At 46.3% G+C, this 265,228-nt stretch overlaps 1 protein-coding gene across 2 annotated transcripts; it reads left to right on the forward strand.

Moving 5' to 3' along the window:
* The first annotated feature begins 18,404 nt into the window (after nt 1-18,404).
* On the forward strand, nt 18,405-235,844 carry LDLRAD3 (low density lipoprotein receptor class A domain containing 3). Of its 2 annotated transcripts, none has more exons than XM_019738499.2 (6): nt 18,405-18,539; nt 85,512-85,658; nt 121,901-122,026; nt 133,555-133,689; nt 230,465-230,810; nt 232,582-235,844. In XM_019738499.2, exons 1-6 carry the CDS (start codon nt 18,494-18,496, stop codon nt 232,817-232,819), a joined length of 1,038 nt encoding a protein of 345 aa, XP_019594058.2. In that variant the 5' UTR covers nt 18,405-18,493; the 3' UTR covers nt 232,820-235,844. The 2 variants fall into 2 exon arrangements, with proteins under 2 accessions (XP_019594058.2, XP_074192315.1); XM_074336214.1 differs by having other exon boundaries at nt 18,434-18,539; nt 133,558-133,689.
* Nucleotides 235,845-265,228: the final 29,384 nt, after the last annotated feature.

Raw genomic sequence — 265,228 nt, forward strand, 5'->3', positions numbered from 1 at the left:
CAAGCCCTTCACGAGTGAGTATGACTTATAGCCCACTCCTGCTGGCTTTCCTCAGCAAAGCAAACTCTTGCTTCTGCCAGAGGAGCAAATGCAAGCTTAATACCAGTTAAACAACACATAGTGATGAGCTCGTTAGCCTGTCTTCTCCTGGTCAGCTAACTTTGTAATGTGTGGAGGCTTACGGGGTATCCGAAGTCAGACTACACAAGCTGTTGGAAAGTGGAAGGAACGGTTCTGATTAGTCTGGCAGGATACAACGCCACAGCAATTATATCGTGCTGCCTGTTCTCCAGCCAGGAGCCAGGCTGACGTTCTGCACAGTCACCATAAAACAGCTTTTCTGTCCGAGGGTGAAAGGCATCCGTCCCATCTGCACAGCTCATGCCCCCAGTTCACACCCCATGCTTCCTGCCGCTCAAGTTTCCCCTCTCTTTGCCTCTGCTTTCAAAGGCAAAGGCTGCACCATTACAGCGTGTGCCTCGAAGCCATTAGCAAATATCGAGCAAGTTTCAGCACCGTGTGTCCCGGACAGACCAGAAAACCCGAGGTGTGTCCAGGAAGCCCACATGACTGCCTTTATCCACTTTTCATTACTGCGTTGTAAGGATGAAATGACAAGCTCATTTAGAAAAAGCATTAAAGAGCAGGCTTACGATGGGGGAGGAGGGATAGCTTGCAATGTAAAACTCGAAAAGGCATTCAAGCGTGGGCAATGAAGGTCTTTGAAATTGCTTCCGAATCCACTCTTACCGGTTCCATTGTCCGCTAGCTCAATTGATTATTTTTATGTAATTTATTCGTTAGAATTTCTGCTAATGGACACTTCAGGATCATCCCCTGCGTTTAATGTATCTAACACCCATTGATCAGGTCATTGGCTTATTGGTTACCTACTTTGCTGCCAAATGATTCTCTGTAATTGCTTTTGTCATTACACATTTTTATTCCAGGAGCAGCTTCTATTGCGTCCCATTGCAGTAATGGAAATTATTGATATGGAAATTACTAGGCACTGAGCTTAAGAATCCTATGATACACAGTCACATCGCAATTCTTTAAATTCTACAAGTGTTCTTGTATAATTAATGGTAAATATCGACATGTTGGTGAAATTAGTTGATTAATTTAACTCAGAACAGAAAGGAAAGGAAACACCAAGTGGGCGATGTCTACCACTGAGCCACCCAACAGGGTGGCAACTCACCTCACGTGACAATAATATTGAATCGTAAATGACTTAAAATTGAATACAATTTAAAGTTCAGTTCCTCAGTTGTACCAGTCACGTGACAAGTGCGATTGCCGTGTGTGACCAGTCGTTACTGCGCTAGACCACACAGATAGGGAAGGCTGACATCATCTCAGACAGTTCTGTTGGAAAGTGGTGGTCGAGCACATCGCTGAGCAAACGTTGAAACTGAGTGTGTCTGTCTGCTGAGCCGTTGTCCATGGAGACTGGAATGAAATGCCATGAAAATAAATGTATCATGTTAAAGGTAAAACTGCGCAAATAGTGATAGCATGCTGTTGGCCATGATCGTTATTAAATAAGGTACTCGTCCTTGGAAATTCTCATCTGTGAACGCTGCTCTGGTGTTTATCCATTGGGGCAGCCACCTAGTTTTGATGGATAGAAAAGATGTAAATCAGGTGGAAAAAACTGGAAACACTGAGGGTATTTTAATAAGTTTTAGTGAACAAGGACTTCCGTGTCAGCTCTAAGCCCTTCTTTATCTGGGTTGGGTTATCTGAGGTCCAGAGAAGTTAAATGAGGAAACAGGGCCTGTGGTACAGCAGCCAGAGAACACCAGTGTTTATTCCTTGGGGACTGCTGCCTGAAGCTAAGAGTAATGAGAACTGTATGTCTGTTTAAGTGTTGGGGGGCTATGGGATGGGGAGGTCACAGATTTTATAGTAAGCACGTAAGGAGAAACCTGTAAAGTCAAGAGTCAAAATTATTCTTAAACCAATGCCCTTAGGATCACAAGCCAAAACTTAATTGCTTCAGTTTCTCTTTGCTTTTGGCTGTGACCTCTTTTCCCTAGAGCCATAGAAGGCCCAAGTGTACGGAAAAATATGGGGAAGGAGGTAGGGGGTAAATGAACTTGTTCCTCATTTTCTTTCTTTGGTGTGTTGTCTTGTTTTTTGATGGTGGGGGATGTCCAAACCCAACTATTTGAAAATACAAGGTCTGACAATTAAGTTCGCGTCCTGGAAAAAGTGCTACATACCTCATTGCTGAATATCACTACAGTCACCTTCGAAGTACTCACTTTGGGAAGCTATGCACCAACGCCAGTGCCTAGTCCACCCTTCAAAGTGATTTTGGAACTCTTTATCTGGAATGGCCATCAGAGCTGTGGTCGTATTACCCTTGATGTCCTGAATGTCATTAGAATGTCTTCCTTTCACTATTTCCTTTATCATCAGGTAAAGAAAGAACTCATTGGGGGCCAGATCAGGTGAGTAAGGAGGATGTTCCAATAACCATTTGTTTACTGGCTAAAAAACACCCTCACAGAAAGTGCCGTGTGAGCTGGTTAAGTCATGATGCAACAGCTCCTTCGGGACCATTTTTATTATGTTATTATGTTACTATATGTTATTATTGTCCCCAGTTTTCAGAGGTAGAAACTGAGCCTCTGAGTGGTTAAGTCATGATGCAACAGCTCCTTCGGGACCATTTTTGCACACACCTGTCTCATGCCAGGAGTTTCAGTGAAGATTTTCCTAACTGTTTCTCTGTCGATGTTTACTTGGTCTGCTCTGCTTCTCATAGTTAGCTGGCAATTTTGACACACAATTCGATGAATTTTTGCAATGTTTTCATCAGTTCTGCTCGTTACTGGCTGCCCTGACCTCTCTTCATTAGTGACGCGTTCTCTCCCCTCAGAAAAACATTTAGTTCATTTGTACACTGCCGTTTTCTTCATGACGTTATCCCCATAAACTTGGACTAACATGTCCCTGATTTCACTTCCACTCTTGCCAAGTTTAACAAGAAATTTAATGTTTATTTGTTGCTCTAATTCAAGCTCAGACAATCTCGTGACGGCACACAAAAACACGCAACAACAATAATGAACACCACTCAGCAAGACACCGCCACATGTTGACGTGAACACTGGTATACTTACCGAGCTGTTTGTATAGAGCTGCCAATGTAAGCGCATGGTGACAAGTTCGCGAACATAATTGTCAGAACTCGTGTGTGTGTGTGTGTGTGTGTGTGTGTGTGTGTGATGGAACTCCTTCGTACTTTTGTTACATTTATTCTGTTTGTCCAGAAGTGAAGATACCAACAGAATTATCCCTTACTGAGTACCTAAATGTTATTATTGTCCCCAGTTTTCAGAGGTAGAAACTGAGCCTCTGAGTGGTTAAGTCCACTTTGCAAAGTCACTAAACCAGGATTTAAACCTAAGTCTCCCCTGAAGCCAAACTCTTTGCTTTACATCAGAATACCTGTCTTGGGCCCTGGAGGTGGGTCACAGTGGGATTCCCTGCTGCCCGCATGAATGTGGGTATAAATGAGTTAATGCTGCATATATCGTTTCTGAGGCACAGGATTTAGCCTGTAGGTCTCATGGATCAGAGTCCAGAGGTTAAGAATCTTTTTTTGTCACTGATAAATGATCTGCAGGCTCTTAATCCCGATTCTGTAGCCTTCATTTGTGAAGCTGTCGGCATATTTGCACTGAGCAGATCGCTCGGTCTGCCAGTTTAGCGTCACATGGCAGTGGGGGGATCATTTTTTCTTTAAGATTTTATAAAGCTGCGTGTAAAATGGGAATGTTTTCATAAATGCTTAAGCATCTTGACTGAAGCTAATTCATAGAATTTAAATGTTCCTCTCAGGCAGTTTAAACCCAAACTCCTTAGCAGTGGGGGTTGGGGCCAAGAAACAGGAAGCTGCTCTGTTCCATTGTTCATGCTCTACAATAAAAAAATTAAACGGCCTAAAAAGTGCAAGCCAGAGTGAGTTTTTTTAGACATTCACTCCGCTGAATTTGAGTGATGGTGACGAACATAGGAATTGGATGCTTCTCTTCATCCACCCAACCTCCCTCTTCCGCCCCCACGGCCTGGCAGCCACACCTCGGACCTCTGGGGTGACTTGGGCAGCGTGGCACAGTTCTGGGCACGGAACCCAGCATGTTACTCAAGTCATCTTTGCCAGCAGCTTACCTCACAGCCCTTCCCTTGGGAGCACACCTTGGGAATGGCGTGACCGGGTGGGTTGTGCAATCACCACGAGGCCCTTTTGCACAGTCTGCTAGAGAGCTTAGCACTCGGCCAAAGTCTGCAGCAGAGTCCCCTGGTAAGATTTTTGGAGCTACTTTTTGCTTCTATTTCATATCCCTTCCTTGTTTTAGTGTCTGGTTTTATTTCCAAATTATGAAATGGCTACAATCTGCCTTCTTCTCTGTTCACATATGGAACCAGGCAGTAGGTAAGTAAGTAGATGTTGAATACATTAAGTGGGAAGCTCTTTCTCGTAGCTTCTTATCAATGGCTTTAGGAGTCGAGTACCCTCCTTTTGCACTTTGTCCCCAACCGTAACCACACCCAAAATATGCTAAATCTTCCTTGGGTGTGATGACTTTTTTTTCATTGTGCATAGTTGACACCATCCTACCCTTCAGATCAAGAGAGTATGGGCACTGTATAATAATAGAACAAATATGACAACGGACATTTAATAAGTGCTTACGCTGTGCCAGGTGCCGTATACTAGGTACCTCACCTCATTTAATTCTCACAACCACACTGAGACAAGTGCTGTCAGCCTCATTCCTGTTTTGCAGATGAGAAATCTGAGGCTCAGAAAGATTCTGGAACTTATCGAAGGCCACACGACGGACTTGTAAATGGCATGGCAGGGCAGGGAGCCTGGTCCATGTCGTGGGTACCTCCTGTGCCTCCCTGAGCAGGAGCTCTGCGTTCCAGATCGCCTGTGATGGAGCACACAGACATTCGTCAGGCTGGCTGCCAGGCTAACAGAGACAAGAAGACGAGGTAAATTGAGGTATATCTTATTACATGACACAGCTATATATTTCAAACTCATTGCATTAGTCCAGGGTAAGGTAGGCTCCGCTGCAGTAAGAAATCCCAAAGTATTAGTGGCTTAGCACAGTAAAGGTTCATTCTTACTCATGCAGACCCCAGTGTAGAAGCCCAAGCTGCATGGATACACAGGGTGTGTGTAGATACTTCAGTGGACGGTTCCAGCGGAGTCCAGCCACTGAGTCATCCCATCCCAGGCAGCACACATGTGAGGGAAGACAACCTCCGGATGATTCCTGCTCTTAACATTTCAGGTCACCTCCAGCTCTTCACGTCTTCCTAGCTAAGGCCAGAGCCATTATGGAGAGATATCAGCCATCCCACTATGTCCTGTTGGAGGGCCTGCTCCACAGAGTGCATGAGCCTATGAAAATGGTGGTGGTTTTGAGGGTGGCTGCTTATGAAGCAATAGATAACCTGCACCTACACACTGGGTTTGCATGTGCTGCAGGGTCTAACTTTCAGCCACTCAACAAATCTCTACTGAGCACATACCGTGGTTCCTAAAATAAGACCTAGCCGGACAATCAGCACTAAAATTTGCATCTTTTGGAGCAAAAATTACTGTTAAGACCTGGTCTTTATAATATAATTTAATATAATGTAATATAATATAATATAATAAAATACAATGTAAATAATGTAATATAACATAAAACTGGGTCTTTTATTAATTTTTGCTCCAAAAGATGCATGAGAGCTGATGCTCCGGATAGGTCTTATTTTCGGGGAAGCACAGTATTAGGAGCCACTATTCTGCGCATTCATCAGTGAACAAAACACATAAAGACTTCTCTCTTTATAGTCTTTATATTCTATAGGGAGAATAGTCAGTGTTTTTTTAAAAATCATTTTAAATATGTTTTCCTAGGTGTAAAAGTAATACTTATTCTGTAAAATTTGAGAAACATAAAAAAATGTTTGGAAGATACAGAAAGATCCCACAGAAAATAATAATGCATTATTATTTTCTATTGTATTATCTTGTGTGTTCTCTCCCTTCCTCTCCCCCTCCTCTCTCCTTCTGTCTCCAAATTAGAATCACATTATACATTCAGTTTTGTTTCCTACATTTCCCCTCCATTTAGAGTGTATGACAAACTGCAATCTGTCTTAGTCCATGCAGGGGCTATAACAAAATGCCTGAGACGGAGTAGCTTATAAACAACAGAAATTTATTTCCCACCATCTGGAAGCTGAGTACAAGATTAGTTTGCCTGAAGATTTCATGTCTAGCGCCAGTTCTTGCTTCATAAATGGCATCTTTTTTGTGTCCTTATATGATGGACGGGGCAGGAAATGTCTTCTTTGATATGGGCACTAATCCCATCCATGAGGGCTCCATCCTCATGACCTCATCACCTCCCAAGATCCCGTTTCCTAATACCATGATCTTGCGGTGTAGAATTTCAAGATAGGAATTTGGGAGGGCCATAAAAATTCAGACCATAACACAAACTTTTCCCATCTCACTAAAATATGAGATTTAACGGTTATGTTTTATTCTAGCCTGTAGCAATACCAATTATTTAACTATTCTGCGACTAGTTTACATTTCAGTGGATTCCAATTTTTCACTGTGGTAAGCAACGTCTTAAAAACAACCTTGTACCTGAGTCTCCAGCAGCATCTCTGATTAGTTGCTTAGCGTATAATCAGAGAGGTGGGATTACTGGTTCAAAGGGTATGCAAATGTTCAGGTTCATGATAAGTATTGCCAGGTTGTTTTCCAGAACGTTAGCACCAATTTACATTCTCACCTGTATTTTATGATGTGCCGCTTTCATGCTTGTGCCAACATTCGGTATTAGAAAGTTTCTAATCTTTGCCAATTTGTTACATTAAAGAATGGTATTTCATTTTAAGACTGGTTCACTGTCTCGGTTACTCAGTAATTATTGGGATTTGCCTAAACTTGAGTTGTTGTCCCAGCTCTGGCACCTTCTAACAAGATATGTAACATCTCTAAGCCTCAGTTTTCTTTCTGTCAAATGGTGATATTTATTCTGATTCCTTGAGATACTGAGTGGATTAAATATGCTCAAGTTTATAAAGTGTGTAACACTGTGCCTGTCACAGAACAAATAAATATTATTATGGAGGGATAATTAAAAAATTATCAACACATGAAAAATTCCAATCATTTCCCCTCCCTCTATATCTTAAAGAAGATTCTGATTTTGCTCCACTTTCTTTACCTCCCTTCCTTCGCTTCTGAAGAGGGGGCTGCTATTCTTTTTGGCTTTTGTGAATTTGAATTAGGAGGAGTGAGAGAGGAGAAGGACAAAGAGACCCACCAAAATCCAGTGGCTGACAACCAACATTTGTTCTCTTGCACGTGGGTCTGCTGTTAGTTTCAAGCAGGCTGATGCTGGCTGGGCTCAGCTGGGTGGTTCTGACTCAGGCTTTGGGCTGACTGGGCTTGGCTCTAGGTTGTGAACAGGTTGAGGTCTGCCCGTATTGAATGAGCAGAAAACACCCATGTGGTATTCTCATGGTAGATCACTGGGGCAAACGAAGTTGAGCCAAAATCCACAAGCAAACTTAACGGCTTCTGCTCACGTTGCATCTGCTATTATTCCATTGGCCAAAGCAAGTCATGTGGTCCTGCTCAACCTCAGGGGGATGGGAAACCTCCTCTTCCCACAGTGGGAGGGGGAAGGGAGTGAACATGTGCCGAGCAAATGATCAGAATGAGTGTTTCCAGGAAACTTCAGGAAGACGTTGCTGACCATGTTTGGTGTAAGAAAACTGGGAGAAAAGAAAAGTTAGTAGATGCATCGGGAATGTGTGAGATTTTACAAATCAGAATCCTTTTAATTTCTGGAAGCCTCCCATTAAGGACTTGCAAATTACTTTTTGTCTTTGTGGACTGGGCTTTATTAAATGGTAATTCCCCTTGGGACTGACCTTACGGTGTAATGGCTTCGATAATGTCACATAATGGAAGCAATTACTATCTTTTCTATTCTCACAATCATACACAGTTCTTCATCTTTGGGTATTTTCGACCTTTCATGCATTTCCTGATGGTTCTATTTCTTTTTCTTCCACTGGTAGAAAAGTATGGGCAGTGGCTTCCTAATTGTGATTGCCCAAGAAGAGATACAGTCTCCGCAGGAAATGGGTCAGATGTCCCATCGCCATCGCGTTCAAAATGGGACAGACATCAAGTTTGAGAACACTTGGGCAGGCGGGCCCACAGGCCAAGAATGAGGGCAACCAGGTGGGTCTCAGGCATGACTCAGAAGCTCCAAACTCACTAAGAAACTTTCCTGTGAAATCAGGGTGTGACACTGAGAGAGAGAGAGCTGAGAGAGCTGTAATGAGAGGGTCCATTTTAGCAGTGTTTGTTGTCTGTGGAAAAAGCTTCCTCTCGCTTCCCTGGAGAGCAAGGCCTGGAATGTGACAGGAGCCTAACGTCCTGTTCACTGGGTTTGCTTAGCTCTGCAGACAGCTGGCACATCACATACATAACATTACCCTACATTCCCAACAGTACGAGGGCTTGTTAGAAAGTTCAGCCCAAGTTTTAATTCTCATGTGCTCTGACTATAAGTAAACCAGTTGAGCATGGAGATATCAGCTCTGCTTAGCTCTCTAAATGTCATCTGTCTTTAACTTTATCTGTGATGTTTTTGTCTTGCTTCAGAGAAAGCAATGTTCTCAAGCTCTTAATAATCCAGGCCGAGAAGAATCATAGACTGTATAAAAAATTACACTATTTGGTCCTCAGCCTCCTAGAGCTGTGCTGTGGGCCATCAGTGACCTCAATATTCATTGGGTTTTCATTGGAATAATGGGCAACATATGTGCTCTTAAAGGTTTGAGTGTCTGTGGGTAGGGAATTGTCTAATTCTGACTCCTTGTGTCATTAGAAGACATTTTTCAGTTTTTAAAAATCTATGGCCAGCTTGGCTTTCTTTCCCTGTTTCCATAAGAAGAGGGGAGTGTGTATATAAAATCTTCCCTAATACTGTTTCTCCCTCACTCCCACCTCATCCCCAAATGGTTGCTTTTTTATTCTTTTCTGAAGTCCAGTAGAGGCAACATTTTCACATGTTTGAAAGCTTAGACTCAGGAGTCGGGTAACTCAGGCTCGCATCTTCAGCCATCTCCTAGCTCCGTGACCTTTAGTGAGGTAGTTTACCTTTCCATGTCTCAGGTTCTTTCTCTGAAAAGGAGGAAAATGATAGGGCTTACCTCTGGAACGGAAGATCCCTGCCACATTGGAAGCCTCCTGAGTCGGTCCCCGTGGGACTTGGGCTGTGACCGCACAGGGCAGGTTCCCCACACCCTGGCAGGGCCCCACCTCCATAGTCTACCAAGTAAGTCTCTCAGCTTTTCTGCCTCAGGGTCTTTTCCAATGTGGGACAACCAGGACATGCAGAGATTTAATGCTCAACCCATAGGGGACGGGAATCCGCGGATAAATGTCTCATTCCCTAATTCAGAGGGATAATTTGCGGTGTGGCCTACATGGATCCCTGAGGGTCTACTTCGTGAATAAGCCTCAGTTGCCCACAGCATTAATCAGCTCAGCAAATGTAACTTTTATTGACTTTGCTCCCGCTCTTGTCCCACTATCTCCACTCCTTCCCTTCAGCTTCCTGGGCTCATGTCCCAATAAACTACTTGCATCCAATTCCTTGTCTCAAGCTCCGTTTCCAGCTGAGGAAACTCGCAGTCAGTATTTGCTGTTAATATTTTTATGGAAGAACTTCTCTCTTTATTCCTGGGAAGATCAATTTTGGAACCCAAAATCAAGGTGTATGTTGAGATTTCCCTCCCCCCCTCATTTGATAGTTTGTTTAAATTGACAACTATGCAACCTAATTACCACTGTCTCATTTAGTTACACATGTAGCCAATCGCGTGATATCAGACTGCCCCCCAATCCTGGAAACGCATGGTTTCTGTACTTCTTTTCCTGTCCTGCAACTTCTCACTCTTGCTTTGTTGTCTAGACTTGGCTGTGGCCTCCCCTCCATACTAAAAGAGGACAGGGTCTGAGTGAGTCGTCTTCCACCCAGCAACGGCCCTGTGTATAATAGGCACTTAATAAATATTTGATTAATGAATGCATAGATGTGTGGAGGAAAAGGGCACTGAGACCTCCGAAATCTACTGCCCATATCCTCCCACCTAGAGGATTGAACTGATTTGTCCATAGTTCTCTGTCTGAACTAGGCTTGCACATACCAGTCTGTAGATCAGGAAGGTCCTTCCTTTTCACACATGGAAACCACTCTATTGATCTGCTATCATCATGGCAGGTACTCAATAAAGAATTATTCAATAAATTAATGAATGAATGATAATTATTTCCTATTTTCTCATAGGAAATGATATGCAGAAGTCGGCACCAACCAGTTGGAACTTGGCCCCCGGCTGTGTCAAACTTTAAAAAAAAATAAATTCCTAAGTGGCCCTTGGATCAGTGGGAGGCCCCCAGGCACCAGGGGAGGAGCTGGACAGCTGGAAGGATGTCAGAGGCACTCGGGGGGCGTAGCACTACATTCCAACTGGTCCAGAAGTGTTATTTCAACAAGTGAGTGTCTGTATTGGTGTGTCAGGCCTGCTTGTCAAGATCGGCGTTAGGTCCTCCAAACTCTTTTCCCCAATCCCTGTTTGATCCCAAATACCGGCATTGGCAAGACAGCGAAGCAGGATGTAGATTCCAGCCAGTGATCACAGACCTGTTTTCCCCTCGGTGCAAAGCCAACTGGCCCATTCCGGTATCAACCTCAACTTTGGCTTCACTGGCTCCGCGTTGTGAGATCTGAGCCAACTGGCTGCCCTACGTGCACAGCTTCTAGCATTACCATGGCCTGCTCTTTTCCACCTTGGAAATTTTCATTGTAATGACTCTGGAGTTTTGCTGTGATCAGCCTCGTGGTTATGTGCCTGGGAGCTAAACATTGCTGGGTGAGTTGGCACACCTCTTCAATGGGCAAATGTCCTCCTTCCAGTTCTCTTTTAAATTCAATCCCTTCCTGGCTTGGCCACGAGGGCACAAGCTTTGCCAAGGTGACTTTATTATGTGTATCCCAGAGTATACTATTCCCTTTTGTGTACGTAGTTCTGTTTCCTGGAATTACTATTTCTGGTAGGATTGAGGTTGATTTCTGCCTATCTATTACTTTTCCAGCTGAACTATTTCATTCCTTCACTTCACCATTTCAGGAAGCTTTGTGAAAACACCCATCCTGCTCTGGGAAGGTTATTTTAGAGGGTGTTACTGCTCTCAGCTTCTCCTCCATCCAGGCCATGGCGCTTATGGGCTGTAGGACTTCGGGCTTTAAACTTGATTTTTCTGAGTCTTTCTTTCCGCAACTGGAAAATGGGGATAATGGTAGGACAAAAGAGATCATGTGAATCCAAGTACCAAGCAATCTAAAGTATTTATTCGTTCATAAGTATCAAAGGAATTCTTGCCACATGTGAGCCATAGTTCCCAGCCTTAGGGAGCTATGGTTCAGGGGGGAAATAACACAGTAATAGGCAATTAAGATACAGACTCATAAATCCCGCAAACAGGGATAAATACAAGATGCTACAAGAACACAAGGGAATGAGGCTTTACTCCATCTTGAGGGCTGATGGAAGGCTTCTTGGAAGAAGCCTAGCATGATTAGGAGTTATTAATAGTAATGTTAGTTATAATTAGGAGGGTCCTTACTATATACTAGGTCCTACACTAAGTATTACCTCACTTAGATATCACAATTGTGCTTATCTCAAAAGGGTCTTAACCTCTATTTTATAGTGAAAGAAATCAGCTCACAAAGGTTAAGTAACTTGCCCCAGGACACACAGCTAAGTGACTTGGTCAGACTGTGAATTTAAGTTTGATTCCAGAACCCTTGCTTTTAATCACTATTCAAAAAAAAAAAAAAAAAAAAAATACATACATGGTCTGTTCATGCATGTTTTTACTTTAAATTGACCATCGTGACTTCTTATTGCTCACAGGACAATGAATGAATGAACTTAACATGCCCCAAACCTCTTGTCCTCTCCTCTGGTCTCACCCTTCAGCTCTCTCTCCACCATGATAGGCAGTCTCAGCAGCAGCTCGTAAAGGATACACTCAGCTAAGCCTGACCTTGTCCTATGGGCAATAGGAAGCCATGGAGGTTTCCAGCAGCTTGAGCGGAAGCAAGACAAGACCTGAGGAAGCTGGTTAGGAGCTGGTTGAAGCAACCCAGGAGCGAACTAAGGGAGGGGGCAGGAGGGACGGGGAAGGGGAACTTGGATTCAAGAGACATTCATTAGGTAGAGTACACATCCTGGTGACTGATCATATTGGGGAGTGAAGGCAAGTGAGGAGTCCAGGCTCATACTCAGATTTCTGGCTTGAACAAGGTAAAGGGTACTAGCTATTTTTAAGGAGCTGTGATCAATGCCTAACAGAAACAAATGATACTTATAATTCTGCTGTGTTTTCATTACATGTGTGTTGAAAGGTCCCGGAAACTATAAAATAATTTCCCTCTCTTTCCCTTTTGTTCCCTCCCTTCCACACAGGGTGTGGGAATTCAAACAAACCCCCAACCATCTTTTCTGCCCTCCCTCCGCCAGATTGAACTAGTATAAACCCACACAGTGTCAGCCCCAGACTAGGCAAGTAAACAGCACCCGAAATTAAGCTTTCAAACATTAGAATCAATCAAGCCCAAAGAATCTAGCTTGAGACGAAGAGGTGTTTAAAAGAAGTAGGCTGAGATGCACTGAGAAAAACAACTTAAATTATTAAAGCAGAGTTTTCACAGTGCAGGGAAAATGTCCCAATAATGTCAGATTAAAAATGTAAATCTGTTTACCTTCCAGGTGGTTTTTTTTGAGTGCTCTCATTAAAGTCTGCTGCTTACCTGTTTGTTGGTCTATGAATGAGATACTTAGGGAAGGTAATCAGACCAGGGCATGCTGGAATCATTTTCTCGCATTGTTTCTGAATGAGTATCTTCTGTGTCTTTTGGCGTGTCAGTTAATTACTGTATAAATTTCCTTACTGAAAATGGAGATCTTACTCACTGTTGGCTTTTCAAAATTCAAGTGCCAAATGTTCGTGTTGTTTAAAAAAATAGTCTCTTGCTTCTCTGTTCATTTTCCTCCCTCCCTTCTTCTTGATCCTGTGGGACATTTTTAATACTGAAATATGACATTAAAATCGCTTGCATATCAATTGATTTGGATCCTTAGAATATAAGATGAAGTGGGTTTGGAGGCAGAATTAGTCAGATGGAGTAACTGGGAGGAAAAATGTCCTTTCGAAGTCAGTGATCTTCAAGTGGACTTATATTCAACAATGATGCAAGGAACACAGGTGGGGCATGGGTTCAGTCACCAAATAAAATAGTTTCTGTATCGGTGCTGCTCAAAAGAAATACGTTGTGAGCACCAAACGCAAACCACATATAATGTTACAAATTTTCTAGTAGCCACATTAAAACAGAAAAAAACCCCTGGAGTTAATTTTAATGTTATTTTACTTAATCCTATATATCTACATATTGTATTTCAACACATGATCAATGTAAATATTATTGAAATCTTCTACGTTCTTTTTGTACTGTCTTTGAAATCCTGTTTGTATTTTATACGTAGAGCATATCATAATCCAAAATAACTGCATTTCAAGTTCTCAGTGTAGTAACACACAGCCATGTGTAGCTAGCGGCTATGGTATTGCACACTGCAGATCTATACAGTTCAAGGTCAGTTTTCCCCCTCAAACTGATAGACCAAGAGTAGGTTTATATAGTTAATGAATCCACTTTTTTCCCCTTTTCTAATTGAGAAAGAAAAAAAATGTGCCTGTGATGAAAATTGGCAAAATGGCCAATGATAAATTGCCGGTTAAATTCTTTTTCATATAATTGTTTCTTGGTTCCAAGACTAGGCACAAATGAAAAATCACCCTCTTAAGAGTGTAGACAACTTCATTCAAGGGGCAGTAAAATTGAGGCATTAAAATAAATAACAAGCCGCATGTGTTTTTTTTAAATGAGGGGTAAAAATTTCATTCTTTCAGATGGTGCAAAATTTTCATTAATACATGTCAGCAGATTTCTCTTCTGCAAGCTAGTTGACTATATTAAACATGAATTAAAAGAGCTCTTTTGGTTCCTAGCAGTATTTTCCTGCAGATCAGTCTGACAATTAAAATATGTACAGACACACACACACACACACACACACACACACACACACACACACACATTTTGCAGCTCTGGGAGAACTTTAATTTCCAGCTGGGAGAACTCTCATACTCAGCATTTTGGGGGGTGGGGGGACTGCAATAAGTAGGTGAACCCAGAAAAGTTTTCTGGGAGTTGAATTGTATTACATAGTAAATCAAGTTGTATTGGAAAAGCTGAGCATCTTTAGCTTCCTCGCCCCAAACCCAGTGAACACATTATCTTTCGAGCTGCACGTACATGCTGTGTTTGATGAATTGAGAGTGGTTTTGCTGGAGAAGGCAGTATGGTTCTGTATGGTGGCCAACATGGGAGTCCTTGGGAATCAAAAAGGATCTTCTTCAAATCTCAGTTATTAATATTTCCTGGGTCATTTTGGGCCAGTCACTTGAATTCCCTGGGCCTCAGCTTCCCCATCTGTGTAAAGGGGCTAATAATATCTAATTGGAAATTGTTGTGACCATAGATGTACAGTATCTGAAGCAGACACTCGATTAGTGATAATTCTCTCACACTGCTTCAGGTTAATGGGAAGTGAGATTCAATGGTGTTAAGTGTTCACAGACTCGATGTTTACTGTAAGACTTTTGTATTAGTCACTTATGTGTAACCAATTATTTCAAATGGAGTAGCTTCAAACCATAAACATAAATAACCTTATAGTTTTTCTGGATCTGAGCTGCGGGCCAGGGCTGTGGTGTCATCTGAAGGCATGACTGGGGGAAGTTCTGCCCCCAAGCTCACCTGTGCGGTTGTTGGCTTGGTTCAGTTTTTTGTGGGATGTTCGATTGAGGGCCTTAATTCCTCACTGATTGTTGGCTGGAGGCCTTTGCAATTTCTTGCCACTTGAGCCTTTCCATGGGGCAGTGCACAACATGAAGACTGGAGAGAGAGAAAGCGAGCTGCATAGTGAATCACCCTGAAAGTTGGGGGACTAAAACAACAATAAACATTTATTATCTCTGGAGGTTTCTGTGGACCAGGAATTTGGGAGTGGCTGGGTGGTTCCAGCTTAGGATTTCTCCCCAAGACTATGGTCATATGAAGGCTTGACTGGAGCTGGGGGCTCCACTTTTAAGATGGTTCATTCCAATGGCTGACAAGTTGGCAGGGAGCTCAGTTCCTCCCGCTGTGGGCCTACCCACAGGGCTGCTCCAATGTCTTCACCAATGGTGGCTGGCTTTCCCCAGAACAAGGGATCTAAGGTAGCAAGAAAGAAACTGCTGTTCTTTGTGACCCAGCCTTGGAAGTTACCCAATGTGTCTTCCACAATATCCATTGGTCACAAAGGTTGGCTCCATTCAGTGTGGGAGGGGACCACACAAAAATACGAATACCAGAAGGCAAGTATTGTTGAGAGCCACGTTGGAGACTGGCTGCCACAGTCATATGGACCACAACCACAGCTACCTTTTCTTGAGGTTACTATGTTCAAGTACTGGGCCAAAGACTTTACATACATGATCTCATTTAATCCTGACAGCAACCCTAAGATCCAGATGTTCTTAATATCCTCATTTTACAGATAAAGGAAACTAAGGCTCAGAGAGGCTCAAAACTTGCCCAAGGTCTCAGAGCAAGTGTGTGGCAAGTGAAAAGAACACTGGAGCACATCTCAGACAGACCTGTGCTCAAGTTCAGCTTTGTGCTAGTTTTACCGGTGGTGTTACTGGGGCTGCTGTGAGAAGTAAGTGAGAAAATGTATGGGAACTACAGAGTGTTATACCAAAGACCACAGAGACAAAATTCTTTCTTCCCTCCTTCAGCAATGGGAGGCCATGCCAGAGCACACATCCAAGGTCAGAGTGTCTCACTTTTGGTAAATAAGGGACATAAAGCACTCTGGTTTTGATTTTCATAAAACCAACCATAAAAAGGACTTGAGACTGGCTCTCTGAGACCTGAACGATTAGCATTGGAACCTATCACATTTTCTGAAAATTGAGTGCCCTGTGTTTTTTGATGGAATTCTAAAAGAATTGGGAAGTAGGAGCGTAATAAAGTATAGTAAATGGTTTCATCTCCTGCCCAGCTTATACGGTGAGGTGGTTCGGAGTGAGTCAGTATAAAAACAACAACTGGAGTTAAAGAAGGTTTTATATTTGTCCAAATGATTTTAAGGACATTGATATATTTAGAAGTGTGTGTGTGTGTGTGTGTGTGTGAGAGAGAGAGAGAGAGAGAGAGAGAGAGAGAGAGAGAGAGAGAGACACAAACACATGGAGTAAGCCAGGCACACTAAATCATTCCCTGAATGGAAGTTCATGTGCCCAAAGGAACTTAAGGAAACAAGAACAATAGCACTGGATCAGGTCCATTGTCATTCCATATTCCTAATATTTGGGGGCAAATGAACAGCTGAAGAAGAAATTACTTGCCTTCTTGGGTGTCATTATCAAAGGCCAGGGGCCTTCCCCAAACATGTTTCCTGGAAAAATGTACATATCCACGTACACCTGAAATTTTGTATAAAATGTTAAGGGCTTTAAAAAACTCCCCAAAGCCCATGGATGGCCTCCCTCGCATTCATGGATCCCAGGACCAAAAAACTCTGAACGCTAAAATCTTTGGGAGAATTTATTTGCATTTTTTATACTTGACAAACTACTTGGTAACATGGAACTTGCTAAACTTTCCTACATCACATCACCTTTTCTCATTACCTTGAACAGTCATTGGTATTTTTAACTTTTGGCCTGATCCACTTTAGCGTTCATGTTTCCAGACTAGAGCAGACAATTAAAAAGTAAAGACACTGAATCTCAGCATCCTTGAGGTTTTCTCCAGGGCATCCCCTCTGCAGCCTCCCTCACATATCCTCCAGGCAACCACACCTTCCTGACACCTGCAAACAGGTACAATTTATATATAGTAAAATTCATCCATTTTACGGATGCAGTTCTATACGTTTTGACATGTCTAAAGTGTAGCCATTGCGATAATCAAGATGCAGAACAGTTCCACTGCCCCCCCAAATTTCCCTTGTGCTCCTTTGCACCCACCCCCCTCCCCCAGGCCCAGACTCTGGTAACTACTGATCAGATTTTGGTCCCTATAGTTCTGCTTCCCTCCTCCCCCCCATGTCTGATAAAGAGAATCATATAGAATCTGGCCTTTGGGGCCAGATTCTTTCTCTTAGCGTGCTTCTGAGATTCATTCATGTTGTATTAGATAATTATAGCACAATGTGTTTATCCATTCACCAGTTAATGGATATGAGTTATTTCCAGTTTTTGGCAATTCTTTTTTGCATCAATTTTTTTTTGGCGGGGGTGGGGGTGGGTGGGGTGGCGTGGAGTGGAAAATTGTCTTTTCATTCTTCCCCATTTAAATCCTTGGGGAATTTTCACCAGTGCAGTTTTAGAGTCCCAAATGCATTGGAGCAGCTGTTCTCTTTGCATTGGAGCATCTGCCTTTGCACCTACTTTCCTTTTCTGCAAATTGAGGCCCAAACGTTCCACTGGTCTTTTCCGCAAGGTAGACAAGATCCAGGTGAAATAACTCACGCGGCCAATGCTGTGTACCTGGAAGGCGTTAGTCTCCCTACTGCTCGTGTTGTTCACTGACCCTCAGCCTCCGGATCGCCTAGAAATTTGTTAGAAAAGCAGAATTTCAGGCCCCACCCCACACCTACTGAGTCAGGGAGCATTTGAACAAGAGCCCCCAGTGTTTCGGATGCCTATTCAAGTTTGAGAAGCACTGGTCCTATTCCACTCTTGCTACTAAAAATAAAACACGTATTTTCTCATAGTATTTGGCCCCTTTTTCCAACTTTTTCTATCCCCCTCTGGAGTAAATTTGTTGTTGACTAAAGAACTCAAGTTTGGGGCTGGGGAGTGAGAGAACACCGCATCCTTGGACGATGGAGGAGCAAAGGGAGGATGAAAGGGGCAAGAGAAGGCTGAGAACAGAGGTCGGGTTGTTGGGAGATCTTCGCAGCCAGAGAGGCGAGGCGGCGAGAGGCCGAAAGGGTCGGACCCCCCAAGTCCCCTCGACGGCTTCTCCAAGCCCGGACACCCGGGGCAGGACGCGGGCGGGGGCGCTCCGCCCGGACGCTTGCAAAACTTCACGGAGCGGGGCCGGGTTGGGCCTGGCAGGGGCGGGCGGGGCGGAGGGCGGAGGGACAGCGAGTGGGCGTGGCCAGCGTGGCGAGGGGCGGGGTCAGCGCCGAGGCCGCGGGGGCTGCGACGGCGCCGGGCAGCGGGAGCGGCGGCCGCGCCATGTGGCTGCTGGGGCCGCTGTGCCTGCTGCTGAGCAGCGGTGCGGGTGAGTTGGGGGGCGTCCAGCGAACTTAGTGCGGGACGCGGGGCACAGCGGCCGGGCTGCGACCGCGTCCCCTCCCCACGATCGGGCTGCGTCTCCCGGTGCGGGTGTGCACGGAGGGCGGACCCCGGCGCCGGGCTGGCCGGGACCCCGGCGAGGGGCCGCGGTGGGGTGCGCGCCGTCCTATTGTGTGGGCGTGCGCGCCGGCTTCTGCTGTGTTGTGTGTGCGCGGGCGGGGCTTTGTGTGTAGCCTGGCTCTGGGGAGCCCGGCAGCTGCCCCGATTGGGCGTAGCTCGAGTGAGTCTGTCTGTGTGTTGTGTGTTGCGGACAGGAGGAGGGCAGGGGGAGAGGCGACAACTCTTCCCACACCCCATCTTCCCAGACGCCGGGGTGCTCGGTGCTGCGCTGGCCTCCCCAGGGCCTCTGCCCGGGTCTCCGGGGTGCACCCTCGGGCCTCACTTTCCTCACCTGGGACGGGTCGTATCTCCGCTTCCTGCCACTCCTCCCTGGATTGTGGTTGGGGCGAAGAGAGATGAAGGAGGGTCGGACCTGGGCATTACGACTCTTTGCCACTGGTCCTGAGAGCAGTACATTTATTTGTCATCCGATCACCCCCACTCGCCCCTCAGTGGGCGCCCTGACTGGCGAGCTGCCCTGGGAAAGGACCTGGGCTTCCTCTGGCGGCCCTTTGAACCTGGCATCACCGTAGCGAGTGCATCCTGAAGTCCTGAGGAGCCGCGAGCCTTCTTTCCCTCCCAGACAGCGTGCTGTTCCCAGGAACTTTTCTGCTGATGTGGGCACGCTCAGAATTACAGCCCGAGAACCCTTCCTCCTCTGTCCCTGCCTGCCCGCCACAGCTGTCAGCTGCCCCCCCCCCCCCCCGCCCCTTGACCCCCTGATGTTTATTTCTGGGCAGCTAATGCCTAGAAAGTGGGTGACAGGGCCCAGTGAACTTCAATCAGCAGAAGCTTGCTTGCCTGACGTTTGTGCCATCTACATATCTAATGTATGCCTGATTTTCCAAAATGCTCCTAGCTGTTTGCTGTGGAAGTGTCTTTGGTGGTATGTTTGTTGGGGAAGTTAAGGCTCACTTCATTCTCAGCTCCGCCCCTTCCCCTGGACCCCTCCTCCTGCGCCCTCCACCAAGTGTGCTTTTTGAAAGAGAAATCTCCTTCCTTGAAGTTCCTGGTCCTAGCCATCCTCAGAATCCACTGGGATCCCCCCTCCCCACCTATGACATCATCCCCACTCCTCTGAGACTCAGTTTTGATGTGTGTGGATTTGCTGTGGTTTCCGGTGAGAGTGGAATGCTGGTGGCTGCTGTGGATTTTTAATCTGGTCTGGGTCAGAGTGCTCTGTTTCTCCTGAACTATTGGGCCACCCCAAGGAGAGAGTTCCAAGGGGGTATTGGCAGCCACCTGTTGGTGTGAATGATTATTTGGAAGCAGAACGGGCAGATCTCCAAGGTATCTCAGACAGAAGACCTGCCTAGATTCACGCTCTCGATTTGCATGGAGTGTCCCACGATAACACCCAAGTAGGACAGTCTGGAAGCTGGCGCTTGTGTGTGTCCTCAGGGAGCTGCTTGTGGCTCAGTGGAAACTATTTTTTGCATTTTCCAGTTGGCCCTGGTTGCTTTGTTGAGTCCCCCTCTCTGTAAAAATAGCTGTCAAGTTAATTTTGTCCTTCTCTGGTCAGTGCTGGTTATTTAACATGTGTGTACATATAAAATAAGGCTCAAATAAATAAAATAGTTATAGTGGGGAGGGAGGTATGAGGGGTCACAACAGAACTGCCTAATTGTCCCAGGTGGTGGTTTTCCAGCATCTGTGGTGATTGAGCCTGTGTGGCTTTGAATCACCTTTACAGTTGCTGGTTTAGAAACCTCTAGGCAGATTGGGTTATGTGCATGTTTCATGTTGCATTAAGCATCTCTTTTTAGCATGGACTCTACTTTGACCTGAAGTGTTACCAGAAACAGAACTGGTCATTTTTCCTGATGCCGGCCTGGTGCCCCGAACCCCCAGCCCATAGAGATGCCTGAGTTATTCAGTTTGGGACTCATAGCAGGACCGGAGACCCTACCCTGTATCCCATATCTTACCCCTTGATCCTCTCCTGGGAAGTTGAAACAAAGGAGTTGTATAAACCAGTACTTCAGATTTCAGTCTCCCTTTGATAGTCTGTGAAGAAGCCTGGCGTCAAAGTTGAGCCCTAGTCTGAGTTCCGGATCCATGAAGGCCACTGACATTCCTAGAGCAGTTTGGAGGCCTTTGTTATTCAGGAACCTTCTCAGACACCTTCATGTTTTTTTTTTCTTCTTTTGTTTTTATTGTTTGTGTTAGGAAAGTGAAGCATTGATTTTTGGCTGTTATTATTTTTTAATGTATCCTGTGAGAAAGACTCAGCCCATCTGATGTCCAGTTTTCCTTCACGTGGTGGGTTTAATTTAAGTGCGTGGATGGTGAGGCAAGTCCCAATGGTGGTCATGCCCGGCGGGTGGTCAGTCTTCTCACTTCCGCCAGCTCAGCTGTGCTTAGACTCCCTGACTTTCTCTCTCTGTCTGTGAAAAGGCTCAATACTCTCTGTGTGTACTCCAAGGAGTGTGGGTATTGACCTTTTCTCTTGGAAAGATCTGCATAATGGTGTCAGCGGGTGGATTTTATTATTATATTTTACTAGCTGAGTAGCTGCATGCAGCCCAGCCCAGGTAGATGAGACTGTGTGCGCTGCAGTACAAAAAAAACACACCTTGTTGCTTTTCATCTTCAAAGAGCTTCAAAGATGGTTCCCTACAGGGATATGAGGTCTTCTTTTCCTGAACAGCCCAGTTTGGCCATTTACCTTGGGATTAGTGGGGGAGGGCCAGTGGGGGAGGGCCAGGGATGTGAGTAGTGAGAGCAGGAGGAGATGTTCTGGGCCTCCAAGACTGGTTCAGACACCTTTTTGCCAAAGCCACCAGGGTAACTTGAAAGTGGGCTTGTATCATCACGTTTGTAAAACAGTTTAGAGAATTTTGGGGATTAGGAAAGTTAATAATCAAATAATCTCTTAGTAAAGACGTGGCCTTTATAACCTTGCCTGTTTGCATCGGGGTGTGGAACAAAGGGAACCCAGTATTTGTGGAACATCTTTGTATGAGATGCTTTGGCCGCCACTTTAAACACATGATCTTGCTGAATTTGGCCAATGATACCGTGTGGCAGGAAGTCATTTTATGGTCCATGAGAGAGCATGCACACACACGGGGTGCCAGACTGAGGACTGAAGTCCGGATTCTAACTCAAGTTTCTCTTGGCTCCCAACCTGGGCTTTTCCCGCTGCTTCCAGGCATCCTGCACAGGCTCCCTGCCTTTCCTCCCACATGCTTTTTGTGAATTAACGGTCAATGGGATTGTTTCCATAACCCCTCCACCCCCATCCCAATCTGTTCACTTTGTGGTCACAGCTCTGAACTTACTCAGCAGTAAATACATAAAATAAATCTCAATCCTCTAGGAAAAGACGGAGCTTTTCAGAAGAGCACTGGGCCTCTTGCTGTGTGCATGGTGGGGACACTTGGAGGGAAGAGGCCACAGGCCACCACCATCGGATTTCTTGACCCGAGTTGTAGTTACGTGGGGGTTTGTTTTCATTCACTTTTATATTTCATGTTTATATTTCCCCCTTATAGGTTTATTATATTTTCCAATTAAAAAAATAAAAGACAGTATATGCCATGGATGTGACTTAGAGTGATGGAACTGTTTTTAGCTATGAGATAGCCCCAGGGACAAATTTGGTTTTGGTTGTGGGGTTTTCTTGTGTTCTCTTTCCCTCTTTCTTTCTCTCTTTGGAATATTTTGGAAATGCTTGGGCCATCCTAATAGTACAGCTTTTTTTTTGCCAGTGCCTCTCTACCTGACAACCCAGGAGATTTTTGAGATGGGTATTTCTCTCTCTCTCTCTCTCTCTTTCTCTCTCTCTCTGCCTTTTTTTCAGTGTAATTGTTGTAAAATGTTTTACTATCTTGGATGCTGAGGAGTGGCCTTAAAAATGTTGCTGGGAGAGCAGCCAGGTACTTTGAAGATGCACATTTGCTTGTCACGCCCCTTGCCTGATGTTTAATGTTACTTCCCAGAAGAAGTGGGCTCCAGTGGCAGGGTAACTGCTCAGTCAGAGGGGTGGCAAATGTTTATTTCAGGCAGGATGGTTAGGGCTTCTGGAAATGGTTGCCAGGATGGGTTCGTCTAGTGTAGGGTTTTTCTCAACCTCAGTATCAATGTTCAGTGATACTGACATTTTCACTGTGATAGTAATACTGTGATATCACCTCAGTGATACTGACATTTTCATCTGGATAGTACTTTGGGGTGTGTGTGTGTGTGGGGGGGGATGCTGTTCTGCCATTGTAGAATATTTAACAGCTTCACTGGTTCTAGATGCCAGTACCAGCCTCCCCATTCCGCCCCCCACCCCGCCCGTCCCCCAATTCTGACAACCATAAATGTCTCAAGATGTTATCAAATGCCCCTTGAGGGAAAAATCACCCTCTGTTAAGAAACCCAGTTTAGAACCCTTGCCCCAGTGTGAGCAGCCCCCTCACTATGCACCTTGAGCATCACTACTATTCATCCTAAAAATGCCTTCCAGATGCAGTGAGTGAGAATCGCATCCTCCTCCCAAGTGGCCTTTCAGCCATCAGGTTTCTGCAGCCCCACAAGTTCAATGTGAAGATACATTCTTAGCTAGAAATGCCCTCAGCACTGACCCTTTCCCTCTTGCTTCCCCTTGTGTCATAGTGAGAACTTCTGGCGTTTTAGACTGTAGATTTATTTGAGTTTTGTTAAAGGGAGAGGCATGCTGAGAAAGCAGGTAAGAGGGAGGTGGTAGCCGACACCAAAAGCCACCTGGTTCCCTGAATGTTAAACTTGGGAAGTTCATTGGCCCCGGGAGGTAAGGGAGAAGCTGCCTGAACATTTGTCTTAGGAGTCCTGTGTTGAAATCTTAACCCTGGAAGGCCCCCTTCCTCCCCTCTACAGAGCACTTATTGTTCCTTTCAGCTCCCCTTTCCCTCCCAGAATTCCGGTTTTCCTTCCCATCAAAGGGCTTTACAACTTGAGTCAGTTCTGCAGGTGGTGGGGAATACCATCTCTCTACCAGTGTCTGAGAAATTTTCATCTTCGACTTTTTTCTTCTGGTCTTCTAAAAGTTATGCTCTGTGTTGCTTTATAAACTTGGATTCTCTAAGATATTTTGCCTTTCAGCTGTTGTCTTTTGTTCGGTGCCCAGCCTTCCTTGAGTTTTTTCACTTCTCTCCGCAGACTAGCAGTGTACATTGTCTGCTGCTGTCTTCTTTTGTGCGTGAGTTTGCAGGAAGAAAGGTGGCACCAAGAAGATGGATGGTAGGCTTGCATGGGAGAAGTGCCCATTTCTTAGATCATCCGGCATATGTGCCTCAAATTGCACCTTTTTCACAGAACCATCTTCAGTGAGGAGCTCTAGCTTCCCAAGTATGCGAATATGATTTTCCGTTTTGTCTTTGGGTAACTACACGTTCTCCTCAGAGCTTGATTCGGCTGTTCATGTGCTCTGGTTCCAGCTGTGCCGCACCCAGGCACTGGGCTGTGCGCTATGGGTGCAAAGCCTGCGTAAACTGGTCCTTTGCTCTTGAATGACCACATGATCCCTTGATGGAGATGGGGTTGTTTACCTTCTTTCATTATCTGGGCAGGGTGGAGGCACCCCCTCACCCCCCGCAAGTGCTATCTCGGAGGCATTCCTAAATGTGAGACACACTGATGGGTCCATGACCTTGATGGGATCACAGGCTTGGGCAAACATGGATTCCCCGTCTTTGGGGATGTTTGATGGATGGGTCACTCTTGAACAGGTTTCAGAGGTGATGACATACGTCCTAGCTTACTTCTCCAGCTTTCCAGATAGAATGTTGGGGTATGTATATTGGTGCTCTAAGACTCTTGTAGCTGCTCTTTGTAGGCCTCTGAGATTTGAACAAGACGTTTCTTCTGTGGCTTGTGTGGAACGCCCTTCTTTATCTTACAGTCTGTGTCTGTCTGTCTTTCCTCTTTTAGTCCTGAATCCTACTAGATTGTAAACTCCTTGAGCGTTGGGATCATATGTTAAATGTTTATGTCATATTTCTTATATCTTGCAGTGTCTAGGAGTGCAGTAATGGCTACCACTCGTTGACGGTTTGCTCTGTTTGGCAGGGTGCCAATACTGTACATGTATTATTTTGTTGTAATCTTGAAATAAAAACAGTACAAAAGTAATACATTGAATACATGCTCATTATAAAAATTTCAAACAAAATAGAAGTAATGACAGATAAACATCAAAACCTTCCTTCACCTTCCATTAAAGGGAAGATTTTAATGTTTATCTGTCATTGCCTCTATTTCTTTTCCCTTTTCTAAATTACTGTTAACTGTCTAGTATATATCAGTGTAGCCCTAATACAGATTTATACCCATGCACGCACACACAGTTTAATGAGCTCAGACCTGTTTATATGTGTAGGTTCTTGACTTGAGTTTTGTAGTTAAATACAGCATTTCATCCGTTCTGCTCTGAGCCTCATGAGTTGGTCACATGTGCCTCCCCTTTCGTGTCGACAGTTGGGCAATTCCGAAGCTTTTGGCATATCTCACAATCCCTCATGTGGCGTTGTTCAGTTCATGAATGGCACCCTTCTTGCCTCTGTTTCAGAAGCAAAATGCAATATAGTTTCAGCTCTCTGTGTCTTCCTCCCTCAAGGCCTTGGAAGCGCTTGGCTCTTGCTTTGCAAGAAAATACGGAACTGCAGTCATTCTTCCAGTGACAGATATTTGCTTCACCGTTTACCAGATTTATGCTGTTTCCTTGCCTTCTTGTGTACACAATAATTTTTCATTTCAATGCCAAATTTTAGTGTCATGTGTTAGAAGACATTCTCCATAGCAGGTCAATCTAACCTCTGCAATGCCAACAATGCCCAGAACTTGATGGAAGTGATGACACATGAATGGCCATGGCCAAGTTCACCCAGTCACTGTCCACGACCAAGAAATCATGGCTTCTGCCTGCCCTGTGTTGTCATAAAACGCTGTTGGCTCTTGGGCACATCAGAGATGTTACAATAGCAAAGGTACCGTGTTTCCCGGAAAATAAGACCGGGTCTTATATTAAGGTTTGTTCTAAAAGATGCATTAGGGCTTATGTTCAGGGGATGTCATCCTGAAAAATCATTCTAGGGCTTATTTTACGGTTAGGTCTTATTTCCGGGGAAGCGCGGTATGTGTCTTCTTGACCATCTTTCTTTGAGTTCTTAAATATCTACCCATTCTTTTCAAAACATCTTCTGGTATATGTACATGCTCTAATTTATTTAATGCTTCCTCTGCTGACAAATCTTATTTCATTTTCGTAGCAGTTTATTCAGGTAGGTAATAATGTTCTGCCATGTTATAGATGAGGCAACTACAAGGTTAAGTGATTTCTTTTAAGCCCTCAGCTAATAAGGTGGTTTCAGAATTGGCATGTAGGACTGCACAACTGAAACCTGTGCTCCTAACCGCTGCCTCTACCGCTTCGGCATAGAATGTCTGCTGGAAGGAGGAAGTACACTTCCTCGCTTGTGTGCGAGAGTTCCATCCATCCGTAGTCATGTCAGTATTGACTTCACATGTATCCTCTTGGATAGAATGGTCTGTCAGAGAGCCATTGGAGTGGGGGACATCCTGAATTGATTTTATTCAAGTGGCCTGTCTTTGGCAATTAAAACACATGATCTGCCATATCTCCCTGTGGAGAACTCGTCATTAGAGGCATTTTAACTGGCCTTTGCAGAGGCTTGATTTATTAAAAGAAATAATAACAACAGTAAACAAATTATTTCAGCACCTTGAGACTTGCCTTTGAGGATACTAATGATAGAAAATTTGTCTTCCCCTTTGATGGGAATATTTTGTTGGAATACCAACCAAAAGAAATTTATTTATTTTTGTCAGTACTTGCCTCAAATAGTGCTGGGTGCCAACTAGGAGGATCTACTGTTTAAACAGTCTAGGCATAAGTTTTCAAGATGAAAATAATAGTGCTGATTATACTGCTTCATCTAAAAAGATAAATGGAAGGTTTTTCTTACTTTCTGATCCTGAGCTTAAGCTTGTATGGTTCCCATATGAGAGAACTTTTTCTGCACTGATTGTGGAAGGTGAAATGTGAATGTCCTGCTCTTGAAAGAAGCTGGAAATAACTTGTCCAGTCTTGTTAACTGGAACCAAGGGGCTGTTGTGGGCAGTAAGTCGAGCCTCGTGAGAAAGTAATGCTACAGGTCTGTAAAGTGTTAAAAACATAGGTAGACCAGAGTGAGCCTCAGGATTCCAAACACTCACTCTCAGGTTCTCCCCCCAAAACGGGTCTCTCCTTTTAATGGTCATTGTGATATGAGAAGACTAAATTGGGTTGAATACGCTGGTGCCCATATCCAACTGTAATTTTTGACAGACAAATAGTGCAGTGTGAAGCCAAGGGTTGTCTCTGGCCTGGAACGGAGGCTTCAGCGAGGGAGGGCAATGATTTAGCTTACTCTGGAACAGGCTCCAGCAACTGGAGGGACGTGGAATTTATGAATAGCTTGATTTAGAAGACTTGCAAACCCAAGGTGCCAGTGTTCCACCTGGGACATTTGTGTGTCTGTTGGCAAAGAGCAATGAAAGCATAAAGAGTGTTTAATTTTACTGCGTTAAAAAATCCCTTTTCGTTATTATAAGGCCCAGTGAGGTTAGCTCTGGGGCTATCAGAAGTGTGTTGTCTTTGATGGCATTGCTGGAACATTTTCCTTCAGCTTTAGCCTTGAATCAGAGCAGTGTTCTCAGGAGTCATGAAACTAATTGGACATGGCTGAAAAATGAGCCCTAGTCACACTTGTAGCTCCACAGTCAGTTTTTAAAAAAAGGCTCTCCATTGGTTTGGAAAGTTCTAAATTTAACTTGTTTTTTATTATAAAAATAAAATGGGGGAGTTTGGGGATGATAGAATATTGATTAGCAGCGTGGGTTGTTTCACCAGAAAAAAAATAGAATTCATCAGAAAATATTTGAAGCCATAAAAAATTGACAATGCTAAGAGAAGCCAGAACAGAACTGAACAAGGGGTTTCCAAAACAGACTTTATAAAAACATAGGCCTACGTTAAAGAGTATATTAGTAGCAATGAAGCCCAGCTGGCAGGGGCCTGGAGAAGCTAGACTGAAAGAGTTGCAGCTAACTACTGTAAAAGTGATAAAGTTGGAAAGAATGACTTGCATCAGGAGTATTCTGTATCAATGAAAGATAGAACTCACCTTGTAAATGTTACAGAGAAACTATAAATGTGAGCAGAACCTATGGAGGCCAGCAGTGATCCAGAAGGGGGAAGATTTAACATGCCCAAAGTTCATTGATGTTGCCCAGGTAGATGGCAGTGACCCTACAAGAAAAACTAACAGATGTGGAAAATGTAATAAGGATGTTCAGTGTTTTGAATAATAAACATAGCAGAGGAATTGGAGATGCTTGGGTATTGGAGTATGTATCCAGGGAAAAGAACACTGTCCGGCATCGAGAAGGACAATATCAGGATCGTCTGAAAGTACCCATAAAGTGTGATTCGGCAGCACTCCTGAACAGAGAAAAGAACTCTTCCTTTCTTGTGTGGTTAAAGTTCCATGAAGCAGGATGGAGTCTGTCATGTCCTTTGATGTCTACCTTATTTGCTGTTATATTCCAGCACCTGAGTCAGTGCTTGGCATGGTGTCAATCATACAATAGGATTTCCTGTAAGTTATCTAGAACAAATGGAGCTGATCACTAAAGATATGTGACTGTGACTTTGAAGAAGAGAAGGAATTGAGGGAAGAATGAAATTTACTGGCGAAGCCACCTTTGCCCTTTGGTGACACATTGCTTCTCCTCTAGATTTTAGAAGAGTCTCATTCACCTCTAAAGACCTGCAAAGATCTTTACCAGAGATATCTTTGGCTTAAAAAAGGCAAAGAGAGAGAGGCCTTTGAGAGGGAAATGAATTGTAGCAATTTTAAAATTAGATAATAAGTTAGACAGTGCATGGTGAGACTAGCATGTAGCGTGTCAAAAGGGTTTCTGACAGGTTAGTGGAAACTGCTATCCATCTTCATTCCATTTGAAGGGAGTTTACGTTGTTTACTTAACGAGTACAAGTTACCAAGAGGAAAAAGGGAAAGCAGACCTGTTTTATGAAGTATCAGTGTGAGAAACATTAAATAGTAGGAAACTTCAGGTCTCATTTGGAAAGGAAGTGAAAATTGCCTACTGAAGCCACACAAATGATTCAAAGAAGGCAGTGCATTAATAAATATAATCCTAGAGGGAAGGTGGTGTAAGCGCATCAATGATAAGACTAAAGGTAAAACAAAATGTCACTAAGTCTTATTGAAAAATAAAAAAATCGCCCATTCATTATAGGAGACACAGTGAAAACCAAGAGATACAAGTAAAATGAAAGTTAGGGAAATAAACTCCATTATGGAAGGGCTACTTTTAAGGTACCGGATAAATAATTTCATTGTATTAAGCATTAAGATAGAGAAACAGGATTACGGCAAATGGCAAGAGGTTCATCAAACAATGAATATCTGATCATCCCACATAAAAAAAAAACCACAAAGAATTAGGCACATAATTAAAGGGGGTCGAAGGTTCTTTGGGTATAAAATTAGCTAGTGCTTGCCAAATTTTGGAAGGTTGAAATATTTGCAGAACACATAATTTTAGTGTTTCACAGAAAAGGTCTGTGGGAATAGGGCACTGCCAGATCTAACATGCGCTGGTGGTTTGGTGACAAGTGTCTTGGGACATCCCCAGGGGCCGTCCTCCACACACCTGCTCCCTGGGTTTGTGGAAGTGTTTGCTAATGGAAGCTTTGAGGATAAAACCCTCCCTGCTAATGAGATGAGAAGGTTGATTAAGCTTCAAGTTGGATTTAGGGAGTCTTGACACCAGTGAATGCCCAGGGGGAGTGTCTTTGGGCGGGAATTAGCAGGAGCAGTGTCTGGCCTGCCTTATGGGTAGGAACGAAGGCTTTGCAAACGTCATTGAGAAGAAAAGTATATTTTTGCTTTTATGTAATAGTACACGTTGATACTACTTAAATCCTTAGGAAACAGTTTCCAGGTTGGGCAGTGTGTTTTGTCCTTGAGGATTATTGTACGGAGATTATTGTGCAGAGCTTTGCTTCTCAAAGTGTGGTCCCTGGGCCGCCAGCATCAGCATCACCTGCACCAGACAGAAGCTGCATTTAACAAGCTCCTCAGGTGGCTTGTGCACATCGGATGGTGTGAGAAGCCCTGATGTGCTGGCTGAGAATACAGGCTTTACTATGAGTCAGTTGGGGGCGGGGGGTGGGGGGGGGGTGGGGGGCAGGGTGTTCAGATCTCGCCAGGCGCCTTCACCTGGGCCAGGGTTCTTCAACGGTTTTCAGCCCCTTGTGTCTTCAGCTGTAAATAGGGATAACAGTGGTCCTTACACGAGACAGCGTGTAAGCCACTTAGCCTTTACAATTGCCCACTCCATGTTAGTTATTTATTTAAATAATCATTCATGTTTATGATAAAAATTTGGGCAGATATTTAGAAAAGCCTAAGTTACAATCCTATTCATATGTACCTATCCATACGTTAGGTTTAAAAAAAAAAATATATATATATATATATTTTTATCATACTGGGAATATAGTTTCCTATCCTGCTCTTCTCGCTTGTGAATAGACCATAAGCACGTTTTCTCTGTTACACTAATCTGGGAGAACAAATGGTGTCACGTCACCGAGTGGCCGGCTGTGTGTTCTTTGCTGTTGGTGCTCACTGTCTAACACAACCACGTCCGGGGCGTGCTCTCTCCCAGCTTGTTTTCTGTCTGTGCATGGAGGATGCTAGCCCCCTCCCCATCTGATTCTGCCTGGTGTGTGTGAGGACCAATGAGAATCATGTCTGTGAAACCAGCTAAGCGCAGGCAAAATGCCGTTCACCTCTACATTATTGTAAGTGGGTGGTCTTGATACAGAGGAAAAGTGTAGAAACGTAAATTACCCATTGAGTCCACAATTCCTCTTCGAGGACTTTATTCTAATTAAGTAGTTTGGGATGTGTACAGACATTCAGCCACGAGGACGTGTGTGACAGCTACCACACGAAATGCTCACTAGCAAGGGTGACTTTTGTCAGTATGCGAAAATACTATGTAGACAGTAAGAAGGCTGTGATAGACCTGGGCTCTCCAATAAGATATCCTCTAGCCACACGTGGCTCCTTAAGTTGGTTAAGAGCAAATGAAATAAAAAATTCAGTTCTTCATTTATACGAGGCATATTTCAAGTGCTCAGTAGCCCCATGTGGGTTGTAGTTACTTTATTGCACATTTCAGATGTATAACATTTCCATCATCTCAGAAAGTTCTTTTGGATAGAACTGCTCTTGAGTAATTCTTACATGGAATGAAAATTCTCATGAAATAGAATGATTCAAATTTATAGCGTGTGTGAATTTGTGTGTGTGTGTGTGTGTGTGTGTGTGTGTGAGCGAGAGAGAGAGAGAGAGAGAGAGAGAGAGAGAGAGAGATATTGATTGAGAGAGATTGCCCCTTGTGTTTGGGGCACAACATGGCATTTCTTCATTTCCTAAATTTGGTCAAATGTAGCCCTGATGGCGCCCACTCACCAAAAGCTCGAGATGTGGTGTAAGTCAATGGTTGAGTGGCCTACAGGCTCTCTCAGGACGCCTGCTGCCTGATTGGTGTTACTTTTCTTTTTGTTCTATAGCCTGTGGCCTGGCATTGGACCTTCTTCTCTGCCAACCACTTTAATCCACCCCACCCCATAAATCCCCTCCCTCCCATTTTACAGTACTGATTTATAATGGTTGGGGGATAGTGTTACCTGTGTGGGGAAAAGGCCGAAACCACACCACATTAGAAAACAGTAACAACAGTGCAACTCCGATTTATTTGGACGTGTGTGCTCTGCTTTAGTCTAGTTTGCAGACGCTTAATGGATACTATGTAAGAGGGCTCAGCAGTGGTGCGACCCTCCATCCTCCGCCCCACTTGGCAGTATCAGGCCTGGGGGGGGGCACTAGGCCTCCATGGGAACATCCATCCTCCCTTCACCTTGCCAGTGGGGTCACCTGACACAAAAAACCAGTGCCCCGACTTCCTTGGAAGACGGTGTTGGTGCCCACGCAACCCGTTTCTTGTGGGAGTTTTAGGGCATGATTCTGGCCAGCTTGACTGAGAAGGGTGGTGTCTCCCAGCTGCTCATGCCTTTCCCCACAGCTAAATGCAGCCTTTATGTATGTAGTGTGTGCTCTTGTTTACTGTCTGATCTTACTGTTGATTTAGGCTGTGCCTGTGTTTGCACAGTTTCTCAAAGAAAGCTTCCTGTTCACCCTTCAGCACCCTGCTGGTGAATCTCCTTGTCCAAAACGCTGGCCTCCCAGATGTAACCCCCTAACCAGAAAATTAATCTCACGTCTTCTTGTTTTGATTTGATGTATGTACAGAGGGTGCCAAAAAAAAACATGTGTACACATTTTAAGAAAGGAAAACTGTATTAAAATTGTAATAGTCAATATATACCAATAACAAAAGATGAATACAAGTCACGTTTGACTTCTGCAATTACAAGAGGTGCTCAACGAGGTTACCGTCAGCGTCCAGACACTTCTGATTATGGTGAACTACTGCTTGGGCAACGTTGACCAAAGTGTCCACTTGTCTACATTTTTTTGGCACCCCCGGTATATATTGCAAGGTAATTACCACGGTAAGTTTAGTTAACATCTATCACCTGATATAGTTGCACATTTTTTTTCTTGTGATGAGAACTTTGGAGATTCCTCTCTGAGCAACTTTCAGAGCAACTTTCAGATGGACAACACGGTGTTGTTAACTACAGACGAGGCTGGGTGTTACATCTGAAGACCTGTTTATCTTTTAACTGGAAGTTTGTATCTTCTGGCCACTGTCCCCCATTTCTCCACCCGCCCCCTTCCTCACCCTCCCAACCTGGCAACCACCAGTCCGTTCAGTTTCTGTGAATTCGGGGTTTGTAGAGTCCACATATAAGTGAGATCATCCAGTATTTGTCTTTCTCTGTCTGACTTATTTCGCTTCGCAGAGTGCCTTCAAGGATCATCCATGTTGTCCCAAATGGCAGGATTGCCTTCTTTTTTATGGTTGAATCATAGTCCAAAATCTCACTTCTTTTTTTTTTTTTTTAAATTTGGGGAAGGGAAACAGGACTTTATTGGGGAACAGTGTGTACTTCTAAGACTTTTTCCAAGTCAAATTGTTGTCCTTTCAATCTTTGTTATGGAGGGCGCAGCTCAGCTCCAGGTCCAGTTGCCATTGTTAGTTGCAGGGGACGCAGCCCACCATCCCTTGCGGGACTCGAGGAACCTTGTGTTTGGGAGCCCGCTGGCCCATGTGGGAATCAAACTGGTAGGAGCACGGAGCTCCAACCGCCTGAGCCACCGGGCCGGCCTCAAAATCTCACTTCGTAATGGCCGTTTCTACCTTGAATTTGCTCATGTTGGACTCAACACATAGTATTCTAATTTATTTATGCACGTTCCCTATACTTGAGTGGTTATTAAACCTAGATGACTGTAAGAGTTATCTGGGTGCTTAAAATAGATACTTTTTAACTGCATTAAATTCTGGAATTTTTCAAATATCATAAAAGAACCAAGACTAGTGTAACAAATACGAGTGTACCTATCACACAGATCTATCATATTTTTTAACATTTACCAGTTTAATTCAGATAGTTTTTTAAAGAAAAATATATTACAGATACTATCAAAGACTCTCATCTAATTTCTTTCTCTTCTTTCCAGAGGTCGCTGTTATCCTCAAATTGTCATCTATCCTTTCTATCCATGTTTTCATCTTTTACCACATTTATGTGCATCTATATCCAATGCGTGGTATTTTAAAGTGTACATAAATACTATCATACTGTGTATACTTTTGAAAATTACTTTTTTTCATTTATTCTTATAATTTTGAGGTTCCTCCACGTTGCCACATATAGTTGTATTTTTTTTTAACTGCTGTAGGGTATCTGTGTATAAATACACTGTAGTTTGTTCATTCATCTCTTAACAAGACATTTAGGTTGGTACCATGACGAGACACACTACAGTGAAAACCCTTGTGCACGAGAGCAGGACTTTATCATATTCTTGAAGTAGAATTTCTGGATCAAAGGATTTGCACATTTCAGTCTGACTAGGTTTTGCCAACTTACCCTCTGAAATGGTCCTACCCATTTATGGTCCCATTAGTGGGTTATGAGAGCTCCTGTTTCCCCACATTTCTTCTGCTGTTTGGAATTAAGAGCTCTTAATTAGTTTCCCAAAGGGCACAAAGTGGTGACTTGCTGTGGTTCTAATGCCCCTTCACCCTGATTATTGGGGAAGGGAGTGTGGTGGGCTATGGCTAGACCTCCCCCACCCTTACCCCCCCATTCCAGACCCTGCAGTAGAGCAGAGATGGAGAACCCTGAGGACGTTTGGCACAGATGCAGGCCAAGGGGTGGTGCCAGCATTGTGGGTGTGGCAAGGATTTCCAGGTCTGGCACTCTGGGCCTTTGCGCTGGGTGATGAGATCTAATTCTGCGGGCGAGTTGAATGTTTGCTTTTTACATGGGCTCTGGGAGCGGCCTAGACCTCAGCGTCCAGAGGCATTGTTGTGCTCCTCTGTCCCCGTGGTGTTTTACTCTGTGTGGGCTGCTGAGACCACTGAACTAGGAGTGTCCACTGTGAGAAAATGAGCCACTTTCTGGACCCCACTTCTGATGGAGATATGGGGGAGTGATGGCTCAGAAGGCGGGCTCTAGAATCAAATGGCCTGGGTACAGATCCTGACTTTATGACCTTAGGCCAGTGAGGCCAGTTAGGCCCTCTGTGCTGCAGTGAGCTTTTTACCTATAAAAGGGAGCTGAGGATAATGCCAGTCATGTCGCATTCTTGGGGGAAGTGGACGAGATCATGCATGGCGGTACCTAGTCAGTGCCTGGCAGTAGGTCAACACTCAGCGCGTGCTTAGTAATCCCGGCTCAGAGACTGGGTCTGAGGGCCGGGGGGCATCATTTATGTCAGAGTCCCCTGTGTCCAGCCCGGTGCTGGCACTGAAGTGGGTGCTCAGTGAACATTTTTTGAAAGAATACATGAGTTTCTACTTAAGTATGTGCCTCAGTTGCAGGCCATGTTAAGGCTTTGGAGTTTTATTCTAAGAACAATGAGAATATTTTTAACCAGAGACTACTGTGATCCCATTTGTAGTCTTAAAACAGAGATGAGGAACTATTGGTCCATCTGACATTTTCAGTCCTGAAATGGTCGCCAACGGTGAACTTGACATCAGGTTCCTCTGACTCATTTTCAGCCTCACTTTTAAAAACGTATTCTTCCCATTTTCCTTTTCCCTAAGGTGTTTTCCGCCTCTATTCTTGGTCTTTCTGAAATACATTCAAATAGCTTTTTATCCCCTTTGGTGGCTCTGAAATACCCAAGTATTGGGAGTTTGCCCTTGAGTTCATCCATAAATGCTAGAGGATAGGCTCTTTCATGACCTAGGACCCACGAAGGGTCAGGGCTAAGTTAGCATTTGGAAGCAGAGTCCCGAGAATTCCGATATAGTGTAGTTCTGCTGTCAGGTCAGGGGGCTCACGTCAGCCTAGTTTGCCTCTACAGAATACTTTTGTCCATCTTAACTCTTGCGTTGATGAGGGTACATACCTTGTGGGGCCGTCATGTGGACTAAGTGACTGGTAATGATTTTCCGTAGTTGGTTCTGCTTTGACTTCAAGGGAATGAACAGCTTGCTTCTGGGAGGTTCAAAGTTTCCTGGGTCCTCTGGAGCACCTCCTTTGATATGAGATGCAAGGGTGAATAAAAGAGCCCCAAAGATTTTGAAATGGAAACGCCCTTTCTCTAAGTACCTTGAGAGGAAGACACACTGACCGTCTCCTTCTCTGTTTAAATCACTGTCATTTATGTGAGTGATGGAGACTGAGAGCAGAATGGGAAGATCTTGAAATCTCTCTGGCCCTGAGTTATTTGCACACATGGGGTACCCTAAAAAGGCCATGTGGTAGGTTTAGCAGTGAAGGCAGATGGAGAGCAAAGCAGAGGGAAAAGACTGGCTTTGTACAGTAAACATCAGTGCCCCTGGGAAGGGGACCCTGAGTAACGGTAGGGAAATGATGTGGCGAAGAGTCAACAAAAAAGGAAGCATCATCAAAACCAAAGAGAGGTCAGAAGTACCAAGTTGTAACTGTTAAGGGAAGAGCAAAGGAGAGTCATGTACTGACAGTCGGTCCGAGCTGACATGGGAGGAAGTGCTGGGCCCCAAGGACAATGGATTTAAATCCCATAGGATTCGAATTCTCATTACTGTGCACGCATTGCCTGAGATCTGGGGATGAACGTATTTGTGTTTGTGCGTGTGTGTGCACGCGTGCCTATATATGTGTATATACACACAGCCCTGTGTGTATATGTGTATGTGTACGCATATCAACCTTGCTAGCCTGGGTCCTAGGAAGGAAGTCAGCATTGGACATGGGAGGTCTTCAGGCCATATCTGTGTATTGTCTCTTTTTAAGTGATCTATCGGGAATTATGTCACTGGCTCTTTAGAACAATTACTTGTTGTTCACTTACTTGTAACTTGTCACTATGGCAGGTACTGTGGGATGTACAGAGTTTCCCCTTGACCTTAAGTAATTAATCGTTTACCAGGAGAGGGACGATGTGCAGATCGGTCTGAGTAAGGCATGGCCAGTAACGAGGGACGTGACAGAGTCACAAGAGTGGCGCAGACCAAATGCTGCCCGAGTTCAGAGGAGCAGGACCACACGCCTTCGGGCCGCGATGGATAAACAAAGAGCATGAAGGAGGTCCTGACATGAGCTTGGAGAATAGGGTAGAAGTTAGGCTGGCATTCCAGGCAGGCATGGGCAGAGTCCCAGAGGGGGGAAAGTATGCATGTAATTGTGGAACCACAAAGACTACAGTTCTGCTGGAGTCTCCAGAAGCAGGGGGGTAAAGCTGGAAAGAGGGCATAGTCTGCTAGAAGACGCCGCCTACTCAACAGAGTTTCCAGTTGTTGGCACCTACTGCGTCCCAGACACTGTGGAAAGCACTTTGCACACAGACTTGCGTCGAATCCTCTCAAGATTCTGTGAGGTAGGGATTGTCACCATTGCTACTCGACACGGAAGGAGAATGACACTCAGAGAATCCAAACAGCTTGCTGGGACGTGGTTGAGAGTGAGGCTATGGGCTCTGGACTTTTCCAGCTCCACGGCGAGTGGGGAGGTGATGGGGATCACAGTCGCCAGTGAGAGCTTGGGCTCATGGGCTTGGCGTTGGGAAGCCTTTCCCTTGATCAGAGCTGCTTAGAAAGTCTGGGTGGGCCCTTTGTGTGGAGGTTCTGGTATGTCTGAGTGTAAGGAGGGCCTGTCCTGGGCTCTCTGATACGGGCTGGAGGAAGGGGCCTGGATTTGGGGACCTGTGAGAGAACAGTGTCCCTTGAATGGTGGGAGCAGAAGCTGGGTTTGTACCTTAGGGTTCAGAAGTTGAGCTGGGGAGGAAGTGGAGGCAGCCATGTGTCGCTCATGCACATAGCTGAGCGATTCCCAGACTTGGATTTTATGGACCAGTAAAATCATGAAAAATAAATAAACCAAGAAAGGTTGGGCTCTTCATGTTGGCTCACCTACTTTGATGTGATCAAATGAGAACCATGGAAAAAAAAAAATCACCCTTTTTTTTTTTTTAAATCACCACCATTTTCTAAAAGAAATCACGTTTTAATACATAAAATGTAAGAGTGGCTCATCCTCAGCACAAAGGAAGGTCCTTTAAATGGAGTAAGTTTAGTTCTAAGAACAGCTTGCAGCAATCGTTCGTTCAGTTCCTGGTGTAATAGCTGACCCACCAGTGCTTTGCAGTGCACATCTGGGAACCACTGGGCACAGGCCAGCCTGGTCCAGGGTGCGACGGCGCGGGAAGGGAGCCGCGTAGCCAGAGGCTGTGGGCAGTGGGAAGATGTAGGAACTGGTGCTCAGGTACGTGGGGGTTTCGGATTTAGCGAGGGGTGTTCTAGGGCAGGGAGCCCTGACTGTGGAGAGGAACTGGGAGAGCTCTTGTGAACATAGGAGCCAGGGGGCAGTGCCCGAGAGAGGACGGAGGGAAGAGAAACCGAGGCGGCAGGTACATTTCTTTAGCACCTGCCAGGAGTGCACCACGAGAGATCTCTCACTTCATCCGCATGAAAAGCCTCTGGCATCTCATTTTAGGTGTTTGATGGACCATAGTTGCCTCACAACCGAGCTGGGGTTCAGATGGAGTCTGACTCAGTTTTTCATTGCTCCACATGGATCCCTAACTCGAGGATGGCATGGGCCTGCTGGTTTGGAACCTTTTCCATGAGTGACTTCATGTATTTGGAGTAACAGGAGTGACAGGTTGAGGCGCTTCTGTGTTACTCTTTGGGACTTGAGCCGTTGGTTGTCCTGTGACTTGGGGACCATTCTAGTTGGTTGTATTCCTAAAGCACAGCGTCATCGTTTGGCAGCTGGTAGATAGGACTGACTATTTGGATTTGCAGATTTCCATCTTACAAACAATCCTAAGTGCATCCGGTGTGTGCACCAACCTCTGGCTCAGCTTCACGATTTCATACACACGTCTGGGTCGTGGAATCCGTGTGTTGTACACAGCGGTGGCAGCTGGGGCTCTGTTTCTCCCCCTTAAGAAACTAATAGCACAGGGAGTGGGAGGGGCGTCCCCCGTATTCCAGAGCAGTCAGGATTCGAACCCTGGCCCCTGCCTTCTCAGTCCAAACTCTTCTCACCTCACATCTGTACAGGCTTCTCCCTCGCATCTGCGTGAACCCCCCCAGAGGGCTTCCCGGAAAACTCATAATGGAATCTTTGAACAGCTGCCCAAGGACGGTTTTCAGATTTTCAGCTATTTTTCTCTCGTAATGGAAGCTCTGTCTGGCTAGTTGGTTAATGGGTCCCAGGTTCTCCCAGGCCACTTACTTTCTAATTTTCAGACATTATCCACGGAGAAAATCCACCCTGTGGGAGCTTATGACTTAATGAGCTCAGTCAAAGTCAATCTCATGTCGTGGGCCGCAGCTTTGATCGTCATGATGGGCGTTTGGGTTTCCACAGAGGGAGGCGATGGGGAAAAGCCTCGGCCCATGATTTATTCATCGCTTTCCTGGCCGCAGCATCTCGATGAGGGCTACTCGGGATCCTGCCTCAGCCCCCGCCTTTGTCTCCATGCAGCCCGTGGGGCTTCCGGGGCTTTTTGTCTGGAAGTTACTGCTCAGCTGGATGTTGGAACCAGAGGTGCACACCTTGAGTAAACCGTTTTCTTCTTTTAGAGCCGCCCATGGGGCCCCTTCTTAGCAGACCAGCTCCTGCGAGGAGGAGGCGTGTGGGGCCCACGTGCGTGTGTGGGGTTTTCTCCGAGACCCACTGATAAAATATTTACCACAGTGACTTGGTAACAAAGCCCTGGTTTGTTTGCTTTAAAAGTCTCCACAACACATCAGGATGCTTGCTTGTTAGCTTTTGGTTCTTGCCTTGCAGTTTTTGTTCTTACGAGGTGTGAGGAAACCAGGCCAGATGGGGCATGGAGCCTGCTGGCCGGGAAGGCACTGCCCCTTGTGTGGCCAGCAGTGATGACAGTCTTCACCGTGTGGCCCCCCCAGCACTGTTCTTAGTGCTTTGCATCGTCCTTGTCACTTTAATTCTCTCCCAGTGTTCCAGCTGGTTTGAACTGTGTCCCCCAGAAAGATATGTTCAGGTCTTGGTACCAGTACCTGTGAATGTGACCTCATTGGGAAAGGGTCTCTGCAGATGAAGTCACACTGGATTAGGGTGAGCCCCGACTCCAATGACCGATGTCCTTAAGAGGAGAGGACACACAGATACACCCGGAGGAGGATGGTCAGTCACGTGAAGACAGAGGCAGGAACTGGAGTGATGGGGGTACAAGCCAAGGAGCGCTAAGCATTGCCAGCCACCACCAGAAGCTCGCAGAGAGGCGAGGAGGCATCCTGCCCTGGGGCCTTCCGAGAGCACGGTCCTGCCAACACCCCGATTTTGTACTTGTGCCTCCAGAACTGTGAGAGGATAGATTTCTGGTGTTTTAAGCCACGCAGTTTGTGTTAAGCAGCCCTAGAAAACAATACAATAGGGATAACCTAGAACGGTATTAACCCCATTTTGTGGATGAGTAAACCAAGGCTCAGAATTGTGAAGCGTCCTGTGCCAGGTCACTCAGCTCCTATGTGGAGAAGGGTAAATGAGGGGATTACATGATGGGGCGGCCAAGTCCGTGCTCTCAAGGTGGTGACTTTTCTGCTGCCGGGTATCTAGGGCACCTTAATGAGCAATGAGGTCTCAGAGGGACGTTACCCAATTACAGTTTCGATCTGCTTTAAATCCTGATGCAGCCGGAAGTTTCCCTGTGTGTGGCTCTGGGGGAACGCTTGCTTTTGCTGAGGCGACACAGGTATTTTCTGAACAGGAAATCTAAGTATGGGGTCGGGATGTCATGTCACCTCTGTGACGTATCTGTTCATGGAGGCTCACAGGTGATCAGGGATCAGCCTCGTTCTACAGCGAGGTCACACAGCTTGCCCGAAGTCTGCTGTCGTTGGAAAAAGGAAAGGAAATAACAAAAGGGTGCCATTCCTTCCTAATCTCTCTAATCCTGTCTGTTTCCAGCTGGACTGTTATGTCCATTGGAACTGGCACCCCCACCCCCATTCACAGCTGGGAGGGAGAGAAGTAGTCAGGGGTTATGTGTTGGAAAGACATTATTCCAGGGGGACACCAGTGACAGTTTTTATTGAGGGGAGTACCATGACCTGTTGGATACTGTTACGGCTGAATTGTGCCCCCCCAGATTCACACGTTGAAGCCCTAACCCCAATACCTCAGAATGTGACTGTGTTTGGAGATAGGACCTTTAAAGAGGGGACTAGTTAAGGTGAGGCCGTTAGGATAGACCCTCGTCCAGTCTGACTGGTGTCCTTATAGAGAGGAGAGGGGACACACAGAGGAACATGGGAGTGCATGCACACAGAGGGAAGAGCATGTGAGGACACAGTGAGAAGGTGGCCATCTGCAAGCCAGCGGGAAACCAGACCTGCTGGCCTCCAGAACCACGGGGGAGAAATTTCTATTATTGAAGACCCCAGTCCGTGGCCTTTTGTTATGGGGCCTGAGCAGACTAATACAGACATTCCAAAGATGAATGTGACAGCAGTGGGAAGAGAAGCGTGGGGGGGGGGTGACATTGTGTGCGTTCAGAGCAGCTGGGAGACGTGCAGGGAAGAGGTGAAGGTGGCCTGGACTCGGGGGTGGCCACAGACGTGAACGAAGCAGACAGGTTACAGAACAGGGTAGAGATCGTAATCAGTTATTGGGAAGGGGCAGGAGCGGGAGAAGGAAGCTCTGGGAAGACCCTGCGTTTCCTCCTGACGGATGGTGGCTCCACTCACTGGCACATGGGGAGCCCCAAAGGGGCGTCAGGCTGGGGACGGGAGTCCTGGTTCACAGGAAGCACGTGCCCTCTAGGCAGCTGGATTTTGCATCTGGAGCTCAGAAGAGAGATGTGGGCGAGGGTGGAGACTTGGAAAGCGCCAGCATCAAGAGGGCAGTGAAGTGATGGGCTCCAATGAGACAGCGCCTTGGAGCCCAGGAGGACAGGGGCACTTGTGGGGCACAAAACCCTGAGCGTCTCCGTCCCTTCAGGGAGGGCGCCACCCAAGTGGATCAAGAAGGAGCACGGCCAGGATGCTGTCCTGGAACTGACGGGAAGAGCGTTTCAAGACTGCAGCTCAGTGGAGACAGGGATTGGGAATCTTAGCGTGGAGGTGTGGGGAGATGGTTGGGGTGTTCACGGAGGAAGAACGGGGGGCCAGAGGAAACACACCAGCTTACATTGTTCTCAATGGTTTGTTTTTAAATTGCTAATACGTACATAGACTGGCACACAAGTTGAAGAAAATGCAGTGAAAAAGTAGCGCCCTCGCTCACCCCTGCTGCCTTGTACTCAGTGTACCAGTTACCACTTATCCCAGTTCTCCAGCCCAGAAGAAACCAGCCCTCAGATTCTTGTGTGCTCTTCCCGAGGTAGCGGTTTATGTTTATGTAATATAGAACATGCTATACAACATAGAACATGTTACAACATGCAGTATATAGTCTACATTTAATTTCTTTATATCATGTACGCTGTTCTATAACTTATATATATTTATTTATTTGAATTGTATTGTTTTGGAAACAAAAAAACAACCACCACGATGCGGTATGATGTTCATGAAGCACAAAGGAGCACACAGTGAAAAGTCTCCCTTTCACCCAATCCTCAGCCACCTACCTGGAGGCATCTCCCTGGAGGCACCTCTGTTTTTTTTGTTTTTGGTTGTTGTTTATTTACGAAATATATTTCCGAGATCTCTCTATTAGAACAGAAAGAGCTGCCTCGTATATTTTTATGCTTCATGGTATTCTGTTATGCGGATGCACCATAAATTATTTAACCAATTTATTGATAGATAGGCTGATTTCCATCTTCGCTGTGACAAACAATGTTGTAGTAACATAGCCTTATACATAAGTTATTTTAAATATCCATAGACGTGGAACTGTTGAGTTGAAGAGTTAAGTGCATTCGATATTTTCATACTTATGCCTAATCGTCCTCCAGAGAGGCAATTCCCAGTTTACTGCCTCCCCCCCCCCAAGCCATAAATGAAGCTGCTGGCTTCTCCCCCACTGTGTTATCCAACATTTCGTCATATTGTTCGTTTCATTGTATTGCTCTTAGAGTGAATGAGCATATTTTCAAAATGTTCTTTTACTGATTTGTGGGAGCTCCTTGTATATTAAGGATGGCCCTTTGTGATGCACGTTGCAGATACATCTCACTTCAGTTAGATTTACTAATCCTTTCTTTCTAGATGAAAAATTATTCTAGATTTTCATGTCACACTTCTGGTCTTCCTCAGTCCAAAGTTACATATTAAGAAAACTCGTGTTTTTGCCATTTGATTTACTTCCTATTTAAATCGTTAATCTGTCTTGAATTTAATTTGGTATCAGGTGAGTCAGGGATCCAACTTAATTTTTTTCCATTCATTTATTGAATAATCCCTTCCTGCTCACTGACTTGACCTGCTTTAGTTTTTTTCATTGCTGTGTAACAATATTATGACAAATTTCGTGTCTGAAAACAGCACACATTTATTATTGCACAGTTTCTGTGGGTCAGGAGTCTGGGCATGGCTTAGCTGGGTTGTCTTCTCTGCAAGGCTCCCATCAAGGTGTCAGCTGGGGCTGCAGTCTCATCTGAGGCTGGACTGGGGAAGGGTCCATTTCCAAACCCACGTGGTTGGTAGCGGCATTCATTTCCTCGCAGGCTGGATTGGGGCTTCATCTTGTCACTGGCTGTTGGCTGGATGCCAGTCTCAGTTCCCTGTCACGTGGGTCCCCAACATGGCCTTTTGTTTTATCAAGTCAGCAAGAGAAAAAGGGGGCCCTACAATCTTCTGTAACACAGTTGCACATATCCCATCACCTTTGCTTTATTCGGTTGATTAGAAGCAACCTGTGAGTTGTGAGTCTTGTCCTCATTGAAGGGGACGATCAGAAAGGGCGTAACACTGCGGGGGTGGGGGGAGGAGACCATGAGGGGCCTTCCAAGAGTGTGTCTGTCACTGTCCCTTTATTATACTTTAAATGTCCATGTGTAGTTGAATCCATTTCTGTAACCCCACCAACTTTTAAGGAGCCAGTAGAGGAAGAGACGCCTTCTCACAGACAGGGAGGAGGTGACATGGAGCTGTGCTCCTCTTTCCCGACTCCCTGGCCTTGGGGCTTAACCCTGACCAGTTGTGAACTTGGTTTCTCTGACACCCTTTGGCAGCTGGCTTCATTGCATGGCGGAACTTGATACAAAGGCCGTCTGCTGTCTTCATGTCCACACTTCGTGTCTCCAGGCCGAGATAACCTAGCAACTGCTTGGGCGTAATGGAAGTTTGCAGCCTCGCTTCCGTGCATTTGGCCCTGGAATTCTGTGTTTTATTAGCGATTATGCTCATTTTGATGCATATTACTTTCTGGCTGCACCACTGCCTTTAGATGAAATCAAGTGTGTTGTTGCAACTTGCAAATGTTATTCTAACAGAATGCAGTAATAGGATAAGCTGTGGGGTGTTTGAGATGCTGATGGATTCGACCTAGTCCTTTTCCCTGACAAACAAGAGCTTACAGAACAGGCCTCTGGAAGAAGGATGGAAATTCTGGCAGCTGTGTTCTCTCCATTTTTGTTTTCCCCACACTTCCTGAAGTCAATTTTGTTACCTCTAGTTTGTGGCCAAAAAAAACCAAAAAACCCCTCCAAAAAAGCCCCATTCCCTTTCCCAAAAGCCATTATAGATTGATTGGCCTGCTGGGACGAGAGGATTTGAACAGTAATTAAAAGATGATGGGTTAAAAGAAGTTAACAAAAAGAAAAACAACCCCAGCAGTAACAAACAGTATATGAACTGGTGTGCTCATGCTGTAGTCTTTGGCACTGAACTTTGTAGGGTGGAGAGGTAGAGGGTTATTGATGGAGAGAGAGAGAGAGAGAGAGAGAGAAACCTCTAGGGAGGCCGGGGCAGAGAGCTGGACTGGAAGAGGAGAGAACAGTAGGGGATTTTTGAAAAAGTGGAAGGTTTGAGACCAAAAAAGAGAATTTTAGTGTTGTTTGGATGTGCTGACGATGGTAGAGACTCCTCAGGGCAAATGAGCAGGAATTGAGTGCCCAGGCTCAGTAGAATGCCCGTTTAGAAGATGCCTTTCTCTGGCAGGGTTGGAGAGTCAGTTGACGCAGAGAAGGGCCCATTTTGATACCAGGTAGGAGGAGGGGGACGGGTGCAGGTGGAGGAACTTACGTGTCCTCTGCTAATGACTTCATGGCCCAACATGACTGCACAAGTAGCCCAGCCTGGAGGCAGGAAAAGGCCGTAAGCAGAATCAGCTCCTCCTCCTTCAGGATCCTTGCCTGTAGGTCACACATAGCACAGAACTTATTTTTACATATCATTTGCCAGAATGTAGTCACAGGGCCACAATGACGGTGCAAAGGAGGAGACTGAGGAATGTGCTCAGGTCAACGCACGAATCCTCTTCGTAATTAGACGAGGAGAAAACACCTAATAGGGGGATGTATGCGGGGGTTAATTATGAAAAGGAAAAGACCAAATACTAGAGTTTTACTTCTGAAAACTTACCTTAGGGCAGGAAAGGGCATGGGGCCGATTTCTTCCCTGGATTAGTATATTACAGAAAACTTGTCACATCCTCCCAGGCCGCTTTGAAAGGAATAAGCAGCATCCTGGGAAGGTCCAGGGAGAGCAGCCCCGATCAGGTGCCTGAAGATGGTGGAGTTAGGGAACACCGACGCTGGTTCCGAGTGTGAACCCCTCGTCTACAGTGGGCCCTCTGGGGTGTGGACGCTGATTTACAGCGTTGCTCCCGTGAAATGTGCTCTGGGGGGATGTCTTTGAGCTCAGGACCTCACTTGTGATTGATTCTCCAGGGCGATTCCGGGTAGGCTGGCTCGGTTACCGTCACGCGGGGCTGTGGGGACAGAACCACGAAAAGCAATTTCCAGGCTCTCGGCCTCACATAGACAGGTGCTGGCTCAGGTAGTAAATGGCCATCAACTGTGATTGGATGGCCATCAGCTGTGGCTAGTTGGCCGTCAGCTGTAACCAGTGAGCCATTGGCCACTAATATAACTGCTGTGGCTGTGCTAGCAAAACGAGAAGAAAAATGGAGGCTAGCAAGGAGATGGTGGCTGAGCCTGCAAGCGGAGCAATGAGGGTTGAGAATTGTGTGGCTCCTGTTTCCTGTTTCTCCAACCCAGCCACCAGCGAGAATATAGTGGTATGACTCCCCCATCTATGGCTCCGTGGGTGTTCCTTTTTGGCCTCACCATGTCCTGCGTTCTTATGTGGGGAGCGGGACCAGAGACCCCGCAGGCCTTCCTGCACGACAGGGGCTCTCACTCACTGGGAGAGGATGGGAAATAACACCGAAGCAGCTCCTCCGTGGCCTCAAAGGCGAACATCCAAGCTGTAGCCTCTATGCACTGGGTTCCTGCCTTTCTCCAGCCTCATTCCCCCTCCAGGTTTGTGTTCCTGCGTCCGTCCGGAGCTGCTCCAGCCAATCCTGGCCCTGGGCAGCCCAGGGGGCTCTCGTTCTTTGTAACATTCCTGTGACATGTGCCCAGTACCGATGTGTGTGAACTTCTCCTGTGTGTGTCAGCTCTTGTATGATGTACGAAGCTCCTTGGCTTAATTAGGGCTGTTTCTCACACATCTCTGGGTCCCCAGCGCTGCTCTGCATGGTACCTGTGGTCGGGCCCAGTGCCTTAGCTGCGAGGGCCTTTTGAGGTGTGGGTCCTGAAAAGGTTTCCCTGTTTTCTTAGCCTCATGGTCTCACCTAAGCAGGAGGCACTGCTTTATCTAGAGCAGATTACTGAGCTGGAAAAGCCAGTTAAAAGGTAAATTGATCACCAGCTGAGCCCTGGTGAGTCAGCTCATTGAAACATGTAAATTTTAAATGCCCCCTTTCAGAGTTGTTTGTTGAACAGTCCAAGTGCCTCAGGTGAGGGGAGGGAGATTTTTTAGCCTAAATGAGGCTTAGCCTTCCAAGTGTATAGCTATTGACTGCTTCCCTGAACTTGGGTTCATATTGGGTTTTGTTGACAATTTTCCACATGTGTCTGTTATGAGTGAATACTAGTAGAGCTCAGATTTGGAAAGGTCTCTTAAATAAGGCTGTCTGTTCCCATCTATTTTATTGCATTCTCTCGTATTCAATTTTTCTTTCCACTCATTGAAGAATGCCCCACTCTGGGTCTGGGTGTCTTCCTTTGATGTTAGTTTCATAATCACGATGATGAAAGAAGAAGCAGATCTGATCTGTAGAAATTGGCTTGGTTGCTAAATCCGAAGGGGGGGGCGTGGCGCCCCAGGAAGCAGGGTGATCTGGGTTCTGCTTTGCACACAGTTCCCGTGAACAGGGCGTGGATCTCTGATGGGACAGCAAAATGTGCGAGTTTGGCTACAGGCCAGCCAGGCAAAGGGCTTTCCTGAGGGGCGTGCAAGAAAATGCCCAGCTGCACTTCCCTAATTTACTGCTTGGTCATCTTGGCTAATTCGGGGCTCACACAATTTATGACATGTTTGACCTTGGGAACTGAGGTTGCATTATTTAGCTCGGAGATGTTGGTAGGTTGAAGGGTCCCAGGGTCTCTGCAAGGGTGTTCTGTCGTCCGAGGGCACGCATGGGTTAGGCCCCAGGACGTTAGAGTTGGATCTCTTGGGGTAGCAGAGCCTTCGGTTTTTATTATAAATTGTTTGTCTTTTTATTATAGCCATTCAATGTTTTTGACTGAGATGTCATTGACTTATAATATTAGTTTCAGGTGTGCAATGTAACGATTCGATATTGGTATGTATTAAAATACGATCATCACCATCAGTCTAGTTAATATCAATCATCACACAGTTACAGCTTTTTTCCCCTTGTGGTGAGAACTTTCAAGATCTCTCTTAGCAACTTTCAAATATACAGTACGGTATTACGCATAAGTAGCGTCACCACGCTGTCCGCGTATGACACCCCTAGGACTTACTTTTGTTATAATGGGAAATTTGTACCTTTTGACCACCTTCACCCGTTTCACCCACACTTAACCCTCTGCCTGACAACCACCACTCTCTTCTCTGTATCTTATGTTTGGTTTTTCCTTTCTTTCTTAGTTCTGAGATTGTATAGTATTTGTCTTTCTCTGTCTGACCTATTTCATTTAGCATAATGCCCTCAAGGTCCATTCATATTGTTGCCAATGGCAATATTTCCTTTCTTGAAGGCTAAATAGTATTACACTGTGTACATATAGGTATACCACATTTTACTTACCCAGTTAACCCTTGATGGGCACTTAGTGATCCCATGTCTTGGTTATTGTGGCTAATGCAGCAGTGAACATGGGGCTATAGATACCTTTCAAGTTACCGTAGTGAGTCTCAGAGCTTCTGGTCCATTTGTGTGCGTTGTTTGCTATGCCTTTGCCTCTTCTGTAGGCATTGGGATAAGTAAAATTCAATTGAGTCAAGTTAGTTCAAGTTATGTATCATACTTGGAAGATAATGTATAAGATATATGGGACCTTGCAGCTCTTTGCAGAGGAATGTGGTAGCTGATGTCTGGCCTGGGACATGGTTGTTGAGTTAGTATTGTCCCTGGGAGGGATCTCCCGGTCTCTTGATTTCAGTCTGGCTCTCAACTATTTTGCTAGAACTATCCCCTTCTCTTCTTATCAGCCTGTTTATCAATGTGAAGCTTTATCAAGGCTGTTAGAGGAAGGTCCTATCTGCCTTCTCTGGAAATGTCTAAGCTGGCTTTAGATGTTCTTGTCTTTAAAATAACAAGGTGATGGAAATTAAAAAAAAAAAAAAAAGGAGCCTCTTAATTGAGCCTTAATTTCCACGGAAGTATTTTTGTAAGATTTATAACTCTGTTTAGTAGCTCTCTAATGATACCTTCAATTTGCATAATGCTGCTTATCCAGGCAATTCAAAGTAATTTATAGCTACTTCTTCATTACTAGGTGGCAGATATTATCCCCATTTTATTGCTGGGGAAATTGAGGCTTCCTGCAGGAAATAAATGACCCACAGAAAGTCAAGTCAGAGAGAGGAATTGCCAAGATTTCCTGGCATCCCCCTTTCCTTTCTCCCATTTGCTTTATCAGGATGGGCATGGTTTTGTTAGGAAACTAATGTACTGGTGTTTAGTTAGGTGGTTTGAATTACTCCTTTTGGAAATGGGATTACTTTTCTCTTTATATATAAAATGGAATTCTAATTCACTTTGCTCTCCCACCGTGAAGGTTAATGAATGAATGTGAACTTTGGTACGCAGTTTGAGAGAATGACAGAATGAGAAATGTTGTTTTATTAATGATAAACTTGGGTTTTGCTACTGGGCTTCGTGAGGGCGCTTTCCAGTTTTCCAAATGTGGATGACACAGGCTCTGATAAATCTTAGTCTACTTACTTTCTGTCTAATTCAGCCAAGGACTCTTTTAGAATATTCCCCCATAAACCAGATGTTTTGAAATAGCTGGTTACCAAACCGCAATAATTAAATAATTTGCATTGTTAAAACATTAATGAAAGACATTTATAACAATGAGAGATTTCATTCGAAGAAAGTAGTTATTGTTACCACACTACTGTGTTTTGATTTCAGCCAAGAAGAAAGACATTTGAAGCGCTAATTGCCCGGCATTTAGGCAAATGGACCAGTTCAGTTGGTCCTTTTGAAGTAGGCCTGGAATCTTCCTTACCCCAGCCACCTGGGATCTCAGTTTGGAAGCTGTTGGTGGAGACCCCTCTGGCCATTGCTGACCTCAGGGGAGTCAAGGAATAATCATTTGGGTTTTGATTTTTATATGGGTTGGGAAATTTCATATACCAAAAAAACTGAACAAAAAAAAACCCAGAAAAATTTTCTCTCTGAGGTCCATTGTCTGCTTAGAGCTGGGACTAGGTACTTTTCAGTTAGTTCCCTGCTCCCCATTCTCAGGGTCATTAGGTCACACCTTGGGGAGATACGGAAGGCAGTGGGAAGGCAAAGTCAGGAAGTTAGGAGGAAACATTTTATGGCACCGGTTTGGGATGGGACCCAGGCTCTGTTTCTCAGCTGTGTGACTTTGGCCATGTCTGTTAACCTCTCTGATCTCATTTCTTCATCTGCAAAATGGAGGCAATCACTAGCTACCTCAGTGGATTGGTATGAGGACTAAACGAAATAACGTTTATATAAAAGGGGTGACCTAGGCTAGCACCTGGTAGGCTCTTCATACTGTTAAGAACAGAAAGTAACTCATGGAGACCTGACGTCCTGTTGGCTCGTGCACAACCTGTTGAAAGGCTTGTCTCCTCATCCTCCGATTTTTTAAGAGTATGCTTCTCTAATGTTTAAGCAGTCCTGATGCTGTGACCTTCGCCTCTCCCTTCAGAGAGGGAAGTCAGTTGCCGTGGGGCCCTCTCTTAGCCTGCACTTTGCCAGACTGCCAGTGGCACAAACAGCCAGCCCCCAGGCATAATAGCCGTGGAAATCCAAGGGTGCTTAGCATCTCCCAGGTTGGCGTTGCCCTGGCTGTAGCTGTGAGCAGGAGCCAGGCGTAGGCCGCTCAGCACCGGCTGTGAACACTGTGTGTGAGGGGGTTTGAGGCGCACTTGGTGCTGCCTGACAGAAAAGCTGCATTTTCCACACTTGGATCTCCCACCAAAAGCTAAAGAAAGGCCGCTTCTTCCTTGGCCTCGTGGCATCAGTGTTGTTGCCTCAGCTGACGTGGGTTGCAGCACTTGGTTCCACCTTCAGGACCTCCTCTGTCTGCTCTCTGAAGACAAGGAGCGTATTTACTCTATATTGGGTGTGTTGGGTTAAATAAAGTATACTCCTAAAATGAATTTTACCTGTACCTTTTAGCTTTTTTTTGTAGTGTGGCTACTAGAAATATTAACATTACGTATGTGGATTGCATTATATTTCTACTGGACAGTGTTGGTTACAGCTGTCTCCCTTTATCCATATAATAAACTTCATGCACCTGCTGGGGTTATTTGGCTGGTGCACTGAATGGCTAGCTTACCTTCCAGATGGTAATGCTTAGACCCCTGTAGTCGGGTGTAGTGAGTTGAATGGTGGCCTCCCCAAAAGATGTGTCTACCTGGAACCTGTGAATGTGATATTATTTAGAAAAAGGTTTTTTCAGATGTAATTAAGTTAAGGATCTTGAGATGATGTCCTGGATTACCCAGGTGGGGCCTAAATCTAACGACATGTGTCCCTATAAGAAGAGAAGACATCAAGAAGAGGGCTGTGTGAAGACAGAGGCAGACTGGAGCGATGCATCCCCAAGCCAAGGAACGCCTGGGATTGCTGGCAGCCACAGAAGCTAGGAGAGAGGCACGGAATAGAGTCTCCCTCGGGGCCTCCAGTAGGAAACACCCTATCGACACCCTATTGGTTTTGGACGTCTGTCCTCCAGAATTGCGAGAGAATAAACTTCTGTTGTCATAAGCACCCAGTTTGTGGTAATTTGTCAGACAGCCCTAGGAAAGTAACCCACAGTCCATTGGTTTAGCACATAGGAGCCTGTTCTTTACTTACAGAGACCCTGCAAGTGGGGTGACAGGAATGGAGAGGGCTTTCTACTCCTCATAGTTACTTCGTCCCAGGCTGACCCAGGCTCCAGGCCTGGGACTCTGGCATAGCAAGGGAAGAGTCTGCAGGAGTTGTCATGTGCTGCTCTTCTGTTCTTTACCTCGAAAATGATACGTGTCACTTTCGCCACAGTCTGTGGGCCAGAACTAGTCATGTGGCCCTACCTAACCTGGGAAATGGGGACGGTGGGGGTGGTGCAGGTGGAACATCAGATGAGTACCACTGTGCCACCAATAACAGAGGACACCTGTTGGTGATGAGTTCCTCAAGGCCGAGTAAGCTCAGGCATGATAGTGTTGGGCCCATTTACTTGATGAGAAAATGAAGGCCGGAGCTCCTCAAAGTCAGGGACTGTGTTTATCTCTCATACTGGGCCCTCTTCCTCACACTTGGTCAGTGTTCAGCAGATGTTGGTGGAGTTGAAAGAATGGGGAATTTAAAATCTGCTCCAGTTTTTGGTCTGATTGGCAGTGCTGCTTCTCTTAGAATTGTCTTGCTGGGAGAGTTGTGTGCTTGCACGATGTTCATGCCTCATGTGGTGGAGGTGGGTCAAGAACCAGCTATGACAAATTCCTGTATTTGGTTAGCAGGAAAATACCAAAGTCATTGCATTTTTAAGGGATCTTCTTGAAACCTTCTCATGGGAAAATCACTCTATAGATACGATACAGTGGCAAAATCTGGTGACTGTTAGCTCGTTGTTAGGGCACGGGATTTAGTTAAGAGTTAGACAACCTGAGCCTGAATCCTGGTTCCTCCACTTGCTTTCTATATGATCTTGAACTAGTTCCTTCGTGGTCCTGAGCCTGTGTTCTCATCTATAACATGGGGAGTGAAAATACCTAGCTCTCAGGGTAGCTGTAAGGATTTTATTGACAGCCGTATTAATTTCTCAGGGCTGCTGTAACAAATTACCACAAACTGGGTGGCTTAAAACACCCGGAATTTGTTCTCTCACAGTTCTGGAGGCCAGAAGTCCAAAGTCAACATGTGCGAAGGGGTGGTTCCTTCTGGAGGCTTCGAGGTTCCGTGTGCGCTGGGCCTCTGTGCTGGCTTCTGGTGGTTGCTGGCAGTCCTTGGCAGTCCTTGGCTTGTAGATGCATCACTGCACTGGCTGCCGCTGTCTTCATATGCCCTCTCCTGGGGCTGTGTCCAGATTTCTCTCTTATGGGGATGCCAACCAGTGGATTAGGGCACACTGATCCAGTATGGCCTCTTCTTAGCTTGACGACATCTGCAAAGACCTTTTATTCCAAATAAGGTCACAGTCACAGGTACCCGAGGTTAGAACTCAAACGTGTCTTTTGAGGGAACACCATTCTATTCACTGCAATGGCATAGATGTGAAGTGCTAACACGGGGCACATATACTAGGCCTTCAGTAAATAATAGTTTTTATTACTCTTCGGAGTCTCTGGGAAAACCTACGTGGAACTTCCTAACTGAATTTTGCTGTATTTTCAGACCTTTGAGGTTATAGTATCAATAAAACCAGAGCATTTTCCGTTGTTTTTTTTGGTGACGCGCAACTTTTATTTGCAATACGATCCTCTTCTAGGGTATGTGTAAGAGCTGCCATGCATCTCAATTACAGCATACGTTTGGCATTTGGATTTTGAGTGACTTTACCCAGTGCTGTCATAGTTTCCTTCAGGCACTTTTGTCTAGCTTAACCATGCAAAACAGAAAATGTACACAAATGGTTCTCCAAAATGAGGCCTGTCGTTATTGCTTCTTTTACCTCTGGGCTCCAAACCGCAGAAGCTTATTCACTGCAAGGCAATGAGGACTCTAAATCTCCCACCTCCATAGATTACATTCCATATTACATGCGAACACGGTGAAATTAATTGTGGCCAAGGCCGGGGAGACAGGAAAAACCTATAATGGTTTATCATATTTTGCAGACTTTGTGAGGGCCATAACTTGAAGGCATATAGGAATTGTATTTATTCCTTAGACTTCACACATTTGTCACCTTCCCGCTCTCTGAGGATGGCAAGTTCTTCAAGGACTCTGATTTTGAAAGAAAAAGGGGCGACCATTGAGATATTCCCAGTGCCCCAGACTGCAGAGCCGTCCCTCTTAAGCGTCTTTGGTTACGTGGCTGTTAACGGCTGAATTATTAATGCAGGTTTGCTGGTGGAAGGAGCTGCTTCTGCCCATTGTCACTCCTCTGACATCAGCTCTTTAGTAGCCTCAATTGTAGGAGTCAGATTTCATAAGGAGCAGTTCATAAATTGAAGTGTGTGTGTGTGTGTGTGTGTGTGTGTGTGTGTGTGTGTGTGTGGTGGAAGGGGCTCGTAGTGGCTGCTGAATATATTTTGTGAGTGTTCTTGGGTCTGGAAACCTTGCACTGTGGGAATTTACATCTTAGAATTGGATCCATCTTGGAGCTAGCTTAAACAAGGGAATTTACCCGTAACTGACTTCTACTGACTGTTCAGCAGCTCCTATCGTGGAATCCTCCCCGCCCCCCCAATCTGTTTGGATAGCGACGATGCAACCAATGGTTGAAATTCTCTGAAATGACATTTTCTTCAAGATGATAGTAAAGCACTTTTGGCCACAGATCCCTGGTGGCTGTGTCAATAGGAACGCGACTTGGATTTGATGACCTTTATTTCCTTTTCCGAAGTGAAAGTCCATGAATTGATTTTAAAAGAAAGAAAATCACAGAATGGCGTAACTTCCTCTCTCTAATCTGTGGCCCGTTGGCTTCAGACTTTGTGGACAGTGACCCATAGAAACACATTTATGTGTCCACACACACGTTTGTATGTGAATGGTTCAATAGACCCCGTTATTCGCAATAGACCCTAAGTGGAAACAACCCAGGTATCCATTCGTGGATGAATGGATAAATAAATGTGTTACACACGGGCAATAGAATATTATTCAGCTGTAAAAAGGAACGAAGTTCTACATGCTACAACATGACCGAACCTTGAAAACATTATACTAAGTGAAAGAAGCCAGTCACAAAAGACCACATTATTGTATGATTCTGTTTATATGAAATATCCAGAGAAGGTACATCCATGAAGACAGAAAGTAGATTGGTGGCAGCCTAAGGTGGGGGTTTTGGAAAAATAGGGAGTGACTGCCAGTAGCTATGGGGTTTCCTTTTGGGGTGATAAAATGTCCTCAAATTGATTGCGGTGATGGTTGTGTGACTCTAAACGTAGTAAAAGCCATTGAGTTGTACGCTTTAAATGGATGATTTATAGGACATGTGAATTATATCCCAATAAATCTGTTACAAATCAAATTTACATTACAAACTAGAACATTTATATAAAGTTGAATCAAAACCTACTCTTTCCATGTCCAGACATTCTGATTTATTCCAATCTGTTCCATTCCATGTGTTTAAAAGATGCTGGACGTGACCCACAACGTCGATTCCACACCCACTCTTTTAATGATTCCTGTCCATTTCACAGATGCAAAAACCAAGTCCCAGAGCTTAAGAAGTGGGTTCAAAGTTACACAGTTTATTAGGGGCTGAGTTGAGACTACCGACTGGGGAGTCTCGACGCCCATTCCACTGTGCTGGCCAAGAGGCTGGGTGTTCTTTTAAAAGATTGAGTGGAATGTTGGGGTTCAAAAAAAGGCATGGCACTGAACAGCCTCTCTGTACACACGATTGAGGGGGGGTCTGCTCCGGACACAGAGAAGAGTTGGCTGCCTGGTTTTGCATTGATTACAGTATTCGGTGCACGACACACCGCATGACCACAGCTTACACAGGAAGCCCCATTTGTTTATGTTCAGGCAAAGATTTTATTTTCTGAACATTGCAGAGCGAAAACTAGAAATTCCTAGCTGCCAGGCTTCCATCCCTTCTATGGAAAGTACAAATTGAGGTAGGGGAGAAATAGAATATTTGGAAAATACAGGAAATGAGGGAGGAAGGAGGAGCTGGGTTCCCCTCCAGCTCTGGAAGCAGCCGATTGATTGGCACTAATTAATTGTGCCCTGAGTGCACGGCCTCGCCTGAGAGGCCAAGGCGAGAGGAGTTGCTGGGAGAAAGGATGGGGAGTGGATGTACCCAAACGATCCTGGGCTGGTCTACGTGCCAGGCGTGTTCTCTGCTGGGGTTGTCGCTGAGGTCTTAGGCGTCCATTCAGGCCTGCTGCCCCTCCCACGTCCGCGAGAGGCCATTACACGGCCAGGGCTACTTATTCACCAAGTTTTGCTCAATATTGGACAGAACACTCTACCTCCTTAGTTAATGATTTACATAAATATTTGCTTCTTCCCAGCAGGACCGTTTCCCGTGTTAAAAAGGACTCTCCTGTGGATTTCAAGGTTTTCTTTTCTCCCTCCCATTGCAAATTTAGTGCTGGTGAAAGGGGCCCACCTCAGGGACAGAAAGCCTCCTGTTGAGCAGTGGTGGGAGGGGGAGCAGCCTGTCCTTCCTTCCACAGGGCTGGCCTGTGGGGGGGTCCCAGGGCCCCTTGTGTACCTAGGAGGGAAATCTGCCATTGGCTGGTTTGCGTGACAGTGGAGAGGCTCCGGTGAGTGTGGTTTCTGTGTGGGGTGGAGGCCTGTTTCTTGATCAAGAACTGCTGTCCTTTTTGGCCTGACTGAGAGGGTCAGGGGCAAGGAGCACGCTGAGGGCAATCGAAGCAACAGATACGAATAAAACTTAGTCACATGGTCACAGTTCATCATTTTCGGTTTGCAGTCACACTCAGACTTGCCCAACATCTCTGCGTACGGGCGAAGATGCTGCTGAGATGTGCCAGACCTGCCTCAAGACCTGGCTGCTCTATTTATGCACCGTGTACCCCTGGGAATGTAGTATCCCCCTTTCTGAGCTTCTGTTTCCTCCTCTGTCAAAGAAGGATGGTAATGTCCTCACCTAATGAGATGACAGCTGAAATAAGGCGATCCATGCATAGCACTTGGCATACACAACGGCCTGTTATACGTGCTTGAAAAACGATAGCTATTTTTATGATGAGGTGGCAACTTTTCGTAGCCCCGTTGGACAGGCCAGAAAGCTGAGGCTCCTGCAAGTGATGTAACTTGCTCAAGGTTCACAGCGACCACGTAATGGGGCCCTGCCCTGATTCAGGTCTGTCTGACTCTGGACCTCGTGCTTCTACCACTGGGTTCCCTTCACTTGTCATCTGACGAATGGCTGAAGAGGTTACGTTTAGAGAAGGCTCCCTGGCAGTGGGACCTGGACGTGTGCTGCCTTTTCAGGTTTGCAGGTCTTCTCAGAAGAGAGCTGACTCTCCCAGGTGACCTCAAGGATGTCCGCGGTAGGAGGGCAGTCGCAGTACGTAACAGTGGACCTGCTAAGTCTCTATCTATTCCCAGAAGTACTGACGCTGAGGAGGTGTTTCCCACTCCCCTTTGAACTGAAGCCCTCTGAGCTGATTTTTAGTGGTACAGATTCCTTTGTCATCAAGTTTCGTATGTGTGTGCCTTTTGTTCATTTTGCCTGTTAGAGATTACAGTGTGTGGTGGCCGATGAAGGCCTTTGCCCTCCCTCTTCTTTGATGCTTGCAAATGTTCCCAGGGACTAATAAGTATTGGATGCATCCAAGAAACAGAATAAACACACTTAATACTAGACTGATCCTCGGAGGCCTTCCTGCCAGTTTCCTTATCAGGCTTGTGTGCTCAACTATGTGCAGTCGCTTAGAGTTGGTGGGCTCAAACACCAAAACCAAAAACCAATTCTAGAATGAACGTTTGGAGAGGGTTATCCTGGATAAACTGGGAAAAACTCCTCGCCGGTTCCAGGGAGGTCAGAAGTGTGAGTCTGGGACCTGTGGTTTGTAAAGGCGGCAGATCTCTTAATTGGAGCCTTGGTCTCATGGTGCAAGGAATCCTTTGGATTTAGTGTAGTAATAGTAATAGCAATTTAAAGGAGGCTCATTACTGGAGCAGTTATTGCTTTTGTTCAAAATGGCCCATCGAAGTCAGGCCCTATTAAATACAGCAATTTAACTGATGCTTAGCGTCTTTAGGGAGATAAATTATCCTTGGGCCTGGTCACCTCCACTTTGAAATTTGATCAGTGGTATGAGCGCTGGGGGAGTAGTTCAGGCAGATGCGTTTGCTCACGGGGCCCGTATTTCAGTCATTCGTTCAGCGCACAGGGAATGAGGACCTATTCTGTACCTGACACTGGAGAGCCCTGGCTATATGGTGAAAATGGAGACAACACGGGCCCTGCTTCTAAGGAGCTCACAGCTTGTATTCAGTCGTGCAACACTGATTGAGCACCTACTGTGTGCAAAGCCCTTGGCTTGGCATTGCACGAGAGACAGACTAATGGCAGATGTGTGTGCCCGTGGGTGTGGCCTTTACAAACTTGTGCAGAGGACAGACTTGGAGTCAGTTAAGTGGGTGCAGCCTACGACTGAAGGCAGTAGAACTGCAGGAGAGGTGCAGGGAAATGCTGTGTGTGTGTGGGGGGGGAGGAGTGAAGCTGTCCATCGGTTGGATTGAGGAAGGCTTTGTGGCAGAGGCGACATTAACGGATCCTTGAAGGATGTCCTCTCTGATGAATCAGCCAGATGACCTTTAAAGGACTGTAAAGCAGAGCTACTCCTCAGGCGCCTGGAGTGGAGCCAGGAGCTTCTCCAGAACTGAGGCTGCCCCTCTCCCGTCTCTCTGGACCCTGCGTGGTTTCTCCTCGGCGTCCTTGGCTTCTCTTCACGTGCCCACCGTGTCCCCACCCTACCCACTGCTTCTGCAGGGCTTCATGTCCATGCCCTCTCAGCCCCACGTCTCCTTCAGGCTCCCCTAGCACAGCTCGCGTGGCTCCCTGGCCAGCCTGTGCCCTAACTGTAAAGACCCAGGGGGAGGGAGGTGAGCCACCTGTTCACCTGTTCTGACCACACCATGCATGTCACCCCATCTTGGATCAGTGGCCCCCTGTGGTTCAGTCAGCAGTGGTCAGGGTCCAGCACAAGTGACAATGGTGACCTGCTTCCCAGGGGCCCTGGGCACAGAATACCTGGGAAGGGTTAGCCCTGTGTCCTCTGGACCCTGCGTTGCTTCTCCAGAGAATGTCGGCATGTGCCCACAGGGACGGACCGCTCCGAGGGTGTTCACTGCAGCTGTTTGTGGTAGTGCAGCATCAGAAATGGCCTCATGGTCCATCTGAGGGGACGGCACTGTCATGAAGCAGAGCGCTATGTGGCCACGAAAGTGACTCGACTAAGTCTTCACATACTGACATGGATAAACCTCTCGGGAAATTTAGAGTGGGAAAAAGGATCTATATGGTGTATGTCACTTGCGTTTATTTTAAAACCACACACAACAGGACTACATGCATGTATCTGTCAGTCTGTCTATCTACCATGTTTCCCCGAAAATAAGACCGGGTCTTATATTAAGGTTTGCTCCAAAAGATGCATTAAGGCTTATGTTCAGGGGATGTCATCCTGAAAAATCATGCTAGGGCTTATTTTCCAGTTAGGTCTTATTTTCTCGGGGAAACACGGTATCTATCTATATATCTGTATCTATATATCTATATCTCTATCTCTATCTCTCTATCTCTCTCTATCTATCTCTATCTCTATCTCTATCTCTATCTCTATCTCTATCTCTATCTCTATATCTCTATATATCTATATCTATATCTATATCTATCTACCTGCCTACCTACTATTGAATTATACATGTGGTAAAAGTAGAAAGCATAGAAAGAAGACGTATGCCAGGATTGAAGTTATCTCTGGGGAAAGTGGAAAGAGATTGGGATGACGATGGGTGGGAGGGTGCTGTCCACCGCCCATCTCAGTAGTATTGTGTTCCTTAAAAAAGATATGAAACATGAAATGTTAACATTTGTGAATTTGGGGGTCTGGGTGCATGTAAGTCTATTATGTTAAAATCTATATGTACTTGAAATATTTTACGTTGTTAAAAGGTATGTGTAGAGAATTGAGAGAATGGGAGATTATGTAGGATGTCCGAAACTTAGTTTGTGGGGAGGAATATCCTGGATGATACAAGTAGAAAAGGATATGGAACCTGGGTCGTGCAGGGCATGGATCTTCTAGCCAGGGGGGTTTTGGATGCAGGAGCTGGGGAGACACGACGTAGAGATAGAGACGTGATCCGTCCTCAGCGTAAAAAGTGACGGAGTGGGGAAGAGCTTGGGCACCATGAGATTGGGTGGGAAGCTGCTGTCATGGTACGGGCTGAGTGGATGAGGGTCAGAGCTGGGAGGGCAGGGGGATGAATCAGAGCCTGAGGTGAAGCAGTAGCATCTGGTGAGGATGGGATGTGGACACTCACATTCTAGGGGAGCCCTTACCGAGCGAACGATGGTTGTTGAAGTGGTAGAACTGGTTTACCCAGACTTGAGGGCTGTGTGTTCTAGCTGTTCAGTGGTACCTTCTTAACCAGGAAGATGCCGGGAAAAGCAGATTTCAGTTGGAAAGACAGCTTGCAGAGAAAAATGACTCTGAGGAGAAGAGAAGGGGGTCATCTCCCAGTCGGACTCTACAGATGTAAGTCCATAATGTTCTGTGATTTAAGTGTCATGTAGACATGTTTGAAATGCAAAGTATCTATTACATTGTAAAGTCACACATTAAGATGTCACTTAGTACAGAAAGATTCTGTGGGGGATTTATTTAAACAACGAGCTCTGTTTATGCGTTACTAGGCAGTTTCTTTAGCAACAAATATCTTTGAGTTATTAGGGAAAACTGTCTCTCCAGAGATAAAGCTCAACCTATTTTGATTGACTCTGACAGTTTGGTTCTGGGATGATCTCCACTTTCATTAAAATTCTGAGAAATAACTATTGCTGTTCTTATTGTTATTTGTTGAAGATACAGTTGATCAGAAAGCAGAAAACAAAAATCAGTTATCCTTCCATTCAGAAAAAAAGTGGTGTATTATCCTTTCACATGTTATATATGTGTGTGTGGATAAGTTTTAAACTGAACTTTTTTCATTTTACACATGCTGAACATTTTTCTATTCACTAAAACATTTTTATTGTAGTTTATCCTCAGTCTTCTTTACCCCAGCTCTGTCAGTCAGTATAGCTTATTAGCTTTACTTCTTGTAATCTATGAGAGCAAAAGCTTGTATGTTGTTTGTCTCCCAACTTAGGCTTTCTATTCTAATACTGATTTTTTTGAAACCACACAGTGTCCCTCTTGACTTGGCTACTCTTCCTGAGGAAGAGTGCTTCTTCTGCCGGGTCACCGGGTCTTGCACCCCGGTTTTAATGGCTGTATGAAATTCCGTTCAGTAGATGTTCCATAACTTTTTGGACCACGCCCTACTTTGGGGCATGTGCGTTGTTTCCCAGTTTTTGTTTATTATAAGCATCACCGTGGACCACATGTTTCTAGCTATTATTTGTGCACATTGATTGTCATTTCTTTTGGTTAGAAAAATTCCCAGAAGTTCCACACCCATTCCTGCCCTCCGTGTTGAATGGGCAGGAGCAGAGACAGTTACCTGGCACGACTCCTACGGGGCGGGAGCCTGGTCGCTCACTGCTTGGGGCATGTTGTCACTTCTTCCTGTGTCGTCCTTATCATGCCATTAACAGCTGGAGTAGCTAGTACTGCATTATTCTCTTCCTGTTACTGCCTTGACTGGGGAGGCGTAGGAGATCACACCCGACGGCCACACTGATACCCCTAGTGAGTGAGCGCTGTCTCCTCTTGGTGCCTGTTTTTGTTTGTTTGTTTAGCTCTGGCTCTTTGTCTTAGCACCCACTCAGGGTCACATTGGGTCTTCCCATTCCAGTTATCAGGCCCCTCCCCGATGGGGGAGGTCCACCAGAATCTCACCTGGCTTCAGGACCATGAGCCTCACCTCACAGGAAGGGTCCCAGGAGGTCAGAAACGCTGCTCCAAATGAATGGCTTTCCAGTGACTTTTATCTTGGCTTGCTGAGGTGGGTCACGCCCCAGTGGTACACTTACCCCATCACTTCTCAGCTTTGTAGTAGAAAAGAATTAGAGAGGGCCCACCTGAGTGACGAGGTGGTGTTTATGCAATAGGAGCTTGCAGTTGTCCTCCAGATTGATTAATGTAAGGACAGCCGTGTCCTGTACACCCATGTCAACTTTATTTAGTGGCTTTCTGGTCGAGAGTAACCTTGCATGTGTTATTAGGTTCCCATACACATTTTTATTAGGTAAAACCATACACATTTCCAATTAAGACAAAGAATGTGCAATTTCCTGAAGTTGGGATTGAGGTCATAACCTTGAGTACTCAAGAATTCCAAGTTTAATTAATCCGCCAAATGATTATTACTGAGAGGAAATGCCCTATCAATACTAGATGTGATGAGACAGCGATCTGGCTGTGACAAGGCATTCTTGTGAGAGCCAGGCCTGGTCTTAACTTACCTGGCTGGTCCAGGCAGTTGCTCCTGTCAGACTGAACACGTCCCCTCTGGAAGCCAGCCACGTTCTCTTCTGTTACCCTTTTTCTGTGTTCGTGTAGACTACACTCAGTTTTATGGAAGTTGTGTGTTGCTTGCCTTCCATTATTACCTGTGTTTTCTCAGCCTTGCTTTCTTGCTAAAATGGAAATCCCTTCAGTCAGGAGGCCAGTGAGCTTTCCAAACTGAGTGGAGTCAGAGATTTGGTCTTAGAGTAAAAGAGTCCCGTCACATCCTGCTTCTTGGAAGGAACGGCATGTTTTCAGTGTCTTGAACCCTCTTCTCAAGAGACCCACTCCAGCAAGGGGGCGGCATCTTCGTTCGGCTTTGGTCACATCACCGCTGCCTTTGGCTGGAGAGCGTAGGACCCCTGATTATGGGCCTTTGATATCGTAGCCATTGAGAAGGAGGTAATTCCAAGAAAGCAAGAGACATGGACGCTGAGTAACTTAACCTACCAGTGTCCATTACAGCTGTGGTTTGAGAACGGCCTCCTCACTCCCCTTCCCGAGGGAGAAGCCTTGAATCCAGGAGGAAAATGATGGGTTGGAACTTTGGCTCTGCTACTTGCTATCTGGATGATCCTGGCTTTCCCAGACTGGTTTCCTCATGGTGCAATTAAAAGGATGGGACATGTCCCAGAGTCGTTCCAAGAATGACATGGAACAGCCTTGAAAGCACTGAGCTGTGTTCCCCGGGACACAGGAGGCTGAATCAGTGTGGGGTGCTGTTTCCTTCCCCAGGGCCCTGACGAGCAGCTGGGGCTGGCTGCCCCTCAGCTGCTGCTCAGCTCCTGGGGGTGAAGAGCCTGAGTTGGAGAGTCACACACACCTCGTTCCACTATTGTCTGTGTGACCTTGGGCAAGGTATTTAACTATCCGAGCCTCGGTTTCCTCCTCTGTAAAGTTGGCACTGGTTCCTTCCTCCCTCGTGCGGCTGTAGCGAAGGATCATAGAAAGATGCAGGTTTGGGGACCTTCGCTCAGTGCCCGGCCTGTGGACAGGGCTCTGGTACATGGGGTGAAATCTGACGGGCTTGAGTCTGTGGACCTCACTTCTGGCTGCATCCGACCTGGCGCCCCTTCTTCTTGCAGGGGGAGCAACACTTGTAGCTCTGGAGGGAGGAAGGTGTTGCTGTGACACCCACCTGCCCAGAGTTTGCAGCCCTGCCTGTCCCATAGTCGTGTCTCCATTTGGGTCAGTGCAACCTCAGACGCCACGCAGGGGGCCTCAGCGACTCTCTCTCAATCCGTGGGGAGAAAGGTAACAATTCTCAGCCCGAGACCTTTGGAGAAGTTCCACCTCCCCATCAGGCATTATTTATTTATGCTTTAATCTTCCTCGATGGCTCTGAGTGGCTTGCAGCTCCCCCGAAAGCTCCGAGTAAGTGGAAGTAGTGCACGCTCCCGGAGTAATTAATGTACTTTCTCCGAGCCAGGGAACATGTAAATTTGCAGGAATGTGTGTCAGGACCCACCCTGCTAAATTTATACCCTGTAATTTGCAACGTTTGCTGGCACTGAATCGGCAGATTGGTGAGTCTAGCCTACCTGCTTTGCAATTATATCTGCTGGCTGGTGTTGCAGGATTGAGTAACTGGGAGACAGATCTCAATCATTTAAGTAAATGAGAGCTGGCTCCTGGGACCCATCTGAGATCCTGAAGAGGAGGCTGGTTAATGATGTTTCCTTTGTACAAACTTGAGAGGCTCTGACAAGGGCGGGGAAGAGACGAAGCCAAGACGCAAGTCTGGGCTTTCCTGGGCCTGGTTGGACCACGGGCCTTGGGAAGGCAGGCATCTCGGCAGCGGCTCCCCTCTGACAGGCCTCTGGAGAAGGAAAACACAGAACTAATATAACAGAAATGGTTTTATGGTCTGTTTTATGAGCTGTATCAGCCCTAATAATCGGCTCTGGGGAGATTCTTGTTCGTTTTTAAAACTGGAAGTCACTTCGCAGCCTCTGCAGACCAGTGATTTTTGTAAAATCCTCATAAATTTTCTGTTTGGGGAAACCTGCAGAAGAATCTTGTGGGCTGACGAGCAGCCTTCTTGTTCAGTGGGGCGGTGGGAGAAAGGTGGGTTTTCCCATGGTTGTGTTTCTATGGCCAGATGAAAGAATCCAGCAGCAGATAAAACGAAGTATAGCAGATTCAGCCCTGGTGTAAATCCCAGATCTTTGATTACTCCCTGCTACCTGGGGCAGACTGTGTGTTTTTTGTTTTTGTTTTTTTTTAACCTCCCTGAGCCGCCTCTTCTCGTTTGTGAAATGGAGCTAATGAGTCCTTTGATTAAAGCTGTTATAAATATTAGATGTTTGTAAAGGCATCTGGCATATGGAGAACAATCAATACGTGGCCATTATCATCAGTGCCATTGACATTTGGGGAGGGAGGGGGCATATTATTTATCAGTTGTAAAGAAGTTTGGCTACACAAACCAGGCAGAACTGGTAAACAAATTGGGGAGAATCCTCTGTCCTTCCAAAAAGCCAGTTGTGTGTGTACTCTGAGGCCTGAAATGCCCATTGCTTGGATTGGATGCAGTTGGTACTGTTGAGGGGAGTGGGCTTGTGGCCGAAGAAAAACTCACTCATTCCAGCGCCAGGGCTCGTTGAAGAGGGCCGGTTTCTTGTTTGGCCTTGGGTCCTCCTCAAGGCTTTAAAAATATAAGGAGGAATTTTTAATCTGGAGAGAGAGAGAGAGAGAGGAAACTCTTTCCCTCAGGAGTTGGTTGTAGTCTGGGACCAGAACTTTAAATGCTCCTATTGCAAGATTGGGTTTGTAAATACATGGACAATTTGTGGCTTTCCCAGTTGTGCGAAGTGAGAGCAAATGAATATTCTGTATATGTGTATGCGTGTGTGTGTGTGTGTGTGTGTGTCTCTTCTTCCTAAGTGTGTATGGGCTGGTACACTGCAACGGGGAAAGGCTGGATTGTAATAGGCGTGTTCAGGAGAATTGAGGTCTTTATTTTGTCTTCCTAAGAAATGAATCCGTTCTTATTCATTGTGTTTCTGCAGGGAACTGTGCTGTGCGAGTAAGAAGTACTGCTTTGTTTTCCTCATAGGCTCTCCAGTGTGGACTTCTATTTCCACTGAGGCCTTATTTTTATAAACATGTTTTTACAGCAGAATGAACAACTGTGGAGATTGTAGCAATCTCTTACAACTTTGGTTATGAATATAGTTTGTGCAGTGTTTTTCTTTCTTTTGATCGACCATTCTCTCCCCTTCCTTTTTCTCCACATGGGGCTCACTAGGCCACATACCTCCCTCCACTGTATTTTTTTCTGCCTTCTCCAATTCTTGAGAGCAAGGCCTAAGTACACACCATCGCTTCATCCTGCTTCCTGGTATCCAGTGAGATGGATTGTGTACTGTTCTCATGTCCATCTTTTCCCCAACTCCTCTCTGTGGCTCCTTCTACCTTTTTCTTCCCAGAATTTCCATGAAGAGTTCATTTCCTTATCTTGGCATCACTTCCTAGGAAACTCCCTTTTTGGCTCTGAGACTGACCTTTTTGTTTCATGAAATCAAATGCTTCTCCAACTACAGTTTAGGTCCACGGATTTGGGAGCCGGCGTCCTTGGCAAGGCTTTTGATGAATTGCATTTGCAGGATTTGGTTGGCTGTCCTGGTCACCTGGCTGACAACAAGGCTAAGAAAAAAAGTATAGAAGAGTGTCCTGCATTATTTTTCACTTACATACCTAAAAAATTAGTTTCTGTTAGAATAGAGATGGGTTTTCCCGTTGCCAAAGGTTTTCTGTTAAAAGGCGTGAAGTAGAATTGGGAGGATAAAATGAAACTCCTTAGGAAAGAATGGATCTCCCGCCCCTGTTATAATTCTTTCTGTGCCCCCTCACAAGTGGGTTTGGTGTCGCTGAAATGCATATGCCAGTGCCATTCACTCTGTTATTGATTTGCTTACAGAAAGTAGCAGACATTTAATCCATGCAGAAAAGGCAATGATTCACCACCTCAGCTCCTGCAAGAGCGCCTTTATTATTATTGCAGAAAGGAGCACATCGAAAGGCAGGTCTAGGGAAAAAAACACAGTTTTCAAAAAGGTGGTTTTATTTGCCTTACGTAGGAGTGGTTTTCCAGAAATCTGTAACCAGTTATCAGGAATTTTCCAGCTCTGTGCCTACATACCCACTTACTACTTATTATCTGATTCTGTTCCTTGCTTTCTTTTTTTTCATCTCTCTGGTTGTCTGCTGGGTTTTGAAGCTTGGAGGGAAACCGGCCAGAATTGTTTACAGAGTGCTCAGGACCCCACAGTGTCACCAGCATTGGACTCTGAAGATGGAATCTACTCGAATGTTTTTGTGTCTGGCTTAGCCACATGCTCAAATTTGGAGCCCAGGGTGGCTTCCTGGGTTGTTACCTTTTGGGATTGCCTGCCCCTTGCTCAAATGGTGCAGGCTGAAAAAATACAGCATTAGCCTGAGTGAAACATGGAAGTAGGTCAGCGGGTCTACTGCCAAAAAGACCATCTGCTGTTTTCCAAAGCCAGAGATTGATGGCTTTGGATGTCTCCTCCTTCAGCAAATACTCAAAAAGAGACTCAATATATTTACTTAAAGTTTGACCAGCCTTTCATAATGTTGCTTGTGAGAAGGAGGGAATATATGTTGGAGTTGGTAAAGTAGGGCTCCACTGCTTGATTCCCAAATAGGTGAATAGGTTCCTAAACTTTTTCAACAGCTTCCAAATCACATTCTCTTACTGTTTTCCCACCCCAGTGTCTTTCTGCATAGGGCTGCCAGGTTAACCTACCTGAAGCATTACTCACCTCGTGTCACTCCCTTGCTCAAAACCGATGCTGTTGGTTTTCCTCTGTGTACAAAGTAAAGTCCAGACTCCACAGTCTGGCTGTTAAAAGCTTTTCTCAGACTTCTGTCCCTTGTTCTTCTTCATGACCCTTTTGCTTTCATGTCCTCGCTTAGCTTACCATTTCCTTTGGAATGCAGGCCTACATTTCACCCACCCTGCAAGACCAGCTTGGTTGAAAACCATTCCACGGCGGCTTTCCTGGAGTAACTGTCTCCGTCGTCAGTGAGTCCTGCATCCCAGTTTCTACGCCTTTCTTGCGCTCTTTATAACTTGAACTTGCATAATGATAGCTACTTAGGGGCACACTCCTCTCTTCTAGTCAACTGTAGGCTTTGAATGTGCTCAACCCTTACATTTCCCCACAGGCTGAGTATACCAGGTGCTCAGTAAGGCCTTTTTGTGTGGATGAATGAATCAGTTTGTGGAATGAATGCTTACCGCAAGACAGCACACAGTAGGCAATGGGCAGATTCTAAATATCAGTATCATAAGTATCTTGTTCTGTGGCAATGGCAAAATGTCATTGTCAAGGAGAACATTGGCGCAAGTGTTTGAGTGTTTGAGTATAATTAGGTGAGGATTTGTGTATCAGAAGTTCCGGTATTCCAATAGCACTCAAATTATGACTGTGAAAGGATGGAGAAGTTGCCAGATGGGAGGGGGTTTGGATGGGGGAGAAAGGTGAAGGGATTAGAAGTACAAATTGGTAGTTACAAAGCAGTCATGGGGCTGTCAAGTACAGCGTAGAGAATAGAGTCAGCAGGATTATAATAACTGTGGTGACAGATTGGCACTGGATTTATTGGAATGATCACTTCATAAGTTAGATAAATGTCAAATCACCATGTTGTACCCCTGAAACTAATAGAATATTGTATGTCTACTTTAATTGAAAAGTTTTGTTTAAATTGAAAAAAAAAAGGTGGAGAAAGAACCATAGTGATTGTAGTTTATGGATTCTTCTTAATAAGGGTCACCGTTTTAGCTGTTTTGGGAACACGGTGGTCGTAGAGAAGACAGAGTGCTTTGGGGAGCCAGGTAGACCTTGATTTGCATCCTAGTTCTCATTGACTGCTTTGTCATCTTGACCTCAGTTTCTTCATCTGTAATATGGGGATAAAGCTACTCCTAGGGATGCAGTGTGGATGAAATAGCAAAGTACCAGTGCAGGCCCTCAGGCATGGTGGGTCCTCCACAAAGGTAGGCATCGCTTCTACGTTTGAGTGGTGTCCTGCCCCTGTCATTGTTACGCATAGTCTCCATAACTGTCTAAAGTTGCTTTTTTGTTGCTGTTGTCCTGCATGGTGGTTTCTTATTATTGATTTTCATTAGTATATTTAATGATTGTCTTCCCTCTAAAGTCTAAGGTGAGGAATTCTTTCTTCCGTATTCACTAGAGGTTAGGAATTCTGAGTACCGTTTAAAGACTAAACCTCTGGGAATTTTGAAACAGGAGAAAAACTGTGGGTGGAAAAGGTGGAAAGGAAAAAAAAACAGAAACCCTGGTGCTCGGGGGACAGAAAGTGGATATTCATGCCATGTTTAAATTCTTGTTTCTCCATTATAGTTCTGAAGTCACTTGTTAATTTTGAAATATAAAAAGGTCTGCTATGTATATGTTGGCTTGCCCATAGATGACTTTATTTGGCATATTTAGAAATAGCAATGCTGTTCTTATTTATTTGTATAGACATTCTGAGTAATGTTTTGTTTTCTAAATGTTTCTGAGCTTCCTTCTTTCTTGTTCGTTAAGAAGTCCTGAGGAATAGTGCATGATTCATAGGGGAGTTTGGTAAAAATAAACATTTTTCCTGAAATTATGTGCTTCTTAGCAGCTCCTCTTAGCAGCTTGCTTGTAAGTAGGGGCTTCGAAGGACTGATGTCTGTTTCTGTGGAAAATCTATGTTCTCCTCCTGAGTTTGTAACCCCCACGGGAGTGTGTCTGAGGCCCTTCCTTCTGTTGAGGAGTTGGGGCAGCCACAGTGGTTGTCACTTGAGGTCTTCCTGCCTCCCCCTGATCAGTATGTTGAGACCTCCCAGTCAGGAGGCGTCCATGGCTCCCTTCCCCATGTTTGTGGGTGTCTGCTGGGACCTGCAAGGCACTGGAAGAGAGCTGATGCAAGGGGGGCGTTTGCTGGCACACCACTTTTTTCCCCCTTAATAAAGACGCTGTTTTGTTTTGTTTTCAAGTCTTCAGTTGTTTTTTACTTTCTCGGGCTTTCCTGGTATGATCTTTGGATCTGTGACCTGCTGCTGAACTGTGGGTGTGTGATTCTTGGGCCTGGTGAGTGTGGCCTGCGGTCTTCCTTTCACACCTCACGGCCTCCCTGCTTTCTGGAGTCTGAGCTTTGTGCAGGCCTTTCCATGTTTACACCGCGTTTGGGATGTTTTCTGGGGTGGGGGAGGTGTCAGGAAATTGAGTTGCTTTGGGCTGAAGTTTGAACAGAGGCTGTTTTGTGGGGAGACAAGAAGCTGCTTTGGGGGAGAGACAGAGAGACAGACAGGGACAGACAGACGGTGCTTGGCAGGAATGTAATGCATCTGTGTAGGGAACACAAATGGATGGCGTTACCAACCTGGCCTTAATGAAAATGCTGTGACAGCGTCATGTGGAACGATGGTCCCTGTTGCACGAATCAAAGTCGCTGGAAGCGTGCGATCTACAGCAGTGAGCAGGTCCTCCCGGGGGCAGCACGACTGCTCGTAAAATCAGACCCCCCCATCCAGGCTGGGGGGTTTTCCTCGCCTGCTCCTTGCTCTGCGGAGGGGGCAGCCTCCTTGCTGGTGAGCTAAGAGCAACCTTCCTTTCCCAGAGCTGAGGCTCCATCCCTGAGCCTCTGGGCAGTGGTGGTGTTGCCCTGGCAGTGCCTTCCTGAAATAGTGATTGTAGCACCGCAGAGCCAGTCAGACTTCTCGCTTGGTCTCGGACAGAGATCTGTGCTCAGTTGCCTAATTTGTGAGTTCATCAAATGGAAGTCATGCTGGATTGCTTTTCTCTGTGTATAATTTTTGATAAACTTTGTATTTTTCTTTTGTCAAAGACAACAAAAACCACCCTACCTTTTTTTAACAAATGAAGAGGGGACTCCCACACTAACCTCATGGCAAAGTTCAGGGAAGACCCCTAATATCCCTGATAGCCAAGAATAACCCCAGAGGGGTTTGGGGAGTAAGGTGGAAGGGAACAAAAGATGGCATTGACTTCTAGAAGTAGAGTTCCACCCCCGATTCAGACCCATTTTGGAATGAGAGCTGGAGCAGCCATGCAGAATTTTCCAAATGCTTCCCGAAGGCCTGTTCTTCAGCTGGGTTCAGTGGATGGGACCGCAGAGCCCTGTGCCAGGCCTGAGAACTTTGCATGCTTGGGGCTTATCAGGGTGTGGCTGATGCCATTTTGGGCACAGGGGAAAAGGGGTGGGACTACTTTGATATTAGGGAAAAATGAGTAAATCAATTAAAAATAAATGCCCACCGTTCCTTCCTCCTCACACTGCCAGCCTCCCACCTGTCACCAGGTTGTGGCAGTGTGGACTGTTGGACGTGGCGTGACTTAGCCCAGTGAGTTTGCTGGTGGCTCAGGCTGCAGAAGGAAGAAAGGAGAGAGTCAGCCTGGAATGGATAGAGAAGATGCCTACGAGCCAGCTACAAAACTTTTCTTCAATTATTTGAGTCAACTTTTTATAGAAATTTAATATATACACTGAAAAGTGCACAGATGTTACGTGGGGAGCTCCATGCATTTTCATGACATAAACACATCTGGGGAACCAGTGCTCAGATCAAGAACCAGAGCATGACCCACGCCCCAGAGCCTTCATTATGCCCCCGTCTGATCCCCCCCCCCCCATCCTGACCCCCACCATCATAGATGACTTTTGCCTGGTGTGGAACTGGCAAGAATAAGAGTGCCTGGCTCCTTTTGCTCAACATTAAAAACATCTCATTTCCACCCGTTTTCCAGGAGGTGGGTTGTGGGATGACCCTCCACCCACTTAGGTTGCGAGGACAGCTCTGAAACCTTGGCAACCAGACGCCCCACCAGCCTTGGACTCCAGGCTCGGGCACTCTCTCCCGGCGCCCTTGAATGAGCTCTTTTGTCTTCCAGCAGAAAGTGTGGCCTGATGCCACCTGGAAGATCCAGTAGCTTGGAAGCAGGAGTCCCGCAAGCTGTAATTGTGGGCTTACAGCGAGCGCAAGCAAGCCTTGGAGAAACATGCCGCATTCCTTACAGAGGACAAATTAAATTCATATCCCTTAATCAGAGTCAGGGCCCCCAGCTCTCCCACCCAGGCCACAGGGGTGGGGGCCTCTTGTGGGGCAGGAGGGAGGGGACACATGTGGTCTGGGAAAGGGGACTCATAGCCTCTTCTGTAGAATATATTTGTGTTCTAAAGGGGAATAAAAGGGACTGTAGCCCTTAGGCAACTTCCCAGAATAATTATGAAACCACAGGTTTTCTCAAATGGTTCCCTATTCATATTTTTTTTCAAAAAAATTTTAATTTTTAGTTTGGGCCAACATTTGGGACTGTTAGTTTCATAACTATGTAAAAGTACTCTTACCCAAACTTGTTTCTCTTAAGTTTTAAGGAATGCTTTGTCTGTTTTGTAAATTAGTGAATAGGATGACCTTTCCCTATTGGCTTTTTCCCCCCTTACATTTAAAGGAGTGAGTGTGTGTGTGTGTGTGTGTTTTGATAAGGAGCAGTGCTGTGCAATCCCTCTTCCAAATCATCTTGGTTACTCTTGTATGTTCTCCAGGCACATTTACTATGGTGCTATTTTAAGAAATTTACTTTGAAGCAGACACCAATAGAACATACAGTCATATATTTAAAGGGCTTCTCAATTCCTCCGCTCAGAGTGTGTGTTCTAGGACACTGCAGATGTAAATGTACTCACTGGTGCCTACATATTATCCCCTACATCTCTAGCGAGAAACAGAAATGGATTATGCCATCCATCCTGTTCTGCAGCCTCCTCCCCGCCTCTGGCCCCATTGTAGGTGTTCTTCCATGTGCATTCTGTGCATTCTGGCTCCTGGGTTCCAGAGGTTAGTACGGATATGTAATATCACGTTTACCCATCTCCCTCTTGATAGATATTTAAGTTCTTTTGAGCTTTTACAAATAATGATGCAAAGGGGAAAAAAGCCTTCTACGTGTTTCTCTATGCATTTATATATTCCTAAGGATAGATTCCTAGAAATGGAATTGGGGAGTCCAAAGGTAAGCCTGTAATAAACAGCGCTGGGTACTGCCAAAGGGCCCCAGACGGTGCACTAAGTCATATTCTCACCAATAGTAGGAGAGCGCCAGTTTCTCACATCTATGCCAGCTCACGATATTATCCATCTTTTTAACTTTTGCTGATCCGATTACTTTAAAAAATGGCATTTCCACTTGCATTTGTTTAACTACCAGTGAGGTTGTGCATCTTTTCATTTGTTTATTAGCCGTCTTTATTTTTTGTGACATGCTTGTTGATTTCCTTTATCCATTTTTCTCTTGGTGGGTTTGTAATTTTCTTATGGATTTTTAAGGAGTTCTTTGCAATTAGGGATACAGAGGATTGTTTTAAAAGATACATTTAGGGAAAAAAAATCATCTTGATTGGCATTCTTGGCTGGAAAGCTCCGTAAAAGATCAAGTGGTTCCATCTTTTTTAATTTATTTTTTTTTTATTTTTGGCATGGTTCAAGGCTTTGGTTTTCCATTTTGTTTTTATTTAATTAGGTGGGATTTTTCTCCTGGCTGGAGAGTCCCAGCTGTCTGTAAATGAATTATCATTTATGCAGCACAGGGTATGTTGTGATGTGAAGTGGAAAGTGAGTGGTGCCAGGCAGGGGTTGGCTCCTGCCGGAGCTGATTGTCGCCGACGTTCAGTGAGAAGCTGGATCCTTTGTCTTGTTTCTCTTAAACACCGTGGTCTCTCATGTCTTCAGCATAAAGGTACCCAATCAACAAAAGAGACAGGGAGAGTCTCTTGAGCTGTGTTGGCAGTTCTGGTTCGTTATGTTTCTTTATCCTGCTGGCATTTCCTAGATCGGTGTTGCTCCCTAAATTCTCTTGGCAGGTTCCTGTGGAGCCAGTGTTCTTCTTGTCACGTCCAGAGCCTCTGGAGCGTTGCCACCTTCCATATTGGTAAACACACCATTAGGGCTGTTTGTCCAGAGGATGCCAGGCTGCCAGGAGTGGGGGTAGCTGGGGGCCCGGCTCCCAGTGCCCCATGGCCATTGATGACAGACGCAGACCCTTGACCGAAGCCCTTTTAGGCCCCTTCATTTGGCCAGACCACCCTCGCTGCTTCCAGTAACACAGGGCTGGCTTCTCTGGATGACAGTCCCAGCCCAAAATGCCACTGTCTTTGGTGCAGCTGTCACTACTCCCTGGATACAGAAAGAAACAAACAAAGGCCAAGTGTAGGGTGCTGATGGTTTGGGATTCATGGCGGGGAGAGACGAAATCAACCTCTCTGTGGATGGAGGCCTGAAGGCTTGATTGGGACTGCCTCCAGCCCAAGGCAGAGCAGAAATAGAGGGCTGACTTTTGTGGGTGTTTTCAGCGGCCAGATGCACCCGGGCCAGGTTCCTCTTCCTTATAACCTTTGTCCAACTTGGTTTCTTAGGCGCTGGCTCTGAGAACATGGGTCATTACAGAATGTTGGATTTGTTTCCCAGGCAGCTTTGTCAGATATTGGTGACAGCCCATGGCATACACAGAGTCCTTGTGACCAAGAGTTCTAGAGGCAAGCTCTTACCTGCTGAGGTTATGGTCTAAAGTATTGGGCTACATTTGAATTTTGTATTTTGAGCCATGAAGAATTATTGGTTTAAGCTCAAGCTAATCCAGAGGTGAAGGTTCTATCCATCCCTCCATCCCTCCATCCCTCCATCCCTCCATCCCTCCATCCCTTCATCCCTCCATTCTTCCCTCTATTCCTACATCCATTTCTCCATCCCTTCTTCCATCAATCCATCCCTCCTTCCATCTATACCTCCATCCCCCATCCCTCTCTCCATTCCTCCATCCCTCTTTCCCTCCATCCCTCCCTCTATCCATCCCTCCATTCCTCCATCCATCCCTCCATCCTTTCTTCTCTCAATCCTTCCATCTCTCCATTCCTCCATCCATCCCTCCATCCATCTCTCCATTCCTCCATCTACCTTCCATCCCTCCTTCCCTCTATCCCTCCCTCCATCTTCCATCCCTCCATCCATTCCTCCATCCATCTCTTCATGAAGTTGAAGGGGAGAGAGCTGAGTTGGAGGTTGAACCTAATGGCTTATCCAGGGAAGATGTATCCATCTCTCAGGCAGGCAGGAAGCAGAACTCTGAAGGCTGTTAAGGGGTGGGTGGAGGCAGAGGAGCCTCCAAGGTGACCGAGGAAGAGTAGTCAGAGAGCCAGCTGTGTGGGGGAGGCCAAGGGAATGGACTTTTGGAAGGAGGGGGTGATCCAGTTGGTCCAGTGCAGCAGAATTGTGTGTAATGTAAAGATTGTAAAGTAACCTTTGGATCAAGCAATTGGGAGGCTTGAGAGGCCACTGGTCCCTTTGAGAGGACAGATTCAGAAAAGAAAAGGGGGGCGGGAACGAGCTGGAAGTCAGGGGATTGAAGATGGCACAGATTGTAGGGTTTGATCCTATTAACAGGTTAATCACGTCCATGACTTTCTTTCCAGTGTCTTGGAGCTGAGCTGCCCCTGCTAGCAGAGCACTGTAGTAACCTGAGTTGACGTCACAGTGGGGCAAATTCGATTTATTGAAAAATCGTTTCTTAATGAGCAGCTCCCCTTCTCCTGAACTCTCTCTCACCTGGTTGGGTTCTGTTGTGTCCAGTCAAAGTGGATCCTTTTACACTTGAGATAACCCTTCCTCTAATTATGAATCATGGAAGGATATTATAATGGTATGTCTTGTGTAATGACATGTTACGTGTCTGCATTACACCTAGTCTTTATATCATAGTAAGTCTTTAATAGTGAATAATAATACCCTTAACAAATGAATTCTGGCTAATCTTATGGCTCCTGTTAGGATATATATATTTTTTTCCTTGAAAGGTTTTTGTGGTTTGAGTGATACACCATGCGAGTTCTAATGTTTTCAGATCTGTGACTACACAGCTCCCATACCAAGATGGACAAAACAGCCCTTCCTTGACCCAGGGAGGTTATCCAGGTTGCGTTGGGTCCATCTCCATTTTATAGATGAGGAAACTGAGGCATAGAGGGGTTAAGCTGTTCCCTAAACTTGGAAGGAGTGAAATTCAAATCCAGAGTCTGTGGGTCGCAGGCCTGGCCTGGGTGAGACAAGCTCTATAAGCCCTCTTTAATTTTTAATTTGCTTTGTTTTCTGCACTGTCAGAAGCTGCCTCTGCAATCTGGAAAACCTGAACAGGTTAGTCTGCACGGTTCCAGCCCTTTGATTTACCTAATCCGACAAGTCTCTTGCAGACGTAAATTGCTCCCTCAGAAAGCTGTTCTCATTCAGACATGCATACAGAAGCGGGGACTCCAGCAGTAAATGCTGCTCGACGCTGACACTTGCTAGATGTACAAACGTCATTTGCTCAAGAAGTCAGCTAATTTCTCATGATGGAGGGCCTGTCGGCAGGCTTAGCACAGAGGGAGGGTGTCTGCGTGAGCAGATTGTAGATGCAGGATGGACCAGTTTAATGGATTAAAGCTACTTAAGGAAATTTAAAAAGACGCACCGGATAATATGTATTCCCCCCTCGCTTAGCGGTACCAGGCCGGCGTTTTTGATTTCCCTGGCAGTTCCTCTCCTAATGGGAAGTGATAAACCAAACAATCGTTCATCTGCTGAGACATGATGGAAGGTTGTGGATAATGGAAGTGAACTTGAATTCGTAGGGAATGGGAGGCAGGTCAGATTTCTGGTCCTTTGGAGGTGATTTTCTCCTATGGCAGGGAGTGTGGGACCAGCCGTGCCCCAGTGGGTGGCAGGGGAGGTCAGAGTTCTGAGGTGCAGAGGCGAGAACTGAGTGTCATCCAGGAGCAGGCAGGAAACCTGGCTCTTCTGGCCAGCTCCAGCCCTGCCTTTTGCCAGGCTGGTTCATCTCTGGGTCTTAGTCTCTCTGTATTTAAGAAGGAGGAACTATCTTTACTCCCTGCCTTGCAGGGATGTTTCAGTTCTTTAGAGGAGGAGGTAGCTCCTGGTTAATCTGAGGTATTACGTTTCAGTGCTGGAAAACGTGTGTAGGACGGGCAGATGGTTAAGTGTTTGCCTGCCATGAGGACTGGTTGTATGTGCACACAAACAAGACTAGCATGTCATCTAGTACTGTCTTATTTTACACATGGGGAAACTGAGGCCCAGGGAGGTGGAGTGACTCCCCCAGATCCCAATGGTGCGTCCCATGTGCCTTCCTCTTTTGACCTGCTTCATAACCACCTTGTTAGGAAGGGCGGGTTCATGTTTATAGTCCTCAGGAATGATCCAAGGAGGCTAGTTACTTCTTGGGAATAGCCAAACTCAGACTAGCGTGTGTTAGAAGACACACAGCCACACTCTGAGGGCTGCACACTGCGCTCCTTAACTGTGTCCTTAAAACCTGGTGTCTATCCCCAAAGTGTCCTTTCTTGGACTTGAGTGATCGTGGGTCTCCGCCAGCCAGCTCCAATTCCAGCAGGCTTCCCACCTGCCCAGGCTGCACCCTTTCTGCGGAGGCAGGGGATCAAAGGGGATCCCGTCTCGTCTGAGTAGCCCTGACAGTAGCAGCTCTATGAAGAAAGTCAGGAAGAATGTGTGGAGGGAAGGAAGGGGTAACATAGTAGTATGAGTACTATTTATTGAACCTCAAGTATATGTTACCTACTCTATTTACTTTATTCTTCTAGCTATGATAGATAGATAGATAGATAGATAGATAGATAGATAGATAGATAGATAGATTATATTCCTCTATACCTCAGCAACGCTGCCTGGGAGGTGGGGTTACCCCAGCTCAGAGAGGGTAACTCACTTGTCTGAAGTCACACAGCTGTCTATAGTGATGAGAGAATGGGCATTTGGCAGTTGTGACTGGGAGTGCCAAATCACGGCGTTGGCTGCCTCAGCCAAGGGGCCTTTGCTCAGCCTCCTGCAGCCCCAGGTTGAGGGGCAAGGAGACAGATGGTGTGGACTATTCTGAGAAAGCCAGCTTCACTGTGATTCTTCCCACCCTGACGTCTCAAGGAATGACTATTTAAAAAATATCTGACCTTCTGGCTAGGCCTGCCTGGCCATTTTTAGTTTTGGAATGTCACGGCTTAATAAGTTGGGTGGGTCAGTCTGTCCTGTGGGATGTGTTTATTCTGTTTTTGCTCCTCCATCCACGACTACCCTGCAACTGTTGCTGCATTTCAGAAAGTAAAGCAAGTTCAGGATGGACTGATGTCCCCAATGGATGTCTTTGTCTTTGCTGTTTTTTCCCCCCTGTGTGAACACTTGTCCCCTTTTTATTCCTCATTCTTTTATCGTTGATGGGGTTTTTGAAGCTAGAATATTGGTCGTAAATGGTTCCATATGTCTTTCATAGATTTCCTCAAATGTTAGCATAGTTTTTGTTCTTTATATTAAATTTTATTAATGAAAATTTTTTTAATGGATGGGGGGAAAAGTACCAAGTACAAAGAAAGGCTGCGTGCCTTCCACCCAGCTCTGTTGACTTTTGGGTATTTTGTCTTGTTTGCTTCAGATTGTTTTAAAGAAAGAGGTCTTCTAGTTGAAGTTCATTGTGTTTCATGGGACCCCCATTCGCCTGACGGGGTCACGCTCCTGAATTTGACATTTTTCTGTACATTTTCAAAACAATGTTTACATCTGTATGGATCCATGGAAGTTGTGATTTTTCAAGCTTGTTTTAAGTGATACTCTGCGAGTTGTTTTTTTTTTTCACTAAGCATTAGGTTTCTCAGATTTTTTCCTTGATTCGTGCCACCCCAGTTCAGTAAATTGCAGCTCTGAGTAGTATTCCATTGTGTGCATGTTCCCCGATTTTTCATCCATTCTCGTTTTGATGAACACTTAGTGTGTCTTGCAGTTTTGTATTAGCAGCAATGCTGCCGCGAAGTTTCTCAGGCTCCCGGCTTGTGCACCAGGAGAGGATGGGCTGGGTCAGAGGGTAGAGGCGTCTCCAGCTTCGCTGGGAATTGCCAAATTGCTCTTCTGAGCTACTCCACCACAGGCAGCGTGTGAATTCCTGTAACTCCACATCATCTGCCACTTGAGATTGTCACACTTCAAAATTTTGCAAGTCTGATGGGTGTGAAAGAGAATTTCCTTGTTTCGTTAATCATTCTTTGATTACAATTGAGCTTGAGCATATATTAAGTGGCTGTTTGAGTTTGCTCATCAGGGAAAGTACCTGTTTAGATGCTCTGTCCAGTTTTCCAGTGGGTTGCCTGATTTTTCTTACCGTCTTGTAAGACAATCCTAGATAAAGATCTTTCTGGGTTATTATATATGGCACATGCCGTCTTCTAGTTAGTGGCTTGTCTTTTTGAACTTTGTTTATAGTGTCTTTTTTTAACCAAGAGTTTTACATTTTAATGTGGTTGTATTCATCAGCCTTTATAGCCTGGGCTATTTTGAGTCATACTCCAGAAATCCTTCCTTACCCTGAGCACAGGAAAATATGCCTTGGGGCCCGAATGAAGCTCATGTAGCTTTTGTGCCCATATTCCTTGATTTGCTTCGGTATTTTCCGTACTTGCCCTGCCTGGGTGTCTCTGGGTGGAGCAGAATAGGGGCTGCAGAACGGTTCACAGTGACCGAAGGAGATGTTGCAGCCGTCCCTGGGCAGATGGGGTCTGGGCTGAACTTGGGGTCAGAGCAAAATCCCTCTTGACCTGGTGGCTGCTTCTGAGAGGTGCTGAGGTGCAGGGTGATTGGCCCTCTCTTAGGCCTGACTTATCTACAAGCCTGATAACACTGGTCGTAAAGTTGTCCTCTTCAGTTTAGCTTCACTGGCTGATTTGCACTCCCTGCTGCTGCTGCTGATTGAAGCTGAAAAGACAGAACAGATGGGGGACAGCTTCTCACCCGGGCACGTGGGTGTGTGTGAAAAGAGCGCTCATAGAAGTTCATCCAGAAGTTCTTCTCTTCTGTTCCTTTCCTCCCAGGAGCTAAGCGGTGTTCTGCAGACCCCACCTCACTTGCCTGTTGTAGTCCACATGGAAGTGTAAATGGATTCAAGTAAAATTCAGATAAATTCTAAGAACTTGAGACTATCAGAACCGGAAGGAGTCATCAGGTTCTGTTCCCCAACTCATTCAGTCAGCAAGCATCTACTAAGCCTGTGCTGCGTGCTGGGTACTTGCTCGTTGATGAGGACGTAGCAGGAACAGGACAGCCAAGTCCCAGCCCTCCTGGTGGGGGAGCAACCACTAAACCACCGGGATCATTTCAGAGTGTGGTGGGTGTAATGGGATAGAGAGGACATGCCTTTGGATCGGCACCTTTGTCATTTTGTTATTTTAGGGAGACCTACCATCTATCTAGCTCAGGAGTCAGTAAACTGGCCCACGTCCCCGTGCTAAGAATGGTTTTAATATTTTTAAATGGTTGAAAAAAAAATTATGCCTCGGCAATACGTTTTGATGACAGGGAACGCTAAGTTTGAACCTTAGTCAAGTGAAATGTTGCCTGCCCCCTACCCTCCAGAGGGTTTCGTCCCTCTCATTAGTACACCTGTGTTACAGAAAACTGTCCTCAATTGTTATGATCATATTTTGAATTTCATCCATATAAAATTGGTGGAATATTGTTTTCTTTTCTCTTTATATAAGTACCTATATAATATCTTTAATTTGGCCACCTGATTTGCAGAGCCTCAGCTATTTACTCTCCGGCCTTTTACAGAAAGGGTATGCAGACTCCTGCGCTAGCTGTGTAACCTTGGGCAAGTTACTTCTTCAGTCTTTATTTCCTCATCAGCAAAATGGGGATGGTGCCTATTTCATAGGACTGTCGTGAAGAATAAAAAGAGAACTGATGTTAAACTCCTGCCATGTGTGACGAGCTTCAGTAGACATTAGATCTTTCCTATGAACAGTCAGTAATGGTCGGTTTCTTAAAGGCTGTTGAAGGCAGCGTGAGGGGAAATGGGGACCAGGTGGGGCGGGCTCAGTGCTCACTCACCTTCGAGACACAGCCTCAGGAGGAATGATAGCCTCCCGTGTCCGTCCGGCTCCTGAGCTGTGGACCTTGGCCCTGACGGCTGTGCAAATCCCCACAACATGCATGGCCCTCCAACATCATTTTCCTCATGAAATTCAATGACGCGTAACTAAAAAATGGAAGTAAGTAACAGCTTTGGGCCCTTCATGAGGCTATAAATAGAGGACAAAAATAATTTATAAAGCTATTTCCTACTGCAAAGAAACAAAATCAAACCTGTCCTTTTCCTAGACCTTTTCACTTTCTCTTTGCTTTTCTCATTAACACTAGCCATTGGCTTTCTTTGCTAACTCATTTTCAGAAGGGAACAAAGCATTTATCGTTTTGTAACGGCTGGTGCTATGGCTTCGTGGGAGAAGCAAACAAGAAAGCTGCCTGAGGGGCAGACACCGGGCGGACAGCTAGGCTCACACCCTGTCCAGGTGCTTTGCTCCATTCGTAAATTGTTCCTGCAGTAAAATTACACAGGATTTTCAGTCATGGTCAGTGTAAATATGATATACTGTATGTGTAAGCAGGAAATCTGTAAATGCCAAGGGTCAGCAACCTGGGCTGAACCTATGAGTCATTGTGTTATCCCTTCTCACCAGTTTCTTCCTCGGGTAGATGGGGAAACAGAGGCCAGGGCTACTGGCATGAGCTCACGGGGCAGGGCGGTCCAGACAGAGCTGGAGACCTGGCTGTGCTCAGGTACTTGGAGCCAGAAGCACATCGTCACCGTAGCTCAGACATCCACACGTGACTGCTCCCTTCTTGGTGACAGCCAGAGTGCTCCCCGTAGGAAGATGCCAGCAGGAAGCAGTTTGTTTGATGAGAACCAAATGGCTCTGGGAAGTGCTAGGGACAGATGTCTCTCGTTCCATCCGACACTGATGCCACCGTGCGGAGCAGTCTGGAGTCGAAGGGACCTTCGGGGATTTTCCAGGGATGTTTACAAACAAATCATTGCAGACCAGCTCCCTGGGTGCTTTCCGTATGCCCGTGCATGGAATGTCTGTGTGCGTTTGAAGAACTGAGTCAAAGGGAAAGCAGATGGTTGTTTTCAGTGGCCTAATAACATTATGTGTGTTGGCACCAGGCAGTGGGAAAAGGTGTGTTAATTCTCCAGGGAGGTTTTAGGGAAGAGCTATTTGAGATCTGCAGAATGGAACACTCAGCCGTATGTGTGTGTCTCTATGCATAGGTTTGTGTGTCTTGCCTTGCTGTTCATGGAGCCTGTAGACCGGATTGTCAGGAAGCAAAGGATAAAAACAAGGTGATTGGGCAGAAATCTGAAAGCAGGGCCTGTTGATAGTTTGCAGATGTCAGTTTTTTGTTGCATTCTGACAAGGGGTATCCCCGAGGGGCAGAAGATCAGCGGAGAGAGAGAAGAGAATGTGGAACTCTCCAGCTGTTAGTGGAATTCCCATTTCTCAGCTGGGAAAGTCAGTATCGCTAGCTGCATGTTCCAGGAGAGTTTGGGCAGCGTGCAGCAGCTGTCTGAGTTTTTGCCATTGTCCCAGTTTTGGCCTCCTCATCGACTATAAATTTGTAGGTGCCAGAAATTTGGGGAGAAGCTGCTGCAGCTGGCTGTTTGCCCCTGTGCCCAGTGGGGGGAGGACCTGGCACTTTTTTTTTTCATTCTCAGTACAGATGGTGTAGTTATTTTAAGTAAGTGATGTGCTACAGTGAAAATGGGCAATTCTTTTTCATTTTTCAGCTTAAGGGGGGGGGGGGGGGAGAAGGGAGGAGGAGAAACCCCAGCTAGCCAACTTTGTGCTAATGCTTGTCTTTCTGGATTCTAAATGTGTCCCAAGACACTGAGATGGGATAAATGTTTCAGCCACTAGAAAGTCCTGTTTTCGGGCTGAAAAGATTTCTCACCTCTTTTAAAGCAGACAGGGTAGTAATTTACTCGCACAAATCCAGACACCCCCCTGGTACCTTATTTTTAACTGAGTATTACAGATCCTACTCGACCTTCGAGGGCGATGAGGCGGGGGTAGAGAGAACTTTCTAAGGAACAGTACTGGGCATGGGGGTGGGGGTAAGTCTGTCACTGCACCCTTGGTTTTCTCCTTAGAGCAGCCACAGATACTCACTGGGGACCTACTGAGCACCAGGTGGGAAGGATGCAGAACAAAGCAATGCCCTTCTGTCTTCCAGGGGTGTGCAGTTTAGTGGGGAGATAGTGCAGACACATCAGTCAGTACAAGTAGGGATAACAGACAACGGGGGACATGACAGAGTGAAAAATAAGGGGGATCAGCTTTAGATTGGGTGTCAACACAGGGGTCTCAGAGTAAGTGATATCAAACTGTGGCCCGAAGGACAAGTGGGTTAGGTTGAGCCAGATGGGTTAGTTTGCGGGGGCTGCCATCATGAAGTACCAGGGTTTGAATGGTTTAAACAATAGAAATTTATTTTCTCACAGTTCTGGAGGCAGGAAATCTGAGATGGAAGTGTAGGCAGCATTGGTGTCTTTGGCGGCCTGTCTCCTTCATGTGCAGGTGGCCGTCTCCAACCTGTCTCTCCACCAGGCCTTCCGTCTGTGCAGTTTGTGTCATGTTCTCCTCGTAGTATCAGGACACCAGTCCTATTGGATGAGGGCCACCCTCACGGCCTCCTTCACTTGGTCACCTCTTTAATGGCCCCATCTCTGAATTCAGTCACATGCGGAGGTACTGGGGTTAGGGCTTCAACATAAGAATTTTGAGAGGACGCAGTTCAGCCGGGGTGGAAGGTGGGTGGCAGAATCGGGGTCATTGACCAGCATGTGCAGAGGCCTCACTGCAGGAAGGACGTGTGTGTTTGAGGAAATGGTTGGAAATGAGGTTGCAGAGATAGGCTGGGGCTGGATCACGCCAGGCCTTGTCAGTCAGGGCAGGAGTTTTAGATTTACTATAAGGGCGCTGAGAACCCATCAGTAACATTTTAAAATCTCCCTCTGCTGTGAGGAGAAGGAACTGGGGGCAGTGAGAGATGAAAGTTGGAGGGTTGGTTTAAGCCAGGATTTCTCAATCTCAGCCCCGAAACGGACACTTCGGGCTGGATGATTCTTTGTGGGGCGGGGCTGCCCTGTGCCTTGCAGACGTGCTGCAGTATCCTGGCCTCTCGTTACCAGACACCTCAGCCAAAAATGTCTGCAGATCCTGCCACATGTCCCCTGGGCTGCAAAATTGCCCTGTGTTGAGAAGCACTGGTTTAAAGGGGTCAAGAGATCATGGTGGCTTGGATTGGCTGGTACCGGTTGACCGAAGCCTACTGGATAGGTTTGAGGAAGATTTTTGAGGATGGAATCAATGAGATTTAACCTCTCATTACCTTGTGTTCTCCTCATGCTTTTGAGGCTGACGATATTGTCACTTTTCTAAAGCACAAGGCTCTGTGCCCCGTGCATGCATAATGGACTTGCTCAGAAGTGCACAAAGAACGTCCTCTGCTATCATTCACCAGGCCCTGGGGACCTGTGGTCCTGCCCGGAAAGCTTTGAGCCCTGTGGCTGGCAGGACCACCTGTGTATAACAGATGTGGTGTTGAGTCTGCATCACACCCTTTCATTTGTCAAGTCCACGTGCCGCCCGCCTACTGACTCTCGGAGCAAGCACTTCGGAATCTAATCTGGCCAATTTTCTGCCTCCGGAAATCTGTTTATCAGAACAAGGTTTCACAATGGCAGCGACTTTCCAGGGAGCTTGGCTTCGAGAAGCTAGCTTTATAAAAGCAAGTGTAGGTGATTTCTAAACACAGCAGAATGACAGGTACGTTCTAGAGCCCTGAAGAGTTCCCTGCTTGCTGGTGGAGCCCAGAGCAGTTATTTGGAAACAGCTGGAATGTGTGGCGTTTTCTGGGTTGTGCCTTCTGTCCAACACCTGGCTGTCCTTTCAGGCCTCTCACTTATGACTCCCCCTCCGCCATCTTGAGCCTCCCCCGGAGATGGTGCATTGATCTTATGTTCTCAGAGCGGGTGGTGGCATTCAGAGAGGCCTGCCTTGAGAGGGATTCTGACAGTGAGCATGGGCTCAGGACAGAGTGCCGTAATTAGTCTGACTTAGTGATAGAATAGGGGACATAGTGGCACAATAGGTTTGCAGTTCCTGATCATCACAGCTGCATGGGTTTTCTTCCATACCCGTCAGTGCTCTGGGCTGAGCCTTCCTGCACTGTCTTCACTACTTTTCTCTGGGCCTGAAGGGCCCTTACGTTCCGTCTCTGTATCTGGCAGTGTCCACTGCAAATGCCACCTCTTTCCTGGAACCTTTCTTGAATACCTTGAATTTTGACTTTATATTAAGAACAGTGGGGAGCCATTCAATGGCTTCTTAAAGTGTGGCTTTTTTAAAAGTAAGGCCATAATGGATTTGCTCTTTAGAAAAGTCCCTCTGACCACAGAGAAGCAACAGGAGGGGGAGGCAGAGAAGCCATGTTGGGAGATTGTGACAGTAGCCCTAGTAAGAGACGGTGGTGACCTGGGCTGGGGTCACAGCTGTGGCAATGGAGAGTAGTGTGCAGGACGAGGTGCTTGACCATCCATCGGGGTGACGGAGTGAGGAGGGGACAAGGGAGGTTTTTAGCATTCTGGTGCAGGTGGTCGGGGCAGGGTGAGGCCCTTCATTGTAGCTGCTCTTCTAGAATTCTTCAGTGAACTACGAAAGCTCATTTTCAGTAGAACATTCAGACATGCTCGTCCATTATTCAGTGTGGTGGGGCAGCTGTAATATCCATGGCCCCTGGGCTGATGTGGTCCCGCTGGCCTGTGGCTGTGTCCGGTCCAGTTGGTTGGTGCCCACTTGCTCCAGTTGTCAGATACGTTTAGTATCACCCCAGTAGGGCCATAACCCCACAACAGAGTAAGCGTTCATTTCTGCTTGGAGAAGCAGCATAGAACTTGCACACTAACAGGTATATAGGGATGTCCCAGGAGACCCCCACGGGCCCAAGGGCATTCCAAGTAAAAAGACTAGCATGTGTAAAGGAGAGTGGCATGACATGTGATGTCGGATCTGGAATGAGATGCTTCTCTTTGGCAAAGCTCGTGAAAGAGGATAATGGGCCCCTCTCTGTGCCTGCCCCCCAGGCAGGTCTGGACCCTCCTCTTAGTCCACAGCCATAAAATCGTTAGTATCCTGAGTGCTTTTCCAGCCCTACATTTCATCTCTGCATCTTTAGGACCCAGCCCAAGTGTCTGGTCATAAATGTTCAATAAATGCTCATTGACGACTCAGGAGGGAGCCCTGGAGAGACTGGTGTTAGTATGTTTGTTTTTTCCCCTTTTCCCCTAAGACCGTTTTACTTCCAGATGCCTCCTTGTGTCCCAGTCATTGATCACACTGGCTCAGACTGGTCTTATTGATCTCGTCCTGGCTCGCTTGAAAATCTGTCCCCAGGGTCCATCGGTGGATGCATTCTGCACCCTCACCCCCATGCTCCTGGCCTGCCCTGTTTGCTTTCCTGACTGAGAGTTAGCACATTGGGGTGAGGGCCCTGGCGTTTTGTGACTGTTCCCTGGAGTTTCATCTAAACCTCGGGGCTGGCTCTACACCTCCAGGAACTCTTGGCAAGCAAGTCAGTGACCTTGCTGCTCCCGTGGGGGGTTAGAGGCCTGAGGGTGAGTTTCAGTTTGGCCTTTCCTCCTGTGTGACCTTAGGCTGGCTGATTTTGTGGGCTGGGTCTCCCATTTTTTAAAGTGACATGATCTGCCAGTATCCCTGTGGACTTGACCCAAGTTCAAGGATTCTGTGATTAGGAGGCCACAGAGTCTGAGACCTGGCAGGAGTTGGCAGTTCCTACCATTGGAGTCATTGGGAGTCCAGTGCTCACTCCTGTCTGGAAACCTTCATTTTCAGTCACAGCTGATGGCCAGGGGAAAAGAAAGTGTGATTTCACACACAATCTTTTTGAAGGAGAAAGAAGAAAAGCCATTGAGCACCTAATGTGTGCCAGGCACCTACTAAGGGCTTTCCCCGTGTTTCTCCATTTAGTCCTCTCAGAATCCCCGAGAAAGGCAGGGATGATTATCAGGCCATTTCACAGATGAGGAAACTGAGCCCCAGAGAGGTTAAGTCACCTACCGGAAGCCTTGCCTGTACAACTCACGCCAAATAAGAGCCCTTTCAGGTGGGGGCTCGGGTCCTTGCTGTCTTTGTCGTGCCTTCTGATCTCCCTGTCCCTTCTCTTCCACAGAGAGCCAGCTGCTCCCGGGGAACAACTTCACCAACGAGTGCAACATTCCGGGGAACTTCATGTGCAGCAACGGGCGGTGCATCCCGGGCGCCTGGCAGTGTGATGGGCTGCCCGACTGCTTCGACAAGAGTGACGAGAAGGAGTGCCGTGAGTGCCCGGCCCCTGCTGGAGTCGGGGTGGGGAACCTGGCGCAGGGGGCGGAGGCCCAGATCTGGTTAGACGTCGCATGTCCTGCCTGCTGCCCACAGTGGGGGGCCCACTGGCCAGCAGTCCTGCCCTCTCCACACTGTGCTCTGTCTCAGAGCAGCATAGCCTGTGCAGAAACAGGGGTCTTGGTGGAGATGGAGCCACTGCTCTGGGAGAGCAGAGGACCCTTCCACCAGGCTCTTCTGACTCCCACTCTGGGGGCCTTTTCATTGCCTTCACCTTATACATGAGGAGTCTGAGACCCAGAGGTCATGTAGCTTCAGTCTATACCAAGCAGCAAGCAGCAGACCTGGACTTGACCCCAGGGCTGCCTGACTCCAAGGCCCGGGCTGACCCCGTCTTGCACAGCTTACACATCATGCAGTAGTGTTGGTGATTCAATAAAGTGGAGCGTTGTGCCAAGTACCCAGCACGGAGCTGGTACTGACTAGATAGTGACTGGCTTCCGCGTCCCCTTTCCTCTGCCGAAAAGGCTTGGGCGTCATCTTCAAATGGGCACCAGCAGGGCCTGGGGGGGCTTTCTGATCCTCACCACCCCACCTCCTTCTTCAGTCTCTTACCCATTTTGTGCCCCCGAAATATGCATGAGCTTTGGATGGGGGTAATCTGGGGGCACCTGGGAGGGAGTGGAGGGGGTCCAGGGTACCCGGTGATCACTCATGCTCTCTGCCCTGTAGAGGCGTATTCCTCTTTCTCACCAGAGTTGGTGCCACAGGGTGAGCTCGGCTGTGGCACCCTGGCATGTGGGAAGCACATCCGAGGCATACTGGGCCCCAAGGTTGTCTAGTGGGTGGCTGCCTGGGGACCACACAGCTGGACAGTGGTCCTTGGCTCTTTCCTGGGCTTCGGACAGCAGGCCATGGGCCTCTCGACAGAACTGTGTTCGGGCTCTTTAGCTGCTGTCTCTGTGGCAGCCAGCTGAGGAAATGGCTGAGGAGAGGCCGCTTCTGTGAACTTTTAACATAGCTGGTACCAGGATTTGAGGCCCAGTCTGTTGACCCATGGGAAGGAGCACAGGGTTTGGAGTCCACCTCTGGAGTACCCCCTGCCTCTCCTCCCCCCTATACCCCCTGTGATGTGCTCCCTCGGGCAAGCTGCCTGCTCTGAGACTGACTAATATTCCTGCTGCCTGCCCCTGCCCTTCAGAGAACTTTTTGGGAGTGTGGATTGGGAGAATTTTTTTTTTGTAGGGACTGTTTTCATTTTGTTGGTTGCATATGATTTTTTCTGAATAGACCACTATACCTAAGGCGTTTTTATTTTTGTGGCGCTTTTAAAAAAGTATTTGTGTCTGTTTCAGCCTTCTCTGTTTCTGGCTTCAGAATTGCTAGAAATTGTCATTTGAGTTTCTAATGAGATAGCATGTGTAAACTCTATAATTTGTCCAGTTTTGAGCATTAGTAACACTATACAAATATGCGGAATGACCATTTTTAGGATGTGGTGTGTATTTGAACTCCAGAAAATGCAAATTGTCCTTAGTTGTGGGGGAATGTGCAGCACAGGATAAGTTTGTGGAAGAATGCAAGACGGGGAGTTGAGACCCAAGTTTTGTTCCCAACTTTGCCAGTAGCAGCTATTTGGTATTAGTATCCCCTGTGAAATCCTGTGTCCTCTCTCAATCCAGTGCCATGATTTCAGAATTCGTGTGCCAACTGGAAGAGGTGGTGGAAAGAGAACATAGAGAAAAAAGGTGGTGGTGCTGTTTGGTTTGGTTTGGAACAGGCTCGTCTTGGCTGTTCCCCATCATTTTTTTCTCCTCATTTCCTACCTTTAACCCCCAAGTGCATTAGAGACTTGGTTGACATTTATTTAGTCTTTTGATCAAAACATAGTTTAAAAAAACCAAACCATACACACAAACACATACATTTAAAAAAGAAATCCTCTCCTCGGTTGCCCTTCTTTTTTGTTGTTGTTGTTTTTAAATTATAAAAACAGAAGAACACTAGAAAGTTTAGACACTAGAGGAAAGGAAAAGACGTCTTTTTCTAAAACAAGTTCTACTTGCATCTGCATTTCTTACATAGCACCTTCCAGTCTAGGAGTCGAGGGTGTGAGCATTGGAGAAAGAGTGTCTGTGTGCAAATGCCAGCCTGCCCTCCCACCCCTCTCCCCCAACATGTGGTCTCAGGAAAGTTACCAGCATATTCTAAAGCTTAACCACTGAGAAGCTACAATGAGAATTTCTTAACCTCCTGGTAGAGGCACTGTAACCTAACCATTCTATTTTTGGGTGTATTAAGTCTCTTTTATTTTTTCACTTCTGCCAATCAAAATGTTTAGAATCCATTAAAGAATTTATCCATACTGGGAGGACTGAAGATGGTTTCAGCCAGAGCCAGGATGAGCCGAGCTGAGGTACCAACTGGACCATCTTTTCAAGGGCACCCCTAAAATGGCCAATTTAGAATTCATGCCACCTCCTTTCATGTCCTGCTTAGAAGTTATAAAACCCTTTCTCTGATTCTTTGGAACAACTTGGTACTTACTGGGAGGAGAGTGAAGGGGGCTAGTAGTCTTACCACAGAAAGGTGATTGCCTCCAGTGCCCTATGAAGTAGCTTTGGCATTTAGAAGATAATACACATAAACAAGGAGAATTCTTGCCCATTACAAAGGGTGAGAGAAGGGCCTGGAGAGGGGTTTCATGGTGGGATATGAGGCAGTGAACAGCTATTCTGTGTCTACAGCACAGGGAAGATTTTCACAAGATGGGGAGAAACTTTTTTTTTATCATAAAGGTAATAAAATAACATTGTAAAAGTTGGGGGGAACAGGGAGGATGAAAATAATGTAATCACACAGAGTCAGTACTCGAGCAGAATTGTTAGCATCTTAGAAGTTTTCATCCAGGCTTTTCCCAGTTGTAATCACCGTCGATGTACATTTTTATATTTTGATTTTTTTCCCCAGATAACATTTTAACAACATTTTTCTGTTTTTTAAAATATTTCTCTATTATTTTTAATGCTTAGATAAATAGTCCATTCACTTCATAGAATATAGTTTACTAATTCATTATTTGGAATTCCTGTTGCTTTCAGTTTTTCACTGTTTGAAAGGGTGTTCGCTGTTGTGAACGTGAAACTAGACATGACTGCCCCCCTGTTTTGAGAAATTTTCTTAATTTAGATTTTCAGAAATGAAATTACTGGGGCGAAGGACAGAGCCTTTTCTGGCTCTTGATACAGACTGCCCGCTTGTTCTGCTTAAGGTTGGCACCAGCCTGCTCTCTCACTGGCATCCTGTGAGAATTCTGGCTTTATTTTAGTCTTGGCAACATTGGTTAGTATCTTAAATATTTTTTTTTCTGATTCACTTAATCGTTGAAAACAGTTATATAGTTTAATATTTTTTATTAGCTAGAGAGGTTTAATGTTTTCCCATACCCCTATTTACTAGTTGTATTTCTGACTTTGTGAAATATCTATTAGTGAACTAGAATAAATTTCCATCTGGGTTGAATCATTCCATTTTCCGCCTCGTGAATTGAGAGAACCTCCTTCTTGGAGCTTTGAGAGAAGGGGCTCATTTTGGGATAGTTTGAGTGTATTTCTGTTCTTGGTTAGTGGAATGCCCTAAAGGATCGTTTTATCTAAATAACTTTTTTTGAGGAGTAATAAAAGCAATAGAGATATGTTTTAGAAAAATGTGGGAGCTTCATGAAAACACTAATTATGAGCTTCCTCTGGGCTGCAGTATCGCAGGCACGTTGCATTATATTAACTCATTTGATTGTCACAAGCCTTATGAGGAGGGGACTGTTGTTAGCTCCAGACAAGGAAAATGAGCCACAGAGAGATTCTGCAGAGCTTGCCCTGTTGCCCAGAGAATAAGTCCCCATAACCTTCCTGCACCAGAGACCACCAGCGGGGTCGTTCAGTCTTTCTCTACGTGGATCTGTGTTACTCCTCTGAAGGAGATTCTACTTTACGTTATCACGACTACATCTGCCTTGTTAAAAAATTAAGACATGTTGGTACTGTTTTCTTTCCTGTGTAAATGATTTCTAAAATGGCTATTAGTCCTGAGTCTCTGAAAGAAGAAACTGTACTTTCATTACTGCCACTTGGTACATTAATAAAGCGGCAATCCAAATTTCCAGAACTCACTAGTGACCTGGAACCAAGAGCCTTAAACTTAAAGTCTCCTTCCAGCTTTGTGGCGGGTTGTAGCTGCCATCTCTGTAGCTGCCAAATGGGGGCGAGACAGTGGACGTTTGCGATCCCTGTCACAGAGGTTCATTGTCTTCTTGGGAGAATTATATTGATTGATATCTTTGACCAGGCATGTACAGACGTTTAAGGTCTCAGGTCCTTTCTGTTTAAGTATGTGTGTGTGTGTGTGTGTGGGGGGGGGTTAAGGGGGTTGGGGGGGGAGGTGAGAGGAGATGGGGATAAATTCAATGGTCTCGTCAAATGACACAATTTTAATGAATCTCCAAGTCCAGAGACGGAGATAAATAGGTGCAAAATGGAATTAAAACTTTATTTGCTTTTACTGTTCCCAACCATTTCTTGAGCATGACTTTTAAGTGTTCTGGTGTGAGGGTAGACATCCATGAGCTAGGGTTGAGAGAGCAAGCTTGGAATAATGATCACGGGGAAATATAAAAGGGGAGGATGGGGGGGGCGGGGGGGGGCAGAAACTCTTCCTTTCCTTTTCCTCTTCTTTCTCATCTTCTGCCTCTAGGTGGCGCCACATATAATGTTTTCTTTTAAACCTGGTGCCACAAGGCCCGCAGAGATGAGGGGGAATAAAACTGGATTCTGAGTTATTATCCTTACCAAACTTTAGCAGTAATTCAGCTATTTCACCAAGGCATCTAACGTTTGGCTCACATGCAGAATGCCCCAGGAAATCATGAAGTTTCTACAGGATGGATACGGCTTGCTGCTTCTTCTCTTAGGCTCTTCTGTCTTTTCTCAGAAAAGGGGATGGTGACAACTGTCATGCTGTAGCCTAGGAAGACAGTCGGTGCATATATGTTAGACACAGCTACAGTGGGGTTTAGTTCTCCCCTTGGCTGAGTATACAGCAACACCACTGCTATGGGTTGAATTGTAGTTTTCTCCCCCTCTTCTCTTTCCACGCCCCTCCCCCACATTTATATGTTGCAGTCCTAACCCCACCCCCACCCCCCAGCAGCTCCGAATGTGACCTTATTTGGAGATAGGGCCTTTATAGAGGTAATCAATTTAAAATGAGGTCATCAGGATGGGCCCTACTTCCATATGACTGTGGCCTTATAAAAAGGGGAAATTTAGATGCGGAGATACATACAGAGGGAAGCCATGGGAGGGGACATAGAGAAAAGACAGCCAAGGAGAGAGGCTCAGAACAGATCCTTCCTCCCAGTCCTCAGAAGGAACCCACCCTGCTGATACCTTGATTTCCTACTTCTGGCCTCCAGCTCTGTGAGCTAATACATTTCCGTTGCTGGAGCCACCTAGTTGTGGTACTTTGTCATGACAGCCCTCTCAAACGAACCCAGCCATCTACCCGTCATCTCGCTCGCTTTCGAAAACGGATTACATCGTGAGTGACAGCTGTCCCACCACTGTGTAACAGGATGACATGCACAGACATCCCACGGCCATTTTTTTCTTTAACAAATTGAAAGTAAGAATCTTACTGTTGTGGGTCGAATTGTGTCCTCCCAAAGGGTATGTCAAAATCCTAACCCCCCAGTACTTCAGTGTATGACCTTATTTGGAAAAGAGGTCATTGTGGATGTAGTTAGTTAAGATGAGGTCATACTGAAGTCGTGGGGGCCCCTAATCTGATCAGACTGGTGTCCTCGTAAGAAGACAGTGTGCAGATATGAGGGAAGAGGGCCATGTGACAACAGAGGCAGAGATTAAAGTGATGCAACTGCAAGCCACGGAACGCCAAGGAGTGACAGCTGCCAGCACAAGCTACAAGCAGGGGAAGATTCTATCCAGCGTCTCAGAGGGACTGTGGTCCTGCTGACCCCTTGATTGCAGACTTCTGACCCCAGAAATGAGAGAGAATAAATTTCTGTGACTGAAAGCCACTCAGTTTATGGCACTTTGTTTTGGCAGCCCTAGGTAACTAATATACTTCCCAGGGACGATGAAAGCCATTTGGTTTTCAGTGGGTCGGCTTAGCCCAGTAGATGGGGGCCTTCTTTGATTAACCTCCCATTCCCCTGCCATGTCGCCTCACCTCTCTGCAAGAGTCATGCCCTCCATTTCTGCTCAGTCACACTGCCTTGTCATGTGATCGAGTGTCCTTTTTTTCTAGGTCTTGATTCTGGCAAGCCATTGTTAAGTGCCTAATTTCAAAAGTCTTTTGAAGAAGTTGAGCTTCAGAAAACAAATCTGGCCCTTAAAAGAGCCTATAGAATATCACTGAGGTTTAATGCTATGTTCATTAAACACTTCAGAATGAAAACTCACCTTCCTTCACAGCACTCACTGTACAGAAGAAATCCAAGACCTGTGGGTGTTAATGTTGTCTCTTCTCTGACTCAGTCCTTTTCTTTGTGTATTTCTGTTTAAATGTTTCAGGTAATAATGGGCATGCCTCCCACTTAATTTCTTCCATCTCAAATGTGAGACCATAAATCCCGTGGTTAAGAACTGGGGTTTGCGGGCCAGACAGTGCTGGGTTCTACCCCCAGCCTCTATTTATGACCTCTGGTCAGCATTTTCCCTTACTCTACACCCATTTCCTCCTCTGTAAGATGGTTACAGCAGTAACTACTCCAGAGGCAATATCTGAAACATTAACTAGGTGGTATGCCCAGGCCCTAAGCCAGTGAAAATGAAGTGCCCTGAAACAGTAGGAATTGTTTCCTGGTGCAGACAGGGTGAAGATCAGCTTTGCTGACCACAGAGCATTGTGGGAAGTCTTAAATGAGCTGATGTGTGTGAGGCTCAGGCTGGGTGCGTGGGTTCAGCATTTGGTAAGTGCTGACGTTGTTCCCTCAGTAAGTGCTGATGACATGACCCCAAACCCAAGTCAGTCTGACATTCCCGGCCCTAGCCCACCCCTCGCCCACCGCCCCAGAACCCCACTTTCCCTTGTCCTCCTCCCCCTCTCTTCCTGCTCTCACTGACAGCCGAAGCCATAGAAACACCTTCCTTTGCTGGGTCAAAATCTTTTCACCTGAGAGTCTTGAACACGCAATCATGAGCTGTTATGAAATTCTGTTTAGCTTAGAGCTCTGGGGAGCCAGCCAGATACTGAGGCTGGTGCAAAAGGGAAGGAAACAAATATTTGAGGGCCTGAGATGAGCCAGGCAGGCTCTTTGGGTCCCGGGGGGCAGTTTGGAAGTAGCTCGCCTGCATTCAGTAAAAGACCCCTGCAGTAATGGACCTGCAGTTGCCACCCACCCGCCAGAGGGGCCGCCATGGGCTTGTTCCCAGCTCTGCTGGAGCCCCACGCAGTTAAGCACCTACGTGGAGTTTGATGATGGCATTTTGCTTCATGGCTTGAATGGTCTTCAGTCTCCACCTTCACTACGTTAGCCTGAAACCAGAACCACTCCCTGTGGCCTTTAGGACTAGAACTTGTAGAAGTAACAGCCTTCCAGACCGCCCCACCCCCCAGCCCCCACTGCCAGATGTGCTCTCTGTGCCCTGTGCCGATGGTGAGGAAAGACTTGCAGTCCAGATGTTGGAATCACAGCATAAATTCCCAGGTTGTCACCTGACAGCTGCATAGGGACATTTCCAGCTTATCAGGCTGCACTTGACCTTATGCAAACTTTTCTTTAAAAAAAAAAAAAAGAAAAAGAAAGCTGTTTGAAGAGGCCAGGAATTTTACAAGTAGGCAGAGAAATAACAAAGTGCTCTGAAACTCTCTGGGTGTATTGGTTCCCTAAGGCTGCTGTAACAAAATGCCACAAACAGATGGCTTAAAACAACAGGAATTTATACTAGAGGTCTGAAACCAAGGTGTCCACAGGACCGGCTTACCCTGCAGGCTCTAGGGGAGGGTCTTGCCTTGTTTCCCAGCTGGCTGCCCTAGGCTTCTCCTGCTCAGAGATGCAACCCTCCAACCTCTGCCTCCATCATCTGTTGCCTTCTTCCCTTGCATCTGTCTCTACGTCCAGATTTCCCTCTTCTGAAAAGGATACCCATCATTGGATGAGGGTCCATCTTACTTCAACGGGACCTCCTCTTAACTTGGTTATATACGCAAAGACCCTCTTTCCAAATAAGGTTGCATTCACAGGTCCAGGACACGAGCAGCCAACCATACCAGGTACCTGTTGGGAAGGTAAGAGTGCCCAGTAGCCAGCAGCTTCCCTTGGACAAGGCCTTTACACTCAGCTCCCTGCTATGTGGGTTCTCCCTGCATCCACTTGGGGTATTTCATTGTTGCTTCTTTTACCCTCCTTTTTATGGAACAGGAGTAGGTGTGTCAATAGAACAGGAGTGGTTTGAAAGCCTGGGAGGCTGCTTTATATGAGAAGATAAATATTAAAAAAAAGAAAAGTCAGCTATATGTAGTCTTACCTTCTGTCACCTGGAGCCTTGATTGCTCTACTTCCGTGATGAAGAAAGTGCATGTGGCAGCCTGTGAAAGTTCTGTGCCTTTAAAAGGCACAGGGTGGGAGGTGCTGTAACTAAACTGATGCCTGCCGCTCTCTTCCTTGCAGCCCACCTGGGAGGAGGCTGGGAGGGCTCCCAGCCAGATGGAACAGCCAGATGGGAAAGCCATCCATTTGTGTGGTGCGTCCTACACAAAGACACTAACAATTGGCATTAGTGGCCGTTGTTTCTAAAACTTGCACATAGAAATCGGGATTATCAGGTTTTCTTGAAAAGTCCGATTTAGCAGTAGAATGTTCTCTTCGCTCAGAGAACCTTGTTTCCCCTCTGCCTCTATCATGCATTTCACCATCTTGCTCATTCTGGTGCCTCCAGTATTTTACTAATTCTAACACATGCATCTTTTCCACATTTTCAGATCTCTGAAATTGAGATGCCTCCTATAAGTGATGGGATAAGAAAACATGGTGTCCTGCTTTAATTGGCAGCGTTTTTCTTTCTGAGTTGTACATAAAATAATGGCAGGCCTTGTAACCGGAGGCATCTTGGATTCAGTGAAATACAAGAGACTTTCTTTGATCGTTCACCTGTGATGTTTCAACCAAGGGTGCTGACATTTCCAAACAGATGACGGTACCACGTGTGTGCATTTTCCTTAGGGTGCTGGGAGGTAGGGTGCACAGCAGTGGGAGGCGGGGGTGCGTGGGGAGGACTGGCTCTGGAGCCACACTGCCTGTGTTAAATCCTGGCCCTGTCACATGTGACTGAGCTGTGGGACCTGGGCAAGGTACTTGAGCCTCAGTTGCTCTAAATCCCATGCAGTTTTTATGAGGATTGAATGAGCTAAAACCTTGAAAACACTTCACACAGCAGCTGGCACATTGTAAGTGCTTAGTAAATAATAGTACTCTTGTTGGCAGTGTGGGGTCACATTTTTGGTTTACATCCCAGCTTTCCCACCGGCTATCCCCTTCCCTTCTTTGAGCCTCAGTTTCTTCATCTGTGAAATGGGAGCAGGTCTGAAAAGGGGAAGTGTGAGAAATGAAATGTGGCAGTGCGGATGTCGGGCACACAGCAGGCGCTGAGTAAAATGTGTGCTCCCGTCCTCTCCCTCCCCAGCGAAGCATTGCTCCCGGAAAGGCAGAGTCTCCAGAGTTGCCAGAGCGTTTCTGATCCAGGCTCCCTTGGGCTCTTGCAGTCATCAAAGATGGGCTGGAAGATGCTCCATGCATTCTACTTTCTAGTCAGCTGTGTAAGCTAAGGAAGGTGGACCGTCCTCGTTCAGAAATACTGTGAATGTTCTGACCAGCTGCACGTTAGTCAAAAGGAGCATCTTCCCTTCTCTGACACATTGTCAGAAGACAAAACCCCGGGACCCTGTGATAGTCCGATTTTGAGGGGTGTGCTGCAGGGCAGCCCAGGATGGAGGAGCACCATGCCAACTCTAGTGCTCTCGAGCCCCCGTAAACCCCCTCAGAAAGTGAGGAGAACTAGACTCTTTACCAGGGGTCCTTGAGCCACCTCCCTTGGAGCTGGGACAGGGGACCCCAGACTCTGGTTGGGAGAGAACTTAAGGTAAGATGTCCTAGAGCCTACAGAAAAACTGGGAAGAGTTTGTCCAATTTAATTTCTTCCTGGAGGAGCGCAAATCTTTCATTTCTGAAGTCACCAAAGCTCTCAGTTCTTAGAAAGTTTTGTTTTATTAGTTAAAGTTCCTCCACCCACCCGACTCCCCCAATCCCTGCTGGTATCACTCTAGTTTTGTTCTAGTGTTGACAGACTCGCATGGTGTCTACCAGAAACACCACCAAACCCCTTCTGGTTTCCAGCTGTTGTTTGGGAACTACCCCTGCTTTCTTGGAAACTGCCCATTGAAATGCCAATACCATCCCCACCTATGTTAGTACAGTCATCTTTTAAATCGACTCTTTTGCACAAATATCAGCCCCACTTATCTCACCCATCCTCCCTGCCACCTCCAGACAACTCCGTTATCAGCATGGCGCCCGACGTCCCCCCGCCTGCAAGGGGAGAATCTTAATGAAGCAGCCCTGAGCTGGGAGGGTTCCTGTGCCTGTGTTGCTGGAATGAGTGCAGCCAGGTCGTGCCTGTCATTCAGGCACGCTCTCCTTGCCAGGACTTGGCTGTAACTGCAAGATGTAGTCAGCGGTAACAGGCTCCGTAATTGCTAATAAAATTTAAATGGCTGCAAAATCACAGAACATCAAAAAAATTTTTTTTCCTGGCACATCTGAATCTTGCTGATCCAAGTTAGGCTGTGGCTGTGCCGTCTTTTCATTTTTATTTTTGTATGCGGGCTTGCACTTTCATCTGCGACACCCGTCGTTTGCAATTGCCTGATGGCTGTGAAAAAAATCCAGAGACAGATGACAAAGTAATAATTAAAAGACTAGGATGTGGTGCATTCATAGAATTCAGACACGTGACCACAGAGATTCTTTTCCTAGTTAACACTTGAAGACTAGTTTTCTGACAGTTTAGCGTGGGAGACGATGGGGGTAGAGAATCTTTGAGGTCAAAAGGTAACTGTATAGCCCTGTTTAGATAGCATTTCAGGAACTTTTGGCATGTGACGTGCTGAGTGTCATGGCTTAGTAACGATTGCCTAAAGAGGACTGCCGTAAAATGCACGGAATCGGTGGTTGGAAGGGAGGGGACTGAAATAGGTTACGTGTGTGTATTCCTTGTTCCGTGCGCTGCAAAGCTTCAGGTTAATTCCAAATTAGCATATGGTCTCTGACTCCTTTGGAAAGGCATAGTTTGCATGTACCTGAGCTGTTTTTTCCTGTCATCAGGGCCCTTCATTTGGGACGTGGTGGGGGAGGGATCAGGGTGTGGTGGCAGGGAACCTGGCTCCCATTCTTGATGGGATTTAAAATCTGCAGTGGATTAAAATCTTGGCTGCCGGTTGTCCCTCGTCAGGTGGAAGGGTTGTTTGCTTCTCCTGTTCTTTGGGCTCCAGCAGTAAAGCTCGTGATTTATCCTAACCTCCTGAGCTAAGAGACAGTGCTCCGGGGAGGGAGGGGGCCCCTGTGGGTGAGTGGGCGACTGGGGAGGGGGCTCTCATGGTCCACTGTGAGCATCAGACGTCCCAGAGAACAGGACGGGCAGCCCACTTGCACGGCAATGCGAGGGAGGTCACCCAGCTTGATGGATCGTTTTCCCTTGGCCATTTTGAATATTTTGGCCACTGAGAGCCTGCCCGTGGCCATGCACTGGTTCTGAACCTGCACAAGGCTGTCACGGTTCCGGTGCCACGTGTCTTTAGGCTTTTTTCTGTTGAGCCGCCGGCACAGCCTGCTCCGTGACGCACAACCACAGACACTGCTCTCAGGGCCCGGCAGCTCCATGGATGCCGAGCGAGACTCTGTCAGATGACAGGGAGGAGATGGGCTTGGCTGGGAACATGGAGGGCAGCCGCTCGCTGTCTCACTTTCAAAGCCAAACCAGGTTGGCCCCATTTCCCTGGAATTGAGGACACTGGCCTGTCTGATGCTGGGAAGGGGTGAGGGAGAGAGGTCACCTGCTGCCATGGTAGGTGTGTTTCTGGGGTGCCCGCAGTGACAGTTCTGGGTGTTTTGATACAAGGCCAGGCACTACGCCCGCCTCGTTCCCCACCCCCGCCACCACGGAAGACCCATCCTGAGATGTAAATGGATGTGAGGCACCTTCTCTTTCTTCATTTCCCTAAAAAAATTAGAAGCCTGTGCTATAAGCCAGCTGCAACTCATCTCATGTTACAGATGTGAGAAATATAAGGGTTATACGAAAGTATAAATCAGAAAAAAAATTAAATTATAAAATTCATTTAATTTGAATCCACATGTACACACCCCAGAGTGACTGCCCACATGCAACCATCACTGGCTAAAAACTTTGCAAAACATAATGGGTCTGAAATTGCTACTACAGAGGGTGCCAAAAACATAGGTACACATTTTAAGAAAGAAAAATACTGTATTAAAATTGTAGTACCCAATATATACCAATAACAAAAGATAATACAAGTCACGTTTGACTTCTACAATTACAAGAGATGCTCAAAGTGGTTACCATCAGCATAATTTTAATACAGTTTTTCCTTTCTTAAAATGTGCGTACATTTTTTTTGGCGCCCTCTGTATATTCTCTCCCCTGGCACGTTTCATAAAAAGTCAAACTGGCTCCTTTAAAAGTCAAAAATGATTTTGTGGTTGGGAGCAGGAAAGCAAAAAAAAAAAGGCCTTATAAAAAGAATAGGCTTTTAAAAAGCAGTATGCCCAGATTCTCTAAGAAGTATGGGAGGGAAAACAAAACAAAACATACACGTCTTTCACTTTGGTTCCAAGTAGATCAAAAACAGCCCAGTAAACCCAATCCACACACACACAATTCAAGCCTTTACAAATCCATTACTGCTTAATCAAAACATCTCTTTGCTTGTTTTAGCAGTTCAACTCCACGTGACTACTGGAATGGACTCCAAGTTTTATTGACCAGATATCACAATGTATATTTCTTCCTAAAATGCCATATTGGCTGTTTCAGAGATACACACTGGAGAGTGGAGAGAGCAAAAGGCCACAAGCTAACTGGGCTAGAAATATTAAAAAAAAAAAAAAAAAAATCTAGTTGAAAGAGCTTTGCCAGAAGATTCTCAGGCACAAAATTCTTTCTAAACATCTCCTCTTCTATAACTAGAATGAGAGAGAGGTCAACAGCCTTGGAGCTAAGAGGTCAGAAGAGCTTAGGGTTCAGAGCCATCTAGGTTTCTATCCCTGTTCTTCCACATAATAGCTGAGACCTTAAACAAGTCACTTAACCTTGCTTGGCCTCAGTGTCCCCTCTAAAAGGAGCATAACGAGAGTATAGATCTGCTCAGTGGTTGGAGACTAACATGAGATTTTTGCATGGAGAGAAAAGCAGCATAATGCTTGCTATCTAGCAGGGATTCGATAATATCCTCCCCTCCCTAACATGGTTCATGGTTCTACCAACTACTCTTCTTCACAAACGTGATGGCCCTGAGAAAAAGGAGGAGGCGCCAATGCAATGTTTAGACTGTTTGAGGCCTTTAGTATTTCAGTTATTTGTTCCATTCATATTCATTCTCAGACGCTTTATGCCGCACACAGGACCAAGTGTGGGGGTTGCAAAGAGAATCCAACATTCAAACATAACTTCTAATAGCAAGAAGCCCCTAAGGAACACCTGCTTGTGAAGGAAAAAGGGATGATAAACAGATAATTGCAATGAGATGTGATAAGCGCTCTATAGCTGTATAAACATTTGCCTTTCAACACCGTATTATAGTATCTAAGCATGCAAGGTTACATGTCAGCCCGCTTCAGTTCCAATATGGGTCCCAGCACTTACTGGCTGTGTGATTTATGGTGAGCCGTTTCACCTCGCTGTGCCTTCTTTTCCTCCCCAGGAAATAGCAATATTAACAGCACCTACCTCGCTGGGTTGCGGTGAGGATTAAATGAGACAATATAATAATTGCTTAATCTTTTTCTGGAACACAGTACTAGCTGTCATAGTTAATACTGTATTAGCTATTGTAATGTATATCACATAGTAGCCATCTTTATTTGATATTACACTATATAGTATTACATAGTAGTGTTGTATAGTATTACACACAGTATTAGCTATTATTATTACTGTTATCATTTATTACAATTATGTTCAGTTTCTGCCCAGCAGTGGACGCTCAGTCCATCTGTGGGAATGGCCAGAGCTCAAGAGGAACTCAAAAGAAGAGTGTGACGCACTGAGCCGGGGGGACCCAGGGAGCGTGGCACAAAGGAATCTGCTTCGTCTGGGCAGGGGTGGGTTGGTAGAAAAGGACAGGGAAGGGCATTCCAGGCAAATGAATGATGTGAACAGAAGCTCCGAACGGTGAGAGGTTATGGCTTATACAGAGATCTGGGAGACGTTAGGGCATCTGGAAAACAGAATGTGTGACAGGAGGTGAGGCTGGCAGAGAGGCAGGCAGATCTGGACACTTACCCTGGGAGCCAGCAGACATCTCTATAAAGGAAAGCAATGAGGCAGATTTGGTTTTTATATGAAGAAAAGTTTTACAGATAGACAATGATATTGTGAGGCTCTGTGTGTCAAGGAAATATGCTCCTCACTCCCAAAGAGCTCTGAGGGCACTGAGGAGAGCCAAGTCAATAACACTCTTTGGGCTTTTAGGGCAAGGGGCACTATAAACAATAAGAGAACTCAAAGCGCCTGTCACTGCCCTTTAAAATAATTGTATTATTAAGAACAATAGGAAAAAAGGCCACACAAGTTAGCAAGTTTGGGATTAGGCAATTATCTTAGGACCTACAGGTTATTTACTTTGGCTGTTTCTAATGCACATACATATGTGTATGAAGGTGTGTCTGTATGCATATGTATTGCAATGAAAACTCCAGAGATTCTATAAGCAGGAAACCCAGACATTCCCAACTGATTCTCTATAGACAAATCTTGAGAGAAAAAAAGCTCTAAAAAGGAATAAATAAATGTGGGTCAGACAACTCAGCCTCTGGAGGCTTTTCGTTGTTTGGAGGAAAACTTCCTGACAGTGGATCAGAGTGACTGGGGTTAAGAACAGATGTGGGAACAGACACAGATACAACAGAAGTTTCCACCTTCAAAAGAGCACTTCAATCAAGGCATCAAGGGACAACTCTTAACAAATGGGGGTGGGGGGTGGGAGAGAAAAACTAAAAAGGGGGGAGTGGGTAGGGAGGAATGTGCGAACCAAAGATGGTTTTCAGGTTTGAATAAAAACGAATAAAGAAGAACTCATTCTCCACTTTCCATCTTGCTGGGCAAATGAGGGCCGCCTTTGCCAAAAGAAGGCTTTACTTTGCAAAGCCTTTACCCTCTTCCGCCCGCTGGGCCCCTGGCAAACTTTGAGGTTTTTCTTCTTAAATCACCCTCAGTTGTGTGAATATTCTTTACCTTCAGACTTGTGAAGAGGAGGCTCACTTCTGATTAGCTTTCTAGAAGTGCCTGACCATCCTCCTGCTTACCTATCCCTCCCCACACTATCCACGTGCCCAGAAGAACTTGGAACTCAGATTTTTTGTTATTACAGTGTTTGTGAAGAATGCCAGAGACACGTCTGTGACGTGACGATTTAACATGGTGACACTCAGAGGACAAGGGGACTTTCACCCAGAGACATAAGCCTTTCTCGGATCGTGTCAACAGAGCACAGAGCGGGAGGAAGGCAGCTGTTTGGCTGCTCTGACAGGCTGAGCAAGAGAACATCCTCTCTGCCATGAGGGAAACTGAAAACAACTGTTTCAGGAAAATAGTACTTAACCCGCCATAAATCTTGCTCCAGGAAAGGTTTTCACTGAGACATCCAGAGTTTCTATGAAGCCTCCAACACCAGTCACGAGAATCACATAATCCCACGGATATCATCTCTTGGTAGCTATGGGCTAACTATAAAGACAAAAAACGTCAATCCTCAGCTTCTAACTTATCCTACAAGAGGAGTGACACTCAATCCTGACTGGGTATTAGAATACCCCGGAAGGCTTTCAAAAAACAAACGAAAAACTCCAAAATCAAGACCGCTGGAGTGATTATATTAATATCATAGAAAATACAATTTAAGACACAAAAAAAAGTTCCTAAAGACAAAGAGATGGTCAAACCATCAGGAAGACATAATTACACGTACCCAAAAGCAGAGTCATGAAATACATGAAACAAAAACTGACAAGAACTGAAAGGAGAAACAGACATTTAAACAGTAAGGGATGGAGACTTTAACAGCCCACTTTCAATAATGGACAGAATAACTAGGCTGAAGATGAAGAAGGAAATAGGAGACACGGGCAGCACAAACCACCAGACCCATCAGACTCCCACGGAGCTCCCCCCCCCCGCCCCCCCAGCAACAGCCAAACACACATTCTTCTCCGGTGCACACGAAACATTCTGCAGGGGGTTCCAAATATGGGGCCATAAAGCAAACCTCAATACATGTAAGAGGAATGAAATCATACCACATACGTTCTCCAATCACGATGGAATGAAATTTGAAATCAGTAACAGAAGGTTTCTTTGGGGGGCGATGAAAATGTTCCACAATTAGACTGAGTGTCACTGAGTTGCACGACTCTCTAAATATAACTAAAGAAAGAAACAAAACTTTCTAAGAACCCCTGAAATCTAGGAGGGTTGGTGACATCAGAAATAGAAGTTACTCTTTTCCAAGAAGGGACTAAATTGGCCAAATTCCTCCCCAGTTTTTCTGGTTTGCTCCCCAGGCAACATTTGGCCATATTGAGAGGTGGTGTATGTGGGGGAAAGGGGGGAGTACTACTGGCATGTAGTGGGTACCTCAGGGATGCTGCTAAACATCCTACAACACACAGGTCAGCCCCCCCCCACACACACAATAAAGAATTATCTGGCCCCAGAATGTCAATAGTTTTGAAGTTAAAGAAGACTTGAAAGAATCTGGACCAGAAAAAAGGGCAGTGGGGCGGGCCGGAGCAGAGAGCCAGGGGGCCAGGGGGATGCAACGAGTGGGAGAAAGCGGGAGCCAGTGGTCAGGGTGGGCATCCTCAGCCTGGCTAAGGAGTTTGGGTTTCATTTCAAGTGTGATGGGAAGAATTACAGGGGAGTGACTTATCTTTTTAAAAGATCAGCCAGCTGCCTAGTGGAGAACAGATTGAGGGCGTGGAGGAATCAGCAGGACGGACCAGGCCAGGGGGTGACAAGAGTGCCTTGAGCCAGTGTGGGGGTGGGGAAGATGGAGAGCCGTGAACAGACTCAGGACCTCTAGACCAGGGCATCTGGACCTCTGCACTACTGATATTTGGACTGCAGAATTCTTCGGTGGGGGGTGGGGGGTAGGGGCTGTCCTGTGCATTGCAGGATGTTTCACAGCATCCCTGGGCTCTGCCCACTGAATGCCAGGAGCAGCTGTGACACCCAAAAATGTCCCCAGACATTGCCCAATGACCCTGGGGGTCAAAATCATGCCTGAGCTCCGTTGCTTTAGAGGTAGAGCTGACCCGGCTTGCTATTGGCCTAGATGGGGCCAAAGGGCCAGCTAGTAAGAGAGACCTCAAGGAAGATTCCTAAATTTTCATCCATAACAAGCAGAGATCATCTTAAACCTTCGGAGTGTTTACTCTCTATGCCAGATTTTCACTGTCACTCAAACATTCATTTATTCCACAGGAGTGTCACAGTCCACAGGGAGTGTCAACCATACCCGATGCCAGGGATGCACAGATGACTGAAAGGGCTCACAGTCTCACGGGTACACAGACACAGAAGCAAGTCAAGTTGGTAGGACATCAGAAGAACCCCCGAGACTAAGCAGAAGCGCGAAGGGGGACATGACCCTCTGCTCCTGAGGGAGGCAGGGCGAGCTCCATGAGGGCTTGAAGGCTTGCAAGGAGGACAGAGGCACTGAGGGCAACAGTGTGTGCAAAGGCACAGGGGTGTGACAGGCCGCTGGGCAGGAGTGCAGGAGGTGCCAGCGACGGGCCGGGCGCCAGGCCAGGAAGGCTCTGAGGCACACTTCAGAGTCACTGCGTTGCACAGTGACCTGGGACCACTGCAGCGCTGCTGTGTTTCTCCGTCTTCCTTAGTTCTAATGATTTAAACAACTCAAAGCCGACTTCTACTGAGCGCGCACAGCCTAGCTGCCCAGTGCTGGGCGTCTACCCAGACGAGGTCGCACCCCTCGGGACCCAAGAGAAAGCACAGAACCTAGAGGAACATTTACCCTCAGAAGAAGGATTCATTAGCAAGGAGGAGTGGGGGTCTTGGGAGGCATAAAAGGGAGGCTATGAGGACAGGCTATTAAAGGAAATCAGTTCAGTCACCCCTTTGGAAGACCCGAGGGAGAGAGACTGTGTGTGTGTGTGGGGGGGTATATGTGTGTGTACATATGTGTGTACGTGTGTGTATGTATGTGTGTGTGTGAGTACGTGTGTGTTTTAGAGATGGGAGGAATCCCGTTCCTCTTTAGCAATCCCACCTGGCTCCCTGGTAAGAGAAAACCAGCTCTGAGAGAACAGCAATGCGAGAGGGCTGCAGGCCCCCACGTGTCCCCACAAGTGCTTGTAAATAGTCACTGTTCTCTCACTGGGTCATTCCACAAACGCATACTGAGCATCTCCCGTGGGCCAGGAGCTGACACTATTTGGTGTGAGGATAACAGTGAAGGAGATGGAGGCAGGGCCTTAACCTGGCTGTCCTGAAGCTTCCAATGTCACCTGAAAGACAGTTACCTATCACTCTTTATCTGCTTGTTTACAAGTCAGAGGCAGAGAAGGGCTATGGGAGAAGGAACAAGGGGTATCTGCCTAGCCTGGGGACGAGGGGCGGGAGCCTCCTGAGAAGCAATGTGGTCACAGAACGAGAGGTCCCTGTTTTTATCCACTGATCCGCTCATCAAGCCATTGAGCCAAGCATGTGTTCCTCCGTCCGTCTTTCTGTCCGTCCACCCACCCGCCCACCCCCATCCATCTTCATTCTTCTTCAGCATCAGCCTCTGCTGTGTTTTCCAGTTCTGGGCTTCCATCAGCAGGGCAGCCAAAGAACCAGGTGATGTCAGGCCTGTAAATAAGCAGTATCTTTGGGTGGATGCCAGAGGGCAGGCTTCACTTAGAGTGAAAAGAGGGCTCAGAAAAGTAAAGCCACATGCCCCACGTACCACACGGGGTTGAGAACAAAACAGGGTCTGCCCCCTACCCTGTTCTGTGGAGGCATTCCTGCCTGCCCTGGAATTCACTCACAGAGGCACTGTTTTGTTTTCTCTATTGTTTGTTTTGCTTTTGTTTTACTCATGTGCCCCGCAGCCATAGACAGGGTAAGTGTGATACTGCTCCTACGTCATTTTCCTAAAGGTCAGCCTTAAATGAAAGGCTTTAAGGAGGACTGCTGATCAGCGGGAGAAAAAGCCTGGCAGAATCAGAAAATTAAGTGATGAAACAAATCTGCCTTTGTACTTCCACTGTCTGGAAGGAAAAACAAAATATTTTTGAAATGCAGAACATGGCGGGGAGGGGGGAACCTGGCACAGAACTGGAACACTAGGCAGCACAGGGAAAGTGTGTTTCGCATATGTACTGTTTTCATAGTCCTTCGCACTTGCCAAGATTTGGTTTGTATCAGAGCATGACTGTACACTCCATGGTTCACGCTTTCTTCTGCTATACGCCCTGCAGAGCAGAGGGCAGAGTGTACACTGTACGGGAACCACGTCCGTGGCCTCGTCTGTGGGTGTGGTTCACTGCCAGCATTAGGGGGACGTGTTGGAGGTGCAGCCCCTGTGGTGACTATAAAAGGCCTGGCTCCTTAGGGAACATGGCCCACTGGCAAGACCAATGGCACTGAAGGGTGGGCGACCTCAATGGCATCGCCTAACACTGTCTGCCACCAAGAACACATCTGCTCTGCTATCTGAGCAGCTCTCTTCCTGCAACGTCCTCCCAAGCAGATGTTCTCCTGTCACTTCTGATTATTAGAGCAGGAGTGTCACTGTCACCTACCAGTCACTGCACTCAAGCACTTGGCACACATCCTCACATTCATTCCTCAGACAGGTAGAGATACTGGCCTAGTCACTCAGCCAGCAATTAGTGAAGCTGAACTTGAAATCATCCTGAGCCTGAGCGTTTCTAAAAACAGAGAATTCATTAGCATCGAAGGCACCCCACTGCTACCGTTAAACAGTTCCAGAGAGCAGATTTTGGCTCATGGTAAGAAATAAATTTGTGAGCACTCCCATGCTATGATAGTTGGAAGTGAGCTTTGTTCAGGAAAAGGACAATTATGGTGCAATCTTTGGAATCACAGACCTCAAGAGGAGACTACAGGCGGGGTGGGGACGCTTCTTAGGGATCTGATCCAGTGGGACGCAACTCTTTCTGTGTGTTTACCGCAGAATGAAACCTCATGCAAAGCCCACGAGGTATTAACAAAGAGAGAGACCTGCAGCTGCTTTGCTTTGGTCCAACTCCCAAGCCCTCGGCTCTGCGGCCCTCCTTCGTCCCTCTGTGGCACACCTTTGGCACTTCAAGAAGCAAAGTTTGAAACATTGAGTCTCACCCCTTACTGCAGAGATGAAAAATTAGGCCCCAAATCAGAGGGCTGGGTCCTTGCCAATCCCTATTGGTCCTTATGGCAGTGTCATGCAGGGTCTCAGCTCCCACTCCCCACATAAGAACGCAGGACATGGTGAGGCCAAAAAGGAACACCCACGGAGCCATAGGTAGGGGAGTCACACCACTATATTCTCGCTGGCAGCTGGGTTGGAGACACAGGAAGCAGGGGCCACACGATCTGCAACCTGCCGTCTGCTTCTCTGCCCACCCTTGCTAGCTGCAATCCGCGCTTGCTGGCTTTGCCATGGCAGTTATATCAGTGGCCAGTGGCTAACCGGTTACAGGTGATGGCCATCCAGTCACAGCTGATGGCCATCTACTACCCGAGCCAGCACCTTTCCACATGAGGCTGAGAGCCTGGAAACTGCTCCCTGGGACTCTGTCCCCACAGGCAGACCTTCTAGACCCCTCAACACACTAGCTCCTAGGATCTAGGCAGCCTTTCTCGTTACACTTTTTTTTTAAAATCACCCAAAGACTACCTATTGCACAGACGTGAAGATGATGTTATTATTAACAGTAATGGCTCAGTCGTCTCCAGAGCTTAGTAAGGGTCAAGCAGAGTCTTAAACACTTAACAAGCATACATGTACTTAAACTCTCTGAGGTAGATACTATTTGATTATTCCCCATTTTACAGATGAGGAAACTGAGGTACAGAGAGATGACCTAACTTGCTCAGGATACGGGGGAACCAGGACAAACCCAAGCAGGCTTGTGCCAGGCTTCTGTACTCTGAAGCACTCCACACACTGCCTCCCGGGCAAGAAAAGGAGGTTAGAAAGAACAGTTACCCATTATCCCACCTCCCGGAGATACCCATTTTTAACAGGGATGTAATCGTATTGGCATTACTTGTTGAGGGCTAGAGAACCTCTTGCTTTCTGGCTCAGATAAAGTCATTTCTTTCCTGGGCACTACAGTGATAGCACTTGGGGTCCATCTGCTTTCTTTTGGAAACAATACACATGAAAGACCCTTAAAAGCAAATAAAGCACTAACGCTTACGTAGCACGCAGCCATCACATTACTTAGCGCTCTCTACTCATGTTTTGCTTTGGAGGCCAACACACCAGCTGGGGTGCTTCTTACCTGCCTGGGCTTCTCAGAGAGGATGCTCTGTTAGGATAGCCCTCTCCCCTGACATGGAAAGAGGCTGACAATGCAGGAGTTGTCCTATGAGGCTTCCTCTGTCCTCGAGACTGTTAAGTCTAATCATAGGACAGGCGCTTCTCACAATGTATTGAGTACAAGACTCACCTGGACGGCTTGTGAAGATGCCGGTTCTTGGGGCCCACCCTCAGAGATTCTGTTTCAGCGGGTTGTGAGTTATCCCCAAATCTACATTAATAGATGAGTCAGGTTGCCCTCCAGCACGCTTTAGGAAACTCCACTTGGGGGGGCTTGTCCCGAAGATCCTGGAAGCCCTCGCTGGTCGATAGCTGAAGAGCTTCATTCAGTTATTGTTCAAGAGCAAACTTACAGGAAATGTACTTGTTTAGCTTTGGTCTTTTTTATTTTGTTTTTGGCAATATCACATGGAGCCGCTTCATGCTGAGCCATGGAGAAAACACAACACTCCATTCATTCAAGAAATTTATTAGTCATGTCATTTTGATAACTGGTGACTGTTTGACTGATGATGGCAGGTAAGCATTTAAGACAGTTTTACCACGACTTTTGTATAGGAAAATTTAAAGCACGAAGTGATGACAAGGAGTACAATGGATATTTGCCGAATGCTTACTGCATGACAGGTATAATTCTCAGAGCTTTCCAGAGAGCTGTTTCATCTGGAACTGAACTGTTTCTACTCCATTTTACAGATGGAGCAACTGAAACACAGGGAGGCTAAGTAACTTGCCCAGAGTCACACAGCTGGGAGATGGGAGAGCATGAATGACCCACTCATCAGATTCTTGACCACTTGGCACACAGCTAATGCCCTTCCCTTGGTTTACAAGGTGCCACTTGATGAGCCCCACCATATACTTCTCTAAACATCCCCGGAAAATCTCTCTTCTTTCCCCCAGCCACAGGATCACTATGAAACACCCGCCACCCTCTCTTACTCTTAGGGCTATAAGATTTTTCTCTGTCCCTGCAAGTTCTTCCACCTCTTACTGGGTGACCTCATCCGTACCCTGCCAGTCTCGGCTTAGTGGTTCTCTGAGACACGCCCTGGGTGCCCCAGGTGAGGTTAGGAGTCCCCCCCGTAGGACCCCATAGGACCCAGGATGTGCCCCTTTGCCAGCGAGGATCGGACCTCACTGCAAAGCCCGTTTGCTGTTTAGCTCCTCACTTGACTTAAACCTCTCATAAAACAGGGATTTCCTCCTTCACCGTTTTCCCCCAGTGTCCCCAAATGTTGAACACACAGTAGGCGCTCTGTAAATGTTTGTTAAATGAATTAATGATGCATGAACATAGCTCATCAGTGCCTGTGGGGGTCAGGAACATGCACCACTCACATCTCCCGGGGCATGGAGCATGACTGATGGCCCTGGCTACGCGCCCTCAGGACTCCTCCAACAGGGGCTGTTGGCTCAGGACGTCCCAGGGGCCTGGCCAAACCATTCAGGGAGCCGCATGCAGTCCGAGCCTCATCCTGCCCTCCCTTCTCTCCTTCCACCAATGCCAAACCCCCGGCACAGCTCTCCCAGCCTTCTGCTCCCACCCCCAGTGAAGCTCTTGGACGCCTAATCCCGTGTTGGGACGTATCTGCATCTCAGGTGACCAGAACAACTCACGGGCAGAGCCTGAGTCGTAACTGTCAGTCCACAGCCGGTCCTGAGTCAGGACTGCCAGACAGGCTCTTCTTCAAGTCACCACTAGAATCAACATGCCAGCACACTTTCCGCTCTCCCATTACCACAGCCTGTGCCCATGCTGCCCCCCTCCCTGGAACAACCTTCACGCCACAAGCTCACCAGCACTAAACTGTCATTTGTGGTGTAGCTGTCTCCTATGTATCTTCATTCTTTGCAGGTATGACACAGAGTTTGTGAATTAATGGTAGTGGACTAACTAAATGAGTAAGACCTGAGACTGTCTAAGCAGTACATCGGTTTCCACCTTGGTTGTGTGTGGAGTGTCTCCACGGAGGCCGGCTTTCTTCTGAGAAGCCTTTTCTGACTTCGCCTCCTCCCTACTTGGAGATTGGATGTCCTGTAGCTCCCCCACCAGAGCACTCACGGCACTGCATGCAGAGGCCCATTTACCTGTCTTTCCTATCAGTTAAGGAGTGCTGTTGCATCACCACACAGCTGACGCAGTGCCTGACAGATAGTTGGATGCTTAGGAATATTTTGTTAGTAGCCAAGAGGAGGCAGCAAACATTTTTTGGCCCTATTAACCCCATTTTGTATTATGCACAGGTCAATTGTAAATCCTTAAATAGTGGACAGAACTGGTTAAGAGTTTTAAAGTTCTAAAAGGGCCTTTTTGCTAAGACAGCAACTGTTTGAATATGAGCTCACAGCTTTTGTGTATAAAGCCGAGTGATTTTGTATCTTGCACATGAACATAGCAGAAGAGAGAACCTGGTGAAATGGGGTGGGTGGGTACTCTTCTCATGGTAGCTACACTAGCTGGGATGTGAGTGTCCCACTTGACTCGAGGGGCTGATGGTCAGAGAAGGCCCCGCACTGGCCCTGTAGCCAGAATTCTTGGCGTGGCTGCTGGTCTGCAGTAGCAACATCAGGAAGCAAGGGCTGATGTGTCATTTGGTCTCTGGGCGTGAGACACAGGTAGAAGCTGTCTGAGTAGGGTGTTCACGCCTTAGTGTTCTTGGGAATCCTTTGTGTGCTTATACAATGCAGATTCCCCGGGAGAGGCCCAGGAATTTGCATTTTCACAGGTATCCCCGGAGATCCTGCTGCAGGGGGATCACCGACCCCCTGCTTCATGAAACACTGCCTTGTGGGACAGGAAATGCTGGAGAAATGGGCAAACGGGACAGTCCTCGGAGCGAGAACCTGCCCTTGGTCAGAGCCCTTAGACAGAGGGGGCATGCACCCTGGGAAAGTCAGCTCAAGGAGCATCTCTCGGAAGGAGGGACCCTTTGCATTAGCCTGTGATTAGTGTAACCCAGGGAAATCAATTCCAGCAAGATTGATATCCTGCAGCGGGTGCAGATTTAAAAAGATAAAGCGAAGAATCATGGTTTCCTTGACTGGATAGGAATGTCCCCTACTCGGCAAAGTAATGAAATACACAGATGTTAAAATGAAGAGAGACAGAGAGAGATGGAGAAAAATGAGTACTGGTAGCCGGGAAGGACCAACGTAACAAACGCCCGAGGAACCGTGGGGTGTTCTCAGCCTGTGGGCGTCCAGGAAGATCATTGCCAGCCAGCAGGGGAGAATCAGCCCATCTCAGACAATCCTGAACTAGAGGCTTTCCCCGTAGCCATCTGTGGCCCGCAAATAGTACCAGTTCCTCAGGCAGGAGGCAGGAGGCAGTCAATAATCAAAAGGATGCCCGCGTGTGAAATATGTATATCCTTTGACCTAGTGGTTATACCTTAGAGAGGTACTATACAAATGGGGGAAATAATATATACATTTGGATGTGCACTGTTTATTGAAAACACCCCAGATACCCACCAGTAATGGGACTTGTGGGTACAATTACCCATAGCCTTCAAAAGTGATGATAGCTACAGGTATGTTCCTGTAGTTACCAACATGAGAAGACATCACCATATGTTGTTAAGTGACAGAAGCAAGATTCGGGATAGCATAGTATTTGATGGGTGCATATTTTGTGGGCATACTCTGGGTTCTATTTATTAATTCAGTGAGTAATTATTGAGTAACTTGTGTGCGAGGCACTGTTCTGTGCATGGGAGATAGAGCAATGAACAAGAGAGTGGTCCTTTGCTAGTGAAGGGCTTGGACCAGCAGCGTCAGCGTGGCCTGGGAATGTGTGAGGAATGCAGAATCCCAGGTTCAGCTCCAGAACGACTGCATTTGAACGAGGTCCTAGGGCTACCCATTTGCACATGGTAGTTTGCGAGACCATGCTTCAGGAACATGTTAACCCAAGTGGCCACAGTGGATTTCCCTGGGTGGTGGCAACTTGGTTGATTTTTACATTTGCTTTTGTACAATTTTGCTTTTTTTACATTTGCTGTTTGTCTGTTGTTTGAATTTTTTCACGGTGAGCTATGTCTTGAGTTTCCAAAGCAAGGATGGCAATTTTGCAGGAGAGCTTAAGGCTTCTGCTACTGGCTTTTTTTGCTTCTGCTTCTGTCATGCACTGGCAGCATCCTGGAGCTTGGGGTAGAGATGGCAGCTGTTGCTTATTTGGCCAACCACAGAGTTCTGGAAGAGAGTCCCTGAGTATGGGTCTGTGGCTGGAGCAGTTGCCACAGCCTGAAAGATGGCTGCAGGTCTGATAAGCTGAATTTATGGCTGTTCTGGCTTAACAGACAGGCTCTGGCATTCAGCCCCTGTCCAGCTCTTTGGTGTGATTGCTATGTGGGGAGAGGCTGGGTGGCAGCATTAGACAGCAGGCCCACACCGCAGCATTTGTCATCTCCCAGCACCAGTGGGCCGCCCTGAGTCCTTCCCGGGCAGATTGGGAGCTATAGGCATACCTGGGGAAGAGTGTTTCTAGCCAAGGCTTGGAAAGTTTTGGCCATGTGGAAGACAAGCTTTTCATCTCATGACCCCTTTTCTTGGGGTCTCGTCTGAATCCGGTCCCTGATGTGGGGTTTGGCAGGGTATGGCCCTGCAGTATCCTGCCTAAAGTGTAGTTGAATAAGTCTAGACTCGGACATGAGAACTGGATTCTAGAACCGTCTGATCCTAAATAGCTATGTGACTCTGGCTCAGTCCCAAATTGCTTTCTTTGGCCTTAGTTTTTTCATCTGTGAAATGTGCAAGTTAGTTATTGAATGAACCTACGTGGATTACCTGCTGTGCTCCAGATGCTATGCATGTAAAGATCAGGTCTTGATTCTGAGGACATCACTGCCTGGAAATACTGGGACGTCTCCTGGTTCCCCTATAGTTCTGACATCCCCAAATTCTGGTCCTATGACTATGTCCTTCCTACATTGTGGATGCTAAAACAGCTTTTCGTTTAGGGCGATGGTGAGTAGAGGTTATTGCACATTTGTTTATGTCATTGCTGGTAAAATGGAAAATTCACAACTATGTCAGTTCGTCCACTCCATTCTAGTTTAAACTTTTTTTGTTGTTTTTTGTGTTTTGTTTTTTTTACTGATCTGTGAAATTCAGAACTGTGACAACCAGGCCCTAAGGAGGGGGAGGACTCAGATCAGGAAATAAACCAACCCCAGGAGAGCCTCAGTCCCTGCCTTGCTAGTGAAAGCTGCCACTTCGAAAAGTTTGTGGAGCAGCTGCTTGCAAAGTAGTAGATTTAAATATGTATTCAGTGGAAGGAAGTCACTGTCATCTGCCTTTGTCAGGGCGATTTTAGACACAGAGTCAGTCTTCCACCTTCTGCCAGGGCCTGCTGAGGTTCATGCTGAAATCTCCCTCTTGTAGAAATGGGGGTGAGGAGGGACAATCCATACTTTGTCCAGGACCCCCTTGAGCCCCGCAGTGGGTTGTGCAAGCAGGGAGCCATGAACAGCTGCTGTGTGACTGGCTTCTCTCTGAGCCTCTGCCAGGTGCTAGGCCGGCTGCCTGTGATCTGCTGGCAGTTGCCTTAGATGTAAATCACAGCATGGCAGGCTCCCTCCTACAGACAGCCCCTGAGCATCCCTGACAAGGCAGGAAGTCTCGTGAGTAATTCCTAAAGAGGATGCAAGGGCAGGGCCAAAGAGCTGGTTAATTGAATGGTAGCTAATTCATTTATTATTATTCATGTTCTCACTCTCTTTTTCTTTGTCTCATATAAGCTAGTCCTTTGGGGCTGGACTGGGACTGAGAATTATCTAAGGAGGCAGTAGAGCACCTGAGTCAAGAGCAAGGTTTGAGCCTTGACTCTGTTTATCAGCAGTGTCAAACTACTTCACTTCTGAACCTCAGTTCTGTTATCTATAAAATGGGTTTTTCCTAGGAGTTAATAAGATGATGACTGCAGAACATAGAATGCAATGCTTAGCCCATACTAAGCATTCAGTAAATGCTAGCTATTACCCACTCCCACTCTCTCCTTTTATAGGTTTATCTATATATTCAGCAAATAGTTATTAGACACTTGATGTAGGCACTGTATAGTGTAGCTCCTTCAAAAGTGGTGAATGACTGGTTAAGATGGTGGAGTAGGTAAACACGGTGCTTGCGTCCTCTCATGACTACATCAAAATCACAACTAAACTACAGAACAACCATCATTGACAATCGCCTCAAATCTAGCTAAACTGAAGCCCTACAACTGTAGACATATGGAAGAAGCCACCTCGAGACTGGTCGGAAGGGCAGAGACACAGAACAGGCTGGTCCCACATCCGTGTGTAACCATTAAAAATTGGGAGGGATATCTTGTCTCTGGAGGTTGCCCCCTGAGGAGCAGCGGGTCCCAGCCCCACACCAGGCTCCCCAGTTCAGAGTTTCATTGCTAGGGAGAGAAATCCCCCTAACTTTTGGCTGTGAAAACCAGCGGAGATTGTGGCTGAGTGAGACAAGGGTGGCTACAGTCTTAGGAGTCCTCTTGAAGGGCCCGCACGTGGACTTACTCACCGCCAGAATCATTCGCTCTGAGCTCCAGCACTGGGGCAGCAATCGAAAGGTGCCAGGGACACACGGGGAGGAACTGAGTTGTCAGACTTCAGGATGAGGGCTGGAGGGGCAGTTTTCTCCTGGATGGAGGATCTGGCAGAAGCCATTGTTTCTTTGCTGAGCCCTCCACCCTCCCTGCTCCTAGCATGTGATGCAGGCAGGAGCCATATCTGAGTCTCCATCAACCTGGCTAACAGTTTGTTTACCCCTCCCTGGTGATTCTGCGAATCCACCTCACCCAATTTTGGGCCCACCCAAGCCACTTCCAGTGGCTTTCCATACAAATGGCCTTCCTTGGCTCATGCTGCAGACTTTCCTAAACTCTCTCAAAGGTTTACAAAACCCAAACAAGCAGCATCTGGCTTTGGTGTGCCCCGTACCTCTGGCTGAGCAGCCCTAGTCCGGCACTAGTGGCAGCCGACCTTGGTTTTGTGGCCTGAACTCTCAAGGCACCTCCAAGCACAGCCATCTGCAGATTGCTTTGTGGCTCATTCCAGGTGGCCTCAGGCAGAGCACAAGCTGTGGCTGAACTTGGCCTGGAGTGGGCCCCCTCCCAGGAGGCCCTGTGGCTGACACATCCAGTCTCCAGCTTTGGACCAGCTGGAGCATCAACTAGGATGACGCCTCCAAGGATGACACACCCAAAGGGCAGATTGAGTAGGAACCAGAGCCCTGCTAAAGCAAGCCCTGCTCTGTAGGGTCAGCCCCTGCACACTGGTTTCTCCACTGTAGTCGTGGCCAGTCCTCACAACCAATCAGATCGAAGGTCAGTCCCTCTTGTTGATGTGCAGACAGCAGCCAATGCTCATCTAAAACAGGAGGGCACACACAACAACACAAGGGACACACTTGGAGCACCTGGCTCTGGTGAACAGGGAGACTCACCACTGGGCCCTACAGGACACCTACTACATAAGGCCACTCTACTAAGATCAGGAGACAGAGCAGCCCTACCTAAGACATAGAAACAAATACAAGGAGGCAGCCAAATGGGGAGGCAAAGAAATGTGTCCCAAATAAAGAACAGAACAAAGCTCCAGAAAAAAACACACGAAACAAACCGGAGACAAGCAATTTACCAGATGCAAAGATCCAAATACTGGATGTAAGGATGCTCAATAATCTCTGGGAGACCTTCAACAAAGAGATAGGAAACATGAAAATGGAGATAGAAAAACATAAAAAAGAACCAGTCAGAAATAAAGAATGCAATAACTGAAATGAAGAATCCATAGAGGGAATCAACAATAGATTAGATGAAGCAGGGGATCGAATCAGAGATTTAGAAGATAAGGCAGCAGAAAACACCCAATCAGAACAGCAAAAGCAAAAAAGAATCCAAAAAAATGAGGACAGCTTAAGGAGCCTCATGCACAGCATCAAGTATACCAACATGCACATCATAGGGGTACCAGAAGGAGAAGAGAGAGAGCAAGGAATTGAAAACCTATTTGAAGAAATAATGACAGAAAACTTCCCTAACCTGGCGAAGGAAATGGATATGCAAGTCAAGGAAGTACAGAGAGTCCCAAACAAGATGAAGCCAAAGAGGCCCACACCAAGACACATCATAATTAAAATGGCAAAGGTTAAAGACAAAGAGAGAATCTTAAAAGCAGCAAGAGAAAGCAGTTAGTTACCTATAAGTGAGCCCCTGTAAGACTGACAGCTGATTTCTCAACAGAAACTTTGCAGGCCAGAGAGATTGGCAGGAAATATTCAAAGCAATGAAAAACAAGGAACTACGAACAAGATTACTCTACCCAGCAAAGCTATTATTTAGAATCGAAGGACAGAAGAAAGAGCTTCCCAGACAAGACAAGGCTAACGGAGTTCATCACCACAAACCAGTATTACGAGGAATCTTGGACTTCTTTAAGATAAAACAACAACAACAAAAAAAAAAAACAAACAAACAAAAAAAAACCTAGAAATATAAATAATAAAATGGCAATAGCTACATATCTATCAACAATTACTTTAAATGTAGATGGATTAAATGTTCCAATCAAAAGACATAGAGTGTCTGAATGGATAAGAAAACAAGACCCTCATATATGCTGCCTGCAAGAGACTCACTTCAGGTTGAAAGTGAGTTCATGAAAAAGATGGAGAAAGATAGTTCATGAAAATGGAAATGAAAATAAAATAAAGCTGGAGTAGGAATACTTATATGAGACAAAATAGACTTTAAAACAAAGGCTATAACAAGAGACAAAGGAGGACCCCGTAATCCCACTTCTGGATATTTATCTGAAGAAACTCAAATGCTACTTCAAGGGGACATGTGCATCCATATGTTCATTGCAGCTTTATTTACAATGGCCAAGATATGGAGGCAGCCTGGGTGTCCCAGAATGGATAAATGGATAAAGAAGAGGTGTTACATATATGCAATGGAATATTACTCAGCCATAAAAAAGGAATGAAATCTTGCCATGTGCCACAACCTGGATGGCTCTGGAAGGTATAGTGCTGACTGTATGTAGTGAATCAGACAGAGAAAGACAAATGTTATATGATTTCGCTTCTAAGTGGAATCTAAAGAATAAAATAAACAAACGAGACAGAAGCAAACTCACAGATACAGAGAGCACTTGGATGGTTGCCAGATGGGAGCAGGGTTAAGGGTGGATAATAAAGGGAAGGGAATAAAAAGTAAAAATTGGTTGTTACACAGTGTTTATGGGGGTGTAGTGTATTGTATAAGGAACATAGTCAATACTATTGTGTAATAATAACTGTGTGTGACATCAGATGGGTACTAGATTTATCAGGGTAATAGATGGGAGGGGGTTGGAGGGCAGGGTGAAAAAGGTGAAGGGATTAAGAAGTACAAATTGACAGTTACAAAATAGTCATGGTGACGTAAAGCAAAGCATAGAGAATGTAGTCAATAATATGGTAACAGCCATGTACAGTGCCAGGTGGGTACTTGACTAGTCAGGGGGATCACTCCTTAAATTATATGTGCGTAAATGTCTAACCACTATGTTGTACACCTGAAATTAATATAAAATAATATTGAATGTCAACTGTAAATGAAATTTTAAAAGGGGGAAGATGGTGAAGGGGAATAAGAGGTTTAAATTTCCAGGTATGAAACAAATACATCATGCAGATGTAACGTACAGCATGGAATACAGTCAGTAATACTGTGATAGCGTGTTATGGTGTCAGATGGTGGCTGGACTTGTCATGGTGATAACTTCATGAGGTATACAAATGTTGAATAACTGTTGTGTATGCTGGAAACTAATATATCGTATGTTAGCTATATTTTAATAAAAATCCTTAAAAGATAAATAAAATTTAAAAAGCGGTGAATGAAAGTACTCAAGTGAGTTATGTTCATCCGTCAAACAGCACAACACAAAGCTGATGACATTGTAACCTCTGAAGGAAAAGAAAGGAAAGCAGAGTGAGGGCTCGAGTGACTGAGGGTGGGAGGTGGGGTTTCTGCTTTGGGTAGCACAATGGTTAGAGACCTAAATCCATGGAGTGAGCCATGCCGACCCCTGGAGAAAGGCATCCAGGCAGAGGGAACGGCAGGTGCGGAGGCTTGAGGTGGGATGTGCCCACGGGGCTGGAGGAGAAGCCAGGAGGCCGCACAGCCGGAGCACGGAGAGCGGGCAGCATGGATTTGGAGCAGTTGCCTGGAGCTGCACAATGCTCTAAGGGGCGCCCGAGGCTTTCTGAGGTGTTAGGAGGGCAGTGCCATTCTACACGGAGGAGCGATGTAGTGAGGGTTACAAGGAAACACTCAGCTTAGATGCCAAAAAGCCTCCAGACAAGCCTTTCTTCCCTGACCCCTGACGGGTGACCAGAGCAGGGTGGCTGATCTCTTCTGAGCCTCCATCATTGGATCTTGCCTGTAACCGTTATTACCATGGTGTTTGCTGAATGGTGAGTGTGGGGACAGAGCCCCAGAAAGCAGTTTCCAGGCTCTCGGCCTCACATAGACAGGTGTTGGCTCAGGTAGTAAATGGCCATCAACTGTGATTGGATGGCCATCAGCTGTGGCTAGTTGGCCGTCAGCTGTAACCAGTGGGCCATTGGCCACTAATATAACTGCTGTGGCTACGCTAGGAGAGGAAAGAGAGAGAAGAATGGGGGCTAGCAAGAAGATGGCGGCTGGGCTGGCAAGCGTGGATGGCGGTTTGCGGACAGTGTGGATCCAGCCTCCATTGAGAGTACAGTGCCGCCAGAGAGAATATAGTGGTGTGACTCCCCTACCTATGGCTCCGTGGGTGTTCCTTTTTGGCCTCACCATGTCCTGCGTTCTTGTGTGGGGAGTGGGAGCAGAGACCCCACAGGCCGCCCCGCATGACGCATGGCGCAGCGAGCAGGGTCTCCTGCATGACAGTGAGTTTCCATTTCCCACATGCCTTCTACATTTACGAATTGGAATTCTTCTATAAGGAAGAAACTTCTCTTCTCCCTCATTTCTTTCTTTATTCAACACTTTATGGTATCAGTAGGGACTCCCAGATACTTACTTTGTCCTCTGGGTTTCCAAGACTCTTGTTATTTTTTTGCTGAAATTGTTCCAGCTTTGGCTGTTAGCAGCTCCTTCAGGTTGAGTCCTGTGCCCTTTTGACATGGCTCCATCATATTTTGAGCATTTCTTTACTTTCTGGCAACACAAGACGCTCCAGGTTCATCTTGTAGTCCCCCCACCCCCCCCCCCCGGAATCAAGCACTTATGCAAGGAGCCCTGGTTCCCTTTATTGGATAATGATATCTAGAAACAAGATCTGGGTGCTAGCTGTGTTCGTTGCTATTGGGGGGTATTGATTACTCCCAGCCTTAGCAGATGAAGCTAGGAAATATATATGTACACTAACCTGCCACACACACACACACACACACACCGGTCAATCTCTCTCCCTCTCCCTCTCTCCCTCTGTCCCTCTCTTCCTCTCATTCTTACCTATCTATCTATCTGTCTATCTATTAATCATCTATCTATCATCTATCTATCATTTGTCTGTGTATATCCAAACCTTGGGTTCATACTGATGCCTTCAAATCCAGTCCCAAGTCTCAGGGTTCATGTTATGTTTCCCACTTTCCTTGTTTATAACTTCTTCTGATAGTAAGAAACCTTGCTCTTACTATCTGCAGTATATTTATTTGTTCAACCCTAGTACACACAAAAGGTAGTTTCAGAATTGCTTATCTATACCCCTGTGACAAACAGATGGAACTGTAGTACTGTACTTGTGTACAATTCTTTTTTTCTTTGGCTGATAGAATGCAGTCAACATTATGTTTCCTGGGTTGCTTAGGCTAGGTCTTGTCTTCCCACCCCCTTCGGTGTGGTGGTGTTTTCATTTGTAATACAGTTGTGTTCATCTGTTGCTATTTATATTGTATTTTGAGTACACACACACACACACACACACACACAGTTGATTTTAATTGTTTACTTTTGGGGGATGTGAAATATTGTCCTGGCTCCAAGAGTCAGAGCTACACAGGTAGAGAAATGTGCCTGCCACCTTCTCATCCCTGCTACCTCTGTCCTTTCCCATTTCCACACTTTCCACCCCTTTCCTGTAGGTGACCAATGTTTTTAGTTTCTGGTTTATCCTCCCTGTGTTTCTTTTGTACCAATGAGCCAATACATGTATATTTTCTTATATCCCCTTCTCTTGCTATATGGAGGGTTAAAGTATTCTGCTATAGATACAGTTTTTTGCTTCTCTCACTTAACAATAGTATAGCTTGGAGATAGTGTCACATTCGTTCCTAGAGATCTTCTTCCATCATGAGCTTTTTAAAACGTTGGTAATGAAAAAAAATAGGTTAGTAGCTCGAGGATGAGTTTTAGAATTCTGTAAGCATAGCGGTGATGGTGATGGTGATGGTGGTGACGCTGATGGTAAATAGCATAAGCATGACCCTTACGTGAGCATCTACTGTATGCCATTCTCTGGGCCAAGCATTTTATATAGATTATCGCACTGCATCTTTCCTAGAGCCCTGTGAGGTAGCGGTTAGCTCCGATTTACTGATGAGGAAACTGAGGCTCAGTCATATTTAGAAACTTGCCCGAGGTGACTAAAAATTGAGCCACAGTTTGAACCCACACACTCTCTCCCAAGTTTGTGCTTTGTTAAGGGCACACCAGCACTGTTACCCAAGTTCCCTGTTGAAAGAAAGCCATGTGTGTTTTTTAAAACCCAGGTACGTCCCAGGCCTTAAAACCCTCTTGCTTGTGGATCAGCTGCTGCTAAAGTTGGCGTGCTGCCGACGGCAGGAACATGGAGGTGATTTACTGCCCGGTCGTTCCAAAGGAACGGCCCGTCCTTTCCGAGGACCGTGAGTCCTGCCTGTAAGACAGGAGACAGGAGGGCTACCCGGTGGGACCGGCTACCGGGGAGGCAGTAATAGATCTGATCCTGCACTTCCTTAGTCGCCAGCCAGGATAGCCAGCGCCATGAACGGGAAAGGACGCTACCCCACAAGGCTGCTTGGTTAGCAGGACACTCCATCAAGCCCAAATTACCACAGTTTCTGTGAAAACTGTTTGTACAGCAGGAGTGGAAGGAGAATTTCTATGAGCAGGAGTCTGGCTTCTGTTGTGAGAAGTGACAGCCTTTGTCAGAGAGGCAACCCAGTGAGTGGGTTGAGAGCATGGCTTCTGGGGTCTGCGTGCCAGGGTCCTCACACCAGCACCAGGCTTTCTAGTGGAGTCCCCTGGGGCAAGTCACCTCACCACTCCAAGCACATCTGTGAAATGGGGATAAGAACTGTACCCACCTTGGTCAGGGGTCCCCAAGACTCCCCCAGATTTAGTAATTTGCTAGGATTCATAGAACTCAGCACAGAATCATACTCATGGCTGTGAGTTATTGCAGTGAAAGGATACAAAACGAAACCAACAAAGGGAAGAGATGAATGGAGTAGAGTCCAGAGGAAACCAAGCTCAAACTTCCAAGATTCCTCTCCCAGTGGAGTCACACAGGATGCACTTAGTTCCCCAGCAACAAGTTATGACAACATGTGGGAATTGTTTTCTACTGGGGAGGCTTGTTAGAGAGACTCAATACCCAGGGTTTTTACTGGGAGCTGTTCACCCAGGCACCCTTTGCCCAGCATGCACCAAAAACCCCAGATTCCCAGAAGAAAAGCAGATGTTCAGCATATACTGCACTGTTTGCATAAATAGTTTGGGCACAGTGAACCATTCTTATGAGAGAGAATGGTGAGAGCCCTTCTGAAATCCAGGTTCCCAGATGCCAGCCAAGCAGGGGCCGACTTTGCCAGCAGGCATTTCTGAGGATAGCAGTCTCAGGCCTGTGTCGTGAATTCTTTTCCACTGTCCCATTTGGTGGTTGTTGGGGGATTAAAACATGAGCCATGTGAAGCATGGGCCACACTGTCTACTAGAGTAAGCACTTACTAAATGTAGGCGATTACTTTGAAAGTCAGGGAATGAATTTTGAACGGCTCATTAGCACCTTACGAGCAAGCTCCATCTATCATCCATCTACTCACCCATTCATTCCTTCCCTGTTCGGCACGTTTTGACTGAACCTTGCTGGTGGAGTGACTGGGGGGGCCTCTCTGGGACCTTTGAAGCAGCGGGATGAGCTGTTTCCTTCCTGAGGATGCTGCCTGTGGGCTTCCAGTCTGGCTGGGTGGCGGAGGCAGGGGGTGGTGGTTAGGCGTTTGGAGACTTCAGGGTAAATGTCAGAGGACCCACTCGCACACTCAGAGTTAGCGGGATGGGTATGCAGTGGTCGGAAACCTTAACCTCCTGATGTCTTGCTGTTTGTCCTCTTTCTCCTCCTGCAGCCAAAGCTAAATCAAAATGTGGTCCGACGTTCTTCCCCTGCGCCAGCGGCATCCACTGCATCATTGGCCGATTCCGGTGTAATGGCTTTGAGGACTGTCCCGACGGCAGCGACGAAGAGAACTGCAGTAAGTGCTGGGAGCTCACACACCGCGACCCTTCGTTCACCCCAGTCAGCCCACCACCTCCATACCGGCCACACTCGTCTTCCTGGGCTTCCACCCAAAGCCTCAGACGTTTTCTAGTGTTGCCCAGAGTCTGTCCTTTACCACTTCTGTCTTGTGCAAATGTGTAAATGCTCAGCTGCCATTGATCGGGGGCTGACAGTTGCGCTGCAAATGCAGGTGTGTTATCTCTGTGAACAGATGAGGAGTCTGAAGTGTGGAGAGGTGCAGGACCGTCCCCCATGCCACACAGCTCATAGCTAGCACAGCCACTGCTAGGCCCATGCAGACCCGCATCTGATCGACTCGGCCACTGAGCAGCCAGGTTTATGTGCTTGCTTTCCTTCTTTGAATTCTTTAAAGAAAAAGGTGTTTATGTATTAATTATGTGTGTGCAATAAGAATGGATTTTGGAAAAAACAATGCAAACAGTATGAAAAGCTAAAGATTTTGACTTGGGACCACCCTGATTCCTTTTACTTGCTGTATAGTATTCCGTGGTATCAACACACACACACACACACACACACACACACACACACACACACCCTCTTGTTCTCTCTGTCCCACTCGTGCCTCTTACCAGTCTCGGGGTGGGCATCACTGCTGCTTGGCAGTCCCTTCTTTGCCTGCATCTCTGTGTCCAAAATCACTTCCCACCCAGCAGCTGACCTGCCTGTCATACTGTCCCATCTCTCCCAGCGAGTTGCTTTGTGCCTGCTCTCGGGCACACTGCTCACTGTTTCTTCTTCCTTTTCCCTTAAATATTTAGACTGCTGGTGCCTTTGTAGTTGTTGTCGGCTCTGGGCACATTTAAACATTTATTTTGCATGCCTACATATTTTAATAACTTTTTTTCTTCTGATTATTCTTATAAAGAACTTACAAAATGTAGAAAAAGAAAGAGGGAAACAGAACCGCCCAGAATGAAACACTGTTAATATTTGGGCGACTCTGTGCCAGTCCTTTGAAATCTCTCTCTCTCTTTCTCTCTCTTCTCAAATGTGCTGAATTCAGATGTCTTCTTTAATGTGACCATTTTCTCACATTATCAATTTTTTTCAAAATAGAAATCTTAATGCCTTCAGTGATTGTTTTGATAAATTGATTTTTCCCCTCATCTTGTTGGTGCTATTTTAAGCCCCTAAAGAGGAGGGTGGCTGTCTCCTGGGTTATTTATGTCTTTCCAGGGAACAGTCATTACTACACCCTCCCAGCAGGGACACGGGGAGTGTATAACTCTTCCATCTGCCTTCTCCTGTTGCCTTATTTCATCTTCAGGGTCTCAAGTGGCAGAAATACAGCATAGCTGCTAGATTGTCAAATGGTTGGTAGAGTGGCTGAAACCCACCGTGGCAGAGAAGCTGTGTATCCCTAACATGGTTGGGGCCGGACTGAGCAACGTGACTCTGGAGCTGGAGCGTCTGGCCTCAGACTTGTGTTTACCCTAATTAAGCATGAGATGTGTCTGCTACGTGATCTCTTTGCACGGTCATTTCCTTGTCTCTAAAAACAGTGCTGAGAGCCTGCTTCCTGGGGTGGTTGTGGGAGTTAGATGAGAAAATACCTGAAAAGTGTTTAGTGTAGTGGCTGGCACGGAGTAATTGATTTTGAAAATATGTAGTGACTTAAAAATATGTAGTGATGAAAGGGAAGACCATAATTATTAGGCTTTCACCTTTGGCTTAGGATGCCCAAGGACATCCTTCTTTTATATTTTATTTAGTGTGTGTCAGCTTGATCTCTGCTTCCTACTGGCCATGGGGACCTTATAATCCAAGGGGAGAATGTTATATGTATATTCATACATGTATGCTAGAGAGCAATGCAATGGCTATAAAAAGCAAGTGTGACAACGTTATAGTAGGTACATTCTACAAGATTGTGTCATCCTCTGTACTTAATTAAAGCCCTGGAAGTTTTAAATGTTTGGATACTGGTCTTTAATTGTGTGAGTAAATTATATCCATTTAAAATTAAGTCAGTGGGGATTAAGCTAGCATTTTCCTCTGGCATACGTACCATTTAAAAATAGTGGTTCTCACTATTTTGAAAACTGGTATATAAAAGAAAAGAATCAGCCCGTATCCTCCCGCTCCTATATGAATTGTATTTCTGAGTAATTAAATACCTGAGTTAGGAAAGTTCTTTCTTATTGAAGATTACCAGCTATAAAGAATGAGAGAATTAGAGGATCTCTGTTTTGTAACGCTTAATTAAGAAATGGACCATCAATGGCTGCTAAAACCATTAGATGAAGAATTGATGGGGAGCTTTATAATGGATGGATCATGATGAAAACTCCTGAAACCAGCAGTCTTTTCACAGACAGCTTTGAATCAATGTTATACCACTTCTAGTAGAATGTAGAAACCCTATCACTCCATAGATCTCTTTATGTTATAATTGTCTTAGGACATCTACATACATTAAAAACTCCAAAAGGCAATGTTTTAATTTTTGCTTTAAGTTTTCAAATATATTTTAAAGAACTCCAGAGAAGAATAGCCTACTATGTTTACCCAGATACTTGCTATTTTGGTTGCTCTTCCATCATTCCTGATGTTCCTTCCACGTCTCCCTCTGGTATCATTTCCCATCTGTCTGAAGAACTTCCTTTAAGCAATTCTTTTAAAACAGGTCTGCTGGCAACAAATTCTCTTCGTTTTCCTTCATCTGAGAATGTCTTTATTTCACCTTCATTCCCGAAGGATATTTTTACTGCATATAGAATTCTGGGTTGACAGTTCTTTTCTTTCAAATGTTGTGCCACTTCCTCTGGCTTCTGTGGTTTCCGATGAGAAATTTGCAGTCATTTAAATTGTTTCCCATAGAGAATACATCATTTTTCTCTGGCTGCTTTGAAGATTTTTTTTTCGTCTTTAGTTTTCAGCAGTTAGATTAGAGTGTGTTTGGATATGACGATTTCTCTGAGTTTATCCTCTTTAGGGTTCTGTTTGAATCTGTAGGTTTTTGTCTTTCGCCATACTTAGTACATTTTCACCTGTTTCTTCAGATGTTTTATAAGTACCTCACTCTTCCTCCTTTTCTGATAACTAGAGATCTTTTATTATTGTCCCACAGGTTCCTGAGGCTCTGTTCAGTTTTTAATCAGTCCTTTTTTCTTTTTATTGTTCAGATTCAATAATTTCTATCTTTTGTCAAGTTTACTTTTTCCTCTGTCATCTCCAATCTGCTTTGAAGCCCATACAGTACAGTTCTTTATTATTTCGGTTACTATATTTTTTCAGTTCTAAAATTTCCTTTTGGTTGTTAATATCTTCTGCTTTTTGCTGAAACTTTCTATTTTCCATTTGTTTCAAGAGTGTTTGTGATTACTCGTTAGAGTATTTGTATAATAGTTGCTTTAAAGTCTTCGTTATATAATTTCAACATCTGTCTTGTCTTGACTTTGGTGTCTGTTGATTATCTTTTGCTATAAGAATTGAAATTTTCCTAAATTTTCATATTATAAGTAATTTTGGATTATATTCTGAATATTTTGATCGCTATGTGTAACACTCTGGGTTTTGTTTAAATCCTACAGAGAATGCTTATATTTTTTGTTTTAGTAGACAAATGAGCCCATTGGGTCAGGCCACAATTCCTGACAGCTCTCTGTGGGTTGTGGTTGCAGTAGGTTTCAAACTATTTTCGCAGTGCTATTCGTATCTGCCCTGCATGCACACCTCCTGGTGGTCAGTCTGGGACCTGGGTCATGGTCTGTGGTTCAGCCCTCAGTGTCTTTGGTGTGCTGATTAGGACCAGATCTGTGCAGGAGCAGCGTGGGGATCAGCCTGGGAGTTCATAAATAACTTTATGGAGTTGCTTTCCCAAGTTCCTCCCTCTCCACAATGTCTCATACTTTCCAGTTTCCTGGGACTCTGAGAAGGGGAAGAAAAGTAAACTTACGGACTGTTCAGTAATAGAACGAATTTTGGTCTTCTTCCCCAATTGGCCTGCTCCAATTTACTGTTTAGAATCTAAAAATAAATGCTACAAGTATTCTGTCCAGGTTTTTCGTTTTTGCTGCACTCACTGGGAGAGTCAGGGTGGGGTGTGATTACTGCATCTGGCCTGGAATTGGGACCTCCCATAAGTCAGTTTTAGCATCACAAGAAAAGAGACAACCAGATGTTATTTGTTTGTGCCTTCTGATATGACCCAACAGGAACACATTTCACTTCTACGAGGTATCTCTGCCAAAAACATCCAACCTGAGTCTGACTGAGCCTCCAAAGCTGTCTTAGCCCGTTTGGGCTGCTATACCAGAATAACACAGATGGGTCGCTTCACCACAGAAACCTATTTCTCACAGTCCTGGAAGCCCAAGACCCAGGGTCCCAGCAAGGTCAGGTTCTCGGTGTGGCCCCTCGTGCTGTTTGTGACCTCACATGGCCTTCCTGGTGTGAGGACACAGAGAGGGAAATCCGTTGTCTCCTCCTCATGGGCACTGATCCCATCATGAGAACCCATCCTTATGACCTCATCTAACCCTAATCACCTCCCAAAGGCCTCAACTCCTACGACCAGCCCATTAGGGGTCGGGCTTCAGCATGTGAATTTCAGGGGCCATAACATGTAGTTCATAACACTGTTAGTTTACAGGAAATCCAGGCCCAGAGGAACGTGTTAGTGACCCCATGGGAAGACAGTCTTCCAGAACCAGAATGTTGGAAATGCTTCAGGACTGAGTTTCATCCATTAATACATTGTAAGAAAAAGTAGAGGAAGCAGGAACCTATGGTTTGACAGAGAGGAAGAGGGAGAGGAAGGACATTAGTTTCAGACGTGCAGAGTTTGAGATGAGGGGGTGTTCAGGCAGAGATGTCTATGAGGTATCAGGATAAAGATGCTTATTGCTAGAGGAAAGGTTTGGGGACACAGCCACAGAAAGGTGGTGTTTGGAAGCAGTGGGATTCGATACAAGGCAGGCTTGGGTATTGGACAGGAGGTTGCCGTGCCCAGGAAGCCTTTATAGGGAGGAAGAAACAAACTGCCATTAGTAACGAATCAGAGTGCTGCCACCGGCACTGAGCTTCGTCTAGAAGGGTTTTGAAAATTCAAATCCTCTCAGTCCTTAGAAGCTGGGATAAGGCAAGCGGGATTGAATCTTTGCCTCCTGCCTCTTGCCAGAGTGCCGGCCCCTTCCCCTCCAGCAAACACGGAAGAGATTCTAGCTCCAGAATGTGGCTGCCTGTGGGTTACACTCCGTCTCGGTGGGCTTAGGGCTGCTGGGAGAGGACTTGTTGCGGGAACTTCGAAAGGAAGGCAAGAACTAGGGACTGGCCATAGGCAGGCCGCCTCGTCTCCTTTGAAGGTGGGGGCTTCAAGCATTTTACAGGCCACAGAGGGAGCAGTGCTTGTTCATGGGATGGGTTATTTGCAGAGAGACTTGGGGCCACGCATCCTTTTTCCTGGAACAGAGGAAGTCTTGGGACAGCTCCGTTTCCCCCAGTTGCCTGGTTTCTAGGGAAATGGAGCTGGGACAAGATCTCCATGAGATTTGGATGCGGGTTGAGGGAGTGAGCAGTAACCACCATGGATGGGGAGCAGATGGGAAATGTGGGGGCTGGTGGTAAGGATTTTCTCATTGATGTATTTTGTCAAGAACCCTCTGAGGTGGAAGAAGGGCTACTTCACAGACTTTAAATGGATTAAAGGTGACATTCCCTATGTCCTACTGGAGACAGATTGCTTCATTTCCTGCCTTGAAGTCGGTCCGTTGCTTTTGGGCAGCCTCAGTGGGCCCTTGGTCCCTTCCTTCAGATGTAGTTGAAGTCAATGCCGCCAGTTTAATTAACCACTGACCTTAACCTTAACTCATTTCTTCCTCCCTCTGGCAGAGAGAGACAAGTTTTCTTTGCTGGGAAACAGATCCTCAGAGCCTGTGTTTGTTGCGGTGATAACTGAGGAGCTTTGGAGTCCACAGCTGAGTTTTTCAAGTTCATGTTGCAGACAATTTTCTCCATCTTTGTTGACATAAATACTGTAAAATACAATGTTCCTTTCCCTAGTTAACCCAGTAAAATAATACATTTTTCAGTGACTGGTAAACCCTAGCAAGGAGAAAGAAAACATACATTTGGAGCACGTTCAGTATTGCTGGAAGATAGGGAGACATAACATCCTAACTTTCAAAGCGTTTCCTGGTCAGTTTAGGAACACAGCATCCTGGCTGGGGCTCCAGGGGCCCACAGGAACCCCTAACACTTGACCCCTGGTTGCCCAGAGCCTATGGCATTGGTCCACCATAATCCCACGTACACTCGCCCTGAAATTTGGCTAAGCCTGTACATGGCTGCAGAGGCCTTAGAAAAACTGTAGGGAAACTTGAGCTGTCTGGGGACCTTGGGGGAGATTTGCCACTCTGGTTAAGTGAGTCTGCCTAGTAACTGAGCATTTACGCCTTTGGGGACCATCGTGGACAGATATCTCTGGAGATGTGTTGTGTCTTGGTTTACTCAGTGTTTGCCTTAGTTGGTAACCACGCAGGGCCATTCTTAGGAACAGTAATTTTTAGACTGGGTTATATAATACATGGTTGCCTTCGGCTGCTTTTAGAACTTTCTGGTTTCTTTGGAAACTATCTTAGGCTGCTCTGCTTGTGGAATTCTTAAGGCTATTTTTTTTTATAGCTTTTCTTGTTTCCTCCCATAGTTGTCAGCTTTTATTTCTTGCTGGCAGTTTGTCTGTAAGGTGGCAAGCAGCATGGCCTCGCCCTCCTAATTTGCTGTGTCCTTGGGAACTGGAACACAAACCTGGTTGGAATTTACATAAACAGAATCAATACATCCTGAAGGAGGTGGGAGGCTTGAGGGTCCGTCCCTGAGGAAGCTCCGGGCGCTGGAAGGGCTTGGACACTGTACACTTGTGTTTTGATGGTTCGGAGGCTGGGGTTGGGAGTGCATCCTCTGCCTTTGTCTGCCCTGCACTGCGGGTGGGGGGGAGGGGGGACACAGTGTTATATGAGGAGTCCCTGATGAGGAGGAATCCAGGTGTGGATGTTCACCAGCATGGTACCTGTGTCTTCTGAGCAACTGGCACCTAAGTGTGAAAGACACTAAAAACTGTGTGTGTGTGGGGGGGGGGGGGCACAGAGCACTTTGTGAGGAAGAACAAAGGAAAAGGAAAGTGAGTGATCACTGAAACTTTTCTGCCAGACTAGACTCTTAAAATTTTTTTAGCGAGGTCTTTCAAACATACTGAAAAAGACATGTAAAATTAAATAAACCCCTGCATTCCCAACACCCTGTTTTAACAATCCTGTTACCTATAGTTATTGTTATATTATCGTAACTATATTAACTATCGTTAATAATACTATGTTCCATTATGTTATAACGATATTATAACTGTTAATTAAAGTTAATCATACCGTGTTGTATATTTGAAAGTTGCTGAGTAGATCTTTATTGAAAGTTTTCACCACAAAATAAATTTGGTAATTGTGTGTGGTGAGGGATGTTAACACGTTGCATACGGATCACTAGAATCTTCACGAGGGGTTTAAACCCCGCTGTATGCAACGTGTTAACTAGACTTATGGAAATGATCATTTTGCAATATATACAAATATGCAATCATTATGTTGTACACCTGAAACTAATATAATGCTGTACGTCAATGATATCTCAATTAAAAAATCGTATTACCACGTTGCTTAACTTGCTTCAGATTTTTAAAATAGTAGGATGTCCCAAATGTTAGAAGTCTGCAGTGTACTGCTCTGGATCCTGTGCTTCTTCTCTCCAGAGGTATCCCTTGTCCTGAACTTAACATTGGTTCTTTCAATGCAAGTTGTTATTATTTCACTATATATTTTTGTAGCCGCCAATAACAAGCAGCATTCTTTTGCATCGGTAACTTCATACAAGTGGTACAACACTGTCCATAGTCTTCTATAACTTGCTTTTTTCCCCTGTTATGTTTGTGAAATTTCACTCTGGGCCATTGATTTTTCACTGCTGTTGGTAAACAATGACCCCTGGACCAAATTTGGCCTACTACCTGTTCTTGTAAATAACGTTCTATTTTACATATAGAACGTTATTTGTTCTTTGCCCTTTGTTTATGAATTTTCTCTGGCTGTTTTGCACTAAAGAGGCAAAGTTGAGTCGTTAAAACAGAGATATAGACTGAATGGTTACCAAAGCCTAAAATATTTACTATCTGGCCCTTTAAAGAAGAAGTTAGCCAACCCCTACTGTAGAATCCTGTTGTAACGATGTAGCACATTGTACCTATTCTCCTGACTGTGAACATTTGCATCATTTCTAATTTTTTTTTTTAATTTTACAAAAACGGTGCTTCAATAAATACACATTTTTTTGTTTGTTTGTTCAGGATTCTCCCTAGAGTATATAACTGGAAGTGAAATTACTGGGCTGGAAGGCATCTGCACCTTAAACTTTACCCAATTTGACTAAATTGGTCTCCAAGGTGGATCTACCAATTTGCACTCCCACTGGTCGTCTGTGAGACTTCCTTTCCCGCCACATCCTTGCCAACAATCTGGTATTTTAAGACCTTACGTTTGGCAAGTCTGATGCGGTTCAAGTGGCGCTTCATTACCAGTAATGGTCAACGTTTTTTGCAGTTGTTATTAACCATTTGCCATTATGGGAATTCCTGATGATGACCTTTGCCCATTTTCCTGTTGAGTTGTTTGTCTTTCTTCCTTTTGCGTTACGAGAGTTCTTTATATATTTTGGCTACTGGTCCTTTCTGTTATATGCATTACAACCTGTCAGTGACTTGCTTTTCATTCAGTTTGGGTTCTTTACCACAGCTGTGTCTTAAGGTATATAGTCCGCAGGCTTAGTTCATCTTGAAGATACGTGTGACCTGTAATGTACATATACTTACATATATACTGACATATAGGTAGTAGGTATGTGCGTGCACACACACACACACATACACATACACACACGTGCACACATAAATGACTTCTTTTCCTTGGAAAGGGTTGCATCGTCTGAGTTTGAAGAAAAAGGAAGTAGTTGCCAGCAGGGTCAGCAAGGTTAATCCTGCACAGCCTTCCCCACTGGGGTGCTCACAGCCGCTTACAAACACCCCATCTTGGAGCAGTTAGAAGTTGTCTGTTTGAGTGAGCTGACTGTTGCTGACACTTTGGCTGTGTAGACATGACCCACAAGGTCCCAGGGAAGCTGAAGGCCACCGTGGTGGGATACAAAAGGTTTGGAAGGCTGCCTCGGACAGAAACTGAATGTGATTTGTGGTTTTGGGTTTCCCCATTTTGGTTTGGCTGAAGTCAGACCTTGGTTTCAGCTTGATCAAGTTGAACCATGCTGTGGCCCACAGCGATTTAAATAATTAAAACTTCCATGTTCAGGCCAGATTACTTTGGTTTGACTTTTCATTGGTCCATCATCTTCAAAACTGGCTTCCCCTGTCCCTCTGTGTCCTCTGACCTTTCAAATCTTTCAAATCAAACTTTCTTTCTTTTCTTTTTTTTTTTTTAAATTAGTTTCAGGTGTACAAAGCAACATAATAGACATTTACACCCCTCACAAAGTGATACCCCCATCTACCCCTCTGACACCGTATATAGCTGTTACAACACCACTGACTATATTCCCTGTGCTGTACTTTACATCCCCCTGACTGTGTGTGTGTGTGTATATATATATATATATATATATATGTATATGTATATGTATATGTATATGTATATGTATATGTATATGTATATGTATATGTATATTTAATTATAGTTGACATTCAGTATTATTCTACTTCAGCTTCAGTTGTACAGTACAGCAGTCAGGTACATGCACAGTTTATGAAGCGATCCCACTGGTAAGTCCAGTGCCCGTCTGATACCCTGCATAGTCTTTACAACATTATAGTCAAATCAGACTTTCTGAGTTGAATAGTTAAAAAATAATTCTGCAGTCCTTTGGGTTTACAGAGCCCCGTGGAATGTACAGTCTTTGCAGCCATGATCTCTGTGTATCTTAACAATATCTCAGTGGAGTGTATGGGGAAGATACATGACAGCTGCTATCGTATAGCTGAGGACCAGTGAGAGGCATGGAGCTGACTTGCTGGGTTGATCCTGACCCCATAGCCGTCTTCTGTGCTGGGCCCGATGTCCCACTCTGGTGCTCTTTCCACAATCTGTAATTCAGGGGTGAGCTCACTTCATTACCCAAGCTCCAGGATGACCCCTCTTCATCGTCCCCAGTATCTCTACTTCAGAGAGGGCCACACTCTGGGGGACCGAGACTGACATAACTAGGGGTGACACATCTAACATTCCCTGAGCTTGTGCTACGTGTCAGGTTCTGCGCTGTGCATTTTCTTACACGCCAGCTCAGTTGATGCTCAAATGAATGCTGTGAGTAGCAGGATGAGCTTCACGGGCCTGTGACCGGCACAGCCGTACAGGGCCTGTGCTTAGCTTAGAAGGATGCTATGCTTGCTTTTACACCCTGCACTTGCCTTCCTGAATTTTTCAATAATTTTTGTACAGTCGGCCCCACATTTTCCAGTTTGCACTGGGCCCTGCAAATTGTGCAACTGGTCCTGTCCACAGATCAAGAAACCGAGGCTTGAGAGGTAAAGTAATTTGCCCAGGATTTATACAGCTAATAACTGGCAAAGACGGGACTGGAGTAATTTCTCCTTTGCCACTTCATTTATTAAAACTAGAGCCCTGGAAGAGCCTTATTTGAATTGCATTGCAAGGAACCGGGAAGCAAAGTAAACTGAGCTATAAAAATACTGATTTTCTGTGGAGATTTGCTTAGGTGCTGTTAAGTGGTTTTTATGGTGACCTCACACTGGCCAGTTGCCACCCTTGGCTTTGGGTGGACCCTTTCTGTCATTTCTTTTGAGGTCCCTGAAAGTAAGTGGAACAGGGAGCCTCACAGGGGAGACAGTCAGGCTGATCAAGTGAGTTCATGGGCTTCTTTGATAGCAAAGAAGAAAGTGAGACCCCTGAGTTTGCTCGGTGAGCCACAAAGATGCATGAGGAATTCATTAGGGAGCTGGAAGGATCCAACATAGCTCCTGGACCACATCATGCCATCACCCTCTTGGTGGCAGCGATTCCTGGATCCCTGACTCAGCTACTCCTTCTGGCTTTGCTTTTCTCTTTGTGTCTCTTATGCTCCCAACCACTCCACTCCCAACTCTCCTGGAACATTCAGGTTTGCCCCAGGCCCCTCAAAGGCTACTGGCCTGCCTAGAGGGGTAAGGCATTGTCCTCTGGCCATGTTGGTATGTCATAGGCACCAGAATGATGAATTGGGCAAAGGACCTTTTAGAACAGGGCCGAATGCATCTTGTCCCATCCAGGTCATTGGCTGGCTGGTCTTCCAGGACAGACTTGGAGTTGGCCATCTTAGAAAATGAGCTCACTGCTTCCTGAACAGGATATACTCCTGGCTAGAGAAGGTTCTGGGGGTTCCCAAGGGGACTTGCTGGCCGACCTGGTGATGTGCTCTGTTTTCCCTTCACAGCAGCAAACCCTCTGCTTTGCTCCACCGCCCGCTACCACTGTAAGAATGGTCTCTGCATTGACAAGAGCTTCATTTGCGATGGGCAAAATAACTGTCAAGACAACAGCGACGAGGAAAGCTGTGAAAGTTCTCAAGGTAGGAAACACCCAAGCTCTAAAAAATAATTGCAACATCACACCACACACAGTAACTCTGAAAAGAAGTTACCCTCAACCAAATACAACAGCTGTATTTATTTTTGCACTTTGCAGCCCTTGTACGCATGATTTTAACTATATAACACACCTACCATTCTGTTTTTCTCATTATTAAATATAATATGTACACTTTTTCTTCGATACTGAAATAGGCCCCAGCTGCATTACATGCTGTCATGGTGCTCTACTGTGGTGTTCTGAATTACTGCGTTGTTGGGGACCATCAGGGTAGTTTCTTTCCACTGAATTACTTGTTCAGGATAAATTCCGCAGAGGGGGAAATCTGAATGGTTCACGGCCACACCTTGCCGTACAGCTGTGTGAGATTACTTTTTTATTTTATGCTGCTGCTAGTATTGGAATACCTCAGGCATTCACCCTCTCCTGTTTTTCCCATACTTGCTAATTTAGTAGTCATAGAATGATAGCTCCCCCAAATGCTTTAATTTGCATTTCTCAGATTATGAGCAAAGCTGACATTTCCCCCAATGTGTTTGTTTACTACTTTGTTTCCTCTTGTGTGAATTACCTACTCATAGCAGGGCTCTCGGTCTCAGAGCTGTTTTCTGAAAGCTGAAGGATGCAGTTGTGGGGATGGAAAAATAAGCTTTTTAGGGAACCGAGAAGGACACAGTGGGGTCATATCCTCTCCTGTTAAAACTAACTAGGTACATTTCTTTACTTATTGACTCTTTTTCAGTAAACATGTGTTTTCTTCAGTGGTAAGGAAAAAATGATTTAAAAATAGACGTACATTTTAAGGCATCCTAAAAAGTATATTTCTGTTATAAACGGGTATCATCTGTATGCAATCTTTACTGTTTTCACTTAATATTATATTGCTGTGATTCATTCATCTTATTGTTTGTTGGTAGAGTTCATTTTCTTGACTGTTATTCAGTATTCCACTGTATAAATGTACTGCAGTTTATAGACTCACTAAAACTGTAAAAAAGAAAAGCAAGAGACAGATGGTTAACTGGCTAACTCGTATATCGGGAGGTAGGATAGACAGCATAAGCTCCATGAAGTTAGATGGAGGTTCTTTTCGAGGTCCTAGCTTTTATTTTGGTTGGTGTTTATTATTTTATTCACAATGAATGAATGAACAAATGGGTTATGCGTAGACCACTGGTCAGAGTGGGTCACAAACTAAGGACTATGATCAATCCAAATCTATATGCCCAACGTCCATAGACAAGAAAGACAAAATATGCATCCACATAGACTTTGCCTAAGTTTGTGCAGAGAACAGCTCTGGGAGGTGAGTCCTGGGCAGAATTAGCCTGAGTGTCCGAGCCTGGAAAGTCCTCTCCTTGATCTTTCATTTCACCAGTGGTTCTCAAAGTGTGATCCTCAGAGCAGCATTGCATGGGGACTCTTTGGAAATGCGGAGCTCAGGCTGCACCCCAGACCCGCTGAGTCCACTGGGGAGCAATGTGTGGTTTCACAAGCCTTCCAGGTGTGTCACATGCACGTTACAGTCTGACAGCACTGTCATACACTAACTTTAAAGAGGTTTCTCATCTTGTCATTTGCCTAGGAGTTTCTCAACTTCTGATGGAACAACAAGGCATTTCTAGCCTTTGCACCCACTCAAGTTTTTATAAAACAGAAGTTATGCCAATATACCTCCTATGGCATGTGTCGTCGGTGGCTCTAGACACCAAATGGGGGGACAGCAGTCACAAAGTCAAGGAAACATTAGGATAGATGGGGGGATTGAGGACATTTTTCTGCATTTTTTAAAAATAAATTTTATTGGGGAGCAGTGTGTTTCTCCAGGACCCATCAGCTCCAAGTCAAGCTGTTTTCAATCCAGTTGTGGAGGGTGCAGCTCACTGGCCCAGGTGGGAATCGAACCAGTGACCGTCGTGTTATGAGCACCGTGCTCTAACCAACTGAGCCAACCGGCTGCCCCATGCATGAGCTCATTTAGTCAAAATATATCCTGTCTGCTTCGGCTGGGCTTCCAGTCTTAGAAAATGTATCAAGTGATGTGGGAAAAGAAAATATATTCTGTAATGTTTTTTATTTTTATTTATTTATTTTTTTGATGGCGTGGAGAAAACTGACCCCAAGATAGGAATATGGTGTTTGAAATACTTTTCTTCTAATTTGATGAGAGTATGGAAAAGGGGTGTCTCCATGTTAGAGACACCAGCTTTGTGTGAGCCTCGCTTCCCTTTGATCATCCCGATTTAGCTCCAGTCCGTATCCTTGGCCTTTTCAGCCAACAACAGCCTCTGTCAGGCACTGGGCGTGGAAATGGGACCATGGAAGTGGAATCGTTACCAGGCCTTTCTATTCCATCTGGGATGTATTAGAGACCAAAGAACACTGCGGTGGAATGGAGTTTTAGGGGGGCCTTCACTGATTAGAAACACAACCTGCTTACCAGATAATTCCGAAAGCAGTGGCTTTGGAGCAGGCTTGCGTGTGGATTTTCTGTTGCGTAGGAACTCTCCTTGGGAGAACACATCTGAGGGGCAGCGGGGCTGCCGTGCACGTGGTGGGTGTGGCCGGCACTCAGCTGGCCTCAAATGTGTTGACTTCAAGCCTAATCAAACAGATTCTTTCCAGCTTTGGAGAAGGGACTGAATGTGGCAGGCAGCCTTTCATGATCCCCAACTCCTGGCATTCCTACCCTGGTATAATGTGATTTGGATTTTGTGACTTGCTTGTGTTCGGAAATGGTGGCAAAATACACGTAACATAAAACTGACGATCTCAACCATTTTTTAAGTGTACAGTTCAGTAGTGTTATTTTCACATTGTTGTACCCCAGTCTCTAGAATTCTTCGTCTTGTAAAACTGAACCTCTATACCCATTAAACATCTTGCAAAACGGAACCTCTGTACCCATTAAACAATTTCCCCCTCCCCCCAGTCCTGGCAATCACTATTCTACTTTCTGTCTCTGAATTTGACTTCTCTAGGTGCCTCGTATGAGTGGAATCACACAGTCTTTGTCTTTTTCTGACTGGCTTATTTCTTCACTTAGCATATTGCCTTCAAGTTTCATCCAGGTTGTAGCACGTGTCAGAATTTCCTTCCTTGTTAATTAAGGCTGAAGAACAGTCCATCGTATAACTGTACCACATTTTGTGTAGCCATTCATCTGTTGATGAACACTTGCGTTGCTTCCACCTTTTGGCCGTTGTGAATAATGCTGCTGTGAACATAGATGGACAAATTGTGACTTGCTTTTAACAAAGGAAATGGCATCAACAGTGATGGGATGTCAGTTCCCAAGATTAGATTACAAAAGACTCTGGCATCTGTTTCGCTTACTGTTTCTCTCTCATGCAGATGGAAGCCAGCTGCCATGTTTTAAGCTGCCCCGTGGGTAGACCCCTGGGGCAGGACCTGGGGAGGGCTCTGACCAAGATAGCCACAAACTGAGGCCCGCCCAAAGCCACGTGGGTGAGCTTGGAAGGGGCTCCTCCTGGGCCAGCCTTGAGCTGTCCGAGGCCCCAGCAGTCACCTTGATTGTATGCAGCCTTGTCAGAGGCTTTGAGTGAGAGCTAAGCCACTCCTGGATTTCCGATCCATAGAAACTGTGCAGTAATAAATGTGTGGTCTTTCTGAGTCTCTGAGTTTGGGGGTAATTTGTTACACAGTCAGTAACAGATAGCCAATACACTGACTACCTCTCACATGGACCCTAATTCTCATTGCTCCAGTCACAGAGTTTATGAAGAGCTCAGGTGATGGTGAGGAGATCAGACCTTTGGAAGGAGAGCAGGCAAGGTGTTTGTAAGGGTCACCACCACTAAGTACTAACTAAATGTCAGGCACCATTCCAAGCACTTTACTAGTGTTCTCCCAGTTAGTTCTCATAAAAACCATGTGAGAGGGAGTTCCTTGCACAGAAAATGAGCCCCATTTCTAGATGAAGAACCCAGGGAACAGAGCAGTTGTATATGAAGGCTGGCATAATTTCCCTCTTTTAATACTCAGGTTTTCCTTTGAGTAAGAAAGACTACTGGTGCCTGTCCACTGCCTCTCCTCCTAAGGAATGCTGGGAAGTTAAGCCCTTCTGAAGGAGCCACCAATGCCAGGGTAGTTAATTGGGTATTTTGGCAATCGAGATGCAGTTTCTTTATCTCGCTTGCTGTATTCTGATGATAACGCTTCAAAAGAATTTGGAAAGCTGGTCGTGAGGTTTGGCACCTCACCAGAAGCTAACAGTGACAGCTTTGTCCTGTTTCTTCTGCAGAAGTGTGTGTGTGTGTGTGTGTGTGTGTGAGAGAGAGAGAGAGAGAGAGAGAGAGAGAGAGAGAGAGAGAGAGAGAGAGAGAGAGAGAGAACAGTCCTTACCGGCCTTTTTGTCAGTGGATAGATAATGGGGTACCTCCATGTGCCAGGCCTTGAGCTGCAGGCAAGTGTTACAGAAGTAGTCTTGACCCCTCTTCAGTTGTGTCCTCCCCCCAAATGCATATGTTGAGGTTCTAAAAGCTAGTGCCTTAGGATGTGACCTTGTTTAGAACTAGGTCCATTGCAGGTGTAATTAGTTAAGACGGGGTCACACTGGAGTAGGGTGTGCCTCTAATCCAACGTGATTGGTGCCGTTATAAAAGGGCAAATTTGGACACCGACAGGGACACAGGGAGAATGTCATGTGAACATGAAGGCCGGCATTGGGGTGATGCATCTATAAGCCAAGGAACGGCAAGATTGCCAGCAAACCACCAGAAGGTAGATGGGAGGAGGCAGGCAACCAATTTTCCCTCATAGCCCACAGAATGAACCAACCCTGCCCACATCCAGCCTCCAGAACTGTGAGACAGTACATTCCTGTTGTTTCAGCCATCTAGTTTGTGGTCCTTTGTTATGGCGGTCCTTGCCACTAATACAGCCCCCAGAAGTCCCACCCAGGCAGGACACAGCCATGCACTGGGTGCCACAGTAGAAATACAGAAAGGGGCTGTGGAACTGCCAGTGAGTGACCACAGTGCAGAAACAGAGTGAGACGAGGCCCTCTGGGAGATGTGGGAGTCCTGGGTGCACGTAGGGAGTCGTGACGGCTGAGCAAGGGTCCTCTCGGTGGGGAGAGATGCTGGCCTGCGGCTCTGTGGGGTTGGCAGAGCCATGCTTGGGGAACAGGGCATCTCCCAGCAGGTACTTGGCAGTGTTCTTTTCCTGTACTTGGTGTGCCGGCCTCATTAACTCATTCTCCACAACAGTCCTGGAACTGGAGTCAGTGAAGCAGAAACCCAGCACGTTCCCTTAAAGTCCGGACCAAATCCATCAACACCTCTGTTTTCCGGGCCCCTTAGGACAGTTGCACTTGGGTCTTTCACCTTCAGTCCTGAGGCTCCAGGTGACCTCAATTAGTCAGTGACCAACCCTGATTGGGGGCTGGAGGCTGGGCTTACAGTGGATAAACACACAGCCACAGGAAGTGACAATTAGGGACAGTGATTGCTTCTTACCCTAGCCTCTCAAATAAATCCCTCAAATAAAACCTGAGAGCTGAAGGAACCAAGACAGAGGGTCCTTGTGGCTGATGGGCAGAGGGGTTGCCGATTCAGGCCACCACTGCTAACTTAGTGGCTTTGGGGTCTTTCACCCATTGTGACCAGGGTTATGTTATCTAAGGTTCATTACGGGAACTGTCCTTTCACACTGCTAAAATTCAAAGTTTGGTGTCCCTTCACATGTTCCCTCCCGCCCCGCATATGGGGCCTGTGGTAGATTGGATTTGTATTTGGTGCTTCACTCCCTCCCTCTACCCTGTGATCTGGCGGAGTAGCCAGAGGAAATCTCCCTACCCCCTGGGTGCTGGGCTCGCTGTGGCTATGGAATATTGGCAGACACGATGAGAAGAGAGGTTTGAAGTTGCTGAGTCCTTTTTCGTGGTCTCCTGCATTCCAGTGATCTGCCTTGAGAAGAACATGGGGGAACTCCTGGTCCAAAGAAAACGTGCTGTCACACGGAGTAGACCTGATGCCTGACCCCAAGCCACAGGCTGGGGTCAGTCCCAGCTGAGGCCAGAAAGATATGGGTCTTGCCGACCCCTGAGCAGGATAATAAGTCTTTCCTGTTGTCAATCATTGAGATTTTTAAGGAGTGTGTATTACGTAGGAAGAATTGACTAATACCAGATCCTCATGAAATGCATGCTCGTCTGTATGTATTTACCAGGTAGTCATAGATTGCTGCTCTGTGCCGGGAGCTGTGCCCAGCTGACACGGGGACGTGCCAAATTTTGACAAACCTTAAGATGCCATCAAGTGTAAGATCCACCATTATTTTAGGTTTTGCTGAGAAAGGTAAAATTGCTGACAATTACTTTATGACACGCTTTTGATGTTAAGATGCTTCTCAATTTCAGAATGTGAAAACATTGTGCATGTTAGAATGGAAGAACCATAATAGGGCAGAAGTGTGGTCTCTCCTCTGATGGAACTTATCTTCTAGTAGGAAAAACAGGCGTTACGTTGGTCACTCGAGTGAGGAATGTGTGGCAAAGGCAAACACAGGATGCTCTGGACGTGCATGACAGCAATCTCTGTAGGGTGGGGACGGCCTTCCTGAGAAAGAGGTGCTGAATCTGAAACCAGAAGGGTAAGGGGCACCCATTCACTGGACAAGGCCAGGCAGGGGAAGGAAGAAGGAACTACAAGTTAGAAGACCCAGAATTAAGAGACAGCGTGGTACATTTGAAGAACGAAAGATCCACAGGGCTCCCCTAGGGTGGACAGAAAGCGAATGACCCAGAAGGAAGCGGGAGCGGTCAGCAGTGGCCTATGGATTGGTGACCCAGGAAGTCACTTTAGGGATGTTGGACTTTCTCGCTTCCTCCCGGGTGGGAAAATGGGACGTCTCCTGTGGACAGTGGGATGTCATGGACAAGCCGTGGGAAGGTGACAGCAGTGGGGCGAGACAGGGCAATGGCTTCAGGAAGCATTGCCAAAATTCGATGATAAACTGGATAAGGGTGGTAAGGGATAGAAACAGCCCACGCCACGCGTCACCGTGGGCGTGCTAACTCGGTGGAACTGGAGAATCTGCCCTGTTATTTTCCAGGGGTGCGTGGTTTTTGCTCTTCTCCAGGCTCCCCGCTAGGCGAGGAAGTTGAGAGTAAAAGGAGCTTATGCTTTTGGAAGAGACTTTTGCTTTCTGTCATTAGATAAAGCCAAGTGACTGAGCAGCCAAAGATTATTTCTAGAGAAATCGTGGCAAACATAAGATAGGAAAAGGGCTAGTTTTTAATTTAGTTTTCCAAGAATGGAAAAGAGCTTTATTTATTTATTTTTTAAACAGTAATCTTGGTGTAGGGGATCCAACCAAAAATGTCACAGCCTAGAATTGGATGGGTGCTCAATATTTACCACAAAACTTGTGGCTGCCAAGTGATGTCAGGAGCTTCCTTGGAGGGGCCCTAGGAAAGAATCGTCACCCCGAAAGAATTCATTCGGCTTTCCTTAGAGTAAAACTGCTGGAAGAATGCGGAAACCTTTTTTCCACTTTCAATTTGAGAGTTTGAAAGCCCAGCTGGGCTGGAAAAAGCAGAAATGCTGACTTCATCGGAAGAAACAGGAGGAGACCGGCAGAGGTTGATTACTGCCTTTCTGTACCTGTGGGGTTTTTTCTTTTAATTGAGTGTTTGCATCATGAAAGCTTCCTTTCCTTAAACCACTGCAACAGGAGTTCGAGGAGTTCTACAATTTCCCTCATTTAGAAGCAAGTCAGACTGGTTGTCCAGTGAGGATAGTAATTGCTTCCTGATCTCGCGGCCGCTGTGGTAATCTTCAGGGCTTTCTGTAGGCCTCTCCGTTCCTTGCACATGTGCCCCCTGCTCTTCCCTCTCCTGGCTCCTGGCTCCATCTATCCCTCCCTCTTCCTGGCATGTGGGAGAGTCCCTCCTGGTCACCCGGCAGAGTGTGCCTCTTCCTGAGGCAGAGGGACCAATTTTCAGGGCAGTGAGACCACGTGTGGGGCTTGCGGCCTGTCTGCGAGTCTGCTGTGCACGTTTTCTGAGCCGTGGGGCTGCTGTGCCGCTTGATTACGCAGGGGACCTTCTCAGCCCATGGGCAGCGTGTGGCCCTCAGCTCCCCACACCGCTCCCCACCAACACTTTGATTCTCTTGACTCTTCTTCCTGTTCATTCAAACTCAAATCATGTGCAGAGTGCCTGCTATTACCCGGCCCCACCCAGGTTCTGGGAGAAACACAGAGCTGGCTCACATCAAAGTTGCTCACCATCTGCAAGGGAGAAACGTAATGCCCTACAGATTAGGCCCCTAAAGTATGATAAATGCTGTGATAGAGGAATGACAGCATGCCATGGGAGACACGAGGACATGACTGGAACAGCGAGGAACAACTTTTTCCTAGGAGGATGTGACAAGGCTTCAGAGAAATGAAAATCTCTGCTCAGTCTTTAAGGATGAACAAAAACGGACCCATAAGCAAGCGTGAGACGGCATCCAGCTAGAGGAAGTCGCATATTCAAAGACAGATTCCTTCAGGCTGGAGCAAAGTGTGCACATGAATGTGTGTGGGGTGGGGGTAAGTGGGGGGATACAGAGCCATCAGGGTGGGTGTGGCCAGCTTGTGGAGACCCCCTTCCCTCATGCTTCACCTGGAAGGTGGAGCCAGAGCGGGAGTATCAGGAGAAATGAGATGCTTAGCCCTGGAAAAGGAATTCCCAGGAGGGGCTGGCTGTCATTGTCCCCTGTGAGAATTCTGATTCTCTGTGGGTCATACTGAGCTCTGCCCTCCCATGGGCAGGGGAAATCTAATTGACACTTGGGGACACTGTCCATGAAGCTGGGGAATAAAGATTCTGTGAATTCTCCAGGATGAGGGTAGTTTGGGAGGGTAGATGTCCCAAGGACTAAGCTGTGCGCTGCCCCAATTTGCCTGGGTAGATAGGCTTGCTAGGAGGTCTCCTTTTGCAGTGCACACTGCTAGATGCTATGGGAAGTCAAGAGAATTCCTAGGAGCTGCTCCATTCTCTAGTAGCGTACTTTTCAGTTGGAGAGGAAGACCAGGCATACACAATCACCCCTTTGACCAGCACTACTAACGTGAAAAATATCGCATTAAGTCTTGTGTTGGAAAGTATACATGAATGCACCATGTATTCTGGATGCCAGGGTATCTTAGATGTGTTGTGTTAGCTGCCCTGTCCTCAGCTCCGTCTAGACTGTGTGTTCCACTCAGGACCTTGGGAAGGGCCAGCCCTCCACTTTCCAAAACATTTTCCAACCACCTCAGCCACTGTTGGCTCATCTTGGCATGGACACCTGACCCAAGGCCAGTCAGCACATGGGCTGACCAGCGGTAAATCAGTGTCTCTCTCAGACTCACTCAGGGCTGAATCAGTCTTAGGAGGATAAGCAAACGTGTTGGGATAGGACACAGCCACGTGGAAGCCACAGTCGGGAAGGGCAGAATTGATAGCAGAGGTTCTGGTCTTCCTACAGGAGATGTCTAAGAGGCTAGAGGTGGCAGCCGCCTCAGGGAGATGGAGAGAGGATTTGCTTTGTCCTGGATGCTTCCCAAGTCCCAGCTCTAGTTCCCAGGAAGCTCAGCATCTCTACCTTTCAGCGAGGCCTCTGTGGCCTTTCTCTTCTTGTGAACTGACTTGAGTGGGTTGCATGAGATAATCTGTTGAAAAGAGTGGTCAGTGTCAGTGATTCATGGAGTCGTGAGAGACGTTATGTACTTCAGACAAGTAGGAACGCAGGGGAAGATGGGGAAGTACAGAAAAGAAGGATATGGGCCATCCTTTGGGGACGTGTAAGATCTAGTTTCTGGTGTTTCTTCTCTGATCCTTTCTAACATTAGATTCTTAGTTTGTAAGATTGGAGGTGGTCCAGAGACTCTGTATTAGTTAGGAAATAGGCTGAGCTGCCAGAACAAAGAGACCCCATCGTACAAAATAAGACGGAGGTGATAGCTTAAATCACCGCCTTAGATAAGTTGACATTTTTCACCTATAATACCCCAGGGATGAGCAGCCTGAGCCCCCAGGGAGCTCCGTCCTTAGGGCTCTCAGGGCCACTCCATGGTCACTATTTCCCAAAGACCAGGAAGGAGGAAACAAGGTGAAGACCAGGCCGGGCCATTTCATCTTTAAGGAGATTACTCAAAAGTTGCATGCGTCACTTTTATTCATAATCCAGTGCCTTGAACGTAGTCACATGACCGCTCCTAGCTGCAGTCTGTTCTTACGGGTACACATAATAAGTACCTAGTAGGTATTTATTGCTCAGCTAAAACTCAGGAATATCTATTCTGCAAAGGCAGAAAGGGGGAATAGAAGGATACGGGGGAATAATTAGCCCATCCCTGCCACAGACTCCTTTAGACTGAGCCATAGTTCAAAGGTTGGTTTAGGCTGATAGCATGTCCTGTAGGTTTGTTGCACTGACCACTGTCAGACCACAGTCTTCCACCTGAGTGTGATTAGTTCACACAGCCTGAGAGAGAAGCTCAGTGTGTGCTTTGCTTCCTTGGGCTCTCTCAGACAAAACGGGTCTGGGCTGAACGCTCTGCAGTGCCAACAGGGGAAACCAAGGTGCACATCCAGGAGGGGCGTCTCTTCTGCATCCCTGAGTGTCTAGTTGAAGAGGTGCTTCACGGATTGGTTTCTTTTATGGACCCGTTTACTGTAAACCTGTGGTGACCCTTTGAGAGCCAAGCTTTTACCTTGATTTTGGAGTTTGCTCGGGGTTACATTGAAAGTTACTCTTTCAATGACAGAAACCTGACTCGGATTTTGCTTTTTCTACAGAATCAGTGGTCCTCAGATTTGGGTCACTTTGCATCTGAAGGGAATCCAAGGACAGATGTTTTCTGCTCATGAGCTGATTTGTTAGGCAGTCTTTCTCACGCGGCTTAGACCTTCTGTAGATTTTCCCTCCAACTCTTTTGGTCCACCAGTGCCTGCCTGCTTCCCTTCTGGAAATAAGCTGTGTATTTGGGGCCAGTGGCGTCTCCCTCATCCCTGTGCTATACACAGGAAAACAAAGCCCAATGACGTCTCTCTCTTTCTCCCAACCTCAGTGTGGCAGTTTTAAAGAATGTCCACAATTTCCCTGGCTTCCTTCTCATCAAGAAGGAGAACCTGTGTCCCTTCCCTTGGAAACCGGCCAGCTTTTGTGACTATTTGGACTAATAGAGTGTGACAGAAGAGATGCTATGGGATTACCATGGCTAGGATGAAAGTGCTTATGCAGCTTCCTCCTTGCTCCGGGAACATTCCCTCTTGAAAGTTTCAGTGGCCATGTAAACAGTTCAAGTGCCCTCAGGCCGCGTTATTGTAAGGTAGCCCAAACTAGTCTACACCGAGACCTCGGAGAGGCGCATGAAGAGAGAGAGGTTCCTGGGCCGCCCCTGGCTGCTTCAGCCGCTGTCTGATTGCAACAGTATGTGAGACTCGGAGCCAGAACTGCTGCTCTTTTTCTGAATTCCTGAGCGACAGTAACTGTGAGAGGTAATAAAATGTTGCCGCTTTGAGCCATTAAATTGGGGGATGGTTTGTTATGCAGCAGTAGCTAATGGGAACCTCAGTCGATCAAAAGGCATTTCACGCACCATTAATCTGCACCCCGAGGTAGAGAAGCTGATGGGCTCGAATCCTCCGCTGGACCCCATGTTTCCCAAGAGAGCTTTCATGTATGTGCCCTTGCGTTTCTTACCTCTCGCGAAGATGGAGCTGCACACATAGGCCAGAAAGGCTGCCGAGCCCCAGACTCTGGTATGTCAGTTCTCGGTGACAGAGAGCTGTTCCTGGTCACCCGTCAGTCACATCCTCCATATGATGCCCCACTCCTTCCTCACCTCAAGCATAATCCACTGAGGCTGTATGAGGTGCTTCGGACAGAAGCTGAGCCTGAATTACTGACCCACCACTTCCTCAGCATGAGACAGAAACCTGGGGGAGTTTTGTTTTTTCTGCCAGTCCTGTGCTAGGCTCGGACACAGCAGAGCCTGTTAAATGGGAGAACGTTTTCAAATTCCATCAGGCTTTGGGTATAAATTGTAGGAGCAAGCTGATTTCCAAGGCTTCTCCATCCCTTTAGCAACTGTATCAGCCATATGTGTGACATAACACACGAAGAGCCCAGACTTTGCATAAAGTCAGGTAGTAGCTCTGTTACCTTGGGAAAATTACTTAACCACTCTGAGCCTCTTCAGCACCAAGGACTGCCTCCAGGATTGCTGGAAGGAAAAGGGAGAGACGGCTGCAGAGCTCTTAGCTCAGAGCAGCTACCCCTGAGTGGGGGTCCCATTCCCCATGCGTCCACAGTCCCTGCAGAAAAACCACAACTACTGTAGCTGCCGACCTGAGCCTTTTCATCTTTGGAGAAACACCAAATGTAAAAGAATCAGGTGAGCTCTCCAGAGTCCTCTGTCTCTGACAGCTAACAAGGTTTTTCTCCTTCCTGCCTACCAGCAAGGAGCCAGGCCCCAGGCTTGGTTCCATTTGGCATTTGCTTCCTGGCCTAGAAAAAACAAGGAAAGAGCAGTGGAATATTCCAGAGTATGAAGGTATAGACCTAGGTGGGGGTGGAGCAGAGCCCCCCACCAGGTAGGTGGGGGTGGTGGATGTTCAAGAGGCGCTCCATTGTCTCAAGTGTCTCAGTAATAACTTCCCGGGTTATGTCCTTAGATAAACCGTCTTATTGGTAAATAACAGAGGTGAATCTCATTCAGCAAGTAGCATTGAGTGTGAGACACTTGGGTGCATCATTGCATGAGAGAGGCCCCTGCATTGTGTGGTTCTCTCCATTTCTAAGGAACGGCATCAGTTTAAAAGCCATGTGTAAACCTTGATTAGTTTGGAGGAAATTACTTCGGTTATTTATCAGGAAGGATAGAGACTTGCCTTCTGATTGCAAGGGACATCTTTTAGAGTGAAGGTTGTCAGGTAGAATCTGGAAGAAAAGGAAGGAAAACCTCTCTGGGGTCACTGATCATTCACTTCAGACAGTCGTACTTGGAGACAGTTGGAAAAGACCGGTTGCCTCAGACTAATTTATGGTGTGTTTTCTATTAGAATTGCAAAATTCACACAGTCGGAGGGTGTTAAAATATGGCTTCACATCATATTTAATACGTGCTGTATTTATAACTGGGATATGAAGTGAAATGTGAAGCAAAAGCTAGAGGGACCTATGCTAATTTGCTGGATTCTGAACTAATCTTGGCTCTGCTATTGTCTTTTTTTGTTGTTGTTGTTTCCCACCTTATTCCTCGTTGTTTTTTATTAAAAGTATTTTGAATCAGAACCACACCATGGATTTTCAAAATTGGTCAACCAGAATGAACCTGAAACCTCACAGCTCGACAGCTGTGCTGGGACTGAACCATCAGTTGCCTGAGTCCCTGGCTCCCGGCTCTGTCTGACAGTGTGACAGTGTGACAGGAGGCATGACGGTTGCGGCCGCAGCGGTGTCCCTAGGACTGAAGTTCCATGTGGGCTCTGCCAATGCAAGGGCAGTGTCAGCGTTAGTGGAAATGCCTCAGATGGCGGCTGTTCCCTGGTTGGTTGACCCGTCCACTCTCCATCTGGTAGTAAAATTCAGATGATTCTGTAAGATGTTTATCTCCGCTGGGGAAAGATCTGGAAAGTGGAATCAGGGTTCTCTGGAGACAACTTATTAAGAAGGAAGACAATATGACTTGTGTCCAGGACTGTTTGCAGCTAGAGGAGTTACCCTAGAGAGCAGTATGTAATTCCAGTGATACTTACCCTGTGGTGGTTAAGAAATGTTGTGGGAAGAGAGGGCATCGAGAAATGTTGATGATGAGTTTCAAAGTGATGGAGCAGGGGGTAGAGACATGATTGGCATGTAATGGATGGGGTCAGGGAAATGTAATACCCTTCATCATAGGGTACATTCTCACAAAGCAAAAAAGTGTGTGTCTTCTCCACCCCCCACTCCGAAAATACCGGTAGCACTCTGCTTGAGAAACATTAGACCAACTCTTTCATCTTATAAAGAAAAAATGAAAAGGGAGGCCCAGAGAAGTGATGTGATCTGTCCAAGGTCACACAGCTTGGAAATGGTAAGACTGGACAGGAACTAAATTCTTTGGACCCTAAAACTCAGGTCTTTTCCCATTATGCTCCTTGTTAAAAGGGCAAAAAGAACAGTTAGAAGAGGAAATATCTGCATGGTGCTGTGAACAGTATTGGCACATTGCACATTGTGCCATTTGACACATACAAATCTCCAAACAACAGAAGCAAAAAAAATAAGAGTATGTGTCTGGAATAACTCATTTTCTGCCAATTGGAGGCTCTAAACTGAACTCTATATTCAATTTGGAAGTCTTGAACACCACACCAGGAGGTGTCAGTCACAAGTATATTGGTTGGTTGGTTGGTTGGTTTTGTTAACAGTTTTGACATAACTTACATACCACACAAGTCATCCATTTAAAGTGCACAATTGAGTGTTTTTCGTATACCCAGAAAGTTGGACCTCTATCTAATTTGAGAGCATTTTCATCACTCCAGAAAGAAACCCTGAACCCACTAGTCCTGTTCACTCCTCCCTCCAACCCACTTTCTGTCTCTATAGATTTGTCTATTCTAGACATTTCCTATGAATAGAATCCTATAATATGTGCTGTTTTGTGACTGGCTTGTTTCACGCAGCGTAATGTTTTCAAGATTCATCTAAATCATCGCATGTATCAGTACTTCATTTCTTTTTATTGCCGAATAATCTTCTATTACATAGATACACCACATTTTATTTACCTCTGTATCAGCTGATAGACATCTGGGTTCTTTTCAATTTTTGGCTATTATAAGTAATGCTGCTGTGAACATTTGTGTATAATAAGTTTTGTATGGACCTATCTTTTCATTTCTCTTGGGTATACACCTAGGAGTGGAATTGCTGGGTCATATGGTAACTCTATGTTTAATTATCTGATTAACTGCCAGACCGTTTTCCAAAGTGGCTGCACCATTTTACATTCCCACCAGCAGGGTTCTGATTTCTCCACATTCTCGCCAACACTTGTTATTGTCTGTTTTTTTGTTTTGTTTTGTTTTAAATATTATTATTGTAGCCATCTTTGTGGTGTGAAATAGTTCTACATTCTGGTTGTGATTTGTGTTTTCCTAATGACTAATAACGTTGAACATTTATTCTTGTGCTTATTGGCCGTTTGCATATCTTTGGAGAAATATCTATTCAAATCATTTGCCCTTCTTTAATTTGCGTTACCTGTCTTTTTATTGTTGAGCTATAAGCGTTGTTTTTTTTTAACATATTCTTCAAACAAGTCCTTTATCACATATGATTTGCAAATACTATCTTGCATTCTATGAGCTGTCTTTTCACTTTCTTGATGGTATCATTTGCAACACGGAAGTTTTTTAATTTTGGTGAAGTCCAACTCATCTATTTTTTTCTTTTGTTTGTGTTTTCGGTATCATATCTAATCATTGCTTAATCCAAGGCGCCAAAGATTATTCCTGTGTTTTTGTGGGTTTTTTTTTCAAAGAGTTTTATAGTTTTGGCTCTTCTGCTGAGGTCTGGGATGCATTTTGAGTTCATTTTTATGGATGGCGTGAGTTAGGAGTTCAGTTTCATTGCGTGTGGATATCCAATTATCCCAGCCCCTTTTGTTGAAAAGGCTGTTCTTACCCCACTGAATTGTCTTGGCACCCTTGTCTGCTTTGTTTTTTAATAAATATACTATCTAGACTCCCTCAGCTATATTTCTAGTCTGAGGACAAATTCACACTCTTTGCCTTCTAGGGATTTATATTCCGTTAGGAGGAGCCGAGAAACAAATGTGAAAGACTGTGATGATATAGCAAACATTTTCTAAAAAGTGGTCAGATTCCCTTCCTCACTGGATGGTTTCGTAATACCGTGTACCTGTCCTTCATAAATCCAGGGCCAGTTTCCTTCACTGGAATAATATTATATTTTACTCCACAGGTAGTGATAGTTGTGGCTGGACTTAAAGTATTGAGTTGCAACTGTCATTTGAGTGTTCAGTGTGTACTTCATCTGAGTACTTTATACATATCATTCATTTAAACCTTGCAGGAACCCCATGAGGCAGAAACCAGTACCCACAATTTATCAATGAAGGAAACGAGGCCCAGAGAGCTTAGTTCATTTGCTCTGGGTCACTTAGCTAATAGGTGAAGGGGCGGGATTTGAACCCAGCAACCAGGCGCCAGACACCAGCCCACACTTTCAATCTCTTCACAATGAGGCTGAACTGCCTCTCCCCGTCACTGTTCTATCTTCTGTACCCAGCACACAGTTGTCATTCAGTAATCTTTTGCTGAATACACAATTGGATGAAATGAATAAATGACTAAAGGAATAATCCAGACAGAACAGCAGTGGCCAAGGAAGGAGGACTGATATATGGGAAAAAATGAGAGGGATGAAATCCGTAGAGTTTACCTCAAGGAGGGCGATGAGAGAAGCCGGAAGGCGCCCTGGGGAAGAAGAACTGTTTCAGGGAGTGGTGAAGGGGAGGGGGAGGAGTGATGGGCGCTGGAGTGCAGAGTCCAGGCTGGAATGTGAGAACCACCAGCTTACGCTGCAGCCTGTGGAACAGTCTGAGTAGGAAAAGTATGGAAATGCCATCAAGACAGCATTGATGCCCAGAGCGTTCAACCCCGTCGTTCAGAGGCGGCTGGCTGGGAGAGCCTGTGTTCTGTGGGGTGCAGGGCAGACCAGTGAGTACTCATCTCGGATCCAGCAAGATGTCGAAGGCTCTGAGAAGATGGTGCGGCATGTGTATTATCAGATTGTTATCGTTCTGGCAAAAGGTTGCTTATGGAAGCCAGGGGAAGCAGTAGCTCAGAAGAGAGGCATTCACAGAAGTGTGCAGGCAGGGAGAGCAGGGTTTTGCAAATGATGAATGCTCAACGGGCTATCTGAGGTGATTGATGCTAGGAATTTTTAGCCCCTTTGCTTCTCTCACAGGATATAAGCCAAAGGTTGCCTCCAGCTTGGAGGGGTGAGGCTGTGCCAATGTGAGAGTGTGGGCAAAGCCATGAGACCATCTTCCTTGTAAATGCAGTGGCTACCACCTCAACAGTCGCTGATATTATTGCACACTCGCTGCGTGCCTGGCACTGGTTATTAGCATTCATGCACATACTGGAAACAACTGGGGAAGTTTCTGCTGTGACGGTGATCTCTGTTTCCCAGGGGAGGGCATGAGGTTGGGGAGATGATGGGACTTGCATAAGATCATCGTGATGGTTGAGTTTTGTGTCCCCTTGGCTCGGCTAAGGGCTGACCAGGGAGCTGAGAAAGCATTTCCAGGTGTGTCTGTGAAGGTGTTTCCAGAAGAGATTACGGTGGTCAGTAGACTGAGTAATGCAGATGGCCCTCTCCAGTGTGTGTGTGTGTGGGGGCCTCACCCAGTCCTTTGAGGACAAAAAGGTGGAGGAAGGGGGTCAAATTCACTCTCTTTGCTTACTGGAACTTCATCTTTTCCTGCCCTCGGACTTTGGGACGTCGGTGCTCCTGGTGCTTACGTCTTCAGACTCAGACAGAGCCTTACACCACCAGCTCCCCTGGTTCTCAGGCATTTGGGTTTGGGCTGGAACTCTACCACCAGCTTCCCGGGGCCTCCAGCGTGCAGAGGGCATATCATGGGACTTCTCAGCCTCCATAATCACCTGAGCCAATCACATATAGCAAATTATCTATCTTACCCGTCCAGCCAGCCATCCTATTAATTCTGTTCCTCTGGAGAACCCTGACTGTACAGTCGTCCAGTAAAAGGCAGACCCAGAATTTGAACCCACACTCTTGTGACCTCAGAGGTCAAGCTCTTCACTACTACATTCCAACGACACCGTCCCTGTCCCCTAGGATCTTACAGTTTGGTTTGGATGACCGAGTGGACAAACAGAAAATGACACGTGGGAGCTGTTTTTCGTGTGCCCAAGAGCAAGCGAGGGGGTCTCAATGAGCATCTTGGAGACACCGTCCAAGGTGGAGCTGTGGTCAAAGCAGTGGAGGTTCAGTGCGGGAGAAAATGGAAAGGGCGTGCTCTGTCCCCTGCCGGTCAAGAACTGATGCAGTCACCTCTCCAAGACTCCATTTCCTCCTCTGAAAAATGGGGACAAGACCCGCATTATTTATTGTGACTACCAAATGAAAGAATGTTGGGAGAGAGCTGAGTGTAGGGCGCGGCACTTGGGAAGCACTCAGTAGACAGAAGCTGCTGTTATTCATTGCCACCGTGGTTATTGCTATTATTATCATTCAACAGGCACTGTCTTAGGTGCTGGGTGACCCAGAGGAATCAGACCCAGCCTCAGCCCTTGAGGAGCTTAGAGTCTGCTGAAGGAGATAGACACGAGAACAGGTCATTCCCACATTGCTTGCTTTCTTTTCTGTGCACTCCCACTCCCTGATAGCAAGTACTCAAATGAGGAACCATCAGTGACTATTTTTAATGTAATGCAATACATATGACACGAGGAGAGTATCCTGTCTGTGGTTTGGTCGGCCAGCCTTAGCTCTGTGCAGCAAAGTGGGTTCAGGTTTGTTCTACCTGTTTCTCTTTTTCTGGGAGAAATGCGCTACCCAGGGCATGTTTTTCTCCTGGCAGTGTCAGAAGTGCCAAAGCCCATGTCCATCTACACAAGCATGTTTTAAGCCTCTGCCCATGGCACATGTTATGGTCCTGTTGGCCAGAGCAAGTCACATGGCCAAGCCCAAGGTCAGTGGGGCAGGAAATATACTCTGCCTCTCGTGAGAGTAAGTGCAGGGTTGCATGGCCCAGGGCATGGATGCAGGAAAGGTGAAGCCCTGGGGACAGCAATGTATTTCACCCTGAGTTTGGAGGGTGAGTAGGCTCTAGCCACAAACGTCTGCCCTGGGCCTGGCAGATGTCTTATTTTCCAGGAGACTTACCCAGCTGTGGCAAAGCATCTCCCCCCCGACCCCCTGACTTTCTGTGCCAACCACCCAAACCCCTGAAGGCCTACTGCGGTCACAGAGCCAAACTCTGGCTCCAGCCAGTGCTGCCTTTTATTGAATCTGCCTCTGACTCATTATTTACATAGACTGTAAAATAAAGCTTAACTCAAAATTACCGTAAGTCAGCGCATCCAAGTGAAGCCGGCAGCCGGACCTTCACAGTTGAAAGCAGACTAAACGAAAGGGGGAGGGAGTAAAACGAAGAGCTACAAATAAAATGTCAGGGAATGCTTAATTATCTAAAGGTTATGCGTCTGCCTGCAGAATTGTCTAAAGTGGCTGATGGCAACCGCTGGCAGAGGAAGCCAGTTCTATTTACGTGTTTATCTGGTGCCTGCCACCATAATGGCTGCAAGCAGATTGATCGCTAATTCACTTTGCCTCATTCCTTCTCTTTCTTCGCTCTACCCTTACCACTACTTAGTTCCCCGATAAAATAGGAAACCTACTTAATACATGGTGAAAACTTGGAGTTTGGGGAGGCAGAGTCTACCAAGTAACACAGAAATGTTCTTATTATGTGCCCGACACTAGCGTAGATGTTTTTATATGTACAAGTGACTCTTTTAATACAACAACCATTTAAGGTAGGTAGGTATTATTATTCCTGTTTTGCTGATGAGGACACTTATGACCAGAGAGGTTAGGTAACTAGAAAAAGTCACACAGCTTGGGGCGGCCTGGAGATTCACTTAACCATGGTCCTCCTGATTGGGCTCTCAAGGTGGTATTTTGGGAGTTCTTTCAATGTACTTGGAGTGAAATCCAAACTCTTTATCAAAGACAAGAGCGCCTTGTGTGTTCTAGCGCCCAACTGTCTCCATCCATACCTTCTCCCAATTTATCCTTGTCCACCTGGCCCTAACCACACGGGTCTCCTTCCCATTCCTTAGACATGTCAAGCTCTTTCCTGTCTAAGAGCCCTTACCAGCAGGTGCTGTTAACCTCTGCCTAGAACTCCATCCCTGCAAAGATCACAGCTTCCCTGGTCACTCTCTGTAAGCAGGCTGCCCTCCCCTCACCCTGATATTCTTGATTACGGTATCCTATATGTTTCTTCTCCGGGAAGATTTTAGATTTGTTTATCAGTTATTGCAGGTCTTCCTCTGATCTTTATATTCCATGCCAGCAGGGGTCTTACTTGTTTATTCACCTATGTGTACCCAGGCCCTGGAAAACAGAGGAAGCAGCATGCTTCAGACCATGGGCTCCGGAAGCAACTGCCTGTGTTCAAATCCCAGCTCTGCCAGTGACTGTAGACTGTGGGACCTTAGGCCGATGACTGTGTCTTTCTGTCCTTTGTTTCTCCATCTGTAAAATGGGCGTAATGACAAGGTTGTTATGTAGCGTGAAATAAGCAATACATTAAAATGCTTAGTATGGTGCCAGATACACAGTAAGCACTGAGGAAATGTTAACTGCTATTATTAATATTATTAGCACATTAGGTAGTCAGATGGTTGTGGATGGGTGAATGAATATCTCTCTTTGTAGAAGGGGAAACAGAGGCCCCAGTCGGCAGCGGGATTGTCCCAGACCCAGCAGTCTCCTTGCCCCTCTTGGCCCAGTGTGAGACGCCCAGCACAGTGATTATAGGTTATTCTCGTGTCCTTTGCTGCTCTCCACGACCCAGCACCCAGCTGTCCAAACCCAGTCCTACTGTTCAGGTTTCGGAGACTTCCCTTTCTGCAAAGTTCTGTCAATCCTTTTGGCGGAGTGCGGAAGGTGATTTTGTTGGTGGGGAATGATATTTTCCTGCTCATGCCATGGGCAAGATGATTCCACGCCAGGTGGGCTCTGTGGTCCTGTTCCCTCCCCTCCAACAGCCCCCCCATCCAACCCAGTCTATTATGAAGGCCACCCCACCCCCTTGGAAGGTAACTGACAGCAGAGGCTGTAGGATTGTCCTGGGCCCTAACCAGGGACAAACAAGGCCACTTTGGAGCTGCTGTGGAACAAGTTAGACTGTGCATGGTGATCGGTGCGTGTGACTGCATCTCCTCAGCCTTCATTTACAGTCTGGTTTGAAGGGTCTTGTCCTGTTTGCAGCTCTCATCCTTGACTTGTGACCACTAAGACGAGCAGGCTCCCAGTGGGAAGCTTTAGCCCTCTCCAGTGCGCTGCATTCTCTTCTCCTTCCTTCTGTTGGCCTCGGGCCGGCCATCCCACCCACCTCTGCCGGCTCCTCAGTGGCAAAGCATCACCCTTTGGCTCCTCGCTGTGGGCCTGCTCATCCTGACATCCTTTGCCATCTCCAGTCCTGGGCCGAGTTCCTAAATCAAGGTTTACACCCGCTGAAAGCAGGATTTCCTTTCTCCCAGTGTAACCCTTCATGCTCAATAACCTCCCCGAAATGCTCTGTTCTCCTCTTAAACAGAGTAAGCAAGTTATCGCAGATACCCCTGCCAGCCTCATTTCAGCCACTCCCAGCTTTCAGAGAAATGGGGGAAGCCTGGCCCTTGAAATGGTCAGGAGGGGGAGGCTGGTCCCCAGAAGAAGCCAGCTGACTGTTGGCTGTGGCTTTGGGACAAGAAGTCTTGTGCTAGAGTCAGCCCCAGCCTCAGTGGGTTTTCCTGTAGCAGTTCGTTTACATATCCAGACCAGACGCTGGGTAGTCTGAGTTGCCCTTTGGTTTTCAGTCTCCGTAACTCCAGCCTCCCTGGTGTGATGTGGCATGTCTGTGACTTTAATTTCCTTTTAAATTTCTGTTGGAACAAAGAAAGAACTCTGTAGTTACAAGCTGCACAGGACCTATGTTGTAAGATCATTGGGTGTCTTGAATGGCTAAGTAATTTGAACATGAGTGACCACCCAGTGTGAAACCCACTGTCGAGTGAGTGGATCCTGGTTTAATTCTGTGAACAAAATTGTGCAGGATCAGCCTGGAGAAAAAGTCACAGAAAGTGAGCAGTGGTCATCCCTGGGGTGGATCATTGGGGACTTGCACGTCTAGTGTTAGGCATTTTCCATTTCTTTACATTGAGCACGTTATTTTCATGTTTTGAAAGCAAGATATACACATTAAAAAATAAATGAACATCTAAGCTCCTGAACACTTGATATTGTATTCTTCACACAAAATACTGGGGAAATGACTATTAGAAACTCTATCCTGGCTTTAAAGACCATATACTTTTTTACTTATATTAAGCAAATATTAATATAATACAATTGCACATTTGCATTGGAGTTGGGGATTGGTTGAAAGAATATCAGTTATGAATAGTTTACTGTGAAAGTTAGAATCAGAAAATAAAACAGTACTAGAGAGGAGTTTTCGCACTTTTATTTTTGAACTTATATAGTAGGTGCTGTTTAACCCCAGGCTGGTTCCTTAATCTCTCTGTGCCTTAATTTTCCCATCTATAAAATGGTGTCAAATGGTACTGGCCCATGAGGTTATTCTTAGAATGAAACGAATTAATGTCTGTGAAACTCTTAGAACAGGACTGGAGCATAGCAATTACTCAATACCTGTTTGCTGCTGCTGGGTTACTCTTGTGATAGTTAGGTTTTGGGTTACCATTTGTGCCTCCATCTCAGAAGTAGCAACAGTAGTAAAATTACAATAGTAAACTAGGGAACACGAATAGAGTTTTGCCCACAGCTGAGCCATCATGCTCAGTTTTTTATTTAGGTCATTTCATTTGCTTCTCATATCTAATTTGTACCATTTGTTTTGTTACTATCTTTACATTATACATTAGGATGCAGAGGCTCAGAGAGGTTGAGTAACCTGCCCAAGATCGCACAGCTTGTCAGAATTTGACCTTGACTCCAAAGCACATGCTCTGAATCACTATGTTCCATTACCTTGTTTTCTGCTTTGTGTTCTCTTGCAGTGCCCAAGATAGGCAGTCACCTTTGCTTTCCCTGGCATTCCTTCTGCAGGTCAGAGGTCCTCGGATTGAGTTGTTTTAATGCCTTTTCAAAGGGATATGCTGGGAATTTCTACAACTGTGTCCCCCAAGCAGAGACTTTAGCCACCTCCTGGTGGATATAGGTTGCGGGGAGGCAGGGGCCATGCCACACCCACTGCTCTGAGGTATCAAAGAGCACGAGGTTTATAACTTAAATGCAACATATGGATGGCAGAGGGTCTTCAGAACTGTAAAGCAATTATATGGCTTGCAATTAAACTCAATGGGAATTGAAAGTTGAATAATTAATGTCTTATTTGTAATACAGCATCTAGGCAAAAAGCTCTGTAGCCTCTGTGTGAATACCCATCTCACAGGCATAGGACCCAGTGAAAGGGGGCGCCACTGCCTCCTGTTCGCTGGAGAGTGTCAGGCCATCTTACATTTAACACTGACTCACTCTGCCTAACTCTGTGCTGGGCGCTGCAACAAAAGATCCCTCACCTGTCAAGTGCATGGTTGCTCCCTTGGGGCCCTCGGGTAGCGCTGTCAGAGAGCTGTAATAAAGGGCCATAGACGCCTGTGGGCCACGGAAATTGGCCGTTATCCCGGAGCAGGGGAGAACGCAAAGGGCAGAGATACGATCGGATTTGTTCTTAGAAAACCACTCTGTTTGTAGGATGGAGCAGTGATGGAAGCAATGCCCTCTCACCCAGATGAAGCCAAAATGATCCGCAGGGCTCTGGCAAGCAGGCACCAGATTTATCCTCTCAGTCAGGGACACCCTTGAGCCAAGACTGTGACAGATCCAAGGTTCCTCTTTGGTCCCACCAGCTCCCCCGTCATTCTCAAGGTTTCAGCCCCAGTCTGAGTGCATACTCAGTGCCAGCTGCTGTGCTGGGTCCTTCACACAGATCCACACAGCAGCTGGCTCGGGAGCCATTATCCTCATCCCCGCTTGGCCGTGGTGGAAACCAAGGTTAGAGACTCGCGCAGGTTCACTCTTCTAGAGGTGTCAGAGCTGAGTCCAAGTCCAGTCAATGCCCATGGCCTCTTTGCCTTTCCTGGCCTGGCTCTCCCACTCTCAGGATGCCAGGGGCCTCGCCCACCCTGCTGGCCACAGGCTTCTACATGGTACCCACCTCTCAGGATGCACCCACCTGACACCCTCTGCAATCTCAACTGAGTCTCATAGGTCTCAGCTCGCTGGAATGGTGGGAAAACAAGGGAGAAGCTCTTTCCACGTTAGCGTTAAGGAACTTAGGAGGCTCTCTGAGCAATTCCCAGCTCCCAACTCCCCCTGCCACCCCCACCACCACCCCCACCACCACCACCAGCACCACCACCATCACCACCACCACCGATAATCCATGTGTCAATGTGGACCTCTTGCCTCTCAGCACAAGTGAATTGCAAAGTGAGATTGGAAGCAGCATTGGGCACGTTAGAGAGCTAGTCTGGGGCACAGGACCTTTCTCTGAATGAGAATAACCTGCTTCAGGCCTTCTCAAAGATGGGAAAGTCAGCATTTACACAAAGTGAGGTTTTCATAATGTACAGAGGTCTGAGCTGTCTGGCGATGATGGTCCCGGAGCCAGCCAGTTTGTAAAATCACTACTTTTTTTAGTGACTTGGTTGCTGGAGGGCATTATACCAAAGCAGGAGACGTTGCCTGACTGCATTTTTATGAATGAAAATGCTGTCCCTATTATTAGGAATGATTTGCCTTTCTTTTTCTAATTCTTTTTTTTTTTTGGTGGTAAAATATACAAAACATAAAATTTACCATTGTAATCATATTTAAGTGTCCAGTTCAGTAGTGCTAAGTGTATTCACATTGTTGTGATGATTTGCCTTTTGAAATCCAGGAAAGAAAGCCTGGGTATATTTTGTCCAGAGAGGTGAAAGCAAGCATATAGTATTACTTCCTTCACGACTATTGCCATTTAACTAGTTCCTGCCATTTGACTGGTTTATTCAGTTTGCATGGCCAGTCACCAGGAACCCATCTGGGGAGGGGGGTGGGATGGATGGAGGGCTGAGGAGGCCAAGGTCTGGGCACCTTAGTTTTGAGCATGTTCTAGTGCCACCTAGTGTCTGTGGGGCCTTGTGCCAGCCAGGCTAAGGCTGTTGGATTTCCCCTGCTTCGGGCACCGGCTCTATAAACCCAAATGGCTTTAAAAGAGCACCAAGGAGATGTTTGTCTTTTTTAGATCAGCTGTTTTTTCCGGCTCTGATCTCTTGGAAACTTGCAACTGAATCCATTTCATTAGCAGTCAGAACAATTTGTCCCTTTGAAGCTCAGACAGGGTGAGATTAGTTTGAACCCAGCAGTAAGCTATTAAGCATCAATTTGGTGAACCTATTTATAAAGGAGAGTTGAAGACAGAAAATAAAGAAGGCTGCATTGAGGGGCTCCTTTGCCAAACCCTCTCTCTCGCTCATTGGAAAATGTAACTCAGTTACCAGTTTCTGTAGGAGAGAAAAAAGAAAACCCAAGTGTAAGTGAGTGTATGTGTGTGTGTACATACACTCACTTGTGTGCTGTGTGTGTGTGTGTCTGTGTCTGCTTGTGCATTTGGTGCATGATGTATGATTATTCCAATAGTAATGACAGGAATAATGCAGTGTAGCTAAACCTATGTAATGCTGACTGTGTGCCCAGTATTATTGTAAGCACCTGACATTTTAAATTATTTAATCCTCACGGCAACTCTCAAGAAGTGTAGCTGTTAGTGTTTGCCTATTTTATAGATGAGGAAACCGAGGCACAGAATGGTTAAGTAATATGGCAAAGGCCGCAAAGTGACAGTAAGTGTGTTGTAACAGAGGAATTTCTAAGGACTTAGAAACACCTGTGTTTAGTTAGGGTTCCAGGTAATAGTGGCATCTATCCCTTGCTGCGCTTTGATCCTGAGGTAGCCTCTGCTCGTCCAGAGCACCTCCCAGCCCCCAGCACGGAGAGGGCCCCAAGTGGTGCTTGGTGAGCAAATGGATCTGTTTAAGCCTGTTTGGTGGCCTTGGCTTATTTGTTTTAAGAAACTCCTAAGGACAAGGCCCTGGAATTTCCCCTCTCACGCCTCACTCCCTCCATTGGGGAGTCGTCAGGTGAGTTTCCTAGTGGGTGGTTTTTGAGCAGGTCCACGTGGTAATGATTATGACAGCACTTTGACACAGGGTGAGCTCATTGAATTTTACCTTTGTTTACTTTTGATCTGGGAAGTTAAACTTACTTCAACTGTCCATCCGCATGCTTTTGGCATCTCTTGCCGTGACAGTATGCCTGCCCTATCACCTGAGAGGGCTGAGTCCATTTTCTGTTTTGGAGGCAGGGATGGTCAAGCTCCGAGTGGACGTGGGTTCTTAAATGTGTCTTCTCGTGAGAAGAACAAAGCTGAGAAAGTGCTTTTGTCCCCTCTTCCCCTCTTTCAGATTTCTGTACATATATATGCACCACACATATAACGTATATGTACACATGGACACATGGACATCTGAATTTCTACATGTGCATACATATATATCACATGTACACATGTATGCACATGTACGTGCATGCATATCAACCTGGATGATTTTGGATGAAGTCTAGCAGGAAGGGGGATACAGCCAGAAGGACAGCAGACATTTAGATGGACGACCAGACACTGGGAAGCAAATCATGTTAGTCTGTGTTACCTCCTACAGTGCCAAATTATAACACCAGCATCTTATGGGAACTGTGAGGGGGGAGATCCTGGGAAATTTCCTACGAGCAGGGGATAATAAATCACAATGCTTCATACAGCCCTCCTTATGGCCATTTTAGACGTGTGGAGTGTCACTGCTAGTCTCCTTAACGTGCAGCGGGTGTTGTAGTTAGGTGAACTAGCAATATTAATAGCACTCCCTTAAGTTCCCATAAACACTGACTTCTCCTAATCTGGTTTTTCCCATCAAGTCTTAGGCGGCCCCATCTCAGATTCTCACTCCGTGGGGTCTGTACTGGAATCTTTGCATGTCTGAAGGAAGCAATTTGTTAATCCAAAGGTATGACGCTCTAACAGGGAATTTTGCACACCATCGTAAGGGCGGTGTGGGAATGAGATATTCCTGTTCAGGGAGCTCTTGTGGGTCCCCTTCTCAGATCAGGGAGGAGGCAGCAGTGCGGCTATGCCAGCGTGAGCCCGGTCTTTCTGCTGAGTGGTAAGAACTGCAGTGGGAGCACCTGCTGAGGGCATCTGCAGCTGACCGTCGTGGAGAAATGGAAGGATTCATCCATTCCCTCTTGGGCTCATTCAGTTACAGTTGGAACCTCCCACCTGGCTGGAAAATGGTTCATTTGACCTGAACAGGAAGAATCACTTGAAGTTTGCAAGTTGGTGGTGGGTACCTCAGGCGTTCTGGGTACCCGGGAGCACATCCGCTGCCTGGTACCATGAGGGCGTTAAATGGGGTGAAGCACTGATTACTTCTTCCAGTTCTCTCTGCCTCTAGTCCCCTTTCCTCTCTCTTCACCTGGTCCCGCTACTCCCCCAGCCGTGCACTCGCTCAGCATCCTTCTCTTGAGGTTTCCCTCTCCCCCACCCCCTTTCTTTCTCTTCCTCCCAGTTGTAGATGCAGCAAAATAAGGGTGATGTTGGCTGGACTGTTGGGAGGCCTGAGGCTTCCTTCCACCTTCTGACTCGGCCCAGAGATACTGCCTCTCCCCTGTCTGTGTAAATCATTTCACCACAAGGGTTAATAAGCACATTGTTTTGCTGTGGTTTGTTCCTGTAACCAGCTCATTCGGGTCTAACCCTGGAGTGCAGGGAAATGTCTGAGAAAAGTTATGCCTGTACATCCCAGTTCCGTGCCATTTGATTTGTGAAAGACGCATTGCCAGCTTCTCCAGCTGGAGCTGGGGACAGTCAGGAGCAGTCGTCACTTCTGACTGTTAAGCCTTGGGGGATGGTAACAATTCTGACCTTCCATTTCTTTTCCTACCTTCTGTTTCCATTCTGAGCCTTTTCATTAACCTGAGTGTCTAAAATGATAGCTTTTTCCTGCCCCCTCTCACCCACCCTCCCAGAAAAGTTCTGTGATTTAAGAAGCATGGGAAACACTGGGTAAACACCAAATTAAACCATTTTCTGCATTTGGGGACTATTTTGAGCTTTGGATGCCCTCGGGTGCCTTGGGGGAGGTAGCATGTGGCATTTCCCGAAAGTACTAGACCACAGAATTACTTTTTTGAGTTAAATCTCATGGATCGGCACTGCTACAAGTCTGGCCCCAAAAGACTTTCTAGTGTCATTCCTTCAGTATAAGATACTCCTTCCCTGCACCCCAGCTCGTGATCCGTGCACATGAGCCTGTGCGCCTGGGGTCCTACACGCTATGGCTGTTTGCCCTCGTGGGTGTGTGAGTGCTGCAGTGAGCGAGCTGACCGTGTGGAGAAAGATTAAGTTGTGGCATGAGACCCTGAATGCCTAGTATATCCCAGCTATGTCATGCACCCTCTTCTGTAGACGTCATAACCACCCTGCATCGTAGACAGGCCTCATTGTCCCTATTTCCCAGATGCGACCACTGGTGGACAGGGGTAAAGTGAGTTACCAGAGCCCTGCAGCTAGTAACTGGCCAAGCCAGGATTCAGTGTAAACATTAAGACACCGTCCACGGAGCATAATAACTAAGCCATGCTAAGCATCAGTTGTCACTAGCAGGTGACGTGAACTGAGGTTGACCAGAGAGCAGAGATTTATGCTGGGACCATTCTCATGCTGTTGGTGAGCATGATAAGGGAGACGTCCCCAGCCGCTGCAGCCAGGACACTTACACCCTCTGTCTACGTGAACACCTTTTTAAACACAGGACTCAGTGAGTTCCTTTTTACCTGTAACTGCTCTAGCCAGAATTAGCAGACCCTCTACAATTTGGGGACCCTGGTCAGAATCAGAGGGAAAGAATTTGAAGGCAAAGTGCCCAATCCCAGTAGCCGCAGGGGAACCAGTGTCGCTGCAGCGAGCTCCTCATCGGCAGTCAGCCTGGATCACTGACATTGGGTTCCAGGAGGCCTTCAGGTTCCCGAGCACAGTTCAGCAGAGCTCAGCTGGTATTAATAAGTGCCTCGTGCCTGTGGGCAGCAGTATAGATCAATACACTGTATGCTCCCATTTCAGATGATAAATGCATACCATTATGTCCTAATTAGCAAGACTCATATTTTTAATGGATAAATAATAATTCCACCACATTATCCTAAACCACTTCTTGGAAAATGCTATTAATGCTGCCCTTACTGCTGCACAAGATAGAGGCAAAGGGAGCACAGCAAGCAGTTATGTGTTTATTTGCTCCAGTGATGAGTAACTGTTCTGTCAGTGTTCACAGGCCTCTCTAACTCAGCTGGACTCACTGGTTTTTAAGGTCAGATAAAGTGTTCATATTTAAAAACAAACCAAAAAAAAGCCAGACTGCCTCTTGAAGGTGGGATTTCCTGAGCTATAACTTGGGGTGGTGAGTGGTGGGGGGCTGTACCCTTAACCCTGTAACCTGTTGCATTTGAGCTGTATCAGCCTGAGCCAGTCAACTTGACTGAAGAGCATGGCTTGGGGTCCAAGGCCATAATGACACCAGCTGGCATTAGGGACTCTGGGAGGATCGTGATGGCACTTGTCAAGTGCTTAGCTCCGTGCCTGACGTGTGACCGAGGACTAGATCAATCTTCTCTCTTATCGATGGTTTTTCTAGACCTCAGGTTCGTCTTCTGTACAATGAAGTGGTTGGACCACATTAGAGGTTCCCAAGTGGGGTACTCAGATTCCTAGGGTTTCATAAACTGTATGGATGGGGGTGACCCACATGGTATTTTTGTTTGAATGAGAAAGCCCTGATTGCTTTGCTCTTGTTGGACTCCTTTCAGCTTCATAGAAACACCCATTATCTTGTTGATCAAGGGCTTCGGCAGGCAGCTCCATTTGTTCATGCTTAATAAGAAATGGGAATCAGATGAAATCGTACTTAATAATTGCATTCTGGTGACAGATGTTGCAACCAGACTTTCCTCACACGTCTTAATTTGGAAAATGCCTGTGGTTCAGAAGATGGCAGCTGTCAGATCATGTGATCCTTGGGGAGTGAGGGGGGAGGCTCGACGGTAAAGAGGATGCGTGGTGGTGGAAGGTTGGGAACCCTTGGTGTGGGTCATTTTCCAGTTTGCCATGTCTGACTGAATCCAGCCTGTCTGGAGAGCAGGGTCTTGTGAGCCAGCGGGGACTCCAGGCAACCATCCTATGACCTCAGGTTAGTACTTTCAACAGGAATCATGACCATTTTTACCCTTTCATGTACTTTGCCTTCCCCGTCCTCTCCTACCCATTCTCCTGGCCCAGCTTGTGGCCTTGGCCTGAGTCAGATAAACGGGGGCCCTTACAGTCTCAGGAAAATGCTGCACTGACTTCTGCTCCATGCCCTGGAATGTCTAGCCCTGCTTTCTCCCATGGCCTAACGCGGGTTTCTCAGCCACACACTATGGACGTGTTGGGCTGGCCAGTCCTTCATCGTGGAGGCTGCCCGGTGCGCTGTGGGATGTGTAGCAGCATCTCTGACCTCTACCACTAGGTACCAGCAGCGCCCCCACCCTCACGTTGGGACAACCCAGAATGTCTCTAAGACATAGTCAAGTGTCCCCTGGGAGCCAGATTCAGCTAACACCCGGCCTGCTCCATGAACACTTCATTTCCAGCCCACAGAATCCATCAGTTAATTCTCGATGGCCCCAACTTCAGGGTGTGCGTCTCCATGTTTTCTCCCCAGCCAGGGTCTGGTCCACGTTTTAACGTCTCTGTGTCTCCGCACAGCTGATCCTTGTTAAATGTTTAACAAGGGCCTCTTGGCTTGCCATCAGCTACCGTGAATTGAGTGCCTGATATTTTCCAATCACTTCATGCACATTTTCTCTTAATTCTTACAACAACCCCCATCTTTACTTGGAAAGTGTCCAAGGCTCAGAGGGGTCGATAATTTACCTGTAGTCACAGCTGATGAGTATAGGCCTGTGCCCTTTCGACTAACCCACCCAACCCTGCCAGTTCAGAGAGGGCAGCAAGAAAGCAGCTGGTATCTCTGCCTGACTGGGGGTTAGGAAATCCTTTGTGCCCAGTGTTGAAATTGTCTCTAGGAGAAGAGGGTGAAGGGAGAGCCGGAAAGGCCCTTTGTGGAGGGATGTTGGGAAGAATTAGTATGGAAGCAATGGGTGGCCACCTCTCTTCCTCCACAAAGCCGTGGCAGCAGGAAGCCCACTGAAGTGACAGCATGTTCTTACAATTGTAGAGTCGGGCACTGGGCGGTTATGGTGCTGCAGCCCTAAAGGCTGTGTCAGGAGTTGGGTGAGCCTGACACCCCAGGGGATGCCCTGGAAAATGACATGTCTCATACAGGGCTAAGCACCACGCCGGGGAAAGGTATTCCCTCCCACAGCCGCAGAAAGAACAGTCAACACCAATGAGCGGAAGGAAGTGATTTGTTTTGCCTTGGAAAGGTGTGCTTGTTACCTCTGACTGTGGCTTGTTTGTACTTAACAAGAAGTGGCCCAGTCCGTGCACAGAAGAGGCATCCAGTGAACCGTGCGCCTCTGAGCACACGCCGATCACCTTACAGGGCAGAGCCCGTCCCAATCGCAGAGGCCCCTGCTCACACTACAGGAAGTCTTGCCATGTGTATGGGGGGATGTGATGAAGGATGTTTCTGTCCTCATTGCTTCTAATGATGAAAAAATTCCAAACCATCGAAATGTCCCACCAGGGGGATTCAACAAATCACAATAGAATACCTTGCAGGGCTTGAGTTTTGAAAAAGAGCAAGAGGCCCGTTAATGACATAGTCGTAATATGATTTTTGTAAACATGAAAGACACATGCACACCAACCAATCCTGTGTATTGATGATGGACATAAATATGTATATGGAAGTATTTTAAAACAACTTTGAGGTTGGAAGACAGACTCAAGGAAATGGTCACCTGGAGTCCGTGGGGTGGGGGAGCAGAGAGACAGTGCGATGGAGAGGGGCCAGGAAAGCAGCAGACCTTCACTTGAACCGAAAGGTATCATTTTTACAAAATTAATGGCAATGTGACAAAAATCCCAGCTAGTTTTAAATCTGGGTGCTGCTGAGCACGTTTATATATTTTCAAGTGTTTTTCTGTATATCTTTGAAGTCTCCACCCTCCATGGAGTTACGTGTTACTAGCCCTGCCTGCCTCTTGGGCTGAGCGCTGAGGAGGATGTGATGGTGGGGATAGATGTGAAAACGCTCTGTCGGCCAGGATGCGGGGCAAAGGGTAGGACGGTGTTTATTTCATAAGAGTAATCACCTACCCGGCTTTTCTTTGGTCCCTGGCTGAGTAGCTTTTGGAGGCCTGAGAGGATTTGCAGTGATTTATAGTCTCTGTACCTTGAAGTTCATGTTCGTTTGTTTTGTAAAAACTCCCCAGAGCACACAGCAGAGATGAAAGGACAGAGAAAGTGGGGACCGGATTTTTATATGCATCTTGGAAGGCTGGGGAGGATGTGGGAGCAGATGCTTCCTTCCGGGACAACGGAGACAGCTGTCCTAAGGTCTGCGGTTTGATGTCCCCAGCAGCCAGATCCTTGGGAGCAGATCCCATAGACTCTGGTGCACACTTGCTGGGCTGCAGTGTACGCAGCACCCAGAATCCAAGCGATGGGAGAGTTTGGTGGGGTGGGGGGATAGGGAGTTAGTGGGGGAGGGCTGTCGGGAGGGAGGAAGGAAGGATGCCAGTTAACCAATAGAGATGAAGGGCACAGTGTTCGAATGCTGGTTCGTATGACAACACGTGTGCTGAGCCTGCTGTCCCCAGCCAGAGGCGACAGACAGGCTCAGCACACAGCTCTTTCCGTTACCTAAAAAGGTAGCCAGCTGGAGCCGTCAAAGCCATGGGAAGCCAACAGAATACTTGGGCGGAAGGCAGGCTGAGACCCAGAGCATAGCCTCACCTGCATTTCTGAAGGCAATAAATTCTTATTTAAGCTACAGTATTGATCTGCTCTGTGGCACAGCAGCAGCAGTGATTTTGTTTTTTTAAGCCAGACGATGAGAACCTTTCCCTGAATCTCAGATAGGATGTGCAGGGGCTAATTTGTTCCTTTTTCTGAGAAAACTAAATCTCTGTTGCTCACTCCCAGCCCCCAGCCCTTCTTCACTCTGGGGGGAAATCATGTCCCAGTGTTTGGGGGTCCCTGTGGCCTCTGTCAGGGCCCCTCTGAGTGCAGTAGCACGCTGGGCTTCATGCCTTATCTGTGGTCTGTCTCTGGTGCTGCTCCCGATGAGACAGTAGACTGCAGTCTGGATCTCCTTCACACATCCCCACCCGGTATGTTAAGGGAGCTGCAGAAGAGCTAGACACAAGGAAATCCACCTGTGGGAGCCCGCTCTGTCGTGCTGCTGTCGGTAATTGTAATCGTGTTCAAAGGTTTAATGGCTCCTACTGAAATCTTGAGATGGCATTCATCATAGTACAACGTGCCCCTTTACAAGTGGCTCATCCTTAACTCCGAATGTCTGTTACTCAGCCTCTAGTCAAATCTGATGCAGTTTCGCTCGCCTGACCCATGGTGCATGCCAAGCCCCCTCTGTGGTTCCCACCCGCTCCTCTGCATTCAGATCTATGTGCGGATCTCTACAAGAGACCAGGCAGGTGAGTGTGGTGTAGCCAGCCAGGTGGCACCCATGCATGCACATTGGAGACCCACGCTCCCCCACGGGGAAACCCCATCTCAGCCCCAGCCAGGCCAGCCATGGAGGAGGACCCTCCTTGTATTGCTGCCGTCTTCTGGTTTATCAAAAGGACTAAGGCTGGAATTTTTGTTTGGAAGCTCTTGATTTTTAAATGCGGGGGTGAAAACATCCAAAATCTTTGAGAACACTGTACAGTCACACAAAAACCCAGCCCCCAGGCTCATGTAACTTCAGGGGAAGAAATACCCAAACAACCCCAGTGGGATTTAGGTACAGCTGGAAAACGAGCTAAATTGGCACCACCTTTTTATTAATACAAATAAGAAACATTTATTAAGCACCTCCTGTGTGGTGGGTGCTGTGCTGAGTGCTTGACGTTGCAAATTCACACCAAACCAGTGAGGTGGGTGGGGTTAGCATCACGTTACAGATGAGGAAACTGAGTCTCAGCTTGAGGACGCAGTTTGCTTACAGTCACACGAGAGTGACTGGAACCAGAGTCGGAAGCCAGTTGTCTTCCAGAGCCCCAGGTGCCACCCCCTGCCTCCTGCAGCCTTTTATCCCCTGTGTAGCAGTAACAGACTCCTCTGGCCTGAAAGGAAACCCAAGTGTGTCCTCCCCACTTCTTTCATAGTGGTGGCCTCTGGCTCCAAAGGAGAAACCGGAAGAGGCTGACACATCTAGGGAATGTGGTCTTAACCACCACATACCACTGGCCTTGGCAGACGTTCTCCAGAAGATGGATTTGCCAGATGCCTTGGCTGCTGTTATTAGCCCAGAAGTACCCTCAATGGGCAGGTGACACCTGTAGCTGGGAATTATGTCCTTCCCTGCTTCCTATCTGAGCCCAGGGAGGATGCCACCGAAAAAGGAGAAACAGACATAAAAACTGTTCCAGCTTTCCTAAGTGTCTTAGTCAGGCTGCCATGACATAATACCCCAGATTGCATGGCTTAACAACAGAAATTCTTACTTTCACAGTTCTGGAGATTGAAGTGTCAGCAGGTCTGGTTTCTTCTGAGAGCTCTCTCGGCTTCCAGGCAGTGAGCTGCCTTCCGTCTGTCCTCACGTGGTCTTTCCTCTGTGCGTGCAAGTGTGTGATGTCTCTCGTTTTCTGTGTCCAAATTTCCTCTTCTCATAAGGACACCAGTCAGAATGGATTAGGGCCCACTCTTGGACCTCGTTTTAACTTAGTCACCTCTTAAAGGCCTTAACTGCCAAACAGAGTTACATTCTGAGATGCTGGGGGTTAGGGCTTCCACATATGAATTGGGGAGGGAACACACAATTCAACGCATAGCCCTAAGTAAATAGCCAGACAGATTGGAACTGCTGAGAAACACTGAGACCCAAATTCTTATTCAGACTCAACCCCCAGCTCAGCCTGTGGGTCACACTCCAGCTCCAGCTGCTCATCTGTAAAGCTGGAATGTTCGCCGAGCTCTCACCTCCCCCGAGTTATTTTGAACATCAAATGTCTGGTGAAAATAAGAACTAGGTGACATAGTAGCATAGTTGCCGTTAGCTAATCGTCAATGGCAAGATAGCAGATTGCTTTGTATGTTTTTAATAACTTTATTCACTTTATAAAGTTATATGCACCCATTGTCCAATTTTGTAAAAAACAAAATTGAAGCCATCCTGTAAATAGTTGCATAAGCTGGTTCTACTTATCCGAGTATATTAGTTTCCTGGGACTGCCATAAATGACCACAAACTGGATGGCTTACAGCAACAGAAGTTTATTCTCTCACAGTTCTGGAGAACAAAGTCCAACGTCAAGTTATCAGGTTTCACGTTGGTTCTTCCAGAGGCTCAGCAGGAGAGTCTGCCCCGTGCCTCTCTCCTAGTTCTGGTGGCTTCCAGCAACGCTCGCCATTTCTTGACTTATAGACACATCACTCCACTCTTTGCTTCCATCTTGTCTCAAATTGCCCTCTCCTGACTTATAAGGATTTAGGGCCAATTACTCGTCATTGGATTTAGGGCCAACCCCAAATCCAGGATGATCTGATCTCAAGATCCTTCACTTAATTACATCTGCAAAGATGCTTTTTCCAAATAAGGTCATATTCACAGGTACCAGCGGTAAGGACTTGGACGTGTCTTTTGGAGAACATGATTCAACCCACGACACAATATCATGCGTGTTTTCTCGAGTCATTACAAATGACTGCAAGAATAAATGCATCACAATGTCCTCTCATATGCCGATGGTGCTATTTATGTGACACTGCAGTTGGCTTCATGTCAGGCTCCTGCCCTCCTACCTCACTGCAAAGCAGTGTGTGGCTTTCCACTTGGCTACGGTGCCCCAAGGGCAAGCCACCCATTTGCGTGTACGGTACCTGTTCTGTTACTTCTTTTCTCTTGTTCCCATTATGTATTTTTTTCTTATTCTGTAAGCGGTACAGTTTGGTATAGGGATGTTAGAGAACACAGAGAAGCAAAAAGAAAACTGTAAATGGAAGGTCCAGGGGTGATGTTCACCTGGTTTTTCCCCCCTGTATTGTTCGTATTTTAACATCCCACCCCTGCCTCGTCATTTCAGGGGTTTTCAAGCAGGAAGGAGGTGTCTGTGGGGGCCTCATCCGCCATCTTGATGCACTTGGGCTGTATTTTATTTCTGAATTTCTGTGGTGACCCTTGGGGCATCCCGGCTCATTTAGTGGCAGGTCCAGCTTTTCTATTCTCTCGCTGGAACATTGCTGCCTTTGTTATTTTTCTTTCGTCACCTGCTTCTGGGAAATTCTTCTGACATATTTCCCAGTGGGACCAGACGGGAAAGCTTCAGTCTGCTAGCAGTTGCGATGAGAACGGTGTAGAATCGGGGTTGGAGGTCTAGGTGGGGGGTCTGGGTGATGACCAAGAAGAGGAAGGAGACTGGCTGTCCTTAGGTGTTCTGCTGTCTTGGATTCTGGGTCTTGGTGACTTTCGGGCACATGCGACAACCAGGGAACCGAGCCAGACTGCTCCTTCCCAGTAAGGGTCCCAAACCTTGGCTAGCTTCCAAGTTCTGAGGGACACAGATAATTCAGTTGTCCTCTGCCACCCACAGATCACCAACCCTATGAAGAATGTGTCCCCCTGGCTTGCGTTGACAGAAAGTGTTGGTAATAAATTGAAATAACGTTTTATCTTGAAGATTTTGTGATAGATGGTGGTGGTAGATGCTCTAGAAGGGGCAAATGAAGTTAGTGAAATGGTCCCTCATTTATTCCTTCGTCCATCCATTCATTTAGCCAATAATGTTGGTACCTCCTATGAACTGGCCCCCGTGGCATTTACAGGGATTTAAAGAGAAATAAGATCTGGGCCCTCAAGAAACTCATAGAGTCTAAAAAGAGGAACAGACACGAGGCCAACTGGTGAGTTCTGTTGAGTACCAACATGGCAGAGAAGGGGAGTGTTTAACTCGGTGTGGGGGGCCAGGGAAGGTGGACTTTCTGCAGGATTCTTGGGGATGAACAGGCATTCAGGACTCGGTGGGGAGAAGGCAAAAAATATCAGGGGCATCTGTACAGAAGGTAAGGACATGAAACCTGTCCAATCGAATCTGTGAAAGAATGGATAGGGGCCGAGAAGTAAATGCAGAGACTATCCTGGATAAAATTGAGTTGGTAGAAAGCAAGAGGAAAAAAGGGAAGTATCAGCATGTAGTAAATAGAAAAGAAAGGATACAGCAGCCCAATTTGGAAGAGCCTAGAAAGAGGAATGATTCAAGAGACACCATCTTTGGCTGAGTCACTGACCTCGCATCGTAATATCCACTGGCTGGTGAGAGAGGAGAGGGAGCTGGAATCTGACACTGGCTCCTGTGTACTTCTTAGTAAAAGTGTTGGAACAACTTAAAAAAAACACAAAAACACCCATGGTTAATAAAAATGGCTTCAAGAATTCTACTTAAAAAAAACAACACAAGTGTTGGAACCAAGTGTCAGCTTCTGTGCATGTGGCCAGGGATCCGTGTCGCAGTGCCACACTGTCCGTCCACGTTCATCTCAGACCATAATCGGGAAGAAAAGCCATCGCCTGGGACTCCGTGGGGGTGAGGGCAGGAGCACAGCCAGAGCTCCCCGGGGCCGGGAGTGCTGAGGCAGGTTCATCCTTGGCAAGAGCAGGGACCTGGGGGAAGCTCTGCCCCTGCTTCCTGGTAACCCCCGCATCGCCCAGTGAGCGTGGAAAGCCCTGCTTCTTTCTGTACTCAAGGCCCAGGGCAAGGTGGGAGCTGGAGTCGGGGAGTGCAGCACGGTGAGCAGGAAAGAGTGGCAGATCCTGTTCCATCACCAGAGACAGCTTTCTTGAAATTACCCCCAGGCTGTCGGTGGGTGTTATTTACCTGGGGACGGTGTGTGGTGTCGCGTCCTTTAGGGAAGAGATGTATCACCTCCCGGTGGCCGTGTCTGTCTTGGACACCACCTATCCAGGGAAGAGAACATTATTTGTTGAATGAATGAGGCATAAAGTGGTCCTTTCAAAAAACACCCTGGTTGGAGCTGAATGCGTGTGCCCTCACTCTGGGTGGCTTTACCTCCTGCCTTCGCATCGCTTCCTGATCAGCCTCCCTGCCTCTCGTCCTCCCAACCTTCAATCCCTCACACTCAAAGCTCCATCCCAATTGGCTTGCCCTCTGCGCCCGTTGCATAAAGTCAAGCGTCTTGCTCGATACGGAAGGTTCTCTGCGTCTGCTCTGGCCACCATTGCTTGTACACACTCTTCGGCTGCCCACCTTTCACTCCCACTTTCCCCTCTTCCTGGAATGCCCTCCTGGCCTCAGCCAGGCAGAAGATTTTCAGTTGTTCACATTCTCATGCACATGCCTCTTTCAGTGAACCACAATCACATCTGGGAGAGACTTCTGGTCCCATCATGGCCCCGACAAATGGAAACTGTCTTGGGGTCTGACTCACATGGTAACACCATTGACATGTTGCCCAACTTCAGGAGGCACCATTTACATCTAAAACAAGGCAGAGGCCCTGCTGGTCATGATGCCAGGCCTTTTATACAGAGAATCTCAACCCTGAAAGGTGATGCTGTTGCCTCCATTTTACAGATGAGGAAACTGAGGCTACAGATGTTAAGTTTCTTGCCCGAGTAACGTAACTCAGGTCTGTTTCCAAAGCCCATGTTCTTTCTATGACATTTTGCTGCCTCCCTAAAAGATGCTCGACTCCGTGAGGTCAGGGTCCCACCTCTGATTCCCTTGTAATCGTCCCCCTCCTCCATGGAGCTTAATAAATGTTCATTGGCCAAAACTATTCATCCTGCTTAGTGCCAGTTCACACTAGTGCCTGTAGAAGAGACTCGGGCATTAGCACGGATTCAGCTGAATAAGCTGGGCTTTAAAATCAATGAATAGACTTGCAGGAAGGAAAAGGCATGATTCCTCTCCTGAAAAGCCAGGCTACTAAGTCTGTTATCTTATCTCTTGGTAGCCCGACAAGGAAAGTCTGGATTGCAAACTGCGGGACTGGGGGTGCCTGCTTGCTTCTTAAACATGACCCCCACACCTGCAGCTGGGTGACTCTGAGGAATTGACCCCAAAGTGACGGCACTGCCTTCTGTGGCTACCACCCCTCTTCCCAAACCAGCCCATCCAACTCCACATTCCTGTAAATGAAGTACAACCAAGGAATGCTGAGTTTCCAAACACCCCTGAGGGAACTAAAACCACCACTTGGCTGAGAAACGCACCCCCCGTTCCCTTTTGCTTTAGCTAAGGAACCCACGAGTGTCTCACTTCATGATATATATGCTCCTGAAAGCTGTGTGGAACTTGAGTCGTATTCTAAATTCACCAGGGGGATCTCCCTGTTTAAAGGAAGCTGCTCATCAGTCATAAAACCAAGCCCTGTCAGAGATGGAAGGAACCTTAGAGAGTATCTAGTTCAGCCCCCTTGTTTTACAGATGAGAAAACCAGAGAGGTTAAGTGACTTGGCTAAGATCACACAGCTCATCCGAGATGGGAATTGACCTTAAGTCAAACAGAACCTTAATTCTTACTCTGATGCTTTTCCTTCTCTAAAGTTCTTTTTTTTTTTTTTTAATAAAGTCACCCTGCCCGTAACCATGGCCCTTCCCACACAGACACAAAAACCTCAACATAATCTGTTTTAAAAATTGGACAGTTATTAGAGAGGATTTGATGTAGACTTCTTGCTCTGCCTGCTTCGTACGAACCACCTTTGGTCATTTTTGTGCGGACCAGCTCTTCTAACAGAAGAAGGGTGTGCACAGAGGAGTTGTAGTAGCAGGCTTAGGACTGCCTATCCTTCGAAAATCCTGCTTGCAAGGTTGGCCCTTGGCTGGTACCTGGGAATTTGGATTTTGGGAGGTTCCCACCACCCTGCCTGCTAAGGATGGCTCCCTGTGCCTAAGCTAAGGTGGTGTATGCTAAACACCTGTTCCGTCTGTGAACTGTGGTATGTGCTGGGCAGAGGAGGATGCCCCCCCCGACCAGCCCCAGATAAAAACTTTGGGCACTGAATCTGTAATGCTCTTCTCTTAAACATAAACAATATTTACCACGTGTTACAACTCATTGCAAGGGGAATCGAGTATGTCCTGTGTGACTCCATTCACAGAGGCTCTTGGAAGCCTGCACCTGGTTTCCCCAGACTGTACCCCAGGTGCCTTTTCCAGTTGGTAATTTTGCTTTGTATCCTTTTGCTGCAATACATTGTAACCCTGAGTACAACTCAATGGGGAGCCCTTCCAGTCCTCCTAGTGAGGTAGTCTTGGGGACCCCCCACCCAGTGGCAGGTGAGTTCTGAGTCCAGGGCACAGACAGTCTTTTAAGGGAGGCAGGAATGATGAGGGCATATTAGGGGAGACTTGGGGTCCTACTCACCCTGGTTCCAGTTCTGACTCTGCCGTTTACTGTGCCCTTGGAACAAGGCATATCCCCACTCTGAACCCCGGGTCCCCAAGAAAGGGGATATTAATACTTGAGGGTTCAGTGAGATGCCTGGCATAGAGGAGATGCTTGATCAGTGGGAGCTCTGTGTTGTCAACGCTGTACCCCCAATTCTGAGAACAGGGCCTCCTGGCAAGTAGTTGGCCTACAAGAAATATTTGTTGAATTTATACTGCAAGACGGGACAAATGCCAGCTTCCATTGCTGCGGGAAGCACACGGGGCCGGGAGGAGCCAGAAGTTACTGTCAAGTGAGATGAGTAAATCCCATGGAAGTTGCTGTCTGACCACTGGCTGACAGCTGGTGGCTGTGGGGAGAGAGCCTTTAATTGAAGACCGTGGGGGGCAGGAGGTAGGTATCTGCACTGCACCCAGACCTCCTGCCAGGTCTGCTGGCTCATGTATTCAGACTTAAGGGGGAGCTCCTTTTCTCCCCTGACCCCCACAAGGGCACTGAGGCTTCTCTCTGAGTTTTCATGGTGAATCTATTTCTGGATCAGTCTGTAGTTTTATATATGTAGCCCCAGTTACTATGTACATGATGTTATTAGCCAAACACATCTTGAATGGCTAAGTGAACGTCCCTCATCACGTCCCTCATCACGGGCCTGGTGATCCATTTCCCAAATGCTCCCTTTATGCTGTTTTGTTTTGTTTTTTCCTCTGCTTCTTGAACAAAGGAGAGGGGAGGGAAACAGCCATTTGCATATTTATTTGCTCCAGTGGTGGGCAACTGTTTACTGCCCCTGCCTTAGGGAGTTTCTCCAGCTTGCTTTCCTGTTAATGTTTCTTTTATAGGATAAATAATGTGGAAGTATCATTGTAGACCAACCAGAGGTAGCCAGCCATGGAAGGTAGAGCTTACCGCCACCCCCACAGCCGAAGGACACAGTTTCTGAATTTTTAAACCTTGGTTGGAGTTGCACTTTCTGCAGGAGATGCAATCAGAGTGGAGGGAAGCTCAGTCTGAGGGACCCCAAGTTCTAGTTTCACTTCAGCCACTGAGTCGTGCCTCCGACTTTGCCTGTTACTTTTCTGTAAATTGATGCAGAATGTCCCTTTGCAGCTCTGGCATTTTTTCAGAGTCAGTCAGCACACAGAATCCCAAATTAATCTCAGAATATCACACCCCCTGGAAGTCACACTTTAAACACCAGGCAGAACTAAATGCAAAGAATGGACTCATTCTGCCACCACCACCTGTGTCCCCAAGCTGAAAATGAAGCAGAGTGGGCAGTGTGGACACCTTCAGTGTCCAAGAAAGGACGAGACCCCATGTGGCACTGCCCTTGGAACGCCAAATCTACAAGCAGCTCCACTTGTGGTTACTGGAATTTGAGAAGACACTGTCCCACTCTTAGAAATCACTTAAGAGATTTGGAGACACCTTACTGAAAAGAAACCTGTTTAACATTGTGTGACCATTATGTCCCGAACTTAATTGACCAAAGAACCAATTATTTCCCACCCCTTTTTATACCACCTTCACCCTCCTGTGCAAGCCCATTCTGGTAGCTGTGGCCGTGGTCATAATGTAGCTGGGATCATTTCCACGTTTTCCATCCTAATTTTCTTGGAGCCTGTGTCAGAATATTAAAGACTGAATACTTGTGTTCCCCCCAAATTCATATGTTGAAACCTTCATCCCAAAGTGGTGATATCAGCAGGTGAGGCCCTTTACGAGCTAATTAGGTCATGAGGGTAGAGCCCCATGAATGGGATTCGTGCCCTTGTAAGAACAGGCCTGAGAGCTGCGCTGCGTCGCTCCCTTTTCCGCTGTGTGAGGACACAAGGAGAAGTCACAGGCTGCAACCTGAGAAAGGGTTCTCACCAGAACCTGGTTATGCTGGCAGCCTGAGCTCGACACTTCCGGCCTCCTAAACCAACTTATACATACTTTTCTGTTGTTCGTAAGCCACCTAGTCAGGGGTACTGTATCACAGCAGTCTGAACTAAGACACAGAGCCATGTCCATGGCCATCCTAAGGGTGATCTCATTTGGGACCAAATTTTCCATCATGGACCAACATCACCGGCTGACCCCAGGCAGCTGCTGCCTGCCCTCCCACCAGCGGTCCTTCTGCGAAGGTGCCCATCCTGTCTTCAGGTTCAGTGTGTCTGTCTGTGTGTGTGTGAGCTCCCCTTTCTCCTTCCTTGGACCCCCACCTCTTCTCCATTTTTGATCCTCTCTGTCTCCCCCTTAGTTTGACCTCTGCTGGGAAGGGGATGACCTTTGACCTCAGGCCCACAATGCTTCCAGATTTGGACTGTTTTATTTACCGTCGTTTGGTTTCTTCTTGCTCAGGAATTAATTGGTGGTGGCCTGGCTCCTCAGAGTAGACTGCAGCTGTCTGGGCAATCTGCTGATCTGGAAAGATTTTCAGATCTTGTTAACAACCCAGAGAGCGCACTGTCAAGGGTTTTCGTTTCGGGCCTGCTCTTGGCACTGTCTGCGTATGATTCAGCCACTCTGCTCTGTGTCCTTTTGGTGACATTCATTATTTATTTGGGGCCTTTGAAGCTATGCCTCAAAAATGTCATTAAGAATTCTAAACTATTTGATTTTCTTCCTCTTCTATTTAAAGGATTGTAATTAAAAGCTTTGTTTTGAGGCAATCTGGTTAAATAGTAGCTATGGGGACATTTGCCTCTGTTCCCCAGTTCATTTTTGCTGCCTGTTTTTCCCCCCGGTAAGGTGTAGAACAAGTAAAACTGATGTCGCTTACTAGCTTTGTGACCTTGAGCAATTGCTTAATGTTCCTGAGCCTCTGTTTGTCCTGCAAAATGGGCATAATAATGCCTACCTCATAGTTCGGTGATAAGGATTAAATGGGAAAAGTGGAGAATGCCAAGTACTTAGCACAGTTCAAGAGCGTAGCTCTCTGTAGGGGAAGAAAAACTTTACTCTCTTAGGCTAATTTGTGAGGGCCTGAAAATTAAACTGACAAAAGACCAGTTAACAGGAGAACAAAAAATTATCGATGTTAATATTTTTAATTTTATGTGCACAGGGGCTTCACAGAGAAGAACTGAAAACCCAAAGAAGTGATTAGACCCAGTGGTGGATAGATACCATTTTAATAAAGGGCAGTAACTTGTGGAGAATGACTAGAAAAGGAAACGCGGTTTGGGCTTCTAGGGGTAGTAAATTGTGGGAAGGTAAATATTTGGGGGAACTAATGGCAGATGGGGGTTAAGTGAGGTGTGTTTCTGCAGACTCATCTCAGTGCCATCTCGGTTTCTGGTGATAACAGGTATTCTCCTGGTAAACGAGAGGCGACACCTTCACAAAGGGAATTTATGTCACCTTCGCAGAGGGAAATTTATGCCCTGCTTTTAGGCAGATAAGGGGCAGGCAGAAAGCTACTCTCACGACTGCTGACTCTCAATGTCTTCAGCTCAATATAACCCTTATGCCAAAGTGGCATATTTGGGGAGGGCATATTCTGGTCCCCTTCATATCCATCACTTTAGGAGAAAGAAGGGACCTCTTCTTCCGTCTTGTATCCCCAGAGGTGTCTGGCTCATTGTAGATGCCCAGAGTAAGGTTTACAGTGGAAAATAACAGCAGTGGAACATGCCTATTGTAAAAATCCTCTGTCGGAGTCTAGTCTAGGCCCTCAAAAGTCCTGAGCCTGTCTTCCTCCTAGAATCAAGGCACTGAGCCTGCCACAGTGGCCAGGAGGCCACCTGCAGGGTTCTCTGGAGGACAGAGTTTGGGCTGGGAAAATGCATTCCTAGATAAGCCATTTCCCAGCTCCATCTCTCTAGACATTCTCAGTCCTGGTTGCACATTAGAATCACCCAAGAAGCTGTTTATACAATAGTGATGCCAAGGGTCATGCCCAGAGAGACTCTGCTGCTCTGGACGAGGCCTTGCCCTTCGGGTGTGTAGCCAGCGTTAGACAGCGTTCGCTTTCATGGAGAGCTGAGTGGACATTGTAGAACCTTATCGAATGCTGAGCACTTGAAGCGATAAATAAGAACTCAGTAGCTCAGTAGTTTGCTTCTTAGCTGGTGCTTCAAGACTGACTCAGAAGCAGCTTATTATCTCTGTGGGGTGACACTGCCCCCAGCTTCAGAGCAGTTTGTACATACACATTGTCACTGCAACCTCCAAGCCCACATTTGTTTGTTCATGCAGCCAGCTCTACCCAGCAGGACCCTAGATAGGGCCAGGTGCCTTGACAGGTGGTCTAGGGCCACTTGCAACAACGCCACCATTTGTCATCATTAGCATAAGCGGAAGCAAGCTGGCTCTTCCCAAGGCAGTTCCACACCTCACTGCAGTAAACAGCTTTTTGAAGACTCACCACCATCTTTAAATAAACACAGATTGAGTTCTGTTTGTTTACCCACACAGAGCTTTCTCATGGTGGTGGTGGTGGTGGGGGGGGGGGGTTCAGTGAGGAATACAGTGTCAACATACACTCTGCTGTGACATTATTTGGAAACAGTGACTTGTTCATCAGCCACCACCCTCCTCCCTCGTGCCACGCCACCCACGCAGCTGATAGAATCACAAAGGAGGAAGGTCAGCATTCATCATCTTCAGCATGATGAGGTTTCAGAGATTTTTAGCATTTGATTTGTAACATTTTCTGAAGGCAACATAAATCATGTGGGTAATTTTTTTTGATCCTGTTTAAAAAAAAAAAAAGGAAGGAAGGAAGGAAAGCCTGCATCCATTTGGGAGAGCGCGTGTGTCAGTCACAGCCTCTCTGGATCGGGTTGAAAAGCTGCAAATATTTTTCTCCACACAAAGTACATTCAGGTTTTGTTGATGATGCCGTCGTTAGCACAGATCTCCTCGGGGGCTCTGAGTAACTCTGGGAGGAGGGTGGGAAATGGAGCAAGGGCTGTAATTTTCAGCCTGAAATAGAAGCAGCAATTTTAAGCAATTAAAAAAAAAATTCTATTAAGGGCAATCTCTTGGTCTCCTGCTGGAAAGAGAGGACCTCGTTCAGAATGCTCTTGGTAATGTAAGGGGCTGATGGGGTCTCCAGATCCTGTACAGTCTCCTGCACCCCAAAGCCATTATAGAGGACCCCACCCCCCTCTGCGGCCCCCTCATGCCTTTACACAGGAACATTAGTAATTTCCTGCTTAGTGGAGGATATATTACAAAAGCTAGAAATGAGTTGTCCAGATAAACCCCCTCTGGGGGATGCCAGACAAACTTGGTTTTGTCAGAAATGAAAAAATGAGGGGAGTTGACTGAAGAGTTTCCCACATTGCAGCTGGTTGTATACTGCTTTTGTTGATCTTTTTTAAAATTTCTTTTTATTTAGTCATCATTTCGTAAAGTCCCAGATGAGCCATGGATTCTTGGCCAAGAGAACAGTTGGTTAGGCCAGGGAGTTATTTTGCAGTGAACTGCCCATGAGTTAGACTCCATGCTGTGGAGTGGGGGGGTCATTGCCCCCGCCATTATGCAAGTCTCTGTTATGAATATCGTAACAGTCTAACGGAGTGGGACCCTTGGGGGCCCTCATGCAAGGACCTACCCCATTGTCAAGAAGTAGGGTGTCGATCTGCGGAAGAAACAGAGTATCTTTATTTCAGTCATTTCTGACACAGGCAACGTCTGGTGGGGAAGGCAGCGTCTTCCTCTTTCTCGGTATCGCTTTTTGAGCCCGTGGTGTAAGGAATCTGGATTTCTCAAGGGCAGATGCTCCCAGGTGCTGGGGGCAAGGAAGTGCTGCCATATGGAGGCAGATTGGGGCTCAGTAGAAGGTAGCTTATGGGTCAGTAGCTTGCAAGCTATTTGACCCCAACGCACAATAAGAAATTCTTTTTACATCCCAGTCAAGGATATAGCTAGGAATGCAGTCTACATGCAGTGCACTGATATGTTTAATGTATTCTATTTCCTCCATTTAATTTTATGTGGGCCCAGACCCAGTATGTTAGTTTCTCTACTTATTGTTTGGTTGAGACGTGAAGTTTTTAAAAACACTGTCGTAGGGTATTGTACAAGCAACCTCAGGACGTCAGTTCCGAGAGCTGCCTCAGCTAGAACCTGTCCAGGGATGTTCCCGGCCTGGGTTCATCCCTCTGTGTTCCATTGAGTTTTAAGGAACAAGCCTCCCTGCCATTCCTCAATCACATCAGGGACTCTCTCACCCCAGGTGTTCTTCCTCCCACTGAGAGCACCCTTCTTTCAAATACCCAGGGGTCCATCTTCAATTTGTTGTCAGGTGTCACCTTCTCAGTGAAACCACTCCTTGGCCCGCTCTGTTTAAAACTGCAAGCCACCCCGGCTCGCTCTTCATTTCACTTCCCATGTTCTGGGTTTCTTTGGTTGTCATTTGGTTGTCATTTGGTTTTTGCCGCAGCACTTACTCTCTTTCACCAAATAATACAGTCTATAAATTATTGACTGTGTTTCTCGTCTGTCTCCCTGGCTAGCTTGGAAATTCCCTGAGGGCAGAATTTTTTGTTGTTGATGGATGCATCCCCAACAGCTGAAATACCTGCTATGGATAGATGCTCACTAAAGACTTTGTTGAGTGAATAAATGAATGAAGAATGTTTTAAAATTACAGCCTCTTACTGCAACTTTCTTGAATTGAGGAAATGAAAGGAAAAGCTGAGGACCCACTTGGACTAGAATGGAAATGAGGAGAAACCATGGGACAAAGAAGTACATAGATAGTAGAGAGTGAAAATCCCCAGAAAAAGAGGAGATCAGGGAACCAACTTCAAGGTGACAAGCTCTCATGACCTCGGTCCACGAGGAGGACCCTCCCCTTCCCTTTGGGGGCCAGGACATGACGAGGGGGCCACCTGGCTTCCTCTCATTCTGTCCCGAGCCCAAGTCTTCGTTAAGTGTCCACTGGTCATTCCTCGAGCAACTCATCAGCAGCGCCTTCTTGCAGGGCTTTTGTTGGGGACCCCCTAAAAATGTTTGGTCCCATGGTGCTGCATGTTGTTCATGGTTGATGAGACCACTGCAGGAGAATTTATAAATCCATTGCCTTAGGGGTTGTGACTGACGCAGAGAAGCAGCAATCTGATAAAAATAAAAGCATCTCCTTCCCCCCTTCCCTTTTCTTGTCTGAGACACAAAAAGTAAACCTGAATCTGTGTGGCGAATGAACATTCTGGGGAAGTGGAAATGATCAAATTCCAACTGGCCGTTTCATGGGAAATACTGCAAACCGCCCCGTCTTTGTACCCAGACCCCTCCGTCCTTTGTACAGGCCAACCTGTGATGCCTTCACCACCAAAACCTAGAGGACAGTTGCACTCACAGAAAGCCATTGTGATTTTCCAGCCAGAGGAGACACGGCTGTTTGAGAGCATATTTCCGTTCAGCGATGCCAGTTGGGCCAAATCCTACTTGAAATATTTCATTATAAACTACATGACTGTATATCCCAGCAGTTCTTTTTTTTTTCCTCTTAACCTATGTTTAGCCTTAGCCCTGCAGGCAGGGGAAAGAAAAACAAAACAAACAAACAAACTCAGTTCCTGGGAGTTTATCTTTCATTTAATAAGGCTGTTAGAGGTCAATTTTTAAAATGTTTTTATCCCAGTGTTCAAACCAGGGACTCTGCTTGTCAAAGGAGATCTTTGAATGAAATAATGCTGTCTGATTCCCCTTGTATTCATAGTTTACCCTTTTCAGTTTTAAAAAAGTATTTCCCGTAGAAGAAATCATGGATGAAAATGCACCCATGACCTGCCCAAAGTTGTACGATGACTTGGTAAGAACCCAATGGAAGCTGAATGTTTAACCTCATGGAGCGCCGGCCTCTCCATCTTTACCCAGGGAGGCCTTCAGTCTCTTGATTTTTCTCTCCACTAGGAAAGAGGAGAAGAGCTTTCGGGTGCCAGGCACTGCATGTAAGTGCCTTTCATGCGTTACCCCACTGGCTCCTCCCAGGAGTCCTTGGAAGTAGCTTATGTTCCCCTCATTTTCTAGTCCACAAAATGGAAAGACAAGAGTTTTATTGCAAATGGAAATCATTCTTCAGCCTCTGCAAGCAAGGTGAGACATGAACTTTTTCAAGTAGCAGAGAGACCACCCATAGGTACATGTTTTTATAAATAAAAAAACAACATAGCACGTAAAAATCCCTGCTCTGTGGCGTCTGCCTTCTGATGCTTCATTTTAGGATGGGTGGATGGACAGTCTGACAGTCCTGAGGCCAACTCCACGTCCACTCCAGGAAGAATCATTAGCTCTCTTGCAAAAGGGCCAGAACAGATGTATTTTGCAGACAACCAGGACCTGGCCTTCAGAGCCGCAAGTTTGATTTGTCAGTAAATTTAGTCTCCGTGGCAGCACATCTTCTGATTCATAAGATGTCTGAGAACAAGTGTAACTGTGGGAGAGAAGCCGTCATCAGTTTTCTATGCCCCACTGTACTTAGTGCTTCCTGAGTGCTTATTAAATGTATAAATGAACGAAACATGTAGATCAGTTAACACGAGGCTCTCTAAGAATGAATGAACATCTATCAAGAGTCATGCGGTCCACAGACTTAGATATATCCCAAAATAATCACCCCGAGAGAGTTCTCTGAAAATCAGCAATGAAAGAGCTAAACGAAAGTGATAAATCATTCCATTACAGTTTCATACGTTTACAAGTAAGTGGTTTTGGAAACAAGATCGGTGTATAAGCTGCATTTAGCTTTGGTGTGCTAAGCAAATTTAAACCAAATATAAATGCCTGGTGTGGTCATTTTAAGCCCAGGAGTGGTGGGGGGGAGGGGGAGATGCTGGGGAAGAAAGAAAGTTGGAGCAGCATCAAAGCTATATTTGCAAGTTTAATCTACGTTTTTAGAAAGATGTGTTTTTGAAGAATTGGAATATCAATCACCTCCCACTGGCAGGATTCTTCATCAAGAGAGAAATGACAGCACATCCGATCTTCCCTGGGTCTCTTCTGATCACATTATTAAAATGTTTTTTGTAGCTGTGAGCCACGTGTAAGAAGAAATCCTTTCTTGGCATACCTCCCTGTCCTTCACGGCCTTATTTACAGCCTGCACTAGACTTGTTGAGTGTGAAGGGAGAACCCAGACAGAATGTTAATGCAGAGAAATGACACGCGAGCCGGTGCCGCCCTGGGCTGTGAGTACACATGACAGACGGGAGACCCGGCCAGCTGTGGTTCTGCAACTTGCATTAGCTTTGATTTGCTAAACATTGCAGAGAATGATCCGGAGCCTCAGCCACGAGCCCCTCCTCTGGGAGCCAAGCGATGGCCCTGAAGTCTACAGCTTCCCACCCGAGACCACTTAATTAGCCAGGGTCCTGAGCTTGGCTACTGGTGGACACAGTGAATGCTTGATTTGCAATAGAAATCCACGGTTTGGTACGGAGTCTCCATTTTCAAAAACTGTTGGCCAATGTTGCAGCTTCCTCCATTCCCTTCTCGTGACAGTCTTGCTTTCTGGAATATTTCAAATGTGAGGGATGAAGCGGGGTTATTCTTAGAACTAGATCCTCTCCAGGGGGCTCAGCAGTTATGATGATCAAAAGGCCAGTCGGCATCTTCCTCCCGGGTAGTTAAAACAAAGATCTGCTCACCCGCCCGACCAGCACGTGTCCGCATGGGTGTCTGATATCAGGGAAAGCTAGGGGCTAAAACCTGGGGCAGAAAAAGCAATGTAGACGCATTAGGCAGGAAGCCAGGGTGGATCAGGAAAAGGTCTGGAATTATGAAAGGCTGAAGATAAGCAGTTTTGGTTGGTTTCCAACGTGGGCAGTTGCCTGCTTTAATGTCTGGGTAAGAACTTGCTTGTAATTGGTGGATGGATTAGTTGGTTGTAAATGAAGCCTGGAAAGAGTCTATAGTCCCTTCCCGCAATTAAACACCCCCTCCCTGCTTTCTTCACTCCAGTTATTCAGCAGACCCTTTCTCCTTCGTACACAGCACGGAAGTGTATCATAGCCCAGCTGGGTTTGAATCAGTTACTGGGCTCCACATTAATGATGTTTGGTCTTACCTGTGACCAGGTGTCATATAGATCCCCGTGTGGATAAAGGGGTGGAGAATGCTGGTGTAAGATACCTACCAACCAGACGTGGAAGTCCTTTTAAGTATTCCCTAGCTCAACAAGACTGTAAAGGCAGGAAACCATTACTTCCCGCCCCTCATGCCCACCCCATCACTGATGACCTGCTTACGTGTGTAAAATGGTTTCCCAAAGGGGAATGTGTGCCCGGTGATCCTTTAGGCTTCTAGTAGGTATTTTTTACCTTAAAGGGAAAAAAGGCTTTCTATTTGATATATGAATTGATGGAGGATCTTGTATATAATATAAATCAGTACCATATGTCTGTATTAGGGGAATACAGGTATGTTTTAAAAAATTTATGAATAAAATGTTTGAAGTTCACTGATTCAGAGCTCTGAGTGAGCCACCTACCGTGTTTCCCAAAAATAAGACCTCGCCGGACAATCAGCTCTAATGCGTCTTTTGGAGCAAAAATTAATATAAGACCCGGTCTAGTATAGTATAGTATAGTATAGTATAGTATAGTAGTAATATAATATAAGCCGGGTATAATATAATATAATATAATACAATATAATATGTAAGACCAGGTCTTATGTTAATTTTTCTCCAAAAGACTCATTAGAGCTGATGGTCCGGCTAGGTTTTATTTTCAGGGAAACAGTAGATTTTGCTCCCCTTCTCATTGTGTCCTTAGGGCTGAACGGCTTTGCTTTTCTCTGCTTTCATCCTTCCTGACTGGGTTACGAAAATAGAGACTGAGAGTGTCTGGTGGGAAGAGAGGAAGTCAGTGATCCCCTCCTCCCTCAGGAGCCTTTCCTGCCTCTCTCTGCACTGCCCTTAGTGATCTCTAGGTTTCAGGGGAGCCCACGTTGTGATTGAATCCTGTGGATCTCAGCCCTGCGCTCCCTCCACACTTCTCAGAGAAGCTCCCGAGGCAATTGCAACTGTAAAGATGCTTTATGTAAAGCGCCTGGGCATTGGGTTTGCCCGTCCCACAGGCCCAGTTCTCTGGCCTGCCATGCCATGCCACGCCGCTGCTGCTACTGTTTGACTTACTTAGGTCACCCCAGCTTTGTTTTATTTCAAACTGAACAAGATTCAGCCACTTAGAAAATACATTAATATGCTCATCGCTCCAATGTTCCCCTACCCCTGCAGCCTGTATGTGGCCTTAGATCACTCTTCATTCCCAGAAACAGATGGCTTGCTTCAAAATGTCTTGCTTGAGCAGGGTCAAAAAGCTGGAGAGGAGAGCTTTCAAGCGCACAGATTTGCACAGAAAGGAGAGTGCTGTAATTGGGCATGATCTCTGGCAAGGAGAAATGTTCAGTCCAGTCCACACCTGTCAGTCTGCGTTTCTGTTCTTTGGCGCTGCCTACGGATCTCGTTCCAATGAATGAATGAACTTGAGCAAATGGAGTGTCTGTGACAGCTATTTGACTCATCCTGGAGTCTAGCCATTTAAAGCTGGCAGCTGTGACCCTTCATTTGATTTCTTAAGTGCAGTATGTTGGGCAGTTATAGATGCTTTGCAGGCAGGCAACAGGCCAAATTCTTCTATGTCCCAGATCTGGATGTTACGTGAGAAAATTTGGTATTTACAAATATGTTGCATCTTGAATTAGCCATGATTTAATTGTTATTGTTTGTTTGAAGGGGATATCTTTTAAAATCTTACTTACACAGCTGACTGGCTTTTCAAAAGGACAGTAACATTTCCATTATAAAAAGTATGCACGCTCATCCTAGAGCATTTGGAAAATATCGAAGAGGGAAAAATTCCCCCGTATTTCCTCCCTCCATAAATAGCAATTGGTGTGTTTCCCTCCATAGTCTTTTCTCTGCACATGTAATGAGGCTTTTTGTTCTAGCAACCGTGAATATTATGTATTCAGTTTTGCATCCTGCTCTTTCCCCACTTGTATTGAGTATTTTCCTGTGTTGTTATAAACTCTTAATAAGTTTTTTTAATGATTGCATGAGGTTTTATCAGAAGGATGCTCCTGATTTTATTCAGCCACACATCTATTGGGGAACATTTAGGTTTTACCACTGAATTATTATGGACAAAGTGGTAACGGTCTTTAAAGTTCTGTTTCACATTTTGGATTACTTCCTTATGACAGATTGCCGTAAGATTTTCCTAGGTACGAACACTTTCAGGGTTCCCTGTACTTCCATTACTAAATCGTTTTCCAAATGAGTCGTATCTTTTTTTACACCCCCACAAGCAATTGGATAGAACCTTTTCACCACACCCTTGCCAGTATGGAGTATTATAATTTTTTAAATCATTCTGCATTGCTGGTGAGAAATGATATCTAATTGTCTTTAATGCTACAGCTCCCTGTTGAGTGTTGACTGAGGCTTTCTTTAGGAAGACCCTGCTGTGTTTTGCATAGTTTATGGCAATTCTAGGAAAGTGCTCTTGAAAAAGAAAATAATTTATTTCCATTCTATTTTCTAAGCTCTCATCTTTTTATTTCCCACTTGTAAGTCATCTTACATGAAGAAATATATGACCAAACTATAGGTAATTAATGCTCCAAAGATTCTAGTGACTGAGATGGCCACCCAGTTTTTAGGCAATAAACGGCCTTACCTGGATTTTAATTATTCTGACTTATGCTATTTAGCCAGCAACCACTGAGTGCCTACTGTTTACCGTCCTTCCTTCCTCATTTCCTCCCTCCCTCTCACTCTCTCCCTTCTCCCCTCCTTCCTGTCCTTCCCTCTCTCCCTCCTTCTCCCTCTCTCTCTCTTTTTGTTCCTCCCTCCCTCCCTCCCTCTCCCCCATTCCTCTCTCCCTCCTTCCCCCCCACACAGTCTCTCCCGTCTCCATCCTGTGACACCCTACATGAAGGTCTGATAGAGGGAAATTTAATCCATGTGCTGCAGCCCCTGGGTGCTGTTCCTCTTCCTGCTGAACATGATTTATAGCTGTTTGGCAGAAGGTCAAAATCGGATTCCTCAGAGTGGGGGTGGAGGGGGACATATTTGATTTCTTTGATACCGTTCATTAAAAATTCATACATATGGATCTGAAAATGCAACATTTCTTCATGTCAACATGAGTTACAGTGGGAGCCTAGAGCAAGACTTCAGTGTTAGAACGTGACACCATTCCCAAGTAATCCCATCAGCACAGCGGTCCCTTTCCCTGGGACAAGAAGGGGGACAGGTGATCTGGACTCCGGATGGTGGAAACGAAATTTTTCTCTCTTTTGCCGAAGGGCTTTCCTTGTAAATAGAAGCCCATTTACCAGGAAACCTCTCTCTTGAAGCTTAAAGAGCCCACTTTATTGTTGTCCACTGGTTGACAAATATTTCATCCAGTCTCAACTAATGGTTAGGTGCCCATTAATGAGACATGACTTCTCTTAAAGCTCCCTGCTGTTTCTGCTTTCTCAGTTACTCGTCCCTGACCCTTTACTTTCAAGTCATCTGACTTTTACAATCTCTAGACTTGAAGCCTTTTATTACAAATCCCGTCACGGCTGGAAACACGGCCGTCCTGTGCTTCTCAAACTGTAATGCACGTAGAAGTCATCTGGAGATCTGTCAAAATGGAGATTCTGATTCACTAGGTCCAGGATTGGGCCAGAAAGATGGCATTTCCCCAAGCTCGTAGGAGACACCATTGTCACGGATCCAAGCGCCACACTTGGAATATCAAGGCCGTAGTCCCCATATCTATACTGGGTTGAATAATGTTCCCCCCAAAATGCATGGCCTCCCATGACCTGTGAATGTGACCTTATCTGGAAACAGAGCCTTTATAGATGTAATCAAGTTAAGATGAGTGTATCAGTCAGGATTATCTGTCTGTCTGTCTGTCTATCTGTCTATCTATTGGAAGAGAGCAAAAGAGATTGATTAGCTGGTTTTAAGGAATGAGCTAATGTAATCGTGAGAGCTGTCATGTCCAAAGTCTGCAGAGCAGGCCCACAGGCTGGAGATCTAGGGAATGTTGATATTGCAGCCTTGACTCTGAAGCTGTCTGGAGGCAGATTTCCTTCTTCCTCAGAGGATGTGCGTCTTTTCTCTTAAGGCCTTCAACTGATTGCATGAGGCCGTCCCACGTTGTGGAGGAGGATCTGCTTTACTCAAAGCTTACTGATCTAAACGTTCAACACATCTAAAGAAATACCTTCACAGCAACATCGAGACTGGTGTTGGACTAACAGCTAAGTACCGTAGGCTCGCAAAGTTGACACATAACATTCAACCATCACAATGAGGTCATATCAGATTGAGGGTGGACCCTAAATCCCATGTGATTGGCGTTTCTGTAAGAAGGAAATGTGGATACAGACACACAGGACCATGTGAAGACGGGCAGAGATTGGAATGATGCATCTACAAGCCAAGGAATGCCAAGGCTTGCCAGCAACCTCCAGAAGCTAAGGAGAGTCAAAGAAGGAGTCTTCCCAAGAGCCTTAATGTATGTTCTCTTAAGCCACCCAGGTTGTGGACTTGGTTACAGCAGTGCTAGGAAACTATTGTAGCATCCTAAGTATTCTGATACGCAATGACTAGCCTGCAAACATCTCAAATGTTTGACTTTCCCTGTAACCCGCTGCCTTGAAAGATGGACCCAGAGTCTGGAAAGTACACATACTGAAGTATTTTATCATAGACGAGAGCTACTACTTTATTTTTAGAGCTACTGACGCTGGGACTGGATCGGTCAGGGTTCCCCTCTTCTTTCCCCGACTCCAGAGTTCATCGGGAAATGCTCATGTGTGTCCTCCTCTACTGTCTCCTTTCCCTCCACCTTCAGGTTGCAGGGCAGCTGGATGACAGATGAGGAGGAGTTAAATTTGCTTTTCTTTGAACAAACTCTACTAATTAAAATGTACCCCACTGGGATTGCCATTTGCCATAAGTAATGCATATTTCATTAACGTTTACTTTAAAAATCAACAATATCGTACTATGGTTTCTTTTCAGATCGTATAAATCTTTCACCTTTTAAAAACCAACAAGATCATAAAGTTAAGATTGCTTTAGCCTAAATGCTGTCCACATTTAATATGCATGATATAACCTCCCGGCATTGCAATAAGCTTGAGCAGGCAATTTTTGGTGCATCACTGATGCTTATTTTTAACAGGAGGAGAATCGATACTGGGTCAGGGTTAGACAAACAACAGGAGCCTCCAAGAACCGAAGAAATAACTAAAGTTATAATATTAGGTTGGTACAAAAATAATTGCGGTTTCAAAGGTTAAAAATAATTACAAAGACCACAATTACTTTTGCACCAACCAACCTACTATTAACAAAGCAACATGGTTATTGGGGAATGGATAGATGATATTTTTCTGGATTGTTTTGTTTTTTCCCTGCCTCGGGCATATTTGTTGGCATTTTCAGAAGGAGATAGAATGAGGAGGTATTTTTCTGCTCGGAAATGTTTAAGTAAATGTCAGTTGTGATCAATAGGGTAGCCTCCACTAGGAAAGCAAAGCTGTAAATGTCACTCATTTCACTTTTCAACAACAGTTTGTGTGTGTGTGAGTGCTGAAGTCTGAAACCAGTGAATTCAACTGTAGCCAGGGGTTAGCACCCAAAATCAGTGGTGAGGAAACAAAATTACCCTAAAAGAGTTGAGTTCCTCTGAACAGTGAGAGCATGGAGAAACCAAACTCCTAGATATTGTGCTTGCTCAACTGTCTAATTCAGCAAATTAAATGATTCTTCCTAGGAGTGCTTCAAGGTGGTCTTCAGACAGAACACAGCGCACATGATTCTTTAAGCTTGAAAATGGCCCTGTTAAAGAATGTTAATATTTAGGTTGAAGTGTAGTTGTGAAAAAATGGCATATGATGAGTAGGACCCATTGTAGGATTCAATCTGCTTTTTGTTTCCCCAAAAAAGAGTTTTCTAATTACTGACCTGGGTCAGTGCAAACTCCTGTTACCCAGCATTAGCTAGCCACTTACTAGTACGGGTGTGAAACCAATCCTTCTTATTGATCTCCTGGGAGCTAGTGTCCCATCTACTACCGCGATTTAAATCACCCGCGCTCTCAGTCCCCCAACCCCATCTTGTAGAAGCTTGTGTTTCACAGTTTGTGGAGAAGGTGTGAGTTTCTTCAACTTCCTTTCTGCCTCAGGATCTTGCGTTCCTGCTGCCCCTCCCACTCCACTGTTGGGGATCTTCTCCTGGGAAACATCACCTTTCTTTGCCCTCCAGGGTTCATCTGCCAACTGGTCTTCCCACCTCCTCATCCTCCCTCAAGAAAATGCATCAGTGTCCGATTTATTATTCTCTGTCTTACCTCCACTGTTAACTCCCCGACTCAAACCCCTTCCAAGGACCAACCCCCTTTTGGCTTTTAGATCAAAGAGAGAGCTCCTCGCCTGTGGCATTCCGAGCTCTGACTCCAGTGGACTTCTTCACACCCTAAGCCTGTGGCCCAGCAAAACTGGATTGTTTCTCGCTCCCCGAATAGATCTGGTCATTTCCCACCTTCCACTGGCCAGTGATATTTCCCTTCACATGGAATATTCTCTGTCTCCACCTGTGCAAATTGTTTCCATCCATCAAGATGCATCCCGAATAACCCCTCCCTGATGAATCACGCGCTGATTCTCACGACCACAGCAGAGCCCATCGTCCTGACCTGGAACATCCAGAACGTTGATTCTGTACCGCTTTCCCCACACTCTTGTTGGCGCTCTTATAATCCTGATCATTTGTTTCCCTTTATTGTTCTCTCCCCCCTTTCATTGTAAACTCCTGAGGTCAACAGAAGTAAGAGGATGCCACGTCGCCTGAAGTATGTGTCACCTGCTTCAGAGATCATATGCCCTCTTTTCTTGTGAACTGGGTTGAGCTGACAACAGGACGGTCTGTCTCTGTCGCTCAATTTTTTTCTCTTGCTCGAATAATGATGAGTCAGAGAGACGGAATGCGCTGACTGATGAGGGACTCCCAGGGTGTTCACCGAGCACACATTCTTGGGCTGAATGCCTGGAGATTCTGCATCAAAGGCTAGAGCCCAGAAACTTCTGTTATTAACAGACATCTCAGAAGTTTGTTGCTGCTACGACCCCTCTCGGGAACCACTGGTGCAATGGACCATATGAATCTGAGTTTGAATCCAGTCCTGCAGTTTCTAGGTTGTGCCAGTCTGAGCAGCCTCCCTGTCTGTAGAATGGGCGTACTCATACTTGCCTTTTTAAGCTACTGGGGAATTAAAACAACGTATATAAAATAGCCCTCCCAAAGCTTAGCTCAGAGAAGACCCTGAATGTTAGTGTCCTTTCCAAGTGCCACATCCAGTTCTGATTCCAGGCTCCAGGTGGTTCTTACCCGCTTCCATACACAATCATTTTCCTCCCCGGAATGTTATTTATTTAAGGTCTCTTCCATCCTAAGTCAGCAACTCTTCTCCAGCTGGGATTTGTCTGTTTCTTTAGCCCGTTCTGCTGCTTGCAGCCCGTGAACCTGAGCTGCCGAAGACACGACTTCAGGGCTGCTTCTCTTAGAATACCTTTTTTGTTGGTGGTGTTTCTTCAGCATACGACTCAGTAGGGTTTCCAGGTGGGAATTCCCACCCATTCTCAGGAATTCTTTTAGCTTTCTCATTCCCGGATCCCAAGAAAAGTTGGTCGGGAAATTGGGAAAATCGGCTCCTTGAACCCAGATGGTTGGTAGTATTGGCTGTCACTTTGTGGAAACGATTCATCGTGGAGAACAGAAAACAGTTTGTATCTCGGGATTCGGGGATGGGAAAGCGAAAAAAGTTCCTGAGAACAGGCGGGAATTCCAGCCTGGAAACCCTATGACTGAGGATCTGCTCTGTGCCAGACGCTGTTATAGACAGTGGACCTCCAGCAGTCAACAAAATGGGCAAAAATCCCTGTCCTCAAGGAGCTTGTAGTCTAGACAGACTACAAACATGATAGCTAAATAAATAGGGAGAGGCGGGGAGCCCTCTGAGGCTGAAGCAGAGCAAGGGAAGAGAGTAGAAGGAGCCCAGGATGGAGGGGAAGCGGGAACCAGATGATGGAGCTTCATGAGGTATGGAAGGGACTCTGGCTTCTACTCCCAGTGAGGCAGAGCCGGCAGAAGGTTTCGAGCAGAGGAAGGATGTCATCTGATGTGTTTTCACAAGATCTCCTTGGCTGCTGTGTTGAGAATAGACTGTAGGGGGCAGTGGTGCAAGCAGGAAAGCTGTTACCTGGAAGCTATTGCAGTCTTCGGGCATGAGAAGATGGTGCTAGGACCACGGTGGTGACGGTGGAGGTGGCGAGGAGAGGTTGGATAGAAACGAGCTATGACTTCAAAGTGGGGTCCATTGGAATTGCTTATGGATTTGATGTGGAGTGTGAGAGAAGAGCCAAGGGTGGAAGGATGGACTGACCCATAACAGAAATGGGGGTTGTGGGGTGCATTGCAAGAGGAACAGAGGAACAGCTCAGGAAACTCTCAACCCCATATGTGGCTTCACATTACATTTTTAAGGATCCAGGACTGGGATGAAAACATAAGTCTGCCTCACGACCCTTGCTGCCCTGGGATAATATTTGTTCAATTTTGGTTGGTTTTTTTGTTTTTTTGTTTTGTTTTGCAAGTAATATTTTTCCACATGTTACGATTACCAGGCCCTGAGTCAATTAAGTGCTTGATAATATCACCTCTCAATAATCCTCTTATCAACTCTTTGAAATGTAGGTCTTTTTATTGTCTACATCTTACAGATGAGGAAATGGAATCAGGTGGAGTAACTTTCCCTTGGCCAGTGAGGGCAGGGGCTCATGGTAGGTCTTCAAATTCTAAAGCCACAGCTGCTGACTGTTCTGTGAGCAAGTGCCCCAGGCTTTCACGAAGGAGCCTGTTGAAACTGCTCTAGCATCTCCTGCTACAGGCTTGGATACAAGCTATTTTGTGTAGATCCTACCTAAATTAAATTAAAATTGAGTAATTAAATTTGGCCGCTTTCAACAGACTGCCATATTCCTAATTACAGCTTTCCTTCTCTCCTGAGAAGGCAGTCCACCATTGTTTTCAAGAGTTGCTCAGTTGTTAATGGTTGGATAATGCTTTGAAAATGTAAAGTGTCATTAAATGTTAATTAGAAGGCCCAGAGGGGGGGGATGGGAGTCCTGCCTGCCTCCCTTCCCCCCCCTACACACACACACACACGAACACGAACACCCTTAGCCCGCAATTGACACAAGGCATTAGAATAAAAGGTCAGGTTGCCTGATCTTAGCTGCTAGGAAACATCTTATTTTACCTTCCCTGACTTTGGCCCTGACACTTTGATCGGAGCCTGCAAATCACAGAAAGGAGAACTTATCTAGACAGGAGCCATGGAAATGGCTGGGAGAAGGAGAACTAAGGAAGATAAATTGATCAGCTTTAATGGGTCTCTTCAGTACCCTACCCATGCATTGTCTTCTGTGTGAAGTTTTCCTGACAGACTTCTCCTGACCAAGAGAGAACGAATGATCTCCTTGGTGCTTCCTTTATATTTTATATATTTTTTCCCTCCTATTATTCATGAGTCTGCATATCTTTTTTCAACTTCTCTATAGACTATGAGCTCCTCAAGAGCAAGAACCATTTCTAACTCATCTCTTGTGCCAGCCGTCCTAGTGTTTCTTAAATAAAAAATGAGGAAATTTTCCCACCATGAAAGATTTGCTCATACACATATTCCACAAAAGGGTCTTTCCAATTCCAGAGCTGTAGCTGAGGGAGATGAAGAAAACAAAAACAGATCTTCTTAAAGAGTTGTTGGCTTCATTCCTGAATTCACAATACTCGATCACATCCCTCTATCAAGATCAAAGTGAAAGCCCATGGCCTGAATCATGACGAGTGGTGCCAGCAAGCATAGAGCAGGGTGGGGGACAGCTGATACTGCCAAGGGGGCAGCAGAGTCCAGAATCAAAGAGAAACCACTGAAATGGATCCCAAAGCAATACTGTGGCCTCTGAGTCTCCAGTATAAAGGGGCCAACTGCATCAATCATTCAGAAGACCGGCTGTTCAGTCTGTTAGGAGAAGCATGCAAAGCACATTTACCTCCAATGCCCACGCTGCTGTGCTGAATAATAAAAAAGAAGGAGGAGAAGAGAGAGAGAATGCAATGGCTCTTTGGCAACAAAGCTCTTTAGCTCTCGCAGCAAAAGTCACCAAGCCTGTGCTTACCTGGGACCCTCACGCCCAGGAAGATGGCTTTCCAGAGGGCCAGCAGGTTTTGGCAAGATGGCACAGTGTACCTTCACCTTCAAACATTCGTGATAATTAATTCGTGATGATTAATTGCCTGGTATGTCAACATTTGGAGAGACTGATGAAAATCTACTTAGGAACTTTTAAAATATGACTTTACTAAATCTCTTGGTTTTAAAAAAGTAGAGTTTTCTTTCCTTTGAAGTTTTTTTAGTTTAGTATATTGCAAAAGTCTTTTGCATTCTTACTGAACGGTTAATATTTAAATAGATTGTTTCTGTCTCACATTAAAGAAAAATTTATCAGCTTTGAACAGGAGGTGGCTTCGCATTCTTCTTTCTTGGAAACAATCCCTGGATGGAATTAGGTCCCAGGCGTGAAGTTGTGATCCAGTCCTTTCCAGAGAGAGTAAACAAAGTTTGAAACTACTGTCTATAATGCTTATCACCAAGAGGTGTGCAGGTTTGTGGGTTTCAGAGCTCCATAACCCCCAAAATGATAAAAGGGACTCAGGAAGTTAGTGGGGAAATGTAGGCAAGAAGTATAATGACTTTGAGTGACCTTCAGAATTCTGTCCCCTGGGTCCAAGACTTTGGCTTCATTTCAGCATTGTTTTGTGCTCCCCGTATTCACTTCCACTTCAGCTGCCCTTCTTTAAGAAGGTAAGGAGTTCCAATCTTGGCAATGTCTGCTGCTTATTAGTATATTTGCACTCCTGGGAGACTTGTCCCACTTGGCTTCAGGAGGTCCACAAGTCCCTTGTTACTTGTTCTGGTGTGGGGACAACAGAAAGTGGCCAGTCCCCTTCCGTTCTCTGTGGAAGCTCTGGCAGACCCTTGACCTGCATAATCCCATTCTGTAGGGAAGAACATGACGACAAATCACAAAGGCTTTCCCCCTTCATCTATCATCTTCTGCGTCTTTGGGAAGGCCTTCCTGGAATTACCAGGCACCATGTGTCTCGGTTTCATAATGCATGCTTTTAGTTTCTGTTAGACACCTGCAGAGCCTAATATTAAGCATTGAGCAAAGGAGCCAGGCTACAGCAGTGTGGCCAAGGAGTCGCCAACTTTGAAGAAGCACAAGGAATTTGGAGAGAAAACAAGAAGAACGTCCTTAAGGGGAGGGCTACGATTCAAGAACTGGATTCATCATCTGTCAGTAATGTTTTCCCGCGTTTGAGTGCTCACAGTGTACCAGGCTCTGTGCTGAGCACTTCCTGCTTGTCGCCGGGATGTAGACGGTGGGATGCCCATGGGTGAAGTGAGCTATGGAAAGGTTCAATGAGCCAGCCCCAGACACGCAGTGGTAGTTAGGCAACTTTTGAGAGGCACTTTTCACAGACAAGCAGCGTGTCCTCTTACCAAGCACCAATTTAAGCACAGGTAGTAGATTTACACACACTTATAGCAAAAAATTTTTTAAAGTCTAAAGGTCGTTTGCTTTGGACATACTGGGTTTCAAAACATGTCTTGATTTTCTTGTCTAAACCCTTATTGAGTTAAAGTGAAGCACATTGACCATAATACAGGGAGCAGTAGTGCTCATTCTACCCAACTATTCGGAGTGAGAAGGGTACAGTCAACGAGAGGTGAAGAACTTAATCTAGTCGGGACGAAAGGAAAAAAATAACTTCTGAAGTCAGCCACCCAGAAATCACGCTTTCAATACTTCTTCAAGTATAGATGGCTTCCACACCTGCTAACGTTGCGTAACCCAGCCTAGTCCTAAAGAATCAAAATAGGTAGAAGCACAGCCCTAGAATCCATGTTTTTACAAGCGTTAAAGGTGATTCTGTTGCACCCCATAGTTTGAATTTCCTCTAGACTAACCCATTCCATGTCTGCTATCCAGCCTCTTGACCATATGTTTCATCTTTTTGTGTCTTTCTGCTGCATTATGAATAATTCCTCCTGAGCTATCTTTCAGTTCACTTATAGGCATTACCTCAGAGATATTGGGGGTTCGGTTCCAGCCCACTGCAAAAAAAAAGTGAGTTGTAATCTTTTGCTGATAAAGTGTCTTGCCTGCAATTTGTAAAAGTGCAATATCTGAGAAGTGCAATAGTGAAAAGCACAATGAGGTATGCCTGTATTCTGTTGTCAGCTGTTTCTAATCTATTAAACGGGTCCACTGAGTTTTTACTTTTAGTTACAGTATTACTTAACTGGTAGATATTCTGTTTGGCTCTTTTTTCAAATTTATTCGGTCATTTTTAATAGCTTACTGTTCCCTGCAGAGGGATGTATTCAAGCTTTTTTATTTCTTTAAACATAGTAAGCTTGTTTATGATTTGGCCTGATAACTTTAATACCTGCGATCTTTTTGTGTCTGGGTCTGATGTCTGTTGTTTCTACTGGTTGACTTAGGGTGCCGTGGTTCTCCAAGTACTTGGTATTTTGCATTGTACACCACTCATTGTCTCTGAAAACTTACTTGTGGGGATTCATTGAGGGGTATGATAGAGATGCCTTTCTCCAGAGGGATTTAGCTTGGCTTCTGCTGGGAGCCTGGGAGTACTGCTAGTATGATAGCATTCCAAGCAAGTTTATGAGGGTCCCTAGACCATCTAAGTAACGCAAACCCAAGGTACACAGTCCAGAAGAGGGCCACCCATAGTGACAAATGCTTCCACATCTCCCTTGCTGCACCTGTTGCAAAGATAACCCTCCCTGCAGTCCCCTGAGCAAGGGGGAAGAGGTTTACCTCTAGTTCATCCTTACCTGAGAGTTAGCGCTTTGGAGTCCTGCCATGAAGGAGGGGTCTCCTTTAGACTCCCCACTTTGAGCTAACCTTGGATCTTGGCCTTAGTCTTTGGCAAAACTGAATCTCAAGTTGGTCGAGGTCATCACTGCTCTTGGGAGAAAAGTTATCTCAGTTTTCCAGGTGCTTACCCTTTACTTTGTATCATCTCTTCAATGATATTGAGATTAAAAAATATATATTTTACTCCAGCATTATAAATTCTTTCTTCCCAGTGGGCAAGTTGGTATGAATAGATAACCCAGCATATTACTAGAACTGGAAGTCTCTGTGCTGGAGTTTGAGAGCCGTGTCTCTGTCACCTCGAGTCCACATTAATAGCGAGATAACGAAAGCTATACTTCTGGCATGTTATTGGGTAGGACACTTTACTTACCTTTACCCAAATCCTTCACTTTTGTTCTCCCCAATGGGTCTCTAGGTATCTCCAATGAGATGTCTCAGGTCTCACAGCAATAGTTACTTTAATGTGATAGAAAAGATCAAGCAATGAATCCTTAGATGCTGGGCGTTCAGGGACTAGGAACCACAACTGTTCAGATGATCTTGGGCTAATCTTCCCTCTCACGGTCACTGTGCGCCTCTAGACAGTAAATGCACTTTGATTAATGCAGTGGCACAGGATGGCTTGTGCTCACCGTAGAGACTGATAAATGCGAGTTGGAAAGAGCACTCCAGTTTCCCTCGTTGAAAATTGGGTAGACAGTCTGTACCCAGGCTCTGTCGCTCTCATTTTCATGATTCCCTCTAATGGATTAATTGGCCTCTTGAGGTGAGATTGCCAGTGGTTCTGAAGGCTGCCTCTCTGCCATGTTACTGCTCGCCCTTCACTCGGTTCCTGAAAGTCACTGTCGAAAACACACGTTCCTCTCCACCTGCAAAGCCTGATTTATCAGCCAACTCCTCAGAGAAGAAACAACAAGATAAAAAACCTCTGGCTATAAAACACTGTTATGCATTATGCTCTGTGGGTTTTGTGTCTAGACAGAGCTAAGAGACTCCTTTGTGGCCCTAGCAATACCTCGAGATTACTGTATATTTACCTCTTTGTAGAAGAAAGATGGACTTGACAGTTTTATGTATCAGACAAGAGGCCACAGAGTCTGGCAAAGAAAGTTCTAGCCAAGAAGTCAGATGACTTCTGTCAACCTCAGTTCTACCAGTCCTTCCCCAACCAGAGAAAGAAAGCATGGCCTCGCGTTATCACGTACTAATTCTATGACCTTGGGCAAGCGACACATCTCTGCCATGGATGACTCGGAGGTAATGCTCAAGCATTGTTGTTGTAAAGATAAATCATGTAAATTACTGAGAATATAATGCTTGGCTATACCAAGCACTCCTGAATGCCGTGATTATGGTGCTAGCCCAGAGGGACTACCCTCAGGTACTGTCGGCACCTGGAAAACAGCCACCTGTGCCAGTGAGGCACAGGAGCTATGAGCTCCCATTTTGAAAGGGGAAACTGACAGTGGTAGCTGGTTTATGTGAGACAGCTGGTCCCCCTCCTAGGATCTTTTCAGCTCAGTACATCCTTGCCAGACTGATTGCACGCGTGGTCTGGGGTTATCATGTTCATTGCCAAGAGACATGTGAGTTACTCACCACCAGGCACACGCTGGCTCAGGATTAGTGAGACGGATGGGGTATGACTCTCATACTGGACCAACCCTTGACCCATCTGCCAGCTCTTGGACTTGAAATAGCCCATTCCTGTGTTTCATCATGGCCGAGTGAGCTCATTGCCTAAAGATCCACACATCTGCATGCAGCTAGGAGATTGTGTTTCAAATGAATTATCTTTGTAGCTTACCTGGCTATATGCATTTGTCAGAAGTCACTGAATTGAAATTACACAATTTTGGGACAGTGCGTTTTCCTTCCCTTTAAGTTGGTAGTGGAGCTGGCATTGCCGCACAGGTGGTTGTCGTGGCCTGGAGGGGGTCTCTTTGTAAGGTTACCAGCTGGGAGGAGGTACAGCTGTTGTATGTCTCTAGCAGAAGTGTGTGACCTGCCCCCAACTCTGCCAACCCTGGCCTCTTCTTAGCCTCTTCGCCATCTTTCTCTGACTTCTTATTACCTTTACTTTTCCTCCCAGATTCTGTTTTCTTTTAATTTATGTTTAATTGTCTTTTATGATCAGAAATAGTATATGTATGCTATGAAAAAATTGAAACTGCTCAGAAGTATAAAAAGTGAAAGTCTTTCCCCACCCCAACCCCATTGCCTCAAAGTAACCACCATGAGTGGTTTAGTGAAAATGCAACCAGACTTTTTGTATGCATATATCTACGTATATAACACAAATGTATAGATAAATAGATACATACATAAACACACATATTAGGTTTTGTTTTATTATAGAGATGAAATCATTCTTGTGGTTGTGCATTGTGTTTTATCACTTAATAGATAGCGGGTATCTTTATCAGATACCAGTATAGAGCTACTACCCCACTCTTTTCAATGGCTATGATATATTGTTTGCATATATTTAACCACTCTTTGTCCTATATTTCTAACCTCAGTCAAGATGGATACATATAGCTCAGCTGAGAGACCGACCTATTGTGGAACGGACCCCCCCACACCCCCACACACCCCCCAAAAAAAGAATTCCACTTCAATCATTCTTTTTTGGTAACACTGTCTTGGATGCTGGGACGTGTTTGATTTGGGTGCTGTGAAGTTTGGCTGCCTTTAGCAACTGATTGGACAGCGTTGGTGGAGTGAGAAACACTATTCTATGTCATATGTCTGTGTGACTAGAGGACATTCTTTTGAACATCAAAGGATGATTTATAGGATTACTGCAGACAAAGCTCTCTCCCCTGAAGACAGGCTGAGATAATGTTAGGTTGATTTTAGGAGATGAAAATGAGGTTTGAAGTCATAGCAAAGCCTTGTGCTTCTGTAGTGCTTTCAGTCATTATCCTGTTTGATTCTACGTAGAAGCCTGAAAGAGCATAGGGTCAGTGGTTATTATCCGGAAGCTGCATGTGAGACCAAGGATGACAATAAATAGGAATCAGCCAGGATTAGTGCTTCTTTCCCTACTCCCAGCCCAGTGTTCTTTCCACACTGAAACCTGCACCACACCAGGAGGAGACGGGTAACCACCGCACAGACATCCGGGGTCCTGCTAGCATCACTTACCTGAAAATCCAGGTGCCCCAGATAGTTCAGGTTCGGGACCGTAAATGATCGGACTGTGTACTACCTTCTAGCCTTCTTGTTTAACATGGCAACTTGGACAGACACATTTACTTCTGTTTCCTCCTAAAAATTCACTCAAGTGATATTCGAAAGAGTAAATCCATAAGGATGAAGAAAAGAAAAACCATCAATAAAGATGGGGAAGTAGGATAACAATTGGAAGAGTAGTAATTGACTTAATGGGCTCAGAAAATGGAATTCTAACGCACTCAAGAGAACCAAGAACCAACCAAATTTACTTCCAGAAGATGTGGGGATTCGCAGCATGAGATAACTCTGGAAACAGAGGTGATGGTAGGGTTAAAAACAGGACGATTGTTTGGTCTCACTTGCAGGTTCTCTCCCTGCCTGACTCAGCCAGGTGACCGTCCCTCTGTCACCCAGGGAGAAGGCTGTAGTTTATTCTCTGCTGAGGGTGAAGCAGAGGTTCTCTGGAATACGAGACGTCAAGCATAGTTGAGGATGGGGGTACCTTTCTGAAAACAGATTTAGTGCAAGTTGACATAATGAAAGTTGAAACCGCTACTCTTTTTTCCCAAGTCATTTCCCAGAACACGGTCAGCTAGGTTCAGGGACCTTCCAGTCAGGAGTTTAGAAGAGTCTTCTGTGGGGGAAATCTCACTGGTTTAAGGGATTGGAGATCCCCAGTGACATTGCCCAACTGAATCATCTTACGGTAAAGCATGTAGTCAACAAACCATAGCCAAGAGCTATGTAGTGCCCGATGCTCATAAATGAGTGGTAAGATGAGAATCACCAGACACTTGGGGAAAGCCTTGAAGATGAAGAAAGATCACTCACACACATATACACATGCATATGTGCACACGCACACACAAGTACATATGTACACATACACACATATGTACATACTCGTCTATACGTGTGTGTGTGTGTATGTGTGTGGGTGTGTGTATATATATATATGGAGAGAGAGAAGTGCAAAGTACCTTAAGGAAAACAGAATACACAAAGAGAAGAAAACTTAAAAAAAAATTTCCTAAAATATAACTGAAGATACTGCATTCTTGAAATATAAACAGGATGTGCCTCCCTTAAGGAGAAATAAATACATAACAAATAAATTTATACATATGTATTATATATTATATATATTATATATAATATACATATTATGTATAATTCTAAAGAAATGGAGGAGGAAAATTTATATTAACTGCAGTAAAAACAAAAAGCTTTGCCAGGATGAAAAGTGTTTAAACTATCACATACTATATGGTGTGGTGGTGAATAACATTTTCATGAATAGGATTACAAAAACACTGATTATCTAAAATGACTATCTAACTAGGGGGCTTGAAAATGGACTTGAAAGTGGGCAGGCGTGTGGTGGCAGCTGAGATGGCAACCAGCTAGAGCTAAATCCTCATCTTCCAGAGTTGGCAGTCAATAGCTAATTCCTAGAACTGAAAATCAAGAAGCACCATAAGCGTGTTATTTAGAGATATGGAGGGAAAGCAGGAAAAGACCCAACAAAAATAGTAGAAAATGATTGCTTCTGGCAGAGGAGGGTCAAAGAATGCTATTTCTTTTATCGAGCCTCCTGCAACTATTTGACTCTAAATTGTGTGCACATGTTCCTTTGATAAAAATGGAATTGAAGGAATGCACTGGGCAGAACAATTGGTCGGTAATAGCACTTGCACTGTCAGAGAAAAAGCTTTTGCAAGTTATTTCTGGCCTCGCCACAGATGGCCCGGGCACGAACCCCTCGTACCCTGCTTGTGTCCCGATCTTGGGTCCACCTTAATGATAGAAGCACAGATGCAGTGGTGACATTTCAGAAGCCGGTAACCTGACTTTTTTTCTCTGCAGGGTGAGAGGTTTATTGAAAAATCCAATTCTGAGCATTTTGATCTACCACAAACCAGAAGAGGTGGCCGAGATGCCCTCTCAGTGGGTTTGGGTCACACACAAAGCATCACAAGGCCCCTTTGTGGAACAGCTTAGAATCCTGCCCTGGTTTTCCAAGCAGAGCCACATGGTGTATATATATAATCTATCTGGGGAGCAGAATAAGGGTTTTTCTCTTCTCCCACACTCCGAGGCAGCCAGGATTTGGGATTTGGGCCTTGCACCTTCCTTTACAAGCTCCAAACGCAGAATGTGTTACCTGATTCCTCTCCTGGCACCCCCTGAGGTGAATGGCAGAGCCTCCTTTTCTGAGATGGCATCCTGCTGCGTGCTCCCAGGCACACAGCCCAGCCAGCCAGGGCCACGGAGGCCAAAGGCATGGCCCCATTAGCACAGCAGTTCAGAGCAGGAGCTTCAGAGCCAACCCAGACTGGGTTCAGATGTTGACCTTGCTACAGACCACTGACTCCGAGTAAGTGACTTCACTTCCCTGAGCCTCCGTTTTCTCTTCTGTAAAGTGGGGATAACAGTAGTTCCTATGGCATAGAATGAAATAATACATAAGGTGATTCATAGAACAGCACCTGCTAACTCCGTAGTATATTACCTGTGTCAACTGGGAGAGTCACTGACTCAGTTTCCTCATTTGCAAAATGGGGCAATGCCGCATCTCCTGAGATTGTTGTGAACATTCTGTGAGCTGCTGTGTGCAAATTGTTTAGCCCAGTCCAAGGCCACCAGTGAGAACTCGATTCACAAAGGTAATGACCACTTTCCTTCCTTTCCCCTTCCACAGCCTCTGTCCTCATTCAGGCCTACCGTTCTCTTGCCTGGCCACCGAAAATAGCTTTTCTGGCCACCCTGAGTGTCTCCCTCTCTCATCCAAAACTCCTCCTCCGTACAGCTGCCAGAACAGTTTTTCAGAAACCCTGCTTTTGTCACTTCCCACGCCCGCTGAAGAGCCCACAGTGGGTATAAAATACCGCCCAGCCTGTTATGTAAAGCTTCACACGCTGCCCCCTTCACTGCTGTCCTGCGTTAACCTCTTTTCTATCCAAGTGACCACCTTCTTCCTCACCCACTCTTGTGTCTGCTGCCTCCTTGGGCTGCACACTGGCCCAGCTTCCCTCTTAAAAGCATGATCACTTTTTTTAACAGTTGATTGGAAATTCTCTTCCATCGGAAAGCGTTCCCTAATCACTTCTTTATGCTGTAGCCAGCACTCGTCTTGTGCAGTTGCGGGTAAGTTTCCCTGGCCCAGAATGCCACCGAGTGTGGTGGGACAGAGCATGAGGTTGTGGAGTCTGAATAGACTGGGATTCACATCTGAGCTCTCCGACAGACCATGGGAGCCTAACTGTACCTCTCACTGTCCTCACGTGTAAACTGGGAATTTGTAAAATGGGAGTGGTGTCGTCATTCCCAGTTTACAAATGAGGACGCTGAGAGAGAAAAGAACACATGAAATGCTTATGAAATAACTACACCCATCTCTTAGTGTAGTTATTTAAATCACATCTGGCATTTAGTTGCTTGCATGTGAATTCTCTGTCCTGCGTTGCTTCATAGGTGCATGTTTTGGTGCTTTGCTGCTCCATTTGGTGCTTTGCTGCTCCTTACATGCAGGGCCTGGATATTTCCTTTGAGTAACTGACCCCTCTGTATCAGTCAGTATATGCTCGCCAATACTGTGGGAACTCATAGGCCCAAGTCTCCACGGTTTAAAACAACAGAGGTTTAGTTGTTGCTTGCCTGCATGCCCAATACAATTACAAGGGCAAGCTCCTCTCATTTCAGTTACCTAGAAAGGTAGGCTGCTCACATTTCATTGGACAAAGCAAGTCACATGGCCAAGTTCAACTTCTACAGGATCAGAGAAGTGAAATCCTGCTGTGTATCTAGGAGAGAAATTCAGGAAGATTGGTCATCTTCCTAATGACCACCATATCCTCCAGGGTCTGACCTCAGGCATCGTACATGGAGATGCCCACTTGAAAGGCATCACTGCTGCGTGCAGAGTTCTGCGCCAGGCACGTGGAGTCTTAGTGGTTAGGTGTAGTCCTGTTGTCTGTGGTTCAGGGCTCTCTCACCACCATCCACAGCCTTTGCCAGAAACCCAGAACAAATCCACTTGCCTCAAGGCTTACCCATTTCTCCAAGCACTGAGGACACACAAAGGGAGCTTTATCCTGTCTGAAATCGTGACTGATATTCAGGGACCCTAGTTCTCTAAGGCACCACCATCCTTGACTCATTCATTCACCTACTCCACAAATACCTTATCTATTGAGACCTGCTATGTGCTAAGCACTGTTTGATTTCTAACAATATAGTGATAACCAAGACAGACACGGCTCTAGCCTACTCAGATTTGAGAGCTAGGCAGAGAAGGCAGCGGACTGCAATGGTTGAGAGTGGGCTCTGGAGTCAGACCACCCAGCTGGGCTTGCATCACTTCCTCGCACCCTTGGGCAAATTCCTAACCCTCCCTGTGTTTCAGTCTTACCATCTGTAAAGTGACAATGGTAGCCATACTTCCATGACAGGCTTCTTCTAAAGAGCAAGTGAGATCAAGAATCCAAACCAAACATTTCACAATGGCCTTGGCAGTTAGGAAGCCCTCGGTGGACGTTGATCACCACCACCGCTGTCACCATCACCATCATTAGTAGTAATAGTCGTATTTAGGACAAATGGCAAGCTTTTGAACCAACAGGGAAGATTTTGCATTTTCCTATAAGAACCATATTAAAAATGGTTGTTTGTGTCACACGCGAGTCCTTGAGAGCCTGTTCTGCATGCACCTGTGGCACCCATGAATGCCACCGTTGCAGCCACCCCTCACCTGTTTATAACATTATGCGGCTCCAAGTAATCCCCTGTGATTGGCCATATGTGATTTCAACTGATCCACTATTGTTGGCACAGCTTAATGCCTTTTGAACATTCAAATAGCTATTCACTTGTTAAGGCTTAGAACATGGAAAGAACCGCAGACTGTGAATTGAACATTTTAAAATGGGGAGAAAATGACTAGTCATTCTGAAAGCCAGAGTAAAGGTTCATAAAGAAGCCCCATGATACATCAGACCAGTGCCTATGTATACTTCTTTACGGCCAGATCTTGGTCCCTGTTCCTAGAGAAAAATACATTCTAAGTCCTTTTGGGGCTCCCCACCCTCAGTCGCCCAGGACACTGGGCCAGGCAGTGACATGGTGGGTTTGGCAGGAAGGATAGGAGAGGCAGAGAAATACCACTGTTAATTCCCCACGTGTGCGTAAAATTCACACTTCTGGGTCTACTTCTACTCGTGCTTAGAATGGGCAAGTAAAGAAAGGAAAGTCACTGTAATCAGATGTCACCTGAATCAAGGGTGTAGCTATACCATAACCCATCCCAACCTTTTGCCAAACTGTCCATCCAAAAAAAAAGCAGTGTACCCCATCCAAAAAGCTGGTCTGATTAAATCCTGACAGATTGCTGCTCTGTTTCACAGCTGCCTAGTAGCTGGATCCGTTTCTAAGTTCTGGCAGGAATAGGATACATCTGGCTTCACTGAGTTATTTAATATCTTAGGCATGAGCCAAAGAATGGTAGAAATGGTAGAAAATGTGTTCTCGTCTTACTCGAAGACACTAGGAATGGGAAAAAGTACCTTCTTTTCTTTTCCCCCACTTGGTTTTAAAATGATCAGAAGAGGAGGGGAAAGTGAGTTCATCTGCAGCCCTTGGAGTGTGCTTTGCATGCCATTTGTAGGACAAGTTGTCAGCGTATGGTAATTCCTGTAGACTTTGAAATGGGGTTGCAGTTTAACCATATCAAATGCTTAATGAAGTGAGGCCCCATCTCATCTGTATTCATTGTGGCACTGAGTTACATACGCTAATCCTGAAACAATAAGCTCTAGAAGGAGACGCTTTCTTTCTTGGTTTGAATGAATGGAGCAGCCTGATTTCTTCCAGTTTTATCCCCTGCTTTAACCTGGAATGATGCCAGCGTGTTGGATTTTACCCTGGGGAATTCATATCATGTGAAAAACTTAAATCAGGTCTGTCTGCCAGCACCCGAGGTCCTAATCCGTTAAGTATTTCGAGCTAACAATGCACATGGGGCCCTTTAGCTCCACAGATAGTCATGTTCTGCTAAGACCAGGCAAATAGAACCGCTTCTGCCTGCTTTTTTAGGGAGGAATCAATCATTCCCCATGCTGGCATGTTTTTTTTTACCCAAAATCCCTCACGCAACGCACGAGGCACTTGGCATGTCTTAACCTTAGCCTTCACACACCTCCCATTCTCTAGGGTCACTCTTACTGTGAGCCTGGGAAAGTTTCAAATGAACGATCGTCTTTCCTTTTGTTTAGTCACTTACGAGGAACCAGAAACTTTGGCTCTATCAAGTTATGGGAATTTGAGTTTGGAGTCCTGTTGTGGAATGTGTAGAAAGAATGGCATTGAGCCCTGTAGGTCCCTAGTCCCTTCTGGATTTGGGGACTTGTTTCAATGAATGAACCTGTATAGGGCATTTTTCTTCAGAGTCAAGCACTGCTGTCTGAAAGAAAATTTCTTTCCAGAAAACTCTCTTTCATTCTGCAGGTTCATTCCCAGGGGAGTGATTTTTTTTATTTCCCTTCATCCAAAAAAAGGAGATACCGTTTTCAGAATTCTAAAAAGGAATGCACGATTGATCTTACATGAACACATCTTTCTCAGGTGCCCCTGTGTGCTAAGTTAAGTGCTGGATTAAAAGGGACAGTGCAATGTAGTTATTACGAGCACGGACCCAGGAGCCTAGTGGCCTGGGTGCAAATCCTGGCATCAACCCTTAGGAGCTGTGTGAGGTTGTCCTGGGTATACAGCCTTCCTGTGTCGTGGTTTCCCCTTTAGTGAAATGGGGATGTCAACTGTACTTACCTTATTTAAAAATCCTCAGAATAGTTCCTGGCACTTATTAAGTACTGGATAAATGTTAGCTGTCACTGACAATTTTGCTGCTGCTACTGCTGTTGATATTATTATTATTATTAATTAGTCATGACTATTATTAGATGCTGGGAACAAAATTGTTCCACAAAAATGAATCAAAACAAAACCCACTAGGGTCCCTGTCTTTATAGAGCACAAAGTTTCCTGAGGGAGGCAGACACGATAAAAGTCAAATTATAACTGTAGTATGTGCCATGATGGAAGAGAGAGAACTAGTTCTAGGTAAATACAAATAAGAATTGTCCTAATCAAGGAGTCAGCAAAGGCTTCCCAGAGGAGGCGATGATTGACCTGAAATTGAAGGAAAGGAAGGTATTAATTCATGACAAATTAATTAAGTCAGAAAATACAGGAAAACACCCCCCAAAGTCACCCATAATTTATCCATCCAATGATAACCACTATTAACGTTTTACTATGTAGGCTTCTACATCTTTTTTATGAATGAATAGAAATACAAACACACACACGTTTTCTCATCCACAAAAATGGCAACCTGCTCTTATAAAATGTATACTATTCACGAAAGCGCTCTCGTTTACCTTTCTGTATTGTATCAGCCATCGGGACTGCCTTCTGTGTTGCCGAGAGCCACCCTGCACCTTCCAGCTCAGTTATGTCCAGCTTACCGCCTTGCCCCATCCCTGCCCTGCCTGCCCAGGAGGCAAGATAGTTCTGCTCCGAGAGCCATGCCTTCGTTCCTCGCACCTGACAGCTCTTGTTACACACCCCGTGACTGGGCTTCCATCTGTTTGCAAGGCTGGTTTACAGCACCACTTAAAGCCCTCAGACTCCCTGGAGCTTATTCTCCTGATGTGCAGATGGTATCCAGAAGTTTTATGGCCAGATCTGAAAGCCTAACTTGGGTTTGCGATCAGCATTTATGGGCTTATCTGGAATGGGAGACTCTGTTTAACATTTCAAGGAAAAACTCATACACGTACACATCACCTTATTTCTTAAACCACCTCTCATATTTTGGGAGCCAGAACTCTGAAGATTTCCTGTTAAGGAATTTGCTCCTAGGGTCATAAGAGATCCCCAAATCTTATGACTCTCTTGGAGGATGAATTATTTGTCCTGAAAGTGCTGAAGTCTCGGGTCACTAAAAGTCACCTTTAAAGAAGATCCTTTTATGGACTCAAAAAGAAAGAGGGAGAGAGAGGCAGGGAGAGAGAGGGAGGAAGAGAGACATATCAATGGCTTTGTGCCCCCGCCTTTCCCCTCCACCCCCCACCCGCCCATCTACCCAATGACAGGTTGATTCATTCAATTCCTCTGTGGTACAATGAAGACATATCTGCTCTCTGGATGTCTGGATGAGGACCTCTGTTAGAGTGTGTGTGTGTGTGTGTGTGTGTGTGTGTGTGTGCGCGCGCGCGCGTGTGTGCGTGCGCACGCTCATTCTGTCTCGTCCAGGTGGGGTGACAGCAGCTGCTTAGCATGTGCTAAGCCTTAGTTTTTTAATAGTACCCCACCCAGCCTCCTTTGTGTCACCAAGACTTGTCTTGTCCCTCTTGACTTGGTTGTCCCTTACCTTTTCCTTTGTACGCTCACAGCTTCACCTTGAATCAGTCCAAAATGTATAAGTTGAGTAACCAAGGTCATTCAATAAAACTACAGAATAGTGTTTTAGCCTATTCAGGATGTCATAACAAAATGCCATAGACTGGGCATCTTAAACAACAGACATTTATGTCTCCTAGTTCTGGGGGCTGCTCCTGAGTCCAAGGTCAAAGTGCAGGCCAGTTCCTGGGGAGAGCCCTCTTCCTAGCTTGTAGACAGCCGCCTTGCTGTGTCCTCACATGGCGGGGAGACAGAGAGTAAACTCTCTGGTATCCACCTTTCATAAGTGCATTACTCCTATGATGAGAGCTCCGTTCTCCTGATCTCATCTAACCCTTATTACCTCCCCAAAACCCCACCTAATTACCTCTCAAATGCCATCACAGCGGAGGTTAGAAAATTCAGTATATGAATCTGGGGAGGGGACACAAGTATTCCACCCATAACCAATAGGTTTCAGGACTTGGCTTAAAAAAAAAAAAAAGCATGTTTCCAAGAGACCATGGCTGGCAGAAGATAAAATCTGAATTTCAAGGTGGTAGGGCATCAGGAGGAGGAGAGAGAGGTAACATGGCGTGGTGGAAAGAGAATGGCAGCAGATACCAGCTTTGCCACTTATTGGCTGTGTAAACTTGAGAGGCACACTTAATCTCTCTGAACTTGCCTCTTCCGTCTCCGTGAAAGTGGGGCTGGTGATGGTCATTCGTGGGCTTGCAATGAGCATTCTTTATTTAATCAGTCAAGAAACAGCTATGGATTGGTTGATTGGTTACCTGTACCGTGTTAGGTGCTGAAATTAAATGAAACTCATGCGTGTGCCTAAAACCAAGTATAGGACATCCTGAATAGGCTACAACACTGTTCTATAGTTTTATAAAGACTTCCTTCCTGGTCCCACACAGAACAGATTGCAGAAACAGGGTTAGCGGGAGTGACTCAAATAAAGGAACTAGTGAAAGGCCAGTGCAGTGACAGAATGGGAAGAAAAAACATTGTGTTAGCATGAAAGCAAAGTATCTTGGATGCCATGTTGCAGTTGGGTCCTAAAAATGGGTACCGGTGGAGACATTTAAGGGTAGAAATGGGATGGGGTGGTAATGGAAACCACATGCTGTCCTTCTTTGGAGATGCAGTTACCAAAGCATAAAATAAGCCCATTGGCAGGCCTCTCCATCCACTATGAGACTTGTCTTTACTGCTGTATGTTAGAAAAATAGAGATGTGACTATATGTGACTCTATAAGACTGGCCTTTTATTATAGTTTGACATGTCCAACCCTGCGTGCAGGTTAGAAGTAATGACGTCACATTTTCACATTTTTAACACACATCATGTCTGAGTAACCAGGTTTGCCATAATAACCGGTGGTGGGGTTTTTGTTGTATGGTTGTTGTGGGGTTTTTTTGAGGGGGGCGGGGGGGAAGGCAAGGGTCTGTATCTTTTACATTAATTTTCAATTAAGTTTTGAAAGGACAAAGTATAAAATTAACTAACTTGCAATTAATTTCAACAGCAATTATGCAAAAATTCTAGGCATGTGAAAGATGGAGAGCCAGGAATAATTAGTTGTGGATTTTTTTCACCACCATAATTACAGTGATGAATATGTATGAGGCTGTTTGGGATAGGAATGCACAGCAAGCAATTTAATTAAACTTTTAGCTGGCTTAGCTCGGGGAGCCTGCATTGTGTTTTAGTCTCCTCAAACTATTAGCAAAGTCTCCCCCAACAGATAGGCCCCAGAAATATAAAGGAGACAGTCACATGTACCTTTTTCTCTCAACTCTTTTTTTTAATTTTGCAAACTTCTAGCTTCCTTGGACCTTTGGCAGGGTATTCATTGTTGTCCAGGGTGTGGCCCGAATGATACCTTGGATTACCATTTTTACTGCAGAGGCCACCTTGTTTTATTTCATCCTGTGTCAAAGAATTGTTTTTGGGCATTCCTTGGGGCAGCCTTTCCTGCAGTGCTGGATACAGAAACTGGCCTCTAACGAGAATAGTAACAGCATGAGATTAGCCAATTCCTGGGTTGAGCTGTTACTGCAGGCCTCTCAATGTACTGAGCACTTGCCATGCATTATTCTCTCTTGTCCGCCTTGCCACCGCTTGAGACTTAAGGAACTTGCCTAGGGCCACTTGCCGAGGAAGTGGCAGAGAGAGATTTGAACCCTGCTCTTTCTGATCCTGAGAACTGTGCTCTTTGTCACGCATTCACTCTCATGTTTCCCCAAGTTGGAGAAAAGCAGGAAATCGCTTTATAGTCCCCACTTTAAGCTGCAAATGGAAATTATTCAACTTCCTTGTTTTTCGGAGGTTGCCCTCCTGCTACAGATAGACACGCTGGGGTGCCTAACCCAGTAAAATAAGGCCGCAACAAGAATCCATGAGGAATAATACAGCAGAGGTGGTAATGCTGGTACTTCCAGTGGCAGCAACAAATATTTATTGAGCCCTCATACTGGTCACCAACCACTGTGCTGTGTGCTTTATAATGACCATGTCTGAGCTTCACTAACAGCCCATGAGATGGCTGCTGTTATCCCCATTCTATAGATGAGAAAAACTGAGGCTCCGGAGTTTAAGTCACTTGTCAGGATTGCAAAGCTAGTAAATGGTAGAGCCAGGATTCAGACGTGGGCCTGTCAGCCTGTAGAGCCTGCGGTCTATGCTGGACATCAGTGCATCCTCTTCTCAACCCCTTTTTAATGTCCATGGGCAGCCACCCACCAGGTAGGAAAACATGGGCCTACAAAGGCGGTCTTCAGTCTTGTCCCCTGATGGTAAAAGCCAGAATCTGAGTGTCTGGAAATGTTGGAAGATTTCCTCTGGCTGCAAATGAGGTGATAATTGGATGCTTGTAAGGAACTTTCTAGAATCTCTGGAGCAAAGAATTGGAGAAGTGGAGAGTGCATCTAACTGTAATCATTGCAGGATCTTGCTTTCATTTAACACAGAGCACTTTTTCTGAGGTTCCACTTCTAAATACACAGCCCCAGAAAGGCCTCTCAACCTTCGCCCCTCCCTGTTAGGTCACGCTCTCTTAGCCAGTAACTTCTGGTTTTTAAAGCCCTCCCTTTGATGTCAGTGGTTACTGTCTGGAATAGTGCGTGATTTCTGAGGCAGTTATAGCTCACCAGAAGGTCCGGGACGGGCCCTCAATTAATGCTGATTCCACGGCCCTTTCCAGTTCTCATTAAGCTCGATGGCTTTATTTAAAATTAAAAAAAAAAACAACTCTCATCACAGACGCATATATCAGGCTGCCACGGGCAGTACCAGGAAGAACCTTTCGCCAAGTGAAGCAATTTCCTCATTCTGTCATTAAAGCAATTTGGGGCTGAATATATTTATGCACAAACTTGCTGAAGTGAGACAGAAGCGATTCACCATGTGCATGTCAGAGGAAACTCAGAGGCTCTGGGCAGACATCGTCCTGGGTAACTCTCCGTCATAAATATGGTGTTACAGATGGGTCAGATTTGAGGCAAATCTGTACGCCACGTCAGGCACAGCATAGAGAGATGAAACGGGGGCACAGAAAAAGGAACCAGTGTGCCCAAAGCCAGGGGACGAGCCAGCCAGTGTCCTGCTCTCAGGTCCCTCCCAGCATGCACAGCGGGCTGCGCTCACAAGGCCTCCAATCATTTTTTGTTTTCTTCTTGTTGTTGGAGTTTCTTTGTTAATGGTTTCGGTTCTCCTCTGGTTCTTACATTTACGAAGTTTTCCCAACATAGCCTTTCCCCATTAGACTTTCCTGTCTCCTGCCAGACAGCCGTTCAGGCCCCGATGTCAGCACTTGTTCTGCAGAAGTCGGCGGAAGTCAAACGACCACAAGCTCATGCCACCTGCCCTGTGCACCTTCAGCTCTAATGCACAGTCCGTCTCCCCCCCAGGCTCCCAGCTCCTTCCTCCTCTATTTAATAAGTGACCAGAATTCTCTGGAACTAAGACTGATATTGTCCAAGCCCAGCTGGGGTGCAAGATCAATATTCCATTCAACTTGGTTTTGCCTTACTCTTATTTCTAACAAAAACTTAAGAATTTAGGATAAAGTTCAGGCAACAAAACCCTGGTCCCTTCTGTGGTCTCCATGGGCATGGAGATTCCTGCCATCAGCAGGGCTCACCCCACTGTTGACTATCTGTCATCTGCGTGAAAGACCCAAGGAAGCTTGCAGCTCATCTCTGCATAGTGAAACCCCAGTGACCTTTTCCTTCAATGCTTCGGTTTCTCCTCTCTGCTTCTTGAAAAGTGACTTTCAAAAAGGGGGGCAGTCACAGGATTCACAGAGCTAGCCCTGTGATTGTTTTGGCCCCTGTGGTGCCCACATCGAAAGGCTGTTTACACTGCATCTTTTATGCACAAAGAGAACTGAGGACGATGGAAATGCCACAAATGACAGTATCTCTAGCTTAGGACTCGGGGTTGAAGGGTCTTCTACACCAAGGGGAGCAGGACGGTTGCTACCATCTCTATTTATTCCCTCAAAGTCTCTATAGACCAAAAGGACTTAAGTGCTTGTTTATGTGCCGTCAGAATAGCTCCAGCTTAGGTCTGTATTGTTGAGACCAAAGGGGGACTTTGTAATCATGAGTGATTATGAGTTTTCCTCCTCTAAAGCCAATTAACGAAAAATACAATTAGCCGAATCTCCCTTTATCTCCCTTATTTGTGTGTTCAAATAATGCAGTTGGACATAGATACTGTTTGTTGCAAGAGAAGCTTTGCCGGGAATGGTAGGGTGGCCAGCAAACTCCCAGGAAGGATGAGGAGAATATTAATTGACATGAATCTCCTGCCTGGCGGTTTCTGCTCCTTGAGTGTTCAGTGAAGATTAACACTAGTATCTCTTTGTTCCTCTGGGTGGAGCTGTCACCAGCAGGAGCATTTGCTATAGAAAAACAACAGAATCAAGCTGAAGGCCCTCAGCTTTTGATCAGGAATTATCTCTTATTTCCTCTAAATTTGGAGATTCTAAAATTGGGGAGGAAGAGCATAGGGAGTCCAGAAAATTAAGGCCTTGTTAGAGAAGGGACTATTCATTCATGAAACATTGAGTGGTGGTAATACTTATAATAGCGAATACCGTGTGTGATAAGTGCTATGACTGCCGGTAGATCCTAAACCCGTAATTTCAGGCTTATTATTACTTACTGGTTCTACAGATATGATAGAGTCCCTAATACATGTGTGAGGCTGAACTTAACTTAGTGCCTGGGAGTGAGAGGGACAGAGTGTAAACATGACTGAAACGGGAATCAGTCCTCAAGAAATTAAAGGTTTTCTTCACAGGAAACTACCAGTATCAGTAACTCGTCAACAAGAGAGGGAGTGAGAAGTGCCATGACGTGGGTCAGGTGAGGTGCAGTGGGAGGCTGAAGCAGAGAAAAGTACTTTCTAGTTGGGGTGCTGGGGGGAGAAGCCAGGGAGAAAGCGGCTCAGGGGCCATTTGAGTCAGGATGTGGACAGGAAGTCGTACTGGGGAGGACATAGCAGGCCAAGAGAGAAGCAGTCCTAAGAAGGACGGACTTCTAGAAAGATTCACCTGTACATCCCTGCCACTAAGAAGACTGTTCTCCACTCCCAGCTCTTCTAAGACATGAGTTGCTTTTGCCCTTTGGACAAAGTAGCTCTGGCTCGAGGTCTCTCATGAGATTATAGTTATGCTGTTGGCTGGGACTGCGGTCTCATCAGAAAGCTGAGGGAAGATCTACTGTGGGGCTCACCCACGTAGTGTTGGCAGGATCCAGTTCCTTGTGGGTTGCTGGATTGAGGGCCTCAGCTCCTCACGGGCTAGCTGGAGGCTGGAGGCTTCCCTCCATTCCTTGCCACAAGGACTTCTCCGCAGGGCAGCTCTCATCATGGCCCTCAGAGCGGGGGGTGGGGGGGGAGAGAGAGAGAGAGAGAGACTAAGAACAGAAGCCACAGTCCTGTTATGACCTAATAGAGCTCATGACCACTTATTTCTGCCATAGTCTGTTCTTTAGAAGTGAGAAAATAAGTACAACCCCAACTCACAGGAAAGAGATCATGCAAGAGTGTGAATTCCAGGAATCCTTCGGAATCCCAAGAATCAGAGGAGACCCTCCCAGAGGCTGCCCACCGCACGTGGCCAATAGGAAGGAACAGCGGGACCTGGGGTCAGAGAGAACACGGAGGTGCTCAGGGAGGGCCTTGGAAGTATTTGTAAAGACTGTAGGTTTTACTTTAACAATTGCTGAAGTGTGAAACGACCCATCTACAAGGATGTTTTATTGTAAATAATTATAATAGGGAAAGATTGGAAATCGATCCTAATTGCCCATCAAATAGGTTCTGGTTGAATAAGTGATGGCACTTCTCTACAAAGCACACTGTGCAGCTGTTTATTAAAAAGAATTGATGCCAGGCTTGGGGCTGGAAATACAAGATAAGCCTGAAGCATCCTCTGCAGAAAGTAAACAAGTAGTACAAAAAGCAAACAAACAAACAAAATCATAGGGGTGTTTTGGAAGGTTGCAGGAGCCAACTAGAAAGAGCTCCCAAGGCCAAAGTTGGAACAACTTGAGTAACAAATTAAATAATAATAGTAAATAATAATAGTACTGGATTATAGCTCAGAGAGTAAAATAAATATTCATGAGTCCATCTGATGTAAATAAATAACTGAATAACTAAATAAATGAGAGGAAGGGGCAGATCTTCCTTACAGAAAAATTCCAATTAATGAATGTGGAGGGAATGAGAGAAATAGAAAATCATCATTAGAACAGCATGGTAGTAATTACTGCAGGAAAGATCCATGAATGCTGAAATTAGTGGGGAGAAGTTTAAGCAGAAACAGGCAATTTGCATAGTTTCAAAGGATCTCCTCCACGATATTTATTACTTTCAAAGAGAAAGAGAACCTGTCACAGATTAGAGGAGACAAATGCAACGTGGGATCGTGGACTGAATGCTAGGACAGAAAAAGGACATTAGTGGGGAAAACTGGCAAAATCTGAAAAAATTCTATTATTTAGTTAATATAATTGTTCCAAGGATAATTCTTAGTTTTGACAGTCATTAAATTTATTTTTTGAAAAAGGAGAACCTGGCATCTAGTAAGTACTGCATAGGCATATTAAACAGGCAAAATGGTATTTGGTTTAGAAAAATTTATGTATGGATGTGGTTCATTAAGTGAAAAAAAAATTTAATTACCATGTGTGTTAAAAATAGTAAATACTTGCTAATGTATGCCTGGATGATTTCTGGAAACCTACACAAAAAGAAGGGTAACCAGTGGTACCAGTGGTTGCCTTTGGGGGGGGCGGGGAAGGGGGCGATGTGGTGGCTAGAAGATAGATATGGGAAACAGACTTCTCCTGTATGTCCTTTCTTACCTTTTGAATGTTGAACCATGCATATAGTTCCTATTCAACAAATAAGTTTTAAAAAAAATCTAAGCAGCCATGGGAGCTGTGAGATTTTCAGGGTTCCCTGTCCATTCCCCCAATAACTCTAGCTCCATATCAGTGACCCGGAATCTCCTGGCAACCTGGCTGGCCCTTAGTGGATGCTCAGTAAAGGGTTAATGACTGAGCAAGTGTTCTCTGGTGTTGGCCCTTCACAGAATTCATCTTTGTATCCCATCAATCCATGTGGGTCCTCTTGTTGCTCTTCCTAAGGAGGCCAGCTTGAGCCCTCGGTCAGTGACAGAAGCTTATAGCTCTTCACTTGCTTGTTTTAACATAGCCCCATTAATGTTTTAAAACGCGTGCCTGAGCCCTCCAGCCTGTGTTCAATGTCTGGAGAGCTTTTGACAGGGATACATGGATTCTAAAATGGCCCTGGGGATAGTTGGTGATGATTTCCTCTTTAGAGAATCAGGCAGGTAACCTTGAATCCTTCACTGCCCCAGACCCTGTAGTTATTCATCTATTATGGAACAGCCGGACTCAGTGACCTGCTGCCCAGGAGAGCCTCTGGTGTTAGAACGAAACCCCCAGCGTGAGCACATTAAAGCCTCCATCAAGCCTTCATTTCAGCAAGCATAAACAGGAGACTTCCAGGCACCTCTCACAGGTGGATCGCACAGTCGGGCAACGTTGCCCAACCACCCAGGGAGGTGGTGGTGACGGAGAGCAGACAAACTTTTAACCACCCGGGTATTTCATATCCAAGATTAAAACTCAAGTTTGCCATTTCCTGTAGGAACATTTCAGTCGCTCACTTCTACAGACAATAAAAAACAAGAGCCATTGGAAGTATGGCTGGGAGGGGTGTGCTGGATTTCTTCCTTGATTTCTTGATTTCGCCATTTACTCTGTAATGGTTATAGTAGCCTTATCACGATCGGCACATTTTGGTTATTCGAGTAACTTCCCAAAGAGACTGTATACTGGATAAAAGCAGCTGGTATATCTTCAGCTCACTGCTCGTTATAATGCCTGCTCAAAGAATCAAAATTAGACCAATGTAGGCCAGTCAGTATTTTAGGCTTTGTGGGCCATAGAGTCTCTTGTCAGAACTAGGCAACTTGCCATTGTGTCATGAAAGTAGATGTAGACAATACATAAGTGAATGGCCAAGACAGTGTTCCAATAAAACTGTATTTATAAAAACAGGCAGAGGCCCAGACTTCACCAGCCCCTGGGCTAAGCATGGGGTACTAGAAGACAAATGGTGCAAGAAAGATGGTAAAAGAATCAAGGGCCAGATCAGAGAGGCCTGTCTCGGCCATTGTGAGAAGGTTGGATCTTTTCATATAATGAGCAGCCATCTTGTTGGCCTCCTAAAAATTTTTCTGGATGTTGTCAAGAAATGGATTGGAGAGGGACAAGACTGGAAATTGACCAGCTAGGAAGTTCCTGCGGTAACCCGTGCAACAGATGATGGTAACTGGTTCCGAAATTTGGAAGCAATATTAGCAGGACCTTCCCCCGGACATGAGTTGGACACAATAGAAAAGTGTTGGATAGGAATGAACAGGAAAGGCAGGGACCAGAGCTGATACTGGGACGTCATCATCTAGGGTGGCTAGGGATGCCATTGTGGGGTCGTAATTGATATTTGATGATGATGTTTGTTTTCTCAGCCCCCACAAATGAGATTTTATTTGAAGTGACAGTGGCACCCCTGAGGAAGATTTTTCCTCTCCCCTTTTTTCAGGGTTAGCTTTTCCCTGCAATGCCATTTGTGTGTGATTATACAGCGCGCACAGACTGATGACGGCATTGCTGCTTCCCGCAGCCCACTTGAGTTAGCAGTATTCACTCCGGCTGCTGACACTGCAGGCTCAATAAACCATTGTATTATAACTCACCAAGCCTTATTACCAGACCAGAAACCAACTGACCATTGAGTTCAAAGAATGTCTGCTAAGCATTTAATTTTGCCGTTTCCCCCATACTAGTCCAGGTAAATGAACACAGTAAGCAATCGAAATAGTAATTCTGTACAGCCCTCCTGATTCAGCAAATTCCAGGAGTCACATGTATCCATTTTAAGCAGGTTGCCGGCAAGAATAGTGCAGGATACAGGAGCCAGGGTTGGCGGAAGCCACTCTTTTTGCACAGGAGAGAGGTGGCCGGGAGGTCTCTCTCCCCTTTGATTGTTACAATGAAAAGAACATTGATCCTGTACTTGAGCTCATTACCAAGTTGGAGACCCCTCTTCTGCAGGCTCATCTGACTTTAGCTTTTTGTGGTCTGCAGGAGAAGTGGTCTGCCTCCCACCCCACCCCCCACCCCCACCATTGTACGCTTCTGCTGACATTTTTTTTAGGCCATTCCACATTGAGCAGAGTTCTAACACGGCCACCCAGGCCCTAGCTCCCAATTACCCTCATCATTGAGTTGTGCAGGCAATCTGAATTCTTATTAAAAAATGCCCTTTTCTACCTTAATAGCCAATTAAGTTTCTTCCCCTCCAGCTAATTCTGTAACTGCCCTGGGCCTGTGTCTTAGCAAAGAGGCCATTTGCCACCCAACTCCCTGGGTTATGACTGGCGCCCTACCTCCTGAGAGGCTGAGCTCGAGCTCTGAGGGCACAGCAGCTCTTAGCCGGCCTCACAGAGCTCTGGGGTCACTGGAGGCTTTCCTCCATACCAGCATGCTGTCCCGTTGTCAGTCACGGCTGCTGGTAACAGTTGGCTGTCTCATTAACACATGTTGAAAATGCAGGGACCTTCATGCCCACTTCCTGACCCCTTTTCCCAAGGGTGAGCACAGTGAATAAGGGGTGGACAAGAAGTCCTTTGGCCTTTTGGAATAAGAACACCTGAGAATTCCCAGGGAGATGCCTGCCTCATTCTGTCTTCAGTCTCAGAACTGTCTCGTCTCTGACTCCTCTCTCTCTCTCTCTCTCTCTCTCTCATTTGGAATTTATTCTCCTAGCTCTTGATAGCCCTAGAGTCTGAGTTCCCTCCTGGCAGGTGGGTCCCCTCTCTGATTTCCCTCTGGCTGGGGCCTTGATGGCTCCTGCTATGGTCCAGCTGACGCTGGGCAGGCTGGCAACGTAGATTTGCCCATCACCCTCCTTTTGGTTCGTTTTAGAAACTTGAGTTGCCATGGTAATGGTTCAGTGGGGTTTTCACAGTTCTCTTTTGATTCAATCATTTGCTGGTCTGCCCTTTAAATTAAATTTTTCCATCCGCATCTAAATCCGGACAGGAGATGAGCTTGGAATGGGATCCCCAAAGGCGCTGCAGCCCCACGGCATGTTTTTTTAAACAGGAAAGTCGGGGTGGATGTGCTGTGCCCTTGGTTGACAGTGGTCAGGACAGTGCCTGTGACAGGCTGCGGGAGTGGTGGAGATAACCCAGGGCCATGCTGGACAGAAGCACACCAGGGCCGCCCCCATGCCTGAGCTTCTTCGAGGTCAGGTCCCTGCCATTTTGGTTCCAGAATCCCCAGCGCTGAGCACAGGGCCTGACCTGTGATCAGGGCTCCACCAGTGAGTAAAGAAAGCCAGACTTCGCTCTTCAGTTCTCAGCACAACCCCTGGAAGGCCACAGCCTCCGCGTCCCTGAAATCCCACCTGTTCTTCCTGCCTCCCTCAGGGCAGCAGCGTTTTCTCTTGTCTGCCAGTCAGCACTCACACGGCTGCCCTTTTTGGCCCTTTTTAACTGAGGGATGTCTTCACACAGACAAACAAATGCAAGCTCACAGTTGGTTCACTTGGCTCAGATTTGAAAGAATAGTAGTGAGTGTTCCTATCAGCTCTGGGGTGGGTACGTTTTTAATCCCAACTTTACAGATGTGGTTTAGAAAAGGGCAGTAAATTGGCCATAGTCACTCGGGTGCTCTGTGGCAAAGCCGTCTCTAAGCCAGTCGGTCAGACTCTGAACGCAGAGTAACCACTATGCGCGCTGCCTCTTCCTAATGAGATAGACGTTTCCTCATTGTACTTACATCTTTCTTTCCTATGTGCGCAGACGAGCACGTGATAGCATCAGCGGGTATTTCTGCAGACTTACCACTGCCTGACAGGGAGTCATCTACATGAGCGCTAAGCCCCACAACCACCCAACGAGGTGGTGGTGTTGTCCCTACTTTGCAAATGAGGAAACAGCATTAGACTTGCCCAGCGTGTCACAGGGACTCAAGCAGAAATGGGAGTTGGGCCAGATCTGGGGACGTGGGTTGGCTAGTCAGTGAGAGACTGAATGGACAGACGGACAATGCCCACACCGTGTATAAAAGCAGAACGCTGACCCACAGCCTACAGCAGCCAGCCCAGGAAGCCAGCCCGTTATCTGCAGCAACCAGCCAGGAAGCCAAACAATAGCCACTTAATAATGGGCCCCAAACATCCAAGACTTGATTAATAACTGTCAGCTTCCCTAATTTTTATCCCCATTTCCAGCTTCGGACCAAGCGGAGAAAGCCAGATATGCTCTCCTAACCGATCACGTGGGATGCCCCACGTGTAGTTAGGCCGCTCCAGCTTCCCCAGGCCCACAGCCCCCAGTGAGGACGTTCCGGAAGCCATCCCTTTTTCCCACTATACAGCTTTCCCATCCTTTGCCTGCCTGCCTTTGAGTCTGTGCCAAAATGCAACTGACGGTGGCTCACTCCCTTGCGACAGCCAGCTCTGAATAAATAGCCTTTGATTTGCTCATTTGGTGGGTTTTGGCTTATTTCCACATCAGGGTGCAGTGGCATGGGTGCCAGGTCTGCAGGAAGGTATTTCTGTGCGTGTGGTGGTGAGATGGCCATGCAGGCCGGTCAGCATCGGGCCAGGCGGGCAGCAGCAGTGCTCCTAAGCCACCTCGCCTCCAGCGTGTTGTCAGACGTGTGGCCTGAAGCAAGATGTCATTCGGGGTGTAGCAGAGGGAAGGACAGTATATGAGGAGAGCACAGACAGGAACCATTTCATTCCAGCAGAGGGGAGCGTGGAAAGCTTCATGAAAGTGGTAGTGAAGGCTGGGAGGATGGGAGGACTTGCCAGGCGAGATGGGGGAGGGGGTGAAGGTCGCTGGCGCGGAGCAGGGAGCCCTGCACTGGATGCCCCCCATCAGCATCTCCAGCCAGCCTCCGCGCCTCTCCTCCCTGCAGGCACTGCTGACCTTCACGGGCTGCGTCTGCTGGCCTCTTACCATCTGGCTTCCGGGTGGGTTTGGTCAGTACAAGCACCAGTAGGAGGTTTGCATGGGTGGAAAGAGAAAAAGGTCAGGCTATTTGTTCCCCCAGCTCCCTTTCTGCGAGGCCACAGGTTGGCAGTGGCCGCATTAGTCCACAAAAGGCCTCAGCTCCTGTCAAGACTCTCGGGTCTGACTCAGTTCTAGAAGCCACATCGTTGCCCCTCAGGCCTGAGGTTTGCAACGGCTTCCCACTGTCTCTTGATTAAACTCTTTCAGTCTCCCCTTTTAACCCAGGAGGCTGTGGGGAATGGGTTATACTGCCCCCATCTAATTTGTGAGAAGGAAGATTCTAGGAGGATGGGACTGTGTTTCTTTGTACAACAACATTGTCTTCTTGCAGTCCCGAGCTCAGCCAGCTGCCAATCAATAATAATGGGACGATTTCAGCCACAGGGTGTATTCCCATTCCCCGGAGCAGAGCGTCTCTGCCGACTTGTTGTGTGGGACCTGTCTTCATACCATGTGTATCTCTCGGTGTTGGTCGGACAGACCTGGGCTCAAGGCTCAGTTCTGTCACCTCCTGGCTGTGTGACCTGAGCACAAGATTTTATTTCTCTGAGACTTATTTTTCTCACCTGTGAGGCTAAATGAGGTCACGGCCATAAAGCACTTGGCATATCAGAAAGGCATTTAGTCTCATGTGAAAGATGCAAGTGCTTCTGGCAGGAGTACAACATGCTGAGACCGAGGCTTACAGAGCCACAGAGTTAGAGACCCTCTGCCCACTTCCCCCAACAGTATTACTGAGCACTGGTTTGGGTACTGGGGATGTAGCAATGAGTGAGCGGACCTGGTTCCCCTCAGAGTTATGTTCCAGTTGGAAAGAGAGGATTCCATACAAATGTGAACAGTGACCGGCAGGGACAACTACTGTGAAGACAGATCAGGCCAGGGTAGGAGATAGAGAGGGATGACAGTGGCCCAGGAAGTCCTAACTGACCTAGGAGCAGAGACCTGAGTGGGATAGAGTGTGAGTGATACAGACGTCTGGGCAGAGGGCACAGCATGAGCAAAGGCCCTGGGGCAGGTGTGTACTTGGAGTGTTCTAAAACCATAGCAAGAAGACACAGGGGGTCGGGGGAGAGTGGTCTGCAGCAGAAGGAACCAGAGAGGGCCAGAAGTGGAGGTCAGAGTTCAAACGGGCAAGATTATTTAGGGTTCAGGAGGCCGTGGCAAAGCCTTTGGACTTTATACTGAGTATGTGAGAAGCCACTGGAGCGTTTTAAGCAGAGGAGTGACATGACGAAGGGATTTGGGTTTTAAAAGAAGGAGCACCTGCTACTAAGGGAAAAGAGACTGTAGAGAGCAAGTGGGGCACCGCGGAGAAGACCTTGGGCCGGGAGGAGGGTGGCAGTAGTGGAGGGTGTGACACATGGCACTAGGGATGGGACCCACTGTTGTGCAGAGTCCTGATTGGGATCAGATGTCTTGTGCGCCCCTCTGAGGAGTCCTTGCCCTGGCAGCACTGGGACTAGAGTACAAGACCCCACTGTGTGCAAAACAAATCACCCTTCCCCCCAGGGTGCCAGCCTGGGTGGTTGTGTTCAGATCTGTCTGAAATCTCCAGAAGCCATGAACTTCTTCATGAGCAATAAAGCTCCCCCTTGGGAGTTCCACTTGTAGTGCTTCTGTTTATCAGCCCTTTTCCCTAAATTATTCAGAAAGTTTTCTGCATTCAGAGGCTCAAAGTGTGCACACTCAGCGTTTTCCCTGGTAATAACATTTAACGGGCAGACGTCACGTCGATTAACTGGTTGTGCAGGGGCCCTGACGAATCGCGGGTGTGGAGGGCAGGCTCAGGGCCGCCTTGGGCTCCTTGTGCGTTTGTACAGGATCAGCTCCTGCCTGCTTGGTCTTGTCAGGTGTCAAGATGGCAGGGTGTCACCGTCTTCCCAATGGATGGAATCTCTTATTTCACACTCGGGGGCTGCTGCACAATTGGACTCTCCTGGTGCTTGGCAGGCTTCTTTCAAAACTGGTGATGCTGAACCTTAACTGGGCGTGAGTGGCCTGGAAGGTGGAGGATACCAGTGCACAGAGGGGGAGGGGGACTAAGGCAGTCGCTTCTGTCTCTTGGCAGCCACAGCCACAGAGCTTCCTCCGACAGATGCCCAAGGGCCAAGGATGCCCCTTATCTGATTTGTGAAAAGACACCTTCCAGAATGTTGGGAATGTGCTTACTTGGGACATGGTGCGTGTTCTGTCCATCTCAGCATAGCACCACGGTTGATGCAATAGCCACATGTTCTCATAAAGCATCACAATGTACATTTGCCTGTAAAGACTCTAAAAAGTCCTGTCATAATAGCTATTAATAATAACGAGGGTTTGTTGAGTATTTGCTGTGTGCCTGATACACAGTCAACTTTTTTTAATGTGTTTTCTCTTTTTATCCATCAAACAACCCTATGAGGTGGATTCCACTATTATCCTGTTTCACCGATGAGGGTTCTGAGGCTCTGAGAAGTAAAGTAACGGGTCCTAGTTCACATAGCTAGTAAGTGACAGAGCTGAGGATTAAATCTAAACAGTTTGGTTCCAGCACCTGCACTCTGAACAGCTAGGAAGAAAGTGGCTTAATTTATCAGTTTTTATCACACCTATTGACTAGGTACTCTTTGTCATGAAATATCTTATATTGATCAGAGTCTAAGATTAAGACTACACTGGAGTTATTGGAGAAAGGACCCCATTGCAAGAACAGTAAGGTGGGGTAACACATGGACAGAAGTGGGAAGGAGGGGGTGGGCATGGAGAACTACCTGGGATGATGTAATGGTTTCTGGCATCAGACTCCTGGGCACAAACACTAGTTGTACCATGTGTTTGCTCTGTGGCCTTCAGTAAGTTACTTAACCTCTCTGGGCTTCAATTTCCCCATCTATAAAATAGAGTTGTTGTAAGAATGAAGTGAAATTGTGCATATGGGATGGACATTAGCGGCAGGAGTTCTAGTCTTCACACCTCAGCGTCAAGGTTACCCTCGTCTTCTTAGCCAGTGTTTGACTCTCTGTAAATGACAAGATTGTGAATTACTATGTTTCAAAGTTGGTTTACAGATATAAAACAAAATACTTGTGGAGTTCCTACTGTATTTACAAGGTTGCATTTGGCCCTGCATAGGGTTCTAAGGAGAGAGCCTGGCCTTTGTCCAACAGGAACTCCTCTTAATGGTGAGAGACGTGTGAACACTGAAAGAAAGTCATGGGTTAAGAGTAGAGATTCTGGAACCAGACTGCCTGGGTTCCTTCTGGTTCCTGCACTAGGTAGCTCTCATAATAGCTATTAATAGTAACGGAGGTGTATGGAGTCCTTCAGCAGGTTCCTTAACCTCTCTGTGCTCCCATTTCCTCGTGTGTAAAACGGTCTGCTTCTTAGCATGGTGGAGTCGTTTCCTAGGGCTGCCATAACAAATCACCACCAACTTGGTGGCTTAAAACAACAGAAATGTATTCTCTCACAGTTCTGGAGGCCAGAAATCTGAAATCAAAATAGTGGCGGGGTTGGGTTATTGTGGGGGCTCTGAGGGAGCATCCGTCCCCTGCCTCTCTCCTAGCGTCTGCTGGCTGCCAGCAACTTGGCTCTCCTTGGCGTGGGGACTGCCTCACGCCAGCCTTTCCCTGCATCTTCACGTGGGCTTCTCCCATGTCTGCTTCTGTCTTCTCCTTTTCTGTGTCTCTTAAGGATGCCCATCGTTGGATTTAGAGTCCACCCTCATTCAGGATGTGCTCATTTCAAGATCTTTACCTTAATTATACCTACAGAGACCTTTATTCTAAATAAGGTCACATTCTGAAGCTCCTAGTGGACTTATCTTTCGGGGGGCACTGTTCAACTTGCTACAGGTGGTGTAAGGACTATAAAATCAGAGGTAACGTGTAAGCACGTAAGCTATGGCTGATAGGACGAGCACTGCTATGATAATTATTATGATGATATGATCATTTTACTCTTTGTTTTTGAGTTAAGGAAATATGGGTGGTGGTGATGGTTGTTAGTATTGCGTGTATTATTATTTTGTTCAAATCAGGAGTGGGGGACAGCTTACAAGGCCAATAGCGTTCCCTACTCCAACTCTGGCCTTCTTTCCCCGCACCCTCCGGGGGTTGGTGCTAGGAAGCCCAGGCAGGGGAGACTGCAGAGCCTAAAGGCCTGGCCAAGGAGGGTGGGGGGAGCCACTGAGGGTCCTTGATCGGAAGAATTTTATAAGAATTCCACAGCGGCCCAGAGCTGGGTACTGTTCAAACCAAGGGAGTCTTCACAGGATACAGGACAAAGAGGCTACAGATGGCAAGACCCACGGGGAGGTTTCTCTTGCTGGCCTGGGCCATGTGAAGGGAGACCAGAGGCAGAGATGGAGAAACACTGCAGAACAGAAACACCATGCTTGGTGGCTCGGTGTGGACCGAGAAAAGGAGACAGTTCAAGTCCATCCGAGTGTTCACAGCCAGAGTCCAGATGGCCAGGGAAACGACCACCGTCTAGGAGGCCGTGCTAGGAAGTCATCGTACCAGGGACCACAGATCACTAATTTGTTCAGCATCTGCGTTTGGCACCGACTATCAAACGGTGGACAGAGCAAGCCTGGCCCTCTCCTCGTGGCTCTCACAGTCTGGTTGGTCTGCCTGAATGTTGTCGTGGTGTTTGTAATAGGATAAAGAAAAAAAAAGAGAAGGAAGGAACCTAAATGTCTACCAGTACGGGCTCGCAATGGATAAATGAATTGTGAGGTCTCTATACGATGGGGTGCTACACAGCTACTCTAACAAACGTGTGGGTGGGTGGGTGGGTGGGAGAGGAAAGATGTCCGTTTGCAGAAATATCTGACCAGCATGCAGAGAAGTGCGTGTGGGTGTCTGCACCTAGAGACTTGTTTTTAAAGGATCTACATATGCTGCGAATCAGCAAATTAAAGCCAGTGGGCGAATCCAATCTGCCGCCTGTTTTTGTAAATAAAGTTTGGGACATAAAACACTCATTCACTGGCGTGTTGTGTGTAACTGCTTGTGCGCTGCAAAGCCAGAGTTGAATAATTGCAACTGAAATCGTACGGCCCACAAAGCATAAAATATTTACCGTCTGGCTCTTGACTGAAGACGTTTGCCAATACCTGGTCCACACCAAAAGAACATTGTTTCTCTAGTGGAATTCTAGTGGGTTTATGGGGGGAATTGTGTCTGTCTTGATCATTTCTATATTACTTTAATTTGAATAATTAACGTGGGTTTTTATAATCAGAAATAAAGTTCTATTTCTGCAGCCTCACACTACCTGAGTTTGAGACTTAACTGTAAAGTTGTAGTTATCAATATACTTATTGGCATAAAAATTGATATATAGCTCAATCAGACCGAATAGAGAATCTAGAAATAACCCAGACTGTGTCTGGTCAATTGATTTTCAACAAAAGTGCCAAGGTAATTCAATAGGAGAGGATAGGCTTTTCAACAAATGGTGCTGGAACAGTTGGATCTCCAAAGGGAGGGAAAAAAGAACATTGAACTTGACATTGTACCATAAACAAAAATGAACTTGCAGTGGATCATAGATGTAAATGGAAGAGCTAAAGCTATAAAACTTCTTCTAGGCAACGATTTCTTGGATGGCATACAAAAGGCACAAAATGTGAGAGGAATAATACAATGGACTTCATAAAAAATGTTTTTAAACAACTTATCTTCAAAAAGACACTGTAATGTAGATAAAATGACAAGCCACAGACTGGGAGAAAAAAAATTGCAAAACACATTTCTGGAAAAGGACTTGTATCCCAGAACATAAAATGGACTCTTACTACTCAGTAATAAGTAGTCAGACAAACCCATTTAAAAATGGGCCAGAGATTTAAATAGACGCTTCACCAAAGATACACAGATGGCAAATCAACAGCATGAACAATGCACAACGTCGTTGGTCGTTGGGAAATGCAACTTAAAGCCTCAGTGACACCACTGCGCACCTACTAGAAGGGCTAAAATTAAACAGACTAACCACATCAGGTGTGTTAGGGCTGCAGAGCAAAGAGGGGGCAGGCAACATGCTATGGCCACTTTGGAGAACAGTGTGGCGGTTTCTCATAAAGTTAAATACGCACTTCCCTTATGACCCAGTGGCCTTACCCCTAAGTATATACTCAAGAAATATGAAAATACAGGTTAGCACAAAGGTCTGTAGTCCAGAAACTGGAAACAACCCAATGCCTTCCCTCCCTAGTGAATGGATAAGCAATGATGGTACATCCTTACAATGGAATACTACTCAGCAACCTAAAGGAATGAAATAGCAATACTCACAGAAACATGGATGAATCTCAGAAGCATTTTGCCAAGTGAAAGAAGCTACATACCATATGATTCCACTTGCATAACTTTCAGTGGTTTCCGGTGGCTGCAAATGACGGGAGGGGCTGACGGCCAAGGAGCACCAGGGGAACTTGTCGGGAGGGGATGGAAGGTATCTTGTTTGTGGTGATGGTTATGCAACCGTTTCATTGTTTTAAAACTCATCCAATTATACCTCTTAAAGGGGTAGGTTTTATTGTGTGTAAATTATACCTCAATAAACCTGACTTTAAACTTAAACAAGAATTGTTTTTTAAAGGCACACAGGAGTTGATTTTTCAGAAGAAGGATGAGGAGTCAGTTTGGGGCAGTGAACATTCCAGAACAGGAATTCTGGACTCCAGAAACTGGGCTGGAGACTTTGGAGCCATCCTCAGGGCGTGGGGAGTCATTAAGGGTCTCGAGTGAGTGACTGACAGTGGGGTGTGAACCCCCAGGAACACGCACATCACAGGGAAAGAAGGAAGGAAAAGCAATTAAAAAAATAAAAACAAAACAACAAGAAAGAAATGCACCATCATCCTAGGCAATGCCAAAGGGAGAGCATAAGGTGCATACTTTTAGTAGAAAATACGGTACAAATATGTAGTGCAAAGTATAGAAGAGTGAACGATGAGCAGTAAGTCTGTCTCTTGCCTCTGTTCCTTTTCCTGGAAACTACCAATGATAGCAGTTCTGTGTGTGCCTCTAGACGTATTCTATGCATGTTCAACTGAACTTTGCTTTCTGGTTTTTTTTTGTTTGTTTGTTTTTTAATAATCACAATATCTTTCAGGTTGTTCCATCCGTGTATGTAGAGCGGCCCTAATTTTTTAAGTAGATGTGGTATTGTACGGATACAGTGTAATTTAATTAGCCAGGCTGCAATTGATAGACTTTAAGAGCTTTTCTGACGAATTTGCTCTTACGAACAATGCTTCAACAAATATTCGCGTTTTAAGGAGTTATTTCTCATGTGTGTGAGTATATTTATTAGATCCCTCAGAGCGGAACGTCTCTGTCAAAGGATATGTACATTTTTTATTTTGATAAGTATTTTTAACCCTGTCACCAACGTGAGTTATACTAATTGACCTGCTCCCTAGCCATGCATGAATAACTATGCCTGTATTCCCAAGTCCTGGCCAGCAAAATGTGAAATCCGATGTTGCTTTTGCCAATTTAATAGGGAGGACAAAAGGTATCCTGTAGGAAATTTAATTTGCATGGGGAGGAAGGAATTTCTGAGAAGCAAAGGAACACCAGGTCATAAATGCCACCTGCCTTAGTCCCTCCATCAGGCCAGACAGCGCCTCTATGCGAATTTTAAAAAGCCACCCTTCTTCAAGACACTTAACTGTCATCTGCTAGAACACTGTTGTGATGAGTACACAAATCTGTGATGACTTTGAGGGGAACAGCACCCCTGGAGTTGTGCAAAATGCAGCCCAGTCCCTCACAGGCAGTAGCGGGTGCTAGCCCCAGATACAGAACAGGAATTCGAGCTGTTTGACAGTGGAGCATGAGGGCATTAGCTTGAGGGACAGCCAGAATAAATGGAACCTTCATTATCCATGGATGGTGCACTTGGAATTCAGGTCCAAGGCAACTCGGATATTAGTCATTTGGCCAGGGGGATTATTAAGCTCTGAAGAAAAGTGAGTCTAGTTAATGAATTAATACAAGATGACATTTTACACACAGAGCAAAAACAAGACCCGGTACCACTGAGTTATGTAACCTCATAATTTCTCCAGCAAATGTGATTGCTGCTTCTTGCCTGCCAAAGTGGGCAGACCTGGAGAGAGCCTGCTTTCGGAGCCATAAATGAGATTAAGATCCACATGCATTTTACATTCCGTCCATTTCTAAGGAGCTCCCTCTTGTATTCTTAAAACCACAAGTGGTTGCGCAGAAGTCAGTGTTTTAACATTCCTGGACCCATTTGTTTTCTGTGTGAAAATCCAGCCACTTTCCTCTTTTAAGAAACTATCTCACTGCAAAGGAACTCATTCAGTCCTTCCCCTCTCCCCCCCCTCTCCCCATCAAAAGCAGACTCTCCCAGCCTCTGTCTCTGGTCCAGAGAAGTTGATGAGGATAAAGGAAAGAATGTGAACGCTAAGAATTAGCATTAACTAGTTTGGGATGATGAAAAATTCTGGAGCTGGATGGTGGTGATGGTTGCACCACAATGTCAAAGTACTTAATGCCACCGAACTGCACATTTGAAAATGGTTAAAATGGTACATTTTATGTTATATATTTACCATCATAAAAAAGAAAAAGAACTGACGTTAGCTGAGTACGACCCCTTACCAGGCACTTTGCTCAGCACTCTGTGAATACAATACATTGTATTTTACCTTCCGAGTGACCCAAGGAGATGGTTACTGTTGTTTACCCAGGGCCACCCCCGTTTTAAAGATGAGGTGTCTGAGGCTCGTAAAAGTTAAACAACTTGCTGGAGCAACAGCCACAAGTGACGGCCCCAGGATTCAACCCATCAGTTCTGCTGGAGATAACAAAATAAAGAGGGTATTTGGTTTTATGTCTGAATTCTGAAACATACACACACCCAAGCCCCCACCCAGCTTTTAATTATCTGAACCGAGAACAGACAGAACTCCTGTGCGTCACGCTGCTACAAACATTTGCATGCACGTCCTGGGACTGACTTGGAGGCCGAAGGGGTGAGCCAAGGTGGTAACGTCTCTCCTTTCCTCTCCCCTCCGGGCTTTCTCAGAACCAGGCAGCGGGCAGGTGTTCGTGACTTCGGAGAACCAGCTCGTGTACTACCCCAGCATCACCTACGCCATCATCGGCAGCTCCGTCATCTTCGTGCTGGTGGTGGCGCTGCTGGCGCTGGTCTTGCACCACCAGCGGAAGCGGAACAACCTCATGACGCTGCCGGTGCACCGGCTGCAGCACCCGGTGCTGCTCTCCCGCCTGGTGGTCCTGGACCACCCCCACCACTGCAACGTCACGTACAACGTCAACAACGGCATCCAGTACGTGGCCAGCCAGGCCGAGCAGAACGCGTCGGAAGTGGGCTCCCCGCCCTCCTACTCAGAGGCCCTGCTGGACCAGAGGTGCGTACTGGATGGAAGAGATTGGGGTGCAGAGCTCGTCCCATCGGGGGAGTGGTGTATGTGCCTGCTGGGTTCCTGGGTTTTGCCAAGGGCTTGCATTCAGCTCTTGTAGGCAGCAGCAGCGTCTGACCTTTACAGAGTCCTTACAAAATAATGCCTGTGTGTGACTGAATCCTGGCAACGACTCACAGAGGGAGGTGCTATTTTTGCCTCCTTTTTACAGATGAGGAAACTGAGGCTCTTGGATTTTGAGTGACTTGTCAGAGGATATTCGGTTAGGATCCTGGCCAACTCGGAGCCGTCCTCCTCCCTGGTAATCCACACTGACACACGCACAGGCCACTGACGCTCACACTGCAGGGCCTCTCCTGCCGCTGCAGAGCACCGCCCGTATATATCAGGGGTTTGGTTAATATTTGTGAATAAATGAATGGGTGCGTGAACAAATGTGCTGTGAATGAGTGAGGGAGCAAATTAATAAGGCCCTTAACTTCACTTGGCTTCATCAGTAAAAATAAAGGGGGTGGAACAGAGGACTCTCAAGCTTTGGTAAACAGCAGAACCCTCATCACAAATGGAGCCAACCTGCAAAGTCAAAAAGCAGAGTTCTGTGGTGGAAGTGGGTAATGGACCTGAATCCTGCCTGTTCAGCCTTCCTCTCTCCTGTGGTGACCTCCAAGGTACCCAAAGAACCATTTTGGAAGTCCCTGGACCAGAGCGATCTGAGTCCCCTTTGGGTCTACGATTCCCGTGCCCTCCCTGCAAGACCCCTGCTCAGCGTCCCTCTTCCTCTGCCCCCAGGACTCACCGTGCGTGGGGTGAGGCCTTTTGCAAGCCGTGTCCCCGGGGTGACTGGGCTCCCCTTGGACTCTATCCACCGGCACCTCTTGTATTATTTAATCTTTATTTTCCCGCCTCATGAAGGGTAGCTTCAGGGGATGGTTCTTAAGGATCTCTGTGCAAATAAGTAAGCACATAAGAGTGCAGGAGCTCACCCACCACTCATAACCTCTTTATTTGGACCATCCAATGTAGAGTAAGGTTAAAATCGCTGAAACTGGATACAAAAGGCCTGGGTTCAACCTATGCGAGTCATATAATGTCCCTGCCTCAGTTTCCTCCCCAGGACAATGGACATAAAAGTAACGCTACCTCTTCTCATGTTCGTTAAATGTGAATGTCAGGTATTTGGCGTGGTGCCTGACTCACAGTGAGTTTTCAGTAAATGAGAGCTGAGAAATGAAATGTCTCTTCTGTTTAGTAATTTCATTGTAAGCAAGGAGTCATTATTATCCCCTTCTACAGATAAGGAAACCACAGTGTTGACAGGATGTCCTGTCACTTACCCAAGTCCACACAACCAGGTCTACCAACTCTAGTTGGCTTTCAGTAAGAACCCCAAATTCTGTGGCCCGTCAGAGGCTCCATCAGAACACCAGGTCAGCCGCTTGGCCGCAGGGCATGGCACGAAGCCGCTCTGCCGACCCAGCCAGGACAAGCCGAGGGTATGTGTGGCATCCTCCCTCTGGCTCCACACAGATGATGTGGTTTCGGTACAAGCCAGTGGGAGCACACCGACCTATTCCCGGTCCCTTTGCCTTGCTGCATACCAGCCGTTTTCCTAGTCCTTGGATTGTTTCTCCACTTTGAGGACACATCTCCTTCCTCATCTCAGCGTCTACCCAGAAACAGGCAGAAGTTGGTGCTGCCTGCCTTGCCTAATGCACTTTTCTTTCTCCTCTCCCTCCCGCTCCTGCCTTCTCCATTGCAGACCCGCATGGTACGACCTTCCTCCGCCACCCTACTCTTCCGACACCGAGTCACTGAACCAAGCTGACCTGCCCCCTTACCGCTCCCGCTCCGGAAGTGCCGACAGTGCCAGCTCGCAGGCAGCCAGCAGCCTCCTGAGCACGGAAGACACTGGCCACAGCCCGGGGCAGCCTGGCCCTCAGGAGGGCGCCCCCGAGCCCAGGGACTCTGTGCCCAGCCAGGGCGCTGAAGAAGTTTAAAATCCAGTTATTCCAAAGTCCATATGGGTTAATCTGCTCTGACTTGTTACCATCCTAACAACTTGCGCTCATGGGACGCTCCTCAGGGTGCCTCAAGGAGTGATGTGGGGTGTCAGCTCTCTCTCCATTCCCGCCCCACCCCACCCCCCCAGATTTCAGGGATGTTTTTTCAAGGGCAACCTGGCATTTTCTTGGCCTCTCAGTTGACATGATGTACATTGTACATCTTTTCTGAGCGGTTACTCTCCCATTGGGACCCAGGATCACAGCGTGACTCTTTAGATCATTCTTCTGCTCCTGTTGGAAGCTTGCTGAGTAGGGGATTTAAAGTGGGATTGAAGCAGTCCTGGAGAAAGCCTTGTTTCTGTGCCATGTTGGATGTTCAGAAGGGCAGAAGACACTGGACCCCATTGTCAGTGGGCTGCCATCTTACAGCTCTATTTGGGGGTTTGGGTTGCATGATCCTACCAGGAGGCCATCATCATTGGATGACCGCCCTGGAAAGAAGCCAGGCGAGCATCGGAACCTTGCCCTACTTATGATCTTACCCGTTGCTCAGCGGAAGCAGTGGCCAAAGAAAACTTTTCCCATGAATAATACCATTCAGCCATCCGCATTGTCATTTTGGTTTTGTGAATGACCCTGAAACTCTATTCTGGATACCTGCTGGCTTTAAATTTTTTCCCGAGAATCCTCATTTTGAGAGCTTTTCACCTGTAGCAAATACGATCCGCCTCATCCCAGAATAAGCAGGAAGTGCCTGCCAGGAGTTTATCCAAGTTCTCAGCTCCTGAAATGCAGGCTGCCAAGAGCTTAGGCCTGCTTTGGTGTAAGTCCCTTCCCTGGATTCTGGAGTGTCGGCCTCCCACCTGTGACCTGCCTGTAGTCAAGGGACGGGCAGCCAACTGGAGTTGTCCTACCGTGTTTCACCAAAAATAAGACCGCGGCTTATATTAATTTTGCTCCAAAAGACGCATTAGGGCGTATTTTCAGGGGGTGTCTTATTTTTTCAACAATGTACATTTATTTTTTCAACAATCTACACTTATTTAAATACAGCCATGTCATCTTCTTCTGAAACATCGTTAGAACATACTAAATGCGTCCGTCTGGCTGACGATCTTAACTGGGGCTTATCTTCAGGGTAGGACTTATTTTTGAGGAAACATGGTAATATATGATGTGGCTGTTTGCCCCTATAAACCACACCCAGCCTGCCTTGCCCGTTCATGCGGCTCCAACACTAGCCTCCTGAGTTCCCTTAACACTCAGAAGTCATTTCACCTGTGCATTTGGACTTGACACTGGTTTCTAACACACATGAGAACCATATTCAGTACCTCCCACCAGAGCTCCCAGATGCCTACACTGCACACACTCCCTCCCCAAGGCCCAAATACCAGCCCCCGAGTTAGGGTTGGGGTTAGGGTTAGAGTTAGGCCCCCCAACATCCCCTAGTTTCTCCCCTGAGAGACATGGGCAGTAGACAATTTGGAGTCAAGATTTGCCATTCGGACTTGTTTTTTTTTTGTTTTTTTTTTAATCTCTTAGAAATGCATTTGAAACAGTGTGTTTGTTTTTTCCCTTCTAGTTAAGGGACTATTTATATGTGTATAGGACCGCTGTCATTTTTGTTGTTGTTTTTTTCTTTAGTGAGGTCCAAAGAAAGATGCGAAAGAAGGTCACTCACGCCTTTGTCCCGCTAAGCCCCGATCACTAGTCACTCCAGACGGATGGGCCTGAGTGCCAGGCGTTCGTGCATTGTTGCACTTTGAGTGGTTATTTATCGAGTTCTCAAAGGTTGTTGCAAGAGGGACTTTCTCCCTCAGTATAGTGTCTGTGTTTCTGCTCGCTTTCCTCTTTCTCTGTGCCCCTCCAGCCACAGGGCCCCTCCCCCTGGGGAAATAATAGGTAGAAACGTAGGTGTTATTTGGCAAGAAACTGTTGGGGACAAAACTGGAATCAGGTGGAGCCACCCTGGGCAGCTCTCACCCGTTCATAACTTCTTTCCACAGCTGAAGAAATTTTCGGTGGCTTCTTTGATGCTAATTCAAATGGAGCCTGCAGAGGGGGGAGGAAGTGGCATTCAGTGATCCTGTTCTGTAGACTTGTGTTTTTTAAAACCAAATCCAAAGAATATTACTGGACAGCTAACCCCTTGTTGATTTTTATTTTTTTAAAGGAAAGGAACCTAGTGAGGCTTGCATCTTTCATTTTTAAAATAACACTTGAGTTATTTTCTGAGTAATCCAATAAAGAACTTTTAATGGCAGCCAGAGTGTGTTTGGGGACTCTAGCTGAACATTTCATCTCCTGTGAGTCAGAATGGTTTTATTTCTCCCTTTGATGGGCCCCTGCTTCTGTTTGGTGCTCTGAAAGTTGTTTAGAGGAAAGGATTCTAATTTTAATTAATTGTGCAGTGAATTAATCTCACGTACTTTTCTGCTTCCAGGCATCTTAGGAAAACAAATGGTGTTAGTAGATAAGGGGAGCCTATTAATGTTGTTAAAAAAAAAAACAAAAAAAAAAACACACACACACACAGGGACATTTTTATTACAGATTTGATTTTTTTAATGAATGTTTTTAAAAATATGTAAATAGGACACCAAAGCTGCAGGGGTTTGGGGTTTTTTTTTTCCCCTACTCAAAATAGCAAATAAGTGGCAAGCTTTATTTTTTAACTCATTCCAATCAGGATATTTTTTATACATTGCCTAAATCTATGCAAACCCGGAAAACCATCTCTGCTCTCTTTTCTCAAATGAGATCGGCGAATCCCTTTTTTTTTCAGCATTAAAACAGTTTCACTGTGATCAATAATTTATTACCTGACTCAACTCCCTCTACTTTGACATCAACATTTAAAAAAAAAAAACAAAGCTAGGTGGTTAATAGTGTGTGATGTTCAAAGCTGATCTAAACTGGAGAGGTTGTTGTGTGTGGTTGCTTTTTGTTTCTTGGTTAGGTTTTTTTTTTTTTTAATTTTATACTTTCAAATAAACTTGCAGTTTTCTTCGCTCTATTGGTGTGAATGGTTTTTAACCCACCTTTCTCCTCTATGGAGCTAGAAAGAATGGACAGTCACTACTGTCATGCCTTCTGCAATGAATTCATGGCTTGCAGTGAGAAAACGGAAGGATATGTTGATGGGACCTCAAAATGCGATGGGCGTTTAAGGATTCCCCAGCTGCTACGGTTGGAATGCAGAAGTGTCGTCATGGACACCAGTTAGTGTCATGGGCTCTAGGATGTCAATTCAGAAGATGGGCATTAACTGCCTTCACTCCTGCCCTGTGGGAGGGAAAAGGGCATGTGACTGTGAAAACCGTTAACAGATTCTGACCCCGTATTCAGGCATGCGCTACACCTCTGGGACAGGTGCGCTGATAATGCATTTTGAACCACAAATGGCGCAGCTCGGCCCCACTTGTGATGGGAATACCTTGGTGCTCTTCTAAGTCTCATTTCAGAACCACATGTTGTCTGATGCCGCAGGGACAATTACACAGGAGGTCAGCGTGTGGAGGAGATCACCCCCACCTCCATCCATGAATAGGAGAAGTGACCCTGGCCGGGGCCAAAGCTGAAATCCCAATGGGCATCTTAAACACAGGACTTACTGAATCTAGATTGAGATCATGTATTGGTGCTCAGGTGTCTTAAAAAAGAAGAGCGAGATATCCGACAGTGGTGTCCCAAGGATATGCCAGGTCAGTAGGAGAACTTCAGAAGCAGACACTCTCGTGTGTGCTAAAGGAGACCTTTTCAATTAGTGTGTTCCAAAAGTTTCTCAAGATATGAATTCCTTCATCTCTCAGAGTACCATTTTCCATGGGTGCCAGGATGAGGAAATGATTGAAAAGCACTAATCTAGAGCAGAGATCAGTAAACTTTCTGTGTAAAGGGCCAAATAATAAATATTTGGGGCTTTGCGGCCCTGTGGCATCTACAAAAGCAGCTATAGATAATACATAAGTGAGTGGGTGTGGCTATGCGCCATTAAAGGTTTACAAAAAGGGGACTGGTTGGATTTGGCTCATGGGCTGTTTGCCAACTCTTGATCTAAAGCAAGGGTGTCCAAACTTTTTTCAACGGTTTTTTCCCAAGGGCCATATTCAGTAAAATACACAAACAGCCCGGCCACTCACTGGAGGTGAAGTATGTATTGCCTCACCTGATTTATTTAAGTAAACTAAATATATTTTTGGAATTTGCTGCGGGCCAATTAACAATGGATCATGGACCGCAGTTGGCCCGAGGGCCGCAGTTTTGACACCCCAGTCTAAAGGATCATGCCCACATTGTGTTCACGGATCCAAAGCGAGGGGCATGTTAGAAAAGAAACTGTTAATGGCCTGGAGTATTACAATGCTTGCAATGGCACCAACTTCCAAAAATGTTAAAGTAGGAGAACTTCAGGAGCAGACACTTCACGGACCTGTGAGATTAATGTTAACTGACCCTAGTAGCTCTTTTCCAGTGGATAAGGAAATATAGGATGAAGATGAGTAGAGGCTTTCCTAATGAGGTCCTAAACATCTGGGTTGAATGCAGAGGTCCTAGTCACAAAACTAGTCTCACTAGGCACTCTCTAGGGTGACAAACTGACAACACTTTGTGTCTTCCAGAGAAAAGGCCATGAGCTGAGTGGTGTGAGAGGTATTGTCTGTGGTCTCCATTTAGCTTGTTACCCTCAGTCCAGGCAGTAGATGCAAAGAGTCAACTCTATAAGAAAGAAGGCGATTCAGATGGTCACAGTGGAGGTGTGAAAAGTATATATAAGGAAAGGAAAGGTACCCAGTGAGACCCTCAGGAGAAATGTCAGTGAGAAAATATGCAGACTCCTTTGACATCCTATAGTTGATCAAGTTCATGGGAACATTACTAGAACCCCCAGTTATAAGTGATAGAAATTCAACTCAGACAAGCTTAATTGTGTTAACTTTTGGAAGATGTATTGGCTGATGCAACCAAGTTCAAGGGTATGGGACTACTATTGGCTTGGGGCAGGGCTGGATCCAGTTCTTCAACAACTGTCATTAGAAATCTGTTTCTCTCTTGCCAGCTTCTCAGCCTTGCTTTGCTCAGTGTCGGCTTCATGGCTTTATATCAGGTGGAAGAGAGGGTCCCAGAATATCCAGGCTCACGATCTCAGATAAAGAGATGCTGTCTCTTTGAGAGTCTATAGAAATTCCCTTAAATGAACTTGCGATTGGTCATTCTTGGTTATATGGCCACTACTGTGGGTAGGAATGACTCTCTTGATAGCCTCACCTGAATTACATGGAGCGGGAAAGGGACAATTCCCATATGGAAGGGAATGGCAGTAGACAAAATACCAATGCGTCTACTATAGAACCTCACCAAAGAATAGGACCCATTACTGGCACAATTTCTAGTACACATAAGAAAATAGCGTACAAATACAAGCTTCAGGACAACATAGACAGGTCTAAAAGGAGCAGAAGCAATGGTACAGGGAAAATTTCAAAAGACTCAACAGCCTTTCCCTAAACATAGGAGGTGAGGTCAGTTTCAAGCTGCAGGCATTTGGGCTTGGGTTAGGTGTGCTTTTATGAGATAACCATCTGGAGTAGGTCACAAGAACGTGGATAAAGCCTTATAGGAGTTCTACCCTAAAGGAACCTCAACTATCTCGTGAGCTCCAGAACTGGCCCCAAACCACTGGAAGTCCTGAAATGGGTAATGACCATGTAGTGTCACCCCGACCTTGCACAGGATTTTTAAGTTGGTGGATCAAAGATAACGTTCTCATTTATCACCCTTGTCAAGCTACCCAAAGACTTAGATTCAACTACCATATACATGCTGTTAACTATGCTTTTCATGATTAACTCTTTTATTTACTCCCTAAGAGCTAGGTTGTATCAATATCTAGAGAACCACCCCTTGGAAATTCTGGGACAGCTGGTGCCACAGTTTCTGAATGGCTGAGTTCCCATCAGATTTGGGGCTTGAAGGCTTGACAATGGGGGACTGGGATGTAATACAGTGGTACCTCGGTTTTCGAACGTAATCCATTCCGGAAGACCGTTTAAGTTCTGAACGTTTGAAAACCGAGGCATGGTTTGCCCATAGAAAGTAATGCAAAATGGATTAATCCATTCCAGACCTTTAAAATCAACCCCTAAACCTGCAAATTTAGCATGAATTTTACTATCTAATGATACCATAAATCCATAAAATGTACGGCATTCGTAAACCGAAATGTTCGTCAACAGAGACATTCGAAAACCCAGGTACCACGGTATTGGGGAAGCTTTTTTATTTTAATAAGACTGATGATTCGGTTAGGCTGAGTTCGGGTTTGTGGTCTGAGCAAGGGTGATTCATGCTAAGTTCCAGGACTAGGCAATATTTGGCTTTACTTGGCTTTCAAGTTCCCCCTGGTTGGTCATTCCTGGGAGCCAGCAGAGGAGAAAGCATACAGAGGAGCACACGTGGGCAATGCTTATGGGCCAGGCTTGGAAGTCACATACACACCTTCACTCATATTCCACTACCCAGAATCTGGTCGGTCTCATAGCCACACCTACTTGCAACAGAGGCTAGGAAGGGAGATTGGCTATGGGTCCAGGAAGAACTGGGAGTGAGTTTTGGCACCAGTCACCAAATACCTGTTTGCCCTCTTCTGTTTGCACATAGAATACACTCACCCCTTCCTGCAAGAAGAAACCCAACTATTGCGTCTAGTCAGACTCGAAATCTAGGAGCTAGTGAAATTTTATATGTCAAGTCCAAATGTGGCTTCTTTGGAAAGACAATTTCTCAACCCCACATAGCTCTCTCCATCTCTCTTGTAGATTGCCTCCCTTCAGGCTATTGTCAAAATCCTTGAATAACTTAAAACTCATTCAGGAGGAAAGTCAAAATCATGGTCTACTGGACCTTACACCACCAGCTTACACCCCGTTACCTATCTCACTTCATCTTCCTCTCTCCCTCTCTCCATCACTGCTTCAGCTGCCCTTGCCACCTTGCTGATTCATGGACCCACCAGCCACATTCCCAGGTCAGGACCTTTGCTCTTGCATTCCCTCTGCCTGGAATACTCATCTCCACATACCTGCAGTACTCTTCCTCCTTAGAGAACCATCAGGGGCCACGTGCACTTGGAATCTTGATATTGCCGCCTTTGGGACCTCATTTGTAGCCACATCAAGACCCCTGGAAGAGAGGAGTACCAGAACTGTCACTCGACCAAGACGATTCTGAGTGATCCCCAGCCCAAAGCAGTACATGAGAGCTTGGGAAGGAGTATTGGGGAGTATGTTCAAAGAGTGTAGTGTGGAAATTTAATTTAATTTTGACCAATGTTACCCATGAGTCAGGAGGTGACTCAGTTTAAGAAACACCTTGAAATTAAAAATAGTACACTGCAATGTGGACAATAGGACCCACCAGGGCTCTTGCTCTTTCAGTGGCCCTGCATGAAGTGTGACTCTTTTGCAAAGGAACTCTAGCCAGACCTTCATCTTGGAGTGTGTTCCTGATGTGCCAGTCTGTGAATCAACTAAGGACACACAGGCATGCATGGAAACTGCCACAGATTGGGTTTGGAGATGGTAGTATCCCCAATTCAGAGATGAGGAACTCACACCTAGCTCAAACAAGTAGAAGACTTACTGAGGTATTCTAGAAGCAAGGAAGGGATCAGCTTCCTCGTAAGTGAAAAATGAACTGCTTTACTCATCCCTCGAGTTGGAATCAGTTGCCAGGAAATATCTGAATATGAGTGTCTTGACCCCACTTACTGGCTTGGCTTAAATCAAATAAGTAGCTCTTTCATAACAACTGTGTGTGTGTTTGCCCAGTGCATCAGCTGGGATCGTCAGAGCCACTACAAGTACTACAGGGATAAGGGATTGAATATGGAAATGAGGGCTCACAGTGATGAGGGAAGAGCTGGCGGAGGGATGCCTGGAAAGCTACAGCTACAGGATCTGAGACACGGTTAAGTTACTAATGACACCAGACTGAGCGTGGGACAGGTGGAGAACCAGAGCTTGCAAGGAAGGCCAAGAAGCCACTGCATGGACCCCAAAATGGTACTGCAGCGAGTGGGCTCACGGAGACGGCTGCAGAGCTGTGTGTCTGATCAATCCCTCTGAGAATTATGACGCTGCTGCACTTCTGCCTTCAAATCTCATGTGAGCTCCTTTCATTGGCACACTTGCCCCTAGAACCACACAGGGCAAGGGATTCAGGAAGCACGGTTCCTAATCTCAGGAAAGAGTGGCGACAACAGGCATTCCGCCCACCCGTGGGACCCCGCTCTGGGGTGGTGCAGTGGTTTCCAGAACACACACTCCATTCCCCAGGTGAAAGGATTCTTACTGTGTAGCAAATTGGACTCAACAAGTATTGGATTCTTAATTTCTTTGTATTTAATGAGGAAGGGGAATGTCATTTTTGATCTTTAAGTTTTGTAGGCATATCCAACAATTAGAGTTCATAGTTTCCACAATTGCAATGATTCCATTGTATTATTTGGTACAATCTCTGGTAAACTGTTTGGACAATTAGTGCTGGGAAATAGAAAGGCATGGCTTTGGAGTTTATGATCTGTTTTGACCCTGAACAGAACTTTCGCCTGCCCGCTGTGGATGCCAGGGAGACTCAGGGACCGTGATCAGTGCTGGGTGAGCAACTTCATGAAGATGGGAGTAAGGTGCTGTTTTCTCGCCTGAGAAAAAGGACAGTAGGTTGACCTTAGGTTTGGCTGTGAAGCCATATGAATTAGAGGAGAAAAAAAAATATTGTGAAGTGCTAAGGTTCCTGGCCTCCTATCCATGGTTTTCCGTTCTCTTGTTTACTGACACTTTCTCAGAGGAACAAATTTACTAGGTAAGACTCAATCAAGGGAAAATATCAATTGGTCTATGTCAACCAGAAACCAGACTGTTCAACCTGGGAACAGAAGTTGCAGAGCTTCCAGAAGGAGGAGTCAGCCTTGAAAGGCAGGTACAGATCTACTTTCTCGCCTCCCCTCTCTCTTCCTTCCTCTCCCGTTCTCTTTCTTCCTCTGTCCCTCCTCCCCTCTCTCTCCTGTCCTCTCTGTCACTCTCTGTTCCTTGGTTCATGAGTTTTTAAGACAGACCTCTTTGTGCTCATTGGAGCAAGCAGGGTGGCTACGTGCCCTCCGAGTTCTCCCAGTTCTCCCCATCTGAGGGTTCAGATTTGGGAAATAGAACATAATAGGAGAATCTCATTTTGGTTTTAGTTAATAGCCATGATTTTCTTACCACCCTTTACTGAGCAGACTTCCACTTTGAAAAATTACTAGGCACTTGCATCTACCTTTAAAATTGATATTTCGGTTTTACCTTTGGGTCTTGCCTCTCTACGTAAACAGTGAGTTCGCAAACCAGTAATCCAATCAACCGACAGATGTATTTTAACTAGGTTGTAGACGCCTCTTTTTTTTTACGGTGAACCTGTTGCCAGTGATTAAAGTTCAGGAGATTTCACATAAACATCTGGATATCTGGCTTCTTTGAAAGAGCCAGAAGATACAGCAAAATTGGGCTCCCTTCCCACGTGTCAAAGGTGCCGGAGCTGACGACCAGCTCTCCGTTCGGTGGAACGTTGCTCTTTCACTAGTCACAGGTACCACTTCTCTGTGTTCTCTCCTATCCAACCCGCTTCACTCATTTAATTGCTTGCCTGGCCCCTGTCCCACTTGTTAGAACCTGGAGGCAGCAAGGCAGAGGAGCTGTCATCCAAATTTCTAACAGTCACCAGCAGTTGCCTTCTGGAAGGAGCAAGTACTGAAGATTTGGACAACTGCCAGCTTCACCACCAAGTGGCCTTGGCACTTCTTGGGTCTCCATTTCCTTTCTCTAAACATCCTTATAATGGACATTTATTATGCACAGCACCTTTTTTATGTGGAAAACTATACATAACAAAATTTACCCTTTTAAGTGTACCGTGCAGGGTAAGTACACTTACAGTACAGTAAGTACATTCACGCTATTGAGCAACCATCACCACCATCCATCTCCAGAAATGTTTCTTCTTCCCAAACCGAAACTCTGTCCCCATTAAACTATAATTCCCATTCCCTCTTTTTCCCAGTCCCTGGGAAACGTCACTCTGCTTTCTGTCTCTATGAATTTGACTACTCGAAGTACCTCACACCAGTGGACTCATTCAGTGCCGGTCCTTTTGTGACCAGCTTAATTCACTCAGCGTCTTCAAGTATCGTTCATGTGGGAGTGTATGTCAGAATGTCCTTCCTTGTAAAGGCTGCATGATAGTGCATGTATGTATGTACCATATTTTGTTTTTCCCTTCATCCGTAGGCAGACAGTTGCATTGTTTCCACCTTTGGCTATAGTGATTCATGCTGCCCTGGCCGTGGGTGTACAACGATCTCTCTGAGTTCTGACTTCCATTTCCTGTGGATATATACCCAGAGGTAGAGTTGGCCCTGCCCCTTTTGCACATCCTTCCTAGGTTTGGGAAATTCCCCAAGGAAGAAGCCAGGAACTCATTTTCTCAGGCTCCTTGGGAACGAGGGCCCAGACCCATTGCAGAGGCTCAGCTCCTAGAACTCTCTCGCGAAGACCTGGATGTGGGAGTAATGTGAAGGAGGCACCATGCAGAATTGGTGCTCAGGGTGGCAGAGGAGTGTGAAACTCCAGGCTGCAGCTGAGGCAGGCATCTCGCAGGTCCCTGGAGTCGGTGGTAGCTGTACCAGGAGCATCTGCCGTGGAACACCAGCGTTACCGTGAGGGCATGGTTCTCCGACACAGCCTCACGCCTGATTTGTTGGTCCCCCCACACCTTCTCCAAGCCGCATACTTAATGGATTCCTTTTCTGTTTAAAGCAGCAAATTTGTCATTTGCTGCAAAGATCCTGACTGATCCAATACTCAGCACAGCTGGGATGTTGGCGGGGGGGGGCAGCGCGGGACTTCAGAGTCCACAGACCTGAGATCAAGTCTCAGCTCAGCTCCTGACTCCAGTGTGATTTCGCACATTCAGTCTGTCCTACCAAAGCTCAGTGTCATGCCTGCTAAATGGTTGTCATCGTCTTTACGTTCTGAAAGCAGCAGTGGGAAGTCCATGCCGTATTGCAAGTGGATCCCTTGTGAAGGGCGATAGAAACGTTTAATGGGAAGTCATATTATTGTTACTTCAGTAGAGCTCCAGCTGCCCTTGCTTGTACGAGACCAGTGCTCTAACCCTGAGCTATGCAGCCTGCTCTTGCTTCTAAATGCTAAGCAATTTGGAAACTGTGTTAAGTAGATCACGTTAGGGCAAAATCCCAGAAGTTTGAATCCAAGCCCCCTTTTTGGAAATGTGCTTAGGTTGTCAGGGTAGGGAGAGGGGGAGTGGAGGAATGTATTAGGCAACACCGGATGAACCAAATGGCCACATGTAGCAGTGATCATTATAATGGTGACGATGATGGTGATGGTGATGATGGCGATAATACATATTGGTCAGTTATTTTGTGCCAAGCGTTTTTGCTGTCATCTGCATTGTCTCATATAATCCTCTGACTCAGGAGTTGGCGAACTGTGCTCTCACAGGCCAAATCTGACCCACTACCTGTTTTGTAAATAAAGTTTTATTGGAACACAGCTATGCCCATTTATTTACTGGTTCTATGGCTGCTTCCATTCCACAATGGCAGAGTTGAGTAATTGGAACAGAGTTCATATGGCGCAAAAAGCCTAAGATGTTTGCTATCTGGGCCTTTAGAGAAAAAGTTGCTGGCCCTTGCTCTAAATGAAGTCCTAGAGCTGGATATTGGTATCCACCCTCTCTCCAGACTGGGAAACTGAGGGCCAGAGATGTAAAGAGCTTGTTCTAAGACCCAAACCGAGTAAGTCCTCAATTTCAGATTTGTGCTCCAGGGGCATGCTGCCACCACTACGTTTTAAACTTTCCATCATTTTGTGACATGCTCCTTCTTTTCCTTTCTGTTCCCTGTTGCCTCTGAGGAAACGGGTCCATGACAGTCACTGTCTTCCCCCTTCAAATGATGGCATCAGGCCTGGATTGAAATGTCCACTTTCTGCCTCCAGGCTCTTGTTCAGAACTGAATGTTTCTTCCCTACGGGTTATTTGCTGCTTTGCTGCTTTCAAAATCAATCGGTTCCCCGAAGCCATGGTGCTGTGTTCTGCTAAATGGTAGAAAATCTATGCCGGTTTGGGAGCCAAATCCAGGGACCCAGGGAAAAAGCAAATTTGCCAGGCAGGGTTGGCTTTGTAGAAACTCTTCCCTCTGGAGCAAGCATTCCCAGAGTTTCAGCCCGTGTCCCTGCACCACACCTCCCATGTTAGAGAGCCCTGGGCTCCAAAGGGGGTTTTGGCATTTGCTCCAGTTCTCAGCTGAGCCCAAAGCTTCCTGGGGATGGATTGGTCCCTGACAGTAAACAACCATAGACTGTTGCAGGCCAGAGAACATCTCCTTCCGAGAGGAGCCCTCGGGCTGGGCGCCCACTCACTGCCTGTCAGGCAGGACTGAGGAGGAAGGAGCCGGGGTGCAGCCTCTCAGGAGGATGAACAGTCCCCCCTGTACTGACTTCCTGGTTCAGTTGCTTCCTCACCTCTGTGGTTTTCAGTTGACGTTGCCATCTTATTTCTGACATCTGAGTGAGACACACAGCATTTCAGGGTTGGGGGAAACAAGTGGCAGGAAGCCGTCTGGAAGCCCCTGGCAGATGGGTCTGGCAGGAAGGGGTTGGCCCACAGGGGTTGGACCCTGAGAGAGTGAGTGCGTGCCTGGACTCTGCTCAGAAGCCTCTCTCAGGCAAATGAATGCTGACAGAATGATTCTGATTTTCAAAATGAGATTCCCACGGCCCTCACTTCTGCTCAGAAATGGCTCATTTGTCATCTCAGGGTGTGCCCGGGAGATACCCTGTCATGCGTAATTCCCAAAGACAGACGAGCCCGTGCCAGTCCTGGCCTCGGTGTCCCCAAAACTATCCTCATGTGTGAGATCCTTCACGATGCATCAGTGTCTCCTTCTGTAAAATGGGAAAGCAGCTGGCCGGCGGCCCAGGGAGACTCCCCATTCCAGAGACAAGCATGGGGCATGGCAACAGTGGCAGCAGGAAAATTCTGCCTCCAAAAGGGAAGGGAGGGGGTTCTGCAGATAGTCTCTCAATAGGCCTTCTATCTTGAATAAATTGCGTGTTGGAATTTAATTTGGAATCCCTGCTGTTTCCTTGATGAACGCAAACCACACTGCAATTAGAGTGAGGAAGCAGGCAGCTGCCACTCCTGACAGGAGCGATCTGTCTGAGCAAGGTGGGGAGGGGCACACAGTGGCAGGTGGCTGGTGGACATGTGGACATGTTCTTTGCACCACCCCGGGAGAGAGAGGCCCTCTGGGGTGAGGGGTTTCTATTCTAATCTCCGCTCAAGGGGCAGGATAGAAGGGAAGGGAGGGCTTCAGGGGTCTTTCTCACTTTGCATCCCATGGCTCGCAACCCACCACAGCTCCCTGCTAACACTGGGTACCTCGTGACTCAGAATCTCACCTCCTTCACCATCCCAGTATGGAAGGAAATGAACTTTTATTGAGCATTTGCTATACGCCAGGGACTGGGCCAAGTACTCCCAAGGCATCATCTCATTTAATCTACTCAGCAAGTTCGTGAGATAGGCACCCTCCATTTTACAGAGGAGAAACCTGTGACTCAGAGAGATTAAACACTGCAGAGTCACAGAACTCATGCTCATAAGCGATGGGGGTAGGGAGGATTTGAGTCTGATGGTCTGGGTCCAAGCTCACTTTCCACCTTTACCCGTGCATTCCCCAAGGCCCCAGCCTTCCAGATATGGATCTGGCCTCTCCCTGATCATTTGCTACCACCTCCAAGGATCCCTGCTCCTCCTATCCCCACACCCCCGTAACTGGCTCATTGAAAGGGGAATCTGCTGTCTCTCTACCCTCTCACTGGGTCCTCCCCCACAGGAGGGCTGCCTCACCTGATGGATGAGGTCAGGACAATTGGCTGTCCAGGGGACTGTGTGAAACGTACAGGAAGCATACCCCGCCTTCCCAGGCTTCAGCTACAAAGCAGACTATGCAAGGACCACTTCTAGAAGCCTGAGCCTGGTGTTTGCCCTCCTGATCTAATTCTTCCACGTGGGACTAGATAGAAGAGGCAGCGTGGCCCTTTTTATGGAGGGACAGCAGGCAGAGGTAAAAAGTCTCCTTTTGGCTGCAGGTCTGGGATGCATACTCTCAAAACTGAGTTTTGAGCCCCATTTTGTCCAGTTCTTTGTATAGATACACTAAAGGCTAGAATTCAGAAAAAGAAGAGAAAGGCTGTCACCTTGAACCAAAGCCTGACTCCCAGGCCCCAGAGTTGAATATCCAGCTCCCAGGCAGGGGCGCTACTGCAGAGGAGCCTATTCCAGAAACTGTCCCAGGAGAACAAAGGATATATCTCCTGCTGAGTCCCTACCCCACTACCCCCCACCCCCCACCCCCACGCACACTCTGCTCTCTGATACTCCAAACCCAAACCATCAGAGACGAGGTGCATGAAAACCCAGGGAGCTCCCAGATGCGGAAGCGGGGCAAGAAGGGAAGAGATTCAATTGGAAAGTGCACACGTAGACAATGGGCCTAGAGCAGCAGAGTGAGCTGTGGTGATTAGTCGATGGACCCAACTTGAAATCCTAGTTCAAACCCTCACTTGCTGTGTGGCGTTTCTGCATTTAGCTTCTGGACGGATAAAGTAAAAACGTGAAATAAGTAACTTTTAAAGCATTGGAATTCTGTTTCTAGCACGATTAATGGACATATATGAAAGCCCAAAGCCACAGGTCAATAGATCCTGCGTACTCAGGGTCATGTCCCAGCTGGAGACAAATGGCAAATATATCTCGGGTCTCAGATTCAATCTTGACTCCCAAAATTGCATAGTAGAGACCTGTAACGTCCTGACTGTGCCAGCAGGTAGGAATCCATTATGGAACAAGTTTTCTGTTCTCACAGGATCACAAGTGAAGGGAGGAGAAGGACAAGAAAATTGCTGAAGCCCCCCAGTGACAGCACAGGAGGGGGCGTGCCACAAGAGCGTAATCACCCATGGCTGACCGCGTGCAAATCTCCACCTCTCTTGATTTTGCTGTGGTGATGAAGGTCTAGCTTGACTGAGAACAAAATAATACTTGCTCAAACAAGATGGGTGTTTATTTCTCCATCACATAATGGTCCAGACATAAAGCATCTAGGGCTGTTGTGATGGCTCTGGGATCTCAGAGACTGGGTAGCTTCCATCTCACGGCTCTGCCCTCCCTGTGTGTTGCCTTTGTCCACAGGACTGGACTGGAGATGGTTTGCCACCAGGTCCACTTTTCAGCCAGCAGGAAACAGGAGGAGGAGAAAAGGAGGGCATGACCTAGACGTAGCACGCAACACTTCTGTTCACGTCCTATCAGCCAGCACTTAGTTATATGACCGTACCTACCTGTAAGGAAGGTTGGAAAAGGGCCTTTTCTACACAGCCATGGAAAGTGCCCAGCTGCCGACCTGGGATTCTATTACTATGTAGGGGAGAAGGAGAAATGGGGCTATCACTGCCATACTTGCTTTTCCCTTTTAAAAATCATAACCCAAAGCAAATAAAGCTAACTGAGCCCAGCACGAGGTCAAATGCTATTTTAGTTCCAGAAGACAGAATCTCCATCCTCAGAGCCTGTGGAAGGGTTAGAAGCCAAAGAATGGTGGGCTGTCTACAGTGTCTTTGTTAGAGAGCAGCCACTCTAGGTATGTCCAACAGAGGGGGGTTAGTACAGGGAATTGGTTATACAGGTGATAAAATAGCTGAGAAGCCAAATAGCTCAGAGATTAGCCACCACAGGAAGTAATTTTACTCCCAGGCTAAAGAGAACAAAGAAGGAGCCCAGAATCAGACCAACCAGCAGAAGCCAAAACTATGGTGAATGATGCCCAGTGGGACCTGGGACCCAGAAGGAACAAGAGCTATGAGGAGATGCAGCTGCTGCTGGAGATGCCCCTGGAGACAAAGTGAGAGGGAACTAATCTGGCTTTTCTCCCCTTCCCATCTTCTGTCTGTGCTGCCCATTGGCCAAAACTAACTGGAAGGCAACAGCCATGAGAGTCTTGAGAATGTCGTTCTCCGCAGTGCAGAGCAGAGCAGAGCAAGAGAAGGGTGGTGAGTCGATATTAGCACACACAGACTAGCACAGAGCCAGGAACCCCCACAGGACCGGCCTTGTAGTGTATTATTGGAAAAAACTGTGTTTTCTCCAGGCTAGAACTAATTAATATAATGTAGTGGGATTTGATTTTTATGGAAGAAGAGAGAAGCCAGAGTCCTGATTTCAGAGAAGACTAAAGCAAAAGTAGAAGGTAATAGATTAGTTTCCTATTGCTGTTATAACAAATTACCATAAACTTAGTGGCTTAAAACAACACAAATTTATTATCTTACAAGTCTGGAGGTCAGACGTACAAAATGGTCGTACTGGGCTAAAGTCAAGGTGTTTCAGAATTGCATTCCTTCTTGAGACTCCAGGGCAGATGCCACTGCTGGCCGTTTCCAGGGTCTAGAGGTGGCCACATTCCTCGTCTCCTGGCCACGTCACTCTGACCTCTGCTTCCATCATCACATCTCATTCTCTCACTCGCCTACTTCACTCTTGTAAGGACACTGGTAAGTATATTGCCCCCACCCAGATAATCCAAGACAAGCTCTCCATCTCAAGATTCTTAACTTCATCACAGCTGCCAAGTCCCATTTACTATGTATGTTAACTTACTCACAGTTTCTCAGGATTAAGAAGTGGACATCGGCTGGGGGTGGGGGCGGGGAATTATTCTGCTTGCTATGATCCTCATTTCATTTTTCTCCCGGCTCTGGCTCTTGGACCCCAAAGACTAAATCAGCATTCCAAAGTCATATAGCCAACTGCCCCTTGGCAGGTGTCCCATAGGAAGTGTGGACCATGGCTGCCATCTGCAGAATAACACTTGGTGCCTCTTTGGAGGATGTCAGGGAAAGCTCTTTTAAGACTGGCTTCATTCCTGGGGAGGCTGGTATTAAGTCAGTTAGGAAGGATTTTGGATGCCAGCTACTGAAAATCTGACAAATAACTTTTTTTTCTTCTTAGTAACAAAAGCCTAGAGTTGGCTGCTGGCATTGGGTCAGTGGTTCAATGATGTCAGGTCTGGCATCCATGAGTGTCATGACGATTCCTTAATGTTTTTGCGTCACCATCACTAGATAGCTGCCCCAGGTCCAGACATCCTGTCCAAAGTTAAGGCAACGAACATGGAAGAGATGGTACCAAGAATTCTTGTGCCTGTTGTCAGGAAAGCAAGTTTTTCCGGACTTCTTCCAGCAGACGTCCACTTACATTTCACTGGCCTGAAATAGTCATGTTGCTAACCCTAGAAGCAAGGGAGGATGGAACAGCAAATAACTGGCATGTGTCATCTCTATAGTGAAGTTGGGCATGGGAGAAAGAAGCTAGGTATTTAATTAATTAAACAAAAGAGTCTGTTACCACTCCCTTTCTTGGATCCACTTGATTCTTCATTGAATGTGAGTGTGAACAACAGTTGGTTTGGGCTGATCATGCTGAGCAGAAACGTTTATGTCACCGTTCCTCTTCTGACTCCCATGGCAAAGTCAACTCTTCAGAAAGAGTCAACTCTTTGGAAAAACCCATGACCTCTCTGTCCATCCTTGGTGAGACCAGAGGCCTGGCAGGGGAGCATATTGGAAGCCTGTAGCATGGATGATAATGATTGATGATGTTGCTGGTAGTGATCAAAATAGTTACATGATGTAAGTCCTATTATTATTCCAGCTGCACAGAGGAGAAGAGTGAGAATTGGAAACGATGCAGGGCCTTTCTCAAAGCGACGCCAGTACTAAGAGCTGAAGTTTGTGGTCACTATACCATCCCACCTTCTGTAATTCGCTTTCCAGGACAAGAAGACCAAAAAGGCAGCAGATCTCCAAGGCTACAAAAGCCAGAGCAGGAATGTTCCAAGATCAGGGATCCCAAGTGACGCCACCAGTGTCTGAAGTTGGTTGTATGACAGCATCCGTGGGGAGGGAACACGCTCTGGAGAGGCAGCAGGCACAGCACACACTCAGCCTCACCCACAGTTCGTTGGTCACCCTCAGTTCAAAAGCATTTATCATAATTAGATTCAGCCCAGCCCCTGTGGTAATGGATTTTTTTTTAAATAATGCAAATGGAAAACCACATCTTCCCTTTGCCGTCCACAGGTCAACATTGGGCGGTCAGGCTCATCCATTCATTTAACAAACACTGATGCTGCCCCATTGCTGTGCCAGGCACTGTTCTAGGTGCTGCAAATTTAGCAGGGATCAAAATAAATAAAAATCCTTGCCCTTGTGGAGCATATATATCTCTCTCCTCCAGGGGAGACACAGGCAATAAACAAAATAAATAGGCAAACTATAGTGATTGCGACATGGTGTTTCCACACTCCTAGGAAAGGACTGACTGTTCCATAGTCATGGTTACAAGTTTCCGTCACAACCTGTCAAGTCTATCAATGACAGTTCTATAATCCTGGTATCAAGTAAACCAAGAGCTAGTTTTAAACTTGACCAACTGATGAGTGACAGCTTACTCCAAGGGACACAACTCTGAAAGCCAGGCTGTCAGCGACAGACTCATGGTGTGGAAGTCAGCCAATTGCTGGTGGACTCACGTCTGTGAACATACTTCTCAGGCTGACATCAACCCACTCCTGCCTCTAAAACCAACACAATCCAAAATGCACTGTTCCCAACAAGTCTATAAAAGACCAGTTTGCTTTGCTCAGAGTAATGTGTCTGACCAGCATGGCTCTTCCTTACTTCAGATTTACCTCCTTTCATAAATCTGGAGGGCCCAAGGAAATTATTTTTGGAGACCGTCAGGCCAACAGGGCCACTCACCAGGTCTTTGGTGCCCAAATTCCACTTAATCTGTGGGTTTTCCTAACATGTCTCATTAAAATGTCTTTGCTGAATTTATTTTGTTATCGTAGGATTTCTAACCAAATCGTTCTCTGCACAAAGAAATTCGACCTCAGTCATTGTATAATTGGAGGTGCATCATTTGGTGACTATATTTACCATTAATCTGCTCATTTTTTCTTACCTGCTTTATAAAGACACCATTTTTTCCCCTCCTGGATTAGAGTCCATCCTAATGACGTCATTTCAACTTAATAGCCTCTTTAAGACCCAAATACAGCCACATTCTGAGGCACTGGGGGTTAGAATTTCAATAGATGAATTTGAGGTGGGGGGAGATACAATTCAGCCCATAACACTTGGAACAACTGATGTGTTGGGGGAAATTTTGACATGTCAATGTTAAGAAATTAGTACATTTAATAATAGTTCCAGAAAATTACGAAAAAATATATATTCAAAAATCAATAGTCAGCTTCTTTGATTGATTTGATGCTGAGGCCTCAAAACAAAACGCTGACTCCAAGAGAGTCTGGTTTGATGACTCTCTAGTTCACTCTTCCTCAAATGTTCAGAATTCTGTTCTCTCTGCCCTGCTCTCTCTGCTTCATCGTCACCACTCCCAATATCCCTCTTTTCCTTCTGCTCTTTCTCCTGACTTTGTGAGTTTGTCTCAGGAAACAGACAATCATGTCGCAAAATATCCCCTTAAAACTGCTAAACCAGAAAGCATGTCTATAGAAGTTGAATTTTAACCATGGTCTAGAGCTAAATTGAGGGCTATAATTATCGTATTTTTGTAAACCTCAGGAAGAAAGACAGAAATTGACTGCTAAATTCAGGATTGTGTTACACCAATTGTCCTGGGTTATATTAGATTTATACCAACTAGTTCACTTAATTGTCAGTCCCTCTAACCAAGAATAGGTGAGGGATAATGTTAAAAGCAGCAGTATAGGAGAGAGAAAGAGAGAAACTAAATAACCCAGCTGTGCCACAATTTTTTAAATGGCCCTGAAAGGAGAAGAAAAATAAGAAAGTCACTAAAATTAAAAAGTTACTAAAGACCATTTCAGAAGCCTTTTCTTTAGAGGCAGCGGTATGCTGGTAAGTGTTTAACCACCATTTCTCTTGGGGGAGCTGTGAATTGCCGATGTCCATGGTGTAAATACTCCTACTGTGGCCAATTTCAATTTAATATGACATCACTGAACGCAATGGAGGGCGCCAGTGCACGCCGGCTCCAGCACACCACCGTCCCAGGGTAGCTTGGTCAGGTTTGGATTTATAAACAGCTCCGGCCTCTTGATTCAATGATGGGCAAATGTCACCATGTGGGCCAATCTGTGGCTTCCTGGTTCACAATTTTCAGGAAAGACGGGATTCCTTCAGTGGAGTTAAGCTAGTTGCTGAGCTGCTGAGCTGGTATCGATTTCTCCTTTTACGTGGGCTTGCCGCGGGGGTGGCTCGCCTATGTGTTTGCCTGTGCTTCTGTTCCTTCTGCATGACTTTTCCCTCCTACTTCTCGCTATCTCATCGCTGCTGCTTTTTCATGGCCACTAATGCTTCCTAGTTCTTGCCTGTCGCCTTTACTTTATGCATCTCTCCACTTGTTGCTATTCCTTCCGCTCTGTGAAAACACAGACCATGCCTGTTTTCTGTACTATTGTATACTCAGTGCCTGGAATACTATCAAGTCAGTGAATGATTTTTGTCCTTCTCTGACTTTTTCATTCGAACCTGCTAAGAAATGGGATCTGATGGGACTGAGCCCTGTCGAGTCTGTGTTTGGTCAGTCATTCCACCCTGGTCCAATCCATTATGGCCGAGGTCTAGCAAAGCCCCCTGCTAATGCAAGCTTTAAAAAAAAAAAACAAAAAAAAAACGTCAAATTTAATGCAAAAAAAACCAAAACTTCATGGTGAACAAAATAGCACAATTCTAAGCAAAGACAGGACCTGCTCAATAAATGGTTGTGAACATTAGCAGTCTTTTATTTTTTATTAGGAAACAATGTGTTTTTCCAGGACCCATCAGTCATTGTCCTTCAATCTAGTTGTGGAGGGCGCAGCTCAACTCCATGTCCAGTCGCTGTTTTCAATCTTAGTTGCAGGGGACGCAGCCCACCATCCCATGAGAGAATTGAACTGGCAACCTGGAGCCATCTGGCCACCCCAAATTAGCAGTCTTTATGACAGGCTTCTCCAAGAGCCTGGGAGCGGTGGGTCGTAGCAGCATGAAGAGCCCCTGCTGGCCATTTCAGGCCTATGTTCAAGTGAGCCATGTCTAGTGCAGTTAGACATAGAGGCACAGGGGTCCCACAGAGCCTGGTCTGAGCTCTGGCCTCACTACTGACCAGTTTTGAGACCATGGATACATTCTTTCAACACGTCAAGCCTCAGTTTCCTCCCCTGTGAAACAGGAATAATAATACACTGTCTCCACCAAAGGGTTGTAATACAAGTTACCTGACCCAGAGGGAGCGCTCAGTGAGACTGGTTGTCTTTATGGCATCATTTAGCAAATGTCAAAATCGAGAGGAAAAAGTCCCTTGACTGGGCTGAGGGTAAAACACGCTGGCATTTTGTGACTGCCTGCATGCTACCTTTGTGAGCCCTCCAGATAAGCTGCGTCTGCCAACTTTCTAGTTCATCAAATACACAGCTGGCCTGGAAGCCTCCGGCCTGGAGCTGCCTTTTCTGCTGAGTCTGCTGCCATCTGGATATCAGAGGGAGTGCAGAGAAGGAGCTGGTTGCTAAGGCAGGAACAGCTGGGGCGGAGGCCCGGGAGAGTCCTGGGCTGCAATCTGCTTGCTGCACACTCATCTGAGAGGCATGGTTTTTGGCAAGGAACAAAATAGCATCTCCAGGACACAGCTAGCCACTTTCTGCCTCCCTTCCTGGTGTGCAGGAAGCTGGGGCTTTGGCCCAGTTTTGAGCAGTGAGCGGCACTGATGGCTAAGTCGTCCAGTCTAAGGAGAGCTCAGGGTACAGGTGACCCCAACAGGACAAAAAAGGGCATTTGCCATTTGGGGCAGACTTTTTCCTTCTGATGCTTCTGACATGAGATGCAGGAAGAAGGGCTTTGAACAGGAGTTATGAGTAGGTGACAGTGTTAATTTGTTCATTTATTACGCGGCAGGTACTCCACTAGGTGCCAGAGGACTAGGTGCAGGAGAGGAGAAGCAGTGCACTAGTGGAGTGCGGGTTCTCACCCTGCGACGCGTCTCAGAAACACCTGCAGGCCTCATTGAAAAACAGAGCTCTGACTCAGCAGGTCTGGGGTACAGCGAAGAGTTTGCATGTGTAACGAGTTCCTAGGTGATCCTGATACTTCTGGTGCAGGTACCACGCTGACACCCACACCAGTGGCTGTGCGCTCTGGGGTCAGGCTGCTGGCTTTGACTTAGGACCAACTGGCTGTGGGATCTTTGATAATTTAGTCTCCCTGTGAATCGGTGTCATCATCTGTAAAACAGGGATGATGATGATTGTGGGGACAGAGTCCCAGAGAGCAGTTTCCAGGCTCTCGGCCTCACATGGAAAGGTGCTGGCTCGGGTAGTAGATGGCCATCAGCTGTGACTAGTTGGCCATCAGCTGTAACCAGTTAGCCATTAGCTACTAATAAAACTGCTGTGGCTGAGCTAGCAAGCGCGGATTGCAGTTAGCAAGGGGTTGGTTGGTTGGCAGAGAAGTGCGGATTGTGGCTAGCAAGGGGGGTTAGTTGGCAGAGAAGCAGACAGCGGATAGTGCATGGCGTGGCTCCTGCTTCCTGTGTCTCCAGCCCAGCCGCCAGTGACAATATAGAGGCATGACTCCCTTATCTATGGCCCCGTGGGTGTTCCTTTTTGGCCTCGCCATATCCCGCATTCTTGTGCGGGGAGCGGGAGCAGAGACCCTGCATGACAATGATAGTGGTACCTGGTGGGTTTCAGGTGAGCTAGACAAGTTAAAGCACCCAGAACAGTGCCCAGCTAGTCGAACGCCTTCAATACGCATTAACGACGATGATCTGGAATGTTTATCAAACATTTTACAGTGAGAATGATTACATGTGTGCTTTTGTAAATAAACAAGAAAAGATGAGTAGGAAAAGGTCCCTATGTACTCATGCACATCCAAAATGTTTGCCTATGATTTCAAAGGGTTCACAAATCCCTGAAAGCTCATCCTTTTATCTAGCGGAACGTATTTAGCAGTGTCTAAGTGCTCGGCCCTATGGGGAGAAATAAAGGTTGCCCTTGACCTCAAAGAACATATCAAACTGAGGAACCAATTTGAAACTATTACATAATTACGGGCCAATTAATGGGTGTGGCAGAGAGGTGATGTGGTTCACCAGACATACATCTGCTGTTCACATTTCCCAGCATCCCTTGCAGTTACATTAGGGCCAAGTGACTGGATTCCAGCCAATGAATGTGGGTAGGCATGATAAAAGTTACTTCCAGGCTTGACCCTTAGGCACATGTCACATGATCACTCCTTTCTTTCTCTTGCTTCGCAGCAGTGATTTTGGAAGCCGTGTGTTCCAGGTAGCATAGCTCAAGATGGGGGAGGACCACCCAAACGATGTCAGACTGAGCTGAGAGGGAGAAACGAACCTCTGTGGGCTAAGCCACTGCAATTTGTGGTTACTAGAGCATAATCTAGTCTCCCCTGACTGGCCAAATGAGAGAGACATAGTTGTAAACCGAGGAGTTCCAGGAACATTAGTGAGACCTGAAATATTTAGGTGTGAAATCAGTTGAAGGTCCATTCTAGATTTAGTGAGTCTTTCTTTTTAATGAGGTGATATTGAGGATTGACCAAGTTTGGGGAGCCTGGCACTGTGATTTGCTAAGTCCCCCAGAAAATCTCCCAAAACAGAGGCACTATCATGTGACCATTTAGAAAGCAGGCTGGGAGTGAGGCAGAAGGGATTGCCAGGACTAAAATCCTGCCTCTGCCTTCTTCTATCTGTGTAACTTTGTGTCATTCTAGTGTTTACTTCACATAGTTATTGTGATTAAGTGAGTTAATGTATAAGTTATCTATTGCTGCATAATAAATTACAGTGGTACCTCGGTTTTCGAACATCTCCACTGACGAACATTTCGGTTTACGAATGCCATAAATTTTATGGATCTATGGATCTATGGTATCATTAGGTAGTAAAATTCATGCTAAATTTGCAGTTTTAGGGTTTGATTTTAAAGGTCTGGAACGGATTAATCCATTTCGCATTACTTTCTATGGGGAAACCGTGCCTCAGTTACGAATGTTTCAGAACTCGAACAGTCTTCTGGAACAGATTACGTTCGAAAACCGAGGTACCACTGTACTCGAAAACTGAGTGACATAAAACAACAACCACCAGTTATTATCTCTCACAGTTTCCACAGATCAGGAATTCAGGGATATTCCACTGGGCCATTCTGGCTCAGGATCTTTCACGAGGGTGTCACTCAGATGTTGGCCAGCGCTACACCATCTGAAGGCCCAGGTGGGGCTGGAGGACCCATTTCCAAGCAGGTGCACCCATGTGGATGAGGCCTCAGTTCCTTTCCACACAGTGATCCAAGCCACCAAAGAAGAAGTTGCAACGCCTTCACACACTGTCACTCCCATCGTATAATTTCCTGGTCCCATAGGTCAGCCCTGATTCTGTGGGGTGGGGAACTAAACAAGGGTAAGATTATCTGGAGGCAAGACTCACTGGGGGCCATCTGCGAGGTTGGCCAGCATAAGCATTTCATCTTACATCTGAAATACTTCACATGATGCCAGACATGTGGTTAGCACTCAATAAATAGTAGCTCCTTCTATTACTGAGAATGACAAGAAACCTCTAACTGGAGCTCTTGTTCCTCCACCATCTTACTGTTTTTCACTCATTCCTCAGCAGCCCTCCTGAGTGGAATCCAACTCTATACACGTCTATGAGGCTGTTGTGCCAGGCTGTGTGCTGGGCATGGGCTCCCAGGGGATAGGACTGCCACCTGGGTCCCTCAGTATCCCCAGGGTAGAAGTACTGTCATCGAGACATGGAGAGATGCTGGGAGCCGGGGGAAAGGGGCTGATTAATAATGAATTTGTATATGGGGTGTCCCATTTAACGAGGCTTGTTCACGTTGATTATCTTGCTTGAGAGACATGTGGGGGGGGGGGGTAAAGAGCACAAAGTCTGGAATGAGACTGCCTGGAGAAAACTCCAGGTCTCATCATTACTAGCCGTGTGACCTTGGGCAAGTTACTTAACTTTCCTGAATCCCAGTTTTCTCATCTGTTACAAAGGGAAATAATAATGGTTCTTACTTTACTTCACTTGAATATTTAATGTGTGAATTCAATATTCTAAACATCTAAAAGGCTCAGAATAGTAGTCTGGCTCATAGTAAATGCTCAGAAAGATGAGCCGTTATTCTTCCTTTACCAATCATCCAGGGATGGAGGTCAAGGATGCGATAAAGAGACAAGGAAATAAAGGGATGTGTGACCTCCTTAGATCCCCAACAATTCCAAGACAAACCTGGTGTTCACATGTTGCTTTTCTTCCAGGACCTTCCCCCAGACTCTCTAGCTCAGTCGAGTGTGCTGGTCACATGGGGTAAGTTTGACGGAAAGTGTGTCCATGATGTTATGAGTCATCAGGCCAGGAGCTGGCACCCTCCTCCGCTGACTTCTGTAACTGTGCTCTGGTGGTGCTACTCCTTCAACCTCCATCTTTTCTGTGTGTCTCCCCTTCCTAGTTCCTTTTGTTCATTTCAGACAAGCTCAGGAGTTCCTGAGCGGATCTCGCCTTCCTTTGATGGGGGCGCGACAGGGGAGGTGAGGCTGAGGCTGAGGGGCCTGGCCCCGGAGGCAGATGGAGTGAGGCAGGAGCAGGAAGGTAGAGGAAATCAAAGGGCTCCACTTCAAAGGAGAGAGGAGCTGATCAGCTGGAGGATTCTCCAACCTCTGAGACCGGATCTGCGCTCTAATTTGTGAACCTTAGTTAAATTTCCAAAACCGAAACCAAGGAGCTGCTGGGTCTCCTGCCTAACGGTGTTTGTTGAAAGGATTCAGGGATGTGACCAAGATACAGCTCCTGTGGAGCTCTGCAGAGAAGGGCGTTCAAGGTGGGGGCACTGCAGTGAACATGTCACAAGGTTAGGCTCTCCTGGAGCTTGTCTGCTAGGGGGAGGGGACAGACAACACCAAACAAGATCATTTCAGCAAGTGGGATGGAGGATACAGGAAGCACTGTGGCAGGTGCCTGAGGGCTGCCTTGGACTGGGCTGTCAGGGAAGGTCACATTTGGGCTGAGCCCCACCAGCCATGTGGGTCTGGGAGAGAGCATTTCGGGGAGAGGGGAGGGCTGGTGCAAAGGGTTTTATGATGGGCAGAGTGAACAAGGACAGAGGACATTAAGAGGGGGACGAGGACTCAGGGCTGGGTGCAGTCATACAGTTGGTATGGAGAGCCCTGCGGCAGGTTTCAGTGTAAGAGTGATGACACCTGATCACTTGGCTACCAGGTAAAGAATGGCTTTCAGGGGGCAAAGCAGAAGTGGGATGTCCCATTAGGGGAACTTTAGGAGTCCAGGTAAGAGTTGCTGTTGACTAGTGTTGACAGTGGGACTGAAGGTTGGGGCTGTTTTATCAATATGGGACCAAGAGAATTTGCTGTCCCCTAGATGTGGAGGATGAGGAAGTGGACAAGTCAGTTAGGTTTTGAGGTTTGGGACTTGAGTCCAGTGGGCTGTCCCACTGGGGTCTGCCTTGGGGTCATTCTCCATCCCATGTGCTAAGCAAACAGTTGGTGCTTCAGAGCTACATAGGTCTCCTTATGACTCCTAAGAGACCAACCACAAAGGACCCCAGCTTGATGATGCCATGGGGGAGGGCTTTGAGGAAAAGGAGGCTGGTTGCAGCCAGTCCTGCACTGTTCAGAAAATAGAAGGGTCTGGGGAATGGCCCTGGAGACAGCCCATCCCCAACACGAGCCTACCTCCTCCAGCCTGGGGCTCAGCAGATGAGAGGATTGGGTATCTGGTGGCTGGACTTCTTCTTGGACAAATGCTCCCCCTACACAGCTTCATTAGTACAGAGCTTAGAAAGTGAGAAGCTTTGGGAGGACTGGAAAAGGGAAGGGCATTGGATGGAGGCAGGACACATGTGTCATGGGAGCCAGAGCTCTGTGCTGTGGCCTCTGGGTCCTGGCAGCCTCAGCCCTGGGGAGGGTTGTCCATGCTACTTCAGTTCCTGGCCTGGAGTACAAAGGCCAAAGGGGACAGAGACCTACAGGGAGCCTGAAGGGAGTGCAGTGGAGATCACCCTCCCCACCAAACTGCCCTGCTCAGCACCCTCCCCCAGCAGGCCAGCTCCCTGAAGCCCCACCTCCTGCAGGTGGGAGCAGCAGGGTGGCCGCTGAAGACCACCTGAAGCTAGTGTGGAGGCATTCCTGGGACCACTGTGCTGGCAGAGGGTGAGAAAGAGAAGGAGAAGGGGCTCTATGATTGATGCCCAACACCCAAGGCTCGGTTCTCCCTGGGACACCTGGCCCCAGACTGAACTGTCCTCTCCCAGATATGAGTCCATTCATTCATTCAGTCACTCACTCACTCTCTCATCAGTTTTTGAGGTGCCAGCAATACAGCCAAGAGGAAAAAAAATAGGAAAAAGGAAGAGAAGGATGGAGAGAGGGAGGAAAGAAGGACGGGAGGGTATGAGGGAGGGAGGAAGGGAAGAAGGAAGGAAGGAAAAAGGCACAGGCCCTGCTCTATAAAGACTGAATGTTATGCCTCCCCCAAAATTCCTATGTTGAAGCCTAGCCCCCAGTGTGATGGGATTAGGAGGTGGGGCCTTGGGGAGGTGCTCAGTTCATGAGGGGAGCCCTCATAAATGAGATCAGTGTCCTTCCTTATAAAAGAGCCGCCAGAGAGCCATGTTGAGGACACGGAAGATAGTTGTCTATGAACAAGAAAGCGGGACCTCACTAGACGCCAAATCTGCCAGAGCCCTGATCTTGGACTTCCAGCCTCCAGAACTGTGAGCAATAAATTTCTGTTGTCATAAGCTATCCAGTCTGGGTTATTGATATAGCAGCCTGAAACAGCAAAAGATTGGTAACAACCTGACCGTCCAGCAGTAGAAACTGGCTCAATTATAGTCCATCCAGACAATGGAATTCTATGTGCCCTAGAAAGAAACGAAGAGGTCTTTTTGTACTGATAGAAAGAGGGCTTCAGGATAGATTATTGAGTGAAAAAAAGGGCAAGATATCTATATCTATATCTATATCTATATCTATATCTATATCTATATCTATATCTATATATCACTGTCTTTTGGTTAAACTTTGACAAAACTTTTCTGTAAAGGGCCAGAGAGTAAATATCTTAGGCTTTGCAAGCCACAAAGACCTCTGTCGTATAATCATCTTTGTTTTTTGTTTTGTTTTGTCTTCGTATGACCCTGGTAAAATGTAAAAACCGTTGTTTGCTCTCAGACTATACAAAAACAGGCTATGAGCTGGCCTTGGCCTTTGCGTGATCCCAGCTGGATTAAAGGGCAGGGCTGTTTGTACAGGCACAATCTCTCTCTGGAAGGCTACCCCAGAAGCTGATACCACCGGCGCCTCTGGGGAGGGGCCCTCAAGACTGGGGCGTGAGAGCTTTTCCATCATGTGCACTTTTGTACCTTTTGATATTTTTGATCATGTCAATGTATTACCAGTTAAAAAATAAAACAAAAGGAACCTTGACATTAAAATGGAACCTTTTCCCTTCACCAAGGCCCCCAAAGGCCAAGCACAAAACAAGAAATGTCAAGTACCCCTATATTTCATACTGAGACAGGATTTGCAAAGGAGGTGCTGAAAATGTTCTGGGAACTGAACGATCAAAATCTACTTCAAAAGTATAAAAGAGTTGAAAGGCCTGTGTGCAGGAAGTTGGAAAATAAAGATTTATTAGAAGGGGGTTGTTGGCGGGGTAAGGGTCTCACCTGCCCCCCTCTTCATCGTGGGAGAAGCATGGGGCGCAGTCTCTTCCCATCCCCCAAACCTAGTGAGAGGCACTTCAGGAAAGCCATGCCCGCTTGTTTCCATCCTCTATTTCCCAATACTCTGACTGTCCAGGTCTCTTTGCCCGGCCAGGCCCGTCTGGGACAGCGCCCTTCTCTGCAGGGACAGCAGCCCTGGATCCCACACCCCTGGGGACGTCTTCTCATTAAGTTTGACTTCTGTTCCCCAGGAGACGATCCTTCTTCACATTGTTATTTCCTGGGCCTTAATTTTTCCAGAAATGGAAAAGCAGTCAACTTGGAGCTAGAAGGCACTTAGCCACGTGACCTCCAGCAAGTTATTTCACATCTCCGAGCCTCTGTTTCCCAGTCCGAGGAAGGCTTAGTGCGAATGCCTGCCAGAGGCCTTCTGCGCTGACTCCTGGTGCCCGGCGTCAGGGTGGAGCTACTCAGCCCTCAGAGCTCAGCGCGTTGACCAGAACTACAAACAGGTTTCTGAGTTTGCCGTGGAGAAGCTCATGCTGCTCAGAAGGGCTGTGGTCAGTGGAAAGACACCCTGAGTTCCTTCTGGACACGCCACTCCCTCCCCCCACCCCCTCCCATGGCAGAGGCTGGATTTACACCCGGAATCAGTGAACCAGAGGCCCACCCAGAGCGGCACACCTGGGCACCTGGGAAGTGCTTTCTGAGGGGGCTGACCCAGAGACTCAGAAATGCCATCTTCAATCCTGGCAGCTGCCTGGTGCTGGGCTTGGAGGAGTGGAGACCTTGGCACAGCGCCACTCTGCAAGGAGCCAGAGATGGGTTCAACCTGCCAGATGCATGTATCATGTGCAGAGCAGAACAGAGGCTGGGGCAGCAGGACACCCTCACAGGGAGATATATTGCGGGGGGTGAAGAGGGCAGGGCTGAAGGCTCATTGGAGGTCTTTTTTAAGGAGGGGAGTGGGGGTGGGGTAGCTAGCCCCCTCTCCTACCCTCTATAGAGGCTCCCCCTAGGACCATGATCCCGGGCGGCTTTCTGCATCTTAGTTATGAGTGGGATGGGCTTTCAGGTCCCCAAGGCAACTTTCAGTCAACTTTTCACTGAGGACATATAGTGTGCCAAGTACTGTGCTCAGCCAGGGTATAGAGTGTGAGCTATACAGGTGTGGGGGGTCCTGCTCCCAGATCTGCTGGTTTGGAGGACTCTTCTGAGAATTCTGTGGTCACCAGGCTGAGTCAGCGCTAGGGAGCCCGACCTCTTCATATCCTTACCCAGCCACCGAGACAGTGACAGCTCGCCCTTCTGATCCTAGCTGCTCCCTCGGCTTCTTGGTCCAGGGATTAACCCTTGTATGGTATCAGACGGTCACTAGATTTATTGCGGTGATCACTTCATGACCACTATATTGTACACCTGAAACTAATATAATAGTGTATGTCAACTATAAAAAAAATTTTCAAAAAATTAGACACCACCGAATCAAAGCACTGCCTAGGATCATGAAAATCATTTGTGCAATGGCCGTCCCCAACCCCCCCCAACACACACACACAGCACCCATTCTGGTTTAATCCTTTCCATTTTGGTTTATTTCCCACAGGCCTGGTGAGGAATCCAGAAAAGGTGAATTCAAGTGACATCGTGAAGAAACTGTGACGGAGTTTGAAATGTGTACAGAGGACAGTGGGAAGCATTGACAGACTGAAGTAGGGCAGTGACACGATGGATCTTCCATCTGTTTATTTTTTTCCTTTAACAAATATTTATTGAGCACATACTCTGTGCAGGCCTGTGTTGTTCTGTGGGTATAGAGTATTGAGCAAGGCAGACGTGTTTCTCCCCTCATGGTACATTCCAGCGGGGAGACAGACAATGAGCAAGTTAAGTAAGTATACACATAAATTCACTATATTAATAAGACTTTATATATAGGATTTGGGGATTGAGAATAAAAGGACGAATCCTCTTTAGAGACAGTAGCTCAAGGAAGTTTCTCTAAGGAAGTGGCTTTCTAGCTGAGCCTTAAAAGATGAGAAGGAACTGGTCTTGTGAAAACCAGGCAAACGAGTGTTCTAGGTGGGGTGAGAATAAAGGTGGGAAGCAGAAAGCTCGGAGGCCCTGCAGTGGGAAGAGCTTAGAGGACCCTTGGAACTGATGGAAGGTTAGGGTGATGAGGAATGTGACATGAGGTCAAGAGGCAGAGGTTGGCAAATGTCATCATGCTTAGAGGATGAGAAATGACACTGTCGTGAACTAAGTTGGTGCAGAGATGAAGAGACAGAGACCCATGTGAATGTATTTCAGAGAGAACCAACAGCACTTGCTGATGGATGGAATGGGCTGAGGATGGGACAGCGTCAGGGAGAAGGAGGAGGCAGAGTGATGCATATCCCACATGTCTGGTTGGGGCTGTTTGCTGAGATGGAGAAACCTGGGAAAGGGGCATCAGGTTTGGAGGATAAAACAAGATCAAATTTACTTTCTGCAAAGTGCTGTGAAACTGGATTGGGGCAAGATGAGCCCAGGGCAGGGGCCCAGTTCAGGGCTGATCCCATATTCCAGGTGAGAGGTTCTGAGGAGGGTGACCTACAGCGATGGGGACAGCGGGGAAACCAACATCCCTGCTAAACAAGCAGAAAAAGAGAAGAGCTTTCTGCCTTCCCAAACGCCATGGCTTTCTGTCAGCAGCGAGGTGGCTGAGCGGGCCAATCAGAGGGAACAGTCCTTTTTGGAAGACGTTGAAGTGAAACCACCATATGGAGAAGAGTGGAGGCGAATGATGTGGAAAATGGGGTTGTGAGAGAGACCAGGCAGAGGCTGCAGCGATGTGGTGTCTTCCACAGCTGGCGTCGACATGGGACAGGGAGCGCTGGATGAACACCATCTGTGCCAGGGAGAAGGCCATCCTAGGAAACACATGGCCAGGCAGCCAAGAGGGTCACGGGGAAAGATGTGACTCTCTGCATCCAGTGACCTTCCTGAGAGGCCTAGGATGGAGCATTCAGAGAGCGTGATGGACTCTGGGATTTCCACCCTCAATGCCACCATTACTTCCCCCTAGAGCTGGGTCCCTGGCTGCGCAGCTGAGACAAGCTGTCTTCTCCTTGGGACACTGTCCTCTAGCAGTGTCCCCTCCAGCTCAGAGATTAGCCAAAGCAGCAGGAAAGGGGGCTAGCCTGGCAGCAACGGGCGAGAAGGAGTGTGGGGACAGAGCCCCAAAAAGCAGTTTCCAGGCTCTCGGCCTCACATAGAAAACTGCTGGCTCAGGTAGTAAATGGCCATCAACTGTGATTGCATGGCCATCAGCTGTGGCTAGTTGGCCATCAGCTGTAACCAGTGAGCCATTGGCCACTAATATACCTGCTGTGGCTATGCTAGCAGAGAGAAGAGAAAATGGGGGCTAGCAAGAAGATGGTGGCTGGGCTGGCAAGCGCGGATTGCAGTTAGGATGGCTGGTTGCGGACAGT

Source organism: Rhinolophus sinicus, linkage group LG06 (assembly GCF_036562045.2).
Source record: "Rhinolophus sinicus isolate RSC01 linkage group LG06, ASM3656204v1, whole genome shotgun sequence".
In the NCBI taxonomy this organism is placed as follows: Eukaryota; Metazoa; Chordata; class Mammalia; order Chiroptera; family Rhinolophidae; genus Rhinolophus; species Rhinolophus sinicus.

Coding starts and splice junctions, on each gene's coding strand:
- LDLRAD3 (XM_019738499.2), top strand. CDS start 18,494: ATGTGGCTGCTGGGGCCGCTGTGCCTGCTGCTGAGCAGCGGTGCGG. Junction 122,027..133,554: donor CAGCGACGAAGAGAACTGCA/GTAAGTGCTGGG, acceptor TTCCCTTCACAG/CAGCAAACCCTCTGCTTTGC. Junction 230,811..232,581: donor GAGGCCCTGCTGGACCAGAG/GTGCGTACTGGA, acceptor TCTCCATTGCAG/ACCCGCATGGTACGACCTTC.